We start from the raw sequence: 247,390 nt of genomic DNA, 5'->3' as shown, positions 1-247,390 counted from the left end.
GTGATTTCTACATGCTAGGCTGGTATATAACAGCGGTTTGTAATCTGAAATGTCTCAAAATGGAGCCATTTATGACAAGGGATTCAGCTTCTGGTGAAATTGTTGACCCCTCAAAGTGATAAGCATATGTATGGTGGACTGAGGTGATAAGATAACACCTGCTGTGGCCTGGCACCATTGGCAAGAGAGTAAAGAGAGAGGCAGCTGAGATAATGGCTATGGGCACTTGCGGAAGGCTGTGAAAACCGAAAAGTAATGAAAACCTGAAAGTAACTGACCACAGCCAAAATGCTTGCAGAAGTTCTGCCCCTGAGAACTCTGAATCTGTAAGCATTTAATCAGCCACTGAGTCCTTGTGAAAACTCCTGGCCCCCGTCAGTGTAAGCACAGCTAGATAGATTTGAACCTGGCACTGACATGAGACAGGCCATGTGCAAAATGCTAGGGACTGAGTGGGAAACAACAAAAATGTTCTCACCCTCATGAAGCTTATATACTAGTGTGAGAAACAGAAAGTAAGCTTTAAATCAGGTAGCAAAATGTCTATCAGCTGAGGAATGGGTAAATAAAACATGGTATAATCCATACAACGGAATATTATTGTATTCTGCAATAAAAAGAAATGAAGTACTGATTACATGCGGTGACATGGATGAACCTTGAAAACTATGCAAAGTGAAAGAAGCATCTCACAAATGACTACATATTATGATTCCACTTATCTGAAATGTGCAGAACAGGAAAATCCATAGAGACAGAAAACACGTAGTTGTTTTCAATCTGGGGACAGGGTGGAATGGAGAGTGAATGTTCATGGGCATTGGATTTCTTTTTGAATTGATTAAAATGTTCTCAAATTAGATTGTGGTAATGGTTACACAACTCTGTGAACACACTAAAAACCACTGAATTATATCCTTTAAATAGGTGAATTGTATGTTATGTGAATTATATCTCAATAAAGATGCTACTTTATGGCCGGGCATGGTGGCTCACACCTGTAATCCCAGCACTTTGGGAGGCTGAGGCAGGCAGATCACTTGAGGTCGGGAGTTCGAGACCAGCCTTGCCAACATGGTGAAACTCCATCTCTACTAAAAATTAGCCGGGCGTGGTGGGGGGGTGCCTGTAATCCCAGCTACTCACAAGGCTGAGTCACAAGAATCGCTTGAACCTGGGAGGCAGAGGTTGCTGTGAGCCGAGATCATGCCACTGCACTCCAGCCTGGGCAACAGAGCAAGACTCAGTCTCAAAAAAAAAAAAAACAAAAAACAAAAAACAAAAAAAACAGGTACCATGTGGTAAATTTTATGAGAAAGAGTGACAAGGGGATAGAGCGCGATGGGGTCATAGATATAAATGCATTAATAAGTTCTAGAGCAAGCGTGGCAATTACTCCTAGATCCAATGACCGCCCCTCGCCCCCCTCTCCCCCAATGCAGGATTTTTCTCAGTGCCTTTACCAGTCAAGGACCTCTGGCCGGCAATGCCAGAGGCCTAGCTCAGGGCACACCACCTGCTGCAGGAGGCACCCCACACAGTTTGCCCGCCTGAGTCAAGTTTGCCTTGCACACTGGTTCCTGAGTTCTTGCCCCATGCCCAAGAAAAATGAAGATGTGCTGACAATCAAAGAGTGAGCAAGGCAGGGAGTTTTACTGAGGGATGAAACAGCTTTCAGCAGAGAGGGAAGCGGGGGTGGTCCCCCTACCCGAAGGCAGGAAAGTCCCCTCCATGAGGCTGAGTCCTGGGGCTTTTTATGGGCTCAGAATAGGGGAGGGGCAGGCAAACAGGAACAGAAATTCTCACTCTGAGTCATGGATTTCATCCAGGACCAGCGGTCTGGTCTTTCAGCCTTCAGGCTGTTTTTGGCTTGAAGGTACAGTTTCACCCCCGACCCCGTCCCTGTTGCTGTTACCCCTACGTAAGGATTCTTTTGATGTTAGCAACAAAGGAAGAGAGAAGGTAGTATATATTTCAAAAAGTAAATAAATAAAGAGCTTGAAGGGAAGTGAGAAAGTTAGGGAATTAACATCCACAGAAGAATATGAGGGCCGGGCGTTCACGCCTGTAATCCCAGCACTTTGGGACGTCAAAGCAGGAGTTCAAGACCAGCCTGGGCAACATGGCAAAACCCAGTCTTTACAAAAAATGCAAAAATTAGCTGGTTGTGGTGGTATGTGCCTGCAGTCTAAGCTACTCCCAAGGCTGAGGTGGAAGGATCACTTGAGCCCAGTTGATCCAGGCTGCAGTGAGCTGTGATCACTTCACACTTCACTGCACTCCAGCCTGGTGCCAGAGTGAGACGTCATCTCCAAAAAAAAAAAAAAAAAAAAAAGAATATAAGAACAATCTAGCTACGTCTCTCCTCCCATTTCCCTCTAGTGTTGATAGAAACGCCCCACAGTTCTCCCTCATTATCAACTGTAAACTTCCAAAGCTTCTCTCCCAGACAACACACACGCTTTTCCCAAATGATGAGGCTCAGCATCAACCAAGGTTGTTACTCTGTCAGTGACACTGTACTTCAAACAAGTCACAGTAAAAGATATTTAAGGAAAACTGGATCCAAACTGGCTATATACCATATACCTATCTATGGGCAGTGTCTTTCACTGAAGAAGAGACAGCATCTCTAACATTTCTAATAGACACTAATTTTGAGGTTGACTTCAGAGCCCCAGACAGTCCAGCTTCATTTTGTCCTCACTGTTATTAACAAAGGCTTTTATTGCCATCATTATGAAAAATATGTGCCAACTACCTGCAGAATGTCTTCCCTGTATCTTACTAAATTTTCTCTAGGAAAGCAGAAACTCACAAATATTCTCTGCCTTGAGTTCCTGGAATTTGAATAGGAGAGTTTACATAAGGCAATGATACTCTGTCTTAAAAGAGGAAAATCTACTCTAAAATTCTACTCTACACACTCAGAAAACAATGTCGCTCTCTTTCTCTATTTCTCATAATAAAAAATACTTCAAAATTGTACTGTTTTTATATTTCCTATAATACTTGCATTCATTGCCCATTACATACATGTGCACACACACATGCATACACACACAGACACACACACACACCAAGTTCAATACTCGAAAATCATTTATACTGTACTTTCTGGGAAATTTCCCATGACAATTTTGACTCACTGGATTTATTTTTAGCCTTGTTGTACACACTCTAGTACCTAATCCCCATGTAAAATTAGACTTACTGGGCTGGATGCAGTGGTTTATGCCTGTAATCCCAGCACTTTGGGAGGCCGAGGAGGGCAGATCATGAGGTCATGAGATCGAGACCATCCTGGCTAACACAGTGAAACCCTGTCTCTTCTAAAAATACAAAAAATTAGCCGGGCGTGGTGGTGGGCACCTGTAGTCCCAGCTACTCTGGAGGCTGAGGCAGGAGTATGGCGTGAACCCAGCAGGTGGAGCTTGCAGTGAGCCAAGATCGCGCCACTGCACTCCAGCCTGGGTGACAGAGCAAGACTCCATCTCAAAAAAATAAAAATAAAAATAAAAAATAAATTAATTCTTATCTATCTTGAAAGGATATTGTAAAGTCTTCTTTCTGCTAGTTCTCTAGAACCCCTCAGGGTACTTCCCACCCTGACCCACAAAGCTGTCCTCCTTCTCCTTGAAACTCCTCCCTTCCACGATAGGATTCGGAATCTCCTCCAGCCTCTCTGGCAGGTCCTTATACCTCATTTATGATCATCTCATGCCCTTTAAATATAGGCAAGGCGTTCATCCCACCTGTATCTGATCTTGAATCTCCTCTTTATACTCTGTACTCTAGTGTCTGTACTATGACCTGTAGTCTGATAACTTCTAAAATGATACTAGATCTCTGGTTTATCTCTATTCTAACAAGCCCAATTAATCCGAATCCAAGCACATAATCTTCCCTCTTCAACCTGCTTCCCTCTCTCTGCTGATGTCATTAATGTGCTTCCAATTATCCAGCCTCCAAACTTTCATATAGCTCCTATCTTTATAGCTAGTACTTAAAGCAAGAGAGAAAGATATGAGCCTCCCCCATCCAGTAATCACTAAGCCGTCCCAATTCTATCTCCACAAAATCTCTCACGGTCATCCCCCTCAGTTCCCACGCTCACTGCCCTAGTTTGGTCATTCGTTGTACCTTCCCCCTGGATTACTGTTATCCCTGCCTTTAATCTCTCCCTGCCCCAATCCACCCAACACACAGATGGCTAGTAATCTCCCTAGTCCTCCGTTCTGATTAGATTTTTTTCTCCTGTTCAAAATCATGCAACTTGCACTCAGATGCTCTGGTGAGAGCCTGACATGAGTACATGTTGTGTGCCTAAGCACACCTGAAATCTTCCATCATTGCTTCTGCACAAATGCTCCTTGGAATTTCTTTTCCTCCGGCTTTGCTTGCCTAAATGATATCCAGTCTTCGAGATCCGTTTTAATTACTATTGCCCCATTTGCAGCCTTTCCTGAAGCACTCCTTGTTATAAACCAGTGATTCCCAATTAGGAGTGATTTTGTCCCCCTGGGGAGATTTGGCAATGTCTGAAGACATTTTTATTATAATACCTAGGGGAGTGGGGGAGATTTGCTACTGGCACCTAATGGGTAGAGGCCAGGGATGCTGCCAGGCATCCTACAATGCACAGGACAAGCTCCCACAATAAAGAGTTATCTGAGCCAGGCACGGTGGCTCACACCTGTAATCCCAACATTTTGGGAGGCCAAGGTGGGAGGATCACCTGAGATCAGGAGTTCAAGACCAGCCTGACCAACATGGTGAAACCCCATCCCTACTAAAAATACAAAAATTAGCTGGGCGTGGTGGCAGGCATCTGTAATCCCAGCTACTTGGGAGGCTGAGGCAGGAGAATTGCTTCAACCCAGGAGGTGGAGGTTGCAGTGAGCCAAGATCACGCCATTGCACTCCAGCCTGGGTGACAGAACAAGACTCTGCCTTGAAAAAAAAAAAATTATCTTGTCCTAAATGTCAATAGTGCCAAAGTTGAGAAACCCTGCTTATAGACCCACACCAACTTTTGTACTTGATATGGTTTGGCTGCATCCCTACCCAAATCTCATCTTGAGTTGTAGCTCCCCTAATTCCCACATGTTGTGGGAGAAACCCAGTGGGAGATAATTGAATCATGGGGGTGGTTCCCCCATACTGTTCTTGTGGCAGTGAGTAAGTCTCATGAGATCTGATGGTTTTATTTGTTTTTTTGTTTTTTTTTTTTTTTTTTTTGTTGAGACGGAGTCTCGCTCTGTCACCCAGGCTGGAATGCAGTGGCACAATCTCGGCTCACTGCAAGCTCCGCCTCCCGGGTTCACGCCATTCTCCTGCCTCAGCCTCTCTGAGTAGCTGGGACTACAGGCGCCCGCCACCACGCCCGGCTAATTTTTTGTATTTTTAGTAGAGACGGGGTTTCACCGTGGTCTCGATCTCTTGACCTCGTGATCCGCCCGCCTCGGCCTCCCAAAGTGCTGGGATTACAAGCGTGAGCCACCACGCCCGGCGAGATCTGATGGTTTTATAAGGAAAAATCCCCTTCGCTTGATTCTCACTCTCTCTTTGCCTGCTGCCGTCCGTGTTAAGATATGACTTGCTCCTCCTTGTGTTCTGCCATTATTGTGAGGCCTCCCCAGCCATGTGAAACTGTGAGTCCATTAAACCTCTTTCCTTTATAAAATTACCCAGTCTTGGGTATGTCTTTCTTAGCAGCATGAGAACAGACTAATACAGACTAATACAGTACTGTTTCTTTTTTCTTTCTTTTTTTTTTTTTTTTTTTGAGACAGAGTCTCGCTCTGTCGCCTAGGCTGGAGTGCAGTGGCGCAATCTCGGCTCACTGCAAGCTCCGCCTCCCGGGTTCACGCCATTCTGCCTCAGCCTCTCCGAGTAGCTGGGACTACAGGCGCCCGCCACCACGCCCGGCTAATTTTTTTTTTTTTTTTTGTATTTTTAGTAGAGACGGGGTTTCACCGTGGTCTCGATCTCCTGACCTCGTGATCCGCCCGCCTCAGCCTCCCAAAGTGCTGGGATTATAAGGGTGAGCCACCGCGCCCGGCAGTACTGTTTCTATAATTACTGGTGTGTAAGTCTTAGCTACTCTTCTCTGGGATACATTCTGTGAAAACACAGAACTATCTTCTTTGTAATGACCATGGTGTTAGCCTACTGACTACCTCTCAGAGTCTGCTTTCCCAATCCCTCACAATCTCTTTTACCTCTTAACATCTCTTCAGATAGTGTTCTCCCTTAGGGTTTCATCCCATGTCCTTAATTTTTTTTCTTCTTCTTTTTTTTTGTTTGAGACGAAGTCTCTCTCTTCTCCCCCAAGCTGGAGTGCGAAGGCGCGATCTCGGCTCACTGCAAACTCTGCCTCCCAGTTTCAAGCCATTCTCCTGCCTCGCCACCCCCACCCCCGCCCCCTCCGCCCCCGCCCCAGGGAGCTGGGATTACAGGCGCCTGCTACCACGCCCAGCTAATGTTTGTATTTTTAGTAGAGATGGGGTTTCACCATGTTGGCCAGGCTAGTCTTGACCTCCTGACCTCGGGTGATCCACCCACGTCAGCCTCCCAAAGTGCTGGGATTACAGGCGTGAGCCACGGAGCCCGGCTATTTTTTTTTTTTCTAATTCATTTTAAATGCTCTCCATAGGGAAATCCATCTACCCCTTGGCTAATACTCTTACTTATCTAGCAACGGGCCATTTTTCCCAGGCGTGGTGGCTCAAACCTATAATCCCAGCACTTTGTGGGGCCAAAGCAGGTGGATGGCTCGAGCCCAGGAGTTTGAGACCATCCTGGCCAACATGGCGAAACCCCATCTCTACAAAAAATACAAAAATTAGCCAGGCGTGGCGATGCATGCCTGTAGTCCCAGCTATTCGGGGGGCTGAAGTGTGAAAAGCACTTGAGCCTGGGAGGTTGAGTGAGCCGTGATTGTACCACTGCACTCCAGCCTGGGAGACACAGAGAGACCCTGTCTCAAACAATAAAAATAAAAATCACAAAAATCCATTGTTTCTCTTTTTTCTTCTAATAGACCCCTGGTTCTTTTTTCTTTTTTTTTTTTTTTTTTTTTTTTTTGAGACGGAGTCTTTCTCTGTCCCCCGGGCTGGAGTGCAGTGGCGCGATCTCGGCTCACTGCAAGCTCCGCCTCCTGGGTTCACGCCATTCTCCTGCCTCAGCCTCCCAAGTAGCTGGGACTACAGGCGCCCGCCAACACACCCGGCTAATTTTTTGTATTTTTAGTAGAGACGGGGTTTCACTGTGTTAGCCAGGATGGTCTCGATCTCATGACCTTGTGATCCGCCCGCCTCGACCTCCCAAAGTGCTGGGATTACAGGCTTGAGCCACCGCGCCCCGCTGGTTCTTTTTTCTAGAGTGAGGATACAGAATATGCCTTGTCCTAGGGGATGAATAATTAATCTAAGGTAGTGATGACAATCTCATTGTACTTTGCAATATATTTACTGTTCCATAGTCTCTTGAGCTAGAGAAGATCAAGTAATCAAGTTCGGATCAATGAGGCTTAAGGGAAAGTCACCCCAGGAGCTTTTAAGGATTTCCCTTTTGATTAGGAAAACATAAATCAGGCAAGGAGAGCTTACTGGTGCCTCCCTCTTTTCCTTCTTCCTTTCCTCCTCCTACTCCCTCTTCTTCTCCACCTCCACCTCCTCCTCCCTCTCTTTCTCTTCTTTTTCCTCTTTCTGCCTTCTTAATTTTATTATAGTAAGTATGCTTAACAGCTCTATCCTCTCAACAGATTTTTTTTTTATTTCTTTTGAGATGGAGTTTTGCTGTTTTTGCCCAGGCTGGAGTGCAATGATCTCGGTTCACCGCAACCTCCACCTCCTGGGTTCAAGCGATTCTCCTGCCTCAGCCTCCCAAGTAGCTGGGATTACAGGCATGCGCCACCACCCCCAGTTAATTTTGTATTTTTTAGTAGAGACAGGGTTTCTCCAAGTTGGCCAGGCTGGTCTTGAACTCCTGACCTCAGGTGATCCACCCGCCTTAGCCTGCCAAAGTGCTGGGATTACAGGCATGAGCCACCATGCCTGAGGTTTGTTTTGTTTTGTTTTGTTTTGTTTTTTTAGACAGGGTCTTGCTCTGTCACCCAGGGTGGAGTGCAGTGGTGTGACATGGCTCACTGCAGCCTTGAACTCCTGGGATCAAGTGATCCTTCAGCCCCAGCCTCCCAAGTAGCTAGGACTAAAGGCGTGCACCCCCACACTCAGCTAACTTTTGTATTTTTTGTGGAGATAGGGTCTTACTTTGTTGCCCAGACTTGTCTTGAACTCTTGGGCTAAAGTGACCCTCCCACCTCAGGCTCACTAAATGCTGGGATTATAGGTGTGGACCACCATGCCTGGCCTCTCTTAACAGATTTTTAAGTGCGCAATTCAGTACTGTTATTTATACGTACAATGTTATACAGCAGATCTCTAGAACTTACTCATCTTGCATAATAGAAATTTTATATCTGTTGCCATTGATCAGCAACATTTTCCCCTTCCCCCAGCCCTGGCAATCACAATCCTATTCTTTGTTTCTCACCCCATTCTCTTCTTGTTTTAAAAGTCGTATACAGATAAATGTTTCAGAGTGCTGCCGAGAACCATCCTGCAACCATGAGTGGCAAGCCCAAGATCAAAAACCGAATATTGAGGATGGCAAAGAAAAAAGAAAGAGACTGGGCTGTTGCGGACATCACTGAGCCACCTTGCCAAACCTGGAGGTGCCTCCCTTCAAAAGTTTTGTTATATGACATAATTAATCTTTACTGCTTTGCCACTTCTGTTCAAATATTTTATTACTATCACCAGAAGAATTTCTTGGCTTCAATAACACACATACTCCAGAGTCACCTGCTTCAAGAGCACTCTACTCATAATTCTGACTAATGTACATTTCCACATGTCTGACCCAAAGGCATGTATAACTCAGTAGACTTTTATTGTATATATAATTAACTTATGTTTACTCTTAAATCTTTCTCTGTGTGTGTGCACGTGTGTTTGTATGTGTGTGTGTGTCTTGCTACTATGTGTTGCATGCTTGGTAGACTCTTCTTGAATTTTCTTTGTTTTTTTTTTTTTTTTGAGATAGAGCCTTGCTCTGTTGCCCAAGCTGGAGTGCAGTGGCGCAATCTCGGCTCAATGCAATGTCCACCTCCTGGGTTCAAGCAATTCTCCTGCCTCAGCCTCCCTAATAGCTAGGATTACAGGGGCACGCCACCATGCCCGGCTGATTTTTGTATTTTTTTGTAGAGATGAGGTTTCACCAGGCTGGTCTCGAACTCCTGAACTAAGGTGATCTGCCAGCCTCAGCCTCCCAAATTGCTGGGATTACAGGCATGAGCCACTGGGCCCAGCCTTCAATCTTTCTTAATAACAATGCTATTAAACCAGTATCCCAAACAACAGTCAGTCAACATCAGATCCTACCTTTCCTGAACTCTCTTCCAATCTGATCATTTATAATGTCCCTTTATTATTACAAAGATTTCCCTTTATAATTTCTTAAATTTGTCTTTGGCTCTTCACACTCACTAGAATATCTTATTTCAAACTTCTGTCATCTCTCCTTTGGACATTAGCTTCTTTTTTTTTTTTTTTTTAATATGAAGTCTTGCTCTGTTGCCGAGGCTGGAATGCAGTGGCGCGATCTCAGCTCACTGCAACCTCCACCTCCTGGGTTCAAGCAATTCTCCTGCCTCAGCCTCCCGAGTAGCTGGGATTACAGGTGCCCGCTACCATGCCTGGCTAATTTTTGTATTTTTAGCAGAGACAGGGTTTCACTATGTTGGCGAGGCAGATCTTGAACTCCTGACCTCAGGCAATCCACCCGCCTCGACCTCCCAAAGTGCTGGGATTACAGGCGTGAGCCACTGCGCCCGGCCCGGACATTAGCTACCTAACTGGTATCCTCATGACATTTTGACATATTCACCTATCTTAGCCTTATTTTCCTTACCTGTAAAATGGGGAAAATAAAGCCCATGGTTTTCATGAGTATTAAGACTTAATATGCATGAAATAATCAAAATAGTGCCTCGCACACAGTAAATGTTCAATAAATATAAGCTCTTATTATCATCTTCGATCATAATGTTTTTAAAAATTATTCTATGAGATATTTTTTCTATAAAACACTTTTCACTCAATCACCATTGCCCAAATACTCTTCCCTTTACCCAAATCAAATGTACTGATGGTTCTAAAGATAATGCTTAGAGCATACTGAATTCGGTTCAAGTCACTCTCTTTTATGTCCTCTCCACACTATTATTTATTACCTACTTAGGCTCTCTGTTTCAAAAAGATGAAGGTTTCCTTATTTGGTTCACAAGTTTCCTCTCTATCCAGAACCTTGCCATTATCTTAGGTCTTCAAGTGAGGACCAACACCTAGAAGCTGGATGATCTTTATTTCTACTCTACATAAACCATTCCTTTCCATAGTTATACCCTTGACTTCTGCTAAAGATGCTCTCCCCCAGGTCCCATCCAAGATCTACTGATTCATAATTACTAGGGAGTAAGGTATGGGGGTAAAACACAAACATCTGCATTTTAGTAACCACCTGAGATACTGATATATTATTGTGCATACCAAAGTTTAACACAACTGAACTAGATCTTTTCATCTCCCAGAATTACTGTATCTCTAAATTTTTCATTGAAACATTATCCTTCAGGAGGAAGAGGCAGAGCAAGACGGCTCAGTAGAAGACTCCACCGACTGTCCTCCCCACTGGAACACCAAATTGAACAACTATCCACACAAAGAAGCACCTTCATAACAACCAAAAATCAGGTGACTAATCACAGTACTTGGTTTTAACTTCACATCACTGAAACAGGCACTGAAGAGGGTAAGAAAGAAAGAAAGTCTTGAATTGCCAATACCACCCTTTCCTCATCCCTTGGCAGAGGCCATATGGCATGGAGAGAGAATCTATATGCTTAGGGGAGGAAGTGATTGTGATTGTGGGACTTTGCGTTGGAACTCAGTGCTGTCCTGTCAGCAGAAAGCAACACTGGGCGAAACTCAGCCAGCACCAGCAGAGGGAGCATTTAGATTAGCCTTAGCCAAAGATGAATCACCCACCCCAGTGGTTCGAACCTGAGTTCTAGCAAGCATCACCACAATGGGTTAAAGTGTTCTGGGGTCCTAAATAAATGTGAAAGGTGATCTAGGCCACAAGGACTGCAATTCCTGGGCAAGTCCTGGTGCTGTGCTGGGCTGAGAGCTAGCGGACTTAAGGAGCACGTGACCTAGTGAGAAACCAGCCAGGGCAGGCAAGCAAGTGCTTGTGCCACCACTCCCCTAACCCCAGGCAGCACAGCTTGCAGCTCTGGGAGAGACGCCTTCCTTCAGGCTTGAGGAGAGGAGAGGGAAGAGTAAAGAGGGCTTTGTCTTGCAAGTTGGACACCAACTCAGCTACAGTTGGATTGGGCACTACAATAGGACAGGCAGAGTCTTGACAGCCCCATTCCAGGCCCTAGCTCCCAGGTGACATTTTAAGCACACTCTGTGCCAGAAAGGAACTCACTACCTCAAAGGGAAGGGCCCAGTCCTAGCAGAATTCAACACCTGCTGACTAAAGAACCCTTAGGCCAGGCCAGGTGCAGTGGTTCACGCCTGTAATCCCAGCACTTTGGGAGGCTGAGGCGGGTGGATCACGAGGTCAGGAGTTCGAGACCAGCCTGGCCAACATGGTGAAACCCTGTCTCTACTGAAAATACAAAAAATTAGCTGGGCATGGTGGCGGACGCCTGTAATCCCAGCTACTCAGGAGGCTGAGGAAGGAGAATCGCTTGAATCCAGGAGGTGGAGGTTGCAGTGAGCCTAGATCGTGCCATTGCACTCCAGACTGGGTGACAGAGCAAGACTCTGTCTTGGGAAAAAAAAAAAAAGAATCCTTGGTCCCTAAATAATCAGCAGTGGTACCATGGGCCTTGAGTGAGACTCAGAGATGTGATGGCTTCAGATATGACCCAGCACATTCCCATCTGTGGTGGCTACAGGGAGGGACTCCTTCTGTTTGAGAAAAGGAGAGGGAAGAGTAAAGGAGACTTTGTCTTATAGCTTAGGTACCAGCTTGCCCACAGTGGGGTAGAGTACCAACTAGACTCTTGGGGGTCTCTGATTCCAGGTTTTGGCTTTTAGACAGTATTTCTGGACCTGCGCTGGGCCAGAGGGGAGCCCACTTCCCTGAAGGAACAGACTCAGAACTGCCAACATCACCAAAAGCTGACAGAAGAGCCCTTGGGCCTTGAGTGAACATCGATGGTAGCCAGACAGTATTTGCCATGGGCCTGGGGCGGTGGTGGTCATGGGGAGAGATTCCTCTGCTTGTAGAAAGGGGAGAAAAGAGTGAGAAGGTCTTTGCCTTGCAGCTTGGGTGTCAGTTCAGCCACAGTAGAATAGTTCACTAGGTAAATTCCTAAGGTTTCCAACTCTAGGACCTGGCTCCCAGATGGCATCTCTAGTCCTGCCTGGAATCTGGAGAGCTAGTCACTCTTGAACAAAATTCAAGATAACACAGGACACAAGCCTGGCTGGCTTCACTACCTCTTGATTGTAGAACCCCGGGGCCTTGAACAAACATAGGCTGTCACCAGGCAGTGGTTACTGTGGGACTTGGGTGAGACCCAGTGCTGTGCTGGCTTCAGGTCTGATCCAGCACAGTCCCAGTGATGGTGGCCACAGGGGTGCTTATGTCACCTCTCCCCCAGCTCCAGGCAGCTCAGCACAGAGAGAGAGACTCCATTTGTTTCAAAGAAAGTAAAGGAAAAGAACAAGGGCTCCTTCTGGTAATCCAGAGAATTCTTGCAGATCTTATGCAAAACCACCAAGGCAGTACCTCTTGAGTCTTCAAGAGCCATAGTGTTATTGGGCTTGGGATGCCCTCTAATGCAGATAAGGCTGCAGTAAACAAAAACCTAGATCACAACACCTAACTCTCTTTGAATACCTGGAAAGCTTTCCCAAGAAGGGCAGGTACAAACACGCCCAGACTGCAAAGACTATGATAAAGAAAATAAATACCTAATTTCATGAATGCCCACACATCAATAAGCATCCACAAGCATCAAGACCATCCAGGAAAACATGAATCCAGCAAATGAATTAAATAAGGCACATATCTCTGGAGACACAGAGATATGTGACCTTTCAGACAAAGAATTCAAAATTGCTGCTTTGAGGAAGCTCAACAAAATTCAAGATAGCACAGAGAAGGAATTCAGAATACTATCTGATAAATTTAACAAAGAGATTGAAATAGTTAAGAATCAATCAGAAATTCTGGAGCTGAAAAATGCAATTGATATACTGAAGAATGAATTACAATCTCTTAATAGCAGAATTGATCAAAAAATACTACACACATGAAGGAGAAATAAAGACTTGCCTAGACAAAGAAAAGCTGAGGGATTTCATCAACATTAGACCTGTCCTATAAGAAATATTAAAGGGAGTTCTTCAGTTTGAAAGACGAGGATGTTAATGAGCAATAAGAAATCATCTGAAGGCAAAAAACTTACTGGTAATAGTAAGTACACAGACAAACAGAATATTATAAAACTGTAATTGTGCTGTATAAAGTACTCATATCTTGAGCAGAAAGACTAAAAGATGAGCCAATCAAAAAAAAGAACTACAACTTTTCAAGACACAGACAGTAAAATAATACATAAACAGAAACAACAAAAAGTTAAAAAGTGGAGGAATGAAGTTAAAGCGTAGAGCTTTTATTTGCTTTCTCTTTGCTTGTTTGTTTATGCAATCAGTATTAAGTTGTCAACAGTTTAAGATAATGGGTTGTAAGTACTATTTGCAAGCCCCATGGTAATGTCAAATCAAAGACAATATAACAGACACTGTGAAAGGCAAATAAATCTTAGGACCCCAAAATCACTAAGCTAAAGGGAAAAGTCAAGCTGGGAACTACATCAGGGAAACCTGCCTCTCATTCTATTCCTAAATAATGTAACTACAAAGATGTTTTAAAAGCTATATACCTCCATCACAATTTGCTCATAAGGAAATTCCTTCTGGGCCTCAAAATCTTTACCCTAAAACAATTCTGTTGAATTTCACCCTTGTGATGTAAATTGATACCTTGTCTTCACAGGTGCCAGACAGAAAGTCATCTCTCTGCTCATCTGAGACAAAGGCAGATTCATTGAGCCAGACTGTGTAAGTGACTATTCCTTTTTGTTCCCCAACATGTAAATTGTGTATTCAGTGAAAGGCTGATCAAAGAGTCAGAAGAATGTAACTTTGTGTCTCTTATCTACCTGGAACCACACCTTATCTACCTGGAACTATCCCCTCCCCACCCCTCCCCATCCCGCCGTGTTTTGAGTTGTCCTGCCCTTCTGGACCAAATCAATGTATATCTTACACATATTGATTGATGTCTCATGTCTCCCTAAAATGTGTAAAAGTGAGCTGTACCCTGACCACCTTGAGCACATGTTGCCAGGACACAGCCTCCTGAGGGTACATCCTTAACCTTGGCAAAATAAACTTTCTAAATTGATTGAGGCCTGTCTCAGACACTTTGAGTTCATAATACACGAAAACTAAAAAGCAAGAAATTAAAAGATACCACCAGAGAAAATCGCATTCACTAAAAGGAAGACCACAAAACAATCAGAAAACAAATAACAAAATGGCAGGCATAAGTCCTTGCTTATTGAAAATAACATTGAATGCAAATGAAATAAACTCTCCAATCAAAAGACATATCATGGCTGAATGGATTTAAAAACAAGACCCAATGATCTGTTGCCTGTAAGAAACACATTTCATCTATAAATATACATACAGACTAAAAATAAAGGGATGGAAAAATATATTCCCTGCAAACGGAAACTAAAAATGAGTAGGAATAGCTATACTTAATCAGATAAAATAGATTTCAAGACACATGCTACCACGCCCAGTTAAATTTTTTTTTTAAGTGTTTGTAGAGACAGGCGTCTTGCTAAGTTGCCCAGGCTGGTCTTGAACTCCCGGTCTCAAGCCATCTTCCTGCATCAGCCTCCCAAAGTGCTATAGGCATGAGCTAATGGGCCTGCACTGTTTTTCTTTTAATACTTTAGAGACATTGTTCTACTATCTCCTGGCTTGCATTGTTTACACTGAGAATCTGCTGTAATCCTTATGTTTGTCCCTCTGTTTGTAATATGCCTTTTTTCTCTTGCATTTTTTACATTTTCTCTTTGTCACTAATTTTAATCAGTTTGATTATGAGGTGCCTTGGCATAGTTTTCTTCATGTTTCTTTCACTTGGGGTTTGTTGAGCTTCTTCAATCTATGAGTTTACAGTTTTTGTCAAATTTGGAGTTTTTAGCAATTATTTTTTCAGTTTCTTCTCTTTTTCATTTCTTTCTCTCTTTCTTTCTTTCTTTTTACAAATAGAGTCAAGGTCTTTCCCTGTTGCCCAGGCTTGTGCAGTGGTACAATCATAGCTCACTGCAGCCTTGAACTCCTGGCCTTAAGCAATCCTTCTGCCTAAGCCTCCCAAATAGCTAGGACTACAGGTTCATGCCACCACACCTGGCTAATAGTTTTCATTTTTTGCAGAGTCACGGCCTCACTCTGTGGCCCAAGATGGTCTTGAACTCTTGGGCTCAAGCAATCCTCCTGCCTTGGCCTCCTAAAGTGCTGGGATTACAGGTGTGAGCCACCACACATAGCATATTTTTATTTTTTCTTAATTTTTGTCTTTATTTTGCTTTTTAGTTTTTCTTTTAATCAGCTTTCTGAGGTTGAATGCCCTTCTCTCTTGAATAATTCAGAGACTATAATTTTATATATATTAGGCCTCTTGAAGTTGTCCCATAGCTAATACTGTGTTTATTTTCCATTGCTTTTTTCTTTGTCTCATTTTCAATAGTTTATATTTCTTTAAGTTTACTAACCTTTTTTCTTTTGCAGCATCTATTCTACTGTTAACATAGTCTCTATTTTATCTCAAATATTATGTTTTTTATTTTGTATAGTTTCGTTTGAGTCTTATTTTTTTCTCAGAAATTGCAGGGATGAAAGAGTCATTTAAATATCTTCTTTATATTAGCATACTTATGTTTCCTCTACCTTTGTGAACATATAAAACATAATTTATAATGCAATATATTCATTATAACTTTTAATATACTTGCTTTTGAATTCTATTCTCAATCTCATTTCTGGATCCCTTTCAGTTATTGATAATTCTCCTCATTTTGGGTCATATTTTCTTGCTTATTTGCATGTCACACATTTGTTGAATGCCAGACATTGTGAATTTTGTCTTGTTGAGTAATAGGTATTCTTGTATTGCTTTCATTTCAATATTCTTGTGCTTTGTCCTGGGACACAACTGTTAGTTGGAACCAGTTTTATCTTTCCTTTTTTTTTTTTTTTTTTTGAGACAGTCTTGCTCTGTCACCCGTATTGGAGTGAAATGGTGCAGTTTCAGCTCACTGCAACCTCTGCCTCCCAGGTTCAAGCAATTCTCGTGCCTCAGCCACCTAAGTAGCTGGTATTACAGGCATGCACCACCACGCCTGGCTAATTTTTGTATTTTTAGTAGAGACGGGGGTTTTGCCATGTTGGCCAAGCTGGTCTCCAACTTCTGACCTCAAATGATCTGCCCACCTCAGCCTCCCAAAGTTCTGGGATTACAGGTGTGTGAGTCACCAGGCCCAGCCTATCTTTCCTTACTTTTAAACTTTGTTAGATGTGACCAGAGCAGTCTTTAGTCAACAGTGATTTTGTCCCACTTCTGAGGAAATACTCTTCTGAGTTCCATAACCAATATTCCATGTATTACAAAGTTTTCCCACTCTGATTGGTGAGAATGTCCACTATTCTAGGCTCTGTGTTTTTGTGCTTGCTTGTTTGTTTTTTGAGACAGAGTCTCGCTCTGTCGCCCAGGCTGGAGTGCAGCGGCGTGATCTCAGCTCACTGCAACCTCCATCTCCCGGGTTCAAGTGATTCTCCTGCCTCAGCCTCCTGAGTAGCTGGGACCACAGGTGCCCGCCACCACATGCAACTAAATTTTGTATTTTTAGTAGAGACGGAGTTTCACCATATTGGCCAGGCTGGTCTCGAACTCCTGACCTTGTGATCCACCCACTTCAGCCTCCCAAAGTGCTGGGATTACAGGTGTGAGCCACTGTGCCTGGCCAAGCAGTGCTTTATTGAGTAGTCATTAACCTTGGGAGGGAGCAGCACAGCGCCTCTCCACGTTCCAGGAAACCGCAGCTTGCAGGTGCCACATATATCCCATCTCGCTTTACAGAAAATTTCTGAGGCTGGGCACGGTGGCTCACGCCTGTAATCCCAGCACTTTTGGGGGGCAAGGCGGACGGATCACCTGAGCTCCGGAGTTTCAGACCATTCTGTCCAACATGGTGAAACCCAGTCTCTACTAAAAATACAAAAATTAGCCAGGTGTGGTGGTTGGTGCCTGTAGTCCCAGCTACTCTGGAGGCTGAGGCAGGAGAATCGCTTGAACTTGGGAGGTAGAGGTTGCGGTGAGCCAAGATCGTGCCATTGCTCTCCAGCCTGGATGACAAGAATGAAATTCTGACTCAAACAACAACAACAACAACACACAAAAAAACAGTTCTGAAGCTTAATCATATAAAACTACTATACACAAAATTTACATTAGAAAAAGAGAACTGGGTGTAGGAAAGCCAGGCGTGGTGTTCCCTTTCAGCGAAAGTCTCCCCACAGTTGGGGCACCTTTGCTTCCTCAAGGCAAAACAGTAGATGAACCCAAAGGGGCATAAGCTGATGACCGGGAAGATGCCCAGGAAGGTGAAGCCGTCCTCCAGCACCCCCAACCCTGCAGACGGGACAGCTTCCCACGACCATGATGGAGTTGGCAAGGTACCAGGTGGTGGTCTGGCTGTGGAAGTTGTAGACCCTGGGGTGGTGAGTGGGTACCCCTGTGGCGAGGTAGGGATAGGGCCTTGGCGGGGGCTGGCAGGGGTGGTGCCATAGCTGTGCAGGCTGCGTGCATAGTTGCCCTGGACGGCCTCCCGGTTGTGTAAGCCAGCGGCCACTTCTGCAGCAGGGGCTTGTGGTCCATGGCAGACCCACTCAGCTCAGTCGGCCCCAGTGGGGACCCTAATCTTGAGAAGTTTCCTCACAGATGTATGCTGACCAGTACCTGCATTAGGGATGGAGGGATCCACTCGCTGCAGATCCGCAGAGCTCTCCTTCCCCCACTCCTCTTCAGCACCGTGTTCTGCAAACCCTGGCTGCGTTGGCCTCGCCATACTCCCAACAATGTCTCCTCAACTCATTGACACAGGTGTATTCTCTATGCCGTAGTCTGGAAACTCTAGGCAGGAAGCTGGGTCAATCATTAGGCTCACTTCATTTGTTTTCCTGCTCTCAGGGATTACTGCTCTGTTCTGTTATTCAATGTCTGAAAACCATTGTTTCAAATACATATTTTTTGGTGTTTTAGTTATTTAAGGCAAGAGAGTTAATCTGGTCCTGTTACTCCATCTTTTTTACAGAAAGTACTAGGTGTGAGGGCAGGGTTGGGGTGGCAATTAATTTAGAACTATTTGTCACAAATAAGCATTTTGGCACAACAGCAAAGCTGGTAAGCGCGCCTAATACGACCACTGCTCCCCATCCTCTTTAAAGTGGTAACATTAAGCTCATGCACAATTACATAATGCAAAGTAATAGCCATGCTATTTCATAAAAATAAAGAGCAAAAGTATATATTAGCTCCCAAAATTGTATTTGGTGATTTATGCTTCAATATTTTATTTTACTTCAAAATTACCCAGCCATCCAAAGATTATCTATTAATTAATTCAATTTACTATAGTCCAAAGACTTAATTTAACTAAGATTCTAGGTATTATGCTTAATCTAACACATTACAAAATATAATTAAGGCTGATATAAAAACATGTATCAGAATTATAATTCAGCCGGGCGCAGTGGCTCACACCTGTAATCCCAGCACTTTAGGAGGCTGAGGGGGTGGATCATTTATGTTCAGGAGTTCAAGACCAGCCTGAGAAATGTAGCAAAACCTTGTCCCTACTAAAAATACAAAAGTTAGCTGGGCATGGTGGTATGTGCCTGTGGTCCCAACTACACGGGAGGCTGAGGTGAGAGGATCACCTCAGCCTAAGGAGGTTGAGGCTGCAGTGAACTGAGATTGCACCAATGCACTCCATCTTGGGTGACAGAGTGAGACCTGCCTCAAAAAAATAAAGAAATTATAACTCAATGTCCTTGATTGTATTATTTTATCTTTTCAGTATTCTTAAATGTTATGTGGGGTATAATGTTATCTGATCTATAAATAGTGTAAGTTTAGGAAGCTCAGATTAACTAGTCTCTTCATTAGAAAACAAACTCAATCTTATTTTTAAAAATTATACGTTTGTATTATACTCCATACTGATAAAATTGGGGAAAGACAACACTGTTTTTTAAACCATTATCAAACTAATTTGTCTAAGGATTCTGGTGATCTTTGAACTCAGCTTCTTATAGCAAAATGCTCCTGAGCAGAACCTTCTAGGAGAATACTTTGTTATTTTTTTTTCTTGGCACTTCCTGAGTAGCATATTACAAGTTTCATTTCTTTATTTTCAAGGACTTCTAGGAATATTAAATTTATATAAGCATTTACTATTCTCCTTAAACCAATAAAATCAGAGCTCTTTTTAAAACAAATCATAATCTATTAATACTTTATACCCTAATTTACTAATATTTCATCTTCCAACCAAAAGAGGTAAAGGCTGTTTCAATTGCAGACACATGGACATCAGAGAGCCGCAGTTCAGTTCTATAATCTCATCCACAGGTCAAAAGTCAGCTTGGTAACACAATAACACTCTGGTCAGATCCCAAAGAGTTGTTCTCCTTTTCAGTGAGCATTAAATATTGTTTTAATTGGCTTGCATTCCCAATAGACAAACAGAAACAAAAAAAGACTAACAAACCATATTTTCTGTTTGTCATATTTCACCCAATGGAAAATAGTTCCTCATCATCCTAAGAGAGATCACCAAGGGGACAGGCAATAAAACCAGACTCTTAATTATTGCTGCCAACAGTGAGGAATTAATTATCAGTCGTGTTCAGAACCCAGAGAGCCTCAGGTTCTCGTATACATAGCGGGTGCCTGATGACCAGTCTGGTAGTGCATTATACACAACTTCCTTGACCATGCTGTAGAAAAAGACATGGCTCACACCACTATTTTCTAAGAACACATGAATATACGAGGTGCTCTCTTGATTATGAAGCCAAGACTGGCCTAGTGGTTCATTAGCAGAGGTGTGCTGTGGCCGGGCCCCACTGGCTCATGAGAGACGATTGTGCTCAGCTCTTCCTAACTCTGCATTCAGTGATGTCACATTGGTAGGTTAAAAGAGTCCATGTTACCAGTACTGATACCACAGAATTTAATAAATGTTGAAAATCGGCCCCTCCCCACCACCTCAAAGTGAAGCAACTGTATTGTCTGGGATGACACCTGAAGTTCTTGGTTTCACAGCCAAGGAAATCAAGGATATGGACACCCCAAGGGTGAATTTCAGAGCAGAAATTTAATAGGTGAAAGAAAGAACAGCTTTCTGTGATAGAGAGGGGTCTTGGGAAAAGGGTCACCTTTTTTTTACAGTTGAATGCAAAGGCTTTTATAAGAAACCCATGAGGGCTGGGCATCTCATTTGCGTAAGGTGCAAACTTCTGAGGGCTCCATCCCATCCTCCTAATGCACATGCAGGCCCTTAGCTTGAGTTACTCTATATTCCTTTGTTCCCCTTACTGTGCACGTGTTAGGGGATAGAATTTTCCATTGCAGGCATACCTGGGCAAGTCACTCACCTATCTGTGTGGCTGTGGGCACGTCTTAGGCAAGCCCCCCTGTGTAAGCTCCCTTATCTGTGCCTGCAGGCTGTTCTTTTGTTTGAAAGAATTCAACCGAGGACCCACCCTAACTGCCTGCCTGACTGGGTTTTTTCCTTTCTCCTCTCACGAAAGAACCAATTGTTAAACATTTACCTGCATATTATTTTCTTTTACTCACTAGTTCCTGAATCTGGGTAATGAAAAAAGAAATGGCCCAAATCACAGATTAGAAAAGACAGATTAATAGACTTGTCCAACAAAGTAAACAAAAACAAAAACATGGAATGTTAAAAAAAAAAAAGAAGTACAGAAACAGTCAGCCAACTCAAACTTGTGTTGCCACATACCTGGATTTCAGCAACCCACAAGGTAAATTTTCAGTCAGTTTAATTGGCTCTGCCAAGTGAGTCTACCTGGGTATTTCAGTGAGACCTCCAAACTGGTTTTAAAGTATAAATTGCAAAAACTAGTAACATGACTCTCACATACATATAGAACGAATATGTGTCAAAAAATTTATTCAATTTATTAATCAGAAAGCCAACAAGGGATTCAAGCTCATTCAAAGACGTACAGAAGAAATTTTGCATAAATATAACCAAGGCACCATTCCAAATATATCTGGTCAACCATTAAAAGCATTCTCCCAAGTCTCACTTGGTTTTTTGCCCTTCCTAGCACCTTTGATAGCCATCTTGTTATTACTAATCTGGTTCTTGCTTGTTTAATCTCTTGGTAAAAGTCTGTGTCTTCTAGATTACAACAATTCCAGATAAAGATGATGCTAACACAAGGCTTCTAACACATCCCATCTTCTGACCCAAGAAATAAAGATATCCTGTCTTTAGGTCCCTTAGATCAGGCATCCAGAGATTTTTATACCTCCAATACTAGGCAAGGCCTACGCCCATCAAATCATCAGGCCTTAACACAAACAAGAAGCTCCCCTGCCTCCCTAGAGGCTGACTGCAGGCTCTTATGAGAGAACTGTCTCTAAGGTCAACGTTCACTGCCAGCAGGAAGAAGTTACAGAAGAATGACCTTCAGCTGAGTGTGGTAGCTCACATCTGTAATCTTAACACTTTGGGAGGCCGAGGCAGGAGGATCTCTTGAGCCCACAAGTTCAAGACCAGCCCAGGCAACATAGCGAGACCCTATCTCCACAAAAAAATACAAAAATTAGCTAGGCATAGTGGAGTGTGACTTTGGTCCCAGCTACTCAGGAGGCTGAGGTGGGAGGACAGCTTCGGCCCAGGAAGTCAAGGCTGCAATGAGCTGTGATTGCGTCACTGCACTCCAGCCTGGTTGACAGAGAGAGACCTTGTCTCTAAAAGCAACAACAGCTTACATCTGTAATCCCAGTACTTCGGGAGGCCAAGGCAGGTGGATCACTTGAAGTCAGGAGTTTGAGACCAGCCTGGCCAACATGGTGAAACCCTTTCTCTACTAAAAATGCAAAAATTAGCCAGGCATGGTGGCAGGTGCCTGTAATTCCAGCTACTCGGGAAGCTGAGGAAGGAGAATTGCTTGAACCAGGCAGAGAGGCAGAGGTTGCAGTGAGCCAAGATCACACCACAGCACTCCAGCCTGGACGACAGAGTGGGAGTCTGTCTCAAAACAAACAAACAAACAAAACCAAAAACAAAAAACAAAAAAACTAGCAACAACAACAACATCAACGTTTGTCCTTCATCTCTCTTTAAGATGAAGAATTATCTCATAAGTAGAGGGGGCATTATGTTAGGGAAGCAAGAGCATAGGAGAGCCAAGGTGACACCATTTTAAAATCAACTCCATCCTAAAACCAGCGAGGCGCATTCCTTGCCAGTGAGAACCCATGATTATAAGATGTTTACAGCTAAAGAAATAGCTTAATAATGTCTGCAAGGAGTGGTTCCCAAGACAATGGGTCACATGACCCTACTGATAAGACAGGAGACAGATAAAAACAGGTCACAAAACCCTGCTAGTAAACAACAGGTAGTAAACCTGTTGTTTAGGAGATAGTAAACAACAGGTAACAAGACTCTGCTGCTAAGAGAGGAGACAGTAAAGAAACCAGCCCAAACCAGCCAGAACCCAGAAGGTGATGACAGCAACCTTCACTACTCATTATACGCTAATTATAATGCATCAGGATACTAAGAAACACTCCTGCCTGTGCCATGACAATTTGCAAATGCTGTGGCAACGTCCAGAAGTTACCCTATATGGTGAGGATGGGGGAGAAACCCCAGGTTTGGGGAGCTCCTCTGCCCTTTGCCAGAAAACTCATGAATAATCCACCCCTTGTTTAGCATATCATCAATAAATTGCTATAAAATAGCCAACTAGCCCCCTCCCACCCTGCTCTGCCTATGCAGCGGCCACTCTTTTATTACTTCACTTTTTAATAAACTTGCTTTCAGCTAAAAAAAAAAGTATAGAAGAAACAGAAATATTTATAGTCAATGAAAGAAAGAATGCAAAAATACGATTGCAAAGTTAGATACAAAGTAGTCAATTTCCTACAGGGCCTATGGGAAAATAAATATTTCATCAGCTATGAAAGCTGTAAATAATAGCTGTAATTATTATCTCACTTGAACAATCTTGTTTAAAGAGTCTGTTTCTTACTTCTTTGTCTGAGCTGGACCCTGGCAAAGAAGAGAAGGAAAATATTCATTCTGACATAGATTCCTACCCCTGAGAAAAGAAAAAAATTAGCTTCTAATAATGTTAATGTTCATTGGGACGTTGTATACAAAAATGAGGTCATAACTATTTTTCCTTGTAGATGTATCTGGTTTCTGTTATTAACAGTGACTGAGATTATAGAAAACTATGGAAGTGACCAGTTTTTATCAAAATTTGAACTCACACACAAAGAATGTGTGAGCTTTAGCAACACTTTACTAAAAGCTGTATTAGTCCATTCTCGCACTGTTATAAAGAACTACCTGAGACTTGGTAGTTTATAAAGAAACTCACAGTTCTGCAGTCCGTACAGGAAGCATGGCTGCGGAGGCCTCAGGAAACTTATAATCGTGGCGGAAGGGGAAGGGGAAACAGGCACGTTACGTCCTACATGGTTGGAGCAGGAGGAAGAGAGGGGAGATGCTACACACCTTCAAACAACCAGATCTTGTGAAACTCTATCACGAGACAGCTCTTGGGAGATGGTGCTAAACCATTTGAAACCACCCCCGTGATCCAGTCGCCTCCCACCAGGCCTCACTACCAATGTTGGGGATTACAATTCAACATAAGATTTGTGTGGGGACAGAGACTCAAACTATATCAAAAATTAAAACATTGTTACTTAGGGTGAATCCTTCAATAATGTGATTATAAATACACACTTAAATGTGGGCACCGAAATCACGATAGTTTCTGGCCACTAAATGGTCATCAGAAAATGTAGGGGATAGTGAAAAAAACAGATATATATGAACACATACATATATATAGTTTTGTTTTGTTTTGTTTGAAATGTAGCCTAGCTCTGTCACGCAGGCTGGAGTGCAGTGGCACCATCTCGCTCACTCCAACTTCTGCCTCCCAGTTTCAAGCTATTCTCCTGCCTCAGCTTCCCGAGTAGCTGGGGATTACAGGCACCTGCCACCATGCCCGGCTGATTTTTTGTATTTTTGGTAGAGATCGGATTTCACCATGTTGGCCAGGCTGGTCTTGAACTCCTGACCTCAAGTGTTCTGCCCACCTCAGCCTCCCAAAGTGCTGGGATTACAGGGGTGAGCCATCGCACCTGGCCCCAAGTGTGTTGCCTGTTAGGTAACATGGGGTACCTTAAAACGGCGCCGTACCTCAAGATGGGGCCGGTACCGGGTTCTTCTCCCCTCCTTGACCGGGCACTGTCTGAATCCGCCAAAGGAGGGCCATTCAGAAAGAAGCATCTCCCGCCTTCCCTTGGGCCCGCCCCTAGCCCAATCCACGTAGGCCCAAGGGATATAAAACCCAGTACACCAGCAGCCCTCTCTCTCTTCTCTTCCTTCTCCTTGCGTGGTGCCGCTGGATACCTCCAATAAAGATCCTTGACCGCGACTGGTGTAGTTTGGTCTCCGCCCGGCCCCTTTCATTGCCTTTAAGTGGTGTGTTTTTCCAAAGACTGAAAGCCTTTTCCAAATTCCAAAGTTTGAAATTTGTCCTCTCCTACATGGCTGTTAGAGTCCTTGGAAATTGTTTATTAAATGATGCACAACATATTTTGAGTTTAGATATAAAATGGAATTAGGTTCTGGACTCAGGTAATTACACTTTTTCCACCTCCGTGGCTTTCTGGTGAGACATTGGAACACCAGCCTGTTTATCATGCAGTTAACAGCCTACGAGTCTAAATTTTAATGTGTAACTAGCAGAACAAGTGCAAATTTTCTGAAGACACAGGTGAGCATGAGGGGCCTCTCATAATTCGCTGTCTCAGCTCTTCAGTTGTAAAATATTTCGAATTTTGGGGAAAAGCTAATGAATGTGGATATATGTTGGTGAGGATGTTTTGGAAAGAGGCAAATTGGACATACATCCTGCTTAAGTTCCTATTTAACAAGACAACGATGACCCGGGGGAAAATTTTTGGTTGTTGTAATTATTCACCTTTTAAGACATAATAATAAGCGTTAATTTCTCAGGAAAGCCAATCCTGGTTCTAGCCAGATGAATTATTCCACTTAACACTTGTTTATGGCAGTTTTCCCAATAGTAATTTAAATAATTACTTGTATAATTTTATTTAAAACCCCTCCCTCCATTGGACTGAAGGCAGCAGGAGGGGTAAGACAATGATATTATCGGTGCCTAGTACAGTGCCTGGCACACAGATGTACCCAATATGCTTTTGCAGAATGAATAGACAAATATCAGAAGCATTATAAAATTAATAAAATGTCTATGAAAATGGCTGTATAAATTGTAAGACACAATATTTCTCTTTGTTTGGGGACAGCTTAAAATCTGCTCTTATTTATTTATTTATTTGATTTATTTATTTTGAGCTGGAGTCTCGTTCTGCCACCCAGGCTGGAGTGCAGTGGCACGACCTTGGCTCACTGCAACCTCCGCCTCCCAGATTCAAGAAATTCTCCTGCCTCAGCCTCTCCAGTAGCCGGGATTACAGGTGCCCACCACCATGCCCGGCTAATTTTTCTATTTTTAGTAAAGACAGAGTTTCACCATGTTGGCCAGGATGGTCTTGAACTCCTGACCTCAGGTGATCCACCCCCCCTCGGCCTCCCAAAGTGTTGGGATTACAGGAGTGAGCCACCATGCCCTGCCATGTGTACACTCTTATAAAGAGAGCTGCTGCTCCCAGGTCTGTCCTATTGGTGCCTTTTAAGGTAGGCTTGTGTCATAATGAGACAGAACTGGAGTGAGATGCGGCTCTTCTTTTGCCCATTTTTTTCTTTCTTTTTCTTCTCTTTTCAAAACCTCCTTTACACTACTATCTTGCTGACGCTGTACCTGCTAACCCTGAGGCTTTAGTCATAAAAGGAAAATAGCCATTCCTCTGTGCTCTCATAGTGTCTAACCAGGCCTGTTACTTAAAGAACTCCAGAAACTGTCATTAGGAGAGCCAAACAGCAAACCAAGGTTGTGGAGTGTCCCGCCTCGGAAAGCAATGCTGAACAATTGATTTATAGTCTTGTTGCTGCCAGCCAGACCACAGATGGCCCATTAGTCAAGATAATCATGGCAACCAGATACGCTGACCTGTACACTCTAACCCAGCCTAGCCTTGCTTACCCTATCCCTGATGTCAATTCCCACACTTTGCCTCATAAAAAATCCCTACCGGCTCTTTTCAGGCTGCCAGCCAGTGAACCCTTGTGCCTCTACTGCCTCCCTTGTGCTTGTGCACAAGCCCCAAAGTAGAGCCTTGTCTGGGAAACGTACTTGGCCCCGTGTTAATTTCCATTACACAGGCAGCCTAAGAGCCTGTGGGTCTGTAACAAAAATTAAATACTTAGGGAGAGAACGCATCTGAAAAGACTTGTTGCAAAATTGAAGCTGCTGGGGCTCTTTCAGGAACCTTCCTTCTCTTCAGCTTATGTCACCCAGGCACGATTATTTAAACTAAAGTTTAAACTAGAATACCAGCTGGGTGCAGTGGCTCACATCTGTAATCCCAGCACTTTGGGAGGCCAGGGTGGAAGGATCGCCTGAGGCCAGGAGTTTGAGGCTGCAGTGAGCTATGATCATGCCGCTGCACTCTGGGTGACAGAGTGAGACCCTGTCTCTAAAAAAATAAAAATACAGCCAGGTGCGGTGGCTCATGCCTGTAATCCTAGCACTTTGGGACGCCGTGGTGGGTGGATCACCTAAGGTCAGGAGTTCGAGACCAGCCTGGCCAATATCGTGAAACCTCATCTCTGCTAAAAATACAAACAAATTTTAGCCAGGCGTGGTGGCGCATGCCTGTAGTCCCAGCTACTCCGGAGGCTGAGGCAGGAGAATCGCTTGAACCCAAGAGGCAGAGGTTGCAGTGAGCTGAGATAGCACCAGTGCACTTCAGCCTGGGCAAAAAGAGTGAAACTCCATCTCAAAAAAATAAAAATAAAAATAAAAAATTAATTATTTAATTAATTAAATAACATACCAAAATAATTTCTCAAATAGAAATATAATTTGATATCAGGGTTTTGACGATCCACGATATTCAGGAAGGAATGTGATATTACACTTTCTTTAACAGATGGTCAGGCGTGGATCACACCTGTAATCCTAGCACTTTGGGAGGCTGAGGCAGGAGGATCGCTTGACCTCAGGAGTTTGAGACAAGTCTGGGCAACATAGTGAGACCCTATCTTTAAAAAAAAAAAAAGTTAAAAACCTTTTAATGAATGGCAATGGCACTACTCAGACTACTAAGATGAAAAAGACAAGCTGCTCTCCAAGGGCTTATCAGGTGATGGAGATCGATCTATGTGCAGAGACCTCTCTAATAGATGGCAGGATTTAATACCTGCTGAACAACGAAGCAAAGTGCTCTAGGTTAGAAAGAGAGATAGTTGTGCTTTTAGCTCAAGACATTTGATATTTTACTTGCTCACAAAAACTTGAATAACTTAATTTTGGCTGACATTCATTGAGCACTACCTCCGTGGCAGGTACCATTTTAAGCACTTTATACATTCTAAGTTATGAAATGTTTACAGAACCTCTTACTATTGGTAGCATTATCATTGTTGTTTTACTGATGATTAAGTTGCAGCACAGAAAGGTTAAGCAACTTGCCCAGAATCACAAAGCCAGAAAGTATTAATAGCATAACTGAGATCTGAAACCAGGCATTGCAAGTCAGGACTTTCACCACCAGGCTCTGCCACTAAGGAAGGAAGGAAGTTGCAGGAGGAAGTGGAATCAGGGAACTCCATATGAAATAACTGGTCTTTGTGTTTTGTTTTGTTTTGCTTTTTGAGACAGGGTCTCGCTCTGTTGCCCAGGCTAGAGTGCAGTAAAACAATTACGGCTCATTGCAGCCTGAACCTCCTGGGCTCAAGCGATCCTCCCACCTCAGCCTCCCATGTAGCCACCATCCCTGGCTAATTTTTAAATTTTTTGTAGAGACATGGTTTCACTTTGTTACCCAAGATGGTCTCAAACTCCTGGGCTCAAGCAGTCCTCCTACCGTGGCCTCCCAAAGTGCTGGGATTACTGGCATGAGCCATGAAGCCCAGCCAAGAACTGGTCTTTAAACAGAGTCTCCCTGTAAAAGCAGAATCCTATGTTAAAGGAGTAATTCCTTTTATGCAAAATGGCAGGAACATGTCTGCATCTACAGAAGTCCTACATCATTATTATTTTTCACTCATGTCATAACCTCCACCGAGGGGGTTTATAGGAAATTTGGAAAGCCAGTGAAAAGTAAGGTAACAGATTACTGTAATTCACATCACAGTTCTAGACAGTGAACCCCCTGAAGGCATTCCTGAGGTCTCATTCATTTTTGCAGTCTCAGTTCCAAGAGATAAGAAAAAACTTATATTATCTACACATCTGTGTCAGAGAGTAAGTAACCAGCATTTTCTGATATCGGGCAATCTTTTTATAATAGAACAAAGCTCTGTAAAGTAAAACTTTCTGTGATAGTTCTATATTCTACACTGCCCAATATGGTCACTAATGGCCACATATGGCTGTGGAGCACTTGAAATGTGGCTTGTGTGACTGAGGAACTGAATTTTAAATTTTATTTAGGTTTAATTAAATTTAAATAGCCACACATGGGCAGCACGGATTGTTATATGGATTTGAATTCTTCCAAAACCTCTGGTGTGGTTCCAGATAATGGGTGGTGTGTGGACTGGGCAATAATCCACAGATGGGCCAATGTAGAGCAAGCAGGATCTGCTTTTAGTCTGGAAGTGACTGTCACAGCAGTTTCCTCAAGCTTGGGAAATACAAAGGTGGAATGATAGGCTTGAGAACATATTTAATTCCTGTTTAGTTAACTAATTTTTGCCACTTGGGAAAACACTTTTAAAAACAGGCAGCATTGGCCGGGTGTGGTGGCTCATGCCTGTAATCCCAGCACTTTGGGAGGCCAAGGCGGGTGGATCACGAGGTCAGGAGATCAAGATCATCCTGGCTTAGACGGTGAAACCCCATCTCTACTAAAAACACAAAAAATTCGCCGGGTGTGGTGGCCGGTGCCTGTAGTCCCAGCTACTCGGGAGGCTGAGGCAGGAGAATGGTGTGAACCCGGGAGGCGGAGCTTGCAGTGAGCCGAGATCACGCCACTGCACTCCAGCCTGGGCGACAGAATGAGACTCTGTCTCAAAAAAAACAAAACAAAACAAAAAAAGCAGGCAGCATTTCAGACATGCTGGGTCCACAGAAGAATGACCAACCCATCCTAAACCTGGAAAAGATAGAGGTTCTTAGTTGGGCTATAGATTTTGAGAGAGATTAGATTGTCACTGTGTTTGTTCTAGAACAGAACAGGCTGCCTATATAATGATGTGAAGGGCCAAGAGCGGTGGCTCACGCCTGTAATCCCAGCACTTTGGGAGGCTAAGCCGGGGCAATCTCTGGACTCTAGGAATTTGAGACCAGCCTGGGCAACATGGAGAGACCCCATCTCTATAAAAAACGCAAAAAATTAGCCAGGGATGGTGGCATTTGGTCCCAGCTACTTGGGGGGGCTGAAATGGGAGGAACGTTTGAGCCTGGGAGGTCGAGGCTGCAGTGAGCTGTGGCTGTGCCCCTGCACCTCAGCCTAGGAGACAGAGCAAGACCTTGTCAAAAAAAAAAAAAAAGGCCATGAAGGAATTTTCTAGGTTTAGATGTTACTATTGTGTCCATCTCATTCCCCCCAAATTTATACCTTGAAGCCGTAACCACCGATGCAACTGTATTTGGAAATAGAGGCTGTAGAGAGGTAACTATGGTTAAACGAGGTCATAAGGGCGGGACCCTCATCCTCTGGGACCGCTGTCCTTATGAGAAGAGGAAGAGATCTTAGACAGCTTTCTCTCCACTCGCCACAGAGGAAAAGACAGGATGACACAGCAAGAAGGCCACCATCAGCAAGCCAAGCAGAAAGGACTCACCAGGAACCAAAGCAGCTGGCACCATGATTTGGGACTTCCAGCCTCCAGAGCTGTGAAAAAATACATTTCTGTTGTTTAAGCTGCCCAGACTGAGGTATTTGTGATGGCAGCCAGGGCTGACTAATCCACATGTTAACGTCTATATTCAAGGATAGCTGAATTCTGCCTTTTTAGCTTTCTAGAATGAACCTTCTGCATTAACACTAAAAATTCAGTATGGAAGAACCCTACTTCCATGGCAGCTATGGTTTGAATATGTCCCCTAAGTTCACATGCTGGAAACCTAATCCCCAGTGCAGCAATATTGGGAGGTGGGAACTTCAGGAGGTGATTAGGTAATGAGAACTCCACCTTCATGAATGCATTAATGCTGTTATCACAGGAGTAAGTTAGTTACGATGGGACTGGGCTCCATCTTTTGTCTAGTGCACTTGCTTCTGCCTTCTGCCAGGGATGACATTCACCAGATATCAGTGCCATGTCCTTGGACTTCCCAGTCTCCAGAACCATGGCCAAATAAGCTTCTTTTCTTTATCAATTATCAAGTTTGTGGTATTCTGTTACAGCAACAAAAACCAGACTAAGACACAGGGAATAGGTAACATAATTTATATAGATTATTCTTAACGAATTTAAATTTAGTTTTCAGTGAGATTTTTCAACTTTTTGTCTCTGTTCTTGCACCTGTCCACCCCTGCCCATAATGGCCTTTTAACAGAATTTGATTCACTCCATCTGCCATAATGGACTGCGAGGAGCAGCATAGCAGGGGTTAAGAGCATGGACTCAAGATCTAGATTGCCTAGGTTTTCCTCCAAACTTTGCCTTTGACCAAGTGACTTAACCTCTCTATAGCAGTTCCTTATCTGTAAAATGGTGACCTAATAGGATCAAAGTTAGGATAAAATGAATTGCTATGTGTAAAATACATAGGACACTGCTTAGCACATACCAGGTACTCTGACATGTTAGCTATATTATTGCCAAAAACATATCAGACACTGAATAGTTTCTCTATATCTTACCCATTTTTATTTTCTATTAATGTGAAGCAAATCGCCCCAAGATTTAGAGGTCTAGATCAATAAACACTCATACTCTCAGTTTCTGTGGCTTAAAAATCTGGTACTGTTTAGCTAAATGGTTCTGTTTCCAAGATCACTCCCATGATTATTGGCAGGTCTCAATCCTTTATACATGGGCATCTCTGCAGGGTTGCCTCACAGTTTGGCAGTTGGCTTCCCCCAGGATGAATGCTCCATGAGAAGGAGACAGAAAAAGAGAGAGAGAGAAGAGGGGAGAGAAAGAAAGAGTGTGCAAAACTAGCAACAGTCTTTTTAAACCTAATTTTGGAAGTGACATTTCATCGCTCTGCTACATTCTATTCATTATAATCAAGTCACTAAATTCAGCTCACACTTAAAAGAAGAGATTACACAAAGACAGGCATCTCTGGGGCCAACCCACCCCACCATAGATTGTGACCTGATTTAGGGAGTGTCCCTAAATTATTTTGCCTATACACGTATAGAGAGAGAATATTATTTTCACCAATGACAGTCAGTTTCCAACATCTACCCTCCTAATAATATACAGACACTAGTTCTGCCAGTAAAACCCATTTTTGACATCCAATGTGCTAATTAAACAAAGCCTGGTTGGTGGAGGGGATGGGATAGCGGAGAACCTTACAGGAATCATCTGGGCCTGAACTCTTCTGTGCAGTGTTAGATGACTATGTTGGAACACATCTTTGATGGCAGGTCAGCTGGTTGCCCCTAGAGTTATAGCTTAAACTAATTGACATGTATATAATGATATGCCAACAACACTAAAATATTTAAAGTAAATTACAGCTGGGCGTGGTGGCGCACACCTATAATTCCAGCACTTTCAAAGGCTGAGGTCAGAGACAGGATTGCTTAGGCCCAGGAGTTTGAGACCAGCCTGAGCAACATTGGGCAACCCCGTGGGACTAAGTGGCTCATGTCTGTAATCCCAGCACTTTGGGAGGCCAAGATGGGTGGATCACTTGACGTCAGGAGTTCGAGACCAGCCTGGCCAACACAGTGAAACCCTGTCTCTACTAAAAATACAAAAATTAGCTGAGGGTGGTGGCAGATGCCTGTAATCCCAGCTACTCAGGAGGCTCAGGCAGGAGAATCGCTTGAACCTGGGAGGTGGAGGTTGTAGTGAGCCTAGATCGTGCCACGGCACTCCAGCCTGGGTGACAGAATAAGACTCTGTCTCAAAAACAAAACTAAAATTAAACCAAACAAAAAATCTTGGGCGACCCCACCTCTGCAAAAAAAAATTTTTTAATTAGCCAGGTATGATGGCACATGCCTGTGGTCTTAGCTACTAGGGAGGCTGAAGTGGGAGGATTGCTTGAGGCCAGGAGGTTGAGGCTGCGTGTGCAGTGATTGTGACGCTGCATTCCAGCCTGGGCAACAGTGTGAGACTGTCTCAAAATACATACATACATACATACACAGCAGACTTTATAATGCCTTCCACTATGATTTTCTGTAGGTCCTATCAACTCTGAAAACCTCTTCTCATTTTGAAAATATATGGCTACAAATAAAAGAATAAGTGAAGGATGCAATAAAAAGAAAATGGTTGAACTTACATATTTTTCTAACTTACATGAGGCTCAAAATAGAAAATCCAGACAAGTGGCATGTCTATGTTGAATCCCACTGCACAGTAACTCAAAGCTGAGAAAGTATTTTGTTGACTTAATAAAGCCCTCTCTGGCAGTTCAAAAGGCTGTTGTGGCATTTCTGCTTCACAGACTTCAGAGAAGTTGATCTTCCAGAGACACTGAAGTACAACTCAAAGAAAGGTAGTATCCAAAACTAATAACATAAGAATAGTACGAAAATTGTCTTTAAATTTAAAAATTGAGGTTTTAAGTGAATAAAAACAAATTATATACACTATTATCTCAAATATATAGACAACAGGAAAAGAAAGCCCCAAAAGTAATATCCAAATTAGTAACAAACAAGGTTTTGAGTAGTGAAATTGTGGATAATATTTTACTTTTCTTCAACTTCCGAAATTTCCAAAATAAAGCCTTTTTGGGACGTGTGTGTGTGTCCACATATCCATGCTTTAAGTAAGGTTCTTCCATATTGAATTTTTAGTGTTAATGCAGAAAGTTCATTCTAGAAAGCTAAAAAGGCAGCATTCAGCTATCCTTGAATATATACTGAGTTATACAGACATTTCCATTCCAAAAGGAAAAACATGGGCAAGAAGAAAGGGGTAACTGGTCCCAAGTAAGTCCAAAACCTAAAAGGGAAAACAACAGTAAGTTTTTTTTTTTTTTTTTTGAGACGGCGTCTCGCTCTTTCACCCTGGCTGGAGTGCAGTGGCGCAATCTCGGCTCACTGCAGTCTCCGCCCCCCGGGGGTTCACGCCATTCTCCTGCCTCAGCCTCCCGAGTAGCTGGGACTACAGGCGCCCGCCACCACGCCCGGCTAATTTTTTGTATTTTTAGTAGAGAAGGGGTTTCACCGTGTTAGCCAGGATGGTCTCGATCTCCTGACCTCGTGATCCGCCTGCCTTGGCCTCCCAAAGTGCTGGGATTACAGGCGTGAGCCACCGCGCCGGGCCAAACAACAGTAAGTTTTAAAGCTAAGCTAGGTGTGGTGCCGTGTGCCTATAATGCCAGCTACTTAGGAGGCTGAGGCAGGAGGATTGCTTGAAGTCAGGAGTTCAAGTCTGTAGTGCACTATGATCATACTTGCAAATAGCCACTAACTCCAGCCTAGGCACCATAGTAAGAACTTGTTACTTAAAAAAAAAAAAAAAAGTTTTAAAGTTGGAGAATAATCTCCTTTGACTCCATGTCCTGCATCCTGGCCACACTGGGGCAGGAGCTGAGCCCCTGAGACCTCTGCCAGCCCTACCCCTATAGCTTTTCTGTGCTCAGCCAGGCTTCAGCTCTCCCAGGCTGGAATTGCATGCTGCTGGCCCTGCAGTTCTTTGGTCTTGGAGGTAACCCCACTTCCCTGACTCCACTAGATATTGTCTTAGTGGGGACTCTCTGTGGCATTTCCAACCCCACATTTCTGATCGGCATTGCCCTGGTAGGAGCTCTTCGTGCTGGCTCCATCCCTGTGGCAGTTTTCTGCCTGGGCTTCCAGGTGGTCCGTGGCATCTTTTGAAATTTAGGTGGAGGAAGCCATGCTTCCATAGCTTTTGCATTCTGCATGCCTGAATGCTACCAAGGCTTAACTCTTATACCTCCCAGAGTACTGAGTCAAGCAGCACCTGAAGCTGCTTGAGCCACCAGTGGGGCCGGCAATGGGTGCTTAGATGGAATGCAGAAAACAGAAACCCAAGGTGGCTCTGGGCAATGAGCCTGTGGAGGAGGCCCCCGGCCCATCCCCTGCACCTATTCGACCTTCCTAGAGCCCTAGGCCTGTGATGGGAGGGGCAACCTCAAAGAACTTTAAATGCCTTTGGGATCTTCTCCCATTGTCTTTACGAATAGCACCTGGCTCCCTTCAATCCATGGTAATCATTTTAGCTTCTGCCAAGTATCCTACTTCATTGCTCTTTAAATTTTACATTTCACAGGGCCTTAGGACATGAACACAATTTACCTAAAGTCCTAGCAATGGTATAACAAAGATGGCCCTTATTCCAGTTTTCAATACCTTTTTCCTCATTTCCATCTGAGACGTCATCAGAATGGCCTTTACTGTCTGTATTTCTATCAACGTTCTGGTCCAAACCACTTAAGTAAGCTCTGTGAAGATGCAGACTTTCCTAAGTTCTGGATCTTCTGAGCCCTCACCAGAATGTTCCTTAGTGTTTTATTCATGGCAATCTAGGCTTTTTCTAGCCTGCTTCTCTAAATTCTTTCAGCCTCTACTCATTACCTAGCTCCAAAGCTGCTTCCATATTTTCAGGTAATCGTTAGAGTGGCACCTCCACTCTCAGTACTAATTTTCTGTCTTAGTTCATGTTCTGTTGCTAAAGTAGAATACCAGAATATTTAAATACCAGGATAATTTATAAAGAAAAGAAGTTTATTTGGCTCACGTTTCTGGAGTCTGGGAAGTCCAAGAACATGGTGCTGTATCTCATGAAGGTCATCCCACGGCAGAAGTGGGGAAGGTGGAAGCAAGCACACTAGACCAAGAGAAGAAGGAAACTGAACTTATCAGGAGCCCACTTCCATGATAACTAACTCACTCCTGTGATAATGACGTTAATTCATTCATGAAGTCAGAGGCTTCATGAGCTAATTACCTCTTAAAGTTCCCATCTCCAAATATTGTTGCATTGGGGATTACATTTCCAATGCACGAACTTTGCACATGCCAACATAGCACCCTATTCCCACTCAGAACAACTAGCAGGCTATGAGGAAATCTGCCTCTATTGGCAGGGAAGGACACTTTTCAAAGGAGGTATATAGCCCACGTAATGGATACAACAGATATGCCCATCCGTGCTCTTTTGTGATGCTGTATGTTCTGACATTTCCACCCCAACTGATTTACTCGAGAGAAATAAACTCACTGACAGTTTGATCTATATGGCCCTCCTTCAAGATAAAATAAAATCTATTATTGCAATTTTTCACAAACAAATAATGAAAGTCATAGACTACTTTGTTTTATTTGTCTTCCTTTCCATAGTGACTTCCATGTGCCTATATCTGGCATTTAGAATGGTGTGAAGAAAGAAGGCACCTGGGAGTCTCAGCAGAGCCTAATACACTGCACCCCAGTTCTGCCCCTGCAGACAACACCAAGAGATTCCTGGTGTCTTTAATCTGGGCACTGTCTGGTCTGATCAGTAAAAAACATAAGTCCAGCTGGGTACAGTGGCTCATGCCTGTAATCCCAGTACTTTGAGAGGCCGAGGCGGGCGGATCACAAGGTCAGGAGTTCAAGACCAGCCTGGCCAACATAGTGAAAACCTGTCTCTACTAAAAATACGAAAAAAATTAGCCAGGCGTGGTGGCGGGTGCCTGTAGTCCCAGCTACTTGGGAGGTTAAGGCAGGAGAATTGCTTGAACTGGGGAGGTGGAGGTTGGAGTAAGCCGAGATCACGCCACTCCATTCCAACCTGGGTGACACAGTGAGACTCTGTCTAAAAAGAAAAAAAAACACGGCCAAGAAACAGCAAGGAGGTCAGTGTGGCTAGAGTGACCTGAATACAGGGGAGAGTGGCAGGAAATGAGGGTGGAGCACTAATGCCAGGGGAAAATTATACAGGATCTTAGGGTTATAGGACACTGGCCTTTGCTCTAAGGGAGATGGGACGCCCCTGGAGAATTTTAAGCAGAGCAGAATTATGCTCTGAATAAATGAATAAACTGAAGAGAGTCTGAAGAGAGTTAATGGCAGAAATAGTGAGACAAGTTAGACGTTTACAGCAATAATCCAGGGCCACGCACAGTGGTTCATGCCTGTAATCCCAACACTTTGGAGGCCAAGGTAGGAGGATCATTTGAGCCCAGGAATTCGAGACCAGCCTGGGCAACACAATGAGACCCCATCTCTACAAAAAATATAAGTAAAAAAAATTAGCTGGGCATGGTGGCATGCACTTGTAGTCCCAGCTACTCAGGAGGCTAAGGAGAGAGGATAGCCTGAGTCTGGGAGGTTGAGGCTGCAATGAGCCATGATTGTGTCACTGCACTCCAACCTGGTTGACAGAGCAAGACCCTATCTCAAACAAAGAAACAAACCCAAAAAACTCCACAATAATTCTAGAGGAGAAATGATGACAGTAAATTGTAGATAGATGATAGATAGATAGATAGATAGACAGACAGAGAGATAGACTGTTAGATGAGACAGAATATGCTAGCAGACCAAATGTGGGTATGAGAGTAAAAGAGTAATAAAGAATGACTTCAAGATTTTGACCTGAGCAACTGGAAAAACGTAGCTGCCATTGATTGAGATGGTTTCGAGAATAGGAGGAATACCAGGAGCTGTTTTAGAATGTGAAGTCTGAGATGCTATTAAGGCCAGGCATGGTGGCTCAAGCCTATAATCCTAGTACTTCAGGAGGTCAAGGTGGGAGGATCACTTGACCTCAGGTTCGAGACCAGACTGGGCAACACAGTGAGACTTTGTCTCTATTAACTTAAAAAAAAAGAGGCTATTAAATATTCATGTGAATGAAAAGCCCCTTAGGGTTGCTTTTCACCCAGTTCACTCAGAGTAATTTGTTTTTCTTTATTTGTTTTAATTGAGAAGTCAAAATTGCATGCATTTATGGTGTACACCGTGGGGGTTTTGATATATGTACATATTGTGAAATGACTAAATCAAGCTAGTTAACATATGCTTTATTCCACATGCTTATCAATTTTGTGTGTGTTACTAGAACACCTAAACTCTACTGTCTTAAGCAATTTTCAAGAATACAATATATTGTTGTTAACTATAGTCACCATGATATACAATAGATCGTTCGAACTTATTTCTTCTGAAATGTTATGCCCTTTGTCCAATATCTCCCCAATCCTCCCACCAAACCCAGAATAGTTCTTTATTGTCCTATTTTATGTCTTAATCTTGCACATAAAATGCATTTGTAGGCCAGGCTTGGTGACTCACACCTGTAATCTCAGTACTTTGGGAGGCCAAAGTGGGAGGATTGCTTGAGCTCAGGAGTTTGAGACCAGCCTGGACAATATAGCGAGACCTCATCTCTAAAAAAATAATAAAATAAAAAAAATAAAATGCATTTGTATAAAGTACAAAGTCAAAAAAATGAAGTGGAAATGTCAGATAGGCATTTGGATATGTGTCCGGATTCAAGGGAGAGGTTTCGGGTTAAAGATAAAAAGCTGGGAGTCGTGAGCCTACAGGTGGCGCTTCCAGCTGCGAGAGCTCTTGAGATCACCCAGGGTGTGAAGGCAGACAGAGAAGGGAAGTCCAGGGCTGAGCCTTACTGCACATCAGCACTTACCAGTCTGAATGATGACATGAGGAGGAACTAGCAAGAGACTGAAAAGGAACAGCAGAAAGGTGGGAAATCAGGTGAGTGCGGTGTCCTGGAAGCCAAGTGGACAAAGTGTTTTAAGGAGAAGAAAGTAATGGGCTGCTGATAGGGCAAGTGGAATGAGGACTATGAAAAGATCTGAGATTAGTAGTGAAGGAGGAGGTAATTGGTAATCTTGATGAAAGCAATTTCTGTATAACTTGTTCAAAAGTGAATGGGGGGAGAGAAATGAGAAACTGCAAAGATGGATACTGCTTTTTAAGAGTTTGCTGTGGGCCGGGCGCAGTGGCTCATGCCTGTAATCCCAGCACTTTGGGAGGCTGAGGCAGGTGAATCACCTGAAGTCAGGAGTTTGAGACCAGCCTGGACAACATGGTGAAACCCCGCCTCTAATACAAATACAAAATTACCTGGGCGTGGTGGCTCATGCCTGCAATCCCAGCTACTTGGGAGGCTGAGGCAGGAGCATCACTTGAACCCGGGAGGCAGAGGTTGCAATGAGTGAAAATTGTGCCATTACACTCCAGCCTGGGCAACAAGGGAGAAACTCTGTCTCAAAAAAAAAAATTGCCGTGAAAGGAAGGAAAGAAATGGACACTAGCAGACAGAGAAGTGGAGTTAATGGAGTTTTTGTTTTAGTTGGAAGAAATAACTGCATGTTTGCATGTTTATGGGAATTATCCAATCAGGAAGGGAAAACTGAGGATGCAGAAGACAGAGATGAGAATGGCAGAACCTGTCCTTGAGCATGAGTCAGGGGTGGCCCTAAGTGCACAGGTGGTGGGACTTCACCAGCCGCAGAGACAGGTGATTCCTAAGAAGAAGGGAAGGTCAGAGTGTGGGCACAGGTGCAGATAGGCAGGTATAGGGGAGGGAGGTGTGGATGATTTCTTCTGATTGCTTCAACTATCTCAGCAAAGCTATAGGGAGGAAGTGTTAAATAAGGGAGAGGAGAAAGTATAAAATAATCTAGGAGAGAATGTGAGAGAGAAGGGATTAGGGAAACAGTGTATGATTGCTGGGCAGCATGAAAGACTGCATGAAAATTCATGGTCCCAAATTTAACAGGAGACCAGCTAGCACAGTTTTTTGTCTTTTAACTGCATGGCTGCAGGCAAGGAGCAGGTGGGGAGTTGCAGTTAACTAGGGTTGTGATCTATCCAAGCAAGTATGATGTGAGAAGTAAGAAGGACTTAGTAGAGTTGAATGTATGCAAAGTAGTGACTTTACTGATGGCCACAGGATGTAAACTAGGTAGGGAGACAACAAATGACACAAGTGTGGGGATGAGGGACATTGTAATAGTAATAAAGTCAGTGGATTAAAGATTCTGGTAAGATAGAAGGTTGGTGAATTTGAGATACAAGGAGTGAGCTGGAAAATCAGCAGGTGTTTGTCAAAGTGTGGAATACAGCATATGAGATAGGACAGGGCTGCAGCTATTGGTAATAAGATCAAGGATATGGCAGTATCCATGTGGTACTAATTCTGTAGGCATGCAGAAAGCAAGAGTTGCAGAGGCTGTGGAGTGAATGGCTGTTTGCACACTCTACTTATCTCTGCTGGTTTCCATTTCTTTCCTTTCTTTCACAGCAAACTCTTTTTTTGAGAGAGAGAGAGAGTCTCACTCTATTGCCCAGGCTGGAGAGCAGTGGCACGATCTTGGTTCGCTGCAAACTCCGCCTCCTGAGTTCAAGCGATTCTCCTGTCTCAGCCTCCAGAGTAGCTGGGATTGCAGGGGTGCACCGCCACGCCCAGCTAACTTTTGTATTTTTAGTAGAGGCAGTGTTTCACCATGTTGGCAAGGCTGATTTCAAACTCCTGACCTCAGGTGATCTGCCAGCCTCGTCCTCCCAAAGTGCTGGGATTATAGGCATGAGCCACTGTGCCCAGCCCAGGAAACTCTTAAAAAGCAGTGTCTGTACTCACAGTCTCTAATTTCTCTCCACCCATTCACTTTAGAACATATTATAGTGAAATTGCTATTGCCACCTCATTTATTATTATATAAATCCAAGGTCATTTCACAGTCCTCATTTTACTTGTACCCATAGTTTATATTCTTTCTCCAAGAGGAGGCCTCACAGGGTATCTAGTGACTGAACTATGTGATTTAGATGCACTGTTTATACGTCTGTGTTGTGTGTACTTTTGAAAATAGTCACTTGGGTGGTTCATGTGTCCATATTATATACTAGAATAACAAATAGAATGCATACTAGTATTTTTTAAATGAAAGAAGTATTTGATTCCTCCCAAATGTGCAATTAAAAGTGCTTGAACTAGAGCCCTATTTAGTTTGTAAGACAAACATGTTTTTATTTTTCCTGCCTGGTAGGTAAGAATTAGTGTTACACAAGTATTGCATTTACTTTCTTATGTTTACAATGTGCAAAATGGAATTACTTATTCAGCATGACTTTTTCCCCATAAAACTACTCACAAAGTAACTTGCACACAGAGTTGTATAATAAATCAAACACCCTACATAAAATCTAGGTATTTTCTACATACCAAAATTAACAGACTTGCGTTTGTCATTTTTATGGAAGAGAGGAAATTTGTCACAGAAGAACTTCTGGTCCTGAATATATGGATTTGGAAATCAGAAGCCCAGGGTGAAGTTTTTATAACGGAAGGATGATCCTACTACTGTAATATATATTAGCACCATGTAGATTATGAAAGGAAGACAGCACTGCTTATACCTGCATTAAAATTCTTTCTTCCAATTTGCATGTCCATTGTCTACAATATATTACTAGGACAACTTTGCTGGGTGTCATTCCCTGACAGTCAACGGGGCATTTTTATCAGCAACAACCAAAGGATGCTGCTTAAAATTCTCCAGAGGCGTCCCATCTCCCTTAGAGCAAAGGCCAATGTCCTATAACCCTAAGATCCTGTATAATTTTCCCCTGGCATTAGTGCTCCACCCTCATTTCCTGCCACTCTCCCCTGTATTCAGGTCACTCCAGCCACACTGAGTTCCTTGCTGTTTCTTGGCCGTGTCAGGCACACTTGCACCTCAGGTCCTTTGCATCTGCCCTTCCTTCTGCCTGAATACATTTCCTCAGGTGTCCTCTGCCCAGTTCCTTCACTTCCTCAGGTCTTTATTCTAATATGCCCCCTGGAGAGCCCTTCCTGGGCTACCCTGTCTACAACTGCAAACCTCCCACCAAACTCATTCTTTGTATTTTTATTTGTTTCCTTTGGCATTTATCAGCCCATAACATGCTATATTTTTTGGCCTATTATGTTAATTTTCTGTCTCCGCCTTTAAAAAGTAAGCTGTATGAGAGCAGGAAGTTGGTCCGTTTGGTCTGTTTTGTTCACTGTTTATCCTTAGCACTACAACATGCCTGATACTACCAAGTACTCAGTACTTGTTGAATGAATGAATTATAATGGTGATGGGCACGATGAAAATATGCAGACAGACAAGGCAAACATATACAATAATGCTTACTTTTATACACATTGGTGACAATTGTCAGTTGCAACTATTGTTAAAAAGTTATTTTATCCTCAATGTTCCCACATCATCAAAATAGAGTTCTTCACCCAGACAAGAGTTAAGGCACTGGAATTGTGGACTGCTACCAAAATGTGTGATTTTTGTAACCTGAAAAAGTCCCCACAGTGATATTTTATATATTATGATACCAAATATTATCTTTTTTTTTTTTTTTTTTTGAGACAGGGTCTCGCTCTGTCACCCAGGCTCAAGTGCAGTGACACAATCACAGCTCACTGCAGTCTTGACCTCCTCTGGCTCAAGCAATCCTCCCACCTCAGCCTCCTGAGTAGCTGGGACTACAGGCATGCACCCACCATGCCTGGCTAATTTTTGTATTTTTAGTAGAGGTGGGGGTTTCGCCATGTTGCACAGGCTGGTCTCGAACTCCTGAGCTCAAGCAATCCACCTGCCTCGGCTTTCCAAAGTGCTGGGATTACAGGCATGAGCCACTGTGCCCGGCCTTCTTTTTAAAAAAAAAAAAATCTTTCTTATGATACACAATTTGAGCTCACGAACCAGTAATCACAAAATTGAGAATAAGATAAATCATAGGTAGGTTTATTAATGACTTCCAACTACTTACCAGCAGAGGGTGCTACTTATCCATATTTTCACATGTATAAAGCATGTTTTGCTGAACGAATGGGCAGGCTTCAATACTGTAAATGACATTATCTTACAAATCTGTATTGTGTGATAATGAATCAGCCACCCAAACATAAACATAATACCTTCAGTTTTAAAAATCTATATTTTTCTTTTCTTTATTTGTGAATTTAAATAGATGATACTGTACATGAATATGGTACAACAGTAAACAGAAAGAATTAACTCTTTCTTCTATCCCAGTCCTTTAGTTCCTCAATTTTCTCTTTCAAGGTTATCATTGCCTCCAGTTTCTTCTGTATTTATGTGTATGTCTATTATGTTTTGTGTTTGTATTGTATGTATTTTGCTTTGTATTTTAAATCAGAAATGCTATAAGTGTTATTTTTCAGCTTAGGGTTGATTTATAAACAAGCCCATAATTTTGAGATTCCATGTCAGTACTTATAGAACATCTTTCTTTTAAACAGCTATATTTTATTCCAGTGTGTAAATAAACAGAAATGTATGTAACCAGTCCTCTGTTAATAGATGGTAAGGTTATTTTAAATATTTTGCCTTTCCAAACATTAGTAAATTAGTGTATTTTTTACATTTATCTTTGTAAATATATGCACGTATATCTGTAGGGTAATTTCTTAGGGAAAATTGGGTAGCCATCTGAAAAATAATGAAGGTATAGTTTCATGTCTCTATACAAAGATAAATTCCAAATATATTAAATAAAAGACACTAGAGAAAAACAGAGGAGAATGTCTTTATGATTTTGTAGTCAGGAAAGCTTTTCTAAGGCTAACACAAAATCAGAAGGTATATGAAAGAAGATTGAAATTTGACTGTATATTTTTAAAAATCTGTGTGGCAGAAACACCATAAACAAAAAATACAAATAACACCTGGTAAAAATGTATTTGTAACACATCCTACAAAGAACTAAATCTTGTAATATATAAAGAGCTTTTGTGTATTGATAAAATCAAGCCCCATTGAAAAATTACCAAAGCATACAAATAAAACATAGAAATGGAAATACAAATGGCTTTAAACACATGAAACCATATTCATAAGGAGAGAAATCAGAAATTACACTTTTTTTTGGTCTTTTTTTTTTCCTTTTTGTGGAGAATGGTGTGTCTCACTATATTGCCCCGGCAGGTCTTGAACTCAAACTATCCTCCTGCCTCTGCCTCCCTAAATGCTGGGATTACAGGTGTGAGTCGCCACGCCCCTCGAGAAAGGCATATTAAAATAATGAGATGCTATATTTCACCTATCAGATTGGCAAAGACCAACATATTGTGTTCGTGAGGGTGTGGGGAAACAAGCAGGCTCACAGATTGTTGGTGAGACTGTAAATTGGTACAACCTCTATGGAAACCAATTTGGCATCAGCTAGCAAACTTTTAAAACTAGCCAGGTTTGGTGGCTCACGACTGCAATCTCAACACTTTGGGAGGCCAAGGCAGGTAGACTCTTGAGCTCAGGAGTTTGAGACCAGCCTGGGCAACAGGGTGAAACCCTGTCTCTACTAAAAATACAAAAATTAGCTGGGCATATTGGCGCACGACTGTAGTCCCACTTACTGGGGAGGCTGAGGCATGAGAATTGCCTGAACCAGGCAGGCAGAAGTTGCAGTGCGCCAAGATCACACCACTGCACTCCAGCATGAGTAACAGAGCCAGAATCTGTCTCAAATAATAATAATAATAATTCATTTAAAAAAGCAACTTAAAGACAATGACACCTAGAATATAAGCACATTAAAGAGTATATTATGAGAAATAAATAGTGCATTTTACATAGAGTGGGTTTTGAAAAATAAAAGTTATGTTTGGCCATGCATATACTGGAGGAGAAGGATTCCATTATCTGGTTTTCTTCATTTCTTTCCTTTGGTTGTTTGTTTTTGTTATTGTTGTTTTTGAGACAGGGTGTTGCTCTGTCATCCAGGATGGAGTGCAGTGGTGCAATCTCGATTGGCTCACTGCAGCCTCAACTTCCCGGGCTCAAGGGTGATCCTCCCACTTCAGCCTCCCAAGCAGCTGGGACTACAGGTGCATGCCATCATGCCTGGCTAATTTATTTTTTACTATTTTATTTTATTTTATTTGAGACAGAGTTTCACTCTTTTTGCCCAGACTAGTGTGCAATGGCTTGGCTCACTGCAACCTCCACCTTCTGGGTTCAAGTGATTCTCCTGCCTCAGCCTCCTGAGTAGCTGAGTTTACAGGCGTGCGCCACCATGCCTGGCTAATTTTGTATTTTTGGTAGAGATGGGGTTTCTCTATGTTGCCCAGGTTGGTCTCAAACTCATGGGATCAAACGATCCGCCTGCCTGGGCCTCTCAAAGTCCTGAGATTACAGGCATGAGCCACTGTGCCTGGCCCCTTTCTTCTAATAGTGCCTCTCAACCATACACCTCCCACCTCATTTATATTTGGTTAGACAAAGTGACTCCCTCGGCTCAACCAGAAATTAATCCTGGAGCTCCAACACCTACTTAAAACTACTGGCTTGATAGTCTAACAACATTGTAGATTACCTAGAGAGAAGCAGATATCTTATTTAAACGGATTTCTTGACTATTTACATGATAAGATTTAATTTCCTTGAAATGCCAGTTTGAAAACTGGGATTGGCGTCCCTTCCAGGTTCTCTAATTAGCTGCTTTTAGATTACTTGGCAAGTAAAGGACTATGTTGTCATGAACCCCACCTGCAGTGTATCCCCAACAGGAATCTCCGTCTTGGGTTTCTTTTTGTAAAGTCTGCATTTGACCCCTTTACACTCTTTTCCGTGTTCACTAAACGTGCTCAGGGTTGGAAAAGCTCTTTCAGTAGAGCCGGCATATTTCTGGCGGCATTCGGGGGCAGGTACAGGAGTTGCAGGCATCCATCATTTGCGGTCCAGCGTCTGCACGTTCTCTTGTTTGCTCCCAGTGGGCAGAGAACCCGGCATTGTGGGTACCTTATTAGAACTGTCAGGAGGTAATATTACATAAATAATGAAATAACATGTTAATGCAATTCATTACAGGTCCGTTGGAATTTATTGTTCAGGTTATTCCTTTCACTGCCCTGAGAAACATCAGGTATACTAGACTTACCTGAAGCAGGTAGTGAGCGTATAATTTGTCAGACAGGCAATATGGTCTAGTAGATCCAGAATTTGAATATTATTTCTGGCTCTGCTACTGGCTTCCTTTATGACTAGGAGGGAAATGTCTCTGGGTGTTGCTAGTTTCGGTGTCTGTGGATTGATAGGCAGATCGCAAGGATGGATGTTATAATAGATTATTTAATGGGAAATTAAACACAGCAAAGCCAATGAGTGGAGCGGGTTACTTGGTTATTTCTTTGTAGGTGCTATTTGGTGCTTTAAGAGGACATAAAGTATTGGATAAGTAAAGGAGTTTCAGAAAGTGCATCATAACAACATCACTGAGAGCTCAGAATGTGCTACATGGTTTTGAGGGCCGTCCGTGTATTACCTCATTTAATCCCTGCAGCACACCCGGAGGTCATTGCATGATATTGATGCAATTTTACAGATGAAGAAACTGAAGCACATATACTTAAATAATTTGTCCAAGATGACAAAGCTAGTAAGCAGCAGAACTGGGGTTTGAACTCAGGTTATTTAAACTCAGAGCCTCAGTTCCTATTCCCCAGTATTTGACTCCCCTTCGCTCTCACCTGGTGATAGAAATGATGATGACCAGCCGGGCACAATGGCTCACACCTGTAATCCCAGCACCTTGGGAGACTGAGGCAGGTAGATCGCTTGAGCTCAGGAGTTTGAGACCAGCCTGGGCAACATAACAAAACCCCGTCTCTACAAAAAATGCAAAAATTAGCTGGCTGTGGTAGCATGCCCCTGTCCTCTCAGTTACTTGGCCAGGCTGAGGTGGGGGAGTGGCTTGAGCCCAATAGGCAGAGATTGCAGTGAGCTGAGATCATGCCACTGCACTCAAGCTTGGGCAACAAAGCAACACTCCATTTCCAAAAAAAAAAAAAAAAGGAAAAAGTATGAGATTTAACTTAAAAATAATTTTCCTTCATCTGGTTAGAGAGTATAATCAGGATGAGCTTTAGTGTGTTGTTTTTTGTAGAGACAGGGGGTCTCACCATGTTGCCCAGGCTGGTCTTGAACTCCTGGGCTCAAGCGATCCTCCCACCTCAGCCTCCCAAAGTGCTGGGATTACAGGTGAGAGACACTGCACCCGGACTATCTTTCTGTTATTGCTGTGGTAGGGAGCACACCAAAATGGTGCCTGTCATCCTCATCCTTCCTACGCATCTTTCCCAGCACTGTGATTAGTGTAATCCCAGCTGCTGTGATTAGTAGCTTAACTCCAGCCTAGGCAGGTGCAGTGCATCAGCGGCTCTCTTCTCCAGCTTCTTTTACCTCAGCCCAAGCCACTCTGTAGAAATGGGCTCCACCCACATCATCTGACCTGTAGGTCTCCACTCTCGCTTCCCAGCTCTCAGACGGTTCTTGGAGCACTGGCAAAGTCAAGCGAAAATAAGATGGTGAGTTTTCCCCAACGAAATAATTAAATTTTGGCTGATGCTGGCCTTTAGTCATCGAAGGCCAAGAAAGTACCGCCCTAACCAGAGAAAAGCAATATCAGATGTAGGCTGTTCTGTTGTCCCTCAACCTCAAAATGCTTGCGGCAAAAGGGACAAACCTCCAATCAGTCTATATTAGAGGTGCAACAGAGTTCATTGAAAACTTGAAACAAATCTGAAAAGAAAAACACTCTACAAATAGGGAAAAAGATGGGTAGCTGAGAGTGATAAAGTGAGATTCCCCAAATATGTTGCTGTCACCACAGGCAAATCTCAAATTGTTTTCAATGGAGCTTTTGGAGATTTAAATTAACCCTGTCATTTTCAGGCTTGGTCGTTTGGAATGTGTGTTAGTGAAACGCGGTGATGTGGTTTTATAGACCGTAAGAACCTTGGAGGCACCTGAATTCTTGAAGCTAGAGATTTATTGTAGGTCTCCTCCTGTTCTCTGAGAAGAAAACCAGACTTCATATAACAAGAAGTGAGACAGAAGAACAGTTTTCAGAAGCATGTGTCACTCTGCTATTTTAGGAATTGTTCCAATAAGAGATGTTTATAGTAAGCTTGGTGTGACCCAGCCGAGAAGCTTAATATAACAAGGTTAACTGAATGGTGGGAGGAAAGTTTCTAGTCTATACCAGCTTGCATTTATTAATAATCAGAAAGGTTGCAGATGACAGACTTGCTGAGCATTTACTAAATCTGGTACTTGTGGTTTGCAAATCATGTTGATTAACAGCTGCTATCATCTATCCTAGAAATGGCAGGAAGAAGTGTTATTATTTTATCACATAAAATAGTAGTCACAAAGAGAATGAAAACAGTTTAATTTGGCAGATATAAAATTCACTGGTTAAGCAGAAAACCATGCTCTGCCCTCCCACTGAGCTCACTAAAGACGGGTTTCCTGGGAACGTCCTGGTGAACAGATGTTTCTTCTTGGGTTCTAATGAAGAGTTTAGTGGCATCTAATCATTAGTGAAGGGTTGTTTTGGCAAAAGGAATCTCTTGTCTATCTACACACATACTTAAATTTTCTTTTACATATATTAAGGATTTTGCATTAATTACCAATAGGATCTCACGTAGATGAGTCATGAATGATTGACTGGCTTTCATAATCAAGTTTTGAATGATTTTAAAAATCAGCCTGCCTGATCTAAGGTTTGGAAGTTCAATGTTCAATAAATAACTTTAGTAAAGGGAGGAAAACATTTTAAAGGAAAAAAACAGGAAAGATAATTACATTGTTACCATAATCTGTTTGGAGTTAGAATTTGATTCAGAAGGCTTTCTAGAGAGCCTTTTGAATCACCCCGAAATCTGCCAGCTTTTTCAAGGATGCTGCTTTTGTACCTCTGTATACATTATATGCCATTCTTTGCTATAAAATGCAACTTTCTTAGTGATTGAAGAATATAGACCTTGATAAACACAAATTATGTCATGTTGTTTACATATACATTCCTAAAGAATAAAAAATATTGTCTACATTGTACATACATGGTAGATTAACTCATTGAAGTCAGAACAAATGTAGATTTCTATAAGTCCCAACGAGTATGCATGTTTTAGAAGTTGATGTTGAAGTCTGCAGTTACACCAGTGGTGAAAATCAAATATATAACGAATAACTTTAGGTAAGAATCAAATCAGACTTGTTTTACAGATGTTGCCATGTGTTAGAGGATTTTACTTGTTGCTTTATAGTTTTGGATCAGGCAGATGGTTGAAAAGTGTTGATCCAAGAGCTTTGACTGTACAGAACAAGACAATTGAGGCAATAATAATAATGGGACTCAGAATCTGTAAGCCAGAGCAATGAAGCATAGTTCAATCAATAGGAGGAATAAAAAAAGATTAGCAACATAAGCAGTATCGATAATCTCTAACATCATTTTACATTACATTTAGCTCACATGAATCCAACTGGAAATTCCTCTAACAGATTTATAGTTCCACTTCTTAATTTTCTGTTTATAACCCTAGAAATAGCAAACAATATGTATAACATTCTGTGCAGTGCATATAATAGCCACATAATAGATGCTCCTAAATTTTTCCCTAGCCTCACTCCCAAGCTGGGATAATTTCCTGTTATAGGTTCTCATGGCTCCTGACTATGTAATTATTTATTTGACATTTTTCAGGTTGTCAGATTTAGCTAAAAAAAAAAAAAAAAAAAAAAGACACCCAGTGAAATTTGAATTTCAAATAAACAACAAACAATTTTCCAGTATAACCAGTATAACTATGTCCTGTGCCACATTTGGGGGCATACTTACACTAAAAAATTAGTCATTGTTTATCTGAGATTAAAATTTTATTGGGCTTCCTAAATTTAACCTAGTAGCTCTAGTGGCTTACTTGTTCATAACTGTATCTTCCACAGACTATGAGTTTTAGGATACTGTTTTCCTCATCATTGTATCCCCAGTATTTGCACAGGGCTTAGCACTTAGCAGGAGTTCAATAAATATTGGTTGGCTGCCTAAAGGGATGGATATTAAAACTAATGTATTAGGTACATTGGCTCACACCAGTAATTCCAGCACTTTGGGAGGCTGGGGTGGGTGGATTACTTTAGTTCAGGAGTTTGTGACCAGCCTGGGCAACATGGGGGAAACCCTGTCTCTACCAAAAATACAAAAGGTTAGCCGGGCATGGTGGCACGTGTCTGTGATCCTAGCTATTCAGGAAGCTGAGGTGGGAGGATCACTTGAGCCTGGGAGGTGGAGGTTCCAGTGAGCCGAGATTGTGCCACTGCACTCCAGCCTGGGTGACAGAGGGGGCACCATCTGAAAAAAAAAAAAAAAAAAAAAAAAAAGATGTTAATTAAAAGTATACAAACTGAGCCAGGTGTGGTAATCCCAGCTACTTGGGAGGCTGAGGCAGGAGGATCACTTGAAACTACGAGTTTGCGGCTGTGCTGCGCTGTGATCACACCTGTGAATAGCCACGGCACTACAGCCTGGGTAACAGAGGCCCAGTCTGCAAAATTAAAAATAGTTAAAAAAAAAAAAAAAAAACATGGAAAATGCAACTGAGGTTCATAGAACATGAAAGCAAAAGCAGCAGTTCTTGCCATTGGGATATCTACAAGTGTACCATCTTTAGGTAGTAAATAATCAACTAAGATCACTAAGGGGGAAATTCCTTTTAAAAGAGATAGACTCCAAGCAGCTGGTTCTCCTAGTACAATTCACTTTCAGTTCTTAATTTTCACTTAATGCCTTTTCAAAGGCAGTTACTGTACAAAGCAAATTGGGCTTGTATTTTTAAGTGTTCTGGCAGATTGCAGCTAATCCTTTCTACCAGGATCTAAAATTAAAAAAGAGGTTAAGAGGTTTAGACAGAAGAGACAGGAGATATTTCCAAGCTGCATGTGGAGAAGATGACACAAATTTTGAAATCTTTATCACCCCATCTTATTTATTAAACTCCCACCTGTGTTCTGCTCTATATTAGAAAAAGCAAAACAAGTTAATCTTAGGCAGCTTTGGTAGCTCACAAAGAGCCATTGTTTTCAGTGCACTCTTTATAAGGTTTAGCTTATCAACCACGAAGCAGGGCTCACTTAGGCGAGTCAGGAAAGTTTAGAAGACAGAAGAAAGCCTGGGAAACATGGTGAAACCCTGTCTCTACTAAAAACACACACACAAAAAAAATGTTAAGCGTGGTGGTGCACGCCTGTGATCCCAGCTACTTGAGAGGCTGAGGTAGGAGGATTGCTTGAGCCTGGGGAGTTGGAGGTTGCAGTGAGCCATGATTGCACCACTGCACTCTAGCCTGGGTAACAGACCAAGACCCTGTCTCGAAAATAAATAAATTAAAACAGATGGTTAAAGGATAAAAAATGCCTTGGAAATGCAAGTAGAAACATGTGCCTTATGCCCTAGGAACATTAATCTAAGTCAGTTACAAATGCCTACAAAGCGAGACTGTTTGTTATGGCTTGAACAGCATACCACATCATCGTTCAGTGACAGGAGTAGACAGGATTTGGGAGCCTGAGGTTCCAAGTTCTGGGGCCTCTTTTAGCCTCATGCCCAAACTGTGCCTAAATTCTCTGGCTCTATAAGGCAGAAACGGTCAACTCACATTGAGAACACTGACAGATACTTAACTACTGTTTTGGTTTTTTTTGTTTGTTTTTGTTTTTTTTTGAGACAGAGTCTCGCTCTGTCGCCCAGGCTGGAGTACAGTGGCACGATCTTGGCTCACTGCAACCTCTGCCTCCTGGGTTCAAGCAATTCTCCTGCCTCAGCCTCCTGAGTAGCTGGGATTACAGGCATGCACCAACCATGCCCTGCTAATTTTTGTATTTTCAGTAGAGACAGGGTTTCATCATGTTGGTCAGGCTGGTCTTGAACTCCTGACCTCGTGATCAGCCCGCCTCAGCCTCCCAAAGTGCTAGGATTAAAGGCGTGAGCCATTGTGCCCGGCTTTAACTACTGTTTTATAAGGCTCTTTGCTCGACATAGGGAAGTCAGATGTGTTCCTGCTAAGTCAGTCAACTGTAGATTTGGAATGCTTTGTATTCAAGGGTGAAGCCTCTTCTGTCATTCCTACTGCTGCACTTCTACCTTCCCCTTGGAACAACTGAGCGGCTCTTATTTATTCAAGGTGGGAAGTTCTCCAGAAAAGGTGATCCTGAAAGTAGCTGGGAGCCAACAATCACAGCAGCTGGGGGATAAGTCCATATGCCCGCTAATTATATACATTATATATAATTGTAGATTATCAGTTGTGCCAACAATAATGTATTGAATATCTAGAAAAAAATCACATCATGGTTTTGAGTACAAGAATTAAAAAGTATTTTTGAGGAGAAGGCATGCACACACATTGGAAACAATCCAAGAATAGAAGTCAACATTTAATTAAATGACAAAATGTATGTTACAATTATAAATCCTAAGAGAGATCAGAAAGAATGGAGTCCCAGGATGAAAAACTGATTCTAGAATTTCAAGAGAGGAATGTATTTTAGACTTCACGTTGAGCATGAAGTCATCATTCTTCTTCTTTTTTTTTTTTTTTTGACGGAGCCTTGCTCTGTCCCCCCAGCTAGAGTGCGGTGGCGTGATCTCAGCTCACTGCAACCTCTGTCTCCAGGGTTCAAGCGATTCTCCTGCCTCAGCCTCCCGAGTAGCTGGGATTACAGGCACCCGCCACCATGCCCAGCTAATTTTTGTATTTTTAGTAGAAATGAGGTTTCACCATGTTGGCCAAGCTGGTCTCGAACTCCTGACCTCAGGTGATTCACTCACCTTAGCCTCCCAAAGTGTTGGGATTACAGGCGTGAGTCACCACGCCCGGCCAAGAGATCATTCTTGAATAGAGGGAAAGGAGGGTATTGTCAGGAAACAATGTGAAGGTTGAGAGATGGTCATTACCTTAAGTGGTAAAGGATTCTGTTGGTGGAAGCTACACTGGCTAGAACAAGTGGTCATCATATTGAAGATCAAGTAAGATTCAGAGGATTTTGAGTATTTTCTTCTTCCCAGTAATTCTAGATACCCCTTCCAATTATAGTGCTTTTAAAATTTCTGTGTTATTGTTCATTCTCTATTAGGGGATTTAAAAAAAGATTCATGGAAATTTCTGTTAATATCCTAAAAAATCATAGTTTTTGAAATCAGTAATTCCATAACTATTCAACCATTTTTTGTAACTATTCAAACTATTTTAAACTTTTGCCTAGAGTATTTAAAAAATATCTAATCTAATCTAATCTAATCTATCCATGCATCCCTCTGTTGCCCAGGCTGGAGTACCTGTGGTGACACCTTCATGGCTCATTGCAGACTGGACCTCCCATACTCAAGTGACCCTCCCACCCCCACCTCCTGAGTAGCTGGAACTACAGGCACGCACCACCACACCCAGCCTAGATTACTTTAAATCTTACTAGTTTAGGTAAAATTTTGAATGTATTTCCAAATTTCTGAATTACTATAAGAAGTGAGATTATACCTTTTTTTAAGGGTCGTATATCTTGCTATACAATAAAACTATGCTGGAGTCAGACATACTTTGACTCAAATCTTAGAGATGGGATCATTAGCAAATTACTTGGCCTCTTTGATTCTTAGTTTCCTTATCTATAAAAGGAGGATATTTCCACACAACTGATAGGGTTTATGTGAAATTTAGACCTAATACACAGAAAACACTTAATATGGGGCATATTTACTTAAGTTCTGAATAGAGGGCAACCAGTACAATACCAACGGTAGGTATTCAAATAAGAGTTGTTAGCATCATTGTCACCTGCCCTATTATAAATAAAAAGCAATATGGTTATCTAGCCTCTGGAGCTGGACTGCCTGGGTTAGAATCTGAGCTGTGGCACTTCTTGGGGTGACTTGGAGTGTGTTGCTTATTCTCTTTCTGCCAGAGAATGGAGAAAGTAGTAACGTTTATCTCAAAGAGTTGTTTTAAGGATGAAATGAGTCGATGGGTATGAAGAGCTTAGTACTATGCCTGGCACTTGATAAATATTTTATATATATTAGCTGTTATTTTCCTGAAATTTGGAGGCCAAAGTTAAATGCATGGAAAATTTGCTTAGAGAAATTGAACATCTTGTCATGATCCCGCCAAAGTTGATTTGGGAACAAATTGCCTATTGCTAAATTATTGTTAGGAAAATGCTGACTTTTAAATATGTATCTACTTTTGCCTATACTTTAGCCACTTCATCTGTATACTAGGAGGAAAGTCAACAATGGCCTCTCCAAGGAAGGTAACTGAGAAGAGGCATAACCCAGTGGAAAGCATTTGTAGAAAGATCAGAGCCATTCACAAGAGAGAAGCAATTTCAGATCCAAATCAGCAGCTTATCAAATACCAATCTAGCAGTTTTGATAGCCCACAGACCAACACCAAGAAAGATTTTGAAGAGGTACTGAGGAAAATGACTGCTGCTTGTGTTCCTACGCCCGACTGTCATTGGTCAAGTTCTGAGGAAGTCGATGCCTTCATTTCATCGCCTCAAATAATATCTCCAAGAACCCCATCCACCTCTCACCTCAGCTCCCCTGAGACTGCCACATACTCTTTTATTCTCACAAGTTCTGAAAACGTCTCAAAGCCGAAGTCACAGAGCAACAAGAATTATACATCTTTGATGTCACAGATCAGAAAAGCAGAGTTTTTCTCCAACAAGGATTTTAATAACTATTGTAGTGAAAATAATTTTAGTACCTTAACACTTGACTTTGATTCCACCTTTGTTCAAAGCTTGAAGTATTTTGATCCTCAGGATTCAGTGGTAAAAAAATTATCTCTGAATGAAGATGGTAAATATTCATCTTTTAATGTTTGTCCTTCCAATAGAGCAATAAACATACCTACTTTTAGAATACCTGAACTAAAAAGAAAATCTACATTATTAAAGTTTGGATGGAATCATCCATCTTTTCCTTTCTGTTTTAACTATGTTTGTTTCCAGAACAAAACAGAACGTCATGATGGGAATACTTAGATATAGGGGAGTATTTCCCTATATCTAAGGGGAAGGCTGTTTATTATGATAGGTTTTCTTTGTTAAACCAAAAAAAGGAAAATTAATCATTATAGCACAGAAAGCATCAGGATTTACAAACTTTTTCTTCTAATAGGATGGAAACAAGAAGCTGATGATGGTAAAGAAGATGCAACATACAGCATCAACAGGGCCTGTGAAGAAGAGGCACTCACAAGTATTTTTAATGCATGTGACGTAAAACAGAAAGGTAAGCTAAAAATTATCTGTTTAAATGTTTGGTAGGACTCGCCAAGTCATCTGAACTTTCTATTGTGAGAGAAAGGGAAATGGTTTGTGTGTGGGTCTCGCTGTCTGTGTCTACGTATGTCATGGATGCCACCTAATTTGGGAATAAGGTTTGCTCTGTAGGGCTTGATTATTTTGTTATAATTTCCCCATACCTGTTTTGCATCAGCATATTTTAACAGTGACTTCAATGATTCTTTTTGAGCTTATCAGCTGACTTACCATCTTTATTTATTTTACATGTCATAGGTGGTGCCCCACAGGAAATATGCTTTTCAAATATGTAAAACCACTATACAAGTTTAACTCAAAATTTTTAGTTAATTTTGGGATTTCACTTCTGTTTTTCTTTAATTTTTATTTTTGAGATGTGTTTTTTTAAAAATTTCCAGACCTAAAACTACAAAAACTGTAGGAAATACCATTCTGGACATTGGCCTTGGCAAATAATTTATTAATAAGTTCCCAAAAGCAATTGCAACAAAACAAAAATTGACAAGTGGGACCTAATTAAAGAACTTCTGCACAGCAAAAGAAACTGTTAACAGAGTAAGCAATCTACAGAGAGGGAGAAGACAGTCACAAACCATGCATGTGACAAAAGTCTAACATCCAGACTCTATAAGAAACTTAAACAATTCAACAAACAACAAATAACCCCATTAAAAAGTGGGCAAAGGACGTGAACAGACACTTCTCAAAATAAGACATACATGCAGCCAACAAATACATGAAAAAAATACTCATGATTACTACTTATTAGAGAAATGCAAATCAAAACTGCAATGAGATACCATCTCACACCAGTCAGAATGGATACTATTAAAAAGTCAGAAACCAACAGATGTCGGTGAGGTTATCGAGAAAAGAGAACACTTACACATTGCTGGTGGGAATATAAATTAGTTCAGCCACTGTGGACAGCAGTGTGGAGATTCCTCAAAGAACTTAGAGCTACCATTTGAGCCAGCAATCTGTCCACTGGGTAGGTACCCAAAGGAATATAAATCATTCTACCTGAAAGACATATGCACTCGTGTTCATCACAGCACTGTTCACAATAGAAAATGCATGGAGTCAACCCAAATTCCCATCAACAGAAGACTGGATAAATAAAATATGGTACCTACACACCATGGAGTACTATGCAGCTAAAAAAAAGAAACAAGATCATGTCTTTTGCTGCAACATGGATGCAGCGGGAGGCTATTATCTTAAGCGAACTAATGCAGGAACAGAAAACCAAATACTGCATGTTCTCAATTTTAAGTGGGAGTAGACATTGCATATACATGGAAACAAAGATGGGAACAATAGATATGGGGACTACTTGAGCAGGGAGGCATGGGTTGAAAAACTACCAATCACGCATTATGCTCAGTACCTGGGTGATGGGAACAGTTGTACACTAAACCTCAGCAACACGCAATTTACTCATGTAGCAAACCTGCACGTACACCCCCTGAACCTAAAAGTTGAGGGAAAAAAAAATTCCACAAGTAATTTTAAGTATATAAATGATTCATGCTCATTGTAATAAAATTAATAATATACTGACAAGCAAAAAGGAAAAAAAATGATAATCCTGTTTCCCTGAGTAATCATTGTTAGTGATTTGTTGTATATCTTTCCACAATTCTTGTCAATATGCTTTTGTTTTATTTGAATTCATAATTGTTTGTTATAGAACATTTCAAACATATACAGAGGTAGAATTCTATGATGAATCCTTACGTATGTGTCATAACCAATTATGTCTCTTTTCTAACCCTGCTCATTTTCCTCTCCTCTACTCTGGATTATTTTGAGGCAAATCCCAGAGATCACAGTATTTCATCCACAAATATTTCAGTACATATTTCTAAAAGATAATTGACTAATTTTAAACATGACTACAATGCCATTATCATGACTTTAAAAGTAATATACTTTTCTATTATTATCAAATGTCTTGTTAGTAGTCAAAATTTCTCATTTGTGTGATAGATAATCCTTTTTTTCTTAAACAGTTTTATTGTTCAAGCCAATATCCAAGAAAGGTTTGTTCATTGCAGTTTGTCTACCTTATCTCTGTGTTTCACTTTCCATCTGTTTTTTGCATTTTGTTGTCTGTTAAAGAAACCCATCCGTTGATTGATTGAGACAGAGTCTCACTTGTTGCCTAGGCTGGAGTACAGTGGTGTGATCTTGGCTTGCTGCAACCTCTGCCACCCGGGTTCAAGTGATTCTCCTGCCTCAGCCTCTCAAGTAGCTGGGATTACAGGCACCCACCACCACACCCAGCTGATTTTCGTATTTTTAGTAGAAACGGGGTTTCACCATGTTGGCCAGGCTAGTCTCGAACTCCTGACCTCAGGTGATCCACTCACCTCGGCTTCCCAAAGTGTTGGGATTACAAGTGTGAGCCACTGCACCCAGCCCGTTCTTTTATTTCATAGTTTACCACAATCTGAAATTTGGTGATTGTGTATCTGTAGGAACACAACCTGTTTCTCTGTCTCCTATATTTAGAAATATAATCAGATAAAAGTTTGAGGGTTTTTATTTTTTTTTATTTTATGGGGGCAAGAATTCTATTAGGTTGGTACAAATGTGACTGCAGTTTTTAACCATTGAAAGTAATGGCAAAAACCACAACTACTTTTGCATCAACCTAAATACATAGATGGTGTTATGTGTTTTCAACAGAAGGCAACTATTGATGATGAAGGCCTAGACCGATATTTTCATTAGATGTTGCAAATGGTAATATTCTATCATTCCTTCCTCATGCATCACCTGAAATACATCTGTAATGAGAAACTCTACTCCGCTTTATGAACGATTTTGCTATACTGGTGTCCTGAAGGAGAGAGGCAGGATAAAAGCTTGATTGATTCTCTTTACCTACCAGTTTTAAAAATACTAAATTGGGGCTGGGTGGGGTGGCTCATACCTGTAATCCCAGCACTTTAGGAGGCCGAGGTGGAGGCTCTGCTTGAGCCCAGGAGTTTGAGGCCATTCTGGGAAACATGGTGAAACCATGTCTCTACTAAAAATAGAAAAATGTAGGCTGGGTGCAGTGCTTCAAGCCTGTAATTCCAGCACTTTGGGAGGCTGAGGTGGGCAGATCACTTGAAGCCAGGAATTTGAGACCAGCCTAGCCAACATGGCGAAACCCCATCTCTACTAAAAATATAAAAATTACCCAGGCGTGGTGGCACACACTTGTAATCCCAGCTACTGGGGAGGCTGAGGCACAAGAAACATTTGAACTCAGGAGTTGGAGGCTGCAGTGAGCTGAGATGGTGCCACTGCACTCCAGCCTGGGAGACAGAGCGAAACTCCATCTCAAAATAAAAGAAAAATTAGCTGAGCAACATAATTGCTAAAGATAGTGTAAGATATTTCCTTGGTCATCCTTTTTTTTAAAAAAATGATATACTAATGTATTCTCTAGTATGTGTGAGAATGTTTTCAAACTTGTTTTATAATCTGCTTTTTCTCATTTAATAATTTGAGTGCCTGTCTGCATCAAAAAATGTTCTTCATATCCTATACCATTTTTGATGTAACATATTTAACCAATCCATCTCAATTGGATATTAATTTTTTTCTGCTTTAAAAATTATAATATGCCAGGCATGGTAGCTAATGCCTGTAATCCCAGCAATTTTGGAGACCAAGGTGGGAAGATCACTTGAGGCCAGGAGTTCAAGACCAGCCTGGACAACCTAGCAAGACTCTGTCTCTACAAAAAATATTTTAAAAATTAGCTAGGCATGGTGGCACATGCCTGTAATCCCAACTACTCAGGAGGCTGAGGCGGGAGGATGCCTTGAGCCAAGGAGGCTGAAGCTGCAATGAGCTATGATCATGCCACTGCATTCTAGCCTGAGCAACAGAGTGAGACTGTCTCAAAAAATGCCAAAACTTTAATACATATTTTACATATAAAATCACTGTATTGAACACTTGTAGCAAAATATTTGCATGTACTCTTATTTATTTCTTCAGGATGAATGGGGCTTATTTGTTCCCAGAGAGCTTCTCTGCTTGGACAGGATTTAAGAAATTAATTTTCTGAAGAAAATAAGAAAGCCTCACTGAAGGGAAATGGGATGTGTATTAGCCAGGGCTCTCTGGTGGCAAGAGATATTTATATTTGTATCTATCAATTTAATCTAGCTAGCTAAAGAGATTTATTATAAGGAATTGGGTCATGTGATCATGGAGGCAGGCAAGTCCCAAGATCTGCAGGGTGTCGGCAAGCCAGAGCTTCAGTAGATCAAACAGTTTAGTCCCATTCCAAGTCCACAGGCCTAAGAACCAGGAGAGCGGCTGGTGTAGTTCCCATCCAAAAACCAGCAGGCTTGAGGCAAGGAAGAGCCAACATTTCAATTCAAGTCTAGAAGCAAAAAAAAAAAACAACAAAAAATTAGTGTCCCAGTTTGAAGGTAGGCAGGCAGGAGAGATTCTCTGTTACCTGGGAGAAGCTCAGCTTGTTTGTTCTATTCAGGCCTTCAACTGGTTGGATGAGGCCCACCTGCATTAGCTGGACAATCTGCTTTACTTGGTCGATAGATTTAAATGTTAATATCATCCAAAAATACCCTCACAGAGAGACCCAAAATAATGTATAACCAAATATGTAAGTACCCTGTGGCTCAGGTTGACACATGAAATTAACCATCACAGGAAGCCTTTCTAGTTTTGGTATGACAGAGGGATTAGAGTTTTAGTGGAGGAAAATATGATAAATGATTATTGCTGGCTTTCCAGCTTGCTTTCCAGTTCTTCTACAAATAAAAAAATGCAATTCTCTGCTGGGTACAGTGACTCACACCTGTAATCTCAGCACTTTGGGAGGCCCAGGCAGGTGGATCCCTTAAGTCCAGGAGTTCAAGACCAGCCTGGGCAACATGGCGAAATCCCATCTGTACAAAAAATACAAAAATTAGCTGGGTGTGATGGCACATGCCTGTAGTCCCAGCTACTAGGGAGGCTGAAGTGGGAGGATTGCTTAAGCCCAAGGAGATTGAGGTTGCAGTGAACCAGGAGCATTCCAGCTGAGCAACATAGCAAGACCCTGTCTCAAAAAAAAAAAAAAGTTCTCTCTCTAAATAACTGTATTAGTCATTTTATTTCTCTTTCTAATACTGTCACATCTAAATGACATGTTAAGTTTAAATAATGTTAAAGTTATTAATAACTCTGAAGTTATTCAGCCTCCTTTATGAGTATCTCCTCCTCCTAATTAAGAGACTTTTCTTCCTGATGTCATGATCTATCCTTATTTCCTTAAGGGAAGAACCTTCTCTGTGGCATCTGCCCTCTCAAACTTCGACTAAATTTTCCCTCTCCTTTGCAAGTAAGCAGCCCAAGGCAGGCCTTTGATGGGAGTAAAAGAAAAGTCTTATGTTTAAAAAAGATTGGTGTGTCAATGACTAACATAGTTGGGATGATTTTATTTTCTGAATTTGATAGTAGGGATGACTGTCTAAAAATGCCCCCTCCACCCTCTAAAAAGTAGAAATTTTCACTTGAGATTGAAATTTTAACTAAAGCAGAGAAAAAACTTCCTTCATTGAATGCTTTTTAAGGAACTGAAAGGAAAAAAATGTAATGTTATTTTGGTCACCTCCCACAAGAAATTATTGATTACATATATCATCAATATTTAAACCTCACAACTCTGTGTGGTAGGCATCCTCATCCCCATCTCAGATAAAGAAACAGGTTCAGAGAGGTTAAGTAATAGTCCCAAAGCTACACGGCTGGTAATCTTCAGAGCCAAGATTTGACACTAGGTCCATTAGACTTTAGCCCAAAGCCAGTGTTCTTTACAATATACCATGCCAGCTCCACAGGACTGCCAGGGTTATATATCATGTTTCTAGGATCAGGAGACATAGATAGGTGCTTCACTTGTTAAAAATACAACTTCCTCTGTCTTTCAGAACTGATCTGCTCTTCTTTTTCCAAAGGCTCAGTAGGAGTGGCCAAACTAATCGATTTCCTGAGACAAACAACTAGCCAAAATTCTGAAGACAGTGGCCTTGAGCAGTTGTGGACCTTGCTTGATCCTGAGAAGAGAGACCCACATGTGGACCTGGAAACTTTCCAGGCCATGATGAAAGAATGGATGGCTTACTGTGGAAACAAATGGTAATCAGAGTCCTAGTGGGATGCCGTTTAAGGTTCTATTTTAACAATTGATTATAATTATGCTAATCACTGTTTCCTGGGTTGATGGAAATACTATCATCCAGTGCTTAAGCATGCATTAGAATCACCTGAATGATGTTAAACCTGATTGCTGAGGCCCCACCACCATGATTCGGCCGATCTGGGTTGAAGCCTGATAAGTTACATTCTAACAAGTTTCCGATGATATTGATGCTGGGAGTGGGCTGGACGTGCTTTGGGAACCACTGCTGTCACTCATTTCCTGTGATTAGTGGGGAGCACATGTGATATTCTCACAGAGAATTGAGCTGACATGAGTCAGGTGAATTATTGATACTATCAAATCTCCAAATGTATTTAAATTCAATAATAGACTCCCTTTAAGGGTAGTGGGGCTAGTCAGTGAACGTAATTTGGAATCCTAGAATATAGGGAGGCTAAGGGGAAAAAGAATAGTAGAATAGGAAAAAGAAAAAGGTAAAGGAGGAGAAGGGCACCCCATGATCTCAGGTGCCCTTGGCAGATGCTGGAGATGTGTGTCTTCTTCCACAGAAAGCAAATTCCTTTTTTTTTTTTTCTGAGACGGAGTTTCACTCTGTTGCCCAGGCTGGAATACAGTGGTGCAATCTTTGCTCACTGCAACCGCTGCCTCCCGGGTTCAAGTAATTCTCCCGCCACACCCTCCAGAGTAGCTGGAATCACAGGTGTGTGCCACCGTGCCTGGCTAGTTCTTGTATTTTTAGTAGAGAAGGGGTTTCACCATGTTGTCCAGGCTGGTCTCAAACTCCTGATCTCAGCTGATCTGCCCACCTCGGCCTCCCAAAGTGCTGGGATTACAGGTGTGAGCCACCCACTGCACCTGGCCAAGAAACCTAATTCCTATGCCTCCTATTCAGCCGTCAATCTTCAGCTATCTGCTGATGCATGCTAGGATTTGCTTAAAGAAAATGTTGACTGGGCGTGATGGCTCATACCTGTAATCCCAGCATTTTGGGAGGCTGAGGTGGGTGGAACAGCTGAGGTTGGCAGTTGGAGACCAGCCAGGCCAACATGGTGAAACCCTGTCTCTACTAAAAATACAAAAATTAGCCGGGCATGGTGGTGCACGCCTGTGATGCTAGTCACTTGGGAGGCTGAGGCGGGAGAATTGCTTGAACCCAGGAGGTGGAGGTTGAAGTGAGCCAAGATCGTGCCATAGCACTCTATCCTGGGCAACAGAGTGAGACTCTGTCTCAAAGAGAAAATGTCAAGCCCAAGGAATGGAAAAACTTACCAGATTTTTGGTAGGATTAGGATGTATAGATAACTTAAGAAAATATGACTGAAATCTTGCATGCCATACACAGGTTATTCATGAAGGCAAGATAAATATATAGAAACAAGTAATGTTAGTGTAATCAAAAACTGTAAATACAGATAATATACCATTTTTACCCATGAGTTTAACAAAGATTTTTAAAAAATGACTCTAGCCCATGTGGTGGGCTGTGAAAGGGTGGAGAAATAAGCCCTCCCATATATTATTGGTAGTAGTGCAAGTTAGCATAGTTTTTTTAAGAGCAATTTAGGAATGTGTATCAGGCCTTTAAAAATATGCAGTCTTGGCCAGGTGTGGTGGCTCGTGCCTGTAATCCCAGCACTTTGGAAGGCCAAGGTGGGAGGATCACCTGAGGCCAGGAGTTTGAGACCAGTCTGGGCAACTTAACAAGATCCTGTCTCTACAAAAAAATTTTAAAATTAGCCAGGTGTGGTGGCATGTGCCTATAGTCCAGACTACTTGGGAGGCTGAAGCAGGAGGATTGCTTGAGCCCAGGAGTTTGAGGCTGCAGTGAGCTGTGACAGAGGCACTACACTTCAGCCTGGGCAAGAGAGAAAGGCCCTGTCTCCAAAACAAAAAGACAAAAGGCAGGCTCTTTGAGAAGTACTGTAACTTTAAGAAACATAATTAATTGTAAATGCTAACATAGAAGGTAGAAGGTAGTTTATGACATTGACAAATACAAGCAATCCAGATATTTAAAAAGAGACAATTGGACAAATTATAGTGCTTCCATATACTAGAATACTAGTCATTCAAAGTAATAATATTTAATAAGAGAAATTCATATGTAATTACTTCAAATAAGTAGGTCATAGATCTGTACATGTAGTATAATCCCATTTTTGGAAGAAATAAAAATATGCATAGGAAAATGTTAGAGTTTATGCCAAAATGATTATTTTTGCATAATGGTTTTAATTTTTTGTTTTCTTTTTCTTTTTTTTGAAACAGAGTCTTGCTCTGTCACCCAGGCTGGAGTGCAGTGGCACAATCTCGGCTCACTGCAAGCTCCGCCACCAGGGTTCACGCCATTCTCCTGCCTCAGCCTCCCGAGTAGCTGGGACTACAGGCGCCTGCCACCACGCCTGGCTATTTTTTGTATTTTTTAGTAGAGACAGAGTTTCACCATGTTAGCCAGGATGGTCTCGATTTCCTGATCTCATGATCCACCCGCCTCGGCCTCCCAAAGTGCTGGGATAACAGGCGTGAGCCATCACACCCGGCCTAATTTTTTGTTTTCTTATGAATTTCGTATTTCCAAAATATGTAAGTTTGTATAATAAAATATTAATAATTATAAAACAGCATGAAGACAAAAGAAAAAAAATCTTTATAACAAGTATAAAGGGAAAAACATGGACACTAGAAATACAGAAAATAAGAGCAGAAACTCAGAAATGGGGATGAGTGTGAACACAGGAATAGTCAGAACTCTGTGTGAGTTCTTTCATTCCCCTCAACTTGTGACAGACATCTCACAATGACAAACAATGAGAAGTAAACATATATTTGTTGAATTTTGTGGCTGCTCCAGAGAGAAGCCTGAGGATTTGGTGCTTAGGTTAAGTAACAAAACTTATAATATAGGACTCTGAAAGGAAATGGTTGAAATGTTAATATGTTTATTTTGCAGTTCAAGCTAGAGTGTGTGTGCTGCACAGCCCGTACAGTGGGTTTCCCAGATTCCAGAAGTAAAATGCCCAAAGTAAAATTAGTCGAGGTTCTATTTGATTCTCCATGAGAAAGGGAAAATGTATCCCTGTCAATGTATCCCAAAGTATTCATTGTTCATGTATTTCCTTCTCAATCTCTTAAGCCCCATGATCTTGCAACCTCCACAAGTCTCCACTTACCGGTCCAACCTATGTCTATTTCCTAATCCACCGAGACCCCACATCTCCTAATCATACACTGTCTATGTGTTTTTTTCATATTAGGTAAGTGTATGGATGGTGGAGGTAATGCCTAATGTACCACCTACATTAGAAACAGTTTCACTAGGAACACAAATTCTTTTCTATCACTCTGAGTACCTAGCATAGTATTGGGCTCCAAATGGTTGTTGAATGAATATATATATATATGTATATAGTTGTTGTTGTTGTTTTTGAGACGGAGTCTCGCTCTGTCGCCCAGGCTGAAGTGCAGTGGCGTGATCTCCGCTCACTGCAAGCTCCGCCTCCCGGGTTCATGCCATTCTCCTGCCTCAGCCTCCCGAGTAGCTGGGGCTACAGGTGCCCGCCACCATGCCCGGCTAATTTTTTGTATGTTTCTTAGAGACGGGGTTTCACCATGTTAGCCAGGATGGTTTCGATCTCCTGACCTAGTGATCCGCCCGCCTCAGCCTCCCAAAGTGTTAGGATTACAGGCATGAGCCACTGTGCCCAGCCGAATGAATATATATATATTTTTTAACTCAGAAGGAAATACCTGAAAAGGAAAGTACAGAGCATAAATCTTAAAAAAAAAAAAAAAAAAAAAAAAAAAAGGACAAAACTGTGGTCAGGCAAAGAATCCTAGCTCACTGGTTTTGTTTGTTTGTTTGCTTGTTTGTTTGTTTGCTACAGGGAAGGAGTGAATCATAGATTAAGCAGCACCACTGATGATTCTGTTTTTGAACAGGATGGCATAAAATCAGATGGAACAAGTATGTATGTGTTTCTTCAGGATTGTTCTGTTTTCTTACAGTTTGGAGAAAATGATTTTTTTTCATAAAACTCTTCTATGTGTTTCAGTGAAGATGAGCACAGATATAACAGATTCTACGTCAGGGAGCTTCGAGGCTTTGGGAGGAGAAGCATCTAAAGGAGTCTTGTAAGCCTTCTTACTCGGCTTTTGCAAGTGTTTCAACATTTTTCTTGTTTATTTCATAAATCTACGTATTTCAGTTACGATAAAGTCACTTTGCTCTTTTTTTTTGCAGTAGAGCTAACATAATTGATTTTAAATTCTTAACTGATTCTAATAATGCCTGCATTAGAAACAATTTCACTAGGACCACAAATTCTCATATGACTAGTAATCCAAAATCTCTTGCTCTCTCATGAAACCCTTCTCCTTCATTAATTTCCTGTGCTTTCTGTAGGGAAACAGTTCCACTCAAAGTAGGGTTATGATATTGACCCTAAACTCTTTTGGAAATTATTTTAAAGCACTTCTTTAGTAGAATCTTTTAGGCATGAATGAGAAAAGCTGTTTTCCACGACATACGTAAGTTTTAGATATTAAGGAGAGTGATTCTGCCTCTTCCTTATTTTATCTTTGCCACTTCAGGTTTATCCATAAAGAAAAGTGGTGTGAGCTGGGCGTGGTGCCTCACGCCTGTAATCCCAGCACTTGGGGAGGCCGAGGCGGATGGATCACTTGAAGTCAGAAGTTTGAGATCAGCCTGGCCCACATGGTGAAATGCCGTCTCTACCAAAAATACAAAAAGTAGCCGGGCATGGTGGCACGTGCCCGTAATCCCAGATACTTGGGAGGCTGAAACATGAGAATGGCTTGAACCCGGGAGGTGGAGATTGCAGTGAGCTGATATTGTGCCATTGCGCTCCAGCCTGGGCAACAGAGCAAGACTCCATCTCAAAAAAAAAAAGAAAGAAAAGTGGAGAGGGAACTATGTTCTCAACCTCGGCTAGGCCCTGGGATAAGATAGCAAAAAAGAAAAGGAGGCCTGGGGCTCCATGAAACACACAGTCCAGACTCTTAAAGGATTTGTGAACTGATGTAATGACAAATGGTGCTCATAAACATTGACAAGTTATACAAAACATTAGGAAAGATGAGTACTGAATTGTGAGCCACAGACTACAATGATAAGACTCTAGGAATTGTTTCCTAGGTAAACCTGCCGAGATCCCTTCACTGAAAGAATATAGGCTGGGCACAGAGGCTCAAGCCTGTAATCCCAGCACTTTGGGAGGCTGAAGAGGGCAGATCACTTGAGGTCAGGAGTTCAAGACCAGCCTGGCCAATATGGTGAAACCCCACCTCTACTAAAAATACAAAAATTAGCCGGGCATGGTGGTGCATGCCTATAGTCCCAGCTACTCTGGAGGCTGAGGCAGGAGAATTGCTTGAACCTGGGAGGCGGAGGATCGTGCCACTGCACTCCATCTTGGGTGACAGAACGAGACTCCATCTCAAAAAATGAAAAAAAAAAAAGAATATTGTGTCCATTTATTTCAGGATCTCTCATATTCCAGGCAGAAATAGGAACTCTTCAGTTTAGAAGACAAATGTTGAGAGTGAACGGGAAAAGAAACAACAAAAACTGTAGAAGTTGATTTTACATCTGGCAAATGATGGCTACTTGGAAATTTTGGGAAACATCTTTGATGCTATTGTAATAAAATCTGAATAGCTATTTATTATATAAATTAATTATGTTTATGATGACAGATGAGGGTAAAGTTAAAAAAAAAAAAACTCACCAGAATATCAAAGTTTGGTTTGTTTAACTGTATACGTTATTTTATTAGAAGGAATTAGTGATATGAAGGTTATTCTCATCTATTCTTTCACTTGCAGAGTGGTGTCTGATTTGATTGCCTACGTAGCAGACCTTCATTTCAACAAACGAAAACTTGAAGAAGAAAATAATAAGTTGAAGTTGGCTTTAGAAACCCTGGAAGAAACTAACAGCCAGTTATCAGAGGACTGTGCCAAATTGCGCCTTCAGGTAAAAAGGTGAGCCACAGTGGGGTCCAGTGTGCTGGGAACTTTCATTTCTTTTTTCTTTTTTTTAAAAAAACTTTTTTTTTTTTTTTTTGAGAAGGAGTCTCACTCTTTCACCCAGGCTGGAGTGCAGTGGCGCAATCTCGGCTCACTGCAGGCTCCGCCCCCCGGGGTTCACGCCATTCTCCTGACTCAGCCTCCCGCGTAGCTGGGACTACAGGCCCCCCCCCACCACGCCCGGCTAATTTTTTGTATTTTTAGTAGAGACGGGGTTTCACCGTGTTAGCCAGGATGGTCTTGATCTCCTGACCTCGTGATCCACCCGCCTCGGCCTCCCAAAGTGCTGGGATTACAGGCGTGAGCCACCGCGCCTGGCCTAAAAAACCTTTTAAAAATTGAGAGTCACATAGCATAAAATTCATTCTCTTAAAGTATACAATTCAGTGTTTTTAGAGTATATTCTCTGGCTGGGCATGGTGGCTCATGCCTGTAATCCCAGCACTTTGGGAGACCGAGGTAAGTGAATCACTTGAGATCAAGAGTTTGAGACTAGCCTGGCCAAGATGGTGAAACCCCATCTCTACTGAAAATACAAACATTAGCTGGGCATGGTGGCACGAGCCTGTAATTCCAGCTATTCCAGAGGCTGAGGCAAGACAATCGCTTGAATCTGGGAGGCGGAGATTGCAGTGAGCCAAGATTGTGCCACTGCATTCCAGCTTAGGTGACAGAGCAAGACTGTGTCTCAAAAAAAAAAAAAAAAAAAGCAAAAAAATTTGAGTATATTCTCAAGGTTGTGCAATCATCACCATTATCCAATTCCAGGATATTTTCACCACTCCAAAAAGAAACTCCATACTTTTCAGCAGGCACTCTCCATTTTCTCTCTTCTTAGCCCCTGGCAACCTCTATTCTACTTTCTGTCTCTATAGATTAGCCTATTCTAGGCATTACATATAAATAGAATCATACAGTATGTGAACTTTGGTGTGTAGCTTATTTCACTTAGCATAATATTTTTAAGGTTCATCCATGTTGTAGCGTGTATTACTACCTCATTTCTTTTTATGGCTGAATAATATTCAGTTGCATAGATACATCAGATTTTGTTTATCCATTCTTCAGATGATGGACATTTGGAGTGTTTCCACTCTTTGGCTATTAGGAATAATGCTGCCATGAACACTTGTGCATAAGTTTTTGAGTGGAAATGTTTCTTTCTTTTTTTTTTTTTTGGAGACAGGCTGTCACTTTGTCACCCAGGCTGGAGTGCAGCGGCACGATCTCAGCTCACTGCATGCAACCTCCATCTCCTGGGCTCAAGTCATCTTCTGGCCTCACCCCCCACCCCCCAAGTAGCTGGGACTACTGGTGCGTGCCACCATGCCTGGCTAATTTTTGTGTTTTTGTAGAGACAAGGTCTTGCCATGTTGCCCAGGTTGGTCTTGAATGCCTGGTCTCAAGTAATCTGCTCACCTCATCCTCCCAAAATGCTGGGATTACAGGAGGGAGCCACCGTGCCCAGTCATATGTTTCACTAAAGCATTCTCATCCTCAAAATCTTTGACCTTGTCCAGTCCAGTCTCCAAACTAATCTTTAAAAAAATTGCTTACCTCAAGTCCTCTTCATTTCATAATTGGCTTATTTATTATTTAACTGAAATATAAAAATTCAAAGTTTCTTTAACAAACTGCTTTGGATGAATATGTTGGTCAGGATTTTTGGTTGCAAGCACTGCAATCTAACTGGTTAAATAAGCAGTCAAGAAATATATCAGAAAGGAATTAAGTAACTCACATAATGGACAGAAAGGCTGGAGAATCCAGATGGGCAATCAGAATGCCACTGTCTACAAAATTAAGCCACGCGTCTTTCTCTTTTCTCCTTCCCCTAATCCTTTCTGAAGATTGTTTCCTTTGGGTTCCTGCAACCTAGTTTTGATATTGTCCAATTGTCCCATCATAGTGTAATTTGTTTTCTGTATTAACTGTTGAGGCAGGAGGGTTCCCTTTACCGCCTTGTGGGACTTGCAACCAGGATGGCTTGTTTGCTCAGCTGCCATGCTCAAACCCCTTGCAGGAGGGGGAGCATGCAGGTGAGCAGGTGTAGGAGCTGGGGTGAGTGCCTTTGGGTGCCAGCAGGAACAAACCCCATACTAGCCTGTGGCAGCATCTAGGGGTTGCCCACAACCTCTGGAGCCCCAGCGGGCATGTGTTACAAGCAATACTCTTTTAGCATTTGCCATCCATGGACAGCGAAGAGTTAAACTAGCTCAGTGGAGGATCAGGGTGACAGCCTTTTACACCCTACCCTCTTGGTACCCGAGTTCTTGTCCAACATCCAGGAAGAATCAGGTCACATGGACTTGAAGGATGGTGAATGTGGAGATTGTATCGAGTGGTGGAAGTGGCTTTCAGCAGGATGGGGAGCTGGAAAGGGGATGGTGTGGAAAGATAATCTTCCCCTGGAGTTTAGCTGTCCCAGCCAAACTCCTCTCTGACAGTCCCTGGCCAGACTAGTCTCTGATGTCCAGCTACCTCTTCTCCTCTTGATGTTCAGAGCTTCTTCTCTTCTCTCCTCTTCCACATTGCTCTGCTCCTCTGCCAGTGGAGCTTGGAGTTTTTATGGGTATGGGATAGGGGGCGTGGTGGGCCAAAAGGCAAAATTCAGGTGGGAAAACGGGGATGCAAAGTTTTCGTTTAAGGCCATGGGTCCAGGCTTGAGGGTGGAACCCTTGCCAGACACCCTGCCCTTCTCTACCTAGTATTTCCCTGCCTCCTGTTTATATCACTGTGACCTCCTTGATGGGAGGAACTATGTCATATTCATCCTGTTTAGCCTAGTGCTTAGTAGAATACCTACTGTAGAACAGCACTACCTTCCTTCTAGTTGACTAAAAGCTGGAAACTCTTATCTCTTTTGATTCTTATCATACTGTGTTGTCATTATGATTGTCTATTTACCCCACTAGGCTATAAACTCCAGATGAGTAGATTTCTCTGGATTCAGTCATTCTTCCCTTCTTCAATGCCTAGCCCAGTGCCTGGGACAGGTTCAGCACTCAATTAGTATTTGTTAAATGATCAATGTAATTTCTTAGGAAAAAAATTGTATCTTCTTGGAAGCCTTTGTTCCTAAGGGAACAGTCCGTAATCTAGTGGGAGCCGCAAATAGGTAATTTCATGATACGGATTACCATAATTCATTTAATCAGTTTCCTGTTGGTGGATGTTTAGTTTTTTTTCCAATGCTTTGTTATAATCAACAGTATAATAAACTTCTTTATAGAATATGTCATATAGAGACTTGGTAATTATTTGTTTAGTTGTCATCTCCCTCCGTAGTATGTAAGCTCCATAAGGCCAAGGACCATGTCCCTTTTGTTCACCATTGTAGCCTGCATTGTAGAGCACCCAGAACATGGTATTATTCAATAAATATTTGTGGAACTGCATTAACTAACATTACATCTTCTTAGTAGGGGGAAAGAACCAGGTAATTCAGCCAGTGATGATTTTTCAAAAGGATCCTCTAAATCTTTAGCTTCAGGAATACATTTGTCTGTTTTCCCCCTAGTCTCCGTTCCCCACTCCCCATTTTCTCCAAATTCCTTCCTTTTCCAAGGACTGAAAGATCATGGGTATATTTTTACTATGCGGGCATCTGGTTTAAGCCTTTAGTGGTTTTCAACTTGGGTCCAAAATAGTCCTTGGCTGTTCTTAGTGTCTTTGACGGTTATATTTGAGGTTTTGCTCATGGCCTTCTCCCCCCACCCCCATAGTGCCCACCAGGCTATTATGAGAACAAAGCTGTTAAAAGAAGAACTGGAGGAACTGAAACTTAGTATGAATGCTTCAGAAGAGCAGAAGAGCATGATTGTAGCCCAGAGCAAACAATTAGTAAGTCATCTATTACAGTACTTTGAATTTGGCATATAATTTACATAACTGAAATATACAAGAGGACTTATCTGGTGGAACATCAGAAGTCAATATCCTGATGAATGAATTGGTAACACTTTAGAAAAGTAAAGGCAGGTAGGATTTTTTTAAATCTATGTTTTCCTTTTCTTCCTTTTTCTTTTCTTTCTTTCTTTTCCTTTTTTTTTCTTTTTTCTTTTTTTTGAGACAGGATCTTGCTTTGTTGCCCAGGCTGGAGTACAGTGGCAGGATCATGGCTCACTCCAGCCTCAACCTCCCAGGCTCAAGCAATCCTCTCACTTCAGCTTCCCAAAGTGTTGGGATTATAGGCATGAGCCACTGTGCTTGGCCTCCTTTTCAATTAAGATTTAAATTTTTTTACATATTTCTCAGTCACATTCACAATAGTTTGTGAAAATCCAAAAAATATCTGGAATGCCTCCTAAAATCGATAGGAGAATTCAAAAATATCTGATACTAAAAACCACTTGAATTAAAAAAAAATCTGTGAAACTTTCACCTTTTTTCTCAGATTAAAAAAAAAACACTTCTCTCAGTACTTACAGGTTAGTGAGAAGTTCCATAAATCATTCCTTATGTTAAATAAGCACAGGCTTATAATTTCAGAGCAAAAGAGTCATTTAGACTAAATTTTAAGTCAGATGCCAGAGAAGTGACCATTTTTATTGAGAAGGTTCAACTGTTGTATAAAGAATTAGTAATAATCTTCAAAATCCTGATAGATTCCAGCAGTACTCTAGTATCGATAACTATGGTAAGGAGTGGCTGAAAGTCATTCCAACTAATTTGTTTCAGGTATCAGTTGCAAAACTGTTTTTAGAGTCCCTAAATCATGGAAAGACTTGGTTCCTGCCCTGTGGCAGTCCCTTTTGACCTCCCACAAACAAAATAACTTCGTTTAGCTTAGCTCTTGCCTCAGTAGTAAAATATGGGGACTAGATCATTGAATGCCAGGTCTTTTGTGACCCTGCAAGTCTATATGGATGCATTATAGGAAAGACTCGATCTGGGACCACTGAGGAGCTTCTAACTGAAGGCAATGGAGAGAACTGGTCAAGAGGCCCTGCTTGGGAGTCAGACTGCCTGCCTTCAAGTTCCAGCTCCAAGGGCTGTGTGACTTTAGCCCTGCCACATAATCACTCTAAGCCCGTGGGTCCTCCTAGATAAAATGGAGATAACAATACTACTTACCCTAGGGCTGGGAGGGATAAATGAGCTAGGGCATGTAAAGCATTCAATGTCCTTTCTTTCCTCTTAGGAATTGGTAATGTTAAATTGCTATTGATTAAAGTGCAGAATTTTGGCCTGCACTTTGGGAGGCTGAGGCGGGTGGGTCACTTGAGGTCAGGAGTTCAAGACGAGCTTGGCCAACATGGTGAAACCCCGTCTCAACTAAAAATATAAAAATTAGCCAGGCGTGGTGGCACACCCTTGTAATCCCAGCTACTTGGGAGACTGAGGTGGGAGGATTGCTTGAACCTAGGAGGTGGAGGCTGCAGTGAGCCAAGATTGCACCACTGTATTCCAGCCTGGGTGTCTGAGACTTGGTCTCAAAAAAATAAATTAATAAATAAAAATAAAGTTCAGAGTCCTAGATACAGAATCCTAATCATTTGCATTTTGTAGTGCTTTATAACTTCAAAAGATTTAGTTAATACTTCATCTCATAGGTAATAACAGAAAATCTGTAAGGTAGAAACAGAAGTTGCTATATTTTTGTATGCTAAAAAATGTAATAGAGCAGTAAAGTCCAGAGAAAGTTTTTAATTGTTCAAAGTCAATTGTCTAATAAATGATAGAGCTAAATTAACCATTCTATGGTATATATGTACTTCAGAACATCATGTTATACATGATAAAAGCATATGATGTTATTTATCTGTCAATTTTTAAAAAAATAGTAGGGCCGCTGGGCATGGTGGCTCACGCCTGTAATCCCAGTACTTTGGGAGGCTGAGGTGGGCGGATTGCCTGAGGTCAGGAGTTTGAGGCTAGCCTGGCCAACATGGTGAAATGCGGTCTCTACTAAAAATACAAAACGTAGCCAGGTGTGGTGGCAGGTGCCTGTAATTCTGGCTAATCGGGAGGCTGAGGCAGGAGAATCACTTGAACCTGGGAGGCGGGGGTGGCAGTGAGCCAAGATCGCACTATTGTATCCCAGCCTGGGCAACAAGAGCGAGACTTCGTCTCAAACAAACAAACAAAAAAAGTAAGGCCAGAATTCAACTCAGGTGTTCAGATTTTTAAGTACATGGATGGGGAGTGGGTGTTTATTATTGTGTCAATGAAATCTTAGCTTGAGATATTTTTTCTTTCATTTTTATATTATAAAGGTAATGCCTATTTACTTTATAAAAATAAAGAAATGCGTATTAACAAATAAAAAGTTTTGCAAAATTCTTAACCTACCCGTGAAATTTACTGTTAACATTTTGGCAAATAGCCTGTCCTGAAATATATTGTTTTTTTTTCTGATGGTTCTGAATTTGAGGCTGTTAATTATAAAACAGTTTTTGATGCTCATATGCTGTGATGATGTTGCATCTGAGAATATCCACAGCTTCAAAGAGAATGCTAGAGCTCTGTGATTTCAAGGTGCTATTTAAATAGCTGAGTTTACAACTACCTGTCATAAATGAAGTAGCAGGGAAAGAAGCCAGGTTGTTACTTTTTTGTTTCTTTTGTCGTTTCCTCCCTAACAAACAGTTACATTGAGTCCAGGAGGAGAATGACTTCACTTAGATCCCCAAGTACCTGTAGGCCAAGGCTTAACCCCACATTGAAAATATTTTCAGACTAGGCTCATTTGTGATAGGTGAATGCTACATTTAAAGTTGGTAGAGAATGTCAGCCTTGGAGGTAAATATGTGGTATTTTCATAAACATCTTAAATACATTTTAATTATTTTTCTCACAATGAATTAGGAGACAGAAAACCGGGCTCTGATTCTTAAGATTCGGATTCTACAGGAAGAGGTATGTCAGAATTGTTAAACACTGGCATAGACAAACATGCAAATCATATCATCGTGGTTTATGGCTGTGGGTTAAATAAAAATCATGTAAATAGACTCCTATAGGCCAGAGAGCAGGTTGACTTGTCAAATTACAAGTGAGGAGGAATGGATGGGATTTTCATGTCTGAAGAGAGGAACTGTTACTTTTGCAATTATCCTTGGAAGAAATGGGATTTAAGAAATTCAAATTTAAGATGAAATACAATGAACCCATCTAAAACATATCCAGATCAAGAATGAAAGTATGGATGTTATCTAATCATTTTCCATTTAATTCCATTGAACAAAGTGGCAAAAGTCTTGAGTCTGATTCAGATCTTAAATTCACTGAAAAAAGGACCTTGGAAAAACCATTGATCTTTTCTGGGCTAATGGTGCGTGTGCCATGGAGTTATTTTCGAGATTAAGATAATTCATGTGAAGCCATTTGGTAAACCACAATGTAGCTTATAAATATTAGGAAATATTAGTATAATCTCAATGAAAAAGAATATAATTTTTTTAAAGCAACAAATTTGAAGCATTGGAAGAACAGGGAACAAGCTACTAGCAAGTTACTATTTTGCAGGGAAAATTCCTTTTATAACAGATACCATTTGAATATCAAGTAGTATGCCAGTTTTTAAATTTTGCTTTTATGTGAGGCTATCAGAAGTATTTATGAAGCTGTGCAGCACAATCTGGAGAGTTATTCAAAATGTGGGCCAAGTGGGTATTTTAAAATTTTATAGTGGATTGGAAGGAACAATTAAAGTTTGGAAAGAAAGCCTATATTAGATTCAGAGCTGGTATAGCCACAAGGCCAGGCTTTTGTGAAACTAGTGCTTTACAATTAAACTTCTAATGTAAGATATTTTTCTCCTCTTATTTGAGTGACAAGTATCAAAGAATTTACCAAACCAGTTCAGAATTGAGATAGAAGGAAGATTGAAAGCCCTTCATCATGAAATAGCATTGCAATTATTGACTTACATTAGAAAACGAATTAAGTGTTGTCACTAGCTAAGATTCCTTTGGGAGGTAAAAATCTGATGCATAGTGAAGAGTAACATCACAATGGTTCGGATAGTGATTCACTTTTATTCATTCATTTTGTTCATTCAACACATATTCATTGGAAGACCTTAGAGCTATTCTAAGTGCTGAGTATATGAGCTTAGAAAAATAGCTCAGGTGGAACTAGTATGTTAGATGGTAAAAAGAGCTATAGAGAAAAGAAAAGCAGAAAACAGAATTGAGGCAGAGAGGAGTGCAATTTAAACTATAGTGGTTAGGAAAAGCAGTCTTATGAAGCTAATCCTTTGATTCAAAACTGGGAAAGGAGGTTTATCTGTGAAAGAGCCTTCCAGGCAGAAGAAATAGTAAGCTGAAAATCGTGAGGCTGCAGCCTGCCTGCTATTTTGGAGGGACGGCGAGGCCAGAGTGTCTGGATCAAAGTGAACAAGTAGCAAGAGATGCAGGCCAAGAGCTGGAGGGTCCAGAAACAAGGGGTTTACACAGGCATCCTAAGGACTCTGTCCTTTTTTTTTTTTTTTTTTTTTGAGACGGAGCCTCGCTCTGTCACCCAGGCTGGAGTGCAGTGGCGCGATCTCGGCTCACTGCAAGCTCCGCCTCCCGGGTTCACGCCATTCTCCTGCCTCAGCCTCTCCGAGTAGCTGGGACTACAGGCGCCCGCCAGCACTCCAGGCTAATTTTTTTGTATTTTTTTTTTTAGTAGAGACGGGGTTTCACTGTGGTCTCGATCTCCTGACCTCGTGATCCGCCCGTCTCGGCCTCCCAAAATGCTGGGATTACAAGCGTGAGCCACCGCGCCCGGCCAGGACTCTGTCTTTTTTTAAAAACAAAACGAAACGAACACTTGAGTGAGACGGGAGCCATTGAAGTGTTTCAAGCAAAGGAGTGATATGATCTAATTCCGTTTTGACAAGACAACTCTGGCTGCTGGGTTTAGAATCCATTGCAGCGGGGCAAGAGAAAAAGCAGGAAGACCAATTAGAAGGCCTTTGCAATGATCCAGTCAAAAGCTGATGGGGGCTTGGACTGAGTAGTTGCAGTGGAGGTGGACAGAAGTGTTTGGATCAGGAAATGCTTTGTAATATATCCAAAGATATTTATTATGTTTTCAGGTAAGAAAGAAGTTTTCTTCTGGTTGTTTCTAGTGTCTCAGCGAAATACAAAGCAAAGTCATCAGCTGACAGTGAGGATGTTGCAGGGGGCACTGGAAATTTGAGGAAAGAGAAGGAATGAAATGAGCTAGGGGTTGGAAAATTTTTTGTAAAGGGCCTGATTATAAATATTTTTAGGCTTTGCTAGCCACAAAAATGACCTTTGTGTCAACTACTTACCTCTGCCTTTGTATTGTGAAAACAGTCATAGACAGTATGTACCTGAATGGGCACAGCTGTGCTCTGATAAAACCTTATTTACAAAAACAGGTGGTCAGCTAGATTCGGCCTTTAGGGGTGGAGTGAGGAGGCTGGGCATAGCTTGCCAGTCCCTGATTTAGGTAAAAGGCAGTATAAATATACCAGGATGGTATGATATGATCACCAGTAAACACTGAGGTTAAAGGCCATGAATTAAAAGTGTGACCTGTCTGTTCACGCTTTCTTTAAGCATGTTCATCTGAAAGGGTGCTGGCGTGGAGTGGGTGGTAAGCTAATTTAGGTAAATGCTAAGAAGCAGGAGTTAGGCAGGGAATGCAGGCATTTGGAAGGGAATGATTATAATGATTGCCCAGGGAAGAGCTGAAGCTGAATAAAGAGGGGTCTGAGTTCATGGGAAAGTTGAAGGATAATGAAAAGGTGCTCGGATCAATGGATTGCGGGTTCCAGGGGGGACTGAAGGTTTGTGGGTATAGAGGAAGTAATCTGGAAAGGCAAGAGGTGGTTGTTGAAGAGTGGGATGCTTGCAATTAAGGTAATGGAGGGGCTGCAGTGACTGGTAATAACAAGTTTGAATTTATGACTATGGGAGTAGTGGCTGAGGTTGAATGGAAGATAAAAAGGCAATAATGAGAATGATGAAATACCACCTCCTAAAAGTACTTTGATTGTCCTCATCTTTTATTTTTCTTGGTGCTAAATCCAAGAATACTATCTTTTACATTAGAATATCAAGAACATCATGGATATAGACAGACTGGAAAAGAAGATTGAAGACTTGTCTAAAACTGAGACAGAACACCAAGTAAGCACTTCCCAAATACTGGTAAAAAAAATTTTTTTCTGTCAAACCAATATCATTTTATGAAAATGTCTATGCCTCATTGACAAACTAACCTTTGGTTATAAATTCTGAAACTTGTAGTCTACAAAATATTTGAGTTATATAAAAGCTAGTTTCCTTTTCCTCCTTTTTTTTTTTTTTGGCAGCTGCTTTACTGATATGTAATTCACATGCCTTAAATTTCATCAATTTAAAGTATATAAGTCAGTGTGTTTTGGTACATTTACAGAGCTGTGCAACCATCACGAAAATCAAGTTTAAAACATTTTCATCACCCCGAAAGAAATCCCTTTAACAGGAACCACCCCCCATCCACCATCCTCTCTCCAACCCTAAGCAGCCACTAATCTATTGTCTGTCTCTATAGATTTATCTATTCTGGACATTTCATATAAATGAAATCATACAATATGTTACCTTTTGTGTGTGGCTGATTTCACTTAGCATAATGTTTTTAAGGTTCATCCATGTTGTAGCATGTGTTACTACCTCTTTTTATGGCTGGATAATATTCTATATGGATATATCACATTTTGTTTGTCCACTCATTAGGTGATGGACGTTCAGGCTGTTTTCACTTTCTGGCTATTATGAATCATCTGCTATGAACATTTGTATACAAATTTCTATGTGTACATATGTCTTGATTTCTCTTGGGTATATATCTAGGAATGAAATTACTGGGTCACTTGATGTTTCTATGTATGTTTGTTTGTTTATTGAGACAGTTTTGCTCTTGTTGCCCAGGCTGGAGTGCAGTGGTATGATTTTGGCTCACTGCAACCTCTGCCTCCAGGTTCAAGGGATCCTCCTGCCTCAGCCTCCTGAGTAGCTGGGATTACAGGCGTGCACCACCATGCTCTGCTAATTTTTGTATTTTCGGTAAAGATGGGATTTCACCATGTTGGCCAGGCTGTTCTCAAACTCCTGACCTCAGGTGATCTGCCTGCCTCGGCCTCCCAAAGTGTTGGGATTACACGGGTGAACCACTGCGCCTGGCCTTGTTTCTATGTTTAACCTTTTAAGGAACTGCCAGGCTGTGTTCAAAGTGGCTGCACCATTTTACATTCCACCAGCAGTGCATGAGGGCTCAAATTTCTCTACATTCTTGCCCAAATTTGTTATCTTTTTATGTTATATGGCAATTTTTAATTTAATTGTATCTGATTTTATGAATTTCTAAATCAGGAAATATTTCAGATATTGTACCTTCTTTTTATTTTATTTTATTTTTTGTAGTTTACCAACCTCAACCTGAGATAATGTACCTTCTTAATGCTAAAAATGAGGAGAGATGGGAAAAATTTATCCCTAATTAAATTAAGAAATTATACCTTACAAAAATATTTTTTGTCTAGATAATGCCTAAAAAGTCTATATTTCATACATATTTTTGTTATCTGTCATACATTCTTATCAGGAAACAGATGACAATGACTAGTAAATTTGTGAATTTGTGTTATGCTTGTTGTCATCTCTAATGGCTTATTTGAGAAATATTTTGTTGTTGTATGTGCCTGAAATAATGATATAGTTAAATTTCATATCTATATGTAGAGTTTTCCAGTTTCCTAGCAGAAACTAACATTTCATGTGTGTGTTTACATATATATGTAAAACAACAGTTATAATTTAAACATCAATTTTTTTAAAAAAATGAACTAACAAATAATTAGTTAATTAGTGAATTTAAAGACAGGATCTCACTCTGTCACCTGGGCAGTAGTGCAGTGGCATTATCATAGTTCACTGCAGCCTTGAACTCCTGGGGTCAAGTGATCTTCCCTCTCAAACTTCCAAGTAGCTGGGAGTATAGATGCATACCACCATGCCCAGTTAATTTATTTTAAAATTTTTTGTGTAGACGAAGTCTTGCTATGTTGCCCAGGCTGATCTTGAACTACTTCCCTCAAGTGATCCTCCTACTTTGGCCTCCCAAAGCATTGGGATTACAGCTGTAAGCCATCATGCCCAGCCTTCTTAGACATTAAAATTAATTCTACACTAGGAGTGGCTGTCTTTGCAAAACACAACTGTGATAAACCAGTGGAAAGAGCCAGAAGACACGGGTTCAGATCCTGTCTTTTCTACTGAAAAATTTTATAACCTCAAGCAAGATTTAAGTCTAAATTTTCGCGTCTACTAAATGGATGTGATGTTTGTACCTATCCCACAAGCTTGTTATAAACTCAGATGTTGATGTGATTATATCCAGTGTATAAGATTATGGTGATGATTCTGCTTCTGACCATGATGATTATTTTTCCGGGTTCTCAATTCAGTCAATATACATATTTATTCATTCTATAATATCTAGCAGCATATGCCAACAAGCTTGCTTTTGATTTGAATAAATTGATATATCCTTTATGTTCACTTAGCTAAAAGAAATCTTAAGCATTGTTACAATATGTTTTATTTTGTTTTTTTTTTTTTTAATTTAAATTTTAGTTTTAGAGATGAGAGTCTTGCTCTGTCGCCTGGGCTGAAGTGCAGTGGTGTAATCATAGCTCACTGCACCTTCGAACTCTTGGGCTTAAACCATCCTCCAGCCTCAGCCTCCCAAGTGCCTGAGACTACAGGCATGTGCCACCACACCAGGCTAAACTATTTTTTTAAAGGGGGAAGAGTCTTCTATGTGTCCTCATGGAACCTCTATGTTCATGTTCTACCTAGACTTTTTATTTTCACCAAAAAAGTGAAGATTCTGAACATTCCCTTATTATGTTAAGTGTGGAATGGTGGGAAGGGCACTTGGCTGGAGCTGTAGACTTGCATTCCAGGCTCAGCTCTGCCATTGACAGTGTGTGACATTGGGTGGGTGAGTCTCTGGGTAGTGTGGGGTTTGGTTTCCTCACTGGTAACGTGAGAGCAATGACTCCTGCCTCTAGAGTTGGAAGGGAAAGTCCTTTGTAAAGTGAAAAATACATGTATGTTAAAGGTGCTTCAGAAACACCTTACTGGAATGATTTTATGGTACTGTCCTTTTACCAAAGCAATGTCCCAACGGCCTTCCCTAAATTCGTCTCTTTTCAGATGCAGTTACACACATATGAGAACACTTTGCTTAATAAAGATACAAGTTTGCAGAAGGTTGGTATTGTTCCTTACCACAAAGGCATGTGGAATTGGCTAGCTCTCTCCAAATCTGATTCTTTTTTTTTTTGATGGAGTCTTGCTTTGTTGCCCAGGCTGGAGTGCAATGGCATGATCTCGGCTCACTGCAATCTCCACCTCCCAGATTCAAGTGATTCTCCTGCCTCAGCCTCCTGAGTAGCTGGGATTACAGGTGTTTTGCCACCACACCAGCTAATTTTTGTATTTTTAGTAGAGGCGGGGTTTCCCCATGTTGGCCAGACTGGTCTTGAACTCCTAACCTCAGGTGATCCACTTGCCTCAGCCTCCCGAAGTGCTGGGATTACAGGCGTGAGCCACCGTGCCCAGCCTAAAAAATCTGATTCTAATATGATGTCATGAGACTTTCCTTTATAGTACTTTATAAAATAAGTTTGAACGTATCTTCTTTAAATTCTGGTGGTGTTCATCCACATATGTGACAAATATTAGTGTGCTAGTCTACCAGTCACTGGCTAGATACTGGTGACGTTGTTTTAATTTCTAACAACATAAATGAGTCTGCAGCCATTCATTTTAGGGTGGAAGAAGAATATATACCCAAATTATTTGAAACCTAATTTGATGGATCGATTAGATAGATATATAGATAGATATCATTCTGTTCTTGTATCCTGTGATTGTAGCCAAGGATATCAGCTACAAAGGTGCTGGTTACGGTAACTTTAAGAGACACAGGAAGGAATACAGCCTCAGTCAATAATCTTCCACAGTCCAAGACAGGGAAGTGAAGAAAGAATATTACTTGCCACTCGTCTTTTCCCTGCACATTTTGAAGTTTCAAAAGAAACATGCATAGCTGTGGACTTTGACTGGGATACTGCATATTGTCCTAACGTGATGTCTTCATTGCGGGTGTTCTCTATGTAATGATACTGAGATAGTAGTGGCTACTCAGTTCCTCCCTAACTCTGGTCTTCCTACCATTCTCCACTCCTGCTTGGGGTTCATCAGGTATTGATTGATCATCTCCCATGTGCCAGCCACCATGCTAGCCACGGGATAAAATTAGAGATCAGGTACTTACTAACCTGTACCTTTTGGTCTTGTAGAACAAAACAATGATTTTAAGGAGGTATCATTAGAACTGAAAAAAATCAGATGCCTTAATTTCATTGGTTACTTGCAAGACTGATTTTTTTCTTAACACATCATGATGATAAATATAATTTTGATTTGGGCTTAAGAATCACCTTTTAGAGTTTGATTCCACTGGGCCAGACAAACACAGATTATGTTGACATCAGTTACATATTGCTGTCTTTTTGTCCTGTGTGTGTGTGTGTGTGTGTGTGTGTGTGTGTGTGTGTATGTGTGTTGTTTTTTTGAGACGGAGTTTCACTCTTGTTGCCCAGGCTGGAGTGCAATGGCATGATCTTGGCTTACCGCAACCTCCACCTCCTGGATTCAAGTGATTCTCCTGCCTCAGCCTCCCTAGTAGCTGGGATTACAGGCCTGTGCCACCACGCCTGGCTAATTTTGCATTTTTAGTAGAGACAGGGTTTCCCCATGTTGGTCAGGCTGGTCTGGACCTCCCGACCTCAGGTTATCCGCCCTCCTCGGCCTCCCAAAGTGTTGGGATTACAGTCGTGAGCCACCACGCCCAGCCGTCCTTGTGTGTTTTTAATCACAAACACCAACTGGTTCAGTTTTCAAATAGTGAGACTGGGGGGGGGTAGGAAGTGGGGCGAGGTGGGGGAGGGGAGTGAGACATGGTGGTTCTAAAAATAAAAAAAATCAGGGGGGGGGGGGGGGGGGGGGGGGGGGGGGGGGGGGGTTGCAGTGAGCCGAGATGGACTATCCAGCTGGGCAGAGAGATGTCAAAAAAAAAAAAAAAAAATAGTGAGACTGGTAGAATCGCATGACGATTGGGCATTTATAGTTCTTCTGTGGTTCACATCGATAGTCTAATATATATGATTTGGTGGACCCATTACTTTTTTGCTATTATTTCTCTCTTCTACTTTTCAGAAAGGCTTATATATAGAAGAACTTAAATCAACCATCATAGAATATGGAAGCATTATAGAGGTATACCTGTTGTTATTAATCTCACACTTTGCAAGGTGGGCTTGTTAAATGTAAATTCCCCACTAGAGTAACATGTACAGGCTAATGTTGTGTGCGATTCCAGAATTTACGAGGGGAAAAAAATAAACTGGCTGATGAGTTACAGCACTTGCAACAGGAACTCATCATGTAAGTAGAGGGCAACCCTTGCCAGCCTCCTCTCTTGTTCCTCTACCCTACATTATTGGCCCAATTGAGCTTTGTATGTGCCACATTCTTTTCTTGTGTACCTTTGTATGTGATATTTTCTCTATTTTTCTCCATGAGAACTTCTTTATGAGTTTTCTATGACCCCTGATTGTCTTAGACAGCTCAGGCTACTATGACAAAATGCCATAGACTGTGTGGCTTCAATAATACTCATTTATTTCTTACAGTTTCGGAGGCTGGAACTCCAAGATCAGGGTGCCAGCAGGGTTGAGTTCTAGTGAGGGCCCCGTACTAGGTTGCAGATTGCTGACTTATCCTCGTACAAGCATGGAGGAAAGGCAGTTAGCTAACTCTGGCTTGTTCTTATAAGGACACTAATCCCATTCATGAGGGCTCCACCCTCATAACTTAATTACCTTCCAAGGGTTCCATTTCCAAATACCATCATATTGGGGTTAGGAATTCAATATATGAAATATGGCAGGCAAACATTCAGTCCATTGTGTTGACTTTCCCTTGCTTGCTTTTCCCTTACCCTGGAACTAAGTAACCCTTTTTTCTTTCTTTTTTTTTTTTTTGGAGGTGGAGTCTTGCTCTGTCACCCAGGCTAGAGTGCAGTGGCACGATCTTGGCCCACTGCAAACTCCGCCTCCTGAGTTCAAGCAATTCTTCTGTCTCAGCCCCCCACAAGAAGCTGGGACTACAGGCATATGCCACCATGCCTGGCTAATTTTTGTATTTTTAGTAGAGATGGGGTTTCACCATGTTGGCCAGGCTGGTCTCAGACTCCTGACCTCATGATCTGCCTGCCTCGGCCTCTCAAAGTGCTGGGATTACAGGTGTGAGCCACCCAGCCTGTCCTGAGTAATTGTTTTGAATGTAAGCATGGCACCTTGTTCTCACCTCTTTCCTAACATACATCATCCTGTATGATAATTATTTGTTTCTGAATGTGAGTAATACGCTAGTCCAAGATCCACAGGAGCCACTCAGATAACAAAAATGAGTAAAGCTAATGGAATATGCACGCATCTACATGATGCAAACGGCAAAGGAGATAAGTGCATTACCGATATAAAGACAAAGGGGCTACTCTGTTTAGTTCCAACTAATTGTGACATCAAAACTGTATGGACCTAGTCTGGCCACATCTTCTGATTTTGGAAGAAAAGCCACAAATCCAGATTTTTAAGTGACATTTTCTGATTTTTAACTGTTGGCACCAGTTCTTTTAAAAAATGTGGCCTGGTGTATGACCTCCTAGACTCACCAGTCTGTGCAGCTCCTGGAGGACAGAGACTATTTCTGACCACTCTCCCTATTCCCAAGCACATTATACAATCCTTGGCACATGGGTGCTGACTGATTGTTTGGCGATAAATGGACCCTATATTCTGTTGACTTCAAATGTAATGTTGGAGGCACACCTAACTAGACTATTGTTTTTTTGTTTTGTTTTGTTTTGTTTTTTTCAAGAAATGGGATCCAGTTGAATGTTAATGGAGAGTGTAACAGTATCATCTCTGAAGGAGAAAAGTCTTTACGTTATGAACTCGCTCTTGCTCAGTCTGCAGAGGTAGGTCATTATAAGACGATGAAAAGCTTTGAAAGATAACTACCCCATGTGATAGCTTATGATTTAATGAAGGTTCACAGTTTGCCAAAAACTACCAGGGACACTGAGAGAATGTGCTGATAGTTCTTAGAATCCAAGTCTAAAGTTTCTTAGCTTGGGGAGAAAGGACCATTTTCGAGTTATGGCCGAAAGCTACAGCAAGGTTGAAGGTTTGTGGAAGTGTGCATTCAGGAACTTTGGGAATTTAGAAATCTTTATTTTCTTGACAGGAGAGACTACCTGCCCTGATTCCCCAGGCTGGGGTACCAAAGGTAGCAGTAGATATCCATGAGTTATTTTTTAGAATTTTCCAAACCCTCAAAGTAAATATATTTATCAAAAAATAAAGACGCCTAGAAACAATACCAAATTTATTTGCTTTAGATTATAATTGTATCAACCCAAATTAATGACATTATTATATTCTGAACAGAAACTAGCATTTTCTTACATGTGTTTTGGTTAATTTTAAAGTGGCAAAATGAATTTATTAGTTTAAACAATTTCCATTTTTTGGTAGACCCAGTACTGTATAACATGGGAAGAAATATTTTAAAAACCTTCTCGGGGATAAAGACGTTCTGACTCCCTTATGCTATATTTTCATTCCTTTGTATTTTCCAGTTTTGTGCTTGTTATGTTCAGAAATGCTTTATTTAGAAAAATGCTTTCTTTTCACCATTTGATGGTCTCTTCCTATCTGTGGATGATGGATATGTCAGAATGTTCTCCTGTTGACAGCTGTGATGCGACCTTGAAAGGAGAGAAAGAATGCCTTTGGGCAAACGCTATTTGAATTGCTTCTGCCAAGGATGCAGGGACAACATATGCTGCCTTCATCTGAAGCCATCTCCGGCAGCCCTGGACATTCTGCTGAGGGCTGTGCTTTCCTGACATTCTGTTTCAAATACTCATCATTTCACTGTGTTTTTGAAACCAAGCCAAACTGCCAGACTGAATGAAACTGTGGCAAATCTGCCACAGCAGTGTGTTTTTATCCTCAGTCCTCTGAGATAATAATGATGTCAAGATGCCAGCCCAGAAAGTTCTATAGTTCTAAACAGGGGGAGTTATCAGCCGGCAAAGTTCTGGCTCTGAGGTTTACCCACTGATGAGTTGGGAAGTTTGTCTTCTAACTAGAATCCCGAAGTAAGAGTCCTGTGACCTTTTCAACACGCAGCAAAAAGAAGGCTTGGGTCATATATTTAAAATATGACAGGAGGCAGAGATTTTGAGAGAAGTATAGGGAATGTACTTTGTGAAACATCATATGGTCTTTTATGAATGGAAGGGGAGACAAAAGAAGCCAACCTGTTTTCAGGGGGATTGATTGAGCAGCCCTTCTCCACCAATTTTTTCCCCCTGGATATTTCTTTACCTATTTTTATGTTAAAATTAGAGCCATAACAGTTTATGTCATCAGCATGTAAATGTCATCTATTGATAAATGAGTTTTCCTTAAGACAGAATAAATGTTCAATTGCAGCCATCCTAGAGAGGAAATATCAACAGCTTTTTTAGGATGTAGGAGAATTCCACAAGACTATTGAGAACCAAATGACAATGACATCAACTCATGAGCATCATTTTTGTTAAGTGAAAATAATGAATGTTCTTTATTCAGATGTCAATTGTGGGCATTTCGATCATTGTTTCAGAACACTGAAACTGAAAGGCAGCACAGTGTAATCAACTTGTCATCTCTGGACGCCATGATGGATCAGGAAATGCTGCTGTTACTAAGAGAGCCTGAGCAGAAGGCAGTGGAATTCACAGCCACGCTTCAGAAGCTGGTATCTTATAACATACCTGTGTCGTGGTGTTCTGCTTTGGCTGGGAATATCTGCAGATAACTGACCTGCAACCTGTTTGCTGAGTCCAAATGTATCTGTGTGCTGCTGAGACCCAAATTAATACACTCTGAAAAGCAAAGGTTTTTCTCAAACCTTTCTGAAGCTGGCCTTTTAGTTCTGGGTCAATCAGGGCTAACAGATTGACCATTAGATATGGATTGCTTGAGGTTATTTTTTCCTGTGGGCTAATCTTTAGTATCAAAGGGCTGAAGACATGGTATCTATTGAACAGTTTCCTTCTTTCAATTTTCCTCTGGTTAATGGCTGGTATTCCTTTCTCCATTTTGATTTTTCACTGGAAACTCTGGATGATTGGAGAAATCAGAGAACAACATTTTCATACTGGTATTGCCAGTCCCTTTCATAGTGCCTAGCATATAGTAGGTAGCATTTAGTTTGGTATATTTTGGTACATTTTATATTTTGTACATTTTGGTACATTTTAGAATGGTACAAATAAGTGAAAATGGTTGTTTTCTTCTATTTAAAAAGATGGGTTTTGTTCTGGAAAATGATTCTCTCTGTATATATTCAACATGTATAGAGCACCTGACGATATCACATATACACATGGCAACATCCTGGAATAAAAGAAAGTCACTGGGGGCATTAGATGCAAAGGAACGTATTCTGGTATTTTCCTGAGTTACCTATATAGTAGAACTTTCGTCTCAATGGATTCTGATTATATAATAGCATGTGTCTTTCATCTAAATTGCTAGTTGAAGATGTGGAACTCTTTTTTCAGCACGAAGAAATTTCTAAAATTGCAACCCTTATTGAAAACTCTCGACGGTGGGTAACTAATCCAGAAATTACTGTGAAAGAAAAGTGGGAGGAGCAGCTTACTGTAAGTGTTTTATATTTTGTGATTTTCCTGGTTTTTCTTCTCCTTTGTTAAGCCAGGTAATAGTATATACAGTACCATTTCTAAGACTTTATTGCAGTCTTCTGCTATCTTAGTCTGATCATGAGTATAGACTGTGTGTCCAGGGGTGTGTACGAGTGTGAGGGTGAGGAAAGAATGTGAGAGAGAGTGAGTGTGCAGATATGTGAGATGTGATGGAGAGACAAATAATACATAAGATAATTTAATGAAAAAAATGCATTTATCTCCTTGTAAGAATTGGCTAGTCTAAATTAAGATTTTTCCTTAGCCTATTAAAATTGCCTAACTTTGAAAGAATGATTATTGTGTAAAAGAATCTTATTCCTGAGACTTCGATGGTTTTACTATCTCAGGAACTTGCAGAACATTGGAAAAACAGGAACTTCTTAGGTAGCTATTCCCAGCTTTATTAGAAAGGAAGCATATGAGAAGGTATCTCTTTCATCTGTCCCTCACCTATTTACCTCTACTTCTTGACTGCCAGCTACTTTCTAGCATCCATCAGCCCCTTAAGCTAAAGAAAAAAAAGTAAACTCTGGAATATGATTTCAACCCCTTTGCCAATCTAATTTTTTTTCTTTTTTGAGATGGAATCTCGCTGTTGCCCAAGCTGGAGTGCAGTGGCGTGATCTTGGCTCACTGCCACCTCTGCCTCATGAGTTCAAGTGATTCTCCTGCCTCAGACTCCCAAGTAGCTGGGATTACATGCATGCGCCACCATGCCCGGCTAATTTTTGTATTTTTAGTAGAGACGGGGTTTCACCATGTTGGCCAGGCTGATTTTAACCTCCTGACTTCAGGTGATCCACCCACCTCAGCCCCCCAAAGGGCTGGGATTACAGTCAATCTAATTTTTTTAAGATTACATGTAAATATGATAATCAATAAATACTGATATTATTGCATTATCTTGTCCCATCCTGTTCTAAAGCAATTGTGATGACTACTGAAGTTGTCAGGGGACTAACTTAAGAAAAAGAAAGCAAAGCTCAGTTTTAGGGACACAATAGGTACTTTATACATACTGGTTACATTGACATAATCAATAGGATAGTCAATCTCTGGGCAATTGGGAATTGGTATTAATTAACATACAATTGAGAATTCGTATTCATTGACATACAATTTTGGCATCCAGTATGCCATTGAGATGGAATGTCCACAGCTTTTTAGATTGCCTCTGTCATTTCTCTGTGTTTAACACTGGAGTACTGGGGTTTGTTTTGTGACTTTTCTTGTAGGAATTCAACAATATCACGGAAGAGAAGCTAGATCTTTGCATATTAATGCTGAACATCTTGGGAAACCACAAAGAATCTCTTGATAAAGAATTTGCCAAATTAATAGCGATTTTGAAGAGATTCAGGCAGGAATATTTTTATTTCAGAAAAGAATTTCTTGCCAGGTGATAATCATTTATATATAAGAAATCCATGCTTTATATACATGAAATGTTTATGATCATGCCACTGCATTCAGTTTACTTTCTGCAAGTTGTATACATTGATTTCAGATGATACTTTTTTCAGAGAAGATATTTTGTTTGATAACTCTGAATTGTAAAATAGTATGAAATTGACTTACATGTTCAAAATTGCAAATGATGAACTATAAAATCTGTGGAAACCAGCCAAGCACGGTGGCTCACGCCTGTAATCCCAGCACTTTGGGAGGCTAATGTGGGCGAATCACCTGAGGTCAGGAGTTCGAGACCAACCTGGCCAACATGGTGAAACCCTGTCTCTACTAAAAATACAAAAATTAGCTGGATGTGGTGGTGCATGCCTATAATCCTAGCTACTTGGGAGGCTGAGGCAGGAGAATTGCTTGAACCCGGGAGGCAGAGGATCACACCACTGCACTCCAGCCTAGGTGACAGAGTGAGACTCTGTCTCAAAAAAAAAAAAAAAAAAAAATCTGTGGAAACCAGTATAATGAGTTATTTTTTCCCTAGAGAAGGAATTTGAAATTATGAAATATAATCTTTTACCAGAAGAAGCCTTAGAGATCCTCTGGTAACCTCACAATTTTACAGACAACTAAGGCATGAAGAGGTAAAGTGAATTGACTAAGACCTGAGAGTTATTAATGGAAGCTCTGGAACTTGAAGCCAGGTCTGTTGGCTTCTCCCCACTGGGTTTTATGTTTGACCTCAGTGTATCATGTTGGGCACTGGGCAAGTAAATGTCAGTTAAATGCAGTCATAGGGAATAGATGATAACAAATACAAAATAACTTACCCTCTTACCCTTTCTTTACCCTCAATTCTTATGATAATGGAGAAATTCTTGAAATTTTTACACTCTGGAAACCGTAAGGCCAGCGATTATATCTTTTGTTAACCACCATTTATATAGCTGCTAGGACCATACTTAGCAGTTACTCAAGAAATGCTTTTTGAGCAAATGAGCAAATGAACATAGGTATATATTGCACTTGAACAAAATTTTAAAATGTAATTAATGACTGAGGTAAACTTGAAGCAAATAGCCAGAAGAAACTATTTTATTTCCCCCAAATATAAGGAAACTAGGGACCAGAGAGAGAGAATACCAGAGGAACTCGCAGGAAAATGATCTTCTGCTTTCCCTAAGAAGCAGAGAACCCTCACTTCCCCATAGTGGTAAAAGATGTGGGCTAAGTGGACACACAGCTTCCCTATGCAGATACCATCTCCACAAAAGGCAGCGTCAACACTCTTCTATTTAGCAACAAAGAACTATTTGGAGAGAGGTCTGCACTGATGTCATCTCAAAATGAGTGAATCTTCTGTATTGTCCTACTTAGACATACAAGCAGCCCGGTTAAATAACAGTAGGTGTCATTTGTCTAGAGGCTACTGTGTCAGATGTAGTGCTAAGAAGTTGACATATATTTATCTCCAGAGAGGTTCCATAATTTGCCCAAGGTCACCCAGCTGGGATTAAGTGACAGCTGGGACTCAGACCTAATTCTGCCTGACTTCAAAACCTGTGTCCTTTCAATGGTTAATCTCCTACCATCGACTTGTTAAATCTGATACAAGATTCTTTAAAAATATTCTGGGAACCTAGCATTGGGCAAAATACTCCTTATCAGCATAAGATGGTTATAACCTCTGGCTTTTGGACACAATTTAAAACTGACAAAGCCACATAAAGGCTACACACAAAATAATTTGACTGTGGATTTTAGCTATGAATAAGTAAATAGCTGGGTGCCCCGGCTCATGCCTGTAATCCCAGCACTTTGGGAAGCTAAGACAGAAGGATGGTTTGAGCCTGGGAGTTCAGACCAGCCTGGGCAACATAGCGAGACCCTGTCTCTCACAAAAAAATTTTAAATGAGCTGGGCATGGTGATGCATGCCTGTAGTTTCAGCTACTTGGGAGGTTGAGGTGGAAGGATTGAGCCCAGGAGTTTGAGGCTACAGTGAGCTATAATTGTGCCAGTGCACTCTAGCAGCCTGGGAGACAGAGCAAGACACTGCCTCTTTAAAAAAAAGAGAGAAAAGGAAAGAAAAAAAAGAAAATGAATGGAGTATTTTGTGAGGATGAGAGAGAATTCTGTTTAGATGAGGTAGGAAATGTTTATTAAAGGTAAATTTTTAGGGGCTATTTGCTGAGGAAGGGAAGCCTCTCATTCTGCTGTGGGACAAATAGGCTCTAGTGCTGAAGAATGGAAATAATTGAGTGGCATGGACAGGAAAGTTCTCTCAGAAGGCTTGGCGAGGAAACAAGTCTTGATCCGTACAATATCCGTCAGGATGTCTGCTCTTCGCCTGGCTTCCACCCCTTCCCCAACTCCAGGTGCTAAGGAATTACAGGAAATAAGACAGAAATCTCTGCCTCTATGAAACTAACATCTAGTAAAGGATGCAAATAACAAACAAATAAACATACAATGTCAGGGAGTGGTATAAAGAAAATTAAATCAGGATAAGAAGACAAAGAATGACTGGGAGCATTTTAGAGAGAATAGCCAGGAAAGTCCTGCCTGAGGAGTGATGAATTGAGTAGAGAGCTGAGTGGGGCGAGGGAGTGAGCTATGTGACGATCCGGGTGTGTTCCAGGCAGAGGAAGGAGCCGGTGCAAAGACCCTGAGGCTGTAGTGAGCCTGGTGTTTTTGAGCAGCAGCAAGAAGCTGGTATGGCTGGGGCGGGGTGGAGGCTGGGCAGTGGTAGGATGTGGAGCCAGAAGGATAGACAGAGGCCAGGCCAGACACAGCCTTTGCAGTCCGTGTTTAGGAGTTGGGAGTTTATTGAGTGTGGTGAGAAGCCATCAGAGGGTTAGGAGCAGAGAAAAAATGTGATTTGTGTCTTGTTTTTGTTTGTTTTTATTTTTTTCTTTCTTTGTGATTTGTGTTTTGAAAGATCTGCTGGATGAAGAATTATTTATAGAGGGCAAAAGTGAAAGCAGTGAGACGAGAAAGGAGAGTTTTCTTTTCTTTTTTTTTTCAAGACAGTCTCACTCCATCACCCAGGCTGGAGTGCAGCAGCATGATCTCAGCTCACTGGAACCTCTACCTCCTGGGTTCAACCTCCACCTCCCGAGTTCAAACGATTCCCTTGCTTCAGACTCCCAAGTAGCTGTGTGCTGCTATGCTCAGCTAATTTTTGTATTTTTTTTAAATTATACTTTAAGTTTTAGGGTACATGTGCACAATGTGCAGGTTAGTTACATATGTATACATGTGCCATGTTGGTGTGCTGCACCCATTAACTCATCATTTAACATTAGGTATATCTCCTAATGCTATCCCTCCCCCCTCCCCACAACAACAGGCCCTGGTGGTGATGTTCCCCTTCCTGTGTCCATGTGTTCTCATTGTTCAATTCCCACCTATGAGTGAGAACATGCTGTGTCCTTGCGATAGTTTGCTGAGAATGATGGTTTTCAGCTTCATCCATGTCCCTACAAAGGACATGAACTCATCATTTTTTATGGCTGCATAGTATTCCATGGTGTATATGTGCCACATTTTCTTAATCCAGTCTATCGTTGTTGGACATTTGGCTTGGTTCCAAGTCTTTGCTATTGTGAATGTGCCGCAGTAAACATATGTGTGCATGTGTCTTTATAGCAGCATGATTTATAGTCCTTTGGGTATATACCCAGTAATGGGATTGCTGGGTCAAATGGCATTTCTAGTTCTAGATCCCTGAGGAATCACCACACTGACTTCCACAATGATTGAACTAGTTTACAATCCCACCAACAGTGTAAAAGTGTTCCTATTTCTCCACATCCTCTCCAGCACCTGTTGTTTCTTGACTTTTTAATGATCGCCATTCTAACTGGTGTGAGATGGTATCGCATTGTGGTTTTGATTTGCATTTCTCTGATGGCCAGTGATGATGAGCATTTTTTCATGTGTCTTTTGGCTGCATAAATGTCTTCTTTTGAGAAGTGTCTGTTCATATCCTTTGCCCACTTTTTGATGGGGTTGTTTGTTTTTTTCTTGTAAATTTGTTTGAGTTCATTGTAGATTCTGGATATTAGCCCTTTGTCAGATGAGTAGTTTGCAAAAATTTTCTCCCATTCTGTAGGTTGCCCATTCACTCTGATGGTAGTTTCTTTTGCTGTGCAGAAGCTCTTTAGTTGAATTAGATCCCATTTGTCAATTTTGGCTGTTGTTGCCATTGCTTCTGGTGTTTTAGTCATGAAGTCCTTGCCCATGCCTATGTCCTGAGTGGTATTGCCTAGGTTTTCTTCTAGGGTTTTTATGGTTTTAGGTTTAACATTGAAGTCTTTAATCCATCTTGAATTAATTTTTGTATAAGCTGTAAGGAAGGGATCCAGTTTCAGCTTTCTACCTATGGCTAGCCAGTTTTCCCAGTACCATTTATTAAATAGGGAATCCTTTCTCCATTGCTTGTTTTTGTCAGGTTTGTCAAAGATGAGACAGTTGTAGATATGCAGCATTATTTCTGAGGGCTCTGTTCTGTTCCATTTGTCTATATCTCTGTTTTGGTACCACTACCATGCTGTTTTGGTTACTGTAGCCTTGTAGTATAGTTTGAAGTCAGGTGGCATGATGCCTCCAGCTTTGTTCTTTTGGCTTAGGATTGACTTGGTGATGTGGGCTCTTTTTTGGTTCCATATGAACTTTAAAGTAGTTTTTTCCAATTCTGTGAAGAAAGTCATTGGTAGCTTGATGGGGTTGGCATTGAATCTATAAGTTACCTTGGGCAGTATGGCCATTTTCACGATATTGATTCTTCCTACCCATGAGCATGGAATGTTCTTCCATTTGTTTGTATCCTCTTTTATTTCATTGAGCAGTGGTTTGTAGTTCTCCTTGAAGAGGTCCTTCACATCCCTTGTAAGTTGGATTCCTAGGTATTTTATTCTCTTTGAAGAAATTGTGAATGGGAGTTCACTCATGATGTGGCTCTCTGTCTGTTATTGGTGTATAAGAATGCTTGTGATTTTTGCACATTGATTTTGTATCCTGAGACTTTGCTGAAATTGCCTATCAGCTTAAGGAGATTTGGGGCTGAGACAGTGGGGTTTTCTAGATATACAATCATGTCATCTGCAAACAGGGACAATTTGACTTCCTCTTTTCCTAATTGAATACCCTTTATTTCCTTCTCCTGCCTGATTGCCCTGGCCAGAACTTCCAGCACCATGTTGAATAGGAGTGGTGAGAGAGGGCATCCCTGTCTTGTGCCCGTTTTCAAAGGGAATGCTTCCAGTTTTTGCCCATTCAGTATGATATTGGCTGTGGGTTTGTCATAGATAGCTCTTATTATTTTGAGATACGTTCCATCAATACCTAATTTATTGAGAGTTTTTAGCATGAAGGGCTGTTGAATTTTGTCAAAGGCCTTTTCTGCATCTATTGAGATAATCATATGGTTTTTGTTGTTGGTTCTGTTTATATGCTGGATTACGTTTATTGATTTGCATATGTTGAACCAGCCTTGCATCCCAGGGATGAAGCCCACTTGATCATGGTGGATAAGCTTTTTGACGTGCTGCTGGATTTGGTTTGCCAGTATTTTACTGAGGATTTTTGCTCGATGTTCATCAGGGATATTGGTCTAAAATTCTCTTTTTTTGTTGTGTCTCTGCCAGGGTTTGGTATCAGGATGATGCTGGCCTCATAAAATGAGTTAGTGAGGATTCCCTCTTTTTTCTATTGATTGGAATAGTTTCAGAAGGAATGGTACCAGCTCCTCCTTGTACCTCTGGTAGAATTCGGTTGTGAATCCATCTGGTCCTGGACTGTTTTTGGTTGGTAAGCTATTGATTATTGCCACAATTTCAGAGCCTGTTATTGGTCTATTCAGAGATTCATCTTCTTCCTGGTTTAGTCTTGGGAGGTGTATGTGTCGAGGAATTTATCCATTTCTTCTAAATTTTCTAGTTTATTTGTGTAGAGGTGTTTATAGTACTCTCTGATCGTAGTTTGTATTTCTGTGGGATCGGTGGTGATATCCCCTTTATCATTTTTTGTTGCGTCTATTTGATTCTTCTCTCTTTTATTCTTTATTAGTCTCGCTAGTGGTCTATCAATTTTGTTGATCTTTTCAAAAAACCAGCTCCTGGATTCATTGATTTTTTGAAGGATTTTTGTGTCTCTATTTCCTTCATTTCTGCTCTGATCTTAGTTATTTCTTGCCTTCTGCTAGCTTTTGAATGTGTTTGCTCTTGCTTCTCTAGTTCTTTTAATTGTGATGTTAGGGTGTCAATTTTAGATCTTTCCTGCTTTCTCTTGTGGGCCAATGCTATAAATTTCCCTCTACACACTGCTTTAAATGTGTCCCAGAGATTCTCGTATGTTGTGTCTTTGTTCTCATTGGTTTCAAAGAACATCTTTATTTCTGCCTTCATTTTGTTATGTACCCAGTAGTCATTCAGGAGCAGGTTGTTCAGTTTCCATGTAGTTGAGCGGTTTTGAGTGAGTTTCTTAATCCTGAGTTCTAGTTTGATTGCACCGTGGTCTGAGAGACAGTTTGTTATAATTTCTGTTCTTTTACAGTTGCTGAGGAGTGCTTTACTTCTGACTTTGTGGTCAGTTTTGAATAGGTGTGGTGTGGTGCTGAAAAGAACGTATATTCTGTTGATTTGGGGTGGAGAGTTCTGCAGATGTCTATTAGGTCTTCTTGGTGCAGAGCTGAGTTCAATTCTTGGATATCCTTGTTAACTTTCTGTCTCGTTGATCTGTCTAATGTTGACAGTGGGGTGTTAAAGTCTCCCATTATTATTGTGTGGGAGTCTAAGTCTCTTTGTAGGTCTCTAAGGACTTGCTTTATGAATCTGGGTGCTCCTGTATTGGGTGCATATATACTTAGGATAGTTAGCTCTTCTTGTTGAATTGATCCCTTTACCATTATGTAATGGCCTTCTTTGTCTCTTTTGATCTTTGTTGTTTTAAAGTCTATTTTATCAGAGACTAGGATTGCAACCCCTGCCTTTTTTTGTTTTCCATTTGCTTGGTAGATCTTCCTCCATCCCTTTATTTTGAGCCTATGTGTGTCTCTGCACGTGAGATGGGTTTCCTGAATACAGCACACTGATGGGTCTTGACTCTTTATCCAATTTGCCAGTCTGTTTCTTTTAATTGGAGCATTTAGCCCATTTTCATTTAAGGTTAATATTGTTATGTGTGAATTTGATCCTGTCATTATGATGTTAGCTAGCTGGTTATTTTACTTGTTAGTTGATGCAGTTTCTTCCTATCATCGATGGTCTTTACAATTTGGCATGTTTTTGCAGTGGCTGGTACCGATTGTTCCTTTCCATGTTTAGTGCTTCCTTCAGGAGCTCTTTTAGGGCAGGCCTGGTGGTGACAAAATCTCTCAGCATTTGCTTGTCTGTAAAGTATTTTATTTCTCCTTCACTTACGAAGCTTAGTTTGGCTGGATATGAAATTCTGGGTTGAAAATTCTTTTCTTGAAGAATGTTGAATATTGGCCTCCACTCTCTTCTGGCTTGTAGAGTTTCTGCCGAGAGATCAGCTGTTAGGCTGATGGGCTTCCCTTTGTGGGTAAGCCGACCTTTCTCTCTGGCTGCCCTTAACATTTTTTCCTTTATTTCAACTTTGGTGTATCTGACAATTATGTATCTTGGAGTTGCTCTTCTCGAGGAGTATCTTTGTGGCATTCTCTGTATTTCCTGAATCTGAATGTTGGCCTGCCTTGCTAGATTGGGGAAGTTCTCCTGGATAATATCCTGCAGAGTGTTTTTCACCTTGGTTCCATTCTCCCCATCACTTTCAGGTACACCAGTCAGACATAGATTTGGTCTTTTCACATAGTCCCATATTTCTTGGAGGCTTTGTTCGTTTCTTTTTATTCTTTTTTCTCTAAACTTCTCTTCTCGCTTCATTTCATTCATTTGATCTTCCATCACTGATACCCTTTCTTCCAGTTGATCGCATCAGCTACTGAGGCTTGTGCATTCATCATGTAGTGCTCGTGCCTTGGTTTTCAGCTCCATCAGGTCCTTTAAGGACTTCTCTGCATTGGTTATTCTAGTTAGCCATTCGTCTAATTTTTTTTCAAGGCTTTTAACTTCTTTGCCATGGGTTCGAACTTCTTCCTTTAGCTCGGAGTAGTTTGATTGTCTGAAGCCTTCTTCTCTTAACTCGTCAAAGTCATTCACTGTCCAGGTTTGTTCCATTGCTGGCGAGGAGCTGCTTTCCTTTGGAGGAGGAGAGGCGCTCTGATTTTTAGAGTTTCCAGTTTTTCTGCTCTGTTTTTCCCCATCTTTGTGGTTTTATCTACCTTTGGTCTTTGATGATGGTGATGTCAGATGGGGTTTTGGTGTGGACGTACAGATGTCCTTTCTGTTTGTTAGTTTTCCTTCTAACAGTCAGACCCTCAGATGCAGGTCTGTTGGAGTTTGCTGGAGGTCCACTCCAGACCCTGTTTGCCTGGGTATCAGCAGCGGAGGCTGCAGAACAGCGGATATTGGTGAACAGCAAATGTTGCTGCCTGATTGTTCTTCTGGAAGTATTGTCTCAGAGGAGTACCCAGCCGTGTGAGGTGTCAGTCTGCCCCTACTGGGGGTGCCTCCCAGTTAGGCTACTCGGGGGTCAGGAACCCACTTGAGGAGGCAGTCTGTCTGTTCTTAGATCTCCAGCTGCGTGCTGGGAGAACCACTACTCTCTTCAAAGCTGTCAGACAGGGACATTTAAGTATGCAGAGGATTCTGCTGCCTTTTGTTTGGCTATGCCCTGCCCCCAGAGGTGGAGTCTACAGAGGCAGGCAGGCCTCCTTGAGCTGTGGTGGGTTTCACCCAGTTCGAGCTTCCCATCCGCTTTGTTTACCTACTCAAGCCTCAGCAATGGCAGGTGCCCCTCCCCCAGCCTCACTGCCACCTTGCAGTTTGATCTCAGACTGCTGTGCTAGCAATGAGCGAGGCTCTGTGGGCATAGGACCCTCCGAGCCATGCACAGGATATAATCTCCTGGTGTGCCGTTTGCTAAGACTGTTGGAAAAGCGCAGTATTAGGGTGGGAGTGACCCGATTTTCCAGGTGCTGTCTGTCACTCCTTTCTTTGACTAGGAAAGGGAATTCCTTGACCTCTCGTGCTTCCCAGGTGAGGCGATGCCTCGCCTTGCTTTGGCTCATGCTTGGTGCCCTGCACCCACTGTTCTGCACCCACATTCCGACACTCCCCAGTGAGATGAACCCAGTATCTCAGTTGGAAATGCAGAAATCACCCGTCTTCCACGTGGCTCACGCTGTGGGCTGTAGACTGGAGCTGTTCCTATTTGGCCATCTTGGCTCCACGTCTTTTTTTTTTTTTTTTTTTTTTTTTTTTTAGTAGAGATGGGGTTTTGCTGTGTTGGCCAGGCTGGTCTCAAACTCTTGGTCTCAAGTGATCTGCCCACCTAGGCCTCCCAAAGTGCTGGGATTACAGGCGTGAGCCACTGCACCCAGTGAGAGAAGAGGTTCTCAATAACAGATAAGCATTTAGATATTCTGATATCAATTTACTGGTTTGTGACCCATTAAAAAAAAAGACATAAAATAATAGAGTGCATTACATATAGTAAGAATAAGTAGTGCTGAATTGAATTTTTGTTTCAGCTATGTTTCTGTGTATGTGTGTGTGTTTGTATACTGAGTTGAAGTATAAAACATTTCATGTTCAAAGAGTTACAGAGTTAGGAACTACTGCAGTAGTCCAGGTGAGGGATGTAGTGTGGTTCAGGGTAATAATCATGGAAGTGGTAAGAAATTATTAAATTCGAAGTGTATTTTTGAGGGTGGATCCAATCAAATGTGCTGGCAAGTTATATGTGTGGAGTGCAAGAAAGAGAGGAGTCATCCTTGACTTAGAGGCTTTTGATCTGAAAACCAGGTACATGGAGTGCTATTTAGACAGCAAAGTCTGGGAAAGATGCAGACTGGAATAGAAATCAAGATTTATCATTAGAACATGTTGGCAGAGAGAATTGTTGGATTTAAACATACACACAAGCTAATATATACCTCTTTACATGTTAATAAAATTTGTATGGGGGAAAAATCTTCAAAGGTTCATCATCTGTTGAGTATCTTTAACAGATGATATCATCTAATTTTTTTTTTTTTTTTTTTTTTTTTTTTTTTTTTTTTTTGAGACAGAGTCTTGATCTGTTGCCAGGGTAGAGTGCAATGGTGCTATCTCGGCTCACTGCAGCCTCTGCCTCCCAGGTTCAAGTGAATCTCCTGCCTCAGCCTCCTGAGTAGCTGGGACTACAGGCGCCTGCCACCACACCCAGCTCATTTTTTGTATTTTTGGTAGAGATGGGGTTTCACCATATTGGCCACGATGGTCTCGATCTCTTGACCTCGTGATCCACCTGCCTCAGCCTCCCAAAGTGCTGGGATTACAGGCATGAGCCACCATGCCTGGCCCCCATCTCTTATTTTTAAAAAGCTACTTCTAACACTTATGATTCATAAAGTTCATAAAACATGTTGTTATATTGGTGAAAATACATATAAGTAATTGGAAGTATGAGTATTAATAAATATGGATTTATGATGGTCTTTAAAGTCCTTTTGCTTTCTCTTGGAAGATAATGGACACTGTTGAGAATATAGACTATTCCTGGAAGAGAGAAAAGTAGATAAAAGTGATGTCTTTAAAATAAAAAAAAAAAAAAGAAGAGGAATGATTCCAGCAAGATGGTGGAATAGGAAGCTCGGGACCCTCTTTCTCTCCAGGAACACATGAATTCATCAACAATACAAGAACAAATTCCTATTGTGAAGAACACAGAAACTAGTTGAGAGGCTCCTGAATCCTGAGTGAGCGTGAATCCAGCTTCATCAAGGCTGGTAGGAAAATTTGAGGAATCCTCACCATAATCCCTATCCCTAGCTTAGTGCCATGTCAATGGAATGAAACCTCCAGCTCTCAGCTTCTCCCTAGCGTGGTGGGGTGGGGAGGAGAATCAAATCACATGTCCAACATTTCAACTTTCCTGGGGGCTGCCTAAGATACTAGCTTCTGTTTCACTTGTCTTATAGTGCTAATGGGACCTGACATACTCTAGATGCCTGGATACCACTGAAAACGAAGAAGATAGTTTGAACTAGCATGCATGAACTTGCTAGAGCCCCTACTCCAGCTCAGTGAAAAGCCCTAGGTCTCAGCTTCTGTCCAGGGAGGAAAGGATGGAAGAGTTGGACTGTGTATCCAATGTTTCAATTTTTCTGGATGCTGCCCAAAGAATTGGCTTCTGTCTTACCTGTCTCGGAGTACTGTGAGACCCAGGTAAAGGACTTACCTGACAGAGAATCCCATTAAAATGCTGGAGGTCAGAAGAAAATGCCTGTGCAAAGTTAGAATTTAACAAAAAGAAAATACAAACACAGAATGCTGTAACACTTTAATGGTTGCGGTTAAATCAGTTTTAATTCTTACATAAAAGTTGAAAGTATTATAAGTAGAAAATAACTATAAAAATGATTATTATATCTAAAAATATGTAAAATTATAATATCAATAACATAAAGTGTTTGAAGGAGAGAAGTAATAGTATAGAGTTTCTATGTGTGATGGAATTTAGGTTGTTAGCTTAAAATAGACTATTATAATTATAAGATGTTTTATGTAAGCTCCATGGTAACCCCAAAGAACATACCTATAGAGCAGATACCACACGAAGAAAGGAATCAAAGAACATTAATACAGAGAAGTCAACAAAACTCAAAGGAAGGCAAGTAGAGAGGAAAAGCGGGAAAAAATAACTACAAGACAGAAAAATAATAAGATGGCAATAGTAAGTCATTCTCTATGAATAATTACTGCAAATATAAATGGATTAAACTTGCCAATCAAAAGACATAGAGGGCTAAACATATTAAATTTTAAAAAGCCGAGTTTCAACTATATGCTGTCTCAAGAGACTCACTTTAGATTTAAGTACATACATAAGCTGAAGGTGAAGAGATGAAAAAAGATATTCCAAGCAAATGGCAGCCAAAAGACAGTATGGGTAACTATATCAGACAAAATCGACTTTAAGTCAAAAACTGTCATAAGAGACAAAGAAGGACATTATATAATAAAAGGATCAGCTCACCAGGAAAATACAATATCTACACACCCAACATTAGAGAACCTAAATATATAAAGCAAACCCTGACAGAACTGAAGGGGGAAATAGAAGAAATAGACAGCAATAAAATAATAAGAGACTTTAGTATTTCATGTTCAATAATGGATAGAACATCTAGACAGAAAATCAATAAGGAAATAGCAGGCTTGAATAGCACTAGAGAGTAAGTGGACCTAACACAGAACATTCTGCCCAACTGCAGTAGAATATACATCCTTCTTAAATGCACATGGAACATTCTTCAGGATAGATCACACATTAGGTCACAAAACAAATATTAACAAATTTAAGATTGAAATCATACTAATTATCTTTTTCCTACCATAATGGAATAAAACTAGAAATGTATAGCAGAAGGAAAACGGAAATATTCATAAATATGTGAGAATTAAACAACAGACTCCTGAACAACAAATAGGTCAATGAAGAAATAAAGAAAATTAGACTCGAGACAAATGAAAACAAAAGCACATACCAAAATCTTTGGGATGTAGAAAAAGCAGTACTCCTAAGAGGGCATTTTATAGTGATAAAACACTTATATTAAAAAAGAAGATAAATTTCAGATAAACCTAACTTTTTACACTTCAATGAACTAGAAAAAGAACAACTTAAGCCCAAAGTTCCTTCCCAGAAGAAAGGAAGTAATAAAAATTAGAGCAAAAAGTTGTTTAAAATAGAAAAGCAATTAAAAAGCAGCAAAACTAAGAGATGGATTTTTGAAAAGATAAAAAAGACAGACAAACCTTTAGCTAGACTAAGAAGATGACTCAAAATCAGAAATGAGGGAGATATTACAACTAGAACTGCAGAAATACAAAGGATCATAAAAGACTAGTATAAACAATTTTATGCCAACAAATTAGATAACCTAGAAGAAATGGAAAAATTCCCAGAAACATACACCCCATCATATTTCTTTATGAATCATGAAGAAATTGAAAATCTGAAAAGATCTACAACCAGTAAGGAGATTGTCTCAGTAATTAAACACCTCCCAAAAAAGAAAAGCCCGGTATGAGACGGCTTCACTGGTGAATTCTACCAAACATTTAAAGAAGATTAATGCTAATCCTTCTGAAATTCTTCACCAAAAAAAAAAGAAGAAAAAAAAAAAGGGAAAGAAAAGGAAAGTACACTTATAAATTCATTTCATGAGGCCAGCATTACCCTGATACCGAAGCTAGGCCAGTACCCTGATGATGCAAAATCCTCAAGAAAATATAAGCCAGTCAAATACAAAAGCACACTGAAAGGCTTATACACCATGACAAAGTGGGATTTATTTCTGGGATGCAAGGATGGTTCAGTATATGCAAATTGATTATCTTGATATACCACATTAACAGAATGGAGGATAAATATTGTGTGATCATCTCTATAGGTGCAGAAAAAACATTTGATAAAATTTAACAATATTTTGTGTAAAAACTCTTAAGAAACTAGGAATAGAAGTAAATTATCTCAACATAATAAAAGTAATGTATGAAAAACTCGGTGAACATCACTCAATGGTAAAAGACAAAGTTTTTCCTCTAAGATCAGCAACAAAGCAAGGATGCTCACTCTCACCACTTCTGTTCAGTGTGGTACTTGCCAGAGAATTTAGGCAAGAAAAAAAAATAAAAGGCATATAAATATAAAAAGAAGAAGTAAAATGATCTCTACAGATAACATGATCTTATTTATAGAAAACTCTAATGATTTCACAAAAAAACCTGTTGGAATTTAGTAAAGTTGCATCACACAAAATCAACATACCATAATAAATTTCATTTATATATGAGCAACATTGAACTATCTGAAAAAGAAATTAACAATCTCATTTACAATAGCATCAAAAAGAATACTTTGGGATAAATTTAAAGAGGTAAAAAAAATAACTACAAAATATTGATGAGAGAAATTAAAGACACAAATAAATGAAAAGGCATCCTATGTTCATAGATTGGAAGAGTTCATGTTGTTTAAATGTCCATACTACCCAAAGCAATCTGTAGATTCAATGCAATCCCTAACAAAAATTCCAATGGCATTTTTTTACAGGAATAGAAAAAAAATCCTAAAATTCTTATGGAACCATGAGGGACCCTGAATAGCTGAAAACAATCTTGAGAAGAAAGAACAAAGATGGAGACATTACTGTTCCTGATTTCAAAATATATTACAAAGCTACAGTAATTAAACCAGTATGGTATTAGCATAAAGACAGACGTATAGACCAATGAAACAGAATAGAGAGCCTAGAAATAAACCAATGCATAGATGGTCACTTGATCTTCAACATAGGTACTAAGAATATGTGATAGGGAAAGGATAATCTCTTCAACAAATGGTGCAGGGATAACTGGACATCCACAGACAAAATAATGAAATTGGACTCCTATACCATAAACAAAAATCAATTAAAAATGGATTAAAGATGTAAATTTAAGACCTGAAACCGAAAACACCTAGAAGAAAACATGGGGGAAAGCTTCATAACATTGGTCTTGGCAAGATTTCTTGGATATGACACCAAAAGCACAGGCAACAAAAAGCAAAATAGACATGTTGGACTGCATCAGTCTGAAAAGCTTCTGCACAGCAAAGAATACAATACAATGAAAAGATAACCTATGGAATGGGAGAAACTATTTGTAAACGAAACAACTGATAAGGGGTTTTTTGTTGTTTTTTGTTTTTGTTTTTTCCTTTAAGTTCCAGGGTACATGTGCAGGATCTGCAGGTATTTTATATAGGTAAATGTGTGCCATAGTGGTTTGCTGCACAGATCAACCCATTACCTGGGTATTAAGCCCAGCATCCATTTGCTATTCTTCCTGATGCTGTCCCTCCTCACCGGCTTGACAGGCTCCAGTGTGTGGTGTTCCCTGCAATGTGTCCATGTGTTCTCATCATTCAGCTCCCACTTATAAGTGGGAACATGTGATGTTTGGTTTTCTGTTCCTGTATTAGTTTGCTGAGGATAACAGCTTCCAGCTCCATCCATGTCCCTGCAAAGGACGTGACCTTGTTCCTTTTTTATGGCTGTGTAGTATTCCATGGTGTACATGTATCACATTTTCTTTACCAAGTCCATCACTGATGGGCATTTTGGTTGACTCCATGTCTTTGCTATTACGAATAGTGCTGCAGTGAACATACCCATGCATGTATCTTTATAATAGAATGATTTGTATTCCTTGGGTATATACTCAGTAATGGGATTGCTGGGTCAAATGGTGTTTCTACCCCTATTTAGATCTATGAGGAATTACCACACTGTCTTCCACGATGGATGAACTAATTTATACCCCACCAACAGTATAAAAGCATACCTTTTTCTCTGCAACCTCACCATCATCTGTTGTTTCTGGGATTTTTAATAATTGCCATTCTGGCTGGCATGAGGTGGTATCTCATCGTGATTTTGCATTTCTCTAATGATCAGTGATGTTGAGCTTTTTTTTCATGTTTGTTGGCCATGTGAATGTCTTATTTTGAGAAGTGTCTGTTCCTGTCCTTTGCCTACTTTTTATTTTTTTATTTTTTTGAGACAGCGTCTCTCTCTGTTGCTCAGGCTGAAGTGCGATGGCAGGGTCTCAATCTCGGCTCACTGCAACCTCCACTTCCCAGGTTCAAGCAATTCCTCTGCTTCAGCCTCCTGAGTAGCTGGGACTACAGGCACACACCACCACACCCAGCTAATTTTTGTATTTTTAGTAGAGACAGGCTTTCACCATGTTGGCCAGGCTGGTCTCGAACTCCTGACCACAAGCAATCCACCCGCCTCAGCCTCCCAAAGTGCTAGGATTACAGGTGTGAGCCACTGAGCCTGGCTTGACCACTTTTTAATATTTTTTTCTTGTAAATTTGTTAAAGTTCCTTGCAGACTCTGGATATTAAACCTTTGTCCAATGGATAGATTGCAAAAATGTTTTCCCATTCTCTAGGTTGTCTGATGATAGTTTATTTTGCTGTGCAGAAACTCTTTAGTTTAATTAGATCCTACTTGTCAATTTTTGCTTTTGTTGCAATTGCTTCTGGTGTTTTCGTCGTGAAATCTTTGCCTGTGCCTGTGTCCTGAATTTTACTGCCTGGATTTTCTTCCAGGGTTTTTATAGTTTTGGGTTTTACACTTAGTCTTTAATCTATATTGAGTTAATTTTTGTATAAGGTCTGAGGAAGGGGAGCAGTTTCAATTTTCTGCATGTGGCTAGCCAGTTCTCCCAGCACCATTTATTAAATAGGGAATCCTTTTCCCATTGCCTGTTTTTGTCAGGTTTGTCAAAGATCAGATGGTTGCAGGTGTACAGTCCTATTTCTGAGTTCTCTATTCTGTTCCATTGGTCTATGTATCTGTTTTTGTACCAGTACCATGCTATTTGATTACTGTAGCCTTGTAGTATAGTTTAAAGTCAGGTAGCGTGATCCCTCCAGCTGTGTTCTCTTTTCTTAGGATTGTCTTGGCTATTTGGGTTCTTTTTTGATTCCATATGAATTTTTAAATAGTTTATTCTAATTCTGTGAAGAATGCCAATGGCAGTTTAATGGGAATAGCATTGAATCTATAAATTACTTTGGGGAGCATGGCTATTTTCATGACATTGATTCTTCCTATCCATGAGCATAGAATGTTTTTCCATTTGTTTGTGTCCTCTCTGATTTCCTTAAGCAGTGGTTTGTAGTTCTCCTTGAAGAGGTCCTTCACTTAAGGGGTTAATATTTAGAAAATACAAGAAACCCCTACAACTCAAGAACAACAACAAAAAAACCACAAATAGCTAGATTTAAAAATAGACAAAAGACTTGAATAGACATTTCTCAAAAGAAGACGATAAATGGCCAAACGGGTGTACAAACAGATACTCAACATAACTAATCATTAGGAAAATGCAAGTTAAAACTATAATTAGATATTATATCATACCTGTTAGGATGGCTATTATTTTAAAAGATGGCCGGACGCGGTGGCTCACGCCTGTAATCCCAGCACTTTGGGAGGCTGAGGCAGGTGGATCACAAGGTCAGGAGGTCGATACCATCCTGGCTAACAAGGTGAAAACCCGTCTCTACTAAAAATACAAAAAAATTAGCCAGGCATAGTGGCAGGTGCCTGTAGTCCTAGCTACCCAGGAGGCTGAGGCAGGAGAATGGTGGGAACCCGGGAGGCGGAGCTTGCAGTGAGCCAAGATTGTGCCACTGCACTCCAGCCTGGGCAACACAGCGAGACTCTGTCTCAAAAAAAAAAAAAAAAAAAAAAGCTACTCGGGAGGGAGGCTGAGGCAGGAGAATGTCGTTAGCCTGGGAGGTGGAGCTTGCAGTGAGCCAAGATTGCGCCACTGCACTCCAGCCTGGGTGACAGAGCGAGACTCCGTCTCGAAAAAAAAAAAAAAAAAAAAGTGTTGGTGAGGATGTAGAGATGTCGGAGTCCTAGTGCACAGTTGGGGGAATGGAAAGTGGTGCAGGCGCTATAGAAAATGTTATGGAGGGCCAGGTGCGGTGGCTCGTGCCTGTAATCCCAGCACTTTGGGAGGCCGAGACAGGTGGATCTCGAGGTCAGGAAATGGAGACCATCCTGGCCAACATGGTGAAACCCTGTCTCTACTAAAATACAAAAAATTAGCCGGGCATGGTGGCACGTGCCTGTAGTCCCAGCTACCTGGGAGGCTGAGGCAGGAGAATCGCTTGAACCCGGGAGCCGAAGGTAGCAGTGAGCCGAGATCGCACCAGTGCATTCCAGCCTGGAGACAGAGGGAGACTCTGTCTCAAAAAAAAAAAAAAAAAAAAAAAGTTACAGAGTTTTCTCAAAATATTAAAAATTAAACTACCATCTGATCTAGGAACCCCACTTCTGGGTATTTATCCAAAATAATTAAAAATCAGCACCTGGAAGAGCTATTTGCATTCCCATATTCATTGCAGCATTATTCTCAATAGCCAAGATTTGGAAACAACCTGAATGTCCACGGATGATTAGATAAAGAAAATTTGGTATATAAATACAAGGGAATATTATTCAACCTTTAAAAAGAAGGAAATTCTACCACATATGACAACATGGATAAACTTGGAGGACGCTATCCCAAGTAAAATAAGTGAGTCACAGAACAACAAATACTGCATGACCCCACTCATCTGAGGTATCTAGAACAGTTAAACTCATAGAAATAGAAGAATAGTGGTTGCCAGGGGCTAGGGGAGGGGAAACGAGGAGTTGCTGCTTAATAGGTGTAAAGTCTCAGTTATGAAGATGAAGATGTTCTAGAGATCCGCTGTGCAACATTATGCCTATGGTTAATAATACTGTATTGTACACTTAAAAATTTGTTAAGTGGGTAAATCTCTTAAATGTTCCTGCCACAAATTAAAAAGAGAGAGAGAGACAACTGTAAGCTATTGAAGGATGCTCAGTGGAACTTGTGGTGATGTAGGCAGTTTTTATTTTTGCTTAGGATTTTGTTTGCTTGTTTACCAGTATGGTAAGCATTCTGTGAGACAATTCTTGCCTCTCAAGTGGTCCTTCTTGTAACCAGGGCTGGATTTGTGCCAGTGTGCGGTGGCATTCTGACTACATGTTAACGTTTGAGAGGTATGCACAAGGCCTACAGCTGACAATGTCTTCTTTGTTGTTTTGCAACTCCCAACATTTATCACCACTTTGAGTTAAGGTCTGTATTCAAGTCAAATAGTTTCCAGATAATCATTGATGTACTGGCATGTAACATACATTAAATAATCTCATCTGCTAACAGAGAGTAAGTGCATTTTTACACGTTTTAGAGATTAGAATTGGATCCAAATGAGGTGTAACGTAAAGGCACCATGAGATCTGTGGTGGGGAAGGGTAATGGGGAGAAAAGCTTCAGCAAAAAGAGGACTAAAGTAGAAATATCAACCGCCAGCTTTCATCTGTGCCTGGGGGCGGTCCTTCCTGTGCTCGTGGCACGTGTTTAAACTATGATTGACAACCCTTAAGGACAAAGGCTAAGGTCATGAAACAAAGCTCTCTTTCCTTTTCTTTTCCCTGCCCCCACCTTTACCCTATTCGTTTCTTTTTCGTAAAAGCTAGCTGTGATGTGTAAATGTTGCACCTGTCACCCTGACCTCATTGTAGAGCCATCTTCTGAGCAACTGGCAACTGATGCTAAGTGCTGTGAATGCAGCTGGTGGGAACTGAACACACCAGTGTAAAAGGTGAAACTAGAAGTCCTTATCTGTAAAGCGAGGGTGTCAGGCTAAGCGGCCAATTAGCTTTGCTTAAGATTTTATATTTATATACTTTCACTTTTTCCTCTGATCTCTAAGGAAGTGGTGTTAAGTTTGAGTTTGTCACAATTTCACAGGGTGACTCTTAGTTGAAATGTCACTGACAACTTGTGGTTTGGACTTTTTTTTTTTTTTTTAACTCCAGTCAGAAACAACTAGAAGCCATTAAACAACTACAGGAAGATGCTGCCAACCAGGAAGGCATCCTTAGGAAGAGGCTCCAAGAAACCAGCCAACGGCTGGAGGATGCGCAGGAGCAGGTAGGGGGCTCATGGCTACATTAGATTCAGGGGACATCTCCTCAGATGCCCTGCAAACCATGAAATAAAAATGGAGGAGGAACAACAACAACAAACAAAAAAAATAAAGCAAAGAGGAACTGCAAGTTCAGTCCCTAGCGACTAACAGTGAGCAGAGGAAGTAAAGGGGGAGTTGTAAGAGAGGCGGTATCAACAGCCTGCTGATGAAAGAGGCGACTCTGCAGAAAGAGGCAACTTGACATATCAGGACTTCAACCGCTGTAGAAATAGCTCAGGCATACAGAGCCCATGCAAACACAGAATTGCAGAAGTTCAGGAGAGGCTTATCACTTCCCTGAGAAGAAAAACACATTTTCAGTTTTGCCTGCATCATAAGAGTGAGCACTCCATTGCTTTCTTTCCTGGCCACACTGCTACAATCCAGTACTAACTATCCATATCCAGGGTAAGGATCGAGATCAAGAAGCCCACTCTGCCAGTGAAAAAGCTACGTCTTTACTGCATAAATTAGAGGAAGCAATTTCGGAACAACGGAACCTTCAAACTATAAATACTGAATTATCGAACACTTGCCAGGCACTTCAGCAGAAGACAAGGAAACTGAAGAGTGAGTAGCAAATATTCATTTATGACCCAGTTTTTGTCCACCCTGAGGCGGGGCATAGGACTACAGGCATTTTTCTGGATTACAGCTAGGATATTATTCCTGAATTTATGACAATGAAATGGTTTGAGAAGGCAATATTGTGGGGCTTTCAGAGAGGTTTGCTGAGTGGCTAGGTGCATGCATGGGTTTAACCATTAACTTCCCTTTTTGCTTTTTTATGATAAGCTGGTTTTGTCTGTGGTTGTTTTTTTCTTTTAAAATTAAATAAAACTTCTCAAAATTTCTAAAGGTAAACAAGGAGAAAAATCTAGTATGCATGGTATATTTGAACTTGCAAGTTGTTATATATTATACTCTGATTTTAGTAGCTAGTTTTTTCCTCTCATATGGTAGAAAAGGCCTTGCTCGTCTATTTTCTTTGGAAATTTTAGGGGATTGGGCAAAATAATTATGAATTCAATGTATATCAAAATATCAAACGTGTGAAAATTCTTTTAAAGTTTAAATGCATTCTCTACATACATATTTTGCATTTTAAAAACTGGAATATTTGTCATTTTTCTGTATTACCCAAAAGTGTATAAAGAGTTACCAGAGATTTATGTGAGAAGACAGTTGTCACATTACAGATGTCAGATTAGCTATAAAATTGTTTCATTCTAGAAACATAATATGGTAAAAATAAACCTTACTTATTTAGCCATTTATCAGACAATTGCTTTTGTTCAGCCAGTTTCTTGTTCTAGCAGTATAAATATTCTTTTTATAGAAAGTTATTTGGTTTGAGAAATAAACATTGTTTGTTAATTGTTATATAATTATAAATAATTATATATTTAATATATAAGCTTAAGGTGGGTTACAGATGAAAAATTTCAGACTTGTGTTTGTTTTGGATTTATTGTACCCTTTCTACTATTATCTGAGAAAGCTATTTAGGAGTTTAAGAAATAATCTAGTTTCAAAATAGCAATGGTTTGCTGGACACAATGGCTCACCTCTGTAATCCCAGCATTTTGGGAGGCCAAGGTGGGCAGGTTGCTTGAGCTCAGGAGTTTGAGACCAGCCTGGACAACATGGCGAAACCCTGTCTCTACAAAAATTACAAATAAATAAAACCTGAAAATAGCAGTGGTTATTCAACATATTCTTGTCATAATATTTAAACCTTTATTGAATTTGCCAGTTTTCAATAATTCTAAATATTCTGATTCACTCTGTTAAGGTGGTAAGGCAGTCTTTAAATTACATAGTCTGTGTGTTATTTTACTACTGCTCAGAGGGCATTGGAGAAGGTTCCCTTGTGATTAGAACTGTTCATGTTGAGACATGAATCATAAGGCATTCCAAAGTTGGTTTAAGGTGTGTCTGCTTTAGACACTGTGCCCAGGACTATTCTTTTGCTACAGTTTTGCCTTTTGATTAAATCAATATTATACCTGAGTTTTATAAACTACTAAGAATTTGTTCCCCTTCCTCACTGTGATTTTCTTACAGTATTTTCTTAGAAGAGTCAACTTTAATAACTTATCCCAGAGTGCACGTTCTTGATATTGTGAACTTGCTATTGTTGTCTTCCCAGTTTATCTTCACGGCCTAATCGATTCAAATACACTTAAAAGCAGAATGTGAAAGCTGCCCTGGGTTGATACGTGTATTTTTTTCTGCCTGGATAAAGTAGAGTGGACACTTCCTTTCTGTCTTGAGTTATGCATAACCCGTTCAGATTTATGAAATCCCTTACTTGTTACTTGTATCGTTTGCTGCCCAAAAAACCCATACTAATCAGGATTTTGCTTGTATGACCACGTGCTTACGATCTTTCTAACAATGCCCTTTAAATTCAATCTTTGAGAGAAGAGGGAAATTTAGATAGCACATATTTTCTTTTTTTTTTTTTTTTTTTTTTTTTTTTTGAGACGGAGTCTCGCTCTGTCGCCCAGGCTGGAGTGCAGTGGCGCGATCTCGGCTCACTGCAAGCTCCCCCTCCCGGGTTCACACCGTTCTCCTGCCTCAGCCTCTGCGAGTAGCTGGGACTACAGGCGCCCGCCACCACGCCTGGCTAATTTTTTGTATTTTTAGTAGAGACGGGGTTTCACCGTGGTCTCGATCTCCTGACCTCGTGATCTGCCCGCCTCAGCCTCCCAAAGTGCTGGGATTACAAGCGTGAGCCACCACGCCCGGCCCAGATAGCACATGTTTTCAAAACGTTCTATATAGCAGATGTTCCAGATAGACTGCGAACAAATGTCAGTGAGTACAGTTATCACACAAACACGTCCACGCACATCCCACCATGACCACTGCCACCCCATGCTGTTTGAGTTCTGAGTCAGACATCTGATTCTGAGTCAGAAAACAAAACATATTTATATCTATTTAGCTTTTCTGAAACTCTCTGGCTAGTTTAATAAATTCACAAAGTATTTCAGACAATTGTTTTCTGATCCATCTAAGTTGCATCAGCACATTGTGTGGGGATGCAGCTGGTTTGTCCAAATGTTCAGATCAATGTGCATAATGTTCACACTAGAACTGGAAATTTATATGTGACATTTGATCAGAAATCCTGAACTTTATCTTGAATAAATGATATTGTTCAAGTTTTCAATTGCCATCAGGACTGGGCTGATTTATGAGGCAATTCACGTGCATGATATTCTTCAAGAAATGTGCCATGAAAACTGTTCAATTGCTTGAATGGTTACTTATATATTTTATTTCTTCTGCGTCTAAACTTTGTTTATATCTAAGTATCTTGTTAATATACACATGACTGGATTATAATTGGTGTTTGCTTTAAAAAGGAAATTTTTTTTTATTATACTTTAAGTTCTAGGGTACATGTGTACAATGTGCAGATTTGTTACCTATGTATACATGTGCCATGTTGGTGTGCTGTACCCATTAACTTGTCATTTACATTAGGTATTTCTCCTAATGCTATCCCTCTCCTATCCCCCACCCCATGACAGACCCCAGTGTGTGATGTTCCCCGTCCTGTGTCCAGGTGTTCTCATTGTTCAATTCCCACCTATGAGTGAGAATATGCGGAGTTTGGTTTTCTGTCCTTGCAGTAGTTTGCTCAGAATGATGGTTTCCAGCTTCATCCATGTCGCTACAAAGGACACGAACTCATCTAAAAAGGAAATTTTTAAAAGCTTATAGGCTGTGTATATCACATATTAGAGTGAATCTTATGTACAGAAATCACGGACTAATTGATACAATCCAAAACTATCACCCCCTTACTATTCACCATCTCTTGTTCCCATCTGACATGAAATCTTCATGGAGTCAGTCTTCTAATAGACAATGAGAGAATTACCTTTAAGAGTCACAAATTTTTCCTTGAAAAGAGATCCTGGGAAACTCCGATATAGCACCATTTCTTATTTGAACGTTAGTATCTGCACATGAACTTCATAGTTTAGAGGAGGCTTTCACCTAGATGATATCACTGCAGACATTCTTCTAGCTTGCTATTCTTAGCATGGAGGGTGGGAGGTATGGGAGAGGTAAAACCCTTAGGACTTGGAGCATGGATTCAAGATGAAAGTCGTGTCCTAAGCAGTCAGTAAACGAGGGAAATGAGCCGAAGAAGGCGGGCACAGGGATCCAGGTGATTGAGATACTTAAAGATAGAAGGGTTTGGGGTGATGGCCAAGGAGAAAATCAAAGCCAAATACAGCTTGCTCAACAACTCTGATGGGATAGGGACCCAAGTTTTCCCAAAAGAAAAATGCAGATAAGGAGAAGTAATCCGGGAAGTATAGTATAATGATTAAGAACACGGGATTTGAAATTAACAAACCTGTGTTCTCACTCAAAGTCCACAGAAGAGTGGCTGGATAAAGTTGAGCAAATCACATTGCCTCTCTGAGCTTCAGTATCCTCTTCTGTTAAATGCAGTTGTTGTGAATTATATAAAATAATACATGCAAAATAGTAGCTAATGCTTGGCCACAGTTGATATTTGTGTTCTGCTAGAACACGTTTCTATAACATGAATCATCTCATTTGTGATTTGTAAATGGGAAATGCTGTGGTTATATAGTATAGAAATTATGTTGTTTCATTCACGATTTTCTTGGGACTTGGATCTGGATTGGTAGGAATAGAACTCTCACCTTCCTCAGGAAAGGAAAAAGTCCTTAGCTTGGCTGCTGAACAGGCAACAGGAACTCTTTCAGCTTTATTTTGAGAAAACTAAAATAAGTGTCTGCACCTGGGCCTTCCCCACAAAGTCACTCTGGGCTCTACAGGGCTCTGGACTCTACAGGGCTCTACCCCAGCCTTGTAGAGCCCTGGTCTGTGTCCAATCATACTCCCTCCTGTGTTCACCTTGTTAGCCTCGCTGCCTCTATCTGCATTTGCCTTTCACCCCACCAACACTGTCCTAGTGAAAGAATCACCAGCATTCCCATTCTCTTGTTTTTATGTATTTCTAATATCCTGTGAGGCATTTAAAGATGCATGTCTGAGTGATTCATGTGATCTTCTTAGTACTAATAATTTAATAATTGTGTTTGTTAGTACTCTGGTTACAGTGTTGCACATACATAGAGATAGGTAGGTAGGCAGGTAGGTAGATAGATTTTTTTTTTTTTTTTTTTTTTTTGAGACAGGATCTCATTCTGTCACCCAGGCTGGACTATAGTGGTGGGATCATGGCTCACTGTAGCCTCAACCTCCTGGGCTCAAGTGATCCTCCTGCCTCAGCCTCCTGAGTAGCTAGGACTATAGGCAAGCACCACTATGCCTGGCTAATTTTTAAAATTTTTGTACAGGTAGGATCTCACAGTGTTGCCTAGGCTGGTCTCAAACTCCTGGGCTCAAGCAATCCTCCTGCCTCAGCCTCCCAAAGTTTTGGGATTACAAGCGTGAGCCACTCTGCCCAGCTGCATGTATTTTTTTAGTGGTTTCTTCCTAACCCTATTTCTCTCATAATCCCTGCATTATTTTGTTCTTATACTTTTAACTTCTTTTTTATTAATGTATTTAACATGTCATAAAATGTTCAGATCTTGAGTATACTATTCAACAAGGTAGATAAATACACATCAAAACACAGAATTTCTATCACTCCAGAAACTTCCCTTGTACAACTTCCCAGTCAATGCCCCGCCCCCACCTCTAGCACCCTAAGGAACAACCACTGGTCTGATAGGTTAGCTTAGGCTGTTCTAGAACTTAGTTACACAGTATGTACTTTTTTGTGTGTTTGTCTTTTTTCTGTCAGCACGATGGGATTATGTTGTGTTTCTTAGTAGTATTTTTTTTATTGTTAAGTTGTATTTCCTTGTATGAATATTCCAAAATTTGATTGTTTTTTCTGCTGTTATTGGATATCTGCAGTATATGCAGTTTGGGGTTACGATGGACAAAGCTGCTATGAATGTCTGTGTACAGGTCTTCGTGTGCACATATGTTTTTATTTCACCTAGAATAGATATCTAGGAGTAGAATTGTTAGGTCATAGTATAGCTGTGACTCTCACTTTTTAAGAAACTGTCAAACAGTTTTCGATAGTTTTTATAGCATTTCATGCTCCCACCAGCAGTGTGGGAAGTTTTAGTTTTCCACATCTTCAGTATTTGGTAGTGTCAATCTTTGTCATTTTAGCCACTCTACTAAATGGGTATTTCGTTGTGATTTTAATATGTATTTTTCAGATGTAATAATGTTGGAACCTTTTTCATGTGCTGATTTGTCATTGTATATCTTCTTTGTGAAGTGTCTAAGTCTTTCACCCGTTTTAAAATTAAGTTTTCTGTCCTTTTATTATTGGATATAAGTCCTTTGACAGATATGTGCTATGAACAGTTGATCTTAGTCTGGGGTTCTTTAATGAATCCTGACATTTTTAATATATAATTGTACAGAACAGGAGGTTTTTTCCAGGATAGATAGTATTATACAAGTCCCGTACTCTATAAATGTCATCCATCATTGATAGCTAACATGATTACGGCTCTAATAATGTTATAATTTTCATTTTCAACAGCCAATTAATTGTGGGGCCTTTGCCTGAGACCTCATTGCTTAGTCATTTAGAAAGTTGCTTTATCTCAACTTTCTTCAGAGGCAATGTATCCAAGACACCTGGTCCCATCCTAGGTGGCAGATGGCAACAGCAGGGGATACAGTAGCCATTGTTTTACTTCCTTCTATATGAAGCATATCTTTGTTCTAGAGGCATTACAGGTCCAACTCCAAACATGTAAAGCAGAATGCAAAGGTGAATGCAAATTGTGGTCATAAGCCAACTTGTTTTGCCATGTGGAAAATATGGAAATAGTTGCTACACATTGCACAAAACATCTGTTGAAATAAGGCTTTCAATTTGAATGCTTCGAGATAGACGGTTTCTAAAACCCAAGATTGCCTGGTGAGCAAGCAGATGGGCAATTTAGACAATCTTATACTAGCTCATCATCACTTCTGAAACATGGCTTCATTGGCAATTGTAAGACAGTATTCTGAATTTGTATTTTGGAGATGCACGACCTTCAGAAACACATGATGGCCACTTCTTATTGCTTTGGTTGCTATTGTTTAGATGTAGGTCAGAAGGTGGACAGGGCCTTCCTTCTTAATACAGTTAAGACAGAATTTTTAAAAAATTTCATCTTTACCAGAGTCCTAAGTATTAAGAAGAAATAAATTTTAAATTACTTTTGTAGGTTAGAAATACTTTTTTTTTTTTTTTTTTTTTTTTTTCCCTGAGACGGAGTCTTGCTCTGTCACCCAGAGCTGGAGTGCAATGGCTTGATCTTGGCTTACTGCAACCTCTGCCTCCCGGGTTCAAGCAATTCTCCTGCCTCAGCCTCCCAGGTGGGTGGGACTACAAGTGTGTGCTACCATGCCTGGCTAATTTTTTTGTATTTTTAGTAGAGACACGATTTCACCATGTTAGTCGGGCTGGTCTCAAACTCCTGACCTCAGGTGACCCACCTGCCTCGGCCTCCCAAAGTGCTGGGATTACAGGCGTGAGCCATCGCGCCTAACCTAGAAATACTTTTTTAAAAATATGCTTTTCTTCCTATGTGAGGGAGATGTTTGAAAAACAAACACCTGTTTAGCTCCTAGTGGGCCTAGTAACACTATGTTAAGCTTGATTGAGAAGTAAGTTATTTTTACCAAAAAAAGTCCTATAAAATAAAAAATTTACATAGGTAATTTTCTATATAATTGAAGCTTTTAGAGCCTTTTTTCCTGAAAAAAATTTAAAAATTAGATTATGTACTTCTTTTCATTAGCATTATGCTCGTGACTCAGAATTTCTTCAGGCTATTAAGATATAAAACTGTTGGTTTATAAAATAAGAAGCACCAGATTTCTATGTATTTTGGATGCCAGAGTATCTGCTGTTAATAATTTTCCTGGCTGTTAGTGATTTTTTAAAAAAAGTGGTAGCTATTAATATGCTTCCATCTAGCAGAGCTCCTTATCCTTGTTTAAGTTTTGCTTTTAATCTTCTTTGGGCTGAGAAGGCAGTCAAACTGGTGAGAATTATGTATACATCCAGAGCCACTGCTTGAGTTGAAGTGTGAGATTTGCCACGTGAATAAAGGGCATAAATATCAGTATCTATTCTAGTTGTTCAAAAGATTTGTGTTTATTTTCCGGTTTTGGCTATGTTTCAGAGAGTAGGATTTGTCAAATAAATAATATGTTATTATGTACATCAACGAGCTAGTTAAATATTAGGTACTTCTCCCCCATTTCCATTATTCCAGGCATAAGACCTTTGGAGATTTTACTTAAGCAGAAAAACAAATATTTTTAGTTTCACAGAATGATACCCTGAGTTAAGCTCTGTTCCATGAGTCTAATCTCAGCTCCATGACTTACCAGTTACCTTTTCAATCCTCTGCACATCAGTGTTCTCATGATCTGAGATCTACTTGTAGGATTCTGGGATCCTAGGGCTGTAATTTGAGGGCTCAAGCAGAGGCTTTTTGGAGAGAGGATTTCTTTGTCAGTAGGAGGTCAGACTGAATGACCTCGAAGATATATTCTTATTTATTTATTTATTGTTTTTTTTTTTGAGAGGGAGTCTCTGTCGCCCAGGCTGGAGTGCAGTGGCATGATCTTGGCTCACTGCAACCTTCACCTCCCAGGTTCAAGTGATTCTCCTGCCTCAGCCTGCCGAGTAGCTAGGATTACAGGCACGCGCCACCACACCCAGCCAATTTTCATATTTTTTTTTTTAGTAGAGATGGGGTTTTGCCATGTTGGCCAGGCTAGTTTCAAAGTACTGGCCTGAAATGATACACCGACCTCGGCCTCTCAAAGAGCTGGGATTACAGGTGGAAGCCACTGCACCAGGTGTATTCTTATCTTAAGATTAGACAATTCTGTGACTTCTAGAAGACAATTCACATGTATCTATCAAAGTAAAATTTAAATACCCAAGGGAGATAATGGCTTATCTGTTCTACCCTGCTTTTCCATTTTTCCCGAGTCATAAGTTGAGAGCGCCATTCTCAGAAATCATTATTTTCCCTTTCCTTTTCTTCAGGCCCCAAATTTAAAGCCATTAAAAGTTTATGAAGCAATGAAATGAATTAAGGAAGACAAGGTTAAATATGCTCATACTGGGCGTGGTGGCTCATGCCTGTAATTCCAGCACTGTGGGAGGCCGGGGTGGGTGGATCACCTGAACTCAGGAGTTTGAGACCAGTCTAGACAACATGGTGAAACCCATCTCTACAAAAAATACCAAAATTAGCTGAGTGTGGTGGCATGTGCCTGTAATTCCAGCTACTTGGGAGGCTGAGACAGGAGCATGGCTTCAGCCCAGCAGGCGGAGTTTGCAGTGAGGTGAGATCATGCCACTGCATTCCAATCTGGGCAACAGAGCCAGACCCTGTCTTGAAATTAATTAATTAATTAATTAATTAAAAATGGTCGTATTGAGCTGGTTATAAATTCTCTTTGTAGCAACAATTGAGTCACTTCAAAAGAAGTTAATTGAAGGGGAACACCGTGGCTTGCTGTTTCAGGTAAAGTATCTCTGTAATATGTGTTCAGTTACAGTGGAGGAAATTGTTCAATTCATGTAAGGTTTTGAAGCTCATTTATAACAGACAATGACTTTAATCATTAAGTTAAATAACCAGTTTAGAAGAAAATGTTTAGAAGAGGACTTTGTTCTCTTGTGCACTTAAAGTATTTAGCAAAATAAGAAAGGAGATCTTAAATTAGTGAGTGGCTACTGATAATATCTTCTAAAAAGGAAGAATTTCAGAATTTTCTTTGCCCTACCACTATATCTATTAGCAAAGAGCCAGTTTTTCAGTCTTGGGGACCTCCTTTCTGATAGTAAGGGCATATCATTTCAATTTATAATATGCCAAAATTTTGAGTATTCTTGAATAGGCTTTGATGGTTACCGTCTCTTTTTTCTTTCTCATATTTGAATTAAACTTTCTATTTCTTTCTGTATGGGTCATCTCAAGATATCCCTGGTAAAGTGTATTTCCTTCCCTTATGATACTTGGTGAATCTCCTTTTTGTTCAGAAATGAAGAACATAAGGGAACAGCAAGGCAGCAAGGTTGGCACTGGAGGAAGATGATGGAGGAGGAAAGAAAGAAGGGTGATATTTGCATGTATCTGTTTCCAGGGCATCATGCAGACACATCTGTTAGAGCAGGAGAAAAAAGTCATGTGGAAGATTAAGCCAGGCAGAGTGCCTAAAAAGCCCTCTGCAATAAGTTGAACTGGAAAAACCTCCATATCTAAAGATGCTTTAATCATCTCAAGAACACCAACAACATTTTCTATTATAATATAACTATGATAGATGTGAATCTACCTCTTGGATTAAGGCAATAATTTTATAGCTATCAAATTTTCACAGACACCATTTTCACTACTCTGAGTTACATCTCTAACAACTTCTTTAGCCTCTACCTACAGATTTCAATGACAAAGTCATTCAGTTTCTTGTTCCTGATCTTCGGATTTCATTCCTAGATCAAGTAATGGGGCAAATACAGTGGGAGGTTTAAAGTTACAAATGTGTTCCCTTGGAGTAGAATACAAAAAGAACTTGTCAATTTCACCCACTTTAGGTAGTGTCGTATCTTCTGTTAAGTCTAATGTGTTTGGGATCTTTGACTCTTTCATCATTCTGTCTTTGAATACACTCTACCATTTTCTCTTGACAGAGCTTTTTAGATGAGAAATATCCTCACTATGATTCCCTGTCCTGCACAGATGCAATTCAACAACGTCTTCAAGAAAAATTGGTAATTGCAAGCTTTTTGAAGTTATTTAGGTAGTAATTGTGAATCAACAACTATCCTGTAATAGAAAGCTAAGTCCAGTATGTATCAGTAGCCTTAGAACTGTACATATTGCTTTTATCAAATGAGGCAACAGATACCTATTTTCGTAAATGTACACATACACACACACAAACCTAGTTGGTCCTTTGTCGCCCAGGCTGGGGTGCAGTGGCGCGATCTCGGCTCATTGCAACCTCCGCCTCCCGGGTTCAAGAGATTCTCCTGCCTCGGCCTCCGGAGTAGCTGGGATTACAGTCACACACCATCACGCCCGGCTAATTTTTGCATTTTTAGTAGAGATAGGGTTTCCCCATGTTGGCCAGGCTGGTGACCTGAAGTGATCCACCTGCCTCGGCCTCCCAAAGTGCTGGGATTACAGGCATGAACCACCGCATCCGGCCTGTTTTAATTTTTTTAATTGCAGTATCACGAAGAATTATGTAACTAAGTTTATTCCTCACCTATACCTCTTTCCTCAAAGCCTTTGTTTACATCAAAGTGTCAATTATTTGGAGTTAATGATGTTAGCATTCTCCTAGATTACTAAATTGTGACTTTTAAATAAGAATTATAATTTACTCATATGTATACCTCTTGATCAAACACTTGAAAGCTTTTTTACTTGACAGCATTTATTTTCTTCTTGATCTCTCTCACAGGGTCACTTGAGACTAGTGATATTCTTTCTATCTTTGAAAATGGAGGTAGTAGATTATGAAATATATGTTATATTCCTTTAGATGGCTAATACTACTTGGTTTTCTGTTCAGAAGCAGTGTTGCCACAAACTATATGGTGGTCAAGAAGCAAGAATACATCAGACACCCCTGACCTTGAAACATACGTGCTGGTACACACCTCTGCTGGGTAAGCCCCCCTTCTATACCTGCTCAGACACAAGTAGGGGTAGAGTTCTATTTGAAAGGGAAAATAACTAGTTATTATTACATTTGTATAGGAAGAGTTGTTGAATACGTGGATATTTATCCCTGAATTCAGTCAATCAATATATATTTGAGTACCTACTCTGTGCAAGGCACCATATTATGCATGATAAAGAATAAGTCCTGGCTAGGCATGGTGGCTCATGCCCATAATCCCAGCACCTTGGGAGGCCACAGCAGGTGGGTTGCTTGAGCCCAGGAATTCAAGACCAGCCTGGGCAACATCTCTAAAACAAACAAACAAAAAAGAGTAAGTCCTAAAGTAGCTCACACACTAGCAAGGAGACAAGACGTGGGCTCAGAGAAGTCAAAGATGATTCCATGGAAGAGGTTAGGTTAGAGTTGAATTGGCCTTGAAAGATTAGTTGGCTTTGTAAAAGCAAAAAACATCAAAAAAGTATTCTAATGGGTGAGAGTAACATGAGCAAACAAAAGGAAAAAATAAGAGAAGTAAGAATCAAAAGCCTTAAGTGTTTGAAAAAGAGCTAAAAGTGGGCAAGTCATTTTGAAAACGAAAGTTTTCGGGTTGAGATACAGTAGAAGAGACATTTGGAGAAGGAAAAGTGGGTTGTGGGTCAAATTTATACTCAATGCCAAGAGAAAGAGCTTTATTCTAAGAAGCGGTCAAAGAAGTGACACCTCTCAGCATAACATGGATGCAGTTAAAAGCTAAAATTAATCTCTAGTTCTGAAATGACAAAAGAAATGATTATCAAAGTAAATTTAAGAAGGAATAAAGAGAAAAAGTAGAGTGATTTGTGGATCATTTAAATTTGAGAAGGAAAAACTACTAATGCTAATGCAGTGTCTATTTTGTGTCAGGCAATATAAATTAGTGCTTTTTAGAGATTACTTGCAATAACTCAGTAACAATAACCACCACCAACAGTGTTAGTACTTAAACAAAACAGTGCTTGTTGGCCAGGTGCAGTGGCTCAAGCCTGTAATTCCAGCACTTTGGGAGGCCGAGGTGGGCGGATTGCTTGAGGTCAGGAGTTCGAGACCAGCCTGGCCAATATGGGGAAACCTCATCTCTACTGAAAATACAAAAATTAGCTGGGCATGGTGGTGCACACCTGTAGTCCCAGCTACTCAGGAGGCTGAGGCAGGAGAGTCGCTTGAACCCGGGAAATGGAGGTTGCAGTGAGCTGAGATTTTACCATCACATTCCAGCATGGGCATCGCAGTGAGACTCAGTCTCAAAAAAAAAAAAGAGAGAAAGAATGCTTGCTATGTGCCAGACACAGTGCTATGCTCTTAACATATATATTAACTCATTTAATCCTCACCACATCCCTGTGAGGTAGATGTTAACATAATTACCATTCGAAAGATAAGGAAACAGAGGAACATTGAGTTAATAATTTGCCCAAGGTCATCTGTCACTTTATACGTAAGCAAACTGAGGCTCAGAGTGGCTTAGTTATTTATTCAAGATCACACAACTGGTATGTGGCAGAGCCAGGATCTGAACCAAAAATTTCTGGTTGACCCTAAACCCTATGTTTTTTTCTATTAAACTCTGCTGCTTCCTATACTCAGAAACACACGTAACAAGATGGTTTTCCCTAATAAATGATTTGTGATCTCAACCTATTTCCCCTACCACTCTTTGATGGGTTCTAATTACCATGTCTAATGCTTTTCTCTTCTGGAGGCTGCAAAATTGTTCTGTAAAAGACCAGATAGTAAATATTGTAGTTTCTGCTGTAACTACTCAACTTGACTGTTACATCACACAAACAGCCATGGACAATGTGTGAACAAATGGGTGCGGCCGTGTTCCAGTAAAACTTTATTTATTTTTTGAGACAGGGTCTCACTTTGTCACTTAGTGGCACGAACACGGCTCACTGCAGCCTCAACCTCTTGGGCTCAAGTGATTCTCCTGCCTTAGCCCCCTGAGTAGCTGGGACTACAGGCACATGCCATCACACCCAGTTAATTTTTGTAATTTTTGTAGAGGTGGGGGTTTGCCATGTTGCCCAGGCTGGTCTCAAACTCCTGAGCTCAAGCAATCCACCTGCCTCGGCCTCCTAAAGTGCTGGGATTACAGGCGTGAGCCACCACACCTGGCCACAGTGAAACTTTACAAAAACAGGCAGCTGGCTGGATTTTCACCTGCTGGCTGTAGATTGTTAATCCCTCTAGTTGCTTAGTGGACAGGGGTTTTCTGGCCTCTCCCACACTTAAAAAAGCTTTTTTGAAATTATTATTTTGTAAATATTATTATTAGAACTAAAGTTATTATTTTATGTATATTAATATTACTATCATTCCCAAATGCTTTGTTAAAATTAAGCATTTGATGTTTTTACCCTCTGTGATTAGGCATCAAGGGAGTTTATGTTAAAATGTTAATAGAAGCGGGTTAACTTTCACTTTTTCAGTCTCAAGAGGGAAAGACTTTATGCTTCAATATAGTTTGAACCAGAAATTGGTCTCTATTTTTATTTTTTTCTGTTCTACTGCAGATGCCTTATCTCTGGATAGTTTTACAGCAGTTCCAACCCTGGAATCAACACCTTTCTCAGGTGTAGCCAACCAAATCCACACTCTGTGTGAAAGGCCCACATATGGAGAAGTAAAGGATTGTGCTTTGGATGTAACAAGACAATACAAGTAGGTTAAGAGCAAAATTTACTTACTCTACTCCTCACGGGTGGCCTATTCCCATTGCCTAACATTTTAATTGGTCGGATTTTCATAACGTGAGATCACAACTTTATTGTCAAACTTCTCTAACTTCCTGAAAATTTACAATTTCTTTTTCTTTTCTTTTTTTTTTTTTTTTTTTTTTTTTTTGAGATGGAATCTCGCTCTCTTGCCCAGACTGGAGTGCAGTGATGTGATCTCGACTGCCTCCCGAGCTCAGGCAATTCTCATGCCTCAGCCTTCCAAGTAGCTGGGACTACAGATGCATGCCACCATGCCCAGCTAATTTTTGTATTTTTAGTAGAGATGGGGTTTTGCCACGTTGGCCAGGCTGGTCTCAAACTCCTGGCCTTAAGTGATCTGCCGTCCTTAGCCTCCCAAAGTGCTGGGATTACAGGTGTGAGCCACCACGCCCAGCTGAAATTTACAATTTGGGGTAAAGTTATTGCTGTAGTTTTCTTGGAGTGTAGTTTTCTTGCTTTTCTTGAATTTCATAATACCACTCTAAAGCTTAAAAGACAAATTAGACTACCTAAAATGTTTCCAGTTTTTAGGAATATACCATAGAGTGCTAAGTTTTAACATAGGTAGATTTTGATCATAATTCTCTTTCTTTCACATTCAAGGTTAACACATCTTTGGGAACCTGTCCTTGTCCCTGTGCCCTACCCTCTTCCTCTTCAAGTACACAGACTAATCTTCTAATCTAAAGGAAAAACACACTCACCAATGGAGTGTTTTTCCTACTGTAGTCTCAATACTACACTTCTGATACCAGATGCGTGGGGGTTTTTTTCCCCACACTCCAAGCAATTTTCCACACACCAATCACTTCTCCAGCAGACATGAAATGGGCGTCCAATAATTCAGTTCAATTCCAACATTATCTACCTGGAAATGGCATCTGATTCCACAGGTTAAGGGCTCAGTTCCACAAGGCTGGTCCCTGCTTGAGATGCCACTTGCAAGTTCCAGACTGTGACCTGTGTTTCTGACCAACTCTCTATAAATTGGGGGTTGCCAAGACCCCCTTCTTGGGTTCAAATAATTTGCTAGAGTAGCTCACAGAACTCAGGGAAACACTTTCCTTACATTTATCCACTTACTACAAAGTCTATTTTATTCATTTATTTATTTAAATTTTTTTTTTGGAGTCAGGGTCTCACTCTGTCACCCAGGCTAGAGTATAGTAGTGATTTGGGCTCACTGCAACCTCGACTCCTTGGCCTCAGGTGATTGTCTCACCTCAGCCTTCTGAGTAGCTGAAACCACAGGTGGCTGCCACCACACCCCGCTAATTTTTGTTTTTTGTTTGTTTTTTGAGACAGAGTCTCACTCTGTTGCCCAGGCTGGAGTGCAGTGGCATGATCCCGGCTCACTGCAACCTCTGCCTCCTGAGTTCAAGCAATCCTCCTGCCTCAGCCTCCCAAGTAGCTGGGATTACAGGTGCTTGCCACCATGCCCAGCTGATTTTCGTATTTTTAGTAGAGACAAGGTTTTGCCATGTTTGCCAGGCTGGTCTTGAACTCCTGACCTCAGGTGATCCACCCACCTCAGCCTCCCAAAGTTCTGGGATTACAGGTGTGAGCCATAGTACCTGACCTTGTATTTTTCATAGAGACAAGATTTCTCCATGTTGCCCAGGCTGGTCTTGAACTCCTGGACTTAAGTAATCCTCCCATCTCAGCCGCCCAACATGCTGGGATTACAGGTGTGAGCCACAGTGCCAGGTGACAAAGTCTATTTTAAAGGATACAAATGAACAGCCAGATGAAGAGATACATCGGAAAGGTTTGGAAATGTCTCAAGCACAGGAGGGTCTGTCTTTGGGAGTTGGGGTGTGCCATCTTCCCAGCACATGGCTGTGTTTTAGTTCACCACATCAGAAGCTTTCCAAGTGCTGTCCTTTCAGCTTTTTATGGAGGCTTTATTAGGCACTATTGATTAAGTCACTGGCCATTGGTGATCAGCTCAGCCCCCTCCCCTCCCAGGAACTTGGCAGGGTGGAGCTGAAAGTTCTAACCCTCCAACCACAGATTGGTTCCCCTGGCACCCAGCCCCTCATCCTGAGGCTATCCAGAAGCCCACCAAGAGACACCTCTTTAGAACAGAAGATGCTGGTAATACTCAGGAAATTTCAAGAGATTCAGGAGCTCTGTGTCAAACACTCCTATCACTCAGGAAATTACAAAGGTCTTAGACACTCCATATCAGGAACCAGGATCAGAGACCAAATATTAAAGATTCCTCTAGCACCTCTGTCTACAAGGATTTTAGGAGGTCTGTCTCAGGAACTGGGGGCATTGATCACAATATCAACGACATCCTGCTAAGTTAACTTAGGTTTTGATCCTATTTCTGTTTCTTTTCACACTCAAGGTTAACAAGCCTTTGGGAACCTATACCTGTCCCTGCCCTCATCCTCCTTCGGTGCTCATTTGCACCTGCCTTTTTAAGTATACAGACTCATCTTCCTTAGGAAACATTCAAAAATGTCAGTGCATTTTGTGACGGCCTAATCTACCTCAATAAAATTTCCCTTCTGTATTGAGGGTGAGGAAGGATGGCTTTGAATTGCAAATGCTTCATTTTCGTTTTTGGCTGGATTCTCTGTTGTTTGTAACCTCTCTCTGATGGAGGTAGGAACTCTCTCTCATTATGTGTTACTTAAACCATGAACTTAATTAGAAATTTGATAAAATTAGGACTGGGCGTAGGGGAGTGGGAACTATGTTATAGTTTAGTATCTGCTAAGATGTGCAGTTTTTTCACCTGTAGTAAATAACTCTACTTCCTACTGCCAGGTGCCCAGGCCCCACAAGTGGCCCCAACCCAGGAACAAATCTCTCAGGCTGCATCAGGATGAATGATGACCCAAGTATGGAAGTGAGTGTTGGACTGGGTTTTGGTTTCATTTTCAGTATTACCATATCCTGTTCTTCTTCTATGGGTATTCTTTTTCCCTGTCTTTTTTATTTTTTAAGTATTATGGATATTCTTGTAGCAAGTCTGAGTCTGCTATTCCAAAACTCAGATGCATGAGAAATAGCAAACTTTGAAGTGAAGAAATTAAAATTATTTAATATGAGGGCTTTCTACCCTGTGTTTAGTATACACTGTGGGTTATAGAACCAAAAAGAGATTTCAATGAAGTGGGCTAAGCTTTTTGTTTGAGAGGCAGGCTGGTTTGGGACTTGAATTCACTAATGACTAAGAAGCCTCAGATCCCGTTGATTCTCCAAGAATTGAGGTCAAGGCTGGATAATCGTTGAGGGGCTGGTACCCTTTGTCAAAGACCACAAAGCACGGCTATGCCCATGGAGAGTAGTCGGGTATTAATTGGCAAAGTTAGGTGCTGATGCCGCTTTTCTACCCAAGAAGAGAATAATACTAAGTGACCTGAGAAGGCCACTTAGGTCCCTCTCTCTATCATTGAGATGTGGTTGGAATGCCTTCCTCAGTCTGCAGCCTGAGCCTTGTGGTCTTCTCAATCAAATGGAGCAGGCAGTTCTGTTTCAGGATCTGGCAGTCCATCATTCTTCTTTCTTTTACATTTTAATTGAGATATAACTCACCTACCAGACAATTCACTAATTTAAGTTATTCACTGAAATGACTTTCAGTATATTCACAGAGTTGTACAACCATCACAATTGGTTTTAGAATACTTTGATCACCCCAGAAATAAACTGCGTACTCCTTGGTAGTCTCTCCCTATTTCCTCCTGTCTCCAACCCCCAGCTGGAGGCAACCACTAATCTACTTTCTGTCCTATAGATTTGCCTATTCTGGACATCTCATGAATAAATGGAATCATACAATATGCGGCCTCCTGTGCCCAGCTTCTTTCAGTTAAGGTTCTCAAGGTTCTCAGCATAAGGGTCTCAAGATTCATCCATGTCATAGCGTGATATCAGTACTTCATTCATTTTTATGGCTCAATAATATTCCACTGTATAGATACACACCACATTTTGTTTTTCCATTCATCAGCCGATGGGCATTTGAGTTGTTTTTACTTTTTGGCTATTGCAAATGATGCTATTATGAGCATCAGTGTATTGATTTTTGTGTAAACATGTTTTTAATTCTTTTGGGTGTGTTCCTGTGGCAGAGTTACTGCATCATATGGTAACTCTATGTTTAATGTTTTTGAGGAACTGCAAAACAGACTTCGAGGGTGGCTATATCCTTTCACATTTCCAACAGCAATGTATGAAGATTCTAGTTTCTCTGTATCCTCACTAAATATTTGCCTATTTTTTATTAAAGCCATCTTTGTGGATGCAAAGTGATACCTCATTGTATTTTTGATTTGCATTTCTCTAATGATTAATAATGTTGAACAGCTTTTCATGTGTTGGCCATTTGTATAACTTCTTTGGAGACATGTCTACTGAGATCCTTTGTTCATTTTAAAGATGGGATTATATTTCTTTTTACTATTGAATTGTACAAGTTGTTATTCTTCCTGTTAAGTGGGTATATGGCATTGTTTTTGTTCATAAATACCTGTCTGAGCAGCTAAGAAAATGGAAATGAATCTATTTTGCTCTTACCTAGAGGCCAAGGTGGGTGGATCACTTGAGGTCAGGAGCTCAAGAACAACCTGGCCAATATGTTGAAACCCCATCTCTACTAAAAATACAAAAATTAGGTGGCGGGCACCTATACTCCCAGCTACTTGGAAGGCTGATGCAGGAGAATTGCTTGAGCCCAGGAGGCAGAGGTTGCAGTGAGCCGAGGTCACGCCGCTGCACTCCAGCCTGGGCAACAGGACAAGACTCCATCTCAAAAAATAAAAATAAAAATAAATTGAAAAATTTTTTAAATATATTTTGCTCTTACCTAGCAATTCTTATAAAGTTTTAGTAAAGGAAGTTGAACTTGGAAGCTTACAGGATGTTTGGTTATTAGTAATTTCCCTTTTATCTGGCACTGATTTTACTAAGAAGAAGGAAGAAACAAATATCAGTTGTGTGCCAGGAACTTTGTACAAAAGCATTTCCATATGCCATGTGATTAATCTTCTCCACACTTCTCTGCTTTTTACAAACGAGGCAACTGAAGTTGAGGGAGTTAAATAACTTGCCCATGATCACTCAATTAATAAATAACAAACCTGGAATTAAAATTCAGATTTGTCTAGCTTCAAAGGATACAGGCCTTTTTCATGGCCACTCTTAGTACCCTGAATTTAGACATTTTAATCATAATCACTTAGCATTACTTTGAAAGTATTTTTTTTTGGCTAAGAAATGTACTGTCTTTTATATCTAAAAGGACCTCCACATTGACTCTTATTAGGATATGTGACTGTGTGGTTTTGTCTATGATCTTCAAACCCATTAAGAAATAGGAACTGGGCTGGGCGCGGTGGCACACGCCTGTAATCCCAGCACTTTGGGAGGCCGAGGCAGGTGGATCACCTGAGGTCAGGAGTTTGAGACCAGCCTGGCCAATGTAGTGAAACCCCATTTCTACTAAAAAATACAAAAATTAGCCAGGCATGGTGGCAGGCACCTGTAAAACCAGCTCCTTGGGGGGCTGAGGCAGGAGAATCACTTGAATCCGGAAGGAGGAGATTGAGTGAGCCGAGATTGTGCCATTGCACTCCAGCTTGGGTGACAAGAGCGAAACTCCATCTCAAAAAAAAAAAAAAAAAAGAAAAAGAAAAAAAAGGAATAGGTGCTAACAGACATCATAATCGAGCCTCCAGTCACATGCTCCTGTAGGTTCCCTGAAGATTTTCTTGTGTCTTCTGTAGTTTGCAACAGCCCAGGAATTAGTCTGTTGGCTGCACCTTCTGACTGATCCCGCCAATTCTCAACCTTCCCATTCCAGGTTTCTGCTCCACTGGAGAATCTCAACAGCCTGGTAACTGTACTCTCTGCCTCCGCCCCTTGTCCCTTGAGCAACTCCCCACCTACCATCATTTTATACTCACATCGTCTCTTAAGAAAATAGAAAGCTCTCCTTAGAAAACGCTTTTCTAAGCATTGTCATTGGTAATACGTACAGGGAATTAGAATAAAATATAAGGTATAAATTATTTTATAAACATATGTTTATCATCCCAGTGGACCCCCCAAACGATGGGTGTTTTCTTAACTCCTTGTCTCTAAATGATGGATTCTGTCAATCTCTATAGCCTTATAACAAACAACTTGACCTGGTGTTCGAGTCCCTCTCTAAACCGGTTGCAGTCTACCTTTTTACCTTTATTTCCCTATTCTTGTATATGGTTGTGCCTGTACGTCAGCCAAACCAGGTAGCCTGTATTGTCAGAATATGTCACGCAAACCTGTTTGTGCTGTTTTCTTTGCCTAGAACAATGTAGGCTTTTCCATTTATCAAAATTCCATTAGACTGTCAGGGCCCATTTCAAAAACCAATAAAAACTTTTTTTGTGGTAGCATAAAATGTTGACATTCAAGCATCTCCAGTCCTTCTTGAGGTGGAAATCATAATGGATTAGGAGTGGAGAGATGAGGTTTATCTGTGGGTTGGCCTCTGTGTGACTCTGGGAAAGTCGTGTTTTCAGGCCTGTTTCCTCGTTTCTCAATGATCCAACTCAGAAAAAAACTAAGCTCACTTCCTTCTTTGAGACCCTTGTAACTCTCTGTGCCCCCCATTTCTTGTCACCTGTATGCTGGTTTGCATTGTAGTTATTTATTTTCTTATATTTATTTGTGTATTAGGTGATAAAATTGCTGGACAGTACCCTTATCTGGCCATTAACCAATGCGCATGTAGCACCATGCATAGGATTACATACGGTAGCTGCCCAATAATATTTGTTGAATGCCTATTTATTTAGGTTGCACTTACTACAAGGTCTGTTTAAAACACTGAGAGTGAGCACTCAATTAGCTTACTGCTTTCTGACTCATTTATTTCGGCTGGTGCTCCTAAGAACTTGAGATTTACTTTCTGTTCCTTCCCCATATTCACAGAGGAAGCTGAAGCTGTCTTCTAATATCTTTCCCAGAAGGCACAGTGCAATATACAAGTGAACATCATTATTCATAAGCAGGTCTTTGGGAGAGCAAAGAACGCTAACAAGATTAATGTCTCACAAAGAACATCTCAAAGTAAAATAATTTGGAGCCCTGTTTGGGACATTCTTGAGGAAAAAAGAACTTCTTTATCAACCCAATAAATTACTTTAGTTGGGATATTTTGGTGTAGTTAGGAAAGAAGGAAACAAATTATTTCCAGTCCTTATCTTTTGGAGATTCCTTCTGAAATACATACGGATAAAATGTTATGATGTCTGGCATTTGCTTCAAAACAAGGCAGGTGTAGGCTTAGAGGGTGAGAGTTTGCAACAAGATTGGCCATAGGTCGGTAATTGTTGAATCTGCATGATGGATATACCAGGATTCGTTAGATTCTTTGTTCTACTTTTGTATTTATCTGAAATTTTTCCTAGTAATGCTCTAGAATCTTTAGCCACATAGCATAGGCTGTAGAATGAAGCCCACCTAGATCGAAGACTGGCTTTATTACTTATTAGCTGTGTGAACTTGGACACATGGCCTCACCTGTCTGAATTTGCTGTGTCCCCTGTGAAATAGACATTGATTTTCATAGTTCTTTTGAGGATTCAAATAAACACACACAAATATATTACATATATACATATATTTCCACATATCTATATCACTGAGTTCTGGCCTAACCTGTCCATGGAAATAAACCAAGTAGGTCATATGTAGAGGCAAGACACTGCCTCTCAATGCCTTGTTTCCACACTTGCTGATGACTAAGAAGGCCTTTCCTTTCATGGAGTCGTTTCCCAACATTTCCAGTGATCTCCAGAGGTGCATACCAAATACATCCCCATGTTCTTCAGGCCTCACCGACTAGTGGCTTCCATGTAGACTTTTAACCTCTCGAGAAATTGTGGGGCCAAGAAGTTGGTTTCACGACTCATGACTCTGCAGTTCTTTTGGTTTGTTGTCCACACTGTCCTATGACAACAAAATTGATTCTTCCTTCTATCTTACTTCAGTCTCAGCTCTGACCCCACCAAGATACTCTGTAACATATGCAAAATACCTGAATCATAGTAAACACTCAAAAAGAAAATTAGCTGGTCATATTACCCAGAATCAGAATTATCAGCAGCGTGAAGGCCAGAGGATATCTTGAAACAAGCCAATGATTTGGAGATTAATTTCTCTGTTTTTCTTTTGGCTGTTAAAAAAATTACATATACCAAATATTAAGTGTCTTGTCTCTCTTTGAGTTATCCTTCATGTTATTACATGTTTTTGTCTAAGATATACTATCACTGGGAGTAGGTGATTTATTAAGGCCAAGAACAGGATCAATTTAAAAATATCTCAGAAGATTTTCTGGCTATTGTCTGTCCTGTTCTTCCAAGTTGTATGTGGGTGCAGCATTAATAACCTTGGAGAATAAATAATATTGCCAGTTGCAAAATTGGAACATGTAGAAGTTGACTGATAACTATATTATAAATGAACCTGAAAGTGGTGGGTGTAACCTGTAGATCTGAGGGTGTGGTATACCTTTAGTTAGAAAGAGAAAAAATAAATGCAAACCTATAAGCAAATTTAGCTTTGTTTAGGTTCCAGTAGTTCTAATCTTTTAAAATTCAACTTAGCAGTTTTCCTCTTTTTGGAACATTTAAACAGACACCGAGTCAAGTCAGAAGTAAGTCTATATAGACTCTTTAAGTTATTTTTTTGTTCTCAGAAAATCACGTTAATTTATTTAACTATCAGTTATCTAAAATGGGTCAAATAGTAAACATTACATTGGAACCATTAATGTTTATTAGTAGAAGGTTTCTGATCACAAAATCCGTAGTTTAGTATTTCATATAAAGGAGCAAAAATAGAATAATCCTGGGAGATTAGGTCAATTAATCTTAAAAGTTATTTTTTGTTCTTCATGTTGTTCAGTGTAAATATTGGAATAATATTGCTGTGTGTGTGTGTGTGTGTGTGTGTCTCCTGTGTTTGCTGACCCAGCCCATGGGAGAATCTGTTTCATTTTTTCCATGAGTACTTTGCTACCCCACCCTACGTTAGACTCTTGCTGTCAAAAGCAAATGGGCTGGACCCTGGATTTTGCATGTAGATGTTATGCAGGTTAATATTTGAATGGCTTGGACAGAAAGAGCATTCTCCCTGCTCTGTGCTATCGGCATGTGTTAGATTCATTGACTTGAGCCAATCTTCTACATGTAAGTGAATCTCTCATCTGAACTTTCTTTTTCTTATTCTTTATTTTCCTTGATTTTAAATTATATCTAGTAGATTATCTTTCTCATGATCTGTCCAGGTGTCACAGTTGGCGCGTGCTGGTTATGTTCTGCTGTGGGCCTGGTTTGCTGGTTTAAATAGAGGTGACTTTAGAAGCTGGAAGAAAAGAGCCCAAATGTGGACAGTGTTTGCCCCAACCCCTTGAGGGTTTCATCTCCAACTTTCATGAACTGTCGTCCTAAATTTGAAATCAGATTAAAAAAAAAATCTTCTTTACTCTAGTTATTCTCACAAGAAGAAAAAAAAAATTGTCATTAGACCAAACTTGTGAAAACTTAGGATTGGGGTATATTGTATATTGGGTTGTTTTCTGATTACTGAGTTTTATAAAGATGAGTGCTTTGAGAGTAACATCCAGTTGCTTACCTTGCTACTGTTCCACAACAAGGTAGTAATATGTGGCTACTAAACATAGGCAATTTCTCCAAAATCAGATAATTATTTGTTTAATCAATAAATATTTTGTATTTATTGAAAGACTTATAACTACAATGTTTCACATCTAAGGTATAGGGCAAAAGAAGGCCTTACACAGAGCATTAGGGCAAATGAGACTGATATGTAACATAATGGAGGCAAACTGTGTTTTTACTGTATTTATTACTTTGGCTTTAAATAATAATTAGACCTCTTTTTGAAAAGGTTTGCAGAAATGATGTACTCTCTTTTCCCCAAATTGGAAACTGGTATAATGGAATAGAAAATAAGAACTGCATTCTCTTTCATATTTCTTAAATATGAATATCCATGATCTTGACAGGTACAAAATGAAGGCTTTTCTGACAAGCGTATAGTGTTTTTAGTTGTAGTGCAATAAGAAATGTTATTTCATGCTACAGATAGTAACAATGTTTTTATATGTTAGGATATTATACTTTATTATTATTAAGAAATCAATTCTTTTGATTTTTATGAAGTGTTACACTCAATAAAACTGAAGGATTTTTAATTTTCTCCATTTTTTATAGCTTCCTTTCTTTTATTTTCTTTCTTTTTGTTTTTTTTTTAAAGCAGGGTCTTGCCCTGTTACCCAGGCTGGGGTGCAGTGGTATGATCACAGCTCACTGCAACCTTAACCACCTGGGCTCAAGCAATCCTCCCATCTCACCCTCCCAAGTAGCTGCCATCACAGGTGTACACCACTGTGCCCTGCTAAGTTTTTAGTACAGATGGGGTATTGTCATGTTGCTCAGCTTGTTCTCAAACTCCTGGCCACAGACAGTCCTTCCACTGCAGCCTTCCAAAGTGTTGAGATTACAGTCGTGTGCCACCGTGCCTTGTTCATTTCATATATATATATATATATATATATATATATATATATAAATATATATATATGTATTTTATACGTAATAAAATATATGTTACGTATAAAATATATATACACATAATAGTATAGTTAAATAAACATATAAAAATTACTAATGTAATTTATTTAAATATTTTAAAATAGGGCCATTATCACATAACTACAATTTAAGGTACAATTTCTCTTTAAAATTGAATTCGGATATCCCCACTCTGTTAATTGTGCCCTGTACATATTGCTTTCCTCTGTGGCATGCTGCTTATAAATTATAGAGTAGGATTTGTATTATATATTTCTCTCCATGCTTGGCCTACAGGCTTCTTCAGGATAAGAACTGTGTTTTTGTGTATAATCTTTAGCCCTTGTCACTGTTCCTAGCACAAAGTGGGCTTTGGATGAAAGTTTGTTGAAATAAATTAAACTGGTGTCATGAGGGATTTCAGTCATGTATGATCTGACCCAAAGTCATGTAAGGCAGAAACAAAATGAAGTAAAAAAGAGAAAAAGTTGACCAACATCATTGATGCAGAAGTATTAGGTATAAATCCTTGCTTTGCAAGTTTGATTGTGGATTTTTCTAAACATCTGAGGTGAACATCTTACAAGTCTATGTTAAAATCATCTACCAGTCTAAGACAATAATTGGGAAGTCTTTTCCTCTCCAATAGCCTAGGTGAGGGTATGCCCAAGTTGGTTTTGTTTACAGTGGAGAGGACATTGTATTTAGTTCGATATGTATTTGAAAGCTGACTCCACCATTCTGACTGGTCTTGGGAAATTACCTTATTAACTGGCCTTCATTTCATTACCTGTAATAAGTAACTCTTTTCTTGCTAAAATCTGCTAAGGTTGTTGGGAGAATTAAATGAGATGATACATTAAAGGGCTCTCGTAAATTTTAACGTGCTAAACGTATATAAGCTACTCTCATTGTACTGGATAAATACAAATTCAGCAAACCCTTAGTAAGCCTGTACTTTACTTGTCTGTGACTATGGGAGATACTTTCTTGGACTGATTCTAAATACCGTGTGTGATATGCAATATTCCCCCAGGGGAACCTATTGTTGGTTGTGACAGTTAATAAGTTCTGTTTGATTATGGAATAACTAAATGGCTTCTTTTTACTTTGTGCAGGTTTTCGATACGTCTGAATGATTTCAGTTTTAATTTATTGAATTTTGATTTATTTTTCTAAACTAAATCAAATAATTAATATACTAGAAAAGCTTGCTATTAGAAACAAAACTATGTTCTCACTGTATTTTTTGAAAAAGAAAGTTGTACAACTTTAATGCCCCAAAGTTACCCCCAAAATAGGAATTCCTTGTAGAAATTAAGAGGTTCATAGAAACTTTCAAACACTTGCCCTGGCGGGCTGGGAGTATAGTTTTGTTAAGATCTTTTTGAGCATCAAGTAATAGATGCTGACTTAGATGTAATCCTTTAGATCTCTCAGATATAGATTAAGTTTGAAATGCATGATTTTTCTAGCTAGAAAACTAAGAGCAATTTTAAAATTACCAGGTCAGAAATTTTAGGTTGAGTGCCATTCCCACACATAGAAATGTTGTTTCATGCCCTTGTAGAATTTTCTGTTTAAAGAAAACTTGACTTAAGCATATGAAATAAACCCTATCTGCCATTTGAGTTTAGAATTTGTTTTGCCCAAAATTTTGATCAGATTTTTTTTTTAAATATCAGACTTGTAAATATACTTAATATTGGATTTTTGGGTAAGTACAGCTTTGAGGAAGCGTATATATCCATCTGCCCTATACCATCCCATTCCCATATCCTTTCCAAAAGAGCAGAGTAAATATGGGTTCATTTAGAATTGTATGAAAATGTTTGCTTAAAACAACCTCTTTGGAATGGAAAATGTCAAATTGTTGAACTTACGTCTCCTTTCTTTTTCCTTAAGGAGAATGGTGTTGAACGCGTGTGTTCTGAGAGCCTGCTGCAGTCCAGGTTTGCTTGTTTGTGTTGTGTGTGTAAATTTGTATGCATATTTAGTTGGTTTTAAGAGAATTATTTGGACCTGACATTCCAAAACATGTTTGCTATCTTTTTGGCAGGGAATATTCCTCACTGCCATTACCCAGACACACTTCATCGACAGACAATACTATAACTTCAAGTGGTAAGTGGATTTGGAAATAATATTAAAATAGACTGTTAGTATTATAGCTTTCAGCCTGCTGTTCTGTGACCTGCTGGGGTGTGAAATGAGAAGAACATAGGCAAATACTCTTTTTGCGTAGTATAGTTAAATGTACTATACTATAATATTATGTGCATAGTATTCACACCATTTGTTTCTCCTGCTGACAGATCCTGGATTAGAAATTCTGAATATGGCTTCTTGTGACCTTGACAGTAACTCGCTCTGTAAGAAAGAGGAGGATACAGGATCAGCTTCTCCCATGATAGAGGCCCAAGGTAAAATGTTGACAGGTGTAAGCATGATTTTCATTCTAAAACACTGAGCAAGTCTATAAGCTAGTGAAGTAACTATCCAGACTAGCTCAATAATGTTATTTAATATTAATTTTTTATAAAATAATTCTTATAAAACAATTTTGAAGATATAGTCTGCAGAAAAGAAATCCAAGTGGTAACTAACCATGGCCTTTCACACATAAGGATGGTATCAATTTTTTTCGATTTTGTAGCCAGAGCAAACATTATGATATATTGTAATGGGACAAATATTTGCTATGGCAAAGATTGACTGGAATTTACTGGGTTTCAACTGTAGCACAGAAGTGACATCACCTGCTTAGGAAATTCTTGGAATCCTAGTTCAAATTTATCAGGTTAGAAGGATGGAGCAATTAGCGATGGTCTACCCAGAGGCAAGAGAACTAACCTAGGTCCTTTTCTGCTACTTGACTCTGAAAACAATGTAATTATTCTTGACCATTCCCAGTGAGCTGACATTCATGGGAGGAATAGGCTCTAATTCTCATAAAAAAAATAATAAAGAAAATTCATTTTTTTTTTTTTTTGTTGAGACAGAGTCTCCCTCTGTCGCCCAGGCTGCAGTGCAGTGGCGTGGTCTAGGCTCACTGCAAGCTCCACCTCCCGGGTTCACACCATTCTCTCCTGCCTCAGCCTCCCGAATAGCTGGGACTACAGGCGCCCGCCACCACGCCTGGCTAATTTTTTGTATTTTTAGTAGAGACGGGGTTTCACCGTGTCAGCCAGGATGGTCTCGATCTCCTGACCTCGTGATCCACCCGCCTTGGCTTCCCAAAATGTTGGGATTACAGGTGTGAGCCACAGCAACCAGCCAAGGAAAATACATTATATTGTTTGAACTCGACATTTAAGTTCGAGATATAGGTGCTAAAATAGAATAGCCACAAAATTGCAGAAATGGAATCCATTTCATGGATTAATTACAGAATGTCTTTATGCTCCACCTTATGTGTAGTAAGTAAATCTTTTAATTAAAAATACACCAAGATTCCATTTGTTACCTATCATATAGACAAAGATGCACAAATTTGATTACACTCTGTTGGTAAAGTTGTAAGGACAAAAGAAAAGTGCTGTAGGGAATGTAACTTTTTGTAAATATAGTAGTCCCCTTTTATTCACTGGGGCTACATTCCAAGACCGCCAGTGGATTCCCAAAACTAATGATAGTGCCAAATCCTATATACACTACGTTTTGGCTATATAGACATACCTACGATAAGTTTAATTTGTTAATTAGATATTTACAACAATAACTAGTAATAAAATAGAACAATTTTGACAATATATTGTAATAAAACTTATATGAATGTGGTCTCTCTCTCTCTCTCTCAAAATACATTATTGTGGCTGGGCATGGTGGCTCATGCCTGTAATCCCAGCACTTTGGGAGGCCGAGGCAGGCGGATCATGAGGTCAGAAGATCGAGACCATCCTAATACGGCGGAACCCCGTCTCTACTAAAAATACCAAAAAATTAGCCAGGCGTGGTGGTGGGCACCTGTAGTCCCAGCTACTCGGGAGGCTGAGGCAGGAGAATGGCATGAACCCGAGAGGCGGAGCTTGCAGTGAGCCAAGATTGCGCCACTGCACTCTAGCCTGAGTGACAGAGTGAGACTCCGTCTCAAACTATATATATATATATAAAATTTTATGTAATATTTTCAGACCATGGTTGACAGCAGGTAACTGAAACCATGGAAAGTGAAACCTTGGTTAAGGGAGGACTACTGTAATATGGAGAGAAATGTTCTAATATCTATCAAAATGTTGAATGTGTATATCCTCTGACACAACTATTCATTTTCTAGGAATTTATCCTATAGATAATATGTACACACATCCCATATAACATATGCAAATGCTTATATATTGCAGCATTGTCTGTAATAACAAAATATTAGAAACAAGTTAGAACTTCTACCAAAAGAAGATTGTATTTTGGCATATCCATGTAATAGGATACTAATATGCAGGCATAAAACATAAATGAGAGTTTTTTCTTACAATAACATAAAAGGACTACTGTTTCTTGGGAAAAAAAGTATGGAATGTTATGTATAATGTACACAATTTTGTGAAAAAAAGGACAGAAAAAGTTGGTTTTTGGTGCACGTGGGGTTGGTCTTACTCTGTTGCCCAGGCTGGAGTACAGTGTTACAATGATAGCTCACTGCAGCCTCAAACTCCGGGGCTCAAGCGATCCTCCTTTTTGAACCAGAGGAACCTCCCAGGTCTCTCAGTAGCTGGGACTGTGGGTGCAAGCTACCACGTTCGACTAATTAAAAAAAAAATTGTGAAGTTGGGGTCTCCCTATGTTTCCTAGGCTGGTCTCAAAGGAAAAGTTTTTATGTATGCATAAAATATCCCTGGAAAGCTAGACAAAATTTAATAACATTGTGTCTAGGGAGATAAACTGGATTTCTGGAAGTCATGGATGGGAGGAAAGATTTTCACTGTAAAACATTTTTACGCTTTTTGATTTATGAACCATATGAATCTACTACTTGTCCTAAAATTTTTTAAAAACTAAAGTAAGGGCTAGGCACGGTGCTCATGCCTATAATCCCAGCACTTTGGGAGGCTGAGGCAGCAGGACTGCTTGAACTCAGGAGTTCAAGACCAGCCTGGGCAACATAGTGAAACCCTTTCTCTGCAAAAAAATACAAAAATTAGCTGGGCATGGTGGTGCATGCCTGCAGTCCCAGACACTTGGGAGGCTGAGGGGGTAGGATCGCTTGAGCCTGGGAGGCGGAGGTTGCAGTGAGCTGAGACTGCGCCACTGCACTCCAGCCTGGGTGGCAGAGTGAGACCCTGTCTCAAAAAAAAAAAAAAAAAAAAAAGCAAAAAACAAAAACAAAAAACAAAACAAAAACCTAAAATAAAATTTTCATAAGGAAATTGTATAGCTGTGAAGAAATTGCTTACCATTTTGTTCTTATTTCCGTATAAATTTTACAAATATAATACACACTTTAAATACTTTTCTCTTAAAAAGGAATAAACAAAACCTGTCTGTATCTGCTGACCTTTGTGCCTGCACTGAACTAAATGTAGGACAATGGACTGAGTAAACAGGAGAATAATTATCCGGTACATTTCAGTACAAATAAAGTACATAAAAATAAACAGAAATTACCAAAAGGAATGGCACAAGTTAAAAGTGCATCTTTTCTTCTTGGTTTCATGACATTTAATTTAGAAAGGTACCATGTTTTAGAAGGATATCATATTTTTTGTTATCAGCCTTGCATATATAATTTTGAAAGAAAATCTGTTAAGCTATTAAAAAAGCTACTAAGTTACTAATTGTTCATCCTTCCGCCCCCCACTTTCTATTATTGTACCAGTGATGTGTTCCATTAAAAAAAGCAGCAGCAGCCTAAAAAATGATTTTTAAAAAATCCTGTTAGAAGGCCACTTGTACAGATGTTCACTTCAAGAAATCTTCAATGGCCTTAGCTGCTCCATCCCAATTCTGAGTCAATGGGCACGTACACATTTTTTGTAGTTCATAATTTGTCTCATATGTTAAGACCTTTGTCAGTTACTGGTCAGCCCATATTGCCACCCTCACTGTTTCCTCCTCTTTTACTTGCTCCTGCGCCCCTAACTGTTTTGTGTGTTTCCTGTTTCTCACAGGCACGAGTCCAGCTCATGATAATATTGCATTCCAAGACTCTCCAAGTAAGGATAAAACCATATTAAATCTGGTAAGGAAATACGTATGTTCACAACAAAGGTGGTGATATCTTACAGTGGTAGAACTATCCCTTTAAAAAGTAGTCTTAAAAGTATCATCTCATCTATCCTTTCAAAATATTGTGAAGTTCATATAATTTAATTAATATTTTATAGGCAAAGTAGTTGAGGCCAAAGTGTTTTTGTGACTTGTCTAAAGTCACACAACAGGGTCGGAGCTAGGATCTCCTAGCTGCACCTTAATTTATCATTCATTCATTCAGTCGCTCACTCATTTATTCATCAAAAGTCAATTGGAAACAAGCTAAATATTTCTCAATAGAGGACTGCTTAAATAAATGAATGCATTGATAAATGAAGTTGAATAAAATGGTGAGATCTATCCTAATGATATGTTCTAATCAGGTGAAGAAACAGGTAATTACTGAATAATTAGAGCGTGCTTAGTGATTTGAAAGAAAAATGCTTGAGATGGCAGGCCAGAAAACATGTCACGGAGGAAGTACCATGTTAGTGCCATTGAATGTTTTACAGTTGCATGGTAAAGCTCTATAAAACATAAGGAGAGCTGAAAATGATTCGAGAAAAGAGTTAAATTCCTTCCTTAAAGAGAAAATTCATTAGGCCTAGAGTGGTGGCTCATGCCTGTAATCCCAGCACTTTGGGAGATGGAGGCGGAAGGATTGCTTGAGCCTAAGAGTTTAAGGCCAGCCTGGGTAACATAGGGAGACCCTGTTTCTACAAAATATAAAAACAAATCTGCCAGGTATGGTGGCGCTTGAGTGTTGTCCCAGCTATATGGGAGGGCAAGGCAGATGGACTGCTTGAGCCCAGGGGGTTGAGGCTGCAGTGAGCAATGAGCATGCCACTGCACTCCAAGCTGAGCAACAGAGCAAGACGCTGTCTCAAAAAGGAAAAAAAAAAAAAAGAGAGAGAGAAGATTCATTTCCACTTCTATGAATTAATAATCATTAAAGAGTAACTATGGGTCTAATTTCATGATTCTTCAAGGGTCTTGCTTATGTCTTGGTCCCTCTGTTGTATGCGTGGAGGAGTGTGTGTGTGTGTGTGTGTGTGTGGTGTGTGTGTGTGTGTGTGTGTGTGTGTGTATTATTGTTTCTTTCTCCTCAATATACAAGCATTGTTCTAGTTAAGAATTTGGTTGCAAGAAACAGAGACCCATGCAAGCTAACTCAAGTTAAGAGGAGGCCATGGCACAGACTTGGGGCAAAAAAGTAGATGAAAATTTTTCAGCATTTCATTCTGAAGATAGTTAAATGATTGGATATGTGATTTGGAACAATGACATGATGTCATTCGTTTCCTTTGTTATCCAAAGGCGATTGATTCCAAGAACCCCACAGATACCAAAATCAGAGAATGCTCAAATCTCTTATATAAAAATTGCATAGTATTTGCATATAACCTAATGAAACAGGAGAGTTCCCTGATTCCCCTTGCAGGACGTGCAGCAGTGGTGTGTCTCCCCTGCTTAGTCACCCCATAGTTCAAACCCCTAGGGGGAACATGCAGACCAGCAGGTGCAGAGGCCAGGGCAAGTGCTTTTGGGCTCTGCCCCCCGGCAGCATCTAGGGGTCAGTGTCTGTGATTCCCAAAGTCCAAGTGGGTGTGTGTTACAAAGCTCTTTCAGATCTGCCATCTGCAGACAGCTTGTGTGTTAATTAGCTCAACGGACCCTCAGCCTTATCACAAGGGCAGAGGGCCCGTGTGACAGCTTTCTGTATCCTGAGCTGTCGCTCAGTGTCCCAAAAGAATCGGATCACACATGAGCTGGAAGGATGAGTGCAAGGTTTTACTGAGTGATGGAGGTGGCTCTCAGTGAGATGGATGGGGAGCCAGAAGGGGGGATGGAGTGGGAAGGTGGTATGGAATGGGAAGGTGGTATTCCCCTGGAGTCAGGCTGCCTAGAGGCCATATTCTTCTCTGACTGCCCCAGGCTAAACTCCTCTTGGCATCCAGACATCCCCCCTCTTCTCTCTTTCTCTGCTGTGTCGTTCCACTACTGTCAGTCTGCCAGTCTGCTGGTCTGCCAGAGTTGTGTGCTCACTTCAGCTGCTTGTGTTGTGTGCCCGCTAAGGTCTCGGGTTTATGTTGGCACAGGATGAGGGGCGTGGTAGGCCAGAGTGGTCTTGGAAAATACAACATTCAGACACAAAAACAGGAGTGCCTGTTCTCACTTAGGTCTGTGGGCACAGGCCTGAGGGTGGAGCCCTCACCGGGGACCCCGCCTTTCTCTATCCAGCACTTCTCTGCCCCCCTCTCATATCACTAACACATCCTCTTATATACTTTAAATCATCTCTAGACTACTTATGATATATAATACAGTATAAATGCTATGTAAATAGTTATAATGACAAGAAAGGAAATCTGTGTATGTTCAGTACAGACACAACCATTATAGGCCTAACTATAATTTTTTCTAGTTAAATCCATAGATGCAAACCCACAAATACAGAGGGCCAGCTGTATAGGTGGGATATAGTGTTGGCTAGCACATATGCTGAAAATAGTTGCCCCTAGTGAAAAATGAACAGAAGAAAATTCAAGTCCTTTAGTCTTTTATAGTAGAATCTTCTGAGAAAATAAAATTCCTTCTCATTTCAAAAAAATATAGACATAAAGGCAGTTTTTAAAATAATGTATCAATTTGCCATTGAAAGTTGTGGGACTGGTTAGGATACTATGGCAATAATTCCGATGAGATGAAGGTAGCATGAATTTAGTGAAGGTGGAGAAAAAGAGATAAATTTGAGAAATATTTAGGGGTAGAATTCACAGAGGATGATGACATGTCAGGGGTATGGGAAATGGTAGATACCCAGGCTTATGGCTTAACCTACCGAATGAATAGAATAACATGACAATAGGGAAGGAGGAAGGAGAGTAGAATTTGTGGTGTAAAATAAGATCAGTTTGAGACAAGTCAAATTTCAGGCTGATCTGAGACATTGATAGTAAGGAGATTTTTATATATGGCTACATATCCATATTCATAAACTCACCTGTGCGGTTTTTGAAAGCTGACATATATTTGTGAGTTATCAGCAAAAATCCAAGTGTGTGGATGAGATTTCCCAAGGACTGTGGCAGGAAGGAAGGGAACATTGAGGATAATGGAATCCTGGCTAACAATATCTACTAGAGAAGGCAGAGGAGACTGAGAACGGGCTGTTGTAGTGATGCAGGGCTGGGGCACCAGAAGAGGGAAATCGAGGGGAAAAAATCTTCCAGAGGAACGGATGTATAGATCATTTTAGATGCTATAGTAAGGTCAAGTAAGATAAAGACTGAAAATTATCCACTGGATTTGGCAATAGGGAGTTCAGATAGCTGGTGAGAACACTTGCCTTGGAGTGTTGTGTAAAGGGGTAGAGTAGTTAACTGATCAGAAACGGGAGGAAGAACTGGCAACAGAAACGGGAGGAAGAACTGGCAACAGCAGCCACACACAACTCCTTATGTGACCTTAAAACATATCTATATGCGGTAAAAGCCTAACGTAACACTGTCTTAGCAGCCATCTTTGTCACAATTTCTCCAAAAAACCTATCTAGAAAACCCCATGTGATAGCCCTATATCACCCACACCTTACCTCTTCATCTATCCATCCAGTCCTACCTCTTCATCAAACTTCAGCATGTTCCTTGTCTGCAGAAATTCCATGCTACTCAAGTCATGGTGTCATGGTGCCACTCTCCTTCCTTTTTTTTTTTTTTTTTTTGGTTGAGACAGAGCCTTGCACTGCTGCCTAGGTTGGAGTGCAGTGACATGATCTCGGTTCACTGCAACCTCTGCCTCCCCAGTTCAAGTCATTCTCCTGCCTCAGCCTTCACAGTAGCTGGGATTATAGGCCCGCACCACCACCTCTGGCTAATTTTTGTATTTTTAGTAGAGACGGGGTTTTGCCATGTTGGCCAGGCTGGTCTTGAACTCCTGACCTCAGGTGATCCACCTGCCTTAGCCTCCCAATGTGTTGAGATTACAGGCGTGAGCCACGGTGCCCCGCCATCTCGTTCCTATTCAGAGCACTTGTTTATCTATCTCATTTATTTGGCAATTAATCCTAGTTTGCATTGTTGTAATTCACATCATGTTTGCATCTTTTCATGTATTTACGCCCTTTTTGCTTCAACTAGATTGGAAGCCCCCTTGCAGCCAATTTTATTTCCTTCTTAACAGCATTAAAAACTGTACAGCAGGGGTCCCCAGTCGCTGAGCCAGGGATCAGAACCCATTCGAGGCTGTTAGGAATTGGGCCACACAGCAGGAGGTGAGCAGCAGGCCAGGGAACATGACCACCTGACCTCCGCCTCCTGTCAAATCAGCGGTGGCATTAGATTCCCACGAACCATATGTGAACTGTGCAAGCGAGGCATCTAGATTGCAAGTTCCTTAGGAGAATAACGCCTGATGATGTGAGGTGGAACAGTTTCCTTCCGAAACTATTTCCTCCTCACCTCACCCCCGTGGAAAAACTGTCTTCCAGGAAACTGGTCCCTGGTACCAAAAAGGTTGGGGACTGCTGTTATAGAGTGTTTTTGTCAGAGTAGGCTTAGGAGAGGACAGGAAATGGGAAAATGACTGGTTATGAAGTATTTCCACTCTGTATACAGCAGTAAAATCTTATGATTTTAGGAAGCCAAAGAGGAACCAGAAACAATAGAAGAACATAAAAAAGAACATGCTTCAGGAGGTAAGGAATGTGTCTTTCAATCCCCATGTGAACTTCTGTTCTCTGCTGATACTTTTGTGGGTGAAATCTGTCTGAATAAAGGTATACCACTTACAAATTCTGCATCTCTGGATAAGGTCAGCCAGTAGGACCAATTATTGATTCCATTTGTATCATTTTCGAAAAGCCACATTTGCATTGCGTTGACTGTTCGATCCCAGAAAACTTGTAATAACTGGTGCTCTCTTGTGAACCAAGAACCAAGAGAATGTTGGTAGCAAATGCTATGCTCTACTTTGAGTTCTTTTTTAGTATCCCATCTAAAACTAAAGCCACTGTTTACAGAGTAAGTTCTAATATGCTCTCCCCCTTAGCCTACCTCCACTGGGATGGAATAGTGGATAGAGTTCAGGCTTTGGAGTCATAGAGACTCTACGTGGGATCAATGTCTGACTAGCTATTGATCTTGGAAAGTTACTTAACCTTAAGTCTCAATTTTCTCATTTGCAAGAGGGAAATGAAAAGAAGAAAAGTACACTTAATTGAGAATATATTCTATGCTGAGAACTAGGCTAATTTCATGTGCATAGTTTTATTTAGTCCTCCAAATACTATGTGAGGTGGTAAATTGTGATTCGGTTGCCTAGCCTGTAAAATGTGGACAATAAAAGTCTCTACAACAGAAGGTTTGCTGTGAGGATCGAATAAATTAATATGTATGAAGCACTTAGAAAAGTGTCTGGCACCAAAGTTCTCATAAAAGTTAGTTACTATTATAAAAAAATCAATCTTAAATGATATCTTTATCTTATTAATCTTATCTTAGATGGCTTAATGAGTTTGTGACTTGTTCAAGATCACATAACTGTAAGATTCAAACAAAGCTCAGATTTAAACTAAGTTTGTTTGACTTTAAATCCAATGCTCTTAATAACTAATACATGGCCCTTGGTAAAGTTGTCATAAAATCATATGTGTCAAATGCTTTGCTCTGGGATTGGCAACCTAATAAAGCCATGGTCGATGCCATGTTCATTGTCACTGTTACTGTTACCAGTATTATTATTACTTCTACTGTTGCTGCTACTGCTAATAAAGCCTTGATGCAAAGAATCACCAGGATACCAGTAGGAGGTTTAGGCTTTTAGCCATGGGATCAAGTATAGCAAACATGCAAATGCAAAGAGAACAGATTGGGCTGTTGCTTGATTCTGAGACATCTTTAAGTCTGAAAGACTATTCACATGCTGAGGTATAAACAAATGATTTTAATGGCACTGTGATCCCAATAGCTTAGCATAACATTATAATTTAAGTGCACACATTATTAGCTGGCTATCATCTCAGGCATATTTTAATGAAATACTTTTGTTTAGTGGCGATATAACATTAGATCAAATGTGCTGTTACATGTCAAGCCTTTTTAACCAAATAATATTTTATTATCTTTTAACAGACTCTGTGGTTTCCCCTCTTCCTGTAACCACTGTGAAATCGGTTAACTTTAGACAAAGTGAGAAGTAAGTGCTTCTTCATGTAGCATGTTAACATGCTTTATTTTTCTGTTGGATTATGTTTAAATATGTGTTTTGTCTTATCCTACAGCACTTCTGCTAATGAGAAGGAGGTGGAGGTGAGTTTAAAGCAAATTTTTTTCCTTTTAAGAAAGTGTTCCAGACTCACCTGCTAGAGTCACTTCATGTCTTGGCACAAGCTCTCATGTGCTCCGTGTCTGTTTGGCTTGGCTGTGACTCAGTGCAGGCGAACCCTGTGCATGTCAGCATTATGTCGCTGGGGGGAGAAAGAAATGCCTCAGTATAAAACAGTATTAAACTGAAACATCTGACCACATCCAGTTTTCTCTCCTCCTCCTCACCCTCACATTATTTTGACAACAGGCAGAATTTCTCAGATTATCTTTGGGATTTAAGTGTGACTGGTTTACCTTGGAGAAGAGAGTGAAGCTTGAAGAGAGGTCCCGTGACTTGGCAGAAGAAAATTTGAAGAAAGAAATCACTAACTGTTTAAAACTATTAGAGGTGAGAATCAGAACATTTGGGATATAAACATTTGGTCTAGCCAGGCACAGTGGCTCACACCTATAATCCCAGCACTTTGGGAGGCCAAGGCAGGAGGATCACTTGAGGCCAGGAGTTCAAGATCAGCCTGGGCAACATAGTGGGACCCCATCTCTACCAAAAAAAAAAAATCATTCAGGTGTGGTGGTGTGTGCCTGTAGTCCCAGCTACTTGGGAGGCTGAGGCAGGAGGATCATTTGAGCCCAGGAGTTGGAGATTGCAGGGAGCTATAATCACACCATTGCACACCAGCTTGGGTGACAGAGTGAGACCCTGTCTCAAAAACAAAACAAAAAACACCCACAGAAAACATTTGTTCATATTTTTAATAACACTTCCATAATTACATATGAAATTACTTGTATGACCCAAACCAGTACCAGGTGCCAAGCTCTGCCTGACCCAAATGTGAATCATAGAAAGTAAGAATGCAGGATCAGGCTGAAATAAAAGTTTCACTACTAGGAGAGTATCAGCTATAAAATGAAAAATGTCTTTTTAAAGTAGGTTGCATGAGTCATCTGCCTTTTCTCTGGATTTTCAACTTTCAGGCAGAAAAGGAATCATGCAGAAAACTGAGCAATAGGAAATAATATCAATTTTAAGCTTCAAAGAAGAGAATCGAGTCTATTTCCATTTATGATTAACTGAGGAAAGAGAATGGTAACTGATTCAGTCTTGCAGATGATGGGCAAGCCTGCTGTAGGGTACTGAGAGAAGAAGGGGGGTGCCTAGGAGTGTAACAACTACTATTATCCTTCCATATGGTGAAGTTACCATACATTTAGAGATGAGCGGGAAAATTAGTAGGCTTAGTTTTGGATGAAGGACATTAAAATTGAGAAACCACGGAAACGAATGGTTATTTTTTACTGTGATAAAATATGTAACATAAAATTTATCATCTTGAACATCTTCAAGTGCACAGTTCAATGTAAGTTTATTTACATTGTTGCAAAACAGATCTTGAAACTCTGTACCTGTTAATTTCCCTTTTCCTCCTTACCCCTTCCCCTGGTAACCATTATCCTACTGACTCTATGAATTTGACAACTTTAGGGACTTTGCGTAAGTGGATTCGTACAGTACTTGTCTTTTGTAACTGGCTTATTTCACTTAGTATAATGTCTTCAAGGCTTATCCATATTATAGCATGTGAGTGGATTTCCTTCTTTTTTTAAGGCTCAATAAAATTCTCTTGTACCTATCAATTTTTGCTTATCTAGTCATTCATCGATGGGCATTTGGGTTGCATCCACTTCTTGGCTATTGTGAATAGTGCTGTTAGAAACATAGGTGTATAAATATCTCTTGGAGACCTTGCTTACAGTTCTTTGGATTATATCTGGACTCAGGAGTGGGCTTGCTAGGTAATATAGTAATTATATTTTTAATTTTTTAGAAACCACTGTACTGTTTTTCGTAGCAGCTATATCATTTTAGATTGTTACCAACAGTGCACAATTTCTGTGCACTGTTCCAATTTCTCCAAATCTTGACCAACACTTGTTATTTTCTGTTTGATTTTATGATAGCCACCCTAATGGATGCGAGGTGGTATCTTACTGTGGTTTGGTTTGTATTTCTCTAATGGATAATGATATCGTGCATCTTTTCATGTGCTTGCTGGCCATTTGTATATCATGTTTGGAAAAATGTCTATTAAAGTCCCTTTCTATTTTCTTTGCAGGAAAAAAATTTCATTTACAAAAGTACAGTTTCAGGGCTGGGTGCAGTGGCTCACTCCTGTAATCCCAGCACTTTGGGAGGCTGAGGCAGGCAGACCACCTGAGGTCAGGAGTTTGAGACCAGCCTGGCCAACATGGTGAAACACTATCTCTACTAAAAATATAAAAATTAGCCAGGTGTGGTGGCGGGCGCCTGTAGTCCCAGCTACTTGGGAGGCTGAAGCAGGAGAATCACTTGAACCCGGGAGGTGGAGGTTGCAGTCAGCCGAGATCACACCAGTGCACTCCAGCCTGGGCAACAAGAGTGAAACTCCATCTCAAAAAAAAAAAAAAATTAACTGGGCATAGTGGTACACACCTGTAATCTCAGCTACTTGGGAGGCTGAGGCAGGAGAATCGCTTGAACTCAGGAGGTGGAGGTTGCAGTGAGGCGAGATCATGCCATTGCACTCCAGCCTGGGTGACAGAGCAAGACTGCATCTCAAAAAAAAAAAAAAAAAAAAAAAAAGTACAGTTTCAGAAGGTAACATAGTAGCATAAGAGTAATGTTTCTACGGGCATATTTTAGTAGACTGGTCTCTCATTCCTGGTGGAGGAGCTTCTCTCACTGATGGTTGATATTTTACAGATGGTTTTCAGCTCCCAAAAGTGTTCCTGCTTTAAATAACACCTGGAAGGCTGGATGAATCATATGTTTCCTTTACGTTTGGTTCTTTCTCCTGAACATCTGAATACTTCCGACGGAGTTGTTTTGAATTAGATAAGAAATAGCTGCATTCCTAAGGGAAGACTGTTCTCTCCTTAAGTTCATAATATTTTGTTGTCGTTTCAGTTGGTGGCTCTAACCAAAGCAGTTCATCCTGGACTTCAGTCAAACACTGTCATTTCTTTTTGATATCTGAAATTACCTTAGCATTCTTCTTTTTCAGATTTATCAATATCTGGACTTTTTAAGCATTTTGTTGAGTTCTTCTTTACTATTAAAATAAAATTTATTGATGTCTTTCTTACAAATTTTAGATTCTATTCTATGTTTATACTGGACGAGGGTTTTCGCAAATGCAGGCAAAACAATATTCAATTCCGTGATGTCGTTAGTTTTCTCTCCTTCCAGACACCAAATGTGCACAGTATTGGAAATATCTGAGTCTGTGGCTTCACTTCTTGATTTCTTCCTTTTGCCATAAGATGTATTCCCTTTTTTCTGGGTTTTGCTTGACTTTCTGTTGTCAGTGTGTCTTTTTCAACAGATGGCTGCGCACTAATGGGTCCTATCTTTTTGGAAGTGACTGAGTCAGCTGGTTTCTCTGAAAGGGCTGAAGATGCTGTAGTTGGAATAGCCTCGTGTTGTTGGGTCCTTATTTTCTCCACTGACTTAACTTTTCTTTTCACATCACTTTCTTCAGTGCTTTCAGACTCATCGCTCATGAGTTTGAGTTTTCCTCCTGGCTTTTTGCACTCATTTTTGCAGATTTGTTTTCACTTCCTTCATTTTCAGAAGTGCTCGAGCTTCTTTTTGCTTCTTTTCCTGGAGGAGTTGAAGTGATAGATAATCCACAATATTTGGAGAATTCTTCATTGGCATACATAGATGAGCTGTGTAAAGGAGGATCAACGGTTTCATAAGGTTCTTCATCTTTCTCATTTTCACCAAGCCTGCCAATTCTTGAGATGGCAGAATTATTAGGAAAATCAAACACATTGGTAGGCTTGCACTTTTGACCAGCTTTATATTTCACAGAATGTGTTCTTCACAAAATGTTCTTTGAATATCATGGACCTGCATGCCCGGGAGGCTGCACTCAATGTGGCAGGGCCATCAGGCCACTCTCTTTCCGTTTTTTAATTATTTGGATTTTTAATTGTTGAGTTGCAGGAGTTCTTTATATAGTGTGGATATTAGCCCCTTATCAGTTGTATGGTTTGAAAATATTTTCTCCCGTTCTATAGATTGCCTTTTCTGTTGACTGGGTCCTTTGATGTATAAAGACTTTTAAATCTGATGTAGTTCCATTTGTCTATTTTCACTTTTGTTATCTGTGCTCTTGGTGTTATATCCAAGAAATCATTGCCAAAACCCATGTCCTGAAGCTCTTCCCTTATGTTTTCTTCTAGGAGTTTTCTAGTTTGGGGTCTTACTTTTAGGTATTTAATCCATTTTGAGTTAATTTTCATATATGATGTAAGGGTCCAACTTCATTCTTTTGCATGTGGATATCGAGTTTTCTCAGCAATATTTTGTTGAAGAGACCATCCTTTCCTCATTGTGGATTCTTGGCACGCTGGTTGAAGATCATTTCATATACATTTATTTCTGGGCTTTTAATTCTATTCCATTGGTCTATATGTCTGTTTTTATGTCAGTACCACACTGTTTTAATTATTGTAGCATTGTAATATGTTTTAAAACTAGGAAGTGTGAGTCCTCCTACTTTTTCTTTTTCAAAAGTGTTTTGGCTATTAGGGTCCCTTTAGATTCCATATGAATTTTGGGATAAATTTTTCTATTTCTGCAAAAAAAAAAATGCCATTGGGATTTTGATAGAGATGCCCTTGAATCTGTATATCACTTTGGGTAGTGTAGATATCTTAACAAAATTAGGTCTACCAACCCATGAACACAGGATGTCTTTCCATTTATTTGTGTCTTCTTTAATTTTTTTCAGCAATGTTTTGTGGTTTTCAGTGTACATCTCTTTTATCTCGTTTGTTAGGTTTATTCCTCAATATTTTATTCATTTTGATGGTATTGTAAAGGGAATTGTTTTCATAATTTCCTTTTTGGAAATTGTTAGTGTGTAGAAAGACAACTAATTTTTTGTGTTTTGTACCCTACAATTTTGTTGAATGTGTATATTAGTTCTAACAAGTTTTTTTGGTGGAATTTTTAGTGTTTACTATGTATGAGATCATATCATCTACAAACAGAAATGATTTGACTTCTTCCTTTCTGATTTGGATAACTTTTCATTATTTTCTTTGCCTAATTGTTCTGGCTAGAAATTCCAGTACTATGTTGAATAATAGTGGGCATCTTTGCTCTGTTCCTGACCTTAAAGGAATAAACTTTCAGTCTTTCACCACTGAGTATAATTGTAGTGGGGTTTTCATATATAACTTTTATTAGGTTAAGGTCATTTTCTTCTATTTCTACTTTTTTAAATTAGCACTTCAGTGACATAGTAAAAATAATCTGTTGGTTTTTTGCATCTTTTTGTTAGTATTCCTAGTTTTTGTGTTTTTTAGTCATAAAAGTGTGTTCAATCTTATCACATGCTTTTTCTGCATCAGTTGAAATGAACATATGGTTTTTGTCCTCCTTTTTGTTAATGTGGTATATTGATTGATTTTCATGTGAAACCACCCTAACATTATAGAAATAAATCCTACTTGTACATGATGTATAATCCTTTTTATATGCTGTTGAATTCAGTCTACTAGTATTTTGTTGAGAATGTTGACATTAACATTTATCAGAGATATTGGTCTGTAGTTTTTTTTCTTTAATGTCTTTTTCTGGCTTTGGCATTAAGGTAATGTGGACTTCATAGAATGAGCTTGGAAGTATTCCTCTTCAATTTTTGGGAAGAGTTTTATGAAGACTGGCATTAGTTCTTTAAATGTTTGGTAGAATTCCCCAGTGAAGCCATTCAGTCATGGATTTTTCTTTGTTGGGTGATTTTTGATTACTGATTCAATCTTCTTACTAGTTATAGGTCTGTTCAGATTCTCTATTTCTTCATGGCTTAATCCTGGTTGACCATACTCTGTTTTGCTAACAATTAACATCTGTTCTTTCCTTCCCAACTGGAGGTGATGGTTTAAACCACCGTAAGAAACTGCATGTCTGACAATTGCCATTCTAGTTGGTTAGCAACTCTCTAACTACAACTTATACATATCTGTCTGTTTCAAAAGTGGTTGTCTTTCATTGAGCACCAAATGTGCAACAAGCAGTTGGCATCTCTTACCTATCATATGACAGTATTTCTGGAGAGGATATGTGATTGTCCCCATCGGACAGATGAGGAAACAGCAAATCAGAAAGGTTGATGTTTTTTTAACATTTCTAAAATTATGATGCAATTTACAGTCGGTGGTGCCTAATGGTTTTATTGACAGCCTTTTCTTTCTTAAAGATATACAAAATCGTGGTATCTCTTATAATTCATGTTGCTTTAGATTTGGGAAAGTTTTAGAAATTTGCTCACAATCACACAGGTAATGAGCAGGGTCATGTCTGCTTCCAAATCTGTTATTCACTTAATCCTGTCTGTACCCTGCTGAGAAGGAAGTTCATTAGGAAGGGCATCACATTGTGTAAAGGGCACAGGATTGAGAGGAAAATTCATAAGGCAATGAATGTATATTCACCTAGCCAGCCCAATCATACCTTATCATTCATGGAAGAACAAGCATAGTTGTCAGAGACATTTTTAATTCCAATATGTTTGGTTACGTTTCTTAAAATTCCAACCTATGCTTCTCATACATTCGCTTACATACATTCTCATACATTCGCCTCATACATTCGCCTCTTTTGTAAGCATAAGCTCTTTACCATTACCAGTTAATTGCAGCCCATCCTATTAGCTGTAGAAGAAAGATGTGGCAAATTTGGGAAGTAAAGAAAAAAGGGATCAAGAATAGACATAAAAGATTTGTGATCACCTGCATATATCTACCCAGTACCCAACAAAGATAATAACATATCAGTATCATTCATTATTGGCCTTTGCTGCTGCTTTTCATCCTCCACCAAAATAATTGAGATTAGAATGTCATCCACATTTGCAACTTAGTCAGTGTTAGAATCACTCGCTGAATGCTTGTGTTGGATATCTTTTAATATGCTGTTTTCTATACAGTCTTTAACACCTCTGTGTGAAGATGACAACCAGGCACAGGAAATCATTAACAAGCTGGAGAAGAGTATAAAGTTTCTTAGCCAGTGCACAACACGAGTGGCCAGTAGGGCTGAGATGTTGGGAGCCATCAATCAGGTAACCTGTCTTCATTTCTCTAGTTAGAATGAAATTACAAAAAAAGATTCATTTTTCCTGATACTGTGGATATCTTACTTCTAGGAATAAGTTATACAACAAAAGTATTTTTTAAAAGACATATGTGTTTAATACATATGTATTTAATACAGAAAAAATGGAATATACAAATAAAAAATGTAAAAAAATCTAATAACATGAGCCCATGACAATCATAAAAATTTTGTGATATATTCTTCAAGATGTACAGTGTTATAATATAGTGTTTATAATCCCTTATATAGTGTTATAATCTGCTTTTTATTCATCATACAACATAGGTAACTTTCTGTGTGATATAACTATATATGCACATATCACCATTTTATGGTATTCTACTGGTTGAGTAGATATAAATTATTTAACCAATTCCTTGTATTCAATCATTTCAGGATGTTTTTTGGTATTTTTCTGTTATAAACAATGCTCCAGTAAATATCCTTGTATGTGCATCTGTGTGTATTTGTCTTTAGAGAAGTAGAATTCCAAAATTTCTTTGTGGGCAAACCTGGGGAGATATGAATTTTTTAAATCTATACCTAAGCAGACTTGTTAAAATATATTTTCTTAAGGAGAAATTTAATTGTGGTAGTAATTTTGGTTTGATCATTTGTTATACATTTTTACACTTTAGTTCCTTTTTAACCCCTCACTAGAGAATACTGTTATTGTTTCATTTTTACTAAAGTTATATATGCACATAGTTTTTTAAAAGGTCAGTCAGCTCTATAAGCCTTACTAATTTCCCATGATCCAGAGAAACAACTTTCAACTCTTTTGTCTTATTTGTTTTGTATTTGCATTCACATTTTTAAATAACATGCTCATGCTGCCATTTAGTGATTTATTTTCAGTTTTAGGTATTATCTGTTGCTCTTCCACGATGAAGATAAATATTTAGTTCTTTTATCCATCTCTGGCCCGTCACACCTTTTCACTGTCCCTCAAGCTACTGTTGGCCACCCTGCTTTCCTGGCCAAGCTTCTACTCCACAGTTAAACATAGTTTTCACTACCTTGCATGTCCCCTCATCACTTATCCCTTTCTTACTTTGTCTTACTCATTTGGTGAATCTACAAGTAAATCTGCTTCTCCACCTCTCATGCCTGCATAGCTGGAAAATGTCACATTCCCATGCTGACCTGTTTCTCTTTGAATTCATTATCACAAACCTCAGGCGGGTCCTTGGGGCTTCCCCTCAATCACCCTCCTTCTCTTTTAAATATCAAGTTCCCACCCTTTCCTTTCTCCTCAAACCACTGTCATGTCTTTCCCCATATTCTCTCTCAAACACAGGTAATGACTGCTTCCAACCTCACTGAGGAAACTGGGACAATCAAAGGAAACTGCCACAAAGCCTCCCGGCGTGTGAATCCTTACACACCCCCTTGCTCTTTTTCCTAAAGATGCGTTGTCTCTAACCCTATCGAAGACCAGCCTTCCCCGCTGTAGATGGGAGCCTTCCCAACTAGTTTATTCAGAGTCATGGGACCAAATTCTCCTGATTTTTCTCCATTTACATTTTCTCCACTCTACCGAACCATTGCTATCAGCACACAAATAATATGTTGTTTTCTAGATGGGAATAATAACACAAAACAAACACAAACAAAATAACTTTTTATCCTTTCTTTTCTGGCCACCACTCTGTTTCTCTGCTCCCATTTACAGCAAACCTCGACAGAATGGTACTCACTGTGTTCAGTCTCCCTCCTCCCACGTTCTCTCAAACCCACTCTGAATCAGCCTTTTGCTTCCACAAAGCAGATTTTTCCAAGGCCACTAGTGACCTCCACATTACCAAATTCAGTTTCTCAGTCCTCATCTGGCATGGCTGATGTCTTCCTCTTCCTGGAAACGCTTTCTTCACTTAGCTTCCAGGCACCACGTCCTCTGGCCTTTACATCACGGGCTGCTCCTTCCAGGCTTCCTGCAGTTCTACCCCTTCTCTTGGACCTCTGAATATTGAAGAGCCCTGGGACTCCACTTGTGGACATCTGATCTCCACATGCACACAATCCCCATGATCCCGTGCAGTCACCTGAGGACTCTGAAATTCGTATGTTTAGCCTAACCCACTCCCCTGAGCTCCAGACCAGAGTATGCTACTGCTGACTCAACAATTCCACTTGGATGTTTGATAAACTCAAACCTAACATTCAAAACTGACTGTTCATGCGCCCCCGCCAAACCTACCCCATGCATAAGCTCCTTACTTCACTCAAGGGCAGCTCTGTCCTTTTAGTTGCTCAGGCCAAAATGGGGACAGAGGGAGCTGGGGTAATTCTCAACACCTTTCTCTCTCACTTCACATTAAATCCTACAGAAAATCCTATTGGCTGAATTGTCAAAATATATTCAGAATTCAACCGTTTATTTCCCTTTCTACTGTTGCCATCTTGATCTAAGCCTCCATTCTATTTTGTCCCGATTAATGCAATAGGTTCCTATATGGTCTCCCTGCTTCCATCCAATTCCAATCCCTCCTCCCAACATAGTCTGTTCTTAATAAAGGAGCCAGAGTAATCCTTTTAAAATTAGATTGTGTTACCTTTTGGGTCAACGTCCTAAAGCTCCTCACTTTACTTGGAGTAAAACCCAATGTCTTACTGTGGTTTGAAAGGATGTGTGGCAGGGTGCGGTGACTCACGCCTGTAATCCTAGCACCTTGGGAGGCCAAGATGGGCGGATCACGAGGTCAGGAGTTTGAGACCAGCCTGGCCAACATGGTAAAACCCCGTCTCTACTAAAAATACAAAAATTAGCCAGGTGTGGTGGCATGCGCCTATAATCCCAGTTACTCGGGAGACTGAGGCAGGAGACTCACTTGAACCCGGGAGGCAGAGGTTGCAATGAGCCGAGATCACACCATTGCACTCCAGCCTGGGCAACAAGAGCGAGACTCCATCTGAAAAAAAAAAAAAAAAAAAATGGGCAAAAGACTTCAATAGACATTTCTTCAAAGAAGATATACAAATGGTCAATAAGCAGGTACAAAGATATTTAACATCCTTAAATGTATTAGGGAAATACAAATCAAAACCACAATGAGATACCACTTCACACCCACTAGGATGGCTATGGTGAAAGAAGAAAGGAAGTAAGGAAGTTGGAAAGGAAGGAAGGAGGGAGGGAGGAAGCAAAGAAGGAATAGTGTTGGTGAGGATGTGGGGAGACTGCAAACACTGTACGTTGCTGGGAGATGTGAAATGGTCCAGCCACTGTGGAAAACAGTTTGGTGAATCCTTAAAAGTTAAACGTGGAATTACCATATGACTCAGCAATTTCATTCCTAGATGTATACCCAAAAGAATTGAAAACAGGCACTCAGATACTTGTACACAAATATTCCTAGGACTATGAACATTCCAAATGTTTACTGGGGTACTCCTAATGTCATTAGTTACAGGACTGTTATCTTAGAATATTAGAATGCCCAGAGAAAAACCTTCCAACTGCCTGCCTTCAGGGTGTAACTCTGGCTGCCAGTGTTTGGAAGCTGGAAGGAGGAATAAGGCTGGATCTCAATATTCAATATGCATATAAATTTTTGATTAAATCTGTTGTTTTCAGCATGATAGATCCATCATCAACTATCTGTTCTTTCCCAATCCACAGAACCTCAAGTTAACTCTCTCTAGATATCCAACTGTATATAGTCTTTCACCAAAATAGTGGAGGGAAAATTGCTCTGCTGGCCGGAGTAAGGAAAGGGTCTCTGAACCTAATCTTTTTTTTTTTTTTTACACAGACTTTCAACCATTTCTTCTGTTCACATACCCACCTTCAACCTTACTGAGGTGCAGCGTAGGTTGCTTCTAGGCTTTTCTTACTGCCTTTTTTAGAGTTCAGCTTTTCCAGGTCTTAGTCATTTGCCACTAGTCCTTCTATCCAGCTTTCAACGTCTTGTTGTCATATTCTCTTGTTTGCCCCTGTAGATGCATGTCTTTATTTTAAAAAAACCATTTATTGCCATTTTAGTGGGATTTAGGAATGGAGTGAAGGTAAATGTGTTTAATCACCATCTTTTAATTGAGAGTAGTATTTTCAATGTAAATGTGCTCGTTTTTCTCTTGCTAGGAAAGCCGGGTCAGTAAAGCAGTTGAAGTGATGATTCAGCATGTAGAAAACTTGAAGAGGATGTATGCCAAAGAGCATGCTGAATTAGAAGAACTGAAACAGGTTCTTCTGCAGAATGAAAGGTCTTTCAATCCTCTCGAAGATGACGGTAATAAAAGTTTATGATAATAGTATTAGTTGTGTTTTTCTACATTCTCCTCTTTTTTGCTAAGTCTTCTTATTACTTTAGTATAATAAAACTCGTAGGTTAAGTTTATATTAGAAAAATAATTCCTGTTATTTATGTAGCTAAAAGTGAGGTGTCAGAAAACAGGTTGGGACACATGAAGGATTCTTTGGTAATGACACCAAAAATTTATTAACTCAATTTAGATTACTGAGTTAACAGAATATATGTAATTCAACTCATGAAGTTGACCTTAGTGTTCCCCTATTTAGGATACATTAGAATTTCTCCACACGTAAAAAGTAAGGAGAAATGATTTAAATGGGTGCTGCCATCAGCAACGGTTTTGATTCCTCACGGAGGGAATGACCCTGGCACAGTAAGCTGATTGATGAACTGGAAAACAGAGAAACGTGTGAGGCCACGGGGAATAACATATGGTTTCAGTAAATCTTACAATAGTTTTATTTAAAATAAACAATATGAACTTTTCTGAGCAGAATTCTTATTTCAAGAATCTGTCCCCTGCTCTAGAACAGTAACCATATTTGCTACTCTTCTGAGCTGTACTTTTGGGTTCCTTTCTCCAGCAGCCACACATGTAGTGCCCACCCTGCGCTAGCCAGGCATTATGGGCATCGCAGTGACACAGGACTGTATTCCATTGGTTAAGATGGTAATTGTTATGAAGCATGAAATGAATGATAAACAGATACTTACATTGCTTGGTAGTCTCTAAAGTCTTAACAAAAATGGCATGTGTAAGAGCTAAAATGTGTCAATGTGTTTTTCCTTTCAGATGACTGCCAAATTAAAAAACGTTCAGCTTCTCTAAACTCCAAGGTAATTCCTAATTCACTTAACAAATGTCTAGCAAATACTTATAAGATGGTTTTAAAATGTTATTTGAAGTTTCAGGCCTTTATATGTAAATAACAAAATAGTGATTTTAATTCATATACATGTATTTGTTTATCTAAGTATGCTTTTATACTCTCTGCTATATTTTTGTATCAATTAAGTGTGCCTGGCAGCATGAAGAAAGTCAGTACAACAATGGTTTCTCTCTGTTGTGTAAAACTGAAGTTGGAAGTGGGTAACCCGACAATGGCACAGCAGCTTCACAAGATCCTGAGGGATCAGCCTCCTCCTTTCATGCTGCCTCACTACCCTCAGCCCTTGGCTTCTGCCTCAGGGTCTAAGATGGCTACTTTAGATCCAGGCACCAAGCCCTCATCATTACATCATCTCATTCCAAGAAAAAAAAAGAAGCAATGACAAGTGTTCCCTCTCCCTGTAAAGACACTCCCTAGAAGTCCAGAATAACATTTCTCTTTCCATTCTTTGTTATGAATGAGACAGGAAAATACAGTGTGTATTTGAGAGGCTGTATGCCTAGCTAAAAATCAGGAGGCTTATTACTAAGAAGGAAGAATGTGATACTGAAGGTCAACTGGCAGGTTTTGCCACAGTGTAAAAATCAGGATTTCATAGATATACAGAATTTTTGAATAAGTGACTTTAAAATCATTCCATACAAATCCCTCTTTTTCAGATGAGGGAAGAGAAACACAGAAGTGATCAGTTATGATCATGTATTGGTAGGAGCATGATTAGAAACCAAGTTTCTTGGGCCACAGTTTCATATTCTTGATGCTCAACTAACCTATGAAATTAAATTAGGGATGATGGTTTAAGATAACGATTCACATGGAACCCCCTTAAATTAGTTTATTTATTCCATTTTTTAAAAATTTGTATCCTGATGTAATTAAACCTTAAGAACCACATAATACTATATAATGCTTTTCTGTACAAATCTCAGGAAACACACTCATTCATTAAAACATCATGACAATCCTTAAATGTGTTAAATGGAAAAAAATGAAACCATGAACAAAAAAGCTACACATGTAGGTGCATATTTATCTCCTCCTGAGTTGGGAGAAATCTTTCTAAGCATAGAAGCAATGGTAGCAAAAGAGAAGAATAGACTTGGCTGGATTAACAATAAAAAATTTCTGCCAGAAATATGAAAATTCAATATAAACAAAATTAATATAGACAAAGGTGGTGAACATAAACAGGTGGTTCTCAGAGAAGATAAATACATGATTATTTAACATAAAACAATGTTCAATGTTTCTAGAAGACAAATAATTACAAACCTAAACAAGAAATCTTATATTTGTTTGATTGGCATAAATTATAATAATCCAACATTGAGTTAGGTGGAATATAAATTGGTAAAGTATTTCTGGAAGACAATTTGGCCACAAGAGGATCCTTTAAGATATGTCTACTGTTTAACTCAGCTGTGGTCAAGTGCATGGATACGCATGTACAAGGATATTTATTGGTGTTGCATATAATGATAAATTATTGAGAGTTTTCTAAATGTACATTTTCCTCCTTCTGGTAGCCATCTTCTCTTCGAAGAGTGACTATTGCCTCTTTACCCAGAAATATTGGAAATGCAGGAATGGTAAGACAATTCCTAAGTGTTCTTAGTCAAAGGCAAATTAATTTTCATATGACAGAAAATATAAACGTATATTTTATCATTTCTTTTAACATTTGAACTTCTAAAGGTGGCTGGGATGGAAAATAATGATCGATTCAGTAGGAGGTCAAGCAGTTGGTAAGTGTAATTTTATGGTTCCTCTTTGGGAACCTTACTATTTTATACTTGGGCTAAACTAAATGAGTGCTCGAATTAAGTGATATAGTAATGTTTGATTTGTACAAAGTGTAAACAGAATAATTATATAAATTGGTATCTAATTATGAAGTTTTTCTTATCATGAAGTAGGAGATCTGTGAATGTGCCAAGAAAAAAGAATTAGGACATATAATTTTGTATTTATTTAAGCAGTAGGAAATAAATTGATAACAGCTACAGATGTATTTGATTTGACAAGTGGCTATAATCATCTTTATTTAGGCGTATTTTGGGGTCAAAGCAGAGTGAACACCGTCCCTCATTACCTCGATTTATTAGCACCTATTCCTGGGCAGATGCTGAAGAAGAAAAATGTGAACTAAAGTAGGTGAAGCTCAGTATGTTTATTAACCTGACATGAACTGGGGCATAAACAATGGGAATCACTTTTATTCCATGGAGATGAAATAATGCTGTATCATTAAAAAGATAATTCATTGTAAAACACTTTTATAAACTATAAAGCACAATATAAATGTTATTTGTGAATATTAATACATTCACTCTCATAGCTCTCAGAATGGCAAAATTTGAGGTCTTAAGTTAGAAAAGACCCTGGAATTTGCCATATTTGTAAAGATAATTTTTTTCCTGTCCAGGTGTCTGTCTATAATGGGGAAAGGTCAATAAAGAGCCACAGAAGTAAAATGTCCATCTATTTATATATTTTTTAAAACATGAGATATCTAACATATAGGCACATATGTAACATGTATGTACGTCTATCTTCCATTTATGTAAATGGAGAGTAGAGGAAACATGAAATTCTGAATTGCTCTCTCTGTATCTAGTAAACTAAACAAATATACTTCTATAGTGAAAGGCAGAGGGCAAGAAGGAGGGATATGCAGATGCTACCTCGGAGTCCTTGGGTGACATTAGAAAAAGTGCCTAACTAACTTACTTGGTCTCAGTTTTCATGTCTGTTAAAGTGAGGGATCTTAAGGAGATGATTTTAGTTTATTTTATACATTTTCGTGAGTGCCTACCATGTGATGGAGACTGCTCAATTCTAAGGAATATAAAGATGAGCATGACATGGTGCAACCCTCAAATAATCTGTTTTGGTTTTTTTGTTTTTTTTTTTATTTTTTAAGTCCTGGGAGCCTACTGCATGTGTTACAAACTCTTTTCAGATTTACAGTTAACATAATGAATCTTTTTTGAGCTGGTTGGAAAAAATAAACTCTGATGTTACTCCAAGTTAGCACCGATTGGAAATCATACAGAGAAAGGAATAAAATCAATAATAATGAGAGAAGATTTTTTACTAATGTTAAATAAAATTTAAAAGGAAGAATATGGTGTCCACATATACACACATACACACAGGTATATATACACACCCATATATAAAATATACCTATTAATATGTATTATATATAACATATACATATATAAAAATATATATACACATATACACACATATTCTATATTAAAAACTTCGTATAAGTATATATTAATATGCATATATAGGTAGATGTGTGTATATATTATATATAAATGTGTATATATACTATATATATACGCTGTACTCCAGCCTAGGCAACAGAGTCAGACTCTGTCAAATATATATATATACACACGTATTTATATATAATATATGCACACATATATAAAATATGTGTATTAAATATGTATTATATAAATAATATATGCATAATATTGCATAATATATAAATGTGTATATAATCTATAAATATGTGTATAATATATATATTTTTAAGAGACAGAGTCTGACTCTGTTGCCTAGGCTGGAGTGCAGTAGTACAACCATAGCTCACTACAGCCTCCAACTCCAGGGCTCAAGCAATCCCCAGAGTCCTGAGATCCTTGGGAGGAGTCCCCTTCCTTGGCCTCCCAAAGTGCTGAGATTGAAGTGTTCAATAAAGTATGGTTAAACATGCACACACATACATATATATATGCAGAGAAAGAAATCATAGTAATAACATTGGTTAATGATGAGTGGTGAGACTAACTTCTGAATGTTCTTTTTAACTAACTTTCTACACATTTTTCTAAAGAGAAGAACTTATTTTTTAATTAAATTTCTATGAAAGGTTTAAATTATAAATCTGGCGATTTGATTTTTAGAGTTAGATATTTATCGAATTTCCGTAAAACAGAACAAATATTTGTAAGCCTCTTGAGTTACAGTAAGATTTAGCAATATTTTATGATTATAGCATATTATCTTTAGTTTCAAATATTAAAAACAACATTTATTTACAGAACTAAAGATGACTCAGAGCCACCTGGAGAAGAAATAGTAGAAAGGACAAGGAAGCCAAGTCTTTCTGAAAAGAAAAATAATCCATCAAAGTGGGATGTCTCTTCAGTGTAAGTTATCTACTTGATAAATTCTACCATTTCAGTGGAATGGGAAAGGGTGAGGCAGTGCTGACAGTATTAATCTTCATCAAATTACTAAAAGACATGCCAAATTGTTTAAGATGAATAACAAACGTTGTACCTCAGGTTATCCTTGAACCTATGTTACCTATTTTGAGAGACAGACTACATTCACATAACTTTTACTGTAATATAGTTATAAATTATTCTGTTATTGTTCATCTTTCTTTTACTGTGCCTAATTTATAAATTCGATTTTATTACAGGCATGTATCCATAGGAAAAAAACAGTATATACTGGGTTTAGTACTATTTTCGGCTTCAGGCATCCACTGGAGGTCTTGGAGCATATCCCACAAGAATAAAGGGGGACTACTGTACACACACATAAGGACATACACAGACATCCACTCTACCCAGCAAATAACATTTTCGTTTCCACTGTAGGAATATGTTGCCTTACCTTACTGAAAGAATGAGATACTTGTATGTACTTATTAGAAGATACTGCCTACATCACATAATTTTCAGATTCTCATCATAGCATATCATTTCTTTAATCCTGTTATAAAGGGTGGGAGGCAGATTGTTTCCAAAACCAAAATGATAAATCATAATATGTAGATTAAAAGGCATTTTTGGGGATATGGAGGGCAGATCACCTGATTGGTGTTGTTAGCAAAAGGAATGTTTCTAATGACAAATTACCGATTACCAAATTCTATTTGTGTTTTCCTTATAGTTATGACACAATAGCTTCCTGGGCAACAAATCTCAAGTCCTCCATCAGAAAGGCTAATAAGGCCCTCTGGCTCTCTATTGCATTCATTGTACTGTTTGCAGCTTTGATGAGCTTCCTCACAGGCCGATTATTCCAGAAGTCTGTGGATGCCGCTCCCACACAGGAAGAGGACTCATGGACGTCTCTAGAACATATCTTGTGGCCATTTACCAGACTCCGACACAATGGGCCACCACCAGTGTGACAGCAGGACATCCTAATATATGGATCTTGATTTTTAAGTTTCAGTATCTGAACTTCGTAAATTAGTAACTTTTAGCTGGGAAAGTATAGCATGAAACCAGAGGTTCTCAGAATGACTGTAAGATAGCTTACATTTCCTCTGTAAGATAGCTTACATTTCCTCTTTTTTGCCTTTATCTCCCCAACTAAAATACAATGGGGAAGAAGTCTGCCTATGAGCTTTTTAAGGAAGAAATATATTGTTTGTTAAAGTTTATTGAAATAAAGAATCATTTAAATCTTCATAGAGTGAAAGCTGAAATTCTTAACAGGCCAAGTATTCAAAGGAAAAAAAAAATGCTGTGTTTAAAATAAAACTTGAGTAGAAAATGCTGATTAGAAAATTGTAATAGTTGATTTGAAAGGTATTCGTTCACTCATTACATTCTGTTGCAGAAATACCTGTCTTTCACCATGCTTGGTTCTTCATACTGAATACAGTTTGTAAGTGGAGGTTAGGAGTAGCTGAGCAATCTGGTAGAGAGCAGCATGTGGCACACAGAGTTGACAAACTGACAGTTGGAACTCCTGACTTTCTCCATTGCTTCTTTAGAAGCAAAATCCTTCACCATGTGATATAAAGTAGAATGAAACTCAGTTTCTTCTTTAAGTGCTTCAGAAAATGCCTCACTCTCTTCCTTGATCTTCAGTCTTTGTGCTCTGTCACCACTAAACATTAAAAGGGCCCAATTAGGATTCTCAGTACATTCTTCAGTAAGGTGTTCCCTCACCTAAAAAAAAAAAAAGGAAATTCAAGCAAGTTGTTAATAATTCCTCTTCTATTCAGTATTTTGGTATATTATTATTTGAAGGGCCCCATTTATCCCCCAAAATTGCCAAGGTTAAAAGAAACAGTCTACGTGTTCCATTACTGGGTTTTGAAAAACCATCACACTGTTTATATTCTGGTGATTATGGAGCTTATCCATATGTATTAATTCATGCAACAAATATTTATTGAGTGCCTATCATATGTGAGGTACTGTTCTAAGTGCTGAGGATATAACAGAAAGAAAACACAGAAGAAATATAGACATACAACATATATAAATAACAACTGCAACAACAAAGCCCTGCCCTCAAGGAGCTTATATTTGAGTGGGGGAAACATGCAATAAACGAGAAATAAATACGGTGGCTTGTTTAGGCCAAAATATTCATCAGCTTTTAGAATTTGATATGGTTACTACCACCTGATAACAAGAAGGCATCAGGAAGTTGGAGGACTAACCCTCTCAGAGGAGAGGGCCTGAAAGTCACAGATCAATTAATGTTAAAAGCCTCCATTTGTTCTTTTTTTTAAGAGATGAGGGTCTCTGTTGTTCAGGCTCGGGTGCAGTGGTGTGGTCATAGCTCACTTCAGCCTCAAATTCTGGGGCTCAAGTGATCCTTCCACCTCAGCCTCCCAAGTGGCTGGGATTACACGTGTGAGCCACTGCACCTGGCAAGGCTTCCATTTGTTCTCGAGTCAATTTGTAAAGAGATACAAGGACTCTGGCCTGGCTTGAAGTCAAGAGTTTGGACAACAAAGGCATAAACTTTATATAATCTGGATTTATATTTTTGACAAAAAATTTGAATTTTTTTTTTTTTTTTTTTTGAGATGGAATTTTGCTCTCGTTGCCCAGGCTGGAGTGCAATGGCATGATTTTGGCTCACCACAACCTCCACCTCTCAGGTTCAAGAGATTCTCCTGCCTCCTGAGTAGCTGGGATTACAGGCATGTGCCACCACACTTGGCTAATTTTGTATTTTTGGTAGAAACGGGGTTTCACCATATTGGTCAGGCTGGTCTCGAACTCCTGACCTCAGGTGATCCACCCGCCTCGGCCTCCCATAGTGCCAGGATTACAGGCGTGAGCCACCATGCTTGGCCAAAAATTTGAAATTTTAAAATTCTGTATTGAATGTTAATTTTAACTTTTCTAAGAGGGGAAGCCATGGTCTACATTCATTTAGTCTTTGAGTACTTTATCTTCTTTTGGAGGACAAAATAGTTTTACGGTTTCTACATATCATACCTTAAATACAACTTTTGTAGAATTACATAGTAGGTTCCACTTGCTCCAACCAAAGGCAAAAGCAGAACTTAGTAGGGCCATCTGTCGATAAGCTTTCACTTCTACCAAAGGAACCTGTCAATATAAAAACAAATAGAATTGATCTTTGAGTCTCCCAACAAGTCGTCCTCCATCTTTGGCCTCCTTCAGTCTATTCTCAACACAGACAGATCCACTTAAAATTGTAAGTCAGAGTACATGACTCCTCTCAACACTGGGCAATGGCTTCCCTTTCTCTGAGAATAGAGTTTAAAGTTAACGACCACTTGCACGGCCCTCTGACATCCCTACTCCCGACTCCACATATACCCCATTACCTGCTGACCTCTTCTCCCTTTGCTCTCTCAGTTCCAGGCCCTGTGGTTTCCATGGTGTTCCTCCAATCCTCCAGCACACCAGGCCACTCCCTTGGGCTCTTGCTCCAGTTGTTTACCAGGAAGCTGCTTCCCCAGATGTGCACATGGCTGAAGTCCCCGCCTTTGAGTTTCGCTCAAGTGTTATTTCTCATTGAGCTGCCCTCCCTGACACCCTATTTAATATGGGTGTCATATGGCCTCAGCCTCACTATTCCTGATCTACCTTTTCTTTTTTTCCATAGCACTTTTCACCTTTTTAACATATTAATCATTTATTTTTTAAATGTTTTCCTTCGACTGTGAAAGAAAACAAAGGTAAGGACCTTTGTTTCATTCACTGATATATCCTAATCATCTAAAATAGTGCCTAGCACACAGTGTTCAGAAAAAAATATTTCCTGGAGTAGAATATTCTGAAAGCATGAACAGAACACTACATTCAACATTGTAGAGTAACAGGCAATTTGAGTTACTAAAACCAAGGGTTTTTTTCCTATGCATATATGTACATACACTTATTTCTAAATATTATATGAATATCTAATTTTTTTTTTTTTTTTTTTTTGAGACAGAGTCTTGCTCTGTCGCCCAGGCTGGAGTGCAGTGGCGCAATCTCAGCTCACTGCAAGCTCCGCCTCCCAGGTTCACGCCATTCTCCTGCCTCAGCCTCTCCGAGTAGCTGGGACTACAGGCACCCGCCACCACGCCCGGCTAATTTTTTGTATTTTTTTTTTTTTTTTTAGTAGAGACGGGGTTTCACCATGGTCTCAATCTCCTGACCTCGTGATCCGCCCGCCTCGGCCTCCCAAAGTGCTGGGATTACAAGCGTGAGCCACCGCGCCCGGCCTGAATATCTACTTATATTGTCATTTTCTGATATACTCATAAATATTCTTGAGTATAGAACTCTTCTGCCTACAAATTCACTTTTCATGATTAGAAGTTACTTTGTGTCTTCATATATCACAAACGTTTACTAAGCATCTACTATATATTCTAGGACTATGCTAGATGCTAGAAGAATCAATGTTCATTAAGAAGTGACCCCCATCCTCAAGAAGCTCAGTTTAACCTGGAAGGATCTTACTGAACTAAAGCCTTATGAGGAACATGAAACAGTACATAGACATGGAGGCTTTGCCAAGAAACTAAAGGAAGTGGGTTTTGTACATTGGTGGTCCTTGTATTTTTAATTCTGCCTAACTAACCATGTTTGGGAAAGTGCAGTTATTTACTCTTTTAAGAAATCTTATATAATATCATCCAGTAATGCAAAAAGAAAGTATATAAAATGAGAATTGCTTAAACTACACCTTTGCACTAAACTGACCGTCTGTGGATATGCTCCATTTGTCAATATGAAGATCGTACTACAGGCTTACTTTCTTAGGGAAAATTATTAAACTTGAGAGAACCCTGGATTTCTGGTCTTTTCACTTATTTCTTTATAATACTGTATAAAGGAATATATAAAACACAGTGTATATAATATTAAATTATATAACATTTAATAATTGCTAACATTTTAAATGCCCACCACATTAAATTTGGATTCATTCTTGCCTTATTGTTTATAATAACATAAAAATGAGAGTGTCTAGTAGGAAAGATATTCAGTCCAGCTTCTTTCAAAGCAATAATGAAAGGAATAGGAGTCATCCAGGTTCCTTCCAAAATAGAGATGTGTTTCTTGTCTTTTAGTTTGACTGAAGATAACATGCAGAGGTTTTCCTAGTTTAAATAAGAAAAAAGAAGCTTTTATGTAAGTTAAATCATTACTTCAGTATCACTCCAGGTGCAGCCTTTAGATGCTTTATACCTTTTTAAAAGTCATCTATCACTCTATATTAGAAAGAATGCAGGGCAAGTATATCTTAAGCCTCATCTGAATGCTCTGACACAAAGTCCGCATGTTACATTAAGCAGTTTAGTTTACTAACTCTTTTTGGGCTTCATCAGAACAATCAAAGAATGGACTATAGCATCTCTCAAGCCTCCTATTTTGTAAGTTATAATATAAGAATATGCATATGTTCACATTGAATTAAAGTAGTTATTAGATAACAATTATGATTGTACTTTTAGGGATCATTCTTTTCACACCCGTAAAAGTTAACATAATGAGGCAATATTATCCAGTTTTAAAGTCTCGCACAAAGTGACAGTTTGAAGGTGTATGGAATTCACATCTGGTTGTTTTTTTTGTTTGTTTTTTTTTTTTTTTTTGAGACAGTCTCCCTCTGTCGCCCAGGCTGGAGTGCAGTGGCGTGATCTTGGCTCACTGCAAGCTCTGCCTCCCAGGTTCACACCATTCTCCTGCTTCAGCCTCCCTAGTAGCTGGGACTACAGGCGCCCGCCACCACACCTGGCTAATTTTTTGTATTTTTAGTAGAGACGGGGTTTCACTGTGTTAGCCAGGATGGTCTCGATCTCCTGACCTTGTGATCTGCCCGCCTCGGCCTCCTAAAGTGCTGGGATTACAGGCGTGAGCCACCGCACCTAGCCTACACATCTGTTCTTTTTTAATGTTAATAATATATTTCATTTAATCCAATATATCTAAAATATTTCAATATGTAATCAGTATAGAAATTATTCAGAGTTTACATTCTTTTCTTCATACCAAGAACTCAAAATTTGTGTTTATTTTACAGTTACAGCATGTGCTAATTTGGACTAGTCACATGCAGTAGCTACATATGGCTGGTAGCTACCGCATTAGACAGCACAGATCTACTAACCTGAAATGCACACTGAACAGTCTTGGGTGTTTCAATTGTCATATTAATAAGTGAACTTTGCGAAGATGCTTGTATTTTTCCATGAGTCTAGAAGAAGAATCTCTGCACAAGGGTCGTCAGGGCTGCTGGAATGGCGCAGGGAGGCCTGAAAGGAGGCTCCAGCAATACAATCCCCTTACACAATCTCAGAAAGGTCACGTAACCTCCTAACCTCTATGGGCCTTAGTTTCGCTCTATATACAACAGGAGGGTAGACCAGAAGCATTTTAAGGGCACTTGCACACTAATAATTCTATGGCACTCCATCTCCCATCTCATCTAGTTTTTTGTTGTTGCTGTTGTTGTTGTTGTTTTTGAGATGGAGTCTTGCTCTGTCACCCAGAATGGAGTGCAGTGGCACAATCTTGGCTCACTGCAACCTCTGCCTCCCAGGTTCAAGCGATTGTTCGCCTCAGCCTCCCGAGTAGCTGAGACTACAGGTGCGTGCCACCATGCCCGGCTAATTTTTGTATTATTAGTAGAGATGGGCTTTCACCATATTGGCCAGGCTGGTCTCAAACTCCTGACCTCATGATCCACCCACTTCGGCCTCCCAAAGTGCTGGGATTCCAGGCGTGAGCCACCGCGCTTGGCCCAGGCTATATAATTTCTGACTGATGAGCAATAGGGGATCATTCAGAGAGAAACCAACCTCAAAAAGGATTTCAAATGGCTGGATGATAAAGATCACACAGCCCCTTTAGGGTGGATCAAAAACTCTGAAATTCATACTGCAACCAGGGTTGTTGGTTCATCAGTTGATCTATCCCTAGTAACTTTAGGGTACAAATTTAAGTTTGAGCCTTGCTATTTACATGTTATTTCCTATTTAATTATTCAACTAATATTTCATTTAGAAATAGCTCAAGGTACATTTTTAAGGTCATTATAAGACACTTATATTTCAATATATAAATCAGCAGCCATTGATTGCTTTTGACAAACTAGTATTCCATCAAAATGGTTTACCTCTGATACGACAGTACGTAACAGCTGTAAGAGTAACTCACCTTAATTTGTATTTGAATCTCAGTAAATACTGTAGTCACAGTTAAAAGTACTTTATTTACATCAAGTGGTCTTAGTTCCCAAGACTGGTACGGCATGTTAATATGAGCATCTTGAATCAGGGTAACAGGGCCAAAGGTGTCCAGGCTGAATGTTACAAGTCTTTCTTTTGGTTTGTAGGATACATTGCTGATGCCATCAGTTCTCCAATGTTTACCTTTATAATTAATGAAGAAAGTGACGCTAGTTTCATTTTTTCCCTATTAAAAAAAGATAAATGAAACCACCGAAAAAATTGCTTTGCGTATAAATTGATCTTTCATATTTAGAATAGAAACTCAAAAGAAGGCCAACTTTGCTGACAGATTTCCCCTGCCTACAGGATCAAGTCCCACCTCCTCAGCATGGTAAGACCTTCAGAATGAAGCTTTGACTCACTTTGTTGGCTCCATCCCTTGCCACTTCTCAAGGGAAAAAGTTTTTCTCTTTCCAGCCCCACTTTTTTTCTTTCCCTAACAACACTCTATGTACACCTCTGGGCCTCGGCACATACAGTTCTTTCCTCCTACAATACTCTTCCCTAATCTTTCAGAGAAACTCTCTTCAGCTTTGCTTTAAAATGACTTCAAAATTCATGTATTTTTTGTATGCAATTCAATTATCTTTAGTTAATTTACCCAGTTGTGCAACCATCACCACAATCCAGTTTTAGAACATTTTTATCCCCTCAGTAAGATCCTTATGTCCATTTACAGTTAATTCCCATTCCCACCTCCAGCCCCAGGCAACGATTAATGTGCTTCCTGTAGGTGGTCTTTTGTATCTCTTACAACTCAGTAATAAAACACAACCTAATTTAAAAGTGGGTAAATGGTTTGAATAAACATTTCACCAAAGAAGAGATATGAAAGGCAAATAAGTACTTAAAAAGATGATCAACATTATTAGTAATTAGGGAAATAAAACCACAATGGAACGCTACTTCATACCGACTAGAATGGCTATCATCAAAAAGATAAATAACAAATGTTATGAACAAACAGAAAATCTCATATACTGCTGGCAGACATGTAAAATGGTACGGCTATTTTGAAAAACAATTTGGCAGTTTCTTTGAAAGTTAAATGTAAACTCAGCACTCAACCCAGCAATTCCACTCTTAGGTACATACTGAACTGAAAACATGGCCACACAGAGACTTGCATGCAAACATTCTCTTCATCTTTGAGGGCCCTGTTCAACATTCCAACCTGTGAGAAGCTTCCAATACTCTAAAGATTGAGCCATCTGTGTCGTGCTCTACAGCACTTTACATCGATGCTAGCACCCTACTATGCTGTATTACAATATGTTTTCCCATCTGCCTCTCCTACAACTTTTGAAACTCCAAGAGGAAGAAACTATGCCTCATTTATCTCTGTATTTCTTTCTTTCTTTTTTTTTGGATGGGGGGAGGGGTCATCTTTATAGGACAAATAAATGAACCATTTTCATTTATGAAATGGAGACGCACTCTCCGTTTCTACTTAGCTCTCTTTCCTGCTCTCGATTGGAGGGTTCTGTTGACTAGTTTTTACTCTTAAATTTCATATAATAAATACAATTACATTCACAAACTTATTTTTAATTCCTCTTTTTGTCGCTACATTAATAAATAATTTTAATTTATAAGGTAAAAAGTTATTACCTATAAATAAATTCTCCAAATTTCTAGTAGTTCCAGGCAAAATGTTTCCCCATGGCTTAAAAATTACTAGAGTTGTAAATTACTGCTTTCTAATTACTGAAGTTGTAGAGTGAAATTTTGCACAAGTTTATTTCCCTGAATTGTGTGGAATAATTTACCTTGTCTAATTCTAATTTCATGTGAATAATTTTTTTTTTTTCCAGACAGAGTTTCACTCTTGTCGCCCAGGCTGGAGTGCAATGGTGCGATCTCAACTCACTACGACCTCCGCCTCCCAGGTTCAAGCAATTCTCCTGCCTCAGCCTCCTGTACAGCTAGGATTACAGGCACGTGACACCAAGCCTGGCTAATTTTTTTAAGTAGAGACACGGTTTTGCCATGTTGGCCAGGCTGGTCTCGAACTCCTGACCTCAGGTGATCCGCCCGCCTCGGCCTCCCAAAGTGCTAGGATTACAGGCATGAGCTACCACGCCCAGCTGTGTTAATAATTTTTAATGTGATAAATACTTAGGAATATTACCATTAAAGTGACACCTCCGAAACAATATCAAAAGAGATATAGTTGTTCATGTTGACGTATTTTATAGTTTAATATGTAAGAACTTACTAGGTTTTTTAAACTTATTTTTTATTTTTTGAGACTGGGTCTCACTCTGTCACCCACCCTGGAGTGCTGGGGCACGATCACAGCTCACTGCAGCCTCAACCTCCTGGGCTCAAACAATGCTCCCACCTCAGCCTCTGGGGTAGCTGGGACTACAGGCATATACCACCATGCCTGGCTAGTTTTTGTACTTTTTGTGGAGATGGGGTTTCTCCATGTTGCCCAGGCTGGTCTTGAACTCCTGAGCTCAATAATCCACCCACCTCAGCCTCCCAAAGTGCTGGATTACAGGCATGAGCCACTGCGACCGGCCTACTGTTTTTAATACACAGACTATTTCTAGAATATAAATAATATATCTTATAGGTCTGTCTATACAAACAAAAAGGTAGAGCACCAGGGCATTCATTAAAAAATTTAAAATACAAAATATTTAAACTTCTTAGTATAAATTCCTACATTCTCTGTTCTTCAATTTTCCATAAATAAGTAGATTATGTAAAAGCTCTGTGCCTTAGTGATATTTGTTCCCAGCCTATCACCAAGTATATAAATCCCTTCACCAACAGATGGATATAAAACAACCTTAAAAACAAAGGTGTACTCCTCTCATCTAGGATCCTTAAAACGGCATACATTAACTCACCAGACCAAGATTTTTCAAAATTCAGCGAGCCTACTCCAAAGAAGGTATTTGTTAATGATTATAAATCATTAGCTTATATCACTGTAGATACTTATAATTTTATTAATATTTAAGTTTTGAATAAGCAATAATGTCCCATGGCTCAAAAAGGTATACAAGTGGCTAGTTTTCCCTTTCTCAGGTTTCCTATTTGCCCATTCCTCATCCCCAATACTTGTGTACAATTGATAAATGATAAACATTAAAGTAATCAAATACCAATTATCCAAATCTGAACTATTTGGTTATTTCAGAAGAGTAGACTTTTTATCTGCTTTTGATTTGCTAAACTATTTTGATATTTTCTTTTTTATTTTTTTGAGACGGAGGGAGTCTCACTCTGTCTAGAGTGCAGTGGTGCAATCTCGGCTCATTGCAACCTCTGCCTCCCAGGTTCAAGCAATTCTTCTGCCTCGGCCTCCCAAGTAGCTGGGACTACAGGCATGTGCCACTATGCCCCATTAATTTTTGTATTTTTAGTAGAGATGGGGTTTCACTATGTTGGCCAGGCTGGTCTCAAACTCCTGACCTCAGGTGACACGCCCAACTTGGCACCCCAAAGTGCTGGGATTACAGGCGTGAGCCACAGGCCCAGCCTGATTTTAATATTTTCACTCATTTTTGCCTGTTTGTTTTGAGACACAGTCTTGCTCTGTGGCCCAGACTGAAGTGCAGTGGCGCCATCATGGCTCACTGCAACCTCTGCCTCCGGGGATCAAAATATTGTCCTGCCTCAGCCTACGGAGTAGCTGGGATTACAGGTGTGTGCCACCACGCCCCGCTCATTTTCTATTTTAGTAGAGATGAGATTTCACCATGTTGGCCAGGCTAATGTCAAACTCCTGACCTCAGGTGACCCACCTGCCTCGGCCTCCCAGAGTGCTGAGATTGCAGGCGTGAGCCACCGCGCCTGGCCTGTTTGTTTTTTCTGAGACACAGTCTCACTCTGTCGCCCAGGATGAAGTGTGGTGGCACCGTGTCAGTTCATGGCAACCTCCACCTCCCGGGTTCAGGCGATTCTCATGCCTCAGACTCCCCAGTAGCTGGGGTTACAGGTGCACACCACCATGCCCAGCTAATTTTTGTAATGTTTTGGTAGAGAGGTGGGGTTTCACCATGTTGCCCAGGTTGGTCTTGAACTCCTGAGCTCAGGTGATCTGCCCATCTCGGCCTCCCAAAGTGCTGGGATTTACAGGCGTGAGCCACCATGCCCAGCGTTTCACTCATTTTTTAGAAACATAATGATATAACCATAAAGTAATTGTTCATAGACAATGGCAGATACAGATACTTTAGGAGTTAATAGTTACAACACTCAGCAAATTTTAAACTCCAACATTTATTCATTTCCATTAAGAACAAACAAAACAAGACCCTAGAATTGGCATAGAAATATGTAAGATAATAAGCTCAGTTAATACACTACACTTTCTGTTTCAACTTAAGGGTTTTTATGATTATCCCTCCTTTTATTACATAATATAAAAGCTGTACCTTCAGCATCCCACCTTACAACCATAGGATCCGCAAAAAAGATTAGATTCTCATGAACCTCAAGTGTGACCTCTATAGGTGGGAAAGCATTTTCTGTCTCAAAGTCTTCTGCAGTTTCCGGAGGATATGTGTATTTCTGTAATCCTTCTTTGAGTATCTTTTAAAAATCACCAAAACAACATCAAGTTAGTTGACTGGTAACAGTGAAAAATGTAAATAGTACTGAATAAGCTATATAGTTATTTTTAATAAGCACTGCAGTTTGATCCCATTTATACATAGATTAACAAAATGTCACAACAAAATTTAAAAGATGCATGATTGAGAAAGTTACCAAATATGAATATACAGAACTTCCTATGGGCCAGATTGTGTGGTGGGGCTTCCTCATCATTTTATTCCTCTAAGCAATCCTAAAGGCTTATATTTAACAGAAATGATAACTAAGACTTAGAAAAATCAAGTATTTGACAAAGATTACAAAATGACTTCACCCCAGCCTGGGCGACAGAGCGAGACTCCGTCTCAAAAAAAAAAAAAAAAAAAAGACTTCAAAGTGGCACCACAACTCAAAGACAGGTGTATGGGACCCTAAATCACATGCTCTAATACCAGGCTAAGGGTGTGTAGGTAAAGACAGAAAGAAACTTAGACAACCTATTGAGAAGAAAGGAAATGAATGAATGAAAGTGAATTAACCAGACAGCAGATTTTTCTCGGATAAGGAAGATTTGTGCATTATCTGAATGCAGCAGACAAGGATCTAGGGAAGGAAGAAAGATATAAAAATATTAGAAAATAGAGGAAAAATTAGGGCAAGATTCTAGAAGAGGTGGAAAGTTATTGAAAAAGCCTTGAAAATGAGGAAAGCCTCTTTGTTGCAGGAGAGAAAAACAGCTGTGAAGGAGGATTCTTTGGGTTCAAGAATCCTCAAGGGGAGAGCATGAAGTGGTCTCAGGACACTGTGACAAAAGTCAACAACAACAGATCTTTAGATGGATTCTTGAAAACCCCAGCTCAGGCTGGGACCTTATGAATAAAGAGAATATTAAAATTTTGTTGGAGTGGCAGGTGATTAGGGCAATAACAGAGGGGAAAAAAGGTTGGGAAATACTTCTCAAAAACAAGAATGCACCAAGGTCCTTAATGGATAGGACTGTGGGTGAGAAGTACCCAGCAATCCATGCACAGGTTGTGTTAGGGGAGAGAGGGTGAGAAGAAAAGAGAGAGAGAGACAGGAAGGTGGGTGGGGGAAGAGAAAGAGAGAGAGAGAGCGAGAGAGAGGAAGGAAGGGGCAGCCTATGACAACAGAACTGGGTATATATAGTAGTATTCTATGGGAAGCAAGCCACCATGAGGTTAAGTTAAAAATAAACCAAATCGGCCGGGCGCGGTGGCTCACGCTTGTAATCCCAGCACTTTGGGAGGCCGAGGCGGGCAGATCACGAGGTCAGGAGATCGAGACCACAGTGAAACCCCGTCTCTACTAAAAATACAAAAAATTAGCTGGGCGTGGTGGCGGGCGCCTGTAGTCCCAGCTACTCGGAGAGGCTGAGGCAGGAGAATGGCGTGAACCCGGGAGGCGGAGCTTGCAGTGAGCCGAGACTGCGCCACTGCACTCCAGCCTGGGCGACAGAGCGAGACTCCGTCTCAAAAAAAAAAATAAATAAATCAAGTCAATAATAGGGCAAGTGTTACTACTTACAAAACAGGGGTGAGAAACTCCTTGAAAGATGATCTAACAACTGTTATCACCAAAGTGTGGTCAGGGCATCAGCAGCATTGGCATCACGTAAACTGGTGATTTTCAAACTTCAATGTGCATAGGAGTTACCTGGGGATCTTGTTCAACTGCAGATTCCATAGCTCTGAGGTGCAGCCCAAAATTATGCATTTCTTGCATGTTCCCAAATGACACTAATGCTGCTGGTTCAACGCTGTTGATTTAGGACCACATTTTGTATATCAAGGGTTCAGACTAGTGATTTTCAAACTTTAGGGTGTATTTTTCCAAAACACATTGTTGAGCCTTACCTCCAGGGTTTCTGATTTAGTAAGTTTGAGGTGGGGCTCATTAATTTGCATTTCTAGCAAATTCCCAGATGATGCCAGAGGATGCTGATGCCTCTGCTCGAGGGAACACATATTGACAACCACTGATTTAGAATAGAGTCCACAAACTACAGTCCCTGGGAAATCCCACCCACCACCAATTTTTGTAAATAAAGTTTTATTGGAACATAGCTGTGCCCATTCGTTTAGACACAGCAGTTTTAGTGCTGCAATGGCTGAGTTGAGTAGCTGCATCAGAGCTGGTAGGGACCACGAAGGTGAAAATACTTACCATCTGGCCTGTTACAGAAAAAGTTTGGCAACCTCTGATCTAGAATATTATTATTAAGATCAAATTGGCACTAACAAAACATAATGATGTAAATTTACAATGAAGCTAACATATATGAATTCTAGTATAAACTTCATATTATTTTAGATTCTTTTAGTATCTGATTCAAATTTTCAATACCAATACATTTAAGACAGTTTAAAATTACATTTTTTCCTTTGTGTTTGTTTAATAGGGTTAAAGCTTATTAGATGTTAGATAATATGAAATAAAGTAAAAGCGTGAGCAATTATTTTACTTATAGGTTTTGATTCAAGAATCAACCTACTTCCACAATCATCCATCCCTTCACTGGTTTACACTGTGGAGGAAGCTCCAAAATATCCAAGTGGTACACTCCACCCAGAGTTGTGAACTGGCATAAATCCACCACATTGTCTTCAAAGAAATCTGGCTTTTCAGAAGAATTCTCTACCAGCAACAACTGTGCTAAAATTAATCAGATTAACATTTTCAAATAGATTACAGTTTAGTATGTTCTTAGGAAAGAAATTTAAAAATTCTCATACTGGTAAAGGAAGTTTCTATTCAACTAGCTACTAAGACTTTTCAAAAAGTGGTTAACTCAAAATGATTCATAGAGCTGACCTTGGAAGTGGAAATAGGCATGGGTAATGGTGGGGTGTAGGGGAGGACATAATTTTTATTTCATCTACGAAACCATACAATAAGCATGTGTTATTATTAAAATGAAAACAGGCCGGGGGCAGTGATTCATGCCCAGCACTTTGTGAGGCTGAGGTGGGAGAATCACTCGAGCCTAGGAGTTAAGACGAGTCTGGGCAACATAGCAAGACCCCATCTCTATAATTAATTTAAAAATTAGCTAGCCTGGTGGTACCTGCCTGTGGTCCCAGCTACTCAGGCTGAGGCGGGAGAATTACTGGAGCCTGGGCAGTTGAGGCTGCAGTGAGCCATAATCCGCACCACTACTGGGCAACAGAGCAAGATCTCATCTCAAAAAAAAAAAAAAAAAAGAGGCCAGGTGCGGTGGCTCACGCTTGTAATCCCAGCACTTTGGGAGGCCGAGGCAGGCGGATCACGAGGTCAGGAGATCGAGATCACAGTGAAACCCCGTCTCTACTAAAAATACAAAAAATTAGCTGGGCGTGGTGGCGGGCGCCTGTAGTCCCAGCTACTCAGAGAGGCTGAGGCAGGAGAATGGCGTGAACCTGGGAGGCGGAGCTTGCAGTGAGCCGAGACTGCGCCACTGCACTCCAGCCTGGGCGACAGAGTGAGACTCCATCTCAAAAAAAAAAAAAAAAAAAAAAAAAAAAAGAAGAAGAAGAAAGAAAAAGTGAAGTTTAAGGCCTGTTATGAAAAAATATGCTAAGAAATATATAGAAAATAGTTATGGGGAAAGAAGCATAAAGTTAACAGAAAAGATGTATATAAATCTCAAACTAAAAGATTGACAAATTAGACATCACTATTGCCTTGACATTTCTAAACTATATCCAGCTGCTATTTGCCAGGACAAGACTGAATGCAAACACTTGTGAATACCCAGAAGTGTTGTGAGATTTTCAGTTGTGTGTGTGTACTTGTGTAAGTCATTACAACATCGTAGTAATACAAAATTAGAAACAACCTATCAACAGGGATTTAAATAGTGTTCCATTATTGGATGGAATTATACAACTACTTTAAAAAGTGAGGTTACCAATGTATTCTTAGAATAATGTTGAATATTCATTTATATGAAATATATATTGTGTTCCAAGTATGTAACACATTGTTAGGTGGGAAAAAAGTAATCCTCAACAAAAACATTTGTATAATATAATCCCATAGTTTTATGAGAAATTAAGAGAGACAGGGATAAATTGAGCAAAGAAATCTGTTAACACTGTTATCTCAGAAAAGGGACTATGAAGAATTTTCACTTTAAATATATTTTTGCAATGTCTGAATTTTTTTTAACAATGATCCTGTATTTCTTCTGTAAGAAGAAAATCTCAATAAAGTTAAATTCTTAAAATGTAATTTAGAATACCTGCTAAAACAGTTTCACTTAATACTTTCATCTCTCGTTCACATTTTATGGCTTCAGATTCTTCCTCAGCAGAACTCTATAAAAAACCACAGACATATGGGTGTGATTGTCAGTGTCTACATATACAGTCATTGTCTTTGTGTTCCAGTCCTCACTTCAGATGCCTGGTACTTTAATTCTAGGCCGAAAACCCCAAACTGATACTTGCTCTACCATAAAACTGGTCTCAAAAGCAGTATTTTAAAAAGCAATTAAAGTATCTACAAAACTTCACAAGGGCAAGAGGCTACCCTGCTCAGATTCTCTGCTGAAAATCCTCAAGTGTAAAAGATGGAGATTAGGAAGCAATGCAAGCTATAAAAAATATTTATATTTGCATTTTGGTTTATCCAGGAGGTAGATTTTGCTTAAATTTGATAATCAGCTCTGGTAGAGTCATCCCAAAGCCTGCTTTTGGGTAAGTCTCTCAAGGAAATTAAAGATGTTGCGGCTCAAGTAACGTAGAAGATAGTATCCCATCGTACTCTAGTGCAGTAAAAATAATCTAGACTTTATGTCTAAATCTGCCACTAACTTACCTTTCTGACCTTGAGCAAGTCATTTAACTATTATGAGCCTCAAATTCCTGATGTAATGGTAACATATTTGGTATTTAACTGTGTATCAGACATATAACACATCTTGCAAACAATCCGAAGAAATAAGGAAACTGAAGCCGAGGGAGATAACTGTTTTAAGGGTCAAATGAGATAATGGAAATAAAAGAACTTTGGGTAATGTAAAGCACTAGATAAATGCAGTGTTGCTAGTATAAAAATCGTGTGTGTGTGTGTGCGCTAATACTTGCAAATTGAATGACATCCAGCAAACTTCATTTGACTTCAGGTAGTACCTGTACTTCTGCAGCAACAGAATAACCTTATACCAGAGTTCTAGTCAGAAATTTAAAGCTAGTTATTCCCATGTCTCTTAACCATCATACACAGACAAGTCCCTGTTAGTAAACTAGCCTTTCCCTCTCTCATCACCATATTGCCCTATGTGTCTTCCTCCTGACCAGCTTTAACACTGTTGCATTCTCTGCAAACCCTCTCCATCATGCCTCTGAACCTTCTCCCTTATTTATTCATTCAAAAAAAAATTACAGAGCTTCTAAATAGTTAGTGGCATTGCTAGACACTGGCAATAAAAAACAAGATCCCTGACATAAGGAACTTCCAGTCTATTAGGAAGTAAACAAATGGGTATATTTTTGTGAGTGTTGTAGTATAAAGTAAGGGATCCACAATAGGAGTACAAGGAAGAAGAGTTAAATCTGTGGGAAAATGGGTGGGTGAAGACAGGCAATACCTCTCTTACCTAAAGGTAGTAAGTTTGAACTAAATTTTTTTTTTTTTACTTTTATTTCAGGTTCGAGGGTACAAGTGAAGGCTCGTTGTATAGGCAAACTCAGGTCACAGGGGTTTGTTGTACAGATTATCTCACCACCTAGGTATGAAGCCTAGTACCCAATAGTTATTTTTCTGCTCCTTGCTCTCCTCCCACCCTCTACTCCTAAGTAGGCCCCAGTGTCTGCTGTTCTCTTCTTTGTGTTCATGAGTTCTTATCATTTAGCTCCCACTTGCAAGTGAGAACATGTGGCATTTGGTTTTATGTTCCTGCATTAGTTTGCTAAGGATAATAGCCTTCAGCTCCATCCATGTTCCTGCAAAAGACATGATCTCATTCTTTCTTATGGCTGCATAGTATTCCACGGTGTATATGTACATTTTCTTTATCCAATCTGTCACTGATGGGCATTTAGGTTGATTCCATGTCTTTGCTATTGTGAAGAGTGCTACAATGAACATTCACGTTCATGTTACTTTATGGTAGAATGATTTATATTCCTCTGAGTATATACCCAGTAATGGGATTGCTGGGTAAAATAGTAATTCTGCTTTTAGCTCTTTGAGGAATCACCATATTGCTTTCCACAATGGTTGAACTAATTTACACTCCCACCAACAGTGTATAAGTGTTCCCTACTCTCCGCAACCTCACCAGCAACTTTTATTTTTTGACTTTTTAGTAGGAGCCATTCTGACTAGTGTGAGATGGTATCTCATTGTGGCTTTGATTTACACTTCTCTAATGACCAGTGATATTGGGCTTCTTTTCATATGCTTCTAGGCCACATGTATGTCTTCTTTTGAAAAGTGTCTATTCATGTCCTTTGCCCACTTTTTAATAGGGTTGTTTTTCTCTTGTAAATTCAAGTTCCTTATAGATGCTGGATATTGGACCTTTGCCAGATGCAGTTTGCAAATATTTTCTACCATTCTGCAGGCTGTTTGTTTACTTTGTTGATAGTTTGTTTTGCTGTGCATAAACTCAAGTTTAATTAGATGCCACTTAATCAATTTTTGCTTTTGTTGCAATTGCGTTTGGTGTCTTTTTCATGAAATCTATGTCCAGGATTGTACTGCCTGGGTTGTCTTCCAGGGTTTTTATAATTTTGGGTTTTACATTTAAGTCTTTCATCCACATTGAGTTGATTTTTGTAAACAGTATAAGAAAGGGGTACAGTTTCAATCTTCTGCATATGGCTAGCCAGTTATCCCAGAACCATTTTTATTGAATAGGGAGTCTTTTCCCCATTGTTTGTTTTTGTCAGCTTTGTTGACGATGAGATGTTTGCAGATGTGTGGCCTTATTTCTGGTCTCTCTTATCTGTTCCATTGGTCTATGTGCCTGTTTTTGTACCAGTACCATGCTGTTTTGGTTATTGTAGCCCCATAGTATACTTTGAAGTCAGGTAACCTGATGCTTCCAGGTTTGTTGAACTAAATATTGAAAGATAAATATTAATAGATCCTCCCCCAAAAAGGGTGGGAGAGAATTCTAATGTGAGCGAAAGTGAAAGGCATGAAGCAAAACAGGGTTCCAAGCACTCCAAGTGGTCAGGTATAGCTGGAGTGAGGCATGCTAGGAGGGTGTAAAGATCTGAGGCTGGAGAGGTGCAGGGGCCAGATTATGGAGAGCTTTGAATGCCACTCTAAAGACTTTAGAATTTCTCCTATGGGTAAAGGAGAGCTCATAAAAGGCCTTCAGTAGGAACCTAATGTGAAGAAATTTGCATTTAGAAACAGTATTCTGGCAGCCACCTGATGAATGGACTGCTCAGTGAAGTGCTAGAAGTCCAGTGTAGACAAGATCAGGACCTACCCAAGGCAGACGCAACCAGGGCCACTAGAAAGAGCTTACAGGAGAGATGATAAGGAATTAAAAGCAACCTAACTTGAAGAGGGGCTGGATATAAAAGTAAAGCAAGGGAGAGGCTACGGCTGATGTTCAGGTGTTGGATTTAGGTAATTAAGGTAGAGTGATAAAAATTAGCACCAAAAAAAGAAAAAAGAAAAGGAGGAGGAAGGACAGGTTTGCGGGAAAAGTAATGAATTTGATTGTGGAACGTTGAATTTGAGGTGCCTGTGGGATAGCCAGGTGGCCTTTGGCATTATTCACCTTTAAAAACCAAGCTGCATTTATTTCTTTCAGGGAGGATTGTGATCAATAAAAATACCAAAGATAAGACCAATAGGTAAGTCAGTCTAATTCATATCTTCAAAAAGTTGAGAACTCTTCAAAGAGTTTAGACCAAACTGGCTTCTTATCTTGCAGGAACACTAGGAATTCAGACTTTCTCAACAGAACTTTTCCCTTGATAAACACGAGTACTTCACCTCAGCATGCAACAACAGGAATTTATCAGTTTCTACATTACTATATCATGAAGAGGATATTCTTGCATATAACACATTGCCTTTACATAAGTGAATTTTAAAAAAAATTGTACTACTCTTTAGCTCAATTGACTCTTTTTTGAAGTTAGACTTCTAGAAGGATGCAGTGAATCAACTTACATTCTAGCACAAGCTCCTTAATTTTGATAACTAGTCTAGAATGTATTCCTGTAATTGCAACAGTATCATCAGAATGTGCTCCCGCACAAAAACTTCAAATCTCATTTGCTGACAATACAGGTATAAGGTATAAGCTTTATATATAATAATAATAATAAACTCCTTGTGTTTGTTGGCAATGAAGCCGAAAAAATACTTCTTTATTCCTATTTTCATCATGTTTTGTATCTGGTAATGAAGGTCCTCTTTCATCATAATTCTTTTACAAAATTGGGTGTTTTCCAAGTATTTTTTTCTTCTAGGTAAACTTTAATAGTATTTTGTCAAGTCTCAAAAACTGACAACCGGAATTTTTACTTCAGTTGTATTAAATTTATAGACATAATAGATTTAGAGTAAATAACAATTTCTAAAAGATGTTTGCTTGGAAATGTTGACACAATAAGAATCAGAGAACGTAGCTAAAGTATAACTTTTCAATGATATCTTCGCTCAGTGTATATAAGAACTGGCTTATAACATGAAAGAATGTCATGGGACACTAGCAAATAATTTTCATTGCAACTTGATAAATGCACAGATATTATAACATAGAAATTCCTTAGTATATGAGCAATTTGAATTTGATATAAAAACATAACCTATCATTAATAGGTGGATTAATAAAAACAGAATATAGATTCCAGAAATAGATCATAGGATCCACTTGAAAATTTAGCATATGGCATTTCAGATCAATGGAAAAAGCCTAGGTTTATATGGTATGTGTTTTGAGACAGCTGGCTAAGATTTGCAATAAAATAAATTTAGATTCATTCTTCTCACTTTACACTAAAATAAATTCCAGATGGATATGATTTAAATGTAAAAACAAAACTAAACCAATCAAAAGCTACAAAAACCATTAAAGTATTGAAGAGAATATATGAAACTGATGCCAACAATTATTAATGAAGTAAATGATCTTGATAATATCTGCAAAATGTCAGCACTGAACACTTTACAAGTTTGATAGAATGTCTTGAATTTTATTTATGTATCAACAGAAGATCTATGCAAAAGAAATTCATTGATCTGAAATATACTTTTTCATCAAAAGATAATTTAAATTTTACTATAACTCAAAATAAATTGTTGGAACTGATTCTTGATAAGGAATTGAAAATGAATTTTGAAAATACAGCATTAAGAATAATTATCCTGAGTCTACTGGTCTCATTCATTCCAGTGGCTTTAAATACTATCTATAGACCAATGGTCCCCAAATATAAGCTAGTGATGCTCTGTAGGTCACACACATTATACTCCTTGACTCCAGAAGTTCAGAACACAACCTGCACACGAACATGTACATGGCAACTGTGTCTGACTTTCCTCTGAACTCCAGGTTCACATTTGCCTACCTGTCATTTCCACTTGCATCCCCCAAACTTACCATGACCCAAACAGAACTCTTTGTTTCACAGCCACTCTCAACTGTTTCAGTCTATTCTTGTTCATCTCTGTAAACTGTACCACCATATGCCTCATTTCTCAAAATAAAAACTCAGTAAGATATATTTTACCTCCCAAACATCTCCCAAACATATTCATCTTTCTATAACTCTTACTGCAACCTCTGTCCGAACCACCATGACTTCTTATTACTTGCCAGTACTATTTAACTAGATACTGTGCTTTTATTCTGGCCCCTCACAATTTGTTCTCTATATAGTAGCCGGAATAACCTTTCAGGGCCTTACATCACATCATGTCACACTCCTTCCTACTTACCACCCTCTAATGGCTCCCCACTGCATTTACAATAAAAGCCTAAATTCTCACTCTGGCTTGCAAAGCCTGACTTTATCTGGCTTCTGCCTCCCTTTCCAACTTTATTACATACTACTTTGCTTCTTGCCCATCATACATCAGTTGCTGGCCTTCCTTCTCACTTCTGTTTTATGACTTCTGCAATAATTGTGCCTGAAGACTATTTTTACCTTCATTATTTTATAGCTGATTTCTTCTTGTCATCTGGGTCTCATCTAAAACCCCATCAAACAGGCCCTCCCTAACTACCCAATGTAAAGTCACTCCCAGTTTAATCCTGTTTAATTCGGTGCATGAATGATTACTATATGGTATTTTTTACTTTTTCTTATTTATTGTTGATTTCTCCTAATTTGTATGTAAATTACAAGAGAAGGAGCCTTATTTGTCCTTTGGCCATCCTCCCCTAAGGGCCAGAATGGTGCCTACCACATAGAGGCACCATTCTGGCCCTTAGGGGAGGATGGCCAAAGGACAAATAAGGCTCCTTCTCTCGTAATTGATAAATATTCAGTAAGTGAGTAAGGAAATGAGAACAACTCCCAGGGCATGACCTGGAAATGCACTGAAAACGTACATTTGTGGCAGGTTAAAGGTTGTTGAATGTTAAGGAGCGCTGATGCTAGGTTTTTTATATAACCTATTCCCATGGATTTTTAATTTATCCATGATGATCACAAAACATCCCAAATTACTAAGGCTATTTCATGTCTCCATACTTTTCCCTCTGACCGGAATAACTTCCTTTCTTTCCTATCTAAACTTCTCCATGCTACACCAAAAGATTCAGCTCATGTTACCTCATGAGAGAAGACTTCCAATCTGTTCATTTGTTTTTATTTTGAGTTTATTTTGATATTTTGATTTTTTTTTTCTGAGATGGAGTTTCACTCTTATTGCCAAGGCTGGAGTGCAATGGCGCGATCTCGGCTCACTACAACCTCCACCTCCCAGGTTCAAGTGATTCTCCTGCCTCAGCCTCCTGAGTGGCTGGGATTACAGGCACCCACCACCACACCTGGCTAATTTTGTATTTTTAGTAGAGATGGGTTTTCTCCATGTTGGTCAGGCTGGTCTCAAACTCCCGACCTCAGGTGATGCCCCTGCCCCAGCCTCCCAAAGTGCTGGGATTATAGGCATAAGCCACCACGCCCAGACTATTTTGATCTCTTAACCCCCATGTAGAATCTCTCTCATTGCACATATTAGAATATATGGTAACTCTGACTCTTCTAATCCACAAGATTGTTAGCTCATTAAAAAAAAGATCGTGTTGAATCCCTTATCAATAGCAGGTATTTAGTAAATGTTTGACAAATAACATATACATTACATATATAAAATATTTATGTTAAATCCTGTATACGTTTGCTTAAACTATCTTAAAGCCAGAGACTACTTTAACTTTTAAAAGTTCAAAGACCCACATACTATAATGCATGCCCCTTAGATCACTAATGTAGTTCTGAAGGTAATTCTCATTAGAAAAAAAATTTCTCACAAATGTGCTACACTTAAATTAGGCTTTTCTAAAAAGTTTGCATGATATAGTAATTACGAAGACAGTATTACCCAATACCTATAATATTAGTATTACACATTTAAATGAACTAAAATGTGGTATTAAGAGCCCTCTAGTGGCAAACTTCTTGCTGCACTCATGAAAAGGAAAACAATGTGTACATCTAATGTAAGAGATTTAATTTTTTAAATGACCAAAATACTAAATACTTGTTATTTGTGATTATCTAACATATCAAACATAACTCATATGTTGTGGGCCATAATTGCCTGCATTATTATATCATACTTGCCTTGCATCAGTCTCTAAAGTCATTATAAAGATATAAAAAATGTAAGATTTATAATAAAATATGCCAACCTAAAATTGTGAGGTAAGCAGTTTACCACCAACCAAAAAAAAAAAAAGCTGGAAAAACAGATAATTTTTTTCTCTAAATCCAAAACATAGTTAAGTTTGCCTACTGATCTTACATGTAGTCCCTAATTTACACACATACACACAGAAGTTGAGTATCATGAATTTATATGGCAGTTTAAAACATTTAGAATACATTTTGTCACACACACACAAATTGTGTTACGAATGAAATTTAGGGTTATGTTAGTTCTCTTGTAGCCGTGATTATATAGGAATACAAACTTAACTTTACACTGTCTGTAAATACTGCTTCAAACGCACACTGAGTTCCAACTGGAATGGGAGGAGCACACCTTTCCTAAGGCTGAAGTAGTGACAGCAAGAGTCTTCCTATCACCACATACGATGCCGGATCACTAAAGGGGTGGAGGATCAGAACTGCAGAGGAGAGAGTCCCAAGAATCCCCAGTGACCAGCTTGCAGAATCCGTAAAGGTAGCAGAAGTGATCTCCAGCACACCCAACTGTAATGAAGAGGATCTTAAGTATCTCTCAAAAGGCAGGATAACTTTGAGGAGGATAGTGGTTGAATTCCCCAATTTATGAAGGCTGCTCACAACAAATTCAGACTCAAGTTAGGGTCTGCTTTTCATCACTTAACATCCATTCATTCACTTCTTCCTTCCTTCATTCAATAAACATTCATTGAGCCCTTATCATGAGCTCTATGCTCTCTGCCTAAATATGAAGTCTATGAAGAAATTCTTGCCCTCAAGATCATAATTTAGTGTTTAAGGCAAGAATTATAATAATTAAACAGAATGACAAGAGCATAGTGGAGAGGCATCTAATTTAATCTGAGTAGACGGAGGATTCTCTGGAGGTAAAATTTAAGGTAAGTTGAATGAAGACAAGTAGAAGTTAGGTACAGGGATTAGCGTGATGGGAGGAAGGGAATTTCACCTCAGCACAGAGGCTTATCATGAACTTTCCCCCTTTAAAGCCAAAATGGGAAATAAATTGTTTCACTTCCTATGAGGAAAGTATTGCGTGTTCAGTACTTATTTATTGAAAATTCAAATACAACAGAGTATAGAGAGTAAAAAAAATCACTGATAATATACCACCATCCCATCCTTCTCACGTTCTTTCCCCCACCACCAAAAGACAGCCACTCTTTGGTAAAGAGGCCTCTAGATTTTTTTCTGTGCATTCAAAAAAACAGAATCATATTGATAATAGAGTTTTAACTTTAAAAAAAAAAATAACAATACAGCCTAGGGATCTTTCCATAGAAAAGTATGTAAAATCAGTGTCATTTTAAATGATAAAATATCCAAATATCCAAACAAAGTAGTGTTGTTTGGATATTTTACAATTATTTTAATTTGTGGACTGTTTCTGCTGCTATAAAAAAGCTTCAATGAACATCTTGGCACAATCATTTTTATTTATGGTGTCCTATTATTTTCTAATAATTAATTACTATAAGTGAAATCACTAATCATAGGCATGTTTACATGGTGCCCAATAAGGACTGTACAGATTTACACTTCTAGTAACAGTATGTGAAGACGCCTGCCTGCTCCATCTGATAAGAAAACAAATGACATTTTTTTTCTAATTTGATTACTTCTTTGGTTCAGTACATTTTTGTATTTTTATTGGCTAGTTGTATTTCTTTTCTCGGTTGCCTGCTCATGTCCTTTGCTTAATTTTATATTAAGAAATTGTCTTCTCACTGATGTGTACAAATTCTTTATATTAGGGTATAACCCTTTGTCATGTATGTTGAAATATTTTTCTTAGTCTGTTATTTGCCTTTCAGCTTTGTTTATAATGAGGTTTATGGGGCTACACAAATATTTGAATCCAAACTCTTTTTCATTCATGCTTTATGGTTTTGATGCACTGATAAGTAAGAAAGGTCTTCTCAGTAAAGATAATAAAATGTTTCCTATATTCTCGTCAAATACTTTCATTATTTTTATAATTTTTGAATAGTTTAGTTTGTTTTTATATTTAAAACTATGTGTTTTTTTTTTTCTTAGTCTTTAGGGTAAAGTGAGAATCAAAATTTATTGTAAATCTTAGTCAACTGCCCCAGCACCAATTATTATATCAAACTCATCCTGTCCATTCTCGACTTCTAGAGTTTCTTTTATATAGATATTACACTCCTATTTCTATCCATCATCTCCCATTCTTCTCCCCTAACAAATCCCATCAAATTATCTCTGTCTTCCTCTTTTGAGCTGCTGATTGTCTTTATAAATCTAGTGGGTTTTGCTCCCTGCAGTCTACTCACACTTACAAAAGGTGGTTTACACTGTTCAGAATCTGTGGCACGTATAGGCCCATCTGACAAGTAGTTTTGCGTTGGGGGATTCTTCACTCTAGGCAGTCACCCACCACCCTTCCCCCTTCAGCACGGAAGATGGCTTCCCCCTCCTGCCCTGGCACAGCTCATCAATACTATGGGGTTCTTCTGCTTCTGTGGAAATCATACACACTTCAGCATTATTCATATTAGCATTTTCAGAATGCTGTGGGGTTTTCAGCAGAAGGATAGAGCACAGATACATAAGCATAAGCGTCTACACATGTGTCTGTTGGGTGGTGGTGAGATATGTTCCTGCAAATGAGGGTGCTGAGTCAATGTTACTCTCACTTTCCAGGCAATCACCTGTCTCTTTCTAAATCCCATGAATATAAATCCTCCAGCCAGGTTCCTGTATCTACCATTCACACAATTCTTACCATTCACAGACTCTGGACAAGTTTTCATTGCCTTTTATAAAGTAAAATTATTTCTGCCATATCACTAATTGCCTGCTGATCTTTACTGGAGGTTTCTTGGACTATGTATTTGATTTTATTTTTGTTTTTAAGACAGGGTCCCGCTCTCTTGCCTAGGCTTGAGTGCAGTGGCATGATCACTGCCCACTGCAGCCTCGACCTCCTGGGCTCAGGCAATCCTCTCACCTCAGGGTTCCTGGTAACTTGAACTATAGGCGCATGCCACCACATCCGGCTACTTTTTTTGATTTTTAGTACAGATGAGGTCTCACTATGTTGCTCAGGCTGGTCTTGAACACCTGAGCCCAAGGGATCCTCTTGTTTAGGCCTTGAGCCACTGCACCCAGCCTAGACTATGTATTTGAACATAGCCTCAAATTTGATAAAATGTGCATCTTACCATTCATTATAATGGTTTTCCTTGGCGTACTTTTTTTTTTTTTTTTTTTTTGAGACAGAGTCTCACTCTGTCGCCCAGGCTAGAGTGCAGTGGCGTGATCGCAGCTCACTGCAACCTCTGCCTCCCAGGTTCAAGTGATTCTCATGCCTCAGCCTCCTGAGCAGTTGGGATTATAGGCACATGCCACCATGCCCAGCTAATTTTTGTATTTTTAATAGAGACAGGGTTTCACCATGTTGGCCAGGCTGATCTCAAACTCCTGACCTCAGGTGACCCACCTGCCTCAGCCTCCCAAAGTGGAGGGAGTAGGGCAACCAATGAGTAGGGCTGAGATCTTGCCCCAGGCTACAAGCCTCCCCGCTAAGAAAGCAAACAGGGCTTTTGCTGCCCTGCCCTCTCCGCCACCCTCTGTGGCTTCTGTACTTGTATCTGTACTTCCCATTTCCCACCGCCCCCCATCCCCTGTTCCCGGATCCTGCCCAGGAAAATTTGTGCTTGGTGGAAATTATTGCAAAGTTCAGCTAGAAGTTTCCTTCTCCCTGTGGTCCTTCCCCAATTCCACTGGCAGCTCTCCCCAAGGACCCCTGTGAGATAAAGTCAGAAATGGCTTCCCTGGAGACCAGGGCATTGAGCCACCACACCCGGCCTCCTTGGTGTACTTTTGTGGCACTTTCAACATCATCATTTGCATATCTTTATTCATCATTATAACCTAAAATGGTTCAATGTAACATTAAATAATAACAAAAACTGGATGAAGTTAAAACTCACTGGTGGCCGGGCGCGGTGGCTCACGCTTGTAATCCCAGCACTTTGGGAGGCCGAGGCGGGCGGATCACGAGGTCAGGAGATCGAGACCACGGTGAAACTCCGTCTCTACTAAAAATACAAAAAAATTAGCCGGGCGTGGTGGCGGGCGCCTGTAGTCCCAGCTACTCAGAGAGGCTGAGGAAGGAGAATGGCGTGAACCCAGGAGGCGGAGCTTGCAGTGAGCCGAGATCGCGCCACTGCACTCCAACCTGGGTGACAGAGCGAGACTCTGTCTCAAAAAAAAAACAAACAACAAAAACTCATTGGTAAGGGCCATTCAAACTAAGAGAAGCTTAGCTCGGTACTTCCAGGCCCACTAGCTGTCTACAGTAATTGATGACAAATATTGAGAAGAAGATATAAATTCACTATTCAGTCAGTATTGTAGTAGATTCATATGCTTATATATTTAATATGAAAGTATTGCCAGACTTGCAGGAAAAATGGCAGATACGAGGCAGGGCTAACTTGAAGCTCCCACTTGGACAGACAGAATAGGGTATGGAGACTCACGTTATGAACTTTTGCTCCAAGAACTACTGCAGGAACACACCAGGAAAACTGAAATAATTCAGACTCTGAAAGAAGCACTTGCCACTGCAAACTCCATGAGACAGCCAAAATACTGTGAGTGTCCAAAGTGTGAGGGGGGATAATCCGCCTCCAAACACACATCCTCACTGGGGAACCTGAAAATCCACATCATGGGAGAAGGATTTAACCTTACCTAGAACTGAAATGGATTTAGAAAGCCGAATGAAATATAAAAGTAGAAGAAGCAGTGGGAAGAGCCCTGTAGGCGCTCCTGGTCTCCAGGGAAGCCATTTCTGACTTTATCTCACAGGGTCCTTGGGGAGAGCTGCCAGTGGAATTGGGGAAGGACCACAGGGAGAAGGAAACTTCTAGCTGAACTTTGCAATAATTTCCACCAAGCACAAATTTTCCTGGGCAGGATCCGGGAACAGGGGATGGGGGGTGGTGGGAAATGGGAAGTACACATACAAGTACAGAAGCCACAGAGGGTGGTGGAGAGGGCAGGGCAGCAAAAGCCCTGTTTGCTTTCTTAGCGGGGAGGCTTGTAGCCTGGGGCAAGATCTCAGCCCTACTCATTGGTTGCCCGGATATAAACTCAGTGCTGTTGGTGGTGCACGGTGGGAGCGAGACTGGCCTTGATGGATGTGTAGGAGCTGGGTGAGGCCCATCACTGCTGTCTTTCCCTCACCTCTCTGGCAGCCTGTATGACACAGCAGAGGCAGCCATAATCCCCCTGGGAGCATAATTCCACTGGCCTGAGAAGCATACCCCCATCCCCCAGAGCAGCCATAGCAACCCCTGCCCAAGGAGAGTCAGAGCCCAGACATGCCTATACCTGCCTCCACCTGATGGTCTTTCTTTGCCTACCCTGACAGCCAAAGGCAAAAGACATAATCTCTTGGGAGCTCTATGGCCCCATCCATCACCTGAGAAACCTGAATACTTATCCAGGTTACCTTAGGGCAAGCTTGTATCCTCCCACACTACCGCAGCTGATGCCCTCTTGAAAGCGCCACCTCCTGGCTGGAGGCCAACGAACAGCCAGCGTTTGAGAAAACCAGTGCCCTAAACAAAACTACAACCAAGAACCCTCACAGAGTCCACTTCATTCCCCTGCTACCTCCACTAGAGCAGGTTCTGGTATCCACAGTTGAGAGCCCTGAAGATGAATCACATTACAGGACTCTTTGCAGACACTCCGCAATACCAACCTGGAGTGCAGTAGCTCCAGTGGGTGGCTAGACCCAGAAAAGTAATAATAATAACTGCAGTCTGGCTCTCAGGAAGCCTCATCTGTGGGGGAAGGGGGAGAGCACATCAAGGGATCACCCTGTGGGACAAACGAGTCTGAAAAGCAGCCCTTGAGCCCCAGATCTTTCCTCTCATATGGTCTACCCAAGTGAGTAGGAACCAGAAAAACAATTCTGGTAATATGAAAAGGCAAGGTTCTTTAACACCCCCAAAAGCTCACCAGCAGTAGATCCAAACCAAGAAAAAAATCTCTGAATTGCCACAAAAAGAATTCAGAAGGCCGATTATTAGGCTACTCAAGGAGTCATCAGAGGTGAAAACCAACTTAAAGAAATTGTAAAAACGATACAGCGATGGATAAAAAAATCTCCAGAGAAATAGATGGAATAAATAAAAAACAATCACAACTTCTGGAAAAGAATGACACACTTAGAGAAATGCAAAATACACTGGAAAGTTTTCAACAATAGAACTAAACAAATGGAAGAAAGAACTTCAAAGCTTGGAGACAAGGCTTTTGAATTATTAACTCAATCCAACAAAGACAAAGAAAAAAAATTTTTAAAAATGAACAAAGCCTCCAAGAAGTCTGGGATTATGTAAACAACCAAATCAAAGAATAACTGGTGTTCCCAAGGAAGAAGAGAAATCTAAAAGCTCAGAAAATATATTTGAAAGAATAATCAAGGAAAACTTCCCTGGTTTTTGCCAGAAATCTAGATATCCAAACACAAGAAGCTCAAATAATGCCTGGGAAATTTATCGTAAAAAGATAATCACCTAGGCACACAGTCATCAGGTTATCTAAAGTCAAGACAAAGGAAAAAATCTTAAGAAATCTGAGGCAAACACTGCATGCTCTCACTCATAGGTGGGAATTGAACAATGAGAACTCATGGACACAGGAAGGGGAACATCACACTCCGGGGACTGTTGTGGGGTGGGGGGAGGGGGGAGGGACAGCATTAGGAGATACACCTAATGCTAAATGAGGAGTTAATGGGTGCAGGAAATCAACATGGCACATGGATACATATGTAACAAACTTGCACATTGTGCACATGTACCCTAAAACCTAAATTAAAAAAAAAAAAAAAAGAAATCTGAGGCAAAAGATTAAAAGCAGATTTCTCAGCTGAAACCCTACATGCTAGAAGGGATTGGGGCCCTATCTTTAGCCTCCTTAAACAAAATAATTATCAGCCAAGAATTTTTTATCCAGCAAAACTAAGCTTCAAAAATGAAGGAAAGATAAAGTCTTTTTCAGACAAACAAATGCTAAGAGGATTTACCACTAAGTCAGCACTACAAGAATTGCTAAAAGGAGTTATAAATCTTGAAACAAAACCTCAAAATATACCAAAATAGAACCTCCTTAAAGCATAAATCTCACAGGGCCTATAAAAACAATAACACAATGTAAAAACCAAACAAACAAAATATATTTAGGCAACAACTAGCACAATGAATAGAATAGTACCTCACATCTCAATACTAACATTGGATGTAAATGGCCTAAATGCTCCACTTAAAAGATACGGAACCACAGAATGGATAAGAATTCACCAACCAAGAACCTGTTGTCTCCAAGAGACTCACCTAACACATAAAGAGTCACATAAACTTAAAGTAAAGAGGTGGAAAAAGACATTCCATGCAAATGGACACCAAAAGCAAGCAGGAGTAGCTGTTCTTATATCAGATAAAACAGACTATAAACAACAGTAGTTTAAAAAGACAAAGAGGGATACTACATAATGATAAAAGGTCTAGTCCAACAGGAAAATATTACAATCCTAAATATATATGCACCTAACACTGGAGTTCCCAAATTTATAAAACAATTACTACTAGACCCAAGAAATGAGATAGACGGCAACACAATAATAGTGGGGGACTCCAACACTGACAGCACTAGACAGGTCATCAAGACAGAAAATGGAAAAAAAAAAAAACAAACTACACCCTAGAACAAATGGACTTAACACATATTTACACAACACTCTACTCAACCACTGCAGAACATACATTCTATTATTCATCAGCTCAAGGAACATTATCCAAGATATACCATATGAGAGGCCACAAAACAAGTCTCAATAAATTTAAGAAAATCGGGCCAGGCACAGTGGCTCATACCTGTAATCCCAGCAGTTTTGGAGGCCAAGACTGGCGGATCACCTTAGATCAGGAGTTGGAGACCAGCTGGGCCAAATGGTGCAACTCTGTCTCTACTAAAAATACAAAAAATGGCTGAGCATGGTGGCATTTGCCCATAATCCCAGCTACCCAGGAGGCTGAAGCAGGAGAATCACTGGAACCCAGGAGGCAGAGACTGCAGTGAGCCGAGATCACGCCACTGCACTCCAGCCTGGCGACAGAGTAAGACTCGGTCTCAAATAAATAAATTTAAGAAAATCAAAATTATATTCAGTATTCTCTCAGACCACAGGGAATAAAATTGGAAATCAACTTTAAAAGGAACCCTCAAAACCATGCAAGTACATGAAAATTAAATAATCTGCTCCTAAACACTCATTGGGTCAACAATGAAATCAAAATTTCAAAGAAATTTAAAAATTCTTTGAACTGAACGATAATAGTGACAAAACCTATCAAAATCTCTGGGATACAGCAAAAGTGATGCTAAGAGGAAAAATTCATGGTATTAAATACCTAAATCAAAAACTCTGAAAGAGCACAAATAGATAATCTGAAGACACACCTCAAGGAACTAGAGAAAAAAGAACAAACCAAACCCAAACAAAGCAGAAGAAAAGAAATAGCTAAGATCAGAGCAGAACTAAATGAAATTGAAACAAAAAAAAAAATTCAAAAGATAAACGAGATAAAAATCTGGTTTTTTGAAAAGATAAACAAAATCGACAGACCATTAGTGAGATTAACCAAGAAAAGAAGAGAGAAGATTCAAATAAACTCAATTAGAAACAAAATGAGAGATACTACAATTGATAGCACAGAAATACAAAAGATCATTCAAGGCTACTATGAACACCTTTATGCACACAAACCAGAAAACTTAAAGGAGATGAATAGATTCCTGGAAATATACAACTCTCCCAGATTAAAACAGAAATAAATAGAAGCTCTGAACAGATCAATGGCAAGCAGCAAGACTGAAATGGTAATTAAAAAAAAATTGCCAATAAAAAAAAAGTCCAGAACCAGATGGATTCACAGCTGAATTCTATCAGGCATTCAAAGAAAAACTGGTACCAATCCTATTGACACTATTCCAAAAGACAGAGAAAGAGAGAATCCTTCCTAAATCATTCCATGGAACCAGTATCACCCTAATACCAAAACCAGGAAAGGGTATAACAAGAAAGGAAACTACAGATCAATATCCCTAATGAACATAGATGTAAAAATCCTCAGCAAAATATTAGCTAACTGAATCCAAAAGCATATCAAAAAGATAATTCATGCAGCCATAAAAAAGGATGAGTTCATATCCTTTGCAGGGACATGGATGAAGCTGGAAAACATCGTTCTCAGCAAACTAACACAAGAACAGAAAACCAAACACTGCATGTTCTCACTCATAAGTGGGAGTTGAATGATGAGAACACATGGACACAGGGAGGGGAACATCACACACTGGGGCCTGTCGGGGGATGGGGGGATAGGGGAAGGATAGCATTAGGAGAAATACCTAATGTAGATGACAGGTTGATGGGTGCAGCAAACTACCATGTCACGTGTAACATGACATGTTACTATGTAACAAACCTGCACATTCTGCACATGTATCCCAGAACTTAAAGTATATAATAATGAATAAATTTTTTTAAAAAGATAATTCACCATGATCAAGTGGGTTTCATACCATGGATGCAGAAATGGTTTAACATGTGGAAGTCAATAAATGTGATATACCACATAGAATTAAAAACAAAGCATCTGACAAAATCCAGCATCTCTTTATGATTACAACTCTCAGCAAAATCGGCATAGAATGGAAATGCCTTAAGCTAATAAAAGCCATCTGTGACAAACCCACAGCCAACATTATACTGAATAGGGAAACACTGAAAGCATTACCCCTGAGAACTGGAACAAGACAAGGATGCCCACTTTCACCACTTCTATTCAACATAGTACTGGAAGTCCTAGCCAGAGCAATCAGACAAGATAAAAAAATGAAGGGCATCCAAATCAGTAAAGGGGATGTCAAACTCTCAGTTTGCTGATGATATGATTGTACACCTAGAAAACCCTAAAGACACATCCTAAAAGCTCCTAGATATGATAAATGATTTCAGTAAAGTTTCAGCATACAAAATCAACGTACACAAATCAGTAGCACTGCTATACACCAACAGTGACCAAGCTGAGAATCAAATCAAGAACTCGGCCCCTTTTACAGTAGTTGCAAAAATAAATAAAAGATAAAATACATAGGAATGTACCTAACCAAGGAGCTGAAAGACCTCTACAAGGAAAACTACAAAACACTGCTGAAAGAAATCACAGATGTCACAAACAAATGGAAATACATCCCATGCTCATGGATGGGTAGAATCACATTGTGAAAATGACCATACTGCCAAAACCAATCCACAAATTCAATGCAATTCCCATCAAAATACCATCATAATCATTCTTCACGGAACTAGAAAAAAAAAATCCTAAAATTCATATGAAACCAAAAAAGAGCCCACATAGCCAAACCAAGACTAAGCAAAAAGAACAAATCTGGAGGCACTGCATTACCTGACTTCAAACTATACTATTAAGCTATAGTCACCAAAACAGCATGGTACTGGTATAAAAATAGGCATATAGACCAATGGAACAGAATAGAGAACCTGGAAATAAAGGCAAATACTTACAGTCAACTGATCTTTGACAAAGCAAACAAAAACAAAGTGGGGGAAAGGACACCCGATTGAACAAATGGTGCTGGAATAATGGGCAAGCCATGTATAGAAGAATGAAACTGAATCCTCATCTCTCACCTTATACAAAAATCAACTCCATATGAATCAAAGACTTAAATCTAAGACCTGAAACCATAAAAATTATAGAAAATAACATTGGAGCAACCCTTCTAGACATTGGCTTAGGCAAAGACTTCATGAAAAACAGCCCAAAAGCAAATGCAAAAACAACAATGACAAATAGATGATACCTAAACTAAAAAGCTTCTGCACAGCAAAAGAAATAATCAGCAAACAGACAACCCACAGGCAGGAGAAAATCTTCACAATCTATGCATCTAACAAAGATTATTAGATGCAGAATATCCACAATCTATAAGGAACTCAAACAAATCAGCAAGAAAATAATAATCCCGTCAAAAAGTGGGCTAAGGACCTGAACAGACAATTCTCAAAAGAAGATATACAAATCGCCAAGAAACATAAGAAAAAATGCTCAACATTACTAATTATTAAGGAAATCCAAAACCACAATGTGATACTACCTCACTCCTGCAAAAATGGCCATAATTGGCACGGTGCGGTGGCTCACGCCTGTTATCCCAGCACTTTGGGAGGCCAAGGCAGGTGGACCATGAGGTCAGGAGATCGAGACCATCCTGGCTAACATGGTGAAAGCCTGTATCTACTAAAAATACAAAAAATTAGCCAGGCGTGGTGGCACGTACCTGTAATCCCAGCTACTTGGGAGTCTGAGGCAAGAGAATTGCTTGAACCTGGGAGGCAGAGGTTGCAGTGAGCTGAGATCATGCCACTGCTCTCCAGCCTGAGTGACAGAGTGAGACTCTGTCTCAAAAAAAGAAAAAAAAAAGGCCATAATTTAAAAATCAAAAAATAATAGATGTTTGAGTGGATGTGGTGAAAAGAGAACACTTTTACATTGATGGTGGGAATGTAAACTAATACATTCCTGAAAAAACTAAAAGTAGATCTACCATTTGATCCAGCAATCCCAGTACTGGGTATCTGCCCAGAGGAAAATAAGTCATATGAAAAGGACACTTGCACATGCATGTTTATAGCAGGACAATTTGCAATTGCAAAAACATGCAACCAGCCCAAATGCCCAGCAATCAACAAGTGGATAAAGAAAATGAGGTATATGTGTACCATGGAATAGCACTCAGCCATAAAAAAGAACGAAATAATGGCATTTGCAGCAACCTGGATGGAACTGGAGACCATTATTGTAAGTGAAGTAACCCAGGAATAGAAAACCAAACATCACATGTTCTCACTTATAAGTGGGAGCTAAGCTATGAGGACGCAAATGCGTAAGAATGATACAATGGACTTTGGGGACTCAAGGGAAGGGTGGGAGGGGGATGAGGGATAAAAGACTACACAATGGGTATGGTGTCCACTGCTCGGGTAATGGGGGCACCAAAATCTTAGAAATCACCACTGAAGAACTTATCCATGTAACCAAATGCCACTTGTTCCCCAAAAACTTTCTGAAATAAAAAAGAAAAACAAAACTACTACCAAAATTAACAGAACTGTAATGAATTATTACTATATGAGGCCACTTTGAGATAGATGCATAAGAAAAAATTGCTTTAGCCATGTAAATGCAAGTAATAGTTCAAATTATATGGTTTCAAATTATTATTTCACAATTTTAAAATCAATAACATGAAATTCTTATGTAAAATACTGATAGATTGTTTTCAGGAATATAAAATCACAAATCTTCCCTAATTTTATTTTAGGTTAATGGGGTTTAATTTTGTGTTTTACTCCATATTGAAACAATGATAAGTCCAAGACCTATTTACCCATTCTTTTTTTTCCCCCTTGGAAATGAGTTTGTCATGTCTAATCACATCTTATTAGCTAAAGTAAGTCACATGGTCATGCCTAGCTTCAACGTGAAAAGGAATATAATCCTTCCATATTCCAGGAAAGGGAAGAGAACTGGAAATACTATTGTCTCTAGTAAAGCTTCTAAATTACCTGAGTTCACATGAAATTTTTATTTTAAAAACTATCTTATTGCCCAAAAAACATTTAAACAGAAACGACAAATTTTTAAAGAGAAATAAATCACTCATTTCCCTCCTCTCTAAAATATCAGCTATGCACAGATTTCTGGGTTCTCATTTCTTATGCCTTTAAAATTTTCACGTGCTTTTCATTAGAGTCTAAATACAATTTTTTTATACTTAGCATTATGTCATATCCATTTTTCTACATTGCTAGAGTCTTCATAATTTTTTTTTTTTTTTTTGAGACAAAGTCTCACTCTGTCACTCAGGCTGAAGTGCAATGGCACGATCTCGGCTCACTGCAACCGGTTGAAGCAATTATCTTGTCTCAGCCTCCCAAGTAGCTGGGATTACAGGTATACACCACCACGCCCGGCTAATTTTCTGTATTTTTAGTAGAGACAGGGTTTCACCATGTTGGCCAGGCTGGTCTCGAACTCCTGACCTCAACGTGCTGGGATTACAGGCATGAGCCACCATGCCCGGCCTATAATTTTTGATACTAGTGTAATATTTTAAATTGAATTCTTAATAAATCACGTGTTCTTAGAGTATGTAATAATTCCTATTCTGATTTTAAATTTGTATTCAATCTAATCCTTAATCCTTTCCTGTGTTTAAAGAAAATAAATCAATAAACCAATACACTTCATGTCTTAAGCACTTGTCAGAAAACTTGAGATTTTTTGGTCCCTCATAACATGCAAATAGGCTATTAAACAAAGAATCTGCTTAGCTCTGAGAAGGTATTACTAAATTCTTAAGAGACATTTTTTTCTAACATAAATAAGTAGCTTGACAATCTTGCCAACAGAAAAAAGAGAAGCAGCTAACTAAAGGAATATGATTATTAAATTGGTCAAAAGCTATATCTAAAGATGTCAAATTTTCAGAGAAGAGTGTAATATTTTAAGAAAATTAATTTTTACTTTATAAAATTATTTCTTACAAAACCAAAAACTGAGGAAGTAACAGGGTAATATAAGATTATTTACTCTAAGTTTCCATTTAATGGCAAGTTCCCTTGAGTTTGAAATATATAATAAATCTACAAAGGCCGGGCGTGGTGGCTCACGCCTGTAATCCCAGCACTTTGGGAGGCTGTGGCTGGTGGATCATGAGGTCAGGAGATCGAGACCATCCTGGCTAACACGGTGAAACCCCATCTCTACTAAAAATACACAAAATTAGCCAGGCGTGGTGGCGGGAGCCTGTAGTCCCAGCTACTTGGGAGGCTGAGGCAGGAGAATGGCGTGAACCTGGGAGGTGGAGCTTGCAGTGAGCCGAGATTGCGCCACTGCACTCCAGCCTGGACCATAGAGCAAGACTCTGTCTCAAAAAATAAATAAATAAATAAATAAATATACAAAAATTAAATGGTATCAAAGCTGCCCAGTTGTGTACCTAATATAAAAATAAGCAATTCCTGTGCTGAACTTTAGGCTATTGAAGCTAGTGGCTCAACTATTAACTGACTATTAATGGAAGGCAAGAAAAAGATACACATTAAAAATTGAGGCACTGGCAAGAAAATAGCTCCCAGACAATTTCTAGTTGTTTAGGAAAAATCTTGAGAATACTTTAAGGTAATCTAATAACACATGTTGCATGAATAAAAAAATGTGTATATTTAAATGTGTCCTACCATTTTCACTTCAATATCACCTTGTTCCTCCTCAACTTTTATTTCTTCCTCCTGAATTAAGTGAGACCCTCTTTCTTGTTGTTTGGACTCTTCTTCGACCTCTTTGCTGATTGCTTTTTCTACATTCTTAATATCTTTGACAAGCTCAGTTACTGCAGAAGTGTGTTCTTTTGATGGTGTTGAAACGAGGTGCAGTGCGGAAACATGATCATAGTGGGTATGCAGGAGTCGTACAGCAATGTCACTTGTTGCTAATATCCTTGGAATCTCAAATCCAATTTGTGTTTCAGAGAATCTGACACTTCTGTGCCTGTTAATAATTAATTACAATAAAAAAGATGAGACCCTAGGAAACTCTAGATCTGTGTCAAATTTATACTTAAGCAGTATTTCTCTTCACTTTAATTTTGCTCCAATTTTGAGTCTGATCATATGTGCTTTCTTTGCAGCATTTGGACCAAGTTGCTGATGCTATCCTTCTCAAAACAGTTTATTGGGATCCATAACCCCACAGTCTTCTCCATCTCTGAAGTTCCTTCTGTCTCCTCTATATGGCCTTCTTCCTAACCATCCCTTCAATGTTGATATTACTCAGTGCTCCATCCTCAGCCCTCTTTCTCCTCTCCCTCAACACACACTCTCTGGATATTGTTACTTATGTGGCCTCAATTACTATCTATACTATCAGGTTTGTAATATGAGCTTTATTTTTCCTAGGGTTGGGTAGGAGTATGATGCATCTCTGAATGGACTTTAAGAGGTCCAAAAATGCCCTTCCACAAGTGCAAGCATCTGTAATTACCTGACATTCGGAAGAATCTATGACTCCCGAAAAGTGAAGAACCATTGGTCTATATGTTGATGACTTCTCAAAATATACCACACCTCAGATTTCTCTCAATGCCTTCAGCCAGTTGCACTTTGATATCTTATAAGTACTTCAAACACAGCCAGTTCAGCACCAAACTCATCATCCTTACAACCCCCACCCCAGTCATCATCAAAATGAAACTTGTTCTGCTTGCACTATTCCTTATCTCGTAAAAGATACCACCTAATTCTCTTCTTAAACCTGGGTAGTGAGTACACAGCTATTCATTTTATTTTTATTCTTTTAAAACTATACAGGGTAATTTCCTTAACTTTTCTGTACTTGACATATTTTACAATGAGAAAGGTTACTATATTGTCTCTGATTAGATGTAAACCAAAAAGTTGGTTTTTTTCTTTTTCATAGCAAATGGAGGGAACTTGGGAAATATTTTGTTCTTCCCTTTTACTAAATATCAAAAATAAAGTCCAGTTTTTTTTAAATGTCACATGGCTAGTCTTTTCAGAGGTAGGACCAGAACACCTAGGCCTTCTAATTTTAATTCTGGTAATTTTTCTCTAAAACTCACTGCTATACTAATGCAAGTAACTTAAAATGTTTAAAGATCAAGCAGCAACCAAGTGATCATGAATTTGCCATCATCACATTCCTCAGAAAGATGTTTGTTGAAAACTATTGGGGAAATAGCACTTAAACATCCAAGAAATAAACATATGAAAACCTATTATTTTTTGCCAGGCGTAGTGGCTCACACCTGTAATCCCAGCACTTCGGGAGGCCGAGACACACAAATCACCTGAGGTCGGGAGTTTGAGACCAGCCTGACTAACATGGAGAAACCACGTCTCTACTAAAAACACAAAATTAGCCAGGCGTGGTGGCGTATGCCTGTAATCCCAGCTACTTGGGAGGATGAGGCAGGAGAATCGCTTGAACACAGGAGGCAGAGGTTGCAGTGAGCCAAGATTGCGCCATTGCACTCCAGCCTGGGCAACAAGAGCAAAACTCCATCTCAAAAAAAACAAAAAGAAAAGAAAACCTATTATTTTTAACAGTTCACAAAGATACATGAAAAAGAAAATCCAGATTGCCATATAGAAAGTACCTATTAGCCAGGCCCAGTGGCTCACGCCTGTAATCCCAGCACTTTGGAAGGCCAAGGCAGGCTGATCACTTGCGGTCAGGAGTTTGAGACCAACCTGACCAACATGGTGGAACCCTGTCTCTACTAAAAATGCAAATAAATTAGCCAGGTGTGGTGGCGCGCACCTGTAATCCCAGCTACTCAGGAGGCGGAGGCACAAAGAATCGCTTGAACCCAGGAGGCAAAGGTTGTAGTGAGCCGAGATCACACCACTGCACTCCAGCCTGGACAACAGAGCAAGACTGTGTCTCAAAAAAAAAAAAGAAAAAGAAAGTACCTACCACTTCTACTTTTTTGGAGGGCAGAGGAGTTAAGTGGGTAAAGAGAAGAGGAAGACCTGGCATTTAATGAGTGTATATTTGTAATAAACACTGTGCTATAACTTTTACATGCACTAATGTTTAATCTTCAATCCAATCCTATTAAGTGACACAATCATCATTTTATTGATGATATACTGAAGCTCAACAAAGTAACTTGTGTAAGAAAATGGCAGGTTTCTGATTCAACCCTTAGTGGGCTAACTTCCTGAAATGGGCTTTTCCAAACACACCATGCTGCTATGCAATAGGCATCTGTCTGGCAATCATGATGTGGCTCAATGTCTTTTTTTCCACCTACAGGGAAAGTATTACCCACAAGGGTACCTTGGATTCTTCTTGAGGTTTGCCCACACATACAGAGTAACGTTTTCATCTTTAATGACTTTTTCCATATTTCCACTGTCCAGATCTGCCAAAGTACTAGCTTGCTGTAAGAGAAAAAGAAAACATTATAAAGGGCCACAGGCCTCATAAATTATACAACTTAGATAAATTACTTTATCACTTATGTGTTGGATTCCCTTTATTAATCACCTAACAGAGTAACTTGGGTAAAAATAAGGTTCAATGAACATGGCAAAGAATTGTTTTAAAAAATTCTCTAAAAGGATGCAAACGTATTTACTTACTTAAATATGCATCTCCTTTTTCCATCAGTTTCTCCTAAGGTGGCTAAGAACTAAAGTTGCTCTTAGGTTGGGTGAGGTGGCTCATACCTGTAATCTGAGCACTTTGGTAGGCCAAGTCGTAAGGATCATTTGAGCCCAGGAGTTCAAGAAAAGCCTGGGCAACATAATGAGACCCCCCATCTCTACAAAAAATTAGCTGGGTGTGGTGGTGTGCACCTGTAGTCCCAGCTACTTGGGAGCTGGGAGGATCCTAGGTGGAAGGATTGCTTGAGTCTGGGAGGTTGAGGCTGAAGTGAGCCATGATTGCACCATGCACTCTAGCCTGGGTGACAGAGCGAGACTGGGTCTCAGAAAAGTGAAAAATAAAGTTGCTTCTACATTTCCAGGTAGCACCTGTGGATTAATATTATGTTACCTTTCTCAGTCATAACATCAGAATCATGACTTTTCATTTTAACTATACACATGCTGCTTTATCTGTATCTTATTATAATGTGGACTATTCTACTGCAAAAGTTAACCTATCTCCAAACACATAAAGTTTAGAAAGCAAAATATCTAGCTTATAAAATCCAGATGAGTCATGTTTTCACTAGTCTAATACTTAATATCCAACATTAATCATAAAATTCAAGTATGTTCTTAAGAATTTTAAAATAAAAACTAACAGTTTGATGCCTATTGCTCAAGAAATCAGCTGTCATAAAGGGTTTGAGTAAGTCAGTATGTGGTTGCTAGAATGTAAAAACTTTAAAATGTTGAAGATTACATTTATTATTAATTTTTTTAAGTGTGATTATTCCTGCACACTTTTTGTTTTCTGAAACTAACTTTTTGAAGTGTTCAGGACAATTGTCTTGTAGAACTGTCCCATATTGTGGATTTCTATTATTGTTTCCTCATGGCATTGTTTAACTTGCTCCTCTATCCTCTTTATTTTTGTACACTGGAAAGTCTAGGGGTTTAACTGGATTCAGATCCACCATTTTCAGCAAGGAGGCATCATAGGTTATGCTGTATTCTTCATACTGCATCCTATCAGAAGACATATGATGTTCCACTATTAATGATATGAACTTGATCACTTGCTTAAGGTGCTGACCACCAAATCTACCCATTGCAAAGCACATTTTCCCCAATCTGAGGTCAGATACTTTGGCACTAGGAGAATTATGTATTCCTCAACAGCTTTTCACCTAATCACTTAGGTAGCCATTGAGGATCCTTATTTGAAACAGTTATTACACTGGGGATTGAAGAATGGTGATTTCCTAACTGATCACTGCATCCACATTAGATAGATGGCATTCTACTGTAAAGAACTGTTCTTTCTTCACTCCACCTTCCCCCTTTGTTTCTGAAGTATCACTATAAACTCATCAATTTTTATTTATTCAAGTTGTTATAATCGATTATAATCATTATTCTGATATTCAAATTATTCCAAATTTGATCAGTGGGATTTCTAAGCTAGCCTCTTAGGAACAGCATCCCTTTCATACAATGTCATTAGTCTCTGAGCGTTTGCTTGCCTTCCAGCACAGTAAGATAATCCAGCCTCATCTTTCACTTTTCCTGCCCCAGAACTGAAATCCCAAATCCTATTTATGGAATAAAAAGAAATCTGGTTCGTGCTGATATTTCCATTTCAAATATAACATTATAGTTTCTTCTTCTTCTATTTTTATTTTTTTGAGACAGAGTCTGCCTCTGTTGCCCAGGTTGAAGTGCAGTGGTTCACTGCAGCCCTGACCTCCTGGGCTCAAGCGATGCTCCCACCTCAGGCTCCCAAGTAGCTGGGACCATAGGCAAACCATGCCTGGCTAATATATATGTTAGGATGAGGTCTCCTATCCTATCCTTATATATTATTATCCTAAGAATAATAATAAGGTTGGTGCAAAAGTAATTGCGGTTTTTGCCATTACTTTTAATGGCAAATAGAAATAATATTCTATTTCTTTAAAAATAAAATGTTTGGCGGGGAGCAGTGGCTCACACATGTAATCCCAGTACTTCGGGAGGCCACGGAAGAAAGACTGTTTGTGTCCAGAAGTTTTAGACCAGCCTGGGTAACACAGGGAGATCCCATCTTTACTATCTCTAAAAAACAAAACAAAATAAATTATGTTTAAAAATAAAATATCATCAGTTATTAAATCTGGATAAATATACATACTTTAAATTATTCTGATAACTTTTCCATAATCTCTTGATTTTTCAATTAAAAAAATACTGGATTATTTTATAACATAAAATGTCAGCTCTTATAAAACTTAATATATAAGCAAAATATCACACTTACTCTGAGAAGTATTTCTGTGGCTACACTGAATTTAAGATGAAGGAGCTCCTGCAGTTGTAGAATTGATTCTTGGTACTGTATTATATTTTTATCTTGCAAATCACTTGGTGGAGTTTCCAATAAAATAAATTTCAATTTCTCAATTAACTGTAAAGTAAAATAATATTTGCATTAATTCTCAGAGAAATAGTCAAGGACAAGTGAAAAAGGGAATGTTTTATCCCTTTTGAATTGAGGAATACATCCTTAGCAAAACATATGGAAACGTTTCCTGTATTTATTCTGTAATTTAAGATCATAAACAAAAATTTCCTCCCAAACTCCCTTAAAATTAATTATAACACACTAAATAAAAATCCATGAGTCTATAGTGTTAGATGTTCAGAAATGAAGGGGGAAGGTGGGGTGAAGAAAGAGCAGTTCTTTACAGAAGAATGCCATCTATCTCATGTAGGTACAATGATCACTTAGCAAATCACCATTTTTCAATCCCCAGTGTAATAACTGCTTCAGATAAAGATCCTCAATGGCTACCTAAATGATTAGGTGAAAAGCTGTTGAGGAACACATAATTGTCCCAGTGCCAAAGTATCTGACCTCAGATTGGGGAAAATGTACTTTGCAATGTGGAGATTTAATGGCAAACGCCTTAACCATGTGATCAAATTCGCATCATTAAATTAATAATGGAGGCCGGGCGCAGTGGCTCATGCTTGTAAGCCCAGCACTCTGGGAGGCCAAGGCGGGCAGATCACGAGGTCAGGAGATCAAGACTATCCTGGCTAACATGGTGAAACCCCGTCTCTACTAAAAATACAAAAAATTAGCCGGGCGTGGTGGTGGGCGCCTGTAGGCCCAGCTACTCGGGAGGCTGAGTCAGGAGGATGGCGTGAACCCGGGAGGCGGAGCTTGCAGTGAGCCGAGATTGCACCACTGCACTCCAGCCTGGGAGACAGCGAGACTCCGTCTCAAAAAGAAAAAAAAAAATTAATAATGGAACATCATATGGCTTCTGATAGGATGCAGTATGAAGAACACAACATAACCTATGATGCCTTCTTGCTGAAAATGGTGGCTCTGAATCTAATTAAACCCTCGGACCTACCAGTTAACTATGTGTGACAGAGCTTTCATTAGCAAGTTAATAAACGAGTGGCAACTTGTCATTACCTAAGACTGAGAGATAATAGAAAAAACAACAAAATGTAACAACAATCAGGAGGAGATGGAAGAGAACTACTAATATTTTTACTGAATGCTTACTATGCACCAGGAACTGTTTTATATGTTGTATATGTTTTAATGCATTCATTCTTCATTATAACTCTATGAGGTAGATATTGTTACTGTGCATATTTTATGATGATGAAACTGAGGCACAGTGTGATGAAGGAACAACTAGTAAGTGGCAGAATTAAATTTTGAACACTGACACAGATAATACATAGAAATTTTCTGAATTAAGACAGGCAGCATCGTAGCGTAAGGTAGTATGGACTCAAGCAAGAATGCTGGGCTTCAATCCTGGCCACCTCTCAACTAGCAGTGTAGTCTTGGGCAAGTTATTGCCTCAATTTCCTCATTGGAAAAATGGGGTTTTTAGTACCTATCTCCTAGTGTTATTATGAGAACTCAGAAAGCTAATATTTCCAAAGCTTGGCATAGATTAAGCACTGTATAAGAGTTTATTAAATAAATTTGAAAATTTGGAAACTGGTGTTTACTACGGGGCCATTTCCTTCTGTTACTGCTATCCAACTCCACTTGTTCTGCAGCTTTCTGCTTTCTTCCTTTCCTATTGCTGTGATTACTCCCCTCCTCTGTCTCCTGTGTTATTGAACTTATCCTTTTCTCATCATTTTTGCTATTTATTACTTCTGACTCCTCATTCTTGTAACAGGAAGATGTCCCTTGCAGCTCATCACTGGTGAACTCTAGTACTGCTTCCCACTGCCTCCCTGCTAATTGCAAAGTACCAGATTCCCAAGCTGACGTCATGCCATGGCAGCCTCTCTGGTATACAGGATGTGTAGTAGCAAGAACACTGTATGAGTAATCCCCTGGCATTTAAATAGCTCAGACTGTACGGGAGACTCCTAGGGTCTACGGAAAGTCAGAGTAAGGTCCATCTAAGGTCTCATAGTGGACTGTAAGCAAATCACAATCTATGTTTGTTAAATGACTCTTATAACCTTGTTGTTTAGATTAAGTCATGCAATGCATGGTATGAGCTTAAAAAGAGTCTACAGTTCTACCCTCTTATGACAACATGAAGAAGTTAAACTACAGCAGCAATGACAGGAAGCAAAAAACTGTGAGGAAGTGGACCAAAAAAGCATTAAAGGATAATAACAGGAATAAGAGTAGTGAATTCCTTCTAGTTTCTATTATCATATAAGTGTGTTTAAGTGTGAATGTATTTATCCTAACTTGATGTGACATAAAAAGAAATAAATATTTGGTCTCTGCCCCCAGTTCCTGGCACAAGCTTCTTAGAATTTCTTGAGGGATAGGAATGATAGAAACAGCTTTTGTTATTTATAGTAAGCCCTTTTCAACCTCACCTGAGTTTATGCTAATGTGATGAGTCTCAGAGGATGGGGGCTGATTGTCAGAGGGACCAACCATGTGATTAGAGGGCTGAAACTTGCAGCCCCACTCCCTAGCCTCCAGGATGGGGAGAGGGGATGAAGATGAACTCAAATGCCAATGGCAAATGATTTAATCAATCATGCCTACATAAATAAGGTTTCCATAAAAAACTCAAACAACAAGGTTCAGAGAACTTTCTGGCTGGTGAACACATTGAGGTGCTGGAAGGGTGGTGTGCCCCAAGAGGGCATGAAAGCTCTACACTCCTCCCTATGGACCTCACCCCTTGTATTTCTTCATCTAGTTGTTCACTTGTATCCTTTGTAATATCCTTTATAATAAGCCAGTAAAGGTGACTAAATGTTTCCCTGAGTTTTGTGAGCCATTATAGCAAATAACCTGACCAATGGCTTGTGGCTGATTTATAACAGGCTGATCAGAAGTACAGGTGACAAGCTGGGACTTGTGATTGGAAGTGAAGGAAGGGGCAGTTTTGTGGGACTGGGGTCTGCACTAGCTCTAAGTACTCAGTACCAGCACTGGATCGAAGGACACTCAGTAGGAATCTGGAGAGTTGGATAATTGGTTGGTGTGACAAAACCCCACATACATTTGCTGTCAGAAGTGTTAAAAGTATAAACACTAGTTTTTCTTTTTACTTAGAATTTCTTGAGCTTCTTGAATGTGAGGATTCACATCTTTCATCAGTTCTGGAAAATTTTCAGCCATTATCTCTTTGAATATTGTCTCTCTTCCATTCTTCTGTATCCCTTCTTTTCCATATATTTCTAGCCCTTCTTACTCTATCATACATGCCTGTCAACTGCTCTTTCATATTTTCTATCTCTTTGTCTCTGTGCTGTCTTCTGGTAAATTTTTCCAACTTTTGATTCACTCCTGATTAAAAATTCTCGGCCGGGTGCAGTGGCTCATGCCTGTAATCCTAGCACTTTGGGAGGCTGAGGCAGATGGATAATTTGAGGTCAGCAGTTTGAGACCATCCTGGCTAACATGGTGAAACCTCATTTCTACTAAAAATACAAAAATTAGCCAGGTGTGGTGGTACATGACTGTAATCCCAGCTATTGGGAGGCTGAGGCATGAGAATTGCTTGAACCCAGGAGGTAGAGGTTGCAGTAAGCCAAGATCACGCCACTGCACTCCAGCCTGGGTGAGAGAACGAGATGCCGTCTCAAAAAATAAATTAAATAAATAAATAAATAAAAATTCTTAGTGGAGACATTTTTATTTCTTATTCACAAAGCTAAACATAAGCCAAACACATCTTATCTCCGTTTGCACGATAAATTTTTTCTGTTATCCATAACGTCTTTTGAGGCTCCTAGCCATATAGGAGTCTCTGGTTCAACTTGCCGCCTTGTATGTACTCTAGGCTTTGCCTCCTGATGGCCCTTTGAACCAATGCTAAGCCACTAGCAGTTAGCTAGCTAAACCACTAACTAGTTAGCTGGGAAGCCACTGGCTTCAAGACTTTCTTACTTTCTGGATTGTTTTATGGCCTCTAAGGTTTTACCTTACTTTTTTGTGATTAGAGCAATGAATTTAAATTTTTTTTAATAAATTAGGTTTTTTTTTCCCCCAGTATTTTTAAGTGCATTGTAAAGTGGAAGCTTTTCAGGCTAGTCTAACCATCCTATTTGCAGGAACAACAGTTAGAATATTCTCATTTGTCTTTGTACCCCTGCTGTCTAACAGAGTGTATACCTGGCACCTAGTAAACATTAAATATCATGGGTACTAAATTACTGAACAGTGAATATTCCAACTGAGGATAAAATTACCCACTATCCCCACCTGAGTTATCTACATGAATGCATGCAACTTCATTTTTTTTCTTGATTAGACAAATAATGTTTTATGATATGCTGACCTTAGCTAATATGGCAAGGAATTCTTAGGACTTGTAAAAAGAAAAAAGAAAATGAAAAGATTACCAATTACTTCTTTTGCTAAGGGTTCAGAAGCAGTAGTGTTATTACTTGGCAAATTATTTTTATTTTGAGTTAATATCAGACTATTTGTAATAGCTAGTTTATAGGAAAATGCATAAATACCTACATTTAGCACTACTTTACTCTTCTCAATCACTTCCTCAAAAGTCTCATTTGTTTTCTCTTTCCACAAACTAATAAATGTGTTCATTTCTTGGGCTACTGAAGGATCAGGACTCCCATCACATTGAATGTAGTGCTTCCACTGTGGAATAAAAATGTTTAAAGGTTCACATTGATGAAGATTCAACCAAAGATTAAATGATTTCTTTTTTGAAGTTAAATCCTTGTAACCTAGTTTAACCAACTTAGATAAAAACATGATGGCTTTAACCAGTAACTTGAGAGAGCTCTAAAATAACCAAATTCTTCTTTATCCAAGTAATTTCTAATCCTTAAGATACATAGAAGCACTAATTACTTTCATATTTTTATTTTTAAAGCATTATTTATAAGTAGTTTTTGCTTTGCTTAGTTTTCCTCTCTAATCATAGAGCTGCTTATTTGCAAATGCCAACACCCGGGTTTATTTCTACTTCCCACGTAATTACTAATGTCTAGTTGCCACTGGCATTTTAGTACAAGGTCTTCCATTCATTTTGTAGTTTATGCAAATTTCACATTTGTAATCATACTGTACTGTACTTAGAATTTTTCACTTGATTATACCACAATCTTTAGCCATATTATAATAGTTTTTCATTTTTCTCCTGATATTCACCTATATTATTTCCAAACTATGCTGTTTTGAGCAAGACTAGACTGCCTTAAGCACAAAGCTTTTACGTTTTAATTTAGCATAATTTCCCTGGCATACATTCCCAACAATTGAGTCAGAGTCAAAGAATATAAATATTTCAAGGACATTATTACTGACAAATAGCTTCCTACAAAGTTATGTTACTTTACTTTGCCATAAGCAATCAATTTGTCAGATGAGAGGGTTTTTTAAAAGAGATAGTTTCTTGGCATCAAAATTGGACTACAACTCCCTCTTGTGGTGACAAAAGTATTAGCTAAAAAAGAGAAATTAGCCTTACCTGAGAAAGCAATCTAGTCTCCTGTTTCAATTTCTCTGCTTCAGGAAAATACCTCTCTAATAAATAAAGTTCTTCAAGTTCTTCATCTCTCCTTTCTAGATCCTGTTGCACAAGGACAGATACATTGATCAGCTCTTTAATTTTAGCTTTATGTTTCACAAGTAGCATCTAAAACTGGTGTGGCTAAATATATAACTGCAGTTTCAAAATGAATATTAAAATTCGTTTGAATATAACTGATATCTCCAAAAAGTTTCATCTGAAACAGTGGCTTACAAAGTGTGATCTACAGACTCTTGATGGGTACCTAAAACCTGGGATCTGTGAGGTCAGATCTATTTCCATAATAATACTAACATTATTTGACTTTTTCATCATGTATCTATTTGTACTGATTGTGCAAAATGGTGTGAAAGTGCTGATGTCTTAGCACAAATCAGACAGTGACCCCAAACTGTACTACTTCTAGGGGGAGAGGTGAGGGGAAGGAGCCAGCTTCACAAAAGAATGTCCGGATGGACAGGCGCAGTGGCTCACGCCTGTAATCCCAGCACTTTGGGAGGCCGAGGCAGGCGGATCACTTGAGGTCAGGAGTTTGAAACCAGCCAACATGGTGAAACCCCGTCTCGACCAAAAATACAAAAATTAGCCGGGTATGGTGGCATGTGCCTGTAATCCCAGCTACTCAGGAGGCTGAAGTGGGAGAACTGCTTGACCCTGGAGGCAGAGGTTCCACTAATCCAAGATTGTGCAACCACACTCCAGCCTGGACAACAGGGCAAGACTCTAAATCACGTTACAAAAAAAAACAAAAAAAGAATGCCCTGATGAAGAGGTGAAAATTATTAATTGTATTAAATCTCAACCCTAAGTACATGGCTTTTTAATATCGTGTTGGATAAAATGGGAAGTAAGCATAAAGCTCTTCTGCTGCATATCGAATGACAATACTGTCTCAAGAAATATCACTTGTGCAATTATGTGACTATTTTGGCAGACATTCTCTCAAAAATTAATGAATAGAGTGTGTCACTTCAAGGGCTACAACTCAAAATATTTTTTGCCAATGATAAAATTCAAGCTTTCAGGCAAAAATTCAAATTTTAGAAAACTTGTATCTATCACTGTAAGCTTGAAAGTATTCCAATCTTTAAAAACTTCTGATTTGGGCCTGGCGGGGTGGCTCACATCTGTAATCTCAGCACTTTGGGAGGCAGAGGCACGTGGATCACAAGGTCGGGAGTTCGAGACCAGCCTGGCCCCGTCTCTACTAAAAATACAAAAATTAGCTGGGCGCGGTGGCGGGCGCCTGTAATCTCTGCTACTCAGGAGGCTGAGGCAGGAGAATCGCCTGAACCTGGGAGGTGGAGGTTGCAGTGAGCCGAGATTATGCCACTGCACTCTAGCCTGGGTGACAGAACAAGACTCCGTCTCAAAAAAAAAATGAAAAAAACTTCTGATTTGATTGGTGATTATACTAACGTATGTGATTTTTGATAATAATAAATTACATCAACATTTGGAAGCAAATAATTCAGTAAACCAGAACTTTTCAAGCAAGCAACACATGATAATGCCAAATGTTTTAAAATAACACAGAGTATGAATAGTTGATTGATACGGTTTCATATTCCACATTAAGAAACTACGACTTGGCCGGGCGCAGTGGTTCACGCCTGTAATCCCAGCACTTTGGGAGGCCGAGGTGGGTGGATCACCAGGTCAGGAAATCGAGACCACGGTGAAACCCCGTCTCTACTAAAAATACAAAAAAAAAATGAGGCAGGCTGGTGGCGGGTGCCTGTAGTCCCAGCTACTCAGGAGGCTGAGGCAGGAGAATGGCGTGAACCCGGGAGGCGGAGCTTGCAGTGAGCCGATATCGCGCCATTGCACTCCAGCCGGGGCGACAGAGAGAGACTCTGTCTCAAAAAAAAAAAAAAGTTTTGATATAGTATCGAAGAAGAATATCCACAATTATCAGAAAGGCTATTAAAATATTACTTTTTTTCCAATTGCATATCTGTATAAGGCCAGATTTTCCTTATATGCTTCATACAAAACAACATATTGCAACAGATGGAATACTGAAATAGATATGAGAATCCAGCTGTCTTCTGTTGTCAGATATCAAATAAATTTTTAAAATATAAACAATGCCTTCATTTCCTTAATTAAAAAAATAGTTGTTTCTTTAAAAATGTCCTTGTATTTACTTACGTTTAATAAAGTTTATTTTTATCAACATGTAATCCCTGTTAATGTAAGCAGTTTAAAATTTTTTAGTTTTAATTTCTAATATGGTAAATATTGATAGATGTAATCCCATAAACATAAGCTCCTTGGGGGGTCTTCAGTTTTTAATAGTAATGGAGTTTTGTCCTGAGACCAGAATATTTCAGAATTACTGATCTAAAAGATTCTAGTGAAAAAGAGAAGTGAAGCTAAAAAAGGAGAGGTAGAATTTGAATATTTTGAATTTTTCTTTTTTTGGTTCTTGTTATCTTGTCTATAAAACAGATTCATGTATGCTTAAAGGTTACCAGCATAGGCTCTTCAGCAAGACATGCTGAGATCTAAGTCTTGGCGGCCGGGCACAGTAGCTCATACCTGTAATCCCAGCACTTTGGGAGGCCGAGGCGGGCAGATCACAAGGTCAGGAGATCGAGACCATCCTGGCTAACAAGGTGAAACCCCGTCTCTACTAAAAATACAAAAGATTAGCCAAGCGTGGTGGCGGGCACCTGTAGTCCCAGCTACTCGGGAGGCTGAGGCAGGAGAATGGCGTGAACCCAGGAAGTGGAGCTTGCAGTGCGCCAAGATTATGCCACTGCACTCTAGCCTGGGCAACAGAGCCAGAGTCCACTAAAAAAAAAAAAAAAAAAAAAGATCTAAGTCTTAGCTATGCCACTGATTAGATGCTTAATTTCTCCATGCCTCAGTTTCCTCATCTGTGAAATCTGGATAACAACGTCACTTAAGGACATTGTTAAGGATTAAGTTCATGTAGGCCTAAATATTACTGGTAGCTACAGGCTGAGAAGGAAATTAAATGACAATAAATCTGATGGCCATAGTTTAAATATTCATTAAGAACATTATTAATGTTTATTTACTTTTGCTTCAAGTCGATGCCATTTTTCTTTCTCAATTCGCTGTATTTCAAGCCTTTCCATTTCTTCTTTCTCATACTTCAAACGGGCTTCCTCTAAAGAACCAAAAAAATTTTTTTTTCTCAGTGAATAATCACTGTATTTTTAAGCCCTTAAAATTACTCCTAATATTTTCAAGATGTAGTGGTGGAATCTTTTATAGAAGTCAGTCTTTATTACGTGGTAGATATGAGAAAAGTGTCAGTTTTCAAGAAAGTAACTACAAGAAAAAATCAAACAACCCCATCAAAAAGTGGGCGAAGGATATGAACAGACACTTCTCAAAAGAAGACATTTATGCAGCCAAAAGACACATGAAAAAATGCTCATCATCACCATCCATCAAAGAAATGCAAATCAAAACCACAAGGAGATACCATCTCACACCAGTTAGAATGGCGATCATTAAAAAGTCAGGAAACAACAGGTGCTGGAGAGGATGTGGAGAAATATGAACACTACTGTTGGTGGGAGTGTAAACTAGTTCAACCATCGTGGAAGACAGTGTGGTGATTCCTCAAGGATCTAGAACTAGAAATACCATTTGACCCAGCAATCCCATTACTGGGTATACACCCAGATGATTATAAATCATGCTGCTATAAAGACACATGACTCCCAGCCATTGTCTCTCCTTTGCTTGTTGTGGAAATGATGTAGGAGTGGCTCCCTTGAGCACTCACTGTAGCTTTAGATGTGCTTCCTCTCTGCAGCAGGAGCTACTCGGCCTTACTACTCCCCTACTTAATTTGAGAATATTTATTGAATTTGAGTATGTTTTTGACCTGCCAGGTATCTGTGAAACAAAATAACTCCTACTGATAGCTTCTTATCAAGAGTAATTTAAAACATCCATCATCTACTGCTGAATGTCAAAATAAAGGTTGAGAGAAATTCCCATTTCCCAAAAAAAAAAAAAAAAAAAGAAAGTAACATGACTCAAACTTTGTGGTCAAAAAATAAAAATGAAAAATAAGCCCACAATAATATTTTTCTTCTCTAAAAGGTTTATAGCAATTCAATAGTGATTTTAACCAATAAAGTACGGCAGACCTATCATGGCAATGAAGAGGAAGTCAAGTCTTCAGAAGACTTCCATAATCTTGTGACATCTACATCTTCAGATGCAATTACCTTAATCTTCTCCCACTCTCACTATTAAAAACAAAATGTGAAGTATATATTGAAGAGTATAAGTTTAATCCAATAAAAATAAAACACGCCCCAAGATACAGATCCTGATATTGTATTCTTATCAGGAGTCACCTAAAAAAAGGATGTATAAAATTATACATAAAAAATCAATATGGAACCTGAGAACAGTCTTTTAAAAACCTATATCTAAATACTCAGATTTTAAAAATCACTTTTTGGTACTTTAATTAATAAACACTTTTATCAATGTTTAATTTTTTAACAAATAAAATTAGTATTTTAAATTTGGCAAATAAATATTATAAAACTAAAAATTTTGGCTGCTGTATGTATTTCTTGCTAGTGTATATTTCCCACATTTAATGAACTTGAGTTTCACAATTTTTACTGAACAATCAGCACCAATGCTCCTAATTTCATCAGTAAATATAAACACTTCAAGACAGGGTTACCAGAATTAGCAAATTAAAACATGGGATGCTCAGTTCAATTTGAATTTTAGATAAACAACAAACATTTGTTGAATATGAATTCTAAATTTCTCTTCAAAGAATATGTCAGTATGTTCTAATCCTTTGCCTTCTACTTTTAAACTTAACTTCCTCGTAAAGCAACCTTTTTTGATTACCTGCTCCACCCTGACTCATTCTGATCACCTGCTCCACCCTAACTCATTCTGATCACCTGCTCCACCCTAACTCATTCGGATTACCTGCCACCTGCTCTGCCCTGACTTCTCTTGCCTTGCTGAGAAATAAAAAGAAAATTTTATATTCGAGTGCTCTATCTTTTGCGGCACTGAAACTTTGTAACAATTTTTTTTTTAAGTTAAGTATGTCCCAAGTATTGCATGGGGCAAATTATCCCAAATTATCCATTTGATTATCTGAAAGTTAAATTTAACTGGGCTCCTGTATTTTATCTCTGGCAACCCTAATTCAATATATATCTGAAAGAGACTGGCATGTACTAACATCTTTCTGGATACTTTCTAAATGATAGATACCTATTATAAAACAGATTAAATTTTAAAATTAAAGAACTTTGAAAACTGTACTACAGAAGACCAACCTATCATGACTATTACCTGTATATGTAAATAGTATCAGTATTTATTTTGTACCTTCCTCTTTCAGTCGTCTCTCCTCCTCCTCTTGTAGCAGCTTCAATCGTTCAGCTTTGGTGACTTTCTTTTTCTTACTGCCAGACTTAACAAAAGCCACATCATAAAAAAAGCTATTAACATTAAAGTTACTTGAAAAACACATCTTTTTAAATACTAATTATGAAAAATACTTTTGCTTTCATAAAACCAGCCTTTCATGCATTCATTCAACAAATAAGACTGCCTATTAGTGTAAAGCTTTGACTCAGTGCACTAAAGGACAAAGTCTGGGAACAAGAAAAATAAGAATATAAATTATTCAAAGGCAAGGGTGACAGTGACAAGTATGTGCAATTTAAATAATTCTCATTCCCAGTTTCCATATCTTTAAAATGGTGCTGAAGAAAACCTCATCTTGTTGTAGAGAAGAAAGTAAAACATATGTAAAAGCAGTTTGAAAACTACACTTACAAAATTAAAAAGTATTCTTATGACTAACAGGTATACAGAGAGTTATTTTGCATGTTTGGAGGAAGGAGAGATTACTTTCAACAGTGAAGAGCAAGTAAAATGTTTATAGAGTAGGTGGCATTTAAATCAGTGCTCAAAGGATTTTTACCATTCAGAGAAGATATTCCAAGAAGAGGGAAATGCAGGTACAACATAGGGGATTGAAAGAGCATTGGATGGGCAACAAGTTCAGTAGGCCCTGGAAAGACTCCAAGAAGAGGTGGTGAAGAAAATGAGAATGTGAAAGAAGGCTAGAGCCTATGCTAGAGTTTGGATATTATTCTAGGAGAAATGGAAAACTCCTAAAAGTTTTTGAGAAGGGCTGTGGCTATAAAGAATATAACTTTGAAAATTAACCTGGTATTAGAGAAAAAATCATAAAGAGGATACCATTTTGGCAACAATTAACAAAATTCAATAAATTGAAGTCCTGGCAGTGTTTATAGAATAGATGGCATCTAAATTTGTGGCCAAAGGATTTTAACATTCAAGGGAAGAAATCCCAAAGAGGGAAATGAAGGTGCAAGATAGGGAGCTGAATGGGTACTGGATGGGCCAACAAGGTCAGTGGGCCCTGGAAATGTAGAGAAGATCCAATAAATATTTTATAAGCTAACTTACCTAGTAATGATTAAAATTGGAGGCAAGGAGAGGAAAGAGTCAGGAGAAAGTCTCACAGAGGGAGAATGGCAGTCCAGAACAGGTGAATTTGAATGAATTGTTAAAAATAATTTACATATAATTAGTACAAAATGCTGGTAGATCATTCAGGCAATTCTTGCAGGCACTAGAATTGTAGAACTGAGGTTTAGCAAAGAGGTCAGTGCTACAGAAGCAGATATGAAAGCAATTTCTGTGATAACGACCTCTCCTCCATTTTCACAGGAGAAAGCTAAAAAGAAGAGCACCATCTAAACTTAAGAAGAATTCATAGAAAGAGTGGTTAATTCTTGGGATGTATAGACTCTTGGATCTTCTCTTTTTGGTTCACCTTCTCTAAGATGCTCATAGACTCCATTAGCTCCCCTGGAATCTCTAATCCATTGCCCCTACCACTTTTTCACTGTTCATCCACCTCCTCCCACCTTCATTTCTTCCTTTCCCAGTTTAGATTTCACAGTTCATCACCCTTATCACTAACTTATATACCTCCACTTCCTCTATCCTCCTCTTCCTCTAAAAAGCTCAGCTGGCTAAATCATAGTTCCAGGGAAACTCAACTTTCCATTTATGCTGTGCTAGCAAGACGAGCAGCTGACCCTTATCAGAGAAAAACACACATGGGCTCAAATTTATCAACATAATTTTAAAATAGACTCCCGATTGTGAATTTTAGCTCCAAATCGACTACAAGAACAAACCAGCAATCCCAAGAGGACCCACAGACTCCATGAAGGAAGCGATCTGCTCCTGTAGGACCCGGGAGACACCCCAAATACTGTGAATGCCCCAACTGCGCAAGTGGGAAAGGGAGACACTCCTCTCACGAACACACACCCCCACTGGAGAAGCTGAAGGTCTGTTTGCAGAAGTTTCCGACTTTACCTGGAGCTAAGTCAAGTTAGAAAGCTGAGCGAAATACAGGAGCAGAGGAAGCAGTGGAGAGGCCCTGGGAGCCTCCCCTCCTCACACCCGGTCCGGCTTACAGTTTCCGTCCGCGACTAGCCCTCCCCCACCTGCCCAGCCATTTCCTCTTAAAAAGGTGGCTGGAGCTAAAGGCATAGTCAAGGTTAATGCTCCTTTTTCTTTATCCCAAATCAGATAGCGTTTAGGCTCTTTTTCATCAAATAAAAAACCCAGCCCAGTTCATGGCTTGTTTGGCAGCAACCCTGAGACGCTTTACAGCCCTAGACCCTAAAAGGTCAAAAGGCCGTCTTATTCTCAACATACGTTTTATTACCCAATCCGCTCCCGACAACAAATAAAACTCCAAAAATTAAATTCCACCCTCAAACCCCACAACAGGACTTAATTAACCTCGCCTTCAAGGTGTACAATAATAAAGTAGAGGCAGCCAAGTAGCAATGTATTTCTGAGTTGCAATTCCTTGCCTCCACTGTGAGACAAACCCCAGCCATATCTCCAGCACACAAGAACTCCAAACACCTGAACCGCAGCTGCCAGGGGTTCCTCCAGAACCTCCTCCCCCAGGAGCTTGCTACAAGTGCCGGAAATCTGGCCACTGGACCAAGGAATACCCACAGCCCAGGATTCCTCCTAAGCCGTGTCCCATCTCTGCAGGAACCCACTGAAAATTGGACTGTTCAACTCACCTGGCAGCCACTTCCAGAGCCCCTGGAACTCTGGCCCAAGGCTGACTCCTTCCCAGATCTTCTCGGCTTAGCAGCTGAAGACTGACACTGCCTGATTGCCTCAGAAGCCTATAGGACCATCACAGATGCTCTGGGTAACTCTCACAGTGGAGGGTAAGTCCGTCCCCTTCTTAATCAATACGGAGGCTACCCACTCCACATTACCTTCTTTTCAAGGGCCTGTTTCCTTTGCCTCCATAACTGTTGTGGGTATTGACGGCCAGGCTTCTAAACCTCTTAAAACTCCCCAACTCTGGTGCTAACTTAGACAATACTCTTTTAAGCACTCCTTTTTAGTTATCCCCACCTGCCCAGTTCCCTTATTAGGCTGAGACACTTTAACTAAATTATCTGCATCCCTGACTATTCCTAGGCTACAGCCACACCTCATTGCCGCCTTTTCCCCCAGTTCAAAGCCTCCTTCACATCCTCCTCTTGTATTCCCCCACCTTAACCCACAAGTATAGGATACCTCTACTCCCTCCTTAGTGACCAATCATGCACCCCTTACCATCCCATTAAAACCTAATCACTCTTACCCTGCTCAATGCCAATATCCCATCCCGCAGCACGGTTTAAAAGGATTAAAGTCTGTTATCACTCGCCTGCTACAGCATGGCCTTTTAAAGCCTATAACCTCCCCTTACAATTCCCCAATTTTACCTGTCCTGAAACCAGACAAGGCTTACAGGTTAATTCAGGATCTGCGCCTTATCAACCAAATTGTTTTGCCTATCCACCCCATGGTGCCAAACCCATACACTCTCCTATCCTCAATACCTCCCTCCACAACCCATTATTCTGTTCTGGATCTCAAACATGCTTTCTTTACTATTCCTTTGCACCCTTCATCTCAGCCTCTCTTCGCTTTCACTTGGACTGACCCTGACACTCATCAGGCTCAGCAAATTACCTGGGCTGTACTGCCACAAAGCTTCACAGACAGCCCCAATTACGTCAGTCAAGCCCAGATTTCTTCCTCATCTGTTACCTATCTCAGCATAATTCTCATAAAGACACATGTACTCTCCCTGCTGATCATGTCCGGCTAATCTCCCAAACCCTAATCCCTTCTACAAAACAACTCCTTTCCTTCCTAGGCATGGTTAGTGCGGTCAGAATTCTTACACAAGAGCCAGGACTGCAACCTGTAGCCTTTCTGTCCAAACAACTTGACCTTACTGTTTTAGCCTAGCCCTCATGTCTGCATGCAACGGCTGCCGCTGCTTTAATACTTTTAGAGGCCCTAAAAATCACAAACTATGCTCAACTCACTCTCTACAGTTCTCATAACTTCCAAAATCTATTTTCTTTCTCCCACCTGACACATATACTTTCTGCTCCCCAGCTCCTTCAGCTGTACTCACTCTTTGTTGGGTCTCCCACAAATACCATTGTTCCTGGCCCAGACATCAATCCGGCCTCCCACAGTATTCCGGATACCACACCTGACCCCCATGACTGTATCTCTCTGATCCACCCGACATTCACCCCATTTCCCCATAGTTCCTTCTTTCCTGTTCCTCACCCTGCTCACGCTTGATTTATTGATGGCAGTTCCAGCAGGCCTAATCGCCACACGCCAGCAAAGGCAGGCTATGCTACAGTACAAGCCACCAGCCCGCCTCTTAGAACCTCTCATTTCCTTTCCATTGTGGAAATCTATCCTCAAGGAAGTAACTTCTCAGTGTTCCATCTCCTATTCTACTACTCCTCAGGGATTATTCAGGCCCCCTCCCTTCCCTATACATCAAGCTCGAGGATGTGCCCCCGCCCAGGACTGGCAACTCTTAACTCCTTCTTACAGTGGATAGATGATCTTTGCTGGCAGGGGACCCTCCAATACTTTCACCCTGATTAAGTTCTATTCTTTAGTTTTATACTCACTCTTATTCTCATTCCCATTCATATGCCACCCTCTACCTCTCCCCAGCTATCTCCACCACACTATCAACCTTACTCATTCTCTCCTAGCCGTTTCTAATCCCTCCTTAGCGAACAACCGCTGGCTTTGCATTTCCCTTTCTTCCAGCGCCTACACAGCTGTCCTCGCGTTACATGCAGACTAGGCAACATCTCCTGTCTCCCCACACCTCCAAATTTCCTTTAACAGCCCTCACCTTTACCCTCCTGAAGAACTCATTTACTTTCCAGACAGGTCCAGCAAGACGTCCCCAGACATCTCACATCAGCAAGCTGCCGCCCTCCTCCGCACTTACTTAAAAAACCTTTCTCCTTATATCAACTCTACTCCCCCCACATTTGGACCCCTCACAACACAAACTACTATTTGTTTGTGTTGTGTTGGCTGCTACTTTATGTATCTCTCAGCAAAGACCCACTGGAATTCCCCTAGGTAACCTTTCACCTTCTCGATGTTCCTTTACTCTTCATCTCCAAAGCCCTCTTCTTGTTTACTTATACCCAGGCCCAAAAATAACAGTGAAAGGTTGCTCGTAGACACTTGACGTTTTCTCACACACCATGAAAATCGAACTTCCCCCTCTATGCAGTTACCTCATCAGTCCCCATTACAACCTCTGACAGCTGCTGCCCTAGCTGGATCCCTAGAAGTCTAGGTATAAGACACCCCTTTCAGCGCTCCTTCTCATCTTTTTACTTTGCATCTCCAGTTTTGCCTGGCACAAGGTCTCTTCTTCCTCTGTGGATCCTCTACCTACATGTGTCTGATACCTGCTAATTGGACAGGCACATGCACACTAGTTTTCCTTACTTCCAAAATTCAGTTTGCAAATAGGACCGAAGAGCTCCCTGTTCCCCTCATGACACTGATACGACAAAAGAGAGTTATTCCACTAATTCCCTTGCTTGTCAGTTTAAGACTTTCTGCCTCCACTATTGCTCTCGGTACTGGAATAGCAGGCATTTCAACCTCTGTCATGACCTTCTGTAGCCTCTCTAATGACTTCTCTGCTAGCATCACAGACATGCCACAAACTTTTTCAGTCCTCCAGGCCCAAGTTGACTCTTTAGCTGCAGTTGTCCTCCAAAACCGCCGAGGCCTTGACTTACTCACTGCTGAAAAAGGAGGACTCTGTATATTCTTAAATGAAGAGTGTTGTTTTTACCTAAATCAATCTGGCCTGATGTATGACAACATAAAAAACTCAAGGATAGAGCCCAAAAACTTGCCAACCCAGCTAGTAATTACGCTGCACCCTCTTGGACACTCTCTAATTAGATGTCCTAGGTCCTCCCAATTCTTAGTCCTTTAATACCTGTTTTTCTCCTTCTCTTATTCCGCTTAGTTTTTCAATTCATACAAAACCCTATCCAGGCTATTACCAATAATTCTACACGACAAATGTTTCTTCTAACAACCCCACAAGATCACCCCTTACCACAAAAATCTTCCTTCAGCTTAATCTTTCCCACTCTAGGTTCCCACGCCGCCCCAATCCCGCTCGAAGCAGCCCTGAGAAACATCGCCCATTATCTCTCCATACCACCCCCCAAAATTTTCGCCATCCTAACACTTTACCAACTATTTCGTTTTATTTTTCTTATTAATATAAGAAAACAGGAATGTCAGGCCTCTGAGCCCAAGCTAAGCCATCATATCCCCTGTGACCTGCAGGTACACATCCAGATGGCCGGTTCCTGCCTTAACTGATGACATTCCACCACAAAAGAAAAGAAAATGGCCTGTTCCTGCCTTAACTGATGACATTATCTTGTGAAATTCCTTCTGGCTCATGCTGGCTCAAAAGCTCGCCTACTGAGCACCTTGTGACCCCCACTCCTGCCCGCCAGAGAACAACCCCCCTTTGACTGTAATTTTCCTTTACCTACCCAAATCTTATAAAACGGCCCTACCCCAATCTCCCTTCACTGACTCTCTTTTCAGACTCAGCCCGCCTGCACCCAGGTGATTAAAAAGCTTTATTGCTTTTGGCCGGGCGCGGTGGCTCACGCCTGTAATCCCAGCACTTTGGGAGGCCAAGACGGGCAGATCACGAGGTCAGGAGATCGAGACCATCCTGGCTAACATGGTGAAACCCTGTCTCTACTAAAAATACAAAAAATTAGCCGGGCGAGGTGGCGGGCGCCTGTAGTCCCAGCTACTCGGGAGGCTGAGGCAGGAGAATGGCGTGAACCCCGGGGGGCGGAGCCTGCAGTGAGCCGAGATCACGCCACTGCACTCCAGCCTGGGCGACAGCGAGACTCTGTCTCAAAAAAAAAAAAAAAATAAAAAAAATAAAAATAAAAATAAAAAGCTTTATTGCTCACACAAAGCCTGTTTGGTGGTCTCTTCACACCAACGAGAGTGAAACTAACATTGAATATAAATGACCTAAATGCTCCACTTAAAAAGATACAGAGGCCAGGAGCGATAGCTCATGCCTGTAATCCCAGCACTTTGGGAGGCCGAGGCAGGGGGATCACCTGAGGTCAGGAGTTCGAGACCAGCCTGGCCAACATGGTGAAACTCTGTCTCTACTAAAAATACAAAAATCAGCCGGGTGTGGTGGCATGCACCTGTGATCCCAGCAACTTGGGAGGGTGAGGCAAGAGAACCACTTGAAACCCAGGGGTGGAGGGTGCAGTGAGCTGAGATCACACCACTGTACTCCAGCCTGGGCAACAGAGCAAGACTCGGTCTCAAAAAAAAAAAAAAAAAAAAAAAAAAAAAGATACAGAACCACAGAATGGATAAGAACTCCCCAACCAACTACCAGCTGCCTTCAGGGGACTCACCTAACAATAAGGACTCACATAAACTTAAAGTAAAGGGGTGGAAAAGCATTTCATGCAAATGGACACCAAAAGCGAGCAGGGGTAGCTATTCTCACATCAGACAAAATAAACTTTAAAGCAACAGTGGTTAAAAGAGACAGAGGGATACTGTATAATGGTTAAAGGCCTTGTCCAGGCCAGGCCCAGTGGCTCACCCCTGTAATCCCAGCATTTTGGGAGGCCAAGGGGGGTGGATCACCTGAGGTCAGCAGTTCGAGACCAGCCTGACCAACATGGTGAAACTCCATCTTTACTAAAAATACAATTACCCGGGTGTGGTGGCGGGTGCCTGTAATCCCAGCTTCTTGGGAGGCTGAGACAGGAGAATCACTTGAACCCGGTAGGCAGAGGTTGCAGTGAGCCAAGATTGCGCCACTGCACTCCAGCTTGGGCAACACAGCCAGACGCTGTCTCAAAAAAAAAAAAAAAAAAAAAAAGCCTTGTCCAACAGGAAAATATCACAATCCTAAACATATATGCACCTAACACTGGAGCTCCCAAATTTATAAAAGCAATTACTAATAGACCTAAGAAATAAGACAGTAACACAACAATAATGGAGGACTTCAATACTCCATTGACAGCACCAGACAGGTCACCAAGACAGAAAGGCAACAAAGAAACAATGGATTTAAACTATACCTTGGAAGAAACGGACTTAACAGGTATATACAGAACATTCCATCCAACAACTGCAGAATACACATTCTGTTCAACAGCTCATGGAACTTTCTCCAAGATAGACCATATGATAGGCCATAAAATGAGCCTCAATACATTTAAGAAAATTGAAATTTTATCAAGCACTCTCTTAGACCAAAGTGGAATAAAACTGGAAATCAACTCCAAAAGAAATTTTCAAAACCATGCAAATACATGGCAATTAAATAACCTGCTGAATGAGCATTGGGTCAAAAATGAAATCAAGATGAAAACTGAAAAATTCTTCCAACTGAATGACAATAATGAAATTACCTATCAAAACCTCTGGGATACAGCAAAGACAGTGCTAAGAGGAAAGTTCATAGCCCTAAACGCATACATCAAAAAATCTGAAAGAGCACAAACAGACAATCTAAGGTCACACCTGAGGGAACTAGAGAAACAAAAGCAAACCAAATCCAAACCCAGCAGAAGGAAGGAAATAACCAAGATCAGAACAGAGTTAAATGAAATTGAATCAAAAAAATGCAAAAGATAAATGAAACAAAAACCTGGTTCTTTGAAAAGATAAATAAAATTGATAGATCATTAATAAGATTAACCAAGAAAAGAAGACAGAAAATCCAAATAATCTCACTAAGAAATGAAATGGGAGATATTACAACTGACGCCACTGAAATACAAAAGATATTCAAGGCTACTATGAACACCTTTATGCACATAAACTAGAAAACCTAGAAGAGATGGATAAACTCCTGAAAAAATACAACCCTCCTACCTTACATCAGCAAGAATTAGATACTCCAAACAGACCAATAACAAGCAGTGAGATTGAAATGGTAATTAAAAAATTACCAACAAAAAAAAGTCCAGGACCAGACAGATTCACAGCAGAATTCTACAAGACATTCAAAGAAGAAATTGGTACCAATTCTATTGACACTATTCCACAAGACAGAGAAAGAAGGAACCCTCCCTAATTCATTCTATGAAGCCAGCATCACCCTAATACCAAAATCAGGAAAGGACATAACAAAAAAGAAAACTACAGACCAATATCCTTGACGAACACAGATGCTAAAATCCTTAACAAAATATTAGCTAACCGAATTCAACAACACATCAAAAAGATAATTCACCATGATCAACTGGGTTTCAAACCAGGGATGCAGGGATGGTTTAACATATGCAAACGTGATACAACACATAAACAGAATTAAAAACAAAAATCACATGATCATCTCAATAGATGCAGAAAAAGGATTTGACAAAATCCAGCATCTCTTTATGATTAAAACTCTCAGCAAAATCAGCATAAAAGGGACATATCTTAATGTAATAACAGCCATCTATGACAAACCCACAGCCAACATAATACTGAATAGAGAAACGTTGAAAGCAATCCCTCTGAGAACTGGAACAGGACAAGGATGCCCACTCTCACCACTCCTCTTCAACATAGTACTGGAAAGTGCTAGCCAGAGCAGTCAGACAAGAGAAAGAAATAAAGGGCATCCAAATTGGTAAAGAGGAAGTCAAACTGTCACTGTTTGCTGGCAATATGATAGTTTACCTTGAAAACCCTAAAAATCTCCTAGAACTGATAAAAGAACTTAGCAGTTTCTGGATACAAGATTAATGTACACAAATCAGTAGTTCTTCTATACACCAAAAGCAACCAAGCAGAGAATAAAATCAAGAACTCAACCCCTTTTACAATAGCTGCAAAAATAAAATAAAATACTTACGAATATACTTAACCAAGGAGGTGACAGACCTCTATAAGGAAAACTACAAAACACTGCTGAAAGAAATCACAGACGACACAAACAAATGGAAACACATCTCATGTTCATGGATGGGTAGAATCAATATTATGAAAATAACCATATTGCCAAAAGCAATCTACAAATTCAACACAATCCCCATCAGAATACCACCATCATTCTTCCCAGAATTAGAAAAAACAATTCTAAAATTCATACAGAACCAAAAAAGAGTCCACATAGCCAAAGCAAGACTAAGCAAAAATAACAAATCTGGAGGCATTACATTACCTGATTTCAAGCTATACTATAAGACCACAGTCACCAAAACAGTGTGGTACTGGTATAAAAATAGGCTCATAGACCAATGGAACAGAATAGAGAACCCAGAAATAAACCCAAATACTTACAACTAACTGATCTTTGACAAACCAAACAAAAACATAAAGTGGGGAAAGGACACCCTTTTCAATAAATGGTGCTGGGATAACTGGCTAGCCACATGTAAGAGAATAAAACTGGATCCTCATCTCTCACCTTATACAAAAATCAACTCAAGATGGATTAAGGACTTAGACCTAAGACCTGAAACTATAAAAATTCTAGAAGATAACATTGGAAAAACCATACTAGACATTGGCTTAGGCAAGGATTTCATGACCAAGAACACAAAAACAAATGCAATAAAAACAAAGATAAATAGCTGGGACCTAATTAAAGAACTTTTACATGGCAAAAGAAACAGCAGAGTAAACAGACAACCCACAACGTGAGAGAAAATCTTCACAATGTATACATCTGACAAAGGACTAATATCCAGAATCTGAAACGAACTCAAGCACATCAGTAAGAAAAAAACAAACAATCCCATCAAAAAGTGGGCTAAGGACATGAATACACAATTCCCAAAAGAAGATATACAAATGGCCAATAAACATATGAAAAAATGCTCAGTATCACTTATGATCTGGGAAATGCAAATCAAAACCACAGTGTGATACCACCTTACTCCTGCAAGAATGGCCATAATCAAAAAACAAAATCAACACTAAATGCTGGCACAGATATGGTGAACAGGGAACACTTCCACAAGGCTGGTAGGAATGCAAACTAGTACAGCCACTATGGAAAACAGTGTAGAGATTCCTTAAATAAATAAAAGCAGAACTATCATTTGATCCAGCAATCCCACTACTGGGTATCTAACCAGAAGAAAAGAAGGTATTATTCAAAAAAGACACTTGCACACACATGTTTACAGCAGCACAATTCACAATCACAAAATCATGGAGCCAACCCCAATGCCCATCAATCAATGAGTAGATAAACTGTGATATATATATATATATACACCACATCATATATATATGATATAACATATATATTTGATGGAATACTACACAGCCATAAAAAGGAATGAATTAACAACATTTGCAGTGACCTGGATGAGACTAGAGACTATTATTCTAAGTGATGTAACTCAGGACTGGAAAACCAAACATTGTATGTTCTCACTGATATGTGGGAGCTAAGCTATGAGGACACAAATGCATAAGAATGATACAATGAACTTTGGGGACTTGTGGGGAAGAGTGGAAAGAGGGCAAGGGATAGACGACTACAAATGTGGTGCAGTGTATACTGCTCGGGTGATGGGTGAACCAAAATCTCACAAATCACCACTAAAGAACTTACTCGTAACCAAATACCACATGTACCTCAATAAGTTATGGAAAAATAAAATTTAAAAAATAAATTAACAAAATAGACTCTAAGCACTGTCCAGGATTCCCACAACTATTTCATTCTCACTTCAAACCTCCAAAATCCTCTCTTCCACTCTATTCTCAGCTGCTGACTTTACCTCTTATGTCACTGAAAAAATAGAAGCTTTCAGAAGAGAAAAATCTTTACACACCAAATCTTTGAGCCTATCTATATTTTTGTCTGCGTTCCTTCCCGTTGCAGTGGATGAACTATATGTTTTGCTTTTAAACTTTTCTTTTTTTGAGACGGACTCTCGCTCTCTTGTGCCAGGCTGCCACAATCGTGGCTCACTGAAACCTCCGCCTCCCAGGTTCAAGGGATTCTCCTGCCTCAGCGGGATTACAGGTACCTGCGGCTACTCCAGGCTAATTTTTTGTATTTTTAGTAGAGATGAGGTTTCACCGTGCTGGCCAGGCTGGTCTCAAACTCCTGACCTCAAGTGATCCACTCACCTTGGCCTCTCAAAGTGTTGGGATTACTTTGGGAGTAATCCCAAAGTAGGGCCCAGCCCTACACATTTTTAAGGTGTCACTGAAAACTTTTTATCACGAGTTTAAATAGCTGTGAATATTGTCCTTTCAAGTATATGATCCTTAAAACAAAACTTTTACAGTACTCTTTGAAGTATATCCATCACTGCTTAAGATATATCCAATAGAAGGCCGGGTGCAGTGGCTCACGCCTGTAATGCCAGCACTTTGGGAGGCTGAGGCAGGCAGATCACGTTTGGAGTTTGAGACCAGCCTGGCCAACATGGTGAAACCCCATCTCTACTAAAAATATAAAAAATTAGCCAGGCATGGTGGCAGGCACCTACAATCCCAGCTACTCGGGAGGCTGAGGTAGGAGAATTGCTTGAACCTGGGAGGCAGAGATTGCAGTGAGCCGAGATCGTGCCACTGCCCTCCAGCCTGGATGACAGAGCGAGACTCTGTCTCAAAAAAAGGGATATATCCAATAGAATCTACATACCATAGAGATTTAATGACCAATTTAAAATATAAACAAGCTTTTTAAAAATAAAATGTTAATCTGTTTTCTATTTGAGTTCATATTTCCATGGCACTTCTCTCACAGAATCTTACCCTAATTTAATATACTTGAAAAACTTTTGTTGATCCTCCTTTTGTTTGTTATAAAAATATGAATAAAAATTTAAATTAAAAAATTTATTTCCTTCGTCTCTAAGTATTAAAAATTCTGCTCTAGATTGAGTTAACTGAATAAAGTAACATATTATAAATTTTGATAACTAAATGTTAAACATAAAAACTAAAATTTTCCTGGATGTACATCTCTTGATGAAATGTTACGCTTTTTCTTTTTTCTGGTTAGCTCATAATCCGTGGATAAATGCTAGCTACTGCTGAATGAAACAGAAATTCAGATTAATTCTATTTTTATTTTTAATTTTTATAAATATGTGAGAGAGAAACCTGGTTTATATTTAAAAATCAATCAGAATAGGTTATAGTAACATAATGCAATTCTTTGAATTCCTTCACCTCCTATGCCAAAAATTATATGCTGATTTACAATAAAAATTACCCCTACAGATAATCTCTGACTTTTGTGATCATCTCCTTATTTTTCTTTATAGTTTTCTTATGTATATATATAAAAAATACAGATTTTTGAACTTTCCATAAATTTAATGATACTTTATGTATATTGTGATTTGCTTTTTTTTAGTTGTGGCAAAGTATACATAACATAAAATGTACTATTTTAACCATTTTCTTTTTTTTTTTTTTTTTGAGACAGAGTCTCACTGTGTCACCCAGGTTGGAGTGCAGTGGTGCAATCTCGGCTCACTACAACCTCCACCTCCGAGGTTCAAGCAATTCTCCTGCCTCAGCCTCCCGAGTAGCTGGGATTACAGGTGCCCACCACCCTGCCTGGCTAATTTTTGTATTTTTAGTAGAGATGGGGTTTCTCCATGTTGGCCAGGCTGGTCTTGAACTCCTGACCTCAAGTGATTTGCCTGCCTTGGCCTCCCAAAGTTCTGGGATTACAGGCGCGACCCACCTTGCCCAGCCATTTTAACTGTTTTCAAGTGTGCAATTCAGTGGCTTTAAGCACATGCACACTGATGTACAATCATCACCACAACCCACCTCCAGAACTTTTTCAGCATCCCAAACTGAAACCCTGTATACCATTAAACAACAGCTCCCCATTGCCCCAGCCCTGTCACTCACCATTCTACTTTGTCCATGTGAGTTTGACTACTCTAGATATCTATGTGGAAAAATACAATATTTGCCCTTATTTGTGATTTACTTCTTTAGATATACATTATGGTTTGTAAAATTCATTCATGTTGATGGATATTGCTATGGCTGTATATTTTCACTGCTGAATAGTAATCCATTGATTTATTTACCCTTTTTTCTATTGCTAGACATTGGATTGCTTCTAGTTTCTTACTATCGTTAATGCTGCTATAAACCTTTGAATATATCTATCCTGGTGTCTGTCTGCAAGGGGTTTTCTATTGTATGTACCTAGAAATAAAACTGATGGGTACGTACATTTTCAACTTTATTAAAGATGAACTGTCCAAAGTACTTATTCCAATTTATACCTCCACAATCATTTCCAATTTATACTCCCACAATTATTATCCAAGTCAATATTTGTTAATTTCAGCACTTTTGCTTATCTAAAAGGTGTTAAAAAATATAGACATCTTTTATCATACTAAGAAAGTGCCCTGTAACCTATCAAATGGTAAAGTGCATTAAATGAATTTCTAACTCAATCTAATTGTATTTATTTAATTTCTCATATTAAACCAACTCTGCCTTCCTGGGATAAACTGAATTGTGCCATGATTTATTATCATCTTCCAGATTGAGCCTGGTAACACTTTGTTTAGGATTTTTGTATTTGTGTCATGAATGCGGTTCCATTTTCCTTTCTCATAATATCTTCAGGTTATCCATGTAACTCAAAATGACTTAAGGATTGTTCCCCCTTTTATCATGCTCTAGAAGAATCTGTATTAAGTATAAAATTATTTCTTTACCTCTGAATGAAAAACTAGCAAATAAAGACTTATGGACCTAGAATTTTCTTTCTGGGAATATTTATAACCACTGATTTAATTTCTTAAATGATTATAGGACCATTCAGGTTTTCTACTTCTTCACGAAGACAGTTTAATTTTTTTCTGGCTATTTATCTAATTCATCTAAGTTTTCTAATACATTGGCATATAAAGTTGCTCAAATAATGTCATTTATTGTTATAGTCATGTCTCCCTTTTCATTCCTAATATTTATTATTTATGCCTTTTGTTCTTCTTGACATATCAGATAACTGTCAATTTTATCAGTTTTCAAAGAAATCTACTGTGGCTTATTCACTTATTCAATACATACTGAGAGGCTAACATGTGCCTCTTATTTGAGATACATAAGTAAACAAAAATCCTTGCACTTACAATTCAAATGTAAAGAGGAAGGTAAAAACAATATACTAAAATTTAAAATAAATTATATTTTAAGGAGTGATAAGTGATATGGAAGAAAGTAGGGGGACTCCAGATGGCTGGTGTAGTTGTGAAAGGGATGAAATCACAATTTTAAATACAGTGGTTTGGATTGGCCTCATGGAGAAGGTGGCATTTAAGTGAAGACTTGAAGAATATGAGGTTACTGACACACTCTATTCTGTGTTTTCTATTAATGTCCATATTTGTTCTTATTATTTCCTTCCTTCTCCTTCTCCTTCCTTCTATATTTGTTCTTATTATTTCCTTCCTTCTCCTTTGGGTTTTATTCTTTTTGTGACTTCTTGAGAAGGATACCTAGGATCATTAATTTTTAGCCTTTTTTCTTCTTCTAATATAAATATTTAGGTCTACATATTTCCCTCTAAGTGTTGCTTTAGATACATTCCACAAATTTTTAAGTATTTTCCTTAACAATAAGTTTAAAATATTTTCTAATTTCCATTATATTACTTCTTGACCCACTTTAGAATGTTTTAAAAATTCCAAGCATATTGTACCTTCCTGTTTGCTACTGAATTATTTTTAGCTTCAATATAATATTCATTAGGATACATTCTCTGAATTGTTTTCATCCACTGAACTTTCAGAATAGTTTTGTATCATAGTATACTATCAATTTTGGGGGAAAATGTATGTGTGCTTAGAATCCTCTACTTGTTTGGTGTGGTGTTCTAAATATGTTTAATTCATTAGATTTGTTTATCATGCTGTTCCAATCTTCTAAATCCTTACTGATTTTTTAAACACTATTCCATTAATTATTGAAAGAGAAAATCTTCCACTATGATTGTGGATGTGTCTATTTGTGGATGTGTCTATTTCTCCTTGTGGTTCTCTGAATTTGTGCATTGTATATTTCAAGGCTTTGTAATTAGGTATACACAAATTTAAAATTAGATTTCATTGGCTAATCAAGTCTTTATCATCATGCAAGGATGGTTCAACACACACAAATCAATAAATGTGATTTACCACATAAGCAGAATTAAAAACAAAAACCATATGATCATCCCAATAGACACAGAAAAACCTTTTGATAAAATCCAATAACCCTTCATGATTAAAAAAAAAACCCTCAAAAAACTAGGTATCAAATGAACATATCTCAAACTAATAAGAACCATCTATGTATGACAAACCCACAGCCAACATCATACTGAATAGGCAAACGCTGAAAGCATTCCCCCTAAGAACTGGAACATGAAAAGAGTGTCCACTCTCATCACTCCTATTCAATAGTAATGGAAATCCTAGCCACATCAATTAGTCAAGAGAAAGCAATAAAAGGCATCCAAATAGGAAAAGAGAAAGTCAAATTATCTTTGTTCACTGACAACACGATCCTATGCCTAGAAAACAGTAAAGATTCCTCCAAATGCCTCCTGGACCTGATAAACGACTTCAGTAAAGTTTCAGGATACAACATGCAAAAACAAGTAGCATTTCTACACACCAACAACGTTTAAGCTGAGAAGCAAATCAAGAACTCAATCCCATTTACAATAGTCATGCACACAAAAATAAAATATCTAGAAATATATTTAACCAAGGAGGTGAAATATCTCTACAAGGAGAACTACAAAACACTGCTTAAGAAATCACAGATGGCACAAACAAATGGAAAAACAATCCATGCTCACGGATTAGAAGAAACAGTATCACTAAAATGATCACACTGCCCAAAGCAATCTACAGATTCAATGCAATTTCTATCAAATTACCAACGTTATTTTTCACAGAACTAGAAAAAAACAATTCTAAAATGTACATGAAACCAAAAAAGAGCCCACATAGCCAAAGCAATCCTAAGCAAAAAGAAGAAACCTGGAGCCATCACATTACCAAACTTCAAACTATACTACAGGCTATAGCAACCAAAATAACATGGTATTGGTACAACAATAGATCAATGGAAACAATAGAGAACCCAGAAATAAAGCCACACACCTACAACCAACTGATCTTCGACAAAGTTAGCAAAAATAAACAAACAATGGGGAAAGGACACTGTGTTCAATAAATGATGCTGGGAAAACTGGCTAGCCATTTGCAGAAGAATGAAACTGGACCCCTAACTCTTACCATATATAAAAATTAACTCAAGATGGATTAAAGACTTATATAAGACCTCAAACTATAGTTTTTTTTTCACTCTTGTTGCCCAGGCTGGAGTGTAGTGGTGCAATCTTGGCTCACTGCAACCTCCGCCTCCCAGGTTCAAGAGATTCTCCTGCTTCAGCCTCCCAAGTAGCTGGGATTACAGGCGCCTGCAACCACACTTGGCTAGTTTTTTGTATTTTTAGTAGAGACGGGGGTTTTGCCATGTTGGGCAGGCTGATCTCGAACTCCTGACCTCAGGTGATCCACCCGCCTCGGCCTCCCGAAGTGCTGGGACTATAGGCATGAGCCATCGCGCCTGGCCTATAATTTTTTTTTAAGAGACAGAGTCTCGCTTTGTCATTCAGGAAAGAATGGGAGTGCAGTGGTGCAATCATAGCTTACTGTAATCTCTAACTCCTGGGCTCACGCAATTCTCCCGCCTCAGCCTTAGGAGTAGCTAGAATTACAGATGCATGCCACTGCATCTGGCTAATTTTTTATTTTCATTTTTTGCAGAGGTGGGGGTCTTGCTATGTTTCCCAGGTTGGTCTTGAACTCCCAGCCTCAAGCAATCCTTCTGCTTCAGCCTCCCAAAGTGTTGGGATTACAGGCGTGAGCTATTGCATCCATCCAGCCAAGACCTCAAACTATAAAAACCCTAAAAGGAAACTAGGAAAAACTCTTCTGGGCACTGGCCTAGGCAAATAATTTATAACTAAGATCTTAAAAGCAATTGCAATGAAAACAAAAATTGATGAATGGGACCTAATTAAACTAAAGAGCTTCTGCATAGCAAAGGAAACAACACAGTCAACAGACAACCTACAAAATAGGAGAAAATATTTTCAAACTATGAATCTGACAAAGGACAAATACCCAGAATCGATAAGGAACTTAATAAGAAAAAAAAAAGCCCCATTAAAAAGTGGGGAAAGGACATGAACAGACACTTCTCAAAAGAGGACATACAAGTGGCAACACACATGAACAAATGCTCAAGATCACTAATCAGAGAAGTATCAATTAAAACCACAGTGAGATATCATCTCACACTAGTCAGAATGTCTACTATTAAAAAATTTAAAAAAAGACAGATGTTGGTGAGGATGCAGAAAAAAGGGAACTGTTGGTGGGAATGTAAATTAGTTCAACCCCTATTGAAAACAATATGAAGATTTATTAAAGAATTTAAAATAAACCTACCATTCAACCCAGCAATCCCATTACTGGGTATCTGCTGAAAAGAAAATAATTTTTTTTTTTTCCAAAAAGACACTGTAGACTGGGCGCGGTGGCTCACGCCTGTAATTCCAGCACTTTGGGAGGCCGAGGCAGGCAGATCACCTGAGGTTGGGAAGTCGAGATCAGCCTGACCAACATGGAGAAACCCCATCTCTACTAAAAATACAAATTAGCTGAGCGTGGTGGTGCATGCCTGTAATCCCAGCTACTCGGGAGGCTGAGGCAAGAGAATCGCTTGAACCTGGGAGGCGGAGGTTGCAGTGAGCCAAGATGGTGCCATTGCTCTCCAGCCTGGGCAACAAGAGCGAAACTCCATCTCAAAAAAAAACAAAAAAAACAAAAAAAACACCTGTACTCATATTTTATTGTAGTACTAGTCACAATAACAAAATCATGGGATCAACCTAATCAACAGTAGACTGGATAAAGAAAATGTAGGGTGTGGTAGCACACACCTATAGTTCCAGCTACTCAGGAGGCTGAGGTGAGAGGATTGCTTGAGCCTGGGAGGTCGAGGCTGCAGTGAACTGTGATCGTGCCACAGCACTTCAGCCCGAGTGATAGAGTGAGACTGTCTACACACACACACACACACGCCAGACGTGGTGGCTCTCATGCCTGTAATCTCAGTGCTTTGGGAGGCCCTGGTAAGGCGATCACCTGAGCCCCAAAGTTTAAGACCAGCCTGGGCAACACAGAATGACCTCATCTTTAAAAAAAATTTTTTTTAATTAGCTAGATGTGGTGGCACATGTCTGTGGTCCCATCTACCTGAGAGGCTGAAGTGGGAGGATTGCTTGAGCTCAGGAAGTCAAGCCCGCTGTAAGCCGAGATCATGCCACTGCACTTCAGCACGGCAAACAAAGTGAAAAGAAGAAAGGAAAGAAAGGAATGAAAGGAAGGGAGGAAGGGAAGGAGAGAAGGAGAGAAAGACAGGAAAGAAACGAAGGAAAGAAAGAAAGGAAAGAAGGAAAATGAGGTACATATACATCATCGCATACTACACAGCCATAAAAAGAATGAAATTATGTCCTTTGCAGCAACATGGATACGTTGGAGGACACTACCCTAAGTGAATTAAAGCAGAAACAGAAAATCAAATACTGCATGTTCTCACTTATAAGTACAATGGGTACACATGGTCATATGGGTAGAAACAATAGACACTGGGGACTCTAAAAGAGGGGAGGGAGCGGGGGCAAGGGTTGAAAAACTACGTATTGGGACTAAGTTCACTATTTGAGCAATGGTTTCACCAGAAGCCCAAATCCCAGCATCATCCAATATCACCATGTAACAAACCTGCACGTGGGTATATTGGGTAATGCTGGGATTTGGGCTTCTGCTGAAACCAATGCTCAAAACAAAACAAATAAACAAAAATCTTGATCACCACAAAATGTCCCTCTTTATTTCTATTAGTGCTTTTTGTCTTAAAGTCTATTGTGTCTAATATTAATACAGCTATATCAGCTTTTTTTCTAGTAATTTGTATAGTGTGACTTTTTCCATCATTTCACTTCCAACTTTTCTGTATTTAAAATTTTTTTTTAATTTTTTACTTTTTGTAGAGATGGGGTCTATGTTGTCCAGGCTGGTCTCAAACCCATGGACTCAAGCGATCCTTTTGCCTCAGTCTCCCAAATTGCTGGAATCTTTATTCTTAAGGCAGCTGTTTGTAAAAAGATTATTGTTGGATTTCATTCTTTATCCCATCTGACGATCTTTCTCTTTTAACAAGAGTAATAGATCCATTTATATTCCATGTATTTACTGATATATTTGGGCTTAAATATACTATCTTACTTTTGGGTGTTATTCTGTATTATTTCTTGGTAACTTTTCAGCTGATTTTTTTTTTTTTATTATTCCACTATGTTCTACCAGTTTAGAAGTTATACACTGTGTAATTTTAATGGCTACTATAGAAAGTCAACAAATATGCCTACTATATCCAGACCTGTATCCTCTTTCCCAAGGACTTTAGAACGTCTTAACTCAATCTGTCCTTCCCCTACCAAATGATGCATTAGTATTATCTTGCATGTTTTTAACAATAGTTTTATTGAGATATCATTCACATACCATGGAATTCACCCATATAAAGTGCACAATTTAATGGTTTTTAGTATATTCACAGAGTTGTGTAACCACCACCACAATCAATTTTAGAACATTTTTCATCACCCCGAAATAGAAATCTTATACTTATTAGTAGTTACTCTCTTCTTCCAGATCCCTAGCTCACGGAAACTATGAATCTACTTTCTGTCTCTGTAGATTTGCCTTTTCTGGACACTTCATATAACTGTAATCATGTAAAATGTGGTCTTTTGTGACTGGCTTCTTCCATTTAGCATGCTTTCGAGGTTCATCCATGCTATATCATGCATCAGTACTTCCTTCTTATGCCCAGATAATATTCCAATGCATAGATATACCAAATTTTGTTTATTGATTAATCAACTGATGAATATCTGGGTTGTTTGTCATGTATCTTAGTTTAATTACTGTTAAACTCACATGTTTTTTATTACGATTATTGTTTTATACTGTACAGATATAATCTGTTTTGCAGGTGGCAAACTCAGTTTTTGTTTGTGAGAAAATGTTTTTATTCCACCTTTATTTTTGAAAACTTATTTTAGCTGGTACAGAATTCTAAGTGGGCAGCTATTTTCTTTCAGCACATTGAAGACATCATTCCACTATCTGGCTTTCATTTTTGCTATGAAGACCAAGCTCAAGTTCTGCCCAGCTCTGCAAATACCTTCATGATAAAAATTGCTTTGGACTGGGCATGGTGACTCATGCCTGCAATTCCAGCACTTTGGGAGGCCAAAGCAGAATTGCTTGAGCCCAGGAGTTTGAGACCAGCCTGGACAACACAGTGGAATCCCATCTCTAAAAAAAAAAAAAAAGGAAAAGAAAAAAAAATTGCCAAGCATGGTAGCACATGGTTGTAGTCTCAGGAGGCTGAGGTGGGAGGATCACTTGAGCCTGGGAGGTTGAGGCTACAGTTAGCTGTAATTACACCACTGTACTCCAGCCTGGGTGACAGAGCAAGATCCTGTCTCCAAAATAAAATAAAATAAACAAAAAACAAAAACAGTTGTCGTGCTTCCATTACTTCTTTGGTTTATGTCTTCACTCAGGTTTTTTCCTGATAATTTCTTCCTGTATTATCGCTTCTTAAATGCTTTTAAGATGATAGCTTTGATCTATCTGTATATATTGTAGTGAGCACTATTTACTGTTTTTAGCAGAAATGGCGGTCCCAAAAATCTTAAGCCTCATATTAATGAAATCGGAGAGATCAAAATATTATTTTTGATAATTTTTTTATCATATCACTTTCACCAAAATCTTAAAGCTGCAGATTTAGCTCATTTGAAGTATAAAAAATGTCTACCATTTACCTAATTGGCAAAACTGTTTTCTAACTTAAACTAAATGGCCATATCAGACTTACTTTCTATCAGACAGTCTGACTTCATTTTTTGGTACAAATAAATATGTTGATACGCACCTTCATGGCAACCTATCTCATTTTTGATTATGAGCCAGATGTAAATTGATTTAATTCCCTCATATATTGTTTTTAAAAGATGCAATTTTAGTGTCCTGAACTTAATACCATTTATATTTTAGTGTCGGCACTGAATGTTCCATAAAAATCAGGAGTAACTCTTTGGCAACTGAAGCCTGTTTGTGATGACATGTTCCTAAATGAAAACAGAATTTAAAGTACAGACTACAGCAATAAGCACCCCCCTTTTGCCCATTCATTACAGTCCCATTCCTGGGGGTAGTTGAGCACGATTTCAATCAAATAAAATACAACCAATTCAAATAAAAGTATTAAAAGTTTTGTAAAATCTCTTCACAGTTGTATTCCTAAACAGTAATTTGAACATCAAATTTGTATTAATAATGCCATTTTCTTCACTGGAAGAAAAGTCATAAATTATTAACTGAGACTAACTGGAATCATCTATGTATTCATCAATTTGTAAGGCAATTCTTCTCATAGTCTAATCACTGTTTTCTGTATTTCATGTATTCTGTGAAGTACAGTGGTTTCTGATAAAAATATATTAATATAAATGCACTGATGGGTTTTTTTAACAGTGCATCAGGTATCATAACCTTTTCTATAGTCTTACACAATTTTCTAATTTTGCAATGAACAATACTAATTTAAATTACATGAAGTTTCAAAAGGCAACTTTGAAATCTGAGTAAAAATATTACACTCACATTTTTACTAATACCCTAATCTTTCTTCATTAAAAAATTAATTATATTATCTTTGTAGTCTGGTACCAAAACATTGATTATTATCAAATGACAGTACCAAAAAATCTCTCACAATGTAACTTGATACATTCTTTGGTACCATAATTTGATAATAATCTCATGGGCAATGTAACTAAACAAAAATGATCACCACTTCACACTACCATAGGTCTAAATTCACAATATCTCAATACTTCCTAATGACACATTTCACCACTTCCAAAAAGACAGGTAAGGCAGACAAAAACAGGAAGTCCTTAGTGTCTTGATTAAAGAAAACTTTACCAACATCAGTGTTTTGAATTGTCTAAAGGTTTCACATCCCAGGCCCAAGGACAAAGAATCATAGTGAGAATGGGAGTAGATAACAGATAAGCTTTACTTTGTAAGAAGGGTGATTGTGACAGAGGAGGATGCAATGGTAAAAAGGCAGGGTTTTTTTTTTTTTTGATGTATGACTTCATTTTCTCAGGAAAAGGTAAATATGGAAGTCAATCACCTGAAGATTGATTTCCATAAAACCGTGTCCTTGTATCCTTAGAAAATATTTGTACACCTGTCAGAGTATGCTTTACTTCTCAGTTTGAAGACTTCTAACCTAGACTGCTGTAATGGATTCCTAAAGGGTACTTCTACTTTTACCTTGTGTCCCCCTACAGTGAATTTTCCACATGGGAATCAAAGTGACCCTTTAAAAATGTAAATCAGATCATGCCACTTTTCTGTTTACAACTTTCCCAGGCTGCCCATCACACTCACAATAAAACCCAAATACTTTACCATGGCTTACTTGGCCATGAACTACAAACCGGCTCCTGATTAACCATGGTCTCCATGCCGTGTTTTTATCTTTCACTTTCTACCTCACTCAGTCTGTTCTAACCACACTGGCATTTCACCAAGGTCATTCTAAACTATGTCTGTTTCTCCTGCTTAGGATACTCATTGCCCCAGATAATTACTAAGCTATTCCCTTGCTTCATCCAGGTCTCTTCTTAAATTTTACTTCCTTAATCAGATTATATGAAATAGCATCATCATTAGCCCTATCCCACATTTTTTCATGACCTCTTAGTTTCTATGTATTAAAAGCTACCTGAAATTATATTATTTATATTCCTGTCTCACTTCCCACCCTCAAGTTGAATGTAAGCTTCATGAAGGCAGGAACTTGGTCTTGCTGCTGTTCACTTAATGCCTTGAACACTGCTAAATCAATGAAATAAATATTCTTCCATGTTCGCAAGAACTTATATATAAGGATCTTCATTCCTGCCTTGATTGTGATAGCAAAAAATAGGGCCAACATATAAATCATGTTGCATACTTTCAATGAGATATGATGCAGCTATGAAAAAGAGTGAGGTAATTTCCATAAACCAAAACAAAAAGGTCCCCAAGGTATACTTACTCCATTGAACCTAAGATGTCATCAGATGTAAGATGTATTTATTATGTCCCAAAAAAGGAAATAATGCCTAAGATGGCAGTTAAAGGCGACACCTGTATAAAACTAGATATAGGGAAAGACAATCTCACAACACAGTAATGCATAGCAAAAAAAAAAAAAAAAAAAAAAGCCTTGCGTATCTCAACTCTGACACTGGGAGAAGGAAGAAAAAAAATTCCTGAGAAAATTTAAACCACAAGCCAGTTCATGTGGATTTGCAGTCTGACTCATACCATTGGTGTGGTCCAAAACCCTCAAGCATAGAATTTAAGTAGTACCAGACTGGTAATAACCCCAACTGACAGATAGAAGCAAACATCTTCTGTTGAAGAAGTGAATGTCAATCCAGGACTACAATGATTGTAAGATACTATTATAAGACACATCTCAATTTCAGTAATGTTAAAATGTAAAAAGATGAGTATCCTATAATTAATAAAATATTGTTAAGTGAAAAATAGAAGGTGCAGAATGCTCCCATATGCAGGGAGAAAAGGGGTCTGTGTGTGTGTATGTATGTGTGCCCTTTAATGTTTAGAAAATTTATGAAAAGATGTACAGTGGTTCTAGGAAGGCAGATCAAATGTCTTGGGTGGAAGAAAAGTTTCAATTTTTTAATGCTATTTTAATTTTGTACCATGTGTGTTTATTAATTTTCCCTTAAGAAAACTTTAAAAAGCCAGAAAGTATAAAATATATCCTTCAATGTTTTCCTACCTACACTGCAAATTCCCTTTATAGAACACCTCATCTCCAAACTGCAATATTTAAAAGTGAAATAATTAAAAAGTAAGTGATTTCTTTACTTGAACCCAGGAGGTGGAGGTTGCAGTAAGCCAAGATTGTGCCACTGCACTCCAGCCTGGGCAACAGAGCAAGACTCTGTCTCATAAAAAAAAAAAAAAAAAGTAAGTGATTTCTTCTCTAGGTTTGGTTTCAAATTTCATAGGAAGAATCTCACCATTCTTTCAGAGAAACAATACTATCAACGTAATAGCCCACCCATGTATATCATGAAGCACCAAGGTAATTTAAAAGAATGAGTTTTCAGATTTAAAATGATGCCTCTAAGATTTCACAGTCTAAAGCACAAAATGAATGTCCACACAAATCAATGAATGATTATAGAGACACACAGGCCCTCCAGAATGTTTGAATGCTTCCAGAGCCTTCATAAATTTTGTTCAGTTATATCCACAGTTTCTAAAAGAATATCAGGTTGGTCATGGGTCCAAGTGACTGATGGAAGCAAACAAAGAAGGCACTCAATGGTATTTCTTGAAGAAATGTTTAACTGTATAAATGCTGAATACACTGTATATAAACATTTCCTTGACAGAGCCCAAGTGTTTTTAAGGGTGGTAGATTAAATGGGGTTTCGCATATTCATTCAACAAATATTGATTGAATTTCCACTATGTGCCAGGCACTGTGCTAAACACCATGGATGTAAAAATATGACACGCTCCTGACCATGAAAAGCTCACCATTATAAATAATTAGAAGAAAATGATAGAAGGGTTATAATTGAGGTATGCATGAATTCACGTGCTATGAAAACATAGAGTATAAGCCTGGCGCAGTGGCTCACGCCTGTAATCCTAGCACTGTGGGAGGCTGAGGCTGGAAGATCACTTGAGGTCAAGAGTTCAAGACCAGCCTGGCCAACAAGGTGAAACCCTGTCCCTACCAAAAAATACAAAAATTAGCCAGGCATGGTGGGGTGTGCCTGTAATCCCAGCTAATCAAGAGGCTGAGGTGGGAGAATTGCTTGAACCCAGAAGGTGGAAGTTGCAGTAAGCCAAGACCATGCCACTAAACTCCAGCCTGGGTGACAAGAGTGAGACCCTGTCTCTAAAATACAAAACAAAACAAAACCAAGAAAATACAGAGTATAATTGATCTGTAACAGAGAACAATGGGAAAATTTACAGAGAAGTGACATTTGAGATATGCTTTAAAGCAGGCATTCCAGACCCAAATCCCTGTTGGGACCAAACAGGTAAATAAAGTAAGAGGTTTGGTTATGGTCAAGACTATGGCAAATCAAAGATTTTATGCATTCCTAAAAGGGGTAGCTGTTATTCAGCCCAGCCAATTGTTGCCTTATAGGACTATTTAGGCCCAATGTTATCAGGTTTCCAATTTCTTAGGAATAGATGGAAATCAGATTTTTGCATAAAAATAGGTTGGCTGATTAAAAAAAAAAAACACTTCTAAGGTCAAACAAAATATGTCTGTCGGGTAAATTTGGCCTGCCAGCCAATAGATTATAAACTCTAATTTAAAGTATAAATCTACAAAGTAAAGAAGAGAGAAAAAGGCATTCTGGACATAGAGAACGGTACATTGTTTATTGAACTCAAATTTCTAAACAGTACAAAAAAACCACGAAGTATGTGTTACCGTGCAACCCATTTAAAGTCGTATTACCTTAGATTTCACTTTAAAGCCATAGCACATTTTATAATTAAAATTTTATATATGTATCTGGAGTGAAGAAAAAGGGGTTCCTAATCCAACATTTTCTAGAGCAGAATTAACAAAAAGCCTCAAATCTAGACACAAGTAAAAATTAAAAGCTATTTTTAAAAGTATTTGTAAAATTAGAACTCTCTTATGTCAAATTTGAAATGCGTCCTATTGTTGTACAGGATTATTCCATGATTTAAACTGCATTAATGTCTAAAATGTAAGCTTGGTAAACTCTACAAACTAAAACTATAAAAATATTTTATAACTCTGTAAATATTCTGTTCATACACTGTTAGTGATTACACAATTATCTATTTTGAAAAAAATTCCACATACCTTTTTTGCTTTGGGACCCTAAAAGTTGGAAAACAAAAGAATTGATCAATTTTAAAGAGAATTCTGATACAAAAGTATCATGATTATCTAAGATGTTAAAATTAGAAGAAGCCTGGTAAAGGGCATAAGGGAACTCTGTGTACCGTCTTTGTAACTTTCCCTGCAAATCTAAAATTATCCCAAGATAAAATGGTTTTTTAAAAACAGTTCAGACAAAACTACAAATAAGTATAGGAAAACTAAGTTCACCTACTGAACCATTTTTTTGTATGTAGATTTTACACTATTTCTTAGGACAATCAATGATCCATGTTTAATGAAATGCCCTGTTACTAAACAGAGTACTAGTCAAGAAGGAACTAGTTTAAAGGGTTCAAAGGACAATAAATCATTGACCAATTATTGGCACTAATGTCAAATTTGCAAGTGTGGGAATGATCTCATAAAGAAATAACCTTTCCATAAAGTTAGATTGATGATTTTTATAGAAAGGGAATCAGTTATTTAAAGCATGCAAAGCAGCCTCGCACGGTGGCTCACTCCTGTAATAGCACTCGGGGAGGCCAAGGCAGGAGGATCACTTGAACCCAAGAGTTCAAGACCAGCCCGGGCAACACAGGAAGACCCCGTCTCTACAAAAAATTTTAAAAATCAGCCAAGCACATGCGTGTGGTCCCAGCTTCTTGGGAGGCTGAGGTGGTAAGATCACTTGAGCCCAGGAGGTCAAGGCTGCAGTGAGCCATGACACTCAGCCTTGGCAGCAGAGCGAGACCCCATTTCCAAAAAATGAATAAATACATAAAACAGGCGGCTGGGTGTGGTGGCTCACACCTGTAATCCCAGCACTTTGGGAGGCTGAGGAAGGTGGATCACGGGGTCAGGAGATGGAGGCCATCCTGGCTAACACGGTGAAACCCCATCTCTACTAAAAATATAAAAAATTGGCCGGGCGTGGTGGCATGTGCCTGTAGTCCCAGCTACCCAGGAGGCAGAGGCAGGAGAGTCGCCTGAACCCGGGAGGCGGAGGTTGCAGTAAGCTGAGATCGCACCACTGCACTCCAGCCTGGGTGACAGAGCAAGACTCAAAAAATAAATAAATAAATAAACAAACAAATAAAGCAGGCAAAGCTGTGATAAAATTAAGATTCTATTCAGCAATGTGTTTTAAGGCAGATCTATTCTTTTCTGGAAATTATTTTGGAAAGCACAGGATTTCAAAAAAGATTCACAGTTACAATAATATCACTTATACTTTCCTGATTAGGCTCATGTGTTTATCAGATTTCTGGTAAGGAATTTGTAGGAGATCATGTGAACATAAGACACTTTACATATTTGAAGAGTTATACACAGGAAATATTAGTTTAACCCATAAGATTATACTGTGTAAAACTGAAGTTTAACACATATCAGTAGATTCCATCTTCTTGAAGAGTGCATATATTACACTAATTCACTCAGCAGATATTAATTAATGATTTACACACAAGGCACTCTGAGGCACTGGAGATAGAAAAGTAGAGACTTTGCTGCCATGTAATTTTTACAAATAGATTCTATTTTTATCATAGTTTCTATCAATTAATTGTTAACATACTTCTATCGTGAAATAAGTACTAAACAGCTGAATATGTAAATAGCATTGCTCCGGTTCTCAATTATCTATATTTTAAAGAGGGGCAAATTGTCACTTCTCACTTGTGCTTTTAATATAAATCAGGTTTGGGGTAAGTACATGTCCTCATTTCTCCTATATGTCATAATAGCCACTATGCAGTGAAGTAGTTCTCAAAGTTCAGAGGGCATAAGAATCATGTGGGAAGCTTGTTAGAAATGTGTATTTATGGACTAAACGTGTGTATACTCACTTCTCTTCCTACATTGTGGATGTTATGGGCTAAATTTTTTTTTTTTTTTTTTTTTTGAGACGGAGTCTCGCTCTGTCGCCCAGGCGACAGAGGTTGCAGTAAGCCGAGATCGCGCCATTGCACTCCAGCCTGGGCAACAGAGCGAAACTCTGCCTCACAAAAAAAAAAAAAAAAAAAAAAAAAAAAAAAAAAATCATATGTTGGCTGGGTGCACTGGCTTACTCCTGTAATCCCAGCATTTTGGGAGGTCAAAGTGGGAGAATCACTTGAGCCCAGGAGTTTGAGGGCAGCCTGGGCAACAAAGCAAGACCCTGTCTCTAAAAAAATTTAAAAATTAGCTGGGTGTGGTGGCACGTGCCTTGTACTCCCAGCTATTCAGGAGGCTGAGTTGGGAAGATTGCTTGAACCAGGGAGGCTGAGGCTTCGGTAAGCCATGATGGTGACACTGCACTCCAGCCTGGGTGACAAAGCGAGACAGTCTCAAAAGAAAAAAATTCGTATGTGGAAATTCTGATCCCCAGTACTTCAGAATTTGACCTAACTGGAGATAGGGTCATTGCTGATTTTATTAGTTAAATTAAGATGAAGTCATACTGAATAGGGTGGGCCCCTAATCCAATATGATTTGTGTCCTTATATAATAATAATTTTAAAAAAGGCAACTTGGATATATATACTCAGATGGAGAATGCCATGTGAAGAATGAAGTTTTGTTGCCACAAACCAAGAAACTACTAGAAGCCAGGAAAGGTCTGAACAGATCTCTCCCTAAGGCCCTCAGAGGTATCACAGACCTGCTGACACTTTGATCTTGGACTTCTAGTCTCCAGAACTACGAGACAATAAATTTCTTTTCTTTAAGCACTCAGTTTGTGGCAATTCCTTACTTGGCAGACTTAGGAAACTAATACAGTAGATTTGGAGTTGAGTGGGTTACTGGAATCTGCATTTTTAATAAGTACTCCGGGTGCATTAGAAATAAATGTTCCATGGGCCACACTTTGAGAAACATTGGGAGAAGGATCTAAGAAGAAGAAGAAACTCAGGTAACAAATTGGGAGGTAACAAGTAAGTGCTTACTGTTCTCCAACTTATTAGCAATTGTAAATTGACTTAAGGTCCATTTGCATTCTGCCAGGAATGCTCTCCACTCCCTATTTCTTTTTTTCTTTTCTTTTTTTTTTTTTGAGACGGAGTCTCGCTCTGTCACCCAGGCTGGAGTGCAGTGGCACAATCTCGGCTCACTGCAACCTCCGCCTCCCAGGTTCAAGCGATTCTCCTGCTTCAGCCTCCTGAGTAGCTGGAATTACAGGCACGCGCCACCACGCCCAGCTAATTTTTGTATTTTTAGTAGAGACGGGGTTTCACCATGTTGGCCAGGCTGGTCTCGAACTCCTGACATCGTGATCTGCCCGCCTCAGCCTCCCAAAGTGCTGGGATTACAGGGGTGAGCCACCGCGCCAGGCCTCCACTCCCTATTTCTTCCCATTTGTGGAAAACTCGTATTTACACTTTAAAACAGGTTGAAAAGCACCACTCTCCTTCCCTTGTTTCCCCTCACTGAAATTTCATCATTTCCAACTTTGCGTTACCCCATTTTAGAAACTTCAATTGTTACAGTTGTAAAGCTGTATTGTAATTAATTTGTTTAATCTGTATCCTATAAGCAGAGTTGTCATCATGTTCTTCTTGGCATTCTTGGCTTCTAGCCTAGTGCCAAGTACAAAGAATGCACTCCATATTTTCCCTTAATTAATGAATTAAATAATTAATTACATTC

At 39.6% G+C, this 247,390-nt stretch overlaps 3 protein-coding genes and 2 pseudogenes across 7 annotated transcripts; 1 reads left to right on the top strand and 4 right to left on the bottom strand.

Moving 5' to 3' along the window:
* Positions 1-10,791: 10,791 nt before the first annotated feature.
* LRMP (lymphoid restricted membrane protein) lies at positions 10,792-163,443 on the top strand. 4 transcript variants are annotated; one of them, XM_030804496.1, is made up of 42 exons: positions 10,792-10,820; positions 14,146-14,208; positions 33,802-33,806; positions 53,843-54,450; positions 54,772-54,885; positions 60,890-61,070; positions 64,980-65,059; positions 65,148-65,226; positions 66,940-67,098; positions 70,869-70,986; positions 73,954-74,004; positions 77,157-77,234; positions 80,310-80,366; positions 82,380-82,439; positions 82,543-82,607; positions 84,105-84,204; positions 85,902-86,036; positions 86,845-86,946; positions 88,227-88,390; positions 107,932-108,046; positions 108,491-108,653; positions 117,603-117,664; positions 118,834-118,914; positions 119,724-119,820; positions 122,372-122,519; positions 125,357-125,438; positions 135,085-135,131; positions 135,239-135,303; positions 135,495-135,602; positions 139,287-139,357; positions 144,007-144,064; positions 145,500-145,563; positions 145,649-145,676; positions 145,942-146,082; positions 152,678-152,812; positions 156,932-157,079; positions 157,897-157,940; positions 159,520-159,582; positions 159,689-159,738; positions 160,042-160,143; positions 162,055-162,162; positions 162,917-163,443. In XM_030804496.1, the coding sequence occupies exons 4-42, from the start codon at positions 53,877-53,879 to the stop codon at positions 163,158-163,160; spliced, it is 4,341 nt and encodes a 1,446-aa protein (XP_030660356.1). In that variant the 5' UTR covers positions 10,792-10,820; positions 14,146-14,208; positions 33,802-33,806; positions 53,843-53,876; the 3' UTR covers positions 163,161-163,443. The 4 variants fall into 4 exon arrangements, with proteins under 4 accessions (XP_030660356.1, XP_030660358.1, XP_030660357.1 ...); XM_030804498.1 differs by lacking the exons at positions 10,792-10,820; positions 14,146-14,208; positions 33,802-33,806; ... (14 more) ...; positions 86,845-86,946; positions 88,227-88,390 and adding an exon at positions 106,554-106,615 and having other exon boundaries at positions 107,932-108,653; positions 119,727-119,820; XM_030804497.1 differs by lacking the exons at positions 10,792-10,820; positions 14,146-14,208; positions 33,802-33,806; ... (14 more) ...; positions 86,845-86,946; positions 88,227-88,390 and adding an exon at positions 106,554-106,615 and having other exon boundaries at positions 107,932-108,653.
* On the bottom strand, positions 17,648-18,105 carry LOC100584046 (annotated as a pseudogene).
* Positions 45,275-47,159, bottom strand: C23H12orf77 (chromosome 23 C12orf77 homolog). The gene is given in 4 exon segments (XM_030804330.1): positions 45,275-45,376; positions 45,378-45,549; positions 45,679-45,821; positions 46,980-47,159. Coding segments are annotated over 4 exon segments (597 nt in total).
* On the bottom strand, positions 148,390-152,373 carry LOC105738846 (annotated as a pseudogene).
* CASC1 (cancer susceptibility 1) lies at positions 163,397-230,913 on the bottom strand. 2 transcript variants are annotated; one of them, XM_030804501.1, is made up of 15 exons: positions 230,908-230,913; positions 216,563-216,647; positions 214,249-214,340; positions 211,136-211,237; positions 210,163-210,300; positions 205,492-205,638; positions 202,882-202,985; positions 200,259-200,568; positions 178,273-178,348; positions 176,545-176,705; positions 173,873-174,029; positions 169,405-169,619; positions 167,178-167,345; positions 165,220-165,333; positions 163,397-163,929 (listed from the first exon to the last, which is right to left on the bottom strand). In XM_030804501.1, the coding sequence occupies exons 3-15, from the start codon at positions 214,306-214,308 to the stop codon at positions 163,654-163,656; spliced, it is 2,028 nt and encodes a 675-aa protein (XP_030660361.1). In that variant the 5' UTR covers positions 214,309-214,340; positions 216,563-216,647; positions 230,908-230,913; the 3' UTR covers positions 163,397-163,653. The 2 variants fall into 2 exon arrangements, with proteins under 2 accessions (XP_030660361.1, XP_030660360.1); XM_030804500.1 differs by lacking the exon at positions 230,908-230,913 and having other exon boundaries at positions 216,563-216,724.
* Between the last annotated feature and the right edge of the window lie 16,477 nt (positions 230,914-247,390).

Source organism: Nomascus leucogenys, chromosome 23, assembly GCF_006542625.1.
Source record: "Nomascus leucogenys isolate Asia chromosome 23, Asia_NLE_v1, whole genome shotgun sequence".
Lineage (NCBI taxonomy): Eukaryota > Metazoa > Chordata > Mammalia > Primates > Hylobatidae > Nomascus > Nomascus leucogenys.
This window is presented reverse-complemented; position numbering and strand designations above follow the sequence as displayed.

Excerpts from the sequence above, each read along its gene's own strand:
- LRMP (XM_030804496.1), top strand. The coding sequence starts at position 53,877 with ATGGCCTCTCCAAGGAAGGTAACTGAGAAGAGGCATAACCCAGTGGAA. Across the intron at positions 152,813-156,931 it reads TGTTGGGAGCCATCAATCAG|GAAAGCCGGGTCAGTAAAGC; the intron begins GTAACCTGTCTT and ends TTCTCTTGCTAG. Across the intron at positions 157,941-159,519 it reads CAGCTTCTCTAAACTCCAAG|CCATCTTCTCTTCGAAGAGT; the intron begins GTAATTCCTAAT and ends TCCTTCTGGTAG.
- CASC1 (XM_030804500.1), bottom strand. The coding sequence starts at position 216,707 with ATGTGTTTTTCAAGTAACTTTAATGTTAATAGCTTTTTTTATGATGTG. Across the intron at positions 174,030-176,544 it reads AGGGATGGATGATTGTGGAA|ATACTCAAAGAAGGATTACA; the intron begins GTAGGTTGATTC and ends GATTTTTAAAAG. Across the intron at positions 165,334-167,177 it reads ATGTTATTATAAACAATAAG|GTTCCTTTGGTAGAAGTGAA; the intron begins GCAAGAATGAAT and ends TTATATTGACAG.